At 37.5% G+C, this 284,920-nt stretch overlaps 28 protein-coding genes, 2 long non-coding RNA genes, 1 other non-coding gene and 1 pseudogene across 47 annotated transcripts in view; 11 read left to right on the top strand and 21 right to left on the bottom strand.

The window, feature by feature from the left end:
* The window catches only part of LOC117789414 (sodium/calcium exchanger 1), a 74,112-nt gene extending 58,387 nt beyond the window's left edge, over positions 1–15,725 (bottom strand). Inside the window, exon 1 of the mRNA XM_034628433.1 lies at positions 14,460–15,725. The gene's annotated coding sequence lies outside the window, so the exon portion shown is untranslated. The remainder of the gene's footprint in view (positions 1–14,459) is intronic.
* A 4,435-nt stretch (positions 15,726–20,160) lies between these two features.
* Positions 20,161–47,825, bottom strand: LOC117792312 (sodium/potassium-transporting ATPase subunit alpha). Of its 5 annotated transcripts, none has more exons than XM_034632390.1 (10): positions 47,785–47,825; positions 34,422–34,523; positions 31,295–31,429; positions 30,949–31,215; positions 29,096–30,877; positions 28,810–29,025; positions 28,112–28,206; positions 21,389–21,563; positions 21,086–21,318; positions 20,161–21,016 (listed from the first exon to the last, which is right to left on the bottom strand). In XM_034632390.1, exons 3-10 carry the CDS (start codon positions 31,415–31,417, stop codon positions 20,896–20,898), a joined length of 3,012 nt encoding a protein of 1,003 aa, XP_034488281.1. In that variant the 5' UTR covers positions 31,418–31,429; positions 34,422–34,523; positions 47,785–47,825; the 3' UTR covers positions 20,161–20,895. The 5 variants fall into 5 exon arrangements, with proteins under 5 accessions (XP_034488281.1, XP_034488277.1, XP_034488278.1 ...); XM_034632386.1 differs by lacking the exon at positions 34,422–34,523 and adding an exon at positions 32,994–33,074 and having other exon boundaries at positions 47,785–47,821; XM_034632387.1 differs by lacking the exons at positions 28,112–28,206; positions 34,422–34,523 and adding exons at positions 26,678–26,772; positions 32,994–33,074 and having other exon boundaries at positions 47,785–47,821.
* Positions 47,826–48,504: 679 nt separating this feature from the next.
* LOC117792316 (solute carrier family 25 member 45) lies at positions 48,505–51,384 on the bottom strand. Of its 2 annotated transcripts, XM_034632395.1 has the most exons (5): positions 51,244–51,384; positions 49,935–50,047; positions 49,635–49,875; positions 49,011–49,125; positions 48,505–48,938 (listed from the first exon to the last, which is right to left on the bottom strand). In XM_034632395.1, exons 1-5 carry the CDS (start codon positions 51,287–51,289, stop codon positions 48,548–48,550), a joined length of 906 nt encoding a protein of 301 aa, XP_034488286.1. In that variant the 5' UTR covers positions 51,290–51,384; the 3' UTR covers positions 48,505–48,547. The 2 variants fall into 2 exon arrangements, with proteins under 2 accessions (XP_034488286.1, XP_034488287.1); XM_034632396.1 differs by lacking the exon at positions 51,244–51,384 and having other exon boundaries at positions 49,635–49,858.
* A 2,876-nt stretch (positions 51,385–54,260) lies between these two features.
* On the bottom strand, positions 54,261–73,577 carry LOC117792313 (serine/threonine-protein phosphatase 2A 56 kDa regulatory subunit epsilon isoform). Of its 4 annotated transcripts, none has more exons than XM_034632393.1 (9): positions 73,271–73,576; positions 58,740–59,123; positions 57,968–58,675; positions 57,689–57,888; positions 57,019–57,213; positions 56,759–56,949; positions 56,359–56,692; positions 56,062–56,291; positions 54,261–55,991 (listed from the first exon to the last, which is right to left on the bottom strand). In XM_034632393.1, exons 3-9 carry the CDS (start codon positions 58,104–58,106, stop codon positions 55,691–55,693), a joined length of 1,590 nt encoding a protein of 529 aa, XP_034488284.1. In that variant the 5' UTR covers positions 58,107–58,675; positions 58,740–59,123; positions 73,271–73,576; the 3' UTR covers positions 54,261–55,690. The 4 variants fall into 4 exon arrangements, with proteins under 4 accessions (XP_034488284.1, XP_034488285.1, XP_034488282.1 ...); XM_034632394.1 differs by having other exon boundaries at positions 55,691–55,991; positions 58,740–58,893; positions 73,271–73,577; XM_034632391.1 differs by lacking the exon at positions 73,271–73,576 and adding an exon at positions 72,974–73,239 and having other exon boundaries at positions 55,691–55,991.
* A 560-nt stretch (positions 73,578–74,137) lies between these two features.
* On the top strand, positions 74,138–80,916 carry LOC117791409 (G-protein-signaling modulator 2). The gene is made up of 3 exons (XM_034631147.1): positions 74,138–75,066; positions 75,126–75,707; positions 79,089–80,916. The coding sequence occupies exons 1-3, from the start codon at positions 74,386–74,388 to the stop codon at positions 79,818–79,820; spliced, it is 1,995 nt and encodes a 664-aa protein (XP_034487038.1). The 5' UTR covers positions 74,138–74,385; the 3' UTR covers positions 79,821–80,916.
* On the bottom strand, positions 77,075–77,282 carry LOC117791410. Its single transcript, XR_004618044.1, has 2 exons — positions 77,194–77,282; positions 77,075–77,138 (listed from the first exon to the last, which is right to left on the bottom strand). It is a non-coding gene; the product is annotated as an uncharacterized LOC117791410 (long non-coding RNA).
* An 860-nt stretch (positions 80,917–81,776) lies between the features above and the next one.
* On the bottom strand, positions 81,777–88,355 carry LOC117792428. The gene is made up of 3 exons (XM_034632579.1): positions 87,500–88,355; positions 86,040–86,472; positions 81,777–84,963 (listed from the first exon to the last, which is right to left on the bottom strand). Exons 1-3 carry the CDS (start codon positions 88,307–88,309, stop codon positions 82,001–82,003), a joined length of 4,206 nt encoding a protein of 1,401 aa, XP_034488470.1. The 5' UTR covers positions 88,310–88,355; the 3' UTR covers positions 81,777–82,000.
* An 8,926-nt stretch (positions 88,356–97,281) lies between these two features.
* Positions 97,282–107,084, bottom strand: LOC117790217 (attractin-like protein 1). Its single transcript, XM_034629563.1, has 8 exons — positions 106,375–107,084; positions 102,894–103,130; positions 102,642–102,799; positions 102,013–102,160; positions 99,104–101,945; positions 98,955–99,041; positions 98,727–98,808; positions 97,282–98,644 (listed from the first exon to the last, which is right to left on the bottom strand). The coding sequence occupies exons 1-8, from the start codon at positions 106,818–106,820 to the stop codon at positions 98,487–98,489; spliced, it is 4,158 nt and encodes a 1,385-aa protein (XP_034485454.1). The 5' UTR covers positions 106,821–107,084; the 3' UTR covers positions 97,282–98,486.
* Positions 107,085–108,537: 1,453 nt separating this feature from the next.
* LOC117791318 (tubby-related protein 4) lies at positions 108,538–146,342 on the top strand. Its single transcript, XM_034631031.1, has 11 exons — positions 108,538–108,885; positions 117,179–117,399; positions 137,972–138,136; positions 138,202–138,661; positions 139,062–139,588; positions 139,646–139,874; positions 140,927–141,192; positions 141,264–143,309; positions 145,099–145,446; positions 145,947–146,138; positions 146,206–146,342. Exons 2-11 carry the CDS (start codon positions 117,304–117,306, stop codon positions 146,320–146,322), a joined length of 4,446 nt encoding a protein of 1,481 aa, XP_034486922.1. The 5' UTR covers positions 108,538–108,885; positions 117,179–117,303; the 3' UTR covers positions 146,323–146,342.
* LOC117791319 lies at positions 128,079–132,704 on the bottom strand. Its single transcript, XM_034631032.1, has 4 exons — positions 132,347–132,704; positions 129,811–130,162; positions 128,745–128,872; positions 128,079–128,682 (listed from the first exon to the last, which is right to left on the bottom strand). The coding sequence occupies exons 1-4, from the start codon at positions 132,575–132,577 to the stop codon at positions 128,200–128,202; spliced, it is 1,194 nt and encodes a 397-aa protein (XP_034486923.1). The 5' UTR covers positions 132,578–132,704; the 3' UTR covers positions 128,079–128,199.
* Positions 146,343–147,323: 981 nt separating the features above from the next.
* LOC117791321 (probable enoyl-CoA hydratase) lies at positions 147,324–148,589 on the bottom strand. Its single transcript, XM_034631040.1, has 2 exons — positions 147,637–148,589; positions 147,324–147,578 (listed from the first exon to the last, which is right to left on the bottom strand). The coding sequence occupies exons 1-2, from the start codon at positions 148,556–148,558 to the stop codon at positions 147,472–147,474; spliced, it is 1,029 nt and encodes a 342-aa protein (XP_034486931.1). The 5' UTR covers positions 148,559–148,589; the 3' UTR covers positions 147,324–147,471.
* Positions 148,590–148,591: 2 nt separating this feature from the next.
* On the top strand, positions 148,592–151,941 carry LOC117791322 (ras-related C3 botulinum toxin substrate 1). Its single transcript, XM_034631041.1, has 5 exons — positions 148,592–148,936; positions 150,067–150,204; positions 150,273–150,505; positions 150,578–150,738; positions 150,811–151,941. Exons 2-5 carry the CDS (start codon positions 150,089–150,091, stop codon positions 150,886–150,888), a joined length of 588 nt encoding a protein of 195 aa, XP_034486932.1. The 5' UTR covers positions 148,592–148,936; positions 150,067–150,088; the 3' UTR covers positions 150,889–151,941.
* A 64-nt stretch (positions 151,942–152,005) lies between these two features.
* LOC117791320 (microtubule-associated protein 2) lies at positions 152,006–173,647 on the bottom strand. 6 transcript variants are annotated; one of them, XM_034631035.1, is made up of 9 exons: positions 173,597–173,625; positions 172,978–173,435; positions 162,046–162,089; positions 158,565–158,754; positions 158,296–158,498; positions 157,463–157,648; positions 156,553–156,570; positions 155,979–156,137; positions 152,800–153,698 (listed from the first exon to the last, which is right to left on the bottom strand). In XM_034631035.1, exons 2-9 carry the CDS (start codon positions 173,210–173,212, stop codon positions 153,633–153,635), a joined length of 1,101 nt encoding a protein of 366 aa, XP_034486926.1. In that variant the 5' UTR covers positions 173,213–173,435; positions 173,597–173,625; the 3' UTR covers positions 152,800–153,632. The 6 variants fall into 6 exon arrangements, with proteins under 6 accessions (XP_034486930.1, XP_034486926.1, XP_034486924.1 ...); XM_034631033.1 differs by having other exon boundaries at positions 172,978–173,642; XM_034631039.1 differs by lacking the exons at positions 152,800–153,698; positions 156,553–156,570 and adding an exon at positions 152,006–152,373 and having other exon boundaries at positions 172,978–173,647.
* A 1,052-nt stretch (positions 173,648–174,699) lies between these two features.
* LOC117791323 (myosin light chain alkali) lies at positions 174,700–177,113 on the bottom strand. Of its 2 annotated transcripts, XM_034631042.1 has the most exons (6): positions 176,974–177,112; positions 176,819–176,846; positions 175,512–175,817; positions 175,364–175,450; positions 175,007–175,053; positions 174,700–174,907 (listed from the first exon to the last, which is right to left on the bottom strand). In XM_034631042.1, the coding sequence occupies exons 1-5, from the start codon at positions 176,974–176,976 to the stop codon at positions 175,010–175,012; spliced, it is 468 nt and encodes a 155-aa protein (XP_034486933.1). In that variant the 5' UTR covers positions 176,977–177,112; the 3' UTR covers positions 174,700–174,907; positions 175,007–175,009. The 2 variants fall into 2 exon arrangements, with proteins under 2 accessions (XP_034486933.1, XP_034486934.1); XM_034631043.1 differs by lacking the exon at positions 175,007–175,053 and having other exon boundaries at positions 174,705–174,907; positions 176,974–177,113.
* Positions 177,114–179,036: 1,923 nt separating this feature from the next.
* On the top strand, positions 179,037–199,625 carry LOC117790478 (protein unc-80 homolog). Its single transcript, XM_034629934.1, has 31 exons — positions 179,037–179,091; positions 179,876–180,091; positions 180,601–180,627; positions 180,903–180,923; positions 180,982–181,123; positions 181,356–181,546; positions 181,614–181,910; positions 181,966–182,100; positions 182,163–182,482; positions 183,560–183,759; positions 183,824–184,005; positions 184,224–184,336; positions 184,526–184,543; positions 184,884–185,031; positions 185,086–185,512; positions 186,672–186,869; positions 187,526–187,868; positions 188,738–188,843; positions 188,900–189,517; positions 189,573–190,305; positions 190,368–190,505; positions 191,290–191,588; positions 191,652–191,827; positions 191,889–192,462; positions 194,299–194,853; positions 195,295–195,598; positions 195,662–196,611; positions 196,695–198,161; positions 198,216–198,384; positions 198,442–199,112; positions 199,175–199,625. Exons 2-31 carry the CDS (start codon positions 179,885–179,887, stop codon positions 199,400–199,402), a joined length of 9,957 nt encoding a protein of 3,318 aa, XP_034485825.1. The 5' UTR covers positions 179,037–179,091; positions 179,876–179,884; the 3' UTR covers positions 199,403–199,625.
* Positions 199,504–201,060, bottom strand: LOC117790477 (vacuolar protein sorting-associated protein 72 homolog). Its single transcript, XM_034629933.1, has 4 exons — positions 200,838–201,060; positions 200,646–200,778; positions 200,289–200,592; positions 199,504–200,226 (listed from the first exon to the last, which is right to left on the bottom strand). Exons 1-4 carry the CDS (start codon positions 200,966–200,968, stop codon positions 199,742–199,744), a joined length of 1,053 nt encoding a protein of 350 aa, XP_034485824.1. The 5' UTR covers positions 200,969–201,060; the 3' UTR covers positions 199,504–199,741.
* A 521-nt stretch (positions 201,061–201,581) lies between these two features.
* LOC117791275 (hydroxysteroid dehydrogenase-like protein 2) lies at positions 201,582–202,978 on the top strand. Its single transcript, XM_034630983.1, has one exon. The coding sequence runs from the start codon at positions 201,700–201,702 to the stop codon at positions 202,921–202,923; it is 1,224 nt and encodes a 407-aa protein (XP_034486874.1). The 5' UTR covers positions 201,582–201,699; the 3' UTR covers positions 202,924–202,978.
* A 702-nt stretch (positions 202,979–203,680) lies between these two features.
* LOC117791237 lies at positions 203,681–204,474 on the top strand. The gene is made up of 2 exons (XR_004618034.1): positions 203,681–203,831; positions 203,908–204,474. It is a non-coding gene; the product is annotated as an uncharacterized LOC117791237 (long non-coding RNA).
* Positions 204,475–205,066: 592 nt separating this feature from the next.
* LOC117791236 lies at positions 205,067–206,160 on the top strand. The gene is made up of 3 exons (XM_034630937.1): positions 205,067–205,081; positions 205,192–205,331; positions 205,408–206,160. The coding sequence occupies exons 2-3, from the start codon at positions 205,311–205,313 to the stop codon at positions 205,858–205,860; spliced, it is 474 nt and encodes a 157-aa protein (XP_034486828.1). The 5' UTR covers positions 205,067–205,081; positions 205,192–205,310; the 3' UTR covers positions 205,861–206,160.
* Positions 206,130–207,746, bottom strand: LOC117791235 (E3 ubiquitin-protein ligase RING1). The gene is made up of 2 exons (XM_034630936.1): positions 206,354–207,746; positions 206,130–206,288 (listed from the first exon to the last, which is right to left on the bottom strand). The coding sequence occupies exons 1-2, from the start codon at positions 207,629–207,631 to the stop codon at positions 206,244–206,246; spliced, it is 1,323 nt and encodes a 440-aa protein (XP_034486827.1). The 5' UTR covers positions 207,632–207,746; the 3' UTR covers positions 206,130–206,243.
* A 4,759-nt stretch (positions 207,747–212,505) lies between these two features.
* On the top strand, positions 212,506–219,092 carry LOC117792303. Its single transcript, XM_034632374.1, has 4 exons — positions 212,506–212,788; positions 216,359–216,631; positions 216,943–217,282; positions 218,288–219,092. Exons 1-4 carry the CDS (start codon positions 212,706–212,708, stop codon positions 218,672–218,674), a joined length of 1,083 nt encoding a protein of 360 aa, XP_034488265.1. The 5' UTR covers positions 212,506–212,705; the 3' UTR covers positions 218,675–219,092.
* On the bottom strand, positions 212,685–214,189 carry LOC117792301. Of its 2 annotated transcripts, none has more exons than XM_034632373.1 (4): positions 214,045–214,189; positions 213,199–213,984; positions 213,017–213,133; positions 212,685–212,944 (listed from the first exon to the last, which is right to left on the bottom strand). In XM_034632373.1, the coding sequence occupies exons 1-4, from the start codon at positions 214,140–214,142 to the stop codon at positions 212,836–212,838; spliced, it is 1,110 nt and encodes a 369-aa protein (XP_034488264.1). In that variant the 5' UTR covers positions 214,143–214,189; the 3' UTR covers positions 212,685–212,835. The 2 variants fall into 2 exon arrangements, with proteins under 2 accessions (XP_034488264.1, XP_034488263.1); XM_034632372.1 differs by having other exon boundaries at positions 212,685–212,953; positions 214,045–214,187.
* A 1,636-nt stretch (positions 219,093–220,728) lies between the features above and the next one.
* On the top strand, positions 220,729–222,100 carry LOC117790046 (HSPB1-associated protein 1). The gene is made up of 2 exons (XM_034629291.1): positions 220,729–220,749; positions 220,822–222,100. The coding sequence occupies exon 2, from the start codon at positions 220,833–220,835 to the stop codon at positions 222,036–222,038; it is 1,206 nt and encodes a 401-aa protein (XP_034485182.1). The 5' UTR covers positions 220,729–220,749; positions 220,822–220,832; the 3' UTR covers positions 222,039–222,100.
* On the bottom strand, positions 222,032–225,383 carry LOC117790045 (programmed cell death 6-interacting protein). The gene is made up of 6 exons (XM_034629290.1): positions 225,062–225,383; positions 224,677–224,795; positions 224,338–224,619; positions 222,684–224,279; positions 222,438–222,623; positions 222,032–222,380 (listed from the first exon to the last, which is right to left on the bottom strand). Exons 1-6 carry the CDS (start codon positions 225,271–225,273, stop codon positions 222,265–222,267), a joined length of 2,511 nt encoding a protein of 836 aa, XP_034485181.1. The 5' UTR covers positions 225,274–225,383; the 3' UTR covers positions 222,032–222,264.
* A 7,074-nt stretch (positions 225,384–232,457) lies between these two features.
* On the bottom strand, positions 232,458–233,787 carry LOC117792039 (odorant receptor 59b-like). Its single transcript, XM_034631994.1, has 3 exons — positions 233,009–233,787; positions 232,590–232,947; positions 232,458–232,526 (listed from the first exon to the last, which is right to left on the bottom strand). The coding sequence occupies exons 1-3, from the start codon at positions 233,785–233,787 to the stop codon at positions 232,458–232,460; spliced, it is 1,206 nt and encodes a 401-aa protein (XP_034487885.1).
* Positions 233,788–237,937: 4,150 nt separating this feature from the next.
* Positions 237,938–239,278, bottom strand: LOC117792033 (odorant receptor 59b). Its single transcript, XM_034631987.1, has 3 exons — positions 238,500–239,278; positions 238,082–238,439; positions 237,938–238,006 (listed from the first exon to the last, which is right to left on the bottom strand). Exons 1-3 carry the CDS (start codon positions 239,276–239,278, stop codon positions 237,938–237,940), a joined length of 1,206 nt encoding a protein of 401 aa, XP_034487878.1.
* A 9,035-nt stretch (positions 239,279–248,313) lies between these two features.
* On the bottom strand, positions 248,314–249,649 carry LOC117792079 (annotated as a pseudogene).
* A 2,209-nt stretch (positions 249,650–251,858) lies between these two features.
* LOC117792026 (odorant receptor 59b-like) lies at positions 251,859–253,202 on the bottom strand. The gene is made up of 3 exons (XM_034631978.1): positions 252,424–253,202; positions 252,005–252,362; positions 251,859–251,929 (listed from the first exon to the last, which is right to left on the bottom strand). Exons 1-3 carry the CDS (start codon positions 253,200–253,202, stop codon positions 251,861–251,863), a joined length of 1,206 nt encoding a protein of 401 aa, XP_034487869.1. The 3' UTR covers positions 251,859–251,860.
* Positions 253,203–260,580: 7,378 nt separating this feature from the next.
* LOC117790130 (histone-lysine N-methyltransferase 2D) lies at positions 260,581–264,005 on the top strand. Of its 2 annotated transcripts, XM_034629421.1 has the most exons (2): positions 260,581–262,170; positions 262,369–264,005. In XM_034629421.1, the coding sequence occupies exons 1-2, from the start codon at positions 260,809–260,811 to the stop codon at positions 263,410–263,412; spliced, it is 2,406 nt and encodes an 801-aa protein (XP_034485312.1). In that variant the 5' UTR covers positions 260,581–260,808; the 3' UTR covers positions 263,413–264,005. The 2 variants fall into 2 exon arrangements, with proteins under 2 accessions (XP_034485312.1, XP_034485311.1); XM_034629420.1 differs by having other exon boundaries at positions 260,581–264,005.
* Positions 264,006–264,024: 19 nt separating this feature from the next.
* LOC117790132 (peroxisomal carnitine O-octanoyltransferase) lies at positions 264,025–267,122 on the bottom strand. Its single transcript, XM_034629422.1, has 6 exons — positions 266,976–267,122; positions 266,291–266,679; positions 265,431–266,228; positions 264,988–265,118; positions 264,507–264,923; positions 264,025–264,446 (listed from the first exon to the last, which is right to left on the bottom strand). Exons 2-6 carry the CDS (start codon positions 266,666–266,668, stop codon positions 264,314–264,316), a joined length of 1,857 nt encoding a protein of 618 aa, XP_034485313.1. The 5' UTR covers positions 266,669–266,679; positions 266,976–267,122; the 3' UTR covers positions 264,025–264,313.
* Positions 267,123–267,981: 859 nt separating this feature from the next.
* Positions 267,982–271,598, top strand: LOC117791677 (RNA exonuclease 1 homolog). Its single transcript, XM_034631490.1, has 6 exons — positions 267,982–268,247; positions 268,303–269,685; positions 269,742–270,258; positions 270,320–270,913; positions 270,989–271,248; positions 271,305–271,598. The coding sequence occupies exons 1-6, from the start codon at positions 268,109–268,111 to the stop codon at positions 271,382–271,384; spliced, it is 2,973 nt and encodes a 990-aa protein (XP_034487381.1). The 5' UTR covers positions 267,982–268,108; the 3' UTR covers positions 271,385–271,598.
* Positions 271,599–284,512: 12,914 nt separating this feature from the next.
* Trnat-cgu lies at positions 284,513–284,584 on the bottom strand. The gene has a single exon. It is a non-coding gene; the product is annotated as a tRNA-Thr (tRNA).
* Between the last annotated feature and the right edge of the window lie 336 nt (positions 284,585–284,920).

Below are 284,920 nucleotides of genomic sequence, written 5' to 3'. Positions count from 1 at the left end.
CAGGAACCTACATAACAAATTTGAAGTCTCTAGGTCATATAGTACTTGAAATCGAAGCCCAAAAGAAAATTGGTACTATTTCTTACTGTGTTTGTGCGCGCCTTGCATACAAACGTGAACATGCTGTCTCGCTGCACGTTTGATTTGCCATCCAAATGTAATTATTCAACTAAATCTAAATTCCGAAATAACTTCTTTATTTATGGGTCAATCGCTTTGAAATTTTCAGGGTCGTTTAATACGCATACTTCTCAACTGATTGTTCAGTTAGGAGTGCTATGTCAAAAATTGCCTGTAAATCGTTATTTTCAATTTGTGGGCGAAGGGGGCGTGGCATCAAAATTGGAAACAAACTTGACCTGCGTATGGTATTCACAAACCTGCATTCAAATTTGAAGTCTCTCATGTTCAAACAGACGGACAGACAGATCACGATTTAAATGATTCCTCTCACAACACACACGCGACCTTTTTTAAACAAGGATTGAGACTGAAATTGAAATTTGAAATGCAATGTATAGCGTATGAGAATTGTATGGGGAGTGCTGAACGGGGGTGTAAAGCCAAGTCTATTTCTAAACGTTTCATTACGTTACGTTATAAGTTTATCTTACGTTGTAATTTAAATAGATGCCTTTCACTATTTGCATTGGCCAAATTTGCTCTTCCTTAAACATTTCTGCGTACTAAATTGCGTACCAACCATCAAATGAAGGTGTTCGTTACCGTATTAGAAACTGTCGCGACGCGTCGCTTAAAATTGCACTTTCTTCGGGGCCCTGGAAACTATTCCATTCCTTATTCCTATTCTATTCGACCGACCGATCTGACTGGACCTACCGACCACTCAGCCATTGATGCACTGATTTCATCTGCTGCTCTCTATCTGTCTCTTTTGTCTCTCTCTCTCTATGTCTCTCTTGCATTCTCTGTCAGTTTGTCTGTTTGGCAGCCAATGTACAACTAATTCTTAACCTGCCGCGTCACCTGCCCTGCCTCTCTGGCTGTACTGAACTCATAATTATTTGAATGCGCTATTAGTTTGACTCGGCATGTTGCTTATTCTAACGTCGTGTCAAAAGTTGACACAAGTTGTGTGCTGCTTAAGAGAAAAGTTTCTTGTATAATTTTAAATTAAAGTCGAGAAGTTTTCTGTTTTGGTGCTCTTCGTAGTGGATTAAATGGTCGTATATATGACACTTGAAATTTAGTACTCGTATGTTGTGATTTCCAATACCCATGCATTTATTAACCAATCTTTTATGTCTTTGTCAAAATATTCTCTGTTATTCTCATTGTACACTCACTATGTAGCTTTTTATTTTATTTCCTCGTAATCTCTCCGTCTCTATTTTGCCTTCTTATGGCTTTCTCTCTGTGTTTTCTATTTTTCCTTGGTAAAGTTAGTATTACATTGTGTTTATTATTACTGTTTCTCTGTCTGTTTACGTTCAGTGAGCATAAACTGCAATTTGTCTAAATTTGATGCTGCACTTTTTGCTCAACTGATTGTAACATTAGACATTAAAATTTTAAATATTATATTATTAAATTTTAGAAGACCTCTATATTTGTAATCGCAAATACTATTCATATACTATTTATTAGCACTATGCAAATAAATAGATCGCATGGCTATTTATTCACACTCGAATTATTTTGCCATTCGAAAATATATATTGCAATGTAGTCGTTGCCTACCTTTTGAAATATATTTACATGTATGTATGGTTTTAATAGACAACATATGTACCTACATACATATGTGTATATCTAAGTATATCTGTGCATCTGCAACTGTCGCTGTCTGTAGCTGCAACGTTTGATCTACGTATTTGTTAGCAAAAATATTTTATTTACTTCTAATAAGAGTACCTTACACAGTTAAGGACTCTACTATTTGACTTGGCTTACTTTTGTTGGGGTTTTGACGGATTTTAAGATTTGTGTCACGCCTTCAATACTGACTTTGCGCATTATTCCATGCACATTTTGGGGGGGGATAAACCTGTTTCCCAATAGCTGAGACGAAAAAAGTATTGAATGATTTATAACCAGTTGTCAAGTTTGTCAAGTGAATAATTTATGGCACTAATGCTCTTCAGTCTATCGGTTCATTGAATAACTCGACACAGTTTGGACTACGGCTACAAAGAGCCATCAGTTTCTTATCCTTATCAGGTGTGCAGCTTACCGAAAAGGTGCGTTCCTCTTGATAGGCTTCTGCCCAGCGTGTCTACAGTTAAATTTATTCTCTTATTTTTTTTTTTTCTTTTGTGCTCAACTTATGTGAAGTATAAATCAAAAGCGATGTCAAACAACATAATATACATATGTAACCTGCGTACCAAACATATCATTATACTACTTCATACCCAAGGATATCACCTCATACTTGACAACCTGTTGATAGGCATTGACAGATTGAAACGATATCAATTGTCGTCAATACTGTATGAAAAGACAATTGATACGACGATATCTTAATAAAATGTTTTTATATTAAGAAATCAAATTTGAGGACTACTTCAGATTATGTTAAGCGGGGGATTTTCATAAAAACACTGGGTAAGAACTTTTTCCCCAGATACCAAAAAAAAAGATATGCAATTTAAATATTTTTTCTACTATGGAACTTTTTTTCATACAACTTTTTATTCTTTAAACTTTTAAAATGTTGCTTTAAGAATGCTATAACCGAATTACTTTTTCTGAAAGCCTTTAATTATATTTGTAGTTTATTGATATACAGTTTTAAATTTATACTTCAAGTTTGAAAGTAACTATTTTTAAATTAAGAAATTATGCAAATCATTTCTTGGCCGGTGTTTTTACGATTTGTATTACTTTTAAGCCAGAATAACAAATAAGAGTTATTTCAATTATTAAAATTTATTTTATTTATAAATATTTAATCTTTTTCAATATTTATTTTAAGAATTGAAAACAATATTTTTTATAATAAAATGGAAAATGGAAATGGATAAAATTAAAATCAAAATGACAAATGAGAAAAATTTAATAATTACTTCATATATTTTTTTATTTTAAAAGAACATGCAGGTTAAATATAATTTTTATGATAAAAATCATTAAATAATTCTTATTTTTAAAATTGCTTTTTAAAAGTAATAATCGTAACGGTCCCTAACTTAGAGATCTTGAAAAAATCGAAAATACATTAATACTGTTTTTCCCTTTCTCTTTTTTTCTAGTGGAATATATTAGTTTGAATTAAAGAAAAAATTGTCGGAAAGGCTATAGTCGAGATCCCGATCATAGAATACCCGTTACTTATTTCAATTATTATATTTGTTTCAATTATACTTATTTCAATTATACTTATTTGTCTGTGTGCCAAATTTGGTTGCTCTATCTATTATGGTCTCTGAGATCTAGGCGCTCACACGGACGGGCAGACGGACGGACGGACGGACGAACAGACGGACATGACTATATCGACTCGGCTGCTGATGCTGATCAATAATAAAAATTCTTCAAATGGTCGGTGATGCCTCCTTCTTCCTGTTACACACATTCCAACGAAAACAATATACCCTTTTACTTAATTTTTAAGTAACGGGTATAAAAAACACATTAGGAAATTCAAAAGACATCTTATAATTTTATATTACTAAAAATTAATTTTGCGACCAAATACTATTGTTTTTTTATTTCCTTTTTAATAGTAATTCCTAATTTTTAAGCAATAAATTAATTAGTACTAGATAACACTCGAAATCGAAATTGTTATCATAAAACATAGAATTTTTTATTATAACTTTTCTTAATTTTTGCGTACTTAATTTATTTTCTCCATAACATATTTTCCTAATAACATTGTTCCTAAATTTGTATTTATAATTTACATGCTTTCTAGTTTGTGAGAATGATTTGTAAAATTTCTATAAGAAATTCAATTAAAGATTGTGAAAAGAAGTAAATTTGATAACAGCTATTCGGTCTAAAATGTTATTTCTAATGGGATAAGACTGAAGATAACGGCCTCGCTTGAGTGTAGTCAACGCAAATTTTTGTTCGATAATAGAATCGTTTGAAATGCCAGTTTAATTCTTAATTTTGACATAATAATCAAATTGTAAAAGTTTAGCATTGTATTAGACTTTCGCTGCCAGCAAAGGCTTTCATCTCGCCTAAACACACTTTGAGTATTAACTATTTAACAGGGTTGTAAAGTTATCTTGGCAACATAATCAACCTTTTTGTTAATTCAATTTAACGGCTTAACAGTTTCATTGCCACACATGAGCTTTTAGTTGGCCTCTTTATCGCCTGGGATTCCCAAGCAGGAAGGAGCACAAAATATTTGCATGCCCAATTACATTAAATAATTGATAAAGCGTCACTTTGGCAACAAACAAAAACCCAACAGACTTTAGTCTAAATCATTTAAAGTCAGGCACTTAGTTGGTTGCCATAGTTTGGGGCCTAGTATGTAAATTGTGAGCTTCAAATATTTATCATACGCCATGTTAACTGCAGAAGCTCTATGGCAAAGTGTTTCCACTTGCCCATTGCCCTCATTGTGTTCAAAGCTGTAAGCACCCAACAATCTACGTGAATACATAAACCCAGTAAGAATACGAATGTGAGTATGTCTATGGGTTCTCACACTGTCGATTGTCCTAAGTAAAAGCTGCCACATCTGTCCACACGTTTATGGCCACTCACACTCACACATACACATAATATCTGGACAGACAATGTTTGCATGAGTATCAATGCTATTTAATCACGGCCTTACGTTTTCCCTCGTCCTTTACGCACAAATACTACAGTGGATAATCGTATTGATTGTATTGTCGATAGGCAAATCTTATCCGTTTGCAGCTTAGTGTCAAATCAAGATAATAACATTACAGCTTCCACTTTGATTCCCTGCATACCTATTGCCCACAATCTGTCACACAATCTGACAATCAATCGATACGGATGTTGTAAAAATAACTGGCTATCCTCCTTTTTTTATTAGCCAAAATTTCGGAACTCACACTATAATAAGTTAATTAAAAATCAAATGTGTTCATAAATACGTATTAAAATTATCTTCTAATTAAGCAAAAGTTTGTTTTAAAACTTTAATGCAACTTTCAGCATATATCTATTATATTTATTATAATAAGAAGTAAGACTGTAGTTGCAAGCTTATATATATTTGGCTTATTGCAGGACTTGGTTTAAGCCAGTCACTCTTCACTAAAGAATTTCTGATTATTTTCTGTTGTGGGCTCGGTCTGCCCCTCCTCCCGCGTCCTTTGGCTCCGTCCGTAAGTAATGTGAGCATAGGTATGATATTCGTTGTGATAAAAGGAGGATGTAGGGAATTCCTGGCAACTCGGAGACTTGGTAACTTTGGTTTCGGGATGCCAGATGAAACGGTTAATGCAAGAGAAGGAAAGCAAAAGCAACACCGGCAACAGCAGCAGCTCAGGATGTTGGTAACATTTGTTGCTGTCAGCACATTTTGCTGTCGCTGCTGTTGCCTTTTATTTATTGGAGACAGTTTTCGGCCTTGTTCTTGTCATCCTTGTCGCTCTCATTATTGTGGTTGTTGTTGCGCTCCAACAACTTTGAAGACGGTCGTTATGGAAGTCGTCGATTTGGAATTCCTCGACGCTGTCCTCCGAAGCCAGCTTCTGGTTGTAAGAGCTTAGATGGATACCGTTACTGTTGACAGTTGAATGCGTACACAACCTCAACTCCTTTTCTCACTTCACCTCATCCCATACCGCAATCTGACTGCTTTTATATTTTCACGCCTGTTTTGTGTGCTGTCAGAGCTAAACTGTTTATTATTTAATAATATCACTTTATGACTGAGTGTCGACTTGTCTGCATACCATACATATGTGAGCTCTTATTTATTTAAAACCGTACTTTGCACCATTTTAAAATAGATGGGGCATACAAAATTCCCCACATACACCACACACAACACGAACAGCTTACGGCTGCTTTTGGCGCTTGCAAATGCCAGTTACAAATTTTAATAGTTGCCCACAGACAATGGATTACGAAGTGCAATTGTTGCTCGAGTTGCCATTGCCGTTGCCCCAGCTGTGGCTGTGGCTGTGGCTGTGGCTGATACCATGCCTTGCCACACACATGGGTGTGTAGTTGTGCCCCAAGGGGCACCAAGACGGAAGCAGGCCGTTAAACAGCAACCGCCTGAAAAGTATGCTGCATTGTCATTGCTTCAACTCGTGTTCTTCGAAGAAGAATATGTAATAATGGTGGGGAGGGTGTCAAATGGAGTGTTGATTGTGTGAACGCCATTTACACTCTTTATCAGCTACATTAAGTGTTTACTCAAAGATTGTGTCAAACGATTTCTTGACGCATTACAGTAGAGACAGAACTTTTCATCTTACAGATAATAACTTTTAAATAAAAATCAATAAAATAAAGTTTCGTTGAATATCTTTTCATCCTATTAAAAAATATTCTTATTCTACAATTCAATGCCGAATTTGGCGCTTTTTGCTGAAGCCCAAAATAAGAATATTTTAAGATTTTTTTAATGTAGCAATTGGTTCCAAAGATGTTCAACTTAACTTTATTTTATTGATTTTTATTTAAAATTTATTGAATAACTCTTATTTGCGACTTTAAAAATAAAAATCAAATATAACTCCTATTTTAAATTTTTATTGAAAATATCAAGAATAAGTGTTATCTGTCAACTTTTAAATAAAAATTGCTTTTTAATTATTATTTTGCACTTTTTAATTAAAAATCAAAATAAGTGTTATTTCGTAACATTTAAACAAAAGTTTGAAAATAATTGCTAAGCTCCAATTTTAATTTTTAGAACTTATAACAGTTACGGTCCTTGATTAAAATTAACCAAAATTTCATAAATTGTTGTTTGATTTTCGTTAGCGTTCGATTTCTATGCACCCTAGATAATTACTCAAATGTTTAGAAAGTAAAATATTAATAATTATATTTAATACTAAACAAAAATAGCTCTGATTTGCTTTAATTTAAGTTGACAGCTCTTCTTCCTATAGAATTTAAAAAGTTTCGATTAAGCTCTCACTTATGTCTTAAATGAGAACTACTGCAATTAATTAAGTCAGTATTAGAGCAGCTTATACATGTACAGAAAAATTAAATAAAGTTATCAGGGGTGCCACAGAAATCGAAACCAACCGAAAATCTTCCTAAATGTATGTAGATTTGAGAGATTTTCGGTTGGTTTCGTTTTCTGTGGGACCCCTATATAAATTTTATAAATGATTTTTACAAAACGCTTAACACCGCTTCAATACGATTTAACTGAAAATGCTTGTAACTTAAGTAAGATATTTGTTATTTTTTTCTTAAAATTTAAGATCATTAGTCTTAATAAGAGGACTGTTTTTGAAAAGGTCGAATACCCCAAGGGGGCAACAGAATAACGCTTTGCACATGGCGACCATATCACATCCATGTACAATGGTATCCTTGGGTCATGATGACATTGATTTGATTTCATTTCGAAGTAGCCATCAAATACAACAACGACATGCTCCTGTATGTTATCCAATGATTTATTTGCAGCATTCGGGCACCGCCACAGGGGATAAAGGAGCAGTGGGTGGGGGAGGGGAGTGGGTCTCATAACTGAAACATACTTATGCACAGATACATAAAATATATAGTATAATACATAGAAATGTTTATTGCGTTTGCGTTTGTGTCATCGTGGCAGCAAAGTTTTATTGATTTTTCTTTTCATTTCACGGGCATCGTCCACAACCATCTTGGCCACGTTAGAAGAAGTCAGCCATTGACATGGCGCACTCACGTGCCAAACATGGTTAAGAGCTGTTGCTGGTTTCGAAACTTACACAGTTGTCAGCCATATCAAAGGGGGGAAAACTATTTCCCAACTGCCGCTGTGGTTGTGGCATGTTCTGTTGCAACTTGAATTTCAGCGCAGTAAGCAAACATGTCAGTCTCAACTTTAAATGAGAATTCTTGACAAGGTGTTGAGACCTTCCCAAAATCTGATGTGTGTCCTGGGCAGCCGTTTTCACACACAGATCGTATGATAAATGATGGAAAACTCAGTGAGTCGCCATTGTTTGTCCATAAACTAAACTAGGGCCTTCGGTTCGGTTCGGTCAATCAATCAATCAAACAATCAGTCACAGTCGAACGGTCAACGGAACGCAAAATGCTGATGCTGCAATCAACTCAGCAAATATTTCGCTAAGCGACTTGACTAACAGTCAACCAGTTAACCAGTTGTTGTTATTGCTGATGCCCTAGCAGATTTGCCACTGTACTTGTTATCAGACAATTTATATTTATACATTCCTTGATGGCATGGGAATTGCAAATGGTCTCAGTATACCGTAAGCCAACTGTGTGGCGCCACCATGAGAATCCATTAAGGCAGTTACCGGGACTCGATTCAGATTGAGTGTGGCATCATTGTGATAAGAATGAGCACAACTAACTGCAATGTTGCTAGAGGCTAATACAAAGTGCAACAGCATCTTGAAGGGGATTCATTGGGATGCGAAAGATTTTTATCGAATGTCAAGGGTTAATACCAAACCAAACAGGACATTGAAATACAATGTTTAATCAAAAATCAGTTGAGTAAATGATATCATACCTGGGAACCTTTTAATCGATTAGCAGAAAACTGATAAAAAGATAGATAAATATAAATATAGTAGTATCAACGTTCAATCAATAAATATCATCACCTAATCAATAGTAATTAGTTTTCCACTTGACAACTGTAAAGTCAGCAACATTTTATGAAAATAACCAAACTAAATAATTATTCCATATTTATGAACTTTCTTGTTAATTTCACATTCCACAGTCAAGTATGTTTTGTTATTTACTAACGTATAAAATGCTCAACAATTTCTTAGTAACGATGACCAAACAAGCTTTGTTTTTCTCTGAATTCTAAATTTATGTATAATGTAACACGTGTGTATCTAACAAGTAAAGTATGAATTATCTAAAGACTGTTATTAAATGACTTTTAAAGAGCTCAGCTTGATTCATCTGTCAAATCATTAAGATTCTCAACTCGTTGGTTAAATTGATGCGATATAAATAAATGTTTGTGTTTGTGAGTGTGTATCTGTGTGTGTATATGAAGATATACGAGTCAAATTATGCTGTCAAATGGAACTGAGTTCTGTTGTAATCTAAAACAGGGCAAAAGTTAAAAGCATTTCAATTGAATTTCTAGATAATTAAAGTGAGCATCAACTGGCAGCTGCCTTCAGCTGACATCAAGTAAGACAGGCTTTAGTCGAACTGCATGTGTGTGTGTGTGTGTGCTTGTTATGCGGAAAATTATCATTTCCTTTTGCTTTTGTGCGCCAAGTCAATGAATTTTCCGGTCGAAGGAGAACATGACACTCCCTCAACTCCCACATTGCGTACACAGCGAAAACAAGAAAATTAAAGGTTTTCACTTCTGGTTTCCGGTCTGATACTCAAACAATGCTGGTTCATTTTAGATAGAGAAAGAGATAGAGATTGAGATACAGATACAGGTGCGCGTGTTGTTAGTGATTTACTTGTAGATATCTTTATATCGTCATATCTTCATAGCTTGTTCTTTTCACACCGAGCTATGTCCCTTGGTTTCTTTATTTTCGTTTGCTTTTGTTTGGTTGACTTCATTGCTGTCGTTGCCATTTTTTGTGATTTTCTTCGCTTGCTTTTATGGAATTTTTATGTTTTTTAATTTTTATTTTCTGCCGCTTTCTTCATCGGCATCCCATTGCGACGCTATGCCAATTTAATAGCAAGTCTCCTTTTATACTCTACCGAAGGGGCTAACTGTACACGAGTGCCTTTTTCGGATCGATATTTATTTTCGTATTTGAATTTATTAAAATGTTTTATGTACTCATAAAGAATATCTGTGTATTAATTGAAGTTGCACTATCATTACTGGGAAAATAGATAAAATTTTTAGTCGTCATATGGGGATAAATAAATAAAATGTACAGTGGAAAGTGTATTTGGTATTCTTTGTACTTTATGACTCTCGCGCTTTAATCAAATTGCTAGCAGTTTTGGTCCAGAGTTTACGAGGCGTATGCGCAATTCGGCCCACACACATTAAATTTAGCATAGAAATGGCAAATGGTTGCAGTTGCACACATGAACAAAAATCCAACTCTGTACTCTCTTATCTGCCATCTGAGTGGGAGTATGTTTGATTTTTCACTGTCGGTCTTCTGATTAACTTTGCAAAAGTCTGTGCAAAATTTACGTCTGAAAAATTCATATCTTTCGATCGTCCGAGTTAGTTTTTCGACGTAAGAGTTGCTGCAACTGCAACAGCAACCGTAACTGAATCAACTGGAGTCGTCTCCAGTTACGGTTTTTGTGTTGATTGCACATACGCCATGTACCGTCTACGCCTCCTCATGCATCATACGATTATACACATACATGCATACAGTATATTACGAAATCTCGTTAATTCTGATATATCCTGTGGCCGGCCGGCATGAGCGTGTTGGCGTTTTGCTGCTTATTGGGTTTACAATGCTGTGTGCGTGGGCAAATGATAAGGGGTTGTTGTGGGCGTGGTCGTGAACGTACAAGTGGGCGCATTTGTGGTTGTTGCATATGAATATTTAGCAATGGTGTTGTTGTTGTTGTTTTTCATGCTCGGCCTTGCCGTAGCCATAACATTTTGAATGCAACGCCCACGTGTGGCAATCTCTTCACATGCATATGCAGATGAAAAGCTTTTAAGTGCCGAGCACTTTCCTTTAAGCTCTTAAGCACTAAGCCACAGGTGAAAATCTCATTTCAGTTAGTGAACATCAATGTTACAAGAAAGAAATATGAGTATTGTTTGCTTTCGTTCAAGAAGATTGATAGATCTATTATATATTTTTACAGCTTTCAGTTTTAGCTTAATTTGAAACTAGTAGAATTAGAACTGTAAAATGAAAATAAAACTAGTCGAATAGGCTGTAGTCGATACGAGAAGATACATTTAGGAGCTTGAATTTCTTTAAAAATTAAATTAAGTAAGTTGCTATACAATAATAATCAATGCTAATCGGGTTTTTAAGCAGCCCGAACCGGCTCATGAACCGAACCCTTGAAGTTACTTACTTTGCGAACCCGAACCTATGTCGAACCGCTTTCTAAAATACAAGGCTCGGTTCGAAAAAAAAAATAATTACATAAATATTATGATATTTTTATAAGTCATATTTAAATCTTCAAATAAACTTAAATTATCATCAAAATTTGATTTCTTTTAAAAAACAAATAAAATTAGTTCGAAATGTAGAAAAAAATATATAACAATACTAATATTTTTTTGTATGAAATTGAACCAAGGTTCGAACCCAAACCTTGAATTCAGGGGGTATATAAACCAATTCGCGAACCAAACCGATGTCTTGCTCCGAACAAAACCTTTAATGAAATTTTGGAGGCTTGCAGCCTTGATAACAATAGATGACGTTATTTTCCAAAAGCAACGTAATATATTTAAACCAGTATGTGTGGTGGTTTTACGCGATTTGCGAGGGTGGGAGGGGGCGTGGCGAAACTTTAAAACAAACTTGATCTGCGTGGGGTTAATTGAAGCATGTGCGCCAAATGTGTTTACTCTAGCTATAAAAGTCTCATGACTATATTAACTCGGCTGTTGATGCTGATCAAGAATATTAATGTAAATTTTATGAAGTCGGAGATGCCTCCTTCTCCCTTTTATATTTATTTCAACGAAGACAAAATACCCTTTTACTGATTTTTTAAGTAACTCGTATAAATAAAATAAAAAATTTCCCAAAATTATTATACCCGTTACTTAAAAAATAAGTAAAATGGTATATTGTGTTCGTTGGAATGTATGTAACAGGGAGAAGGAGGCATCTCCGACCCTATAAAGTATATATATTCTTGATGAGCAACAGCCATGTGTGTCTGTCTGCCTGTCCGTTTGTGTGAGCGCCTATATCTCAGAGACTATAAGAGATAGAGATACCAAACTTTCACCCACAGACTTCTATATACCCAACCCACCACACCCACAGTTTTTAAGATAATATGTATTTTGTGGTAATTAACGTTATCTATTAGTATTGTCTATCATCCCACTGAATCGAATCAAGATCGGACAAGTAGAACGGCCGTTTTGGCGAATTAAAGTTTTCAGAGCAAAACAAGTATTTTCTTTGAAGCACTTTTACGTATATTGAAGTAAGTACCGGGTATCCTATGTTCGGGATCTCGACTATAGCCTTTTCGACTAGTTTTTTATTAAAGTTTTGTGTAATTTGAGTATGATTTATGCAACTTAATGTAATTTCATATTTTTGTTGCTAGTATAATTGAAATTAAATATGCAACAGTGTTTTGCGGGACTCCGCGAAACTCAAATTTTTCCATGCAATGCAATTTTTAGCACACAATATTAAATGTTATTGGTTTTTTTATTCTAAAGTAATTTGAATGTTTTACAGTCCTTATGTAACCTATGTAAGTGTTTGGACACATACGGAGAAACTGTAAATAATATAAATTAAGATGTCGGAGATTTCCTTAAAACATATCAGCATAACCATTTTCATGAAGTTAATGATAAGAAATGTTTAGATTATGAAAGTTCAAATTTATTTATAAGTTTCCTGCTTGAAAGCTCAAATTATTTATGGGCATGGGAATGGCAGCTAATGGCTATAATCGAAATCGATCCAAATACGGTTCCAAACAATGCAAATGCTGCCTTTGTGGCATTCCTCAAGCCTATTGTCACACCATTTTCATGGAGCGTGGCAAACGGGAGTGTGACTTTCGATAAGTTCTGCAATTCAAACGAGCGTAACACAATTGAAAATGTCCAGAGCATTTGAATAGGTTAAATGCCCAGAGAATCCAACAATGCCCTTGAATAAATGAAGTTTTAAATAGGAACAGCACATAAAAGGGAAGGCACAAAAAAAAAATAATATGAAAGCAAATAAAAGAGAAAAATGTTGTTGGCTGAATGACAAGCGATACTCGTACGCAGGAATAAAACGACACGAAAAACAATTTGACTGTGTATTTACAAGTATTTGTATTGACACAGGGGCAAAAAACAAGGGACAAATGGGGAGTAACTTCTCCCTTCAGAAAGAACAAAATTTAACAAATGAAAATTGTATAAGCAAGACTACAAATTTCTAATATTTTGATGAGGCCTGGTTGCATGGCTGCAGTTATAGAGCAAATTTTAAATCGACTTCGTTTAACGCTTTTAAGAACTACTGAGTTGAAGTTTTTGGGTCGAGACTTGGTTTAAATTTGCACAACAAAAACTATTTTATTCGTCAATAGTTTGCCAATTTTATATCCAATTATTCAATATTATTTTTTCTGTCAGAACTACGGTACTCTTAAGCCAAGTATAAAATATAGATTCAAGAACGGTTTTTCACTTGGTTTTTAGGAAATATTTTATTTTCGGGGTTCCATAAGATTTTTTTTAGATAGATCAAAAATTTGCTGCTTTTTTGACTTTTTTATTGTTGAGGCGATCCATTTTACCATCACACTTTCTTAATTTAACAATAATACCCTTCGAATTGAAACTGTTCTATTTGTGGCAACTCCACAGTAATAAAATACAGTCCACTAACATAAAAAACTAAAAAAAAAAAAATGTACAACTTTCTGAATATATCTTTGCCAAGCTCACAGGACTCTACAAGGATATCAAATCCTCGGCGTCCCGAAGATAATGTTCCGTCACTTTCCTCTTATTTTAGTTATATAATATAACTAAATAAAAGAATATCTAATTTTTTAAAGCAACCAAACTTAATTCATTATAATTAAATACTATTTTTGATACTGAAAGAAAATAATAAATGGTAAATTTTAAAATAGTGTGAAATTTGTGCAAATATTAAGCAATTCGAAGTCGAGTGGAAATTATCAAGATTTGAGCTGTGTCAAGATCTCGTTCAACTCGAAGTTCGAATAGAGTTTTGCTGCCTTCTGTTGAGTTGCATTGTGTTGAAGCTGCAGCTACAATTAGTCAACACAATGGCCTGTGAAAGACAATGCGTTGGCGGTCGTCAAAGAAGCGTCCGTTGCATTCATAAACTTGCAACCTAGAGGTAAAGCAACTAATTTGCAGTGTGTGTGACACGCACACACACACACACACACACACAAAGAGGGGAATGGAAGGACAAAGACAAAGGCAAAGACAAAGCGACCTAGAGAATCGACTAAGCTTAATCGATAACAAACAACATTAGAAACAACAATAACAAAACCCGCAACTGTCACGCGCCCAACGCTATGGGGCAGCGTTGCCAAGGTAAGCCCAGGCGTATGCGTAATATTCGTTATTGTGTTATCGAAGGTGATACATAAGTCCAGCCAGCTGTAACTAGATGGTAGCTGATACATAGTCGTATAACGTATAACATTGCATAAATTACCGGTAGCTGAACATCGAAGGCGCCACACGGCCGGACGGCCGGCTGCAGAAGCTGATGCTATTGCTGCCGCTGCTGCTGCTGCTGTCGCTGTCGCTGCTGATGCTGACACAATTTTCGTTGCTGCAAAGCTGCGGTGGCTGCTGCAGAGTACACACACACACGAACACAGAGAGGCACACACACCGCACAACGCGCACACACAAATGCACCAACGCACACGAAGCCGGGACGAGGCAAAAGGCGAACGCTTACGAATTGCAGCCCGGCACCAGATTCAGATGCAGCTTCAGCTTCAGTTTCAGTTTCAGTTACAGTTACAGTTTTAGCCAACGAATTTTCAGTGCCCGGGGGCTGTTGAACTGCACTACTGCACCACCACTGCACCACACACACACGGAAACATACACATACACTTACACATACAAATACACATACAGCAGCAGCAGTGAACTCTTTCTTTGCGTCTATTCGTGTGCTGTCTTCTTTGTATGCTGTGGTTTGCTCAAATTTGCTGCACAGTTGCTGTTGCTATTGTTGTTGGCGTGTTATTGCACATTTCTCATCTCACGTTGCCAAAAAATAACATAAAACTCTGGCAACCACAGCCAAGAGAACGGCCTGTCGGTCAGCAGGTTCAAATGTCGCCGACCTGTGTCCGTGTCCGCGTCCGTGTTCCGCTCTGTCTCCCGATGTCTGACTGAGCGTGAGTCTCCTATGTGCGTAGTATATGTATGTGTGTGTGATCCCAAAAGTATGCAAGGCTATTTAGCCTAGTTTCGGTTGCACGCTGATGCAGTTGTTTTTGTTATTGTTGTTGTTGCTATTCCCGTTGCTCTTTTTGTTCACACAAACACTTGTCAAACACTTTTTTAATTATGGAAGAGCTAATAGCAAATTATATTTCAAATTTTCTTAATAAGTGCCTTCTGCTTCTTATCAAACAAATTTCTGCAGTCACAATTGCAGTGCAAATTGTACTTGCTTTTATTATTATTGTTGATTTTGTTGTTGTTTCTCTTGGTGAGTGCGTGTGTGTGTGTATAGTATGTGCGTCGAACTGTAGTAAAAATAGTAAAACACTCGAAAAGTTCGGCACTAAAAATAGCAGAGCGCAGCTAACGGCTTTTTCGTTTGTTCTCCTTCTAATTGTTATTGTTGTTGCTGTTGGTTAATGTATTTGCTGTTGTTGTTGTTGTTGGCTGCGTTGTTCGATGCGTAGCATGCGAAAACGTAACACGCTCGTTCGCCGGATAATGAAAGACTATCGCTGTCGCTGTCGATGTCGATGTGAAATGCCGAAGGTTTAACCGAATAACCCATTGGCCGAGTGCCCAACGAATCGGTGTCTCTGTCGGCATAGCCGAAGTCGCTTCGTTTCGCAGCGGTGGGACGCATGAGCATGAAACGCCGCCATAGATAACAAGCCAAGAGCCGCACAGGATAAGAAACGATTTGGGAATGGAACACGGCTAGCGATAACAGTATTGAGCTCTCTCTCTCTCTCTCTCTATCTCTCACTTTCTCGTCTCCAGAACTCAGTCGCGCTCAATGCAGCAGTGGCTGTGGCGCATTGTGGTAATTGTGTGTGTTTGTGTGTGTGGGTGGGTGTATCTATAAAACTCTGCTGGGATGGGGTGAAATTTCGCTTTTGGGTTGCAGGCAGGAATAGCGGCGTGGGCAGGAGCTCTTCCTCCCCCACTGCCACTATTTCTTAGACAAGCAAGCGCGCAAGTTTTTGACGCCCGTGTTAAGTCTATTGGAAAAGAGGTCTCGCTCATTTTTATTTTGTGCGCTACTTTGTTGCGGCATTTTCGATCTGATACGCTGCACGAGAGCTAAGCAATTCTGTTTATGCAAACAGAACCTGTTCGATTCGGGCAATTCGGATTACTCGATGCGGATCATGAACTGAACTTTTAAAATGATCTAACCCTCAAACTCGAGCAGAAACTTTAGGCAAGAGTTTCGCTTCGGACAAAAAATTAATTATATTAATGGTAAGCATTTTAAGTTAATTTAAATTTTTTTAATTTATATTTTTTATTTGAAATTAATTTTAAATAAATTTAAAATGTAAGATAAAATTAATATCTTAAGATGGGTTCTTAAAATGCTAAAAATGTTTATTTAATTCATTTTGTAGGATTAGAAAATGAAACGATCCGAATCTTACCAAAATGTTCAAGGTTTCTACAATATATTTAAGAACAATCTATAATTATTTCTTATAGTTCGAAATTTTAAATTCTTCAGTTTCCTTATTATTTATAGTGTATAAATAATTTTTAATTAATAAATCAGTGTATATAGTTTTATAATTTGTTATATAATTATCACTTATATAAGTTGATTTTCAAATTTAATTTAATCGAACTTCCCTAACTTGCATCACCATTATCCAAAGAAAAAATTAAATTTATGGAGACTTCCAGTTATGGAATTTTTATTTTTAGGTTTATTAAAAGAAACTACAATTTATTCATGTTAAATTAAGATCTTTTTAATTTGTTTTTTATCTTGTAGGGCTTACAAGCTTACTTAAAAAATAAAAAGTCTGAAACTAGTTACAACAAACTTATATATATTTAAATTGCAAGCTGTTACATTTTTTTTATCGATAAAGTTAAACAAAACAAATAAAATCAGAAATTAGTTACAAAAATTCATACACTTTAAATTGCTTTTTCTCTTACATTACTATACTTTAACTTCAAATTTTCTCTTATTCTTCAAGCTAAACAGAATTTAAAAAATCGGAAATTAGAGTCTGATAAATATTTTTTTTATGTTATTTTCTAAAAAATAATATGGGCTTAAAGTTAGTTTAAGATCATGGAGTGATCATCACTTGTAAAGTTACTAGTTTGCAAATAAAGCGTTTTCTACATCGCTCATGGAGGGCTGGGAAATATTATCCTCCACCGAGCTTTCGTCTTCATTTTCGGCTTCGCTTTAAATAGTTTCCACTAAATCAGAGATAATAAAACGCAACTTATTTGTGATTTCTTCGAAAAATTCGACTTACAGAAGCACGTGCCCTTGTTTTTGCTAGAGTTATGGAGAAATTCGACTTATGGAAGTTTGAGTTACGGAATCAGAACTGCTTGAAATTTGCTCAGTAAACGCTATTGCCACTCAATTTTATTCGAGTTAGAGAAAATTCGAGTTAGTGAATTTCGACTCTATAATAATATTAATAATAATTTTGACATTTTTGCCTTATTTGGATAAAAAACAGAGACAATCTCAACCAAATCGGTTCAGTTTTGTTATTCTCTAAAAAAAAATCATAATAATCATATATAGTAGAAACAAGTTGACCATGATATGAATCTAGGTTCTTGGTTTCAGCGAATCATTAAACCGAATTAGAATCCGAAACTCGTAACAAAACTACACATATTGATGGATTACTTTGATTTGGACCACACAAAAAATTCTCTGCAATTTATATGCAAAAAAACGTTTGTAGCATGTGACATATTCCCATAGCTCATTGTTGGACATGTCAGTCGTTATTTGTCCTCCGAATTGATTAAGCATCATGCATTGATGCAAAATTGCTGAACTGAGAGTTTAATTTACTATTCTCCGTAAGATAAAACTATTAGCTTTTGAAAGATATGGATAATTCTCTAATGTCGAATGCGACATTCGTACGCATTCAAAGTGAAAAAACATATTCCAAGACATTATTGTGACATAAGGCGAAACTTATAGGTCTTGATTAGCACTATAATTGGTGCTTAGGTGGATTTTGGGCAATTGTTCGTTTTCAAAAAAAATTTCAATAAACCAACGCATTCGCACGCAACTCAAAAAGAAGTTGTTATATCGGCGATCAGTTCAAATACTGATTTCAGCGAAACGTGAACGAATATTTTGAAGCAATTAATTTTCAAATATTATATATTGATATTTGTTAATAATGTTTTTTGCTTGATTTAGTTTTTAGTTTTTTTTATTAAATTTGATACAATTAAATACAAATACTTCATTTTGGAAGTCAACTTTTGGCAAAACAGGTAAAAATATGGAAATCTTAATTTATTTAAAAATGCAGTCAGTATGCTCAAACTAATGAACTAATTTATGTGTAAAATGTTTTAACTGGAAAATGCTTCTGAAAGAAAATTTCACAAGATGTGAGTTTAAGATCAATTTTACGTTTATGGCTGCGGTTGACATTTCTGGAGAATTGCCCATTTATTATTCAACCTCCCAAATTTCATAGAAACAATAAAAACAATTTTTGTGTTTTTTTTAAGTTTTATTTATTTAGTTTTTTAATTTAATCATTGTTTAAATCTACAAATACATTTACAGCGGAGGGCGAAAGAACAAAAAATTAAAAATGTTTATTCTCATGTTTTTGGTTTTGTTGTTGTTGTTACACTTTATATCGTATGCAAATTTGTAGTTTTCTGCTTGTTTTTTGACAAATTATTCAAGTTATCGTTATAGCTTCAAACGTTTATAGAATGGTTTTACTTTCTTTATAAATATTTGTTGTTCACATTATGCATTTATATGGTTTTTGTTTTTGTATTCGTTTTAGCTTAGTTTCACTTTCATAGCAACAACATTCATGGTTATGAACATCGTTATTAATATTATTATTATTCAATATAATTTGTTAACAACTAATAATAATTTTGTTTTGTTTGTCATAACTAACATGCCATAATGCAATCAGTATCATTTATTTCAATGTCAATGGTCATTAAAACATCACTAAATCATAATAAAAAGATAACAGATTGAAAAGCAGCGGCGGATTTATGTCTCTGCAATTGTGTATGTGACTTGTGGGTGTGACTAACTGACAGATTGAACTCTTTTCACATTTTTCACAAATTTTCAATTAGTCAACAGCGGTCGAATTGTTGACCTTTTGTATTAAAACCGTACTGAACGCATTGCGACTTTTATTGCCAACTATTTATTTAGTCGCTAATCAGTATGTGAGAGTGAGTTTGTGTGGGAGGGGGTGTCTTTGTGTGTGTGAAAAGCGAAAGTTATACAAAAACACAATACTGTTAGCTACTGCCTTGGGCTTGTCGTCCCGTTGTGGGTCGCAGTGCCGTGTAAAACGTTACAAACATTCATTTTGTGGGCGTGGTTGCATACACACACACAGACATATATTTGAGCCTATGCTTGCCACCCAAGCACCCAAATGAGTGTATGTTCGTGTGTGTGTGCTTGGCCTTAAAATGCACATAAAGAACAATATTACATGTTATGTTTAATGGCTTTTATAAACTTTTACTCATATGTTATATAACAAAATGTTAGCAGCTTCCATGGCGTTCTCTCTCTTCCTCTGACAGAAGCCGAAGGTTCTCCTCATTTGGCTCTATGCCGCACTCCTCTCTCTCTCTCGCCGGTTGGTAGAGTTTGTTATCGTTTTTGGTGTAAGTATTGTATAGCTCCATATATATAATCAATTTTTCCATATAATATATGTATATATATATATAAACAATTATAATAATTTTGTTGCCTCTTTGTTATTATAATTACTTTTATTCTTTTATTTATTTATTCATTTTTGCATTCGCTTTCACGGTCGCCTCACAAATATTTTGAAAGTAATGTTGTTTTTTATTTTGTTGTTGTTTGTTTATTTCTTGTTTATATTCGCTTCTTCTCTGCTTATTTTGTAACTACGCTAATTTATTCTTCTTTTTTATTTTTGTTGTCAAAATTTTCGTTTTAGTTTTTAATTTTTCTAAACTTCTTATATAATTTGTCTCTTCATGCGTTGTTTGTGGGTGTGTATGTATGTGTGTATATGTAGGTGTGTAAATACTATTAAATTTAGTTGCGCTTTAGCTTTGCTTTTGTTTCTTTGCGCTGTTTGCGTTGTTTATGTTTTGGTTTTGTCATCGTTTACTTGAATATTGTTGTTGTTAATGCCATTTGTTAAATAATTTTACTAAAAACTTTGTTGTTAGGTTATTGTTTGCTAAGTTGCTTGTGGGGTTCTTCTTGTTATTATTTCGAAATTTTGTTTCTTGGTTTTTGTTTTTTGTTGAAAGTTTTTACTTTATTTTTATTTAAATCTTATTTATAGCTTTATTTTATAATTTAAATTTACTTAAACGTTTAAAATAATTATCGCTTGCATTTTTGTTTTCTTTCTTATATTTTTTGTTTGTTTCTTTACTTTAAATAATTAAATTAAAATTCTAAAACATATTGCAATATGTTTTATGCTGTAGCTTTTGCTCTTGTTGTTGCAATTACAGTTTTTGCAGTTGTTTTCGACGTAGCCAGCCACACAGATAACTGTGTTCGCTGTGGTTGCACTTTGTGGTAAATAAACAATTACTATTTGTTGCTTTTGCTGAATCTGTGTAGTATTCTGTGTTTGTAGGTGTAGATGTGTGTGTTTGTCGGTGTAGTTGTGGGCGTGGCTGTGTGTAGGTGTTTAATAGTATGTCTCCTGCTCCAACCAGCCACCAGGGTTGCGACGCAAGTAGAAACGACGTGTCTCATCATAGATAAAGATGGCCAACATAAATGGAATGGCTGGGAACCACCAGACAAGTCTGTAGGAAAACACAAGAATAATATGAATGTAAGTAATCAAAAAATTTTAAAAATTATTTATAACTTACTTCAGGGGGTACATGCGCAGACCCTTGTCCATGCCGGGGCAGTATGACAGGAAGGCAGCAAGAACTGTTTCGAAAACAAGGCCAAAGTTCAAGGCCCAATTGCGCATGCCCTGGTGGAAGATGGAGTTTCGGCGCGTCTTACAGATGATCAAATCGGCCCATTGCACAACCACAATCGAAATGAAGAAGGCAGTGTGGCAGGTGTATTCCAAAGTCTTGCGATCGCGATAGGTCTACCGACAAAAAAACAATTTGGAATGGAGGAATGTTGATTATGATATATATTCAGGCGGATAATCTTACCCATTCCTGACCGTACGAGTCAGTTAGATCGTTAACTGCCTTGGAGTCCCACATCTTACGGATGCCAAACAGTTTCGTTGGCAGGAAACCGTTCTCAGCCATAATGACAAAATACACAAAGAATCCGGCAGCAGCTTGGATCATGCCAATTTGTCCATAGGCCATGGAAATCAATCTGTTTATATCAGTTCAAAGGGCAGAATAGAAAGGCATACAAATTTGTTAGACCGTACTCAATGATATGCTTTATAAATTAATTTTTTAATTCTTTTGTGTGGTAATTGTTGATGTCTTTTCGTTAATTTTTTTCTGAATGCAAGACACTCGTTACAGCTTCAAGAGTTTAAAGCATCGGGCATACAAAAGATTGAGCTAAGGTTTGTAGTGGATCAAGGTTTTTGCAACCCAAGAAAATGGAAACAGTAAGGAAACATTTTAAAGGAAGAATCACAGATAGAAAGTAGAAGAGGAAGCTTAAATTTGCAAGATAGTTTTTATCACGTTAAAGAAAGTTGACAAAAACCCTGAACCAACATGGCTGCAGCTCTAATCGTGCAGTTGTTCCTTAAGCTAGAACACAGAAAAGGTTTAGTTAGTTATACTTAATATTTGCCGCAATACTTTTAAGCTCATTGATGAAAGTTTCGTTAAGGTTTTTTTAAGCATATGAATGTTTTTTCTCTTATTTTGATTTTAAGGTGTTAGACTTTACATTATATAGCGTGGATTGTGTTTTAAGCAAATTCTTTTAGTTTTTTGTTTTCAATAGCGCGCGTTCAGTGTAAGCGTGAAAGAGCAAAGATTCGATCTCTTTGTTTGTTTTTTGTCATCTTTTATTAAGATGAGGTGAAAAGCAAAGTTCATATTGTTAGTTTGGGTGGGTGGTGGATTATTAACATGCAGCAGCTATTATCAATTTATCTATATATACATATATACAGGTAAACATGCAATTGTGTATACAAAACTAAAAGCACATAACAGAGAGCAAGCAAATACAGTAAACTGTTTTTGGTTATTTAACCATTTTATCATTTACTTACGTTTAAAGAAGTAATTTTAAAGAAATCAACTTAAAGTAAATTAACAAATGGGAACTTACATATAAACATAAAATTGGAGAATCATTCGAAATGTAATCCAAACAATAGAAATAACATACATACATAGTACATATACTTAAAAATAATAATTATTTTTATAAAATTTAATATATTAAGAGAAAATCCATTGTCGTTGTTCTCGTAGCTTTTATGTTGATTAGAACCGAGCCCACATTGAGACTTACTGCGACATTGTTGCCCATCGACACTTGGAACCAGACTTGGCCCACAGATTGAGATTTTGATATTGATTGATATATGTGGATTATGAGTGTAATATCTACGTAGAACACAACTGAAGCAATTTTTAAGATTATTTTTTGTTTTGTTTTTTGTTGCTTATTGATTCAAACAAACTCAACTACAAGTAACGCACTAACTGGGCTAAAAAGTAACGGAGCAGAAAGCTTTGATTTGTGTTAATTTTGTTCTTGTTTCTTGTCTTTTGATTCTTTCACTAAGTTTATATCTATGAAAATGATTATCAAAAGTCTTCTTGTCACTGTGTGTATGTGTATTTGTCTGTGTGTACGTGTGTTTCATGTTGTTTTGTTTGGCCAGAGGCATGACCCAAAAGAATGGCTAAAGCGAGGTTTTTAGCGTTGCGACTACAACAGAAGAGTTGAGCATTGGGTCCAACGACTATATAAAGACTATATGTTGGAGTATACACAAATCGAGTGTCATTTGTGTCAAATAATTGAAGATTGTGCGACTAACACACAAACATTGATGCACATTGATTTAAATATCTGGTAATACCAAAAAATAAAGACAGACACAAAAGGGTACGTTTTATGTTTTTTTTTTTAAACACAAAAATTTAGAAGGTTTTTTTTTAGAATTTAGATAATACAATTGATATTCGAATAAAATTTTCAAAAATTTTCATTCCACATTGAGAGATCAAATGACACGAAGAAAACAATACAAATGTACATACTAAAAATTAAAATCTTTAAGACAAGATAGAAACGCAAAAATCTTTATTTGTGTTTTTTTATAGAAGAAAAATCTGAAGAGATGAAAACAAACCCACAAAAAAATATTATGCATCAGCAAACGAACAAACAGTCGAATTTTCGTTTAACTTTTCTTTTTTAGTTGCACTATTATTTTGGGTGTGTTTAAATTTGAAATTAAATATTTGATTACTGGCCAAATTGTGGAAAGAGGTATGCGACGCACACAACTCAAATAAAGGTCAAATTGAAAAGGTTAAATATAAGATGGTTGCATGTTTGTTCATTTTCTAGTATTTGTAACTAAACAACTAAAAGTAAACAACTCTTTTGGTTTTTTTTTTTTTTTTTTTTGGATTAAACCTTATCGTTAGATTTGTCCTGACCTGCGGTTCACCAAGTTGTCGCGGTATGGATCTCTCGGCTGACGCTTCATAATATCGCTCTCGGCTTGCTCATAAGCGAGTGAAATGGCCGGTATCTTGCGGTATAATAGCGTTCATTATAACGTTTTTAATCAGTATTATTTTGGTTTATCATTTATTGCATTTTTTGTTATTTATTTATGTGCGTTATTTTGATTTGAATCAAAAAGAAAGACATAATAAAAGTGGAAAAAAAATTGTGGGGGAAAATATGGAAAGGAAAATCTCGTTAAAGTTGACGAATAATCTCTTGCTATAGTATAGTACATAATAAATACTTGTTATATACTAATTAATATTCGATACGATAGTTGCTTATTTTCTTTTGTTGTTATTGTTAAAGTTAAATATAATAGTAGGTACTTAGATAGAAAAGGGTGTATAGAGCGTTACACAGTGTTAAAGAGAGCGTGTCAAGTTGTTACATCTCTGCTTGATGTTGATATAGAAAAGTTAATATTATATTTGTAGTTGTGTTTGTAGTTGTTGTTGTTGTTTTTGTTGCAGTTGTACACGTAATTAGCTCCTGCGTACTTAAGAAGCTATAACTACACTGGAGAGCAAAGATTAGCACCCAAGTAACAAAACTTGTTCCGTTATACAGAGGAGCACATAAGAATAGGATATATTGTAATATAGAGTTTGCTTAGAGCTTAACTTGCACTAAATTGTTTGATATATAATTAGAATATATATAAATATAGTATATAAAGACTAGAGAAGACTTGTGCCAGTTTGAAATGGCCATAAATTTATGTGATTGTTTCGATATGGATTGGATCACTACAAATCAAAAACAAGTTTTATGAATGTTTGAGGCGATTGATTGACTGATTGAGCGATTGGAAAAAAGACACATCATAAGTATTGTTTTCAATGACTGAGTGATGATAAACATGTGTTTGATGAGTATAAATGACTAACTAGATTTACTCATATAAGTACTCATATGTACTGTAAATGGCAGGTGAACAACTGCTAGGAATGCAATAAATTCAAGATACAGTAGTTAATTTTAAGTAAGTATTTGAAAAAAAATCCACAATTTTAAATATAATATAGACTCACTAAATATATGTATGTATAGTTAGATCCGCTCTAGCATAAGGTAAGTTATTAGATCTTAGAGAGTGAAATTCTCGATCGTATTTAACAACAATTATGTACGAGAGAGGTAGGAGAGCTAAAAACACGCTCAGCGATGAAATGGATGTGGGCTCCAGAACAAGTCAAGAGATTCGTGTTTCAGTTGGGTGGATGGCGAAACAACGTAGTCAACTTCACTTACCTTCTAAATAGACTTGAGTTATGGTAAAATAATATGAACTTCTGCAGAGACACAAAAGTCACACAGATTTTTTTAAGTTATAACAGGCGTTTATAGTAATAATGAGTGTTACAAGCAAAGAAAACATAGGGCATTAGAAAGAGTTAGAATTGTTGGAGTACCGAAGTAGTTAACTAAGATTACAAGAGAGACCAAAATGAAGCATAAGAAGGCACGCCAAATTCAAATTATTTCTTGTGATTTTGTCTTAAGGTATAAGCTAAGTGGTCGACGAAAGTTGTCGAAAGTGGAGGCGCATTTCCAGTTTTCCGAGTGTATTTTTTCAAGTGCATCAATTACATTGTTTTAGGGTCTTTTCTTTCTTGCTTTGAAGAGATCAATCAATCGATAGTTCGCAACAACAAATAGTTTTTCTTTGTATTCATTTTGTATTGATTTTTTTACTAGTTAGTTAGATAGATAAGTTAAGAATTTGTAAATAAATTAATTGAAATAACATGATTAAAATCTTGCTATATAGAATAGTATTTAATACGAGTATGCGCATATAAGTTGTATATATATATTAAATCATTGCATTTTTATAATATGAAGAGCGCAATTTACAACAATTATAATAAAAAAACAGAGAAAATATTTAAATAAAAAGAACAAAAATAGAGAAATTCTCAAAAAAAACACTATAAATATATTTATTGGGCCTATCACCCAGTGATTAATCAATTCTGTTGCTAAAGAGCAAAATGTCTGAAAGTATATTAGTAAACTTGAAAATGATTTGAATCGAAGTCAATCATTTAAATTGTTTCGAAGCGGAGATTAGAAAGTTTATAAAAGTATTAAAAAAAATTCCAACATTACGTTAATTAAGTTCAAAGTCTAAACGATACACTAGCTGATGTCGAAACATTTAAAAAGTTGAAGAAAACATAGTAGGATAGACATAAAAAAACATATAACAAATAACAGAAAATTAAATAGAATTCAAGAAAACCTTCCAATAGTAAAGAAAATAATACAGAAACTTAAGACACATAACATATATCGAAATAGATAATGCATTTTTGAAGAACTTAAATAAAAAATGCAAAGACTAAAGCAACTCTTAACCAAAATGTCAAAAGTAAATTAGCTAAAAAATAGTTTAAGCTAATTTGAAAAGATATTAGATTTTAGTTTAGTAGTTAGACAAGAGAGTTCGAAGAAATTTCTTTATTAAGAAAGCGTACTTTGCTTTAAAGTCATTGACCGAAAATGTATACCGCAAATTTACTTTGTTCGAAATTTAAATTGCATTTCATTATTGATTATGAATTACATTTGCTTAGAATATGTGTGAAGATCAAAAATCATATTGCTGTAATTGCACAAAATATGAATAATAAAAGTTTACTTTGACTTCACTTTTACTTTTTACTTTTTGAATGTTATGTGTGTTTGTTTTTCTTTGCTTTTCTTGATATTTTTTAGATAGCTTTTTTTTTGTCGGGTATCACAAAGAAAAACTTTACCTTTCGTTGACCAGCTTATCTTGAAAGGGATTCCTGGGCTGGCGTTTCATAATATCGGATTCAGCCGTCTCATAGGCTAAGGAAATGGCTGGCACCTATGTGTGCAAGCGTTTACCGTAGTGGGAAAAATAAATTGAAAATAAATATGATAAATTATGGGCAGAATATGTTTTCTAACTGTCAGTCTCTTTCTTGAAATACAACAAATAGACAACGAGGATGTAGGAGCTGCTGGACTTCAAATCCATTAGTACTGCTGAGGAGAATCGTTGACACTATAAATAACTTAACAACTAATAATCGACATTAATTTCGACTTAAGATCTGTCTTACAAATAAACTTAATTAACTGGTAAAATAGTTGTGTTAAGAGTGGTAAAGACATAAGTATTGTGTACAAACTTAAATAACTGAAACGTTAAGCAATGGAAATTAGTATTAACTTAAATAATAACTTTTCTTCATTTTAGGTTATACTAAGTACAGTTTTGTAAATGGCTACGATTTGTGTGCAGTTAATTTTGGTAATTTTGCTGGAGCTAGGATAAATGCCAATACAGATACTTGAAACATTTTGCAAGGTTATTTATCTTCTTATATTTTTTGGGTTTCGGAACTTAAAATTCAGAACAAAATCAGTTAATGCCAATTTAATTGGTGGAAAAACAAGGACGGTGGATTTGTTGGGGTTGATTCGTAACGTAATTAAAGTTACACAACAGCAACAAAATAACTTTTAGAACGATTCGGTGAGGTGAAGTAAATGAAACAAGTACAACGCACACCAATTAACATTTAGAGAGTTTTTAATAGAGGCGATTTTAAGTAATGTTCTTATTATTTGTTGTGGTACTTTTATCCATTTACACAAAGGCATAATGTGAGTGTGTAGTTTTGTGCCAATTGAAATAACTTATGATACAAAACAGAATGAATAGATGAACAGAATAAATAAATCATTGATGATGATTGAAAATGTACACAATGGCAAATGTTAATGTATGTATGCATGAAGTGAATGGGACAGATGGATCATCTTAGTCAGATAGTATGTTACAAGAATGATACACAGATGTTGGTGAAGAAATTTAAATAATGATTAATAATCTTAGTAGAAGTAGTTGTAAACCATAAATATGGAACGACTTGTTAGTTAGTTGCTTGCGCGGCTTTCGTATAGCAAGTAAGTATTATTATTTGTGGTTTTTTCTTTGTTTTGTTGCATTGATTTACGCTTATGCTAATTACAATCCAGCCACATACACAGACATCGATTAGTTATAGTTTATATGAAGTTGCAGCTAAATCGCTGCACGCGTATTTAAGTTATTTCTTTAAGTGGCAACGTTAGTGTTCATGTATGTATGTATGTATTTGTGTTGTGAGTGTGTTTAGTATGCATGTGTGTTTAGTAGAAATTGACTTGATTGGCACCTTGAGTTCACTAATTTATCGTTGAATGGGTCACGTGGCGGACGCTTCATAATATCGGCTTCAGCGTGTTCGTAGGCCAATGATATGGCTGGCACCTAGTATTGGATTATTGCAGGTGGTAACATTAGCAAAACGTTTTACAATTCAATATTGGGTTCGTACGAATACAGGTCAAGTTTATGGTATTGGATTGCTTGGACGATCGATTGCAATTCGAAATTACAAGTACATAAGAAAAATATAGTGTTCAAGTCTATTAAGAGAGATAATTAAATACATAGATGAAAAGAGTACTTATACTACAAGTGTAGCCTAAAACTGCAAACTGCTAAACGCGATCTGCAATCCGAGCCTAATCCAGCGTACATTTTGGAGCGCTGTGTTTACCTCTCGTTGACAAGATTATCCACCTCAGGATTGCGTGGACGTCGCTTCATAATGTCCGCTTCGGGTCCCTCGTAGGCCAGCGATATCGCTGGTATCTGTGCGCCACAAGGCAGGCAGCACAATCACAATTGCAATTGCAATTCATTTAAATTATACAATTTATACAAGTTATAGGAGTGATACTTAACGAACTACGATAAGATCTGACACGACTTGACTTTTGAATTACAATTAACTTGCTTAATGTCTTAATGTACACAGTTAACATTAGTTTAGGAAGGTTTCTCTAAATAGGATGGAGGTCAACTTACCATGTCAGTGCCCAAATCGATGCACAGAATGGTTACTGTACCCAATGGCAGTGGTATGTCGCACAGAATGAAAGCCAAGAATGGTGAGATTTCGGGTATGTTAGAGGTAAGAGTGTAGGCAATGGACTTCTTCAGATTGTCAAAGATCAAACGACCTTCCTCAACACCAGTCACAATGGAGGCAAAGTTGTCGTCCAACAGGATCATATCAGCAGCCTGCACAGCGACATGGAACAGCAATAAATTAAACAATGATCCGAGTGGTAGACATTTTTAAAGAACGCACCTGCTTGGATACATCAGAACCGGCGATACCCATAGCAACACCAATGTCCGCTTTCTTCAGGGCAGGAGAATCGTTTACACCATCACCAGTGACAGCCACAATGGCTCCCATGCGCTGGCAACCCTCGACAATGATGAGCTTCTGCTGGGGCGAGGTACGAGCAAAGACAATTTCAGTGTGATAGCGCAAGATCTCATCCAGTTGCTCATCGGAGACATCGCGCAGCTCAGCGCCGTGCACAACAGCAGCCTTGGCTTCGCGTGGATTAACCTCAGAGATGGGGATGTTGAGGCGCTGTGCGATATCCTCAATGGTCTCGTTACCCTCAGAAATGATGCCGACGGATTTAGCAATAGCTTTGGCAGTAATTGGATGATCGCCGGTAACCATGATGACTTTAATACCAGCCGAACGGCACTTGGCAACAGCATCGGGCACAGCAGCACGTGGGGGATCAATCATGGACATGAGACCAACAAAACGCAGATTATCAATGGGGAAGTTAACATCATCGGTGTTGAACTTAAAGCCGGTTGGGTATTTGTCAGAGGGCAGCATAAAATCACAGAAGCCGAGCACACGTTCACCAAGACCTCCGAGCTCCATGTAGGCGTTGTTGAAAGCCTCCTTCATTTCCTCGTCCAGCACCTTCTCCTTGCCGTTGATGAAAATGGTCGAGCAACGTTCGAGAATACGCTCGGGAGCACCCTTCATGACCAGTAGATAGCGGGGATCATTTGGATCCTCGTTTTCGTGAATGGACACCTGATACTTGTTGGTGGAGTTGAATGGCACCTCGGCAGTCTTCTTGTTGCGTTTGCGTATGTTCATCACATCGCCAAGGGCCAGTTCCATGCACTTGAGCAGAGCAGCCTCGGAGGCATCACCGCTGACTTCCTTCTTAAGAATTGGCACACCGTCCTGGCCACCTTTGAATTCGGCACGGTTACAGAGAGTGGCAATGCGAGAGAGCGCCTTGAATCCAGGGCTGGTTCTATCGTATTGAACACCCGACTGATCCTCAGTTGTGTCGGCTTCAATGATTTGGTTATCGAACCACATATGAGCGACTGTCATACGGTTCTGAGTGAGTGTGCCGGTCTTATCAGAGCAAATGGTTGAGGTGGATCCCAGAGTTTCGACGGCTTCCAAATTCTTCACCAAACAGTTCTTCGATGCCATACGCTTGGCGGTCAGGGTCAGGCACACAGTGACAGTGGCCAGTAGACCCTCAGGCACGTTGGCCACAATAATACCGATAAGGAAGATGACAGCATCGAGCCAGTGGTAGCCCAAAATGAAGGCAATCACAAAGAAGGTTACGCCGAGGAATACAGCGACGCCGGTAATCAGATGAATAAAATGATGGATTTCCTTGGCAATTGGAGTCTCACCGGTGTCCAGACCGGAAGCCAAGCCAGCAATACGACCCATTACAGTGTGATCACCACAGCTGATGACAACACCCTTTGCAGTACCCTCAACGGCGTTGGTCGAGAAAAAGGCCAAGTTCTTAGTCTCCAGGGGATTCTCGTGTGTGAACTCAGCGCCACGGGACTGCGGCTCCGATTCACCAGTCAACGAGGAGTTGTCCACCTTAAAGTTACGCGCCTCAATGATGCGAATATCGGCGGGAATACGATCACCGAACTTGACTTCAACCACATCGCCCAACACGAGATCCTCGGCGCGCAGCGTGAGTTTCTCGCCTTCGCGGATAACAGTGGCAAATTGGGGCACCATGTTCTTGAACGACTCCATGATCTTGGAACTTTTCGATTCCTGCAGAAGCAACATCAAATGTTAAGTCTTCAAATACTTGTCACGAAAAAGGGATTGCTGAAGAGACTCACCTGGTAGTAGGAGAAAATGCCTGTCACAATGACGACAGCGGAAAGTACAATACCTAGATACAAGTTGTCATCGGCTGGCTCCTCGCTGGTGGTGGCCTGAATCGAATAGGCCACGAAACAAAGAATAGCACCGATCCACAGCAGCATGGCGAAGCCACCGAATAGATTCTTGCAGAACTTCACCCACTCGGGTGTCTGCTTGGGCGGTGTAAGCGCATTGGGACCATCTCGCTCCAAATTCTCCTTAGCCTTAGCGTGACTCAGACCCTGCACAAATAACAAGTAAAACCAATCAAATTTAGTTATTGACCATACAAGTCTAGAAATATTACTTGATGGGACTTACATTTTCGGGATGTGTCTGAAAACGCTGATACATCTCCTCAGGAGAGATTTTATGATGGTCGATGTCCAACTCCTGTTTGAGATCATCTAAATTCTCTTTCTTATTAACTGCTTTGGCCGGCATCTTGCGTCTTGACTATGAACATTAAGATGTTTTACAAAAAAAAGAAAAGTAAATATTAGTTACTGGACTTTGAAGCAAGTGCAGCGATTGACCCAAAAACCCAACACACAAAAATCGATTTACTTCATGCCATTTACCGTTGTGTTATGCCTCAATATAAAGCTCCCCTTGCAAGTGAATATTAAAGAGTGCTTTTTTTTATAAAGAATTATTATTATGCCATTTAATCTTAAGCTCTTAACCGATAAAGATATATTGGGATCACAGTTTCACAACTTACCATTTACCAAATATTTACATACATACTTATACTGTCGATATTTTAATAGATCTGTAATGAGTTCTTACTTGGATCGTTAATGGGTCTAAATGCGAATACCCGTTATTGAACACAAGCAGCGAGCGTGAGAATATTCGCATTGATTGCTCCTAATCTAAGCGAAACACAACAACTACAAGTTTAATACATGCAGAATGCCAAGTGGCGATTTTAGTCGCGCGCAAATCGCGCCAATTGTGAATGTGAATGTCACGTAAAATGAATGAAAATGTTGAAAACAAATGCCACAAACAAATTCTGCCTACACATCTCTCTATACATACTATAAAAACAAATAACAAAACAAAAAAAAACACTAACAAATTAAAACAAAACTGTATTCAAAAGGCTTTCAAATAAATGGAAAACTTATGCACTTGAGTTTGTTTATGCTGCGAATTAATCCCTATGTGTACATTTATTTCACCATGCACATTGAGTTCAAAAAAACATTGAAATTGGCAAAGAAAGTCCCCTCAAATAATTATAAATAATTTTCATATACTATACTCGTATATATAGACGCGCCAGCTGTCGTCGGTCTAGCCTCTAGTCTCAGATCTCTTGCAACGTTTTGTAAAATTTTAATTTTTATTTATATTTAGCGTGCTCTGACGTCACAACTGTAATTTGCAGAAATAACTTGGAAAAGCCCATAACTGGTTTTAATTAGTTTCGTTTGGGATCTACACTAAGAAATGTTCTGACTAATCTATTCTAAACAATAAGATATCTTTCTGTTTTGCTTTTATGCTTCTTAGCAACTTTTTGCTGGGCTAACGCTGGGGATATATCTCATTATAGATTACTATACTACTACTATATGTACAGATAATAACTACACTATAGTATAAATTCGTATATATCCCAGGTGAACATATATGTAAGTGATTAGTATATTGAAAGAGCGGTGCTATATTTAAGAATTTTCGATTATTTCTTTTAAATGTCAAGCGGTTAATAATATTGGAAGCATGCCCAAATTATGTATAGATAAATAAATAAATGTAAATGTTATTGCAAGGAATGACGATGTGTTTATAAAAACAGAAATCAATGAGAAAATTCGTAATGAAATAAAATTAGCACATAAAGTAATAAGATGAAATGAGTAAACAAATCGGTATAACTGGAACAAATCGATGAATATGTGAATAGTATGAATATACTTTATATTTATATATACTTTTTATTTATATGAATATGTATACATCAAAAACTCATGAGTATGTAGTATGAGGAAAATTTGCAATTTACCTTGTAGTGGCCATCGGCTGTGCGATTGTCGTCATCGGTTGCAATAACCGTGGCGACTCGATAAGAGTCCTGCCTCCCATGCTGCGCATGTGTTGATGTTGGTATTGGTATTGATATTGGATTTGATTGATGATGTTGATTGATGATGAACGGGAAGAAATACAAATCAAAACGTGACAAACACAATAACAAAACAAAATACAAGCATTATCAAATGCATAAATCAAGGACTGATTACGATATGGAATGGCATCGAACATTACTTATGACTAAATACGTAATTTTATAAATAAATTTAATATGGAGTTGTAAACAAAAATAAGCATACTGTTAATCAAGTAACTGTTTTGACATAGAACAAAATTATCGTAATTGTTTTTTATTTTAAACAATAGTCCAACCCGATAAATTTTGTACTTCTTTCTTTTACATGTTTTAAAAAACAAAAGCAACTGTGATATACTGGAAAAATATAAGACACCAAGAAAATTTATTTCTTTTGAAAAAACAAAATTTGAATTTTTAAATTTTTCAAAACAATTTTTTGACTAGCTGTATTAATTAATAATTAATAATAATTAATAATAACAATAATAAAACTAAGTAACTATGAACGGGAGCATAACTAAGTAACTATGGACAAAAACACAATAAAGCTTATGTGTTTGAGGACAATCAAAAGGACAATGAATCATGTAATTGTATGAAAGGTTTAAAAAAGTGGAACGACAGACAGGGCGCATGTGTCGATGTTCTTGGAAAAATAAATTGGAACGCGAATTGATTTGCGGTTTTTGTGACCAACAAATGATATATCCCACATAGTTGCACTGACGTCAACAATGAGTTTAAAGCACTTACGAATACATTCGCTCTCACATAATCGAGCGCTTTATCAGTAAAATGAATCGCCGCCAAACTCATTAAAATGCTGTTAAAATAAATATAAAAATCGAAATAATGCACAAAATAATAACTCTACATATAGTATGTATAATCATTTGCTTTTGGCTAAAGTAAACTCATGCAAAATGAAATCTGGCATGCTAAGTAATATAACAAAGAGAGCGAAAGACAAATACACACATATATATATAAATATATATATATATTGAGAGGGAGAGAGAGAGATGGCGTGAGAGCGAGAAGTATATTCGCTCAAAACAAACCTGTCGCAATCGATTTGGACGCTTAGTTGGATGCCGGCAACGTGAAATGAAAATAAAATCAGAATTGTTCGCTTTGTTTGGCATTGATCGGGCATTGCTTATTTATTTATTATATTTTTCGAGGAGGTTCAATAAGCTTTTGAGTTCTCAAAGGGGCATGAAATAAATCGTGATGTTTGTGATCATTAACAAATATATGTACATAGATATGATATACATATATGTATGTGTGCATACATGATCTATTTTGCTTACGCACTTTTAATATTTGGGGCTCTCAATTGATTTGTCTCTTGAATTAGATTTGCTTTTCAGTTATTGGTTGATCTTTCTATTTGCTGATTCGCGTATGCTAAACAATCTGCATTAAATGGGAAGGGTAAAAAAGTTAATTATAGAGATTAACTGTAACTTAACTGTAGACTTAGTGGTAGTTTAAGGTTATTGCAAACAATTGTTAACATATTGGCTTTAGATTTTGTGCTCCCACAGATTGTCGTTAATTTATATTTTCCTAAACAAATTAATTTAATTTAAATGTGACTTTTTGCTATCTTTTGTTTGATTCGGGCAGCTGTTCATGGTTCGATTAATTTGAAACAAAGTCGAGCGTCACGCGGCCATTGAAAGCATTAAATTGCGAATTGTTGCAAATACTGACAAAAACACAGCATGTGAATCTGTAAGCAAGCTGAGGTTGAGCAAACAATTAGAACGCCACACGATGGTACACTAGGGTGCGGACAGTGATCACTGGACATAGAGAACAGAGCAGCAACAGCAGCAGGATGGATGGGATATAAATCAAAATGCGACAATGGTCGCGGCAGCACAGAAAAGTTTACATAACGTTGCCAATTAAGCACTCAGATACAAATGTATCTCTAGTTTCATTTGATTTGTATTTGTGTGCTGTCCAACGGTTTCCCCAATGTTTTTTGACTTCTGGCGCTGAGCATTTAGCGCGCACTTTGTCGCGCAAAGCATTTGCCATTTGAACTTGAATATCAATTTACAACTAAATAAAAAGACAAAGATATACACAAATACAAAAACGAACAGTTATCGAATGCATGGCGAGCGAGATAAAGAATTGACAGGCATCAGACAAATTGTTCAATCAATGCAAAAGTATCTGCCACACATAAATGTACAAATATAAATACGTGTAAACTAGACTTGCATTACAATTGAAGCATTTTGAGCCAGCGAAAGTGCATATACACGTAACAACTGATTTGTGAGCTCGTCTCCAGATGCAGTTTAAACCAGTCTAAAACTAGAATAGAACCAATGAAAACTGCTGCAGGTGCACAAACCACATTGCAGGTCAAAGAAAACTCTCGAAAACGAAATTGATATACAATTCGCTCGTTGAAGGTAAGCGCTTAAACCAGTTAACACAATGCATTTCCAATACAGAACATGTCTGGGATTTGTATCTGTGTTTTGGACCAGTTTTTCAAGAGCGCTTCATATTGAGTTCCCCAAGGGAACACGTTTCTTATCGTTCATATTAGGACTATTGCAACGACAATTTTCATTGGAGTGTTAATAATCTCAGTTTTGCGATTTAGACACGTTCGTCTGAAAGATTTTTCTACAATTTAATGCTAATTGTTAACATTTTTGACATGTTCCTGTGATTTACCAAGTTTCATTCCCCTGTTACATTTTCATATCTTAATCGTTTAACATACGAAACAAAGAACTTAAACTTAATTTAATAAATATATTCAAATTAGTAGCTAAATTATTATAAAATGATTGTTCACGTAAGAGTAGGTGTTAAGTTATATTTAAAATTTCGTTGGAACGCATTTACCCACCTGAACACTCATAACGCTTTTAGAATGTTGAAATTACAGTACGTTAAGTAAATAATTAAAAAAGCAACGGTGACAAAACTTAATAACGGCAAATAATTACAATAAACGAAAAAATATATTTAAAAACAGAGAACGTAACTGCAATAAAGAAAGAAAAAGAAAAATGTTAAAAAGAAAAATTTATGATTTTCAGCTTATGCAACAATCTGCAGGCAACACTAAAAGGAAACGACCCTGGAAAAGAGAACCGAAGCCAGCGCCAGGCGGCGAAGCAGCAAGTGGACCGCATTGGCTATACAAGCCAATGGAAAGGCAAAGCATAGCAAAAGCTGAGCGGAGCGAAGCAGAGCCGAGCCATGAGACGGTCTGGAATATGGAAATGGCAGAAAACTGGAATAGAAAATGCAGCCAGCAGCAGGATGTGAAATAACGGCACACAATGGCAATAAGCTGAGAGCGAGAGAGCTAACGCAAAGTGAGAGTGATTTCGAAATCGAGTGCAGTTCGAAAAAGAACGCAAAGAGCGTAGGTGTGAGAACATAGAGAGCAGAGCATAGAGAACAATATGCGAATCGAAATGTAAAATATACATTTTTTTAGTGTTTTTATTTTCATTCTTTTGCCTACTTGTCCGCATGGCCATCTCTATTTCTGTGTTACGCTTTACCAGCACATCATAGGATTATGAAATAGAAAACAACGGGGGGGTCGATACCGCTCCCTCAAGCACTCTTAGAGTCCTCCCTCCACAGAGTACTCTCTTGCTCCTATCGCTGGGGCATTATGTATAGTAGGGGCACACATTTGGGCTTGGGGTGGCCAGGAAATTACTGCTATTCCAAAATGAAATCGCCGCAATTGAATCTAAACGATTTCATTGCCACAAAAGTACGTCAGCGCTACAAAATTAATGTGCACATGGACAGATTGACAGACAGACAGACAGACGGATAGACAAATAGGGAAGCAGGCATATAAAATAAAATACATGCACATAAGGTATATAGTAGTAGAGTCGACAGACAGACAGACAGAAACGCACTGGCTTTTTGTATGTTCGTATGTTTGTAACTAAAAATCAAACGATAAAAATGGTCAAACAAACTCAAAATGATTATGGATAATAATACATTAGAACAAAATTATTGTATACACATTCACACTAAATGCAAAGTTTCAAAATTACAGTTTACATTATTCACGTTAATTTTTTTTCATTCCATACACTTGCTTGAACAGTTCACCTATTACATTTTCATATATATATATATAAAAATATATATGTATACGTATCCATTACGGCTGGCATGAAGTTTTGGAAAAATCGATTTTGTACAAGGACGTTGTCGTTTGCTTCATTTTCTCATACATTTTTTTTTGGGCACCGTTTGTAGGGTCCGCTGCAGTTGAACAACAACAAAATAAAGATACCCAGAAAGTCTTGCTTGATTTTTTGTCTACCTTTTTACACGTCGAGTGGTATTACACAATTTTTCCGTTTATCGTTGCCGTAGTCGGTTTCGGGTTCTGTCGGAGGGGCGAATTCACGGAAAACTACCCCGATTTACAGTGTTAAAAACGTATGTGCACTTAATACGCGCTGCTTCTTGAACTTTTACTGCTTTACTTTTGCTTATGCTAAGAACAACAATAACAAATCACACACGTTGCGTTTTTATACTCGTTAAGCTGTAACAGCTTAAGAGTTTCCGTTTTTAAATATGTATATTCGTATCCTGTGTGCTTCTTCTTTGCCTTTATCGATGCACAGTTATTGTGTAAGCAGCAACACCAGCGTTACGCAGGTGGCGGGTAGAGCGGAGCAGAGCTGTACTAGTACTGGCACACTGGCTGTACCACCCGACAGAGAGACGAGAGCTCACAATAGCTACTACAGTTAGACCGACCTTCCTAGTTCGGTAACAACGCTCGACTGAAAATTTTTAGCATGCCGCGAGTGGTTAAGCTTTCGTTCAGCGAAAATTCTATCGTTGTCCGGCTGCGGCGTCGATTTCGAACGACGCGTCGCTCAGAGCTTTCGTGTAGCAGATGTTTCGCTGCTAACGTAATGTACGCTGCATATGTACAGCGCAGTTGCGAGACATTAGAGAAGCTTTCGAACTCTCTCTCGCACTTTACGTAAATGTATGGCAGTGTGACAAGTGAGGCAGGCAATGGGCAGCTGTTTGGGCATGAGTATTTGCACAGTGGCACGAGAGCTTGGAAACTGGAGCAGAACCCTCCAACTCTCCGACTCAGACTATCGATGTGCGCTGAAGCTAAGCCTGAGAGAGCGTAAAGTGTGCGCAGGAATGTGTGTCAGTCAGGCAAGATTTAAGTCGAGTACGAGAATTTGCATGCATTGTATAAGCATATAAGAACGAAAACAAAACGCTCGATGAAAGCCCAAACTATTTGAGAATTCGGTAATTTACTCCACTCCGTTGTATTTGATATTCTCTGCCCTTTAATCGTTTATCGAGCCGAACGCCTATGACGTCACTTCAGCGCAGAGTGATGTCAATTATTCATATGTCAAGCAGTTAGACAACTTTTGCCCTAAGGCAAAAGGACAAAGGCAAGTTTCAGTCATCAAAGTGTAAAAACATATACATACTTATGTATAAATTTCTAGACTAAAGCTTTTATATAAACATGTACATACATACATTCTATGTACGTAAGTAGGTGCATATTTACATGGAGAGGTTGGCAGAAAGCTTATAGGCTGCAGTTCTATTTTAGGTGCTTGAGCTCGAATACGAGTAAGTCTAATTACACTAAATGTCAGTCTCACTCACTCACACACACACACACACACACGCAAATCTAGTATTAAGAAAGTAACACAATACACAAAATAAAAATCAATAAAGACATCGCAATAGCAGATGCGAAAAAAACAGTTACTAGCTGCGAATCAAGCAAGGAGCGGGGAATGGAGGCTGATTCGAAGACAGTAAAAGCTGCTTAGTTGAAATTAACCCATGGGAAGGTCAATGGAGATTGCTTACAAATTTGTAGATAGTCGATCAAATAGATTATCTATAGGAAATTTTGGAAAACGTTTAAACTTTTTTTTTCATCAGGACAACACAAGGGCGTAGTTACCATTGTAATATTGTAATAATTAAGCTCCGAATTTAAAAAATAATAGAAGTTATCTTCTTTTGATCAATGCTGTAAGTTGGAAAGCAAAAGGAAGGAGAACAGTTCAATAGAGTGGATTGCTCTAAAATATTTTGTAGAAAAGTAAATTTATTTTTATTCAAAACAACCTTACATATAGTATGTATCAGAGACGGACCTAGTAAACTATTTATTTAATGAAATTGTCATTTCATTGGCATTGAAAAAAAGTAGTGCTAACGAAATTTCATTTCCCTAGCATTGAAAAAGTAGTGCTAGTGAAAATTTTAAAATTTAGTTTTTGGCATTGAATATTGATAGTGAATCGCATTAGCATTAAATTATTGATTAAAAAAAATTTGGTACTTTAAAAAAATGTTAATTTGTTATAGGCACAACACTGGTTTGTAAATCTTATTAGTGTATTACACTTTTGAAAGCTTGAAAGTCATGCAATCGTACGTAAACTTTTATTATTGTTTTTTATCTGCAAAGATTTGTTGTCCTGTATGACCAGTTATTACTGTGAGCCTAGTGCGATTCACTTAAGGCCGAGAAAATAAACAAACAATGGGCGCACCGACCTTAAGTGGCCGCGTTGCCGGCACTCCGGGCTAAATGGGCTGAGAGAGTACGGTGTTATGAGCCTTTTGCCTTCATTTTAATATCAAGTTATGTAATGACACGAAACACAGCGCTTTGCACATGCCAAAGTATGCGTGTGTGCGTTTGTATTTGTGTGCCTGTGTGTATGTATTTCTTTTTGTTCGGTGGATAAACTTTGGCACGATGTTGCTGCAGTGACCTCAAAACGAGCAGCAATAACAACAAAGACATAAATTGTTAGCATGTAGAACCCAAACGACAGTAAGTACAAGTAACTCGGGCCAAGTTAGCTTATGTAAAAAGACTTGTCGAAACTGGCCGAAACGATGTCTTATAAAATGCTATGAATTCAGCTGACAAATGGTCAACTGACAACAGGTCTCAATAGGCTCTAATCGAGCAATACAGTCACCAATATGACGTTCACACTTATATCTCATATCTTAACGTTGGGTATATAATAAAGACACCCTCAGGGCCTTGCGCCTTGCAATTCATCATGTTCACAGAGCTTCACTTATTGTTATTGTAATTTGTTTAATTATACGTTTTGTTGATAGGCGCCGTCGCAGGTCTATTTCTGTATCACTGCCTCGACAACAGCTCAATTATAGGTCTGACTCTTTAAGCCACGATTGAAGCACGTGCAGAGGCACGTGTGGAGTCAGAGACGAGAAATCGGGAATGTCTAATCAGTTGGCGCACAATGCTAAGCCACTCAGAAAACTGACAGGTATCGCATTGTGTTGTCAAATAAATATTTGGAAAATCAATAAGAACTGATGGCGCTATGAAAATAAATGTTGTTAGACGACGAATGCTTGAATAATACCAAAGTTCTAAATGAGTATTGTACAGCAATTATGACTTTTAAGCTAAATAAATACAAAATCAAAATTGATGCAATACATTCTGATGATGTAATGAATTTGCAAGACTTTCGACAAAAAAGATACGGACCATGAAAATCTCCATCTAGGTAACTGCATTCACACATTACGTATACGCAGCGTTGTCGTGTGAAAAGCGTGCAATGCACATTGACAGCGCGAAGCTAAAACTGTACCTGTCCTGTTAATTTCCACAGCAATTGGAACAATTCTATTACAGCTGTCTATAAGAAATTTTACCTACAACAATAAGAATTTCAAAATTGGTAAAAATACACTTGACACGGACTCTTTTAGCACGAACTCAGTCTTACACGGTTACAAATTTCCTCCCTTCCCCCTTTTAACACGCTGAAAACCTCGTTCTTACACGAAAATTACTGTTTTTTTTTTGATAAGGAGTCGCCAAAAAAGAAATCATGTTGAAACATGCTCTTCTACACACAAACTTAAAATTTTTAAATTGTCTTTTCGGACGAATGAAAACTTCAACTCGATAGTAAAATTCAAAAAGTTTCATAAATTTGTTCAAAACTTTCCAGAACTCAGCGTGTGGGCAGTAAAGGAATTGCATAAGCGCCAGGCATCTTTTAATTGTGTTCATGACCATGGCAAACACAAGAGAGGGAGAGAGAGAGAGACAGACTGTAGCATAATCAACATAAGTGTTTGATATATGAGTATGTGCCTTGTATATATGAGATATTGAAATAATAATATATGAGACGAAATGACAGACCGACAATGAAGCGAATGAACTACGGCTCTGACTTGGTTTTTGTACTTGAGCTCTGATTAAAATGTGTGCCGCCCCTGCAGCTCACTATGTGATGCCTATGAAGACGATGATGATGATGAGGATGCCTCTGTATGTGGCATACACATACTGATCGCTGGCACAAAGTCAACGTCTAGTCTCCTTGTCTCCTCGTAGGCGTTATGACAATAGATTTACGAGTGTAGTTGCTGTACAGCTTAATTTGCGCTATTCATTGTGTAGAGACCTCCAGCTGAAAACCTTAGACAGCGCGATGACAACGAAGGAAAGTCTCTGCAGCCGTAGCGTTTGAATGAAATGCCCGGAAAAAACCAATTGGTAGACTCAGCTTAATATTCACTGAGGCAATGAAAAACGTGCAGTAGCCAGGCTTGACGACAGACGAATAGACTGATAGACTGACAGACCATTCGGCTGACCGACGCAACATATAACTGCAGAGATGTGTCTGCTTGGTGGGCGGCAAGTTTTCGCATCGCTTTTGCCTTTTGAATGGCGCAATAAATTTTAATCAAAATTAAAATATGTATACACAATAAACTAAGCAAAGTGCCAAGTGTCTATGTAATATACTCATAGTTTAACATACACTTTTCTATGGGACACTCAGCGCGTGTTCTCTCCTCTTGTTCTTCATTGTCATTGGATTAGATGGAACAATTGCTACTTGGAAATAGTAATAGAGACAGAACGTCTCTACCGCTTCCTCCTCTTCCCACTTGGTATAATGCCCGAAAAAGCAAAACAGTTACTATTTGTACTCAAAATACGGCTGATAAGTCATTTGCCACTTATCTAAAAACAAAGTTTATAAAGTTTATAGGTAGCTCAACCTGATAGCTGGTTTTTTCTAGAACATTTATGAGTTAATTACTTGTTCTGATTACAAAGATACGTCTTGTCTCAATGACGGTAGGAGTGTGAAGATATTGCAACTAAAATAATATTAAGGGTTTCCAAAAATAAAATACAGCTTGCCTTATCATGTGATTATATGGTAGATTCCAGTTTGTTTATAAGACAAAAATCTGGAGGGGCTTCATGGGTCTAATTTGCCTCAATTGAGTGCTGGGATTGATGTTCATGTGTGGATTAACCCACTTAAAGGCCGACAGTCAAAGCCAAAGTCGACGCTTTCCGACACATTTTAATTGGAGCACACACACCCACGCACACATACTCATACAGATCTACAGGGAAATGAATGGTGGGAAAAATGAATTAACCCAACAATTACAATATACAGTACAAATTGTGAGACAACCTTGCGCATATCCTGCTCCAAGTTGCCTGGATACAGATTTGCATGGCCCCCATGTAGATCTTTAGATAGAGCTTATCTATTTATGACGCCATTGGAAGCGAGCCAAATGCGCAAACCAGTTTGTCTCAAGTGGCAACGCTTCGAGTCTGATTAACTTTAAAGAGTTTATTATCAACAAATTGTAGCAATCCTACAATTAGTTGAAGTCGGTTTTATGGTAAAAACAGAATTGATTTGTTAAAATAGATTTGTAGTAGTAGAATGCCGAAGAAATCAAACAAACACAGAAGGAACCAAAGATATGTGAAATACGAATGGAAAGTGTCAGCATCAACGTCAGCAACGCGCATTGAATTGTATTCAAATTATAACAAATTGCGGCCAGGCATATCTTTTGTTCGCTCGTATCTGTATCTGTATCTGGGTGTCAGTACTAGCAATTGTTGATATTGGAGTGTATAACATAAATGTGTATGTAGGTGTATGAACGGGCATTAAATTAAATAAAAATTTAATATGACAATTTAAATAGGAGATGCAAAGATGCTAACAAGTGCCAGCTAGCAGGCGACTTTTGTACAATTGAGCTACATTTTCATCTTGTCTTGTCGCATCAACTGTTTCAATTGCTCTCATCACTAGTAGTATGGTATACTATTCATATACATACTATTACAAAGTTCATTAAAGTATCATTAAACACTTTTCGGCAAGGCCAATATTCAAGTGTGCCACAGCATGTTGCATGTTCTGAGATTCTTAGAGTACTTTTCTCTCTCTGTTTATTCCATTAATATTTATGTGGAAAATTTTTACTCTTTGCCATTTGAGTTCGATCTCAACTGGTATGAACAGGAATTATTTATTTACTTTTTACAATAGCACACCAAATACATATACACAATTTGATTCGTTTTCGATCACTTGGCAACAACTATAGCATGTGTGTATGTAAATCATTGTTTTGGTCTGGTCGAAATTGGGAAATTTTAATTTTTCATCAAGAGTATTTCTCTGAGATGAGAGACAGTTATGTCATGTTATCTCCGCTCATGATATTTCACAAATTCTCAGTGTCTGGCATCAATCTCAGTTCAGCTCAGCTCAGCTCGTCTCGCTGATTGACTCCCACAAGATCTCTTGCGTATGAGAATGACAGTAATGCTCAAATTGCGGTAATTGTTCTCGTCTGATGCCATCAACAATGCGTGTTTGTCTTTCTCTACATGTGTGTGCGTGTTTGTGTGTGTGTTTCTTGTGCATAAGTCAGAGCTCAGTTCAACCGACGACAGATGCAAACTGCAAAAGTTAGCTTGTTTAAACCAGTTAAACCTAGTAAAAAGCCCTTTTACTGATGCAAAAATCAGGAGAAAAACACAAAACAAAAAAGGGGATAAAAGAACAATCCAAGCTACAATATAATTATTATGATAGACACTTGACCTATCATATTATCCCTGTTTCGTTGACTACATTCTTAAAGCACAATAGAGTTAAATTAAATTAACATATGTACTTTGTAGTGAGTAATTATTATGACACATTGTGAGGGTCATACACAAAATATGCACAGTGAGTGATTTGACAACCCTAGAGGCTGTTGGAATTTGTTTCTGATCATGTTAATTTGATGATCTACTTGAATCGAGAAGTCTAGCGGTCAAGGATGTTTCCGTTTGACTAAGTGCAAACACAGAAATAATTCTTTAGGCGTGAAATGGATTTGTACTCTTGAGATCCTAGGCAGGATAAAAACAATGCCTTGCTTGTTATATGATTTAAGAGGTTTTGGACAATTTTTTAGCAGGATGTATAAGACAATAAACAAAAATGATATATATTTAAAAAAAAACAAGAAAGCTTTGTTTAATAAAGGTTGATGTCGGTAGGAATAGTTTGCACAGAAACAGACAGACAGACAGTAGGACACGGCTATATATGAACTCATCTCGTCGTTCTGATCAAAAATATGTATACACATTTCTGGACAAAATTATGATACCCACTGCAGTGGTTTAAAAACTATATTTAATTAGGAGATTCATTATTCATTTGACGTTTTGTAATATGCATAATTTGTAGAATGTTAAACCCAACAGGAAAAGACAGAAACCGCCGTCCAGAGGCAGGGTCAGACACCGACCTCTGAGCTTGGCGACAGTCAGTAGTCGCCAGTCGCCCTGACTTCAGATACGCTTTGTCGGGCGCAATTGGCCCGATCGATTAGCCCAACCCCGACACATGACTCAAATGTGTGCCAGAGAATTGTAGAAAAGCAAATCAAATCACCGAACACATTTATCAACGCGTGGCAATGTGAGCTGATAAGCAATGAGATAAATGCAATGTAACACAATACGTTATGGTTGGCAAATATCACATGTGGGTCATAAATATACAGGTGAGAAGCAGACAAACAGATGGAATTCTTATACTCGGTACTGCTGACCTTAAAATGTAAGAAATTGACAGAAAACAGCCAACAGATAATATATAATTTACAGTTGCATGCAAAATGATCTATTGGGGGCTCAACAACTGTTTCAGTGCAAGTGATAACCCCATAATAACATAACAACTTCGATGACACATGATAACCTCAATAGCATAACAAATCCGTCGACAACGCCTATTAAACACATTTGATTAGACTTTTATTGGCATCTAATTGAATTAAAAGTGGCGTTATTAATTTGTTGGCGCGCTTTGATTGCCGCACCGACTAGGACAAGTACACAAAGTCAAAACAGCTCGATTTGAAAATGATTTCTGGTATTTTCCAGTTACAATTACGAGGTATATTTTATTATCACAATTCGTAGCGCCGTTCTTCGCATTCCAAAACAACGACAACAACTATACGGGCAGTAGGACAAGCCCCCAAACTAATTTTTGTTTATTATTATGTTTATTAAATTAATTTTAAGAATTTATTGGTATTAATAAATTTAGATTTCAATTCGACGGTATCCAGTTGATGACTTAAGCTGCAAATATCATTGTCTAAGTATCTTATTAATCTGATGGGTTGTTTCTTAAGATAGATAAAAGATAATGATAAAAGCAATACCTCATTATCGTCTTAGAATAGAATAGAAAATGGAATTAAAGCAGAAATCATCAAAAATTATCAGATTGTATTTGTCTTGATATTAGGCTGTGCTTTTCTGCTAGTAAATTGACTTCAATTGAAAGCGCATGACTCAGCATATGAAATAATGCGGGGGATTGAGCGGAAAGTAGAACGGTTCGTTGTAGCATGCTATCCAAATAGATCTCCTCTCCACAGTGCGGATTTTGTTCGTGAAAAATTTTAAAATACAGTAAGCCCTCGCGCAAATGGATCTCTTTTTATTTCAATTTTGGTTTGCGGCTCTTTAAAGTTTGCAAAGGACTAGCTTTTGCCAAGAAGAAATTTGTACTACAGAGGGAGGCAAAACTGTTGTTTTTCAATTGGAGACAGTGTGACCAGAGTATACCGCAAACCCCTATTTCAATATGGTCTATACAAATGTGTGTACGCGTTTGTGTACTTTGCTGGAATGTAATTAAGTTCTATAATGGTGAAAAGAAACCCGATTCAATAATTATCAAAGGCAGGGGAGCAGATACGTGAAAAATGCGAAATAATAGACAAGTACAAGTACAAAATGTGTATGGCGATTTGCTTATAATTAGCAGCGCACGACGCGCCCCAATGACACCAATTCCGGAAAAAAAAAATAGAAACTGAACAACCGCAGAGGGTTGTTTCGAACGTGCTGTCTCTTTTTTGCTGCCTGCCATGAGATTCCAATAGTAAAATGAGAATCCAAGAAATCTGTGCGAGGGGTGGAGAGACGACACTCTGGAGCTATGTTGAGAGAGTAGGCGTGGCAATCATTCGATTGCACGCCAAAGGAGGACAGAGAACCCTCAAAGCACATGAAGGAAGCACAGACATGGGAATTGTACCGGTTATGTAAGTCGTAAAGCGAAAAATTTCCAGTCTATAAAAAGAAAGCTTTTTTTGATTCCAGTCAAATTTTATGTGAATTGGAATGAGAGAGAGAGAGAGAGAGAGTGATAGCGCGTGCATAAGCAAGGGGCTGACAGACTGGAAGCTGCTATGCTTTGCGCATGGCACACCAGAAACAACAACAAGAACAACAACCAGAACAACAACAAAAACCACAATTGTGCTAACAAATATGAGAGATAAATGAGGTAAACGTAATCGAAAGTGCTGGCCAGGTGAATACAACGAATGGTCTTCACATTAGGCTATTTTAGATAAGCCGATCAAATACGAGGACTTCGCTGATTGCCACCGAACCCACCTGAGCACCAAGAGAGTAGAAAGCAAGTAACCCAGAGAGTAGAGAGAAAGAGAGCAAGCGAGAGTGAGAGCGCGAGTGTGTATGTGCTTGTGGCCAATTACTCGTTCTCGGGCAATAGAATTAAAACTCATTTCAACCAACAAAAAACCAGGTATCAGCAAAGCCACTGTGCACCAACTGACATTTATTGATCATGGTAGCGGTACGCGTGAGTGCGCTCGCAGCGCTGCCGACGTCTCAGTCGCAGTCAGCGTCTGCAATGAGCGACCAGGTAAGAAGCCAACAGTATCAATGTTAAGCAAGCAGCCCAAAACGTAAACTGTGGTAGTTAAGCTTTCCAATAGGATTAGACAAGCTATGAGAACAATATGGAACAAGAACAAAGCCCCCGTACCCGCCCTTTTTACTGCTAGTCAACTGAGTCAGCGTCAGAAGAAGCAGCAGCTACCATAAACAAATTAATAGTCGCCTAAGGGCGTCGGCTTGCATTGTACACTAACAACAAAACCAACAACACTCACTCAATCACACAATCACACATATACACGCACACAAATACTAGTTTCGATTTTTCCACACAAAAAAAAAACGCCCGCTCAGCACTGTTGTTGTTGTGAGCGCTGCTGCGACGTTGCAAAACACACCTCAAACTTCTAAAACTGTTTTAGGCACATTTTGTTTGGTATTTTTCACAGATTTCTTATTGCACTTTATATATCACATGTTAACAATTGTTTGCACTTAAATTCTGACTTAATTAACTTAGTTTTATTAGAAAATTTGGCGTAATTATTGCGCTCAGCTCACCTCGTAATCCGACCTTAACGCCATGTTTTATCGATATAAAATGTGCTATCGATGACTTAATATCATTCGTTTCAGTGCTGTGCAGTGCTGCCAACTTTGTGGAGGGATAAATTAGCTTTTTCTGGCCAGAAAGCATCAAAAAAAAAAGTTGAAATTGCGATGAAAAATAGCTAAGAAACCAAATGGCAGCCCTTAACCCAGAACGCTGTAGCAACCTTAAATCGCAGAAAATGCCGATAGTTTGAAAGTGCGCGCGACTTAACAACAAAGCAAAATATTGTTTAAAAAAGTAACGAAACTCGAAAATGGTCAAAATAAAGGTGAATGATTCTAGGAAAGTTAGTCAGCCCTCGAGGAGAAGAGTTACGAAATTAATTTTAAAAAAACATAAAATAAAACGACTAAATTCTAACAAAAATTCGGGAAAAATGTAAAAATTCTAGCTTGAAATTTAAAAATGAAGAGGTTAATTATTTCAATTTACCTTTCTGGGTAATTTACCTGTTTTTTTAGTAAAAATATCAAACCATGATTGCATTCTTTTAGGCTTTACATTTAATGTTACTTAACAGAATATAAGTTGTCCCCAATTTGTTGATGTTTGTTAGTTAACACTGGTCAAGGCTGCCATCCTGTTTCAAAATACAAGATCACAATATGACCGGCGCGCAATTTAAACATTTTTAGTTTCTAAGTCATAAATTGGCTTAAAATCAACAATTTAATATTTAGATTGCAATTTTTATTTTAAAACTTATAAAAGTTACGACCCCTGGTAATTATGACACAGCTCCAGCGAGTACTCATAGCCCAAAAACGTGGCCGCATTGAAGGGCATGGCCCGAGCAAGCAGCATCCAGCTGCCCCGAAAAATGCTGCGCCAGCCATAAGCCTTGTAATTGACTAGGACGCAGTGCATTATGCCACGGAACTTATGATTCTCATCCGCCTGCATGATGGTCTTCACCACATCAAATGGAATGACGCACACCCACGATAGAACGCCAGCCCAGGCGCCGGCAAGAGTTGTGACCATTAGATTAATATTGGAACCATCCGGATGAGCACGTCGATTACGCACAAATTGCGTGTTGTCCAGATAATCAGCAGCTTGCCGGTAGACCAGCATATAGATGCCATATGGCAGCACATCTCTATAACCAAATATTAAAAAAGAAAATCAGTCACACACGAATAAAATCAACTTCAATGCAAATTTAACTGACCGACACATCATCGGCGTAAGTCCTCGATAAAGGCCAGTTATACCATCATTCTTAAGTATTCGTTTAAAGGTGCCAAAAGCCGTTCGCCGCTGGCCATAGAGATAGTCGTTGTAGTCTGTAAAAAACCGCATATTTAAAATTTTCCGCCAAGTGTTTAGTACTTAAACTCCAACTTCTCAAACTCATTTTTCACTTTAATTTAATTTAATGTAATGTGAATTCATTCTGTACTTTAGTACAATTGAAACTTGATTCTGTAGACTTAAGTAGTGCAGAATTAATTCTTGAATTAACTATCATAAGCATTTCGCAACTCTCCTTAATACGAATACTAAAATAATATTTTTTTTTAATATTTTACGAGTTTGTTCTAAGAGCAATTACGGAAGAAAACTGTTATAAACCCAAGTTTGGAACTTTTATAAAGAATTCTTCAACTCATTTTTACTAAATCGAAAACTTTACTTGTTTCAAGATTCTTTGCCCTCATATTAAAAAAGTTTTGTACTTAGTTTAATAATTTATATACCCATTTAAAAAAATTTGTATTTGTATTTGTAGAAAGTATGTGTTTTAAGCCTCGCAAATACATAACTAATTCAAAGTAGTTAAAAATAAACTTACAGCAATGAGTTTGTAATCGCACCTTGATCAGCTCCATGGGACATGCAATAAAGGACTGGACAAAGCCGGCCACAGATCCGGCCAAAAACATATTGTGATACTCAAGTTGCTCCCGTTGATAATCGCTGTGGCAGACCTTTCGAAGCTGCCGCAAATGATTCCCGTATATTCCAAAGAGTATAGAGTTAATGGCACCCGTCGACATTAGGGGAAACATCATTCCTCTGTAGTAACCGTTGATCTTTAAAGCGTTGTTAACTGATTGCCAACAAGGCCAAGTGCAATTCTCTGTTCACTTACCCCATTATTGCGGCTGTAAATTTGTTGCACGGCCGTTAGGACGGATGTATTTGAGGCCTGTTGCCATGTCTTAATGGTATCGAGTGGATGCGCCACAAGCACACCGCAAGCACCTTTATCACATGATAAAAAAATAAATAGAAATTATAATTAACAAATAAAAACGATATAGTCGAGTGCCTGACTATAAAATACCCGTTACTCAATTTAAAACTTAAGAAACTTTTTATTTAAATGTTTAACTCCAACTGTGCCACAATGGATGCAAACTAGGGTGCATCAAAAGTGAAAAATGGTAGCCCAAATTCATAATCTAATCAATTCTGAAATGATTTCACCAAGATCCGATCAAGATTGGTAACAAAACTTATGTAAGAACAAAGACTTTAAAAACTGTATAGAATCAAAGCACCCATTGCCCTTAAAACATAATTGCATAAAAAATACAAACATACAATTTTTCAATTTAAAAAGCATAGACTCGGAATTGGTTTTAGAACTATGGTTTCATGGTGAAAGCATCTTAGAATTGACCGTAGATTAAGAATTTGGGTCACAATTTTTTTTTTTTTAAAGAATCAATGCACCCTACTGTACACATTTAGCCACTCGAGTGCATTAAAAATTTAATTTACCGTTATTTCTTTAATCTGAATTCTCACAATTAAAAAGAGCCTTCTAACTTGTAAGCTGTGAGTGTTGGTCAAGTTTATTGCGATTTCTAGGGTGTAAAAAGTTTAAGAAATACTTTCCCTTTTCTGAGAATTGAAATATGAAAATTTAAATGCATTTCTTCATTGTGACTAATGCATTAATTTATAAGAATATTCGCGTACCGCTAAGATGTAAGATATTGTCGTAAGATTTAAGTAAGATAGCTAAGCCGACTCTATATTTTATGGGGATTGCCACGATTCGTTTTCCCTGTTACATATATATTGCATCAAGTACAACACGCCTTTGTACTATACGAGTGATGGGTATAATTATAATTAAAAAGTTTTTTAATATATTTATGTAGATACATATGTATATTAATGGGAATCAGGAGGTCCCATGATGCCGATATGCACATGTTGCCGCACGACGGTGCCAAGAATTTCGAGAGTATTGCCCAAAAATACGCCTCGTGGATCAGGGGCGCCTTTACATGAACTTGACCGTGACGTCGCTGCTGGCTGATGCTGCCGCTGTTGCCTCTGCTGCTGATAATACTGATGCTCTCGTTACTCCGCCAACAAGTGGCAAACATATGGTTTTTAGCCGAATTGCGTCATGCAAAGCATAACGTGCAACTGTCAAAACTCACCACCAAAACAGCCCGCCACAAAGTCACAATAGTTCTCCCACTTCATTGCATTTATGCTTGTTAATAAATGCAGAATCGACTTGAAGTAATAATATATTGATTATTTTAACGTGTCTCTCGACTGCATTTGGCAGCGGCAACGAAGGAACTGCAATTCCAATTGGGACGCTGCTGTGATGCAATGGCGAAAGCTCAACTGCTATGAAAGCTTTCTTGCTCTCAAAAGCTGGAGGCTACAAATTGAAATAAGCAAAAGTTAGTTATTTTGTTATTAAATGTTGTTTTTATTGTTGTTGATTGATCTCTTTGCCTCTCTTCTCTGTTTCTTTCTGCCTCTCTTTCGTTTCATTTATATGCATTTTTCAATTGTTTCAATTTGAACTGCTTTACTGATAGACTACTGCTTGCTCCTTCTTCTTTGCCCGCTTGGGAGCTGAAAGCAACCAATTAAACCATTGTTTTAATAGTCGTACATATTTTTGTTTGTTTTTGTTTTTATATATATATCCATTTTCATTTATTTTTGTTTTTATAATTTAGTGTAATTGTAATGTATTTATTTTTTTTATACTCAGCATAAGATTTTGTTTAGTTGTATCTCTAAAACGTAGCGTTCGTGTGCCAAAGGAAACAAATTGAAAACCTAGCACAACGAACCAAGACTCAAGAATAATGTTGTTTTTCATTTTTTTTTTTCATTTTGTTACTGTTGTTGTCATGTCATATACGATAGGTTTTTTTTACAAGTCTAGAACATAAGAAAATATTTCACATTTTATAATTATGCAATATGTTTAATATTGTTAAAGCGCCTTATTTTTGTTTTCTTTTTTTGATGATTTTATTTTTTTTCTATGTTGTTGTTGTTAATGCGACTTGATTTTTTTAGTACAGTTTTTTCTCTAAAAGTACTTAACGAGTTTTTCTTATACTTTTAGCTGGCTTTTAAGCAGCTATTTTTCAACATGCTTTTGTTTTTATTTATACATATAAATACATAAAACTATAGGTAAAGTTATAATATAAATTGAAAAGCGGGCTAAACATTAACTCAAAGTGCAACAAAACAAAATCACAAACACAAACTAAAAAAAAAAAACGGGACCATATCTCTTAGACATATATGTGTAAATTTATATATATACATATACTGTATATATGCATATGTATTCTCATTTATCAGGCATGATTTTTAACATATTTTATTCTTCGTTTTTATTTTTGTTTTTTTACAGTTTCTATATAATATTATCTTCACTTGATTGGCATTCCTATGTGATTTTCAACATTAACTAGAGAGGGCGCATGATGGGTGTATTTTTTCTTTTATTTTATCGGTTTTCTTTGTCAGGGAAAATACCAAAGTAATGGCTATAGCTATTGCAGTTGGGTTAACATCAAGGCATTAAAATGAATTTTTTTACGATCAGCATATTAATGAAATCCGTCACATCGCTATAGTCCTAATTGAACCAACTCTTATTAATCTATAGCCTTTGTGTTTTGTTGTTTGGTGTTTACTTTACTTTTCTCATGGAAATGGCAGTCAGAAGTTGCATCAACTTGCCATAATGGATACTGGAGTCTATTGGTTAGAATGCGTTGCGTTATTGTATATAGTTTTTTTATTTGTTGATGTTGATCATAATGTTGTTATCTGAATTATTTTCATTTAAATTACACTCTAATATTTATAAAGATGCAAAACTTTCATCCACACTCTTTACTTAGTATTTAGACCATAGATTGATTCTGTTTATCAGATTTTCGTGTTACTAGATGACAGTTTAGTTGGCGTGATGATTAACACGGATTCTTGGATATTTTGTTTTCAGCTTTTCTTTTTTACTTTGCTTTGCTCATTTGCATTTTACTGACGTTTACAAACATATTTAATAATAATAACGCATGTTTCATATTTTTGTTTTTGTATTTGTTTAACGCTCCTATTTTTTACTCGTTACTTGTTCATATGTATGTATGTATGTATGCATACTAGAATAAATTACGTTTCACAGATACATTGTATATATGCATGTATTGTATGTAGGTATGTATCTTCAGTTATAAACTATTAACTTCTGGATAATATGCATACTTAGATACTTTTGTAATGGGCGTGAGTTGAATGAACAAACATACATATGCACTTAGTAAACTTACACATACATACATATTTTTTTTTAAATTTTCATTATCATTATTATTTAATATTCCGTTGATTATGATATTTGTTAGTAGTGAGAAGTGCGTCCAAGTGGTAGTGTTTGCATCGAATTGATAGATGAAATTTTTATTATAGCGGAGCTTCACAAAATTTAATTTTTATTTTTCCTACAATATTTACAATGCAAAGTTTCTTCAGCGAATTGTTTAGAAATTGTGCGCATTTTGTTGAAAAAAAAAAAAAAAACAGATACAGGTGTGTTCCAGAAATCTCAAGAGATTTGGACGAGAAACGTTTTTGAAAATAACCGTTCGAAATGTTGTTGTTCCTAAAATGTTAGAGATTTAATGTTTTCGAACATATTTTTTTTTTTTAATTTTTATTCAATTTTAAGATGTTTTAATTCAATTTAATTAGTTTTAAATTTTGTCAAATCTCAAGAATTTTTTAGGCATTTGAAAGCAATGGTTTGTTTTTTCAAGGAACAACAGTTGCTTTTGGGTTGGTTTGGCGCTGTTAGAGATTTATAGAACACACGTGATTAACAATTTAAATTGTTGAAAACAAAAAGGAAACGTTTAAAGCAACAATTTAAAAGTAATGCCGTGTCGCTCCCTAGACATTTATTCATTGTATTATTTATCTGAGCTGATCTGTGAAATTATATCTCCAAATGATTAAGTGGATGACAGACTGTGAATTGCGAGTTGTGAAACGGTGCCTACCTTAACAATTAGGTTGCATTACGTTTACTAGAGACTTTACTTTAATTTTTACTTCGGTATTTAGCTTACAACTTTTTTACAGTGCATATTTAAGATATTATTTTCTTTCTTTCATTTTTTTTTATTTTTATATCATTTATGCGCATGCGCAACTCATTATTCTCATTAACTTTTAACTTAGAAAGAGACTCTATTTTGCACACATACATATACTTTCATACACATCCATATTTTATAATATTGTTTTATTTGTATATAGATCAGCATTTATGTGGTATACATATTTAGTATGCATATTTAAAGTTTACACTTTAAGCAGTATTTCTAGCCCGATTAGGTGTATTTATTTTTATTATTTACTATCTTTTTTTTTTGTTTTGCTAATGAACCCCGCTATTTTAATTGTTTGTGGAAAGTTAACAATTTTAGTTTTAAGTATATGTATGTATATGCTTATAGGTCTGGCCCAGTTTTGAAATTTCTGCCGACAACGTGCAACACTTAAATATAGGTAACAAAGTCGCTCGATAAGTCTATATATAGCTGTATATTTATGTAAATATACATACATATATAATGCATATAAATACATATACACATGTTTGTATAGTTATATAAGAATATACCATGAAAAGTTCAGTGGAAACTTGGTACTGATGCATACCAGACTGCTAAAATTCTGAAAATTTCGAAGCTATAGTTATTTTTTCATTATTTTACACGTACATAATGCTTGGCCATGGGAGCAGAAAACTTTAACTACAGTAGATTGTAACTGTATATGCATGTGTGTTGTTTGTTGTGTGTGTGTTTGGGTCTGCCGGTCTAGGCTAGGGGGTCTCTAGCAACACGTCTAGTTTTAATAACATACTTTAATGCGTGTTCAACAATCAATCAATCAATCAGCTACAATTCTCGGCTTGCTTACATTTCACATACTAACACTTTTACGCTTTATTCAATTTGTTTTTGCTCTTAAACCTAATTAATAATATTTTTTCTTTCTCTTGTAATATATATATATATTTATATGTATTTATAATATGTTTGTGTGTGGGTGTTGGTGTGTGTGTTTGTGTGTATGTATGTAAGATTTTTATAATATATAGAATTTTAATGCCGCTGCATTCAAAACGCAGTTACGCTGCGCTCTTCAAGCACATCTAGGTTAGCCACGCTCTCAATTCAAATTCACAACGTCCATCAGCTACAGTTTGCTGGTTTGGTGTCTTGTTAAACGAGTATACAATTTAATTACCATATTTATTAAGTTTGCGTTTTCTGCATTGCTTCTTTTTTTTTTTAATTTTTCTTACGGTTTTCTTTTGTTTTGCTTGTATTAACTATTACCGCCAGCTCAATAATTTACGTTCTTAATCAATTCATTTACTTTCTGTCTGTGTGTGTGTGGGTGTGGGGGATTTGTTGTGGGTGTGCGTGAGCCAGCTGATGTTTTATGTGGTGTTGTTCGTGTTGTTCTTATTATTCTTCATGTTAATTTTGCATTAAACTGTTCTTTATTGTTAGTATCAAGCGCGCATTGCGTTGCATTAGTTTAGTTGTCTGCCTTGTCTTGTTTGAGTTTTGAATTTGCTGTCGCAGGATTATTGTCACCACCTGGGCCGCCACCACTGGAGAGGCTGCCACTGCTGCCGCTATTCGACTGTTGTTGATGAGAGTTCATTGCGGCGGCTATGTTGGGCGGCTGGAGTGACGTTGACGCCGCCGCAGCTGCACCTGATCCACTGTTAGCTGTTGCAGCGCTGCCGCCTGCGGCACGCCCGCTGGAACGATTTGATTCGAGTTCGTGTAGCTTCTTCCACAGCTCCTCGCGATCGCGTTCACGCTTCTTTTCCCTACGATAATTAAGAATTACATTTAAATTAGCTCAAGTTCTTGATAATTTCAATAACAAATTCAACATACTTTTGCCTTTCCGCCTTGTAGCTAGAGGTCAGCTCATCGAACAGCTTTGAATTCATTTCCATAAACGTTTTCAATACATTATAGACAAGTGCAACGATGGTTTGATTCCAATGCTCCTTGCTAATGCGATATAGCGCTGGGAACATTATGGGCATTATTACCGCATTGTTCTCCTCAATGAGCGACATGGCATATTCATTGTTCCAGAGATATAGAGCACGCTCAGCAACCTTAGTAGACAAATGCATAGAGTTTACTAAATTAATCACTTCTGTTGGGCATGATTGCATTTCGTACCTGAAAATGTGGGCTCGATACGCATTTTGCAATCTGTCTGAACAGCGGCTCCTGTATTTTGACAAACTGCGGCGGATCAATCACGTCCAAGATCTCCTCAATTTCGCCCAAGAACATGACTTCCTTTTGGGAGCAGGTTTTAGGCCAGAACTTAAGTAGACCACGCACCACCGGCTCGGTGAGGAATGGATCCTTCTCTAGGAATTGTACAATGCAATACGCAAGCTGTGCATGGTAGAGCGACAGACATTTGACTTTGTGCAGCGGCAACAGAACCTTAACCAGAAATTGCTTATGTTCCGCCTTCAATGGCAAGGCAAAGCCGTTAATGATGCTGAAATGTTGAAAATGAAAGCATGATTAAGCTATGCATACATGATATATAAGAATGCAAACTCACCTGCCAAGTATTTCCAGCAGCTCGCCAACGCCATTGAAATGCTCCGTCTCGTAGATGAATTTCAAAAATATGTTGTTGATCTGTTTTCGTATAAAAGCGCGTAAGCCTAAGAATTTTCCATAGATGCGATGCAAAACCGTCTTAAGAAAGTCTCGCTCGCGCGGATCCTCGGAATCAAACAGTTCCAATAGCTAAAGAAACAAATTTCAAATAGATAACAATCAATTAATTATACTTATTTGAAGAAATCTAGATCATACCTGCAACACAAACTTTTGATCAATCACACGTTTGCCAATGGTCGCCTGAAAATCTTGGGATTCCAGAAAGCGCAAGAACACCTCATAAACCAATTGCAAATGCGGCCATGATGCCTCCAGTGTTGGGTCGTCTTCTTCGGGATCGAAATCAGGATTTTCACTGGGCGGCAATGTGCGAAATAAATTGCAAGAAATCTAAAATAAATGTAAAAAAAACATTCTGTTGTCATAAATGGTCGAAAAATGAGTATATGAAAAATTGTACACCGAGCAAAATAAGAAACTCAAAATCGAAATACATCCGAATTATTGAATGACTAATTTACTCACACTCATTGAACAAAACTTAATTTATTCATACTAGTGTAGCTCGATCGCTAGTTCAATCGAGGCCACGATTGAGTAAGCAAACTCCACCATGTTTTTTTATGTTGCTTAGTTTTCACGTCGTCGACTTAGAACCCGAGTTTCTAGCACTAATTTGTCAAAAGTAAGGAAAAGTGCTAGGTGAGCCAAGACATTTACTACGTGCCCACCCCTGAACGAAGGATTAATGATGAATCACAAACTACTTTATCTACTTTTTTTCTATGCTTTAAAAAAGTGGATCAAATAACAATAGAAAGATCTATCGACCTATTTCTTATAATTTTCTTATAACAATGCTTACCATGCGAATTATTTCGGGATAGACCGGCTCCGTGAGTACCCCACGCCCGTGTGTTATATAGGTGGATAGATCATTGAGAGCAGCTCGTTTGATTTCCTTGCCCTTTAAGTCCGTAACAGGATCCATAAAGTCAAATGATACGCAGCACTGCCGTAATTTTCGTATAAAGAGCTCCTCCTGCTCCAAGCTTGAGCAATCGGCTAAAAGCGATCGAGATACATAGTTTATTAGTTCACAACAATCATATCATTACAAAGTAATTTAAAAACCAAAAAATACCTTTTAAAGGCGGCAATTGCTGCAGCTCAACATCCTGAGAGTTTCTGTAGCGCGAGGAACCTTGACTTTTTTTACTTTTCTTTTTAAGTGAACGTTTGGCGAACGGGTCGATTCGATCCACAAACGTGCCCGATGACATCTTTTCAGATTTGGGTTCGTTTGAATCGATAGCGCTCTCCGTGGCTGTCTGTGTGGTATTCAGCTTGCCGGCTTTAATTCCAACGCTTGCCAATGAAGAAATTTGATCGTCCAACGCCCCACCGGCTGCACCAGATGCGCCCACCACGCACACGCCCACACCCACGCCCTCGTCGCCGTCTTCGTCGAAATCACTGCTGAGGATCGCGACTGGTTTTTTGTTGCGGGACTTGCGTAGCCAGCCAAAAATTTTATGTGTTATGTTGGCGACTTTTGCTGTTGAATTTGGCGTTTTGCAATTGTTAGCTGGACCCTTTCCACACGATGTTCTAGTTGTTCTCAACGGTATTGTGCTGTGGTCCTTTTCAATTCGTCTCTCGTTTTGTTGTTGTGTTATGTTGATGGCGGTGTTGAAGCGGTACCGACTTATCTTGACATTTATTTAATGATCGATGTATGATTAGGAGATTTGTAATTTGTTGACGTTGCAGTTAGCACGTTGATTATTCCTTTAATTTTATTTTGCAACCGTGCAACAAGTTGTGCTCTTATTGGTTTAAATTCGTTACACTGCAAAGACAATGAGATTATAAATTAATTTAACTTATTTAGTTATACACAATTTTTTGCTTACCTTTGTGTGCTGTGTTTGCTTCTGTTTTTTGTGGTTCTTGTTGGTTATTAGTTGTTGTGGCTTCTGTTTAATGGAGGGATTGTTGCATTTTCTTTATGTGCCTTATTGTTTTTGTTGTTGTAATACTCGCTTAGCTTCTACGTTCCTTGTTGCTCTGAATGGCACATCAAATGTATGTATAAGAGAGATTTTTCTGTCTAAACTTCTTTCGAATTTATAATATTCACATATTCTCAATCTCTCTCATGTACATTACGTTCTCTTGCTGGTTCTCTATCGCTCAAGTGTACATGTGTGTATATTCGTGTGTGGGCGTGTGTATGTTCGTGTCTTAATGTGATTTTTCTTTTGGTGTTATCGCTCGGAGTTTTGGTATCACATGCACTGCAATTGAAAAGAGAAGTAATTGTCGTAATGAAAATTCACAAAATATAAATCCGTATGTAATTTAAAACCAATGTCAGTAGTATTACGTACACAATATTTTTCTTTTTATTATTTGTGTTGCTACATATTTTTGTTTTGCTTTTAAGCTTATCTAATCGACATGTTGGTCGCTCTCTTCCTCTTTTACTTTTTATTTCCATATCTTTTAGTAGATAACAGCTATGACATTGGCTGTGATTTCAGGTTGCCCCCATACAACGACTTTTGTTACCAATTGCAATCGCACAGAACCAAATCCAAATGAGAATAGTTTCATTTTGAGACCCTGTACTTAAAAAGTACAAAGGGATTATCAAGTTAATTAAAAAAGCTATCTAGCACTGCCGTCGGGATGATCTGAGAAACCTTAATAGCTAGAGTCAATTAACTTATAGGCTATTTCCACGACCACTCACATTTGCCACATTTGCTCACATTTGAATGTGTCTCATATTTGGCTTTCCACGACCAAATGTGAAACTGTTAAGACACTTAAATCAAAGCAGCTGTTCGGCTTCTGTGCACAAATTACAAAAAGCAGACAATAACAACATTTTATTATTTATTATGATATTATAATTGGCGCAAATTTAATGCCTACCGATTTTATTGATGAAAACAGCTGGTTAAGGTGATAAATGCTTTTTTTTTTAAGAGTTTATCGATAAACATCGCGTGTTCGATAAAAAAAATACTGAAATTCACAGGGTCGAATGACAAAAAATCGGCTCATTCATTATGAATGAGACAAAATGATCATCCGGATTTTGTACTGAAATGAAGTCCACATTCGGGCCAGATGATGAAAATGGCGTCGAATGAGCCAAATGTGCTGTCGTGGAAATAGGCTATTAGTATGTAGAATCGAAAATCAAACAAATCGAATTATTTTAGCTCGGAAGTTATTCAATAAATAACTTTACGCCAAAGAAAACTTTATTTGGGCATGTTGCATTGCTTCACTAAAATTGATTTTCCGGCTAGTTGTGTTTTTACAGAATAAGTACAAGATTTTATTTGGTTTTGCAAGTGATGGATTTTGTTTTTGGTGGTTGTAGATTGCTCCAACAATTTAAAATATATCGTTGACCGCAAATGTTTTCGAATTGGAATAATACATCCAGGACTCGAACGAACCAATATTAGAGGTGATTGCATCACATTTGCAAATTGAGATGGACACGGACAAGACAAGAATACGAATATGAATGAGTAAACTAGTTTCGTTTTCAAAAAGTGGTTATGGGTTCAATACACTTTGAAAACCTGCATTGATATCAAATTTGAAATACAATGTTTATATTCTTATTGATTAGCGATTGACGCTGTTTAGTCAACTCTAATACACTTTTTTGTGTGTAAATAGTATAAATTGCTCAAATGAATTTAATTATAATCTAATCTCAGTATAAAGAAAAGATCTGTTTATTGTAGGTTTATCGTCTAAATCAAGACTATTAAACATTTTTAAAATACTCATGATTTGATTAAATACCAGTAGCTCTTATTCCTAAAATAAGCTGAAAATACCGTTTTGTTTTAAGAAATAATTTTAACCAGTGATGTCGAAAAGTAGAATAAAGTAGTCTATTAAATACTTTTTCGTTGCAAATGTGACAGGCAATAAACTGATTTAAATAAATATGTTTTGTACTTAAGAGAAAAAACACCTAGCGCAAACGTGCTAAACATGGTCAGGCACACACATAGGTAAAGACAGAAATAGGTAAATAGTTCCAGTTGTTGTGCCCCTGACTGGCCACAGGGCGTATGAGTGATAGAAAACTAAAATATCATCGACTTGACTGCTGACAGCTGTTAGAATTGCAAATGGAAATGTAAAGTCGTGTGGGCAACTGATTCGCATTGACGAACGACAAGTTGCAGTGCTGGTGATGTCCGAAACTGAATAACCACCACCTATATCATTCCTCCAATCCCCCACACAAGGATTTCGGCATAAAAATTTTTGAATCCGCCCACAGTTGAAATGTAATCGAGAATTTTCAGCATTTTAAGTGCAAACTGAGAACATGCTTGATAAATAATTAATACATTAACAAAGAGTTGTCTTAATTATTTTCAATATTAACACACAGAACACACTCTTACACAGATTTAATGTAAGTGAATAAAAATAAAAACAACACAGCTAACGGACCAACGACAGCTGTAACACAATTACGAACACTATATATTATGAAGGTACAATTTTTAAGTTATTTTCCCAAACAAATGGTGAGTGCAAAATAATTGTTTGTTATATCAGTAATGTACACATATATGTACAATTTATTTTATTTAAAACAAGCCCAAAACGATAACAACCTAATAAATATATAAAAATTCACACGATAACAAGACCAAAAGATACTCTATATCAAAATCTTTGTATATAATATAACAAATAAATTAATGTATAAATACAATTTTTTTTTGAAGTTTTTTAGGACTTTTTTTGTATGTGTATTATATTTTTATAATACAAAATTTAACAACATATTACGTTAATATGTAGTTATATAAAGGTTATAAAATAAATATTGAAACTGTATTATTAATGTATTGCTAGACGCTTTTGCACCCTTCGTGCTGCTTTCGTCACTAGCGCGAACTGCCGTCCGCAGTTATTATATTTTATTTTTTACCTACCTATTAGATTCATGAAAAATTATGGTACACCACTTTGAACACCTTTATCTCCGATGCTTTTAGAGTTAGAGCAACCAAATTTGGTTACAATTCTCCTAGGATGTTAACCTATATAAAGTTTATTTCAAAATTTGAGCACGCCCCCGTCAATGATATAAAGAGCACTTTAAAAGATACAACCTTGAGATTTGGCACACATGATGGGGGACAGGTTCTGACGCGTGAGAGATCGGTTAATAAACAGAGAAAATATTTGAGGACGATATTAGTTGTTTTCTATATAATCACCTGGATCTCGGGGACTATTAGAGCTAAGGCTTCCAAATTTGGGGACAATACCTCTAATCGAAAAAAATATATATCCAATTACAAGGATAATTTAATAGGTACAGATTACCATCTATATGATGTATGCGGAAAATTTTATTGCGATCGGATAATAAAAAACAAAGATATTAAGCAAATTAATTTTGCTTTGCACACCGCCTGGAGATATGGGGGTAACAGCAGGTTCACATGTTATGTTAATGTTATAATAACAATTTATAATTTAACATGTGATATCAATGTTATGTAAATCAACATGTAAACTTTTTGTTAGACATGTTATGTTACAAGTGTCAATTAAATTAAGCCTCTGTACGAATTTAATTTTTTTAAGTATTTATTTTATTAATGGTAATTAAATCGAACGGCTGCGAAGATGTCGGAAGCGGGCATATAACTGTCGAGTAGGCTTGACTGTAGCCCTTTCACACCTCACCGAGTGCAAAGCGAGCCGGTGGCGGATTTAGTTAAAGTTTAAGAAAAAAAAGTTGTGCAAAAAAATGTATCCAGAAATATTTTTGGGTTTTATTTTGTATTTAAATACAAAAAAATATGACTTTATTAGGCAAACAGCAACAACAGCATTAAGGGAATAACAAAGGAAAAAACAAACCAACAACATAATGAGAGTGTATGTCAGGCATTTTCGAGATTTTCTTTTAACGCCGTCACCATTCACCGTTTCCCGTCACTTGCTTCGTCGTCATAATCTGCGCTGGCGTCGCTAATGACTAACCCACTATGACGGACCACCCACTTCCTCAAAAAATTTCCTATCTATTGCGTTTTCGTTCTATCCCTCCCTCGTTCCCAAGTCCTCTTCTTTTCTCGCTCACTCGCATTCTCTGTGTGCGTTTGACGCGTGTCTATTGATTTTCCAGACATAATCGATATATAAATATTGCAACTGCCTAAAACTTTTGCCAACTGTCAAGTTTGACTATACTAAAGACTGAACCTCAACACCCCTAACTAAATCACCAACATACCATCCACACCTTTCTTACATATTCTGTCGTACCTTTTTGTTTTCTTCTTTGGCATTTCCCTTCAGGGCGCCAGTGCAAATATTTAATGAATGTACTTCATTGCTCGATTCTGATTTGATTGCGCTTTCTGTTGCGCATTCCGTGCTGTTATTTTTGTTATTATTATTATTTATATTGGTGCTGTTATTTTTGTTGTTGTTTGTTTGTTGACAGCAAAAACGTAAATTGAAAATCAACGCTTTGTTATTTTAATTGCTTATCAAAAGTTGTCGCCTATTTGGTAGATTCCTTTAAAGAGTTCGATGTGTTAGCTGAGGAACTCGGCAAACTCATACTTATAGACATGTTTTGTTATCGATATTTTATATTCAATTTGAAATTGGCTAGCTTCTAAAAAATGTGATCTTTTTAAGGCAGGAAAAACAAAGAATTTCTTTGAATTCAACTCTTAAACTGCCCGAATCAATTAATTGCAAAACCCATATCAGAAATTATTTCAGATTAATCATATCTCAAATGTTGGCCGGAAATTAGAAAGAGTCGAACATATTCGAAGGGTTCATTAAATTAAAGATTAATGTTTACTTTATAAATTATAATTGATAGTTAAAGTTTCCAGCTTAAGTATGTGGATTGTGTCCCACACAAAGAGGCATAATGATGTTAACGAAAGTCCCAGCAAATTGCGCACTGTTTTTCCGAGTTTCTACGTACTTGAAAAGCGTCTCAAGAAATTGGCATTGGCTTTTGCCTTTAAGGGGTATAAGGGACTTGAGGAGCTGGGGTCGCAAGAGCAGCTGTAAACTACGCAGTAACATTTCGTGCACGTTTCTTAAGGGCATGTGGTATGTGTGTATTTCATACATAGCTAAATACACACGCATATACTCGTCGGGGCACATGGCAAATCCTGACAAGAGTTCAGGGGCGTTTCATGTAAGTATCACAAGTAGCGTGCTGCATCCGTCAGAAAAATTTCACAAAGAAAATGCGCGCGTGAAAAACCTGAAAATGCGTCAAGTGCTCATTGCATTCAAATTGTTGTGGGAGAGAAATAAAGACAGGGTGGGAGGCAGAAAGAGAGAGAGAGAGTAGGTGTGGTAGCATCAAGAAATACTTGTACGTTGCCCCAACTAACTGGACCAAAAGTTGCAACGTGAGCTGCCGTTAAATGTACTTATCTTAAGAGAGAGAGAGAGAGAGAGAGAGAGAGAGAGAGAGAGAGAGAGATTTCTTAAAGAAATATCATTTGATATCAATTGAAATAGTTTGGAGACCTTGACCTTATGCATCAGTTGATCATTAAGATTGTTTAGAGCAGTCGCAACATCGATATCGTTGCGGGGCATCATTAAGTCAATCAAATCAGCAGCATGCATCAGGCATCCATCAACTTGCCTCTGCTGCAAGTACAAAAGTCCACTGGGAAACAACGGGGCGGAGATGTAATATGCAGAATGCAAATGCAAGTATCTCTATCTGTATCTGTGTATTTCTACCACGCATGCTTATGTATCTGCCAGAATAATGCGCTGTTAAATTTGCATAAAGTGAAAGGAAATGGAACAATAAGTTTTATAAGATTTCATACACACTTCCCCCTCTCCCCACTCCCCTACACACACACATACAGAGACACCAGCTAGAAAAAGAATTCAATAGCAAAAGAATCGAAAGTTTTCACAATGTGTGCGGCAGCCTCAAGGCAGCGGATGACAACAACAATAACACATTGTAAACGCTGAGTGGGTGACTGAGATAGACAGAGAAAGTTGAGATGGAGATACAACACTTGTCTGGCCAGTGGGGGGTGGGATTGATGGGGTTTATAAGTATAGCTGTGCTCGGTGTTGCTGTTTTGATTACATTTCTTTTCTTCCTTTTAACGTTGAGGCTTTCACACACACGTTGCCACTCGACATTTGTGGGAACTGCATTTTTTATTTGTTTTGGTTTGCTTTTAGTTAGCACACACACTGCACACATTATAATGTAGGCATATTCATAGAGTGTACACACACAAATATGAAGATGTAACAAAGTTACCAGTTGGCCAAAGCAGTTCTCTCTATTTTATGGAAATTGGGCCAGTTACCTTAGTAAGGTTGCCCACGTTTTAAGGTAATTTCATCAAAAAAGTGTGGTATCACTATTAATGCCAAAAACTCTTACGGATTATACGAAAGTACGAAACATTCTAAAAATACCATCACCTGGAACACTTGCTCGCATAAAGAGAATAGGATTCATTCTGGCTTGCCGTAGTTGCGAAAACAATTTAGAAAAGTTTCAATTGGCAAAGAGGCAAAGGAAAAACAATTACCATGTTTAAGCTATTGACCAAGATGCATAATGAAAATGTTGGATGACAAAAAATTTCTAAACGGAATGGAAACAAATCAGGAGCAACACAAAAAAAGATAGAAATAATTCTAAATTTCAAAAGTAGAGAACTTGGATAGCTTTATTAGCAAGGAGGACATTCGACATACGATTGGACAGTGACAGTCTCAAAGTGCACTTTTTTTAATGGCATTCAATAATAAACCGATTCAATTTATTGATAGTTCTATTTTGCTAGCGCATTCCACAAATTGACGCACTAGGCTGACTAATAACTTGTCAATTAAAAGAGGCGCCGCCGTTATTTCAATGGAAACAACACCTGACCTAACAAATCCAGTTATGCATGTTTGTGTCCCCATCCAAATGGGACAAACGCACGCAATTTGGAACCACAACAATTTGGTGCTCAGTTATGGCAACGTCATAAAAATAGAAGTGCCACATGCTGAATGGGTTTCTATTTTCAGTATTTACCACAATAGCGCCACACAGAGGTGGACACAGGAAGAGCAATAACTATAATAAATGTGTGAAAAGAATTCAACAGAATCAGGAAATTGTACCTTTTAATACAAATCAAGGTCGGCGAAATTCCAAGATTTAAAATAAATCTTCACAAAAGTTACGGAAAATCTAAGAAAACTTCATGACCCACAACAAGCTTCAACAAATTGTTAGGGAAAGCACACATAATAGATACATAACAATAGCATGTCTAGGTACATTATAATTGCATCAGACAACTGTCTTATCGTTTGGCATGTACGTATGTAATATTGAATAAGAGACCCACAAAGCGCTAACACAAATTGTTAGTCGCTTCATCCATATGAAGAAATCGTTTAACTGCAAGCAAATAGAAAAAAAATCAACAGACAAAGGCAAAGCCCAACAAATTCTTTAAATTTTATTAAATAATTAAGGCAAAGACATGACCACCTCGTTCAAACAACCGACAGACAATAAGTGTTTAGCTAATTAAAAAAAAAGCAAGCAGCAATATCAATGAACTATGGGTCATTTCAGAAAAGTAAGTGACAAAATGCTGCAACTTTGGAATAAGGAGAGATATCGGGCTGAAATTTTATATATATATATATATATATATATATATATATATATATAAAACACTTTAATAAAACTTTATGCAGGGTATCTATTGGCCAGCCTTTACTTAATTTCTTTTTGTATCATATTTATAACGAAATGAATAGGCGTGGCTGCCAGCCACAAAAATTTCGCATAAAGAGGGGCATAAAAAATTTATCTGACACATACACATACAGATAAGATAAGATGCTTAATAACAGATCTGGAGCGTTTAGCAAGCGCCTTCAAGCCAATAGCTCCTCCATCTAAAGTGAAAAAAACACTTTCAAGGAATCAGAGCATGCTTTATTTAATTTATTTTAGAAAAGTTCAAAATTCTGTCGTACTGGGTTGTAAAGATTTTATGATGTTGTCGATGAGCTGATAACGTCATATTCTTTATTTTTTTTATTATATAATGTATCTTAGAATCAGTCTTTAACATCATAAAAAATAAGGAATTGACAGAAATATGTCCCGACTTTCTCCATCAACCACATACTTGTCAAGTGTACTTAATATTTTTTTGCTTTCTGGCATTTTAATCATTTAAATTCAAGGCCACATGATTTCATGCAGATGGCATCTAAGAAAACTGAAATTATGAATTCTAAAAATAAGCTCATTTTTATTTAAGAATTATTCAAAAACGAAATCTACGAGAAATTACTGCAATTCAGAGTTGCGGGCCACAACACAAATGGTTAAAAGTCTAATTGGTAAATGGTTTGTGGGTATATTGGGCCAATAAGGAAAATTCATTTATTCGATTTCATGCTAGTGTTCATCTAAAATTATATCACGAGCTGCGCCCAGAGGGAACAACGTCATTAATTGCCGCATACAACAAACACGTAAGAAAGCCAAAAGATATTGCCAAAACTGAACATTTCTTGTGCTGAATGGCGTTTTTCTTAATGGTTTTTTCGTTTTGTATGTTTGTCTGGCTGCTGACTTTTAACATGCTACAAAGAGATGAGAAATTAAAAAAAATAAATACAGAGAACAATGCTGTCTAGAGTGAGTGGCTAACATATATTCAAGCATGACAAATACTCAGTAAATTTATACTGATGAGGAATATACACTCTGCTCAACATTTATTTGTAAACTCAACATTTTTAAATTATTTTCTATAAAGTAAACAATTTTTTAAACATGACCGAAATGTATGTTTCAATAACAAAAAAAAATTAATTTAAAGGTTTATTAGACTTCGGAAAAATGTTTAAAATAAGTGTTCGAATAATTTAAAAAACTTCTTTGTGTTTTTAAATATCTAATTCAATCTAACACAATATGAATCTGGGCTGAACATTTTGACCAAATTTGGTTAAATTCTGTCCACTGTATCATATAGGTGCCATAGAGAGGATTGGTATATAATTAAGGATTAGTGTGAAAGGGGTTGTTGTTTCTGGCGATAACTTAATCAATTTCGTAGATTATGTATTTTCTTTTGACTTAAACGCCCTGCCCACATTTGGTTCTAGTCGGTTCACTATATCATATAGCTGTCGGTGAAACAATCAGTTTAAAATTAAAAACAGCGTCTAAGAGCCTAGGCACAGGGTATCCTAATGTCAATTGCGCTCGCTTTATTTTCAAAAACAAAAGCTAGAGCTTATATGCAAATTGTAGGGGAATGAGCAAGATCCCCTACAATACAATTATAATTAACTCGTTGACTCAAATTTGCGTGGCATGGCGTCATAGTTGGCCGAAGTTATCTCTAAAATTGGTTCGTTTGGTTGTTGACGACTGATTGGTTTTTGAATGGCCAGTAAATAAACAAAAGACAAATACATCAAAAGACCAAATACATTCAATTTTATATAAGCTATTTCAGCTTATTTTTATTTTCTATTTTACTTTTAACGTTTTGAATAACCAAAGAAAACCCGATTGAAAGTATTGAATTTGCATTGCGTTCTATATAAATTATATAGAAAATATCAGTGCAATATATTAGCTGCAATTTGCGGTACATGTAAATACACATGTACATACAAAGAAGTATACACTTTCCTTCATTGTTTACATTGTTGAACAGTATCATTATCGAGGGAAAATATTCGATTCGATTGTATTTTTTTTTTTCAAATGGAGTTGAAAGAAATATGTGCGTACTACTTTCGTGTATTTTTAAAACAAGCAGCAAGTTCTCCGAACCCACCGAAAAAAAATACCACCATTTTAATAATAAAACCAGCAAATAGATGAGTGTAAACATAACAACAACAATAACAATTGAGGCTGCTTCGCCAATTGGGTCGTCTACAAAATTAGGGAGTTGAGATTTTATATGGGGCGCAACGACAGCCACAGCAACAAAAACTACAATTGCCTTATAGTGAACTATAAAAGTAGCAAAGAGCAAACGGGGACTAAAGCTAGAAAACAGAAACTAAAAACCCAAACAAAAATAAGAGATTAAACATAGTCCCATCAAATCCCTTAAATTTGCATATAATATTTATTGAGAGTATATTTGTTAGTTACCTTGCCTAGTGTAACCGGACATAAACTGGATATATAAATTTCTGTAGCAATTGACACAGTGAGCCACTTTGAAGACATAAAATATTAATTTATGTAGTATCTAAAATTGTATCTAGTAACGAGATACTCAATGCAAAATCGCGTCTGCAAATGTAGGGTATACAAAAGTGAGGTCAATAGTGTTTTACTCTCTCTGTACCTGTGTGTTTGTGTGTGGGTGTAGAGAGAGGGGGACGAGGGTCATTAAGAAGTTCTGGCAAGCGGTAGAGCAAATCAGTAAAAATACAATAAAAACAGCATAACATAACAGAGATACACATAAAGTGTGCGATGGTTGCCCACAGAGACGCCTCAAGTTGTTGGAGAATTGACTTTTAGCACGCTCTTTAACTGCAACCCGGTAAAAGTTTAAAGTTGCAGCCGCGACAACAACAACGATAGCAGAGTGCAACGCTCAGGTGAACAGATTACAAAAAAAGCAGGTCGTCTGCAGTAATTTGATGATAATTAGAGCTTCATATTTCGCCAGAAGCTGTTGAAAAATGTGGAGCGCTCTTTATGACATTTTTAGGCCTACACTTTGGCATCCACGTAAAGAAATGTTATGGTCAGCGAAATGTCGTTAAACTATAAAGTATAAGAAAAAAAAGACAGAGCAAAATCAACATGATTTGCAATAGATGTGACTTATCGTAAACTATTAATACTGAATAGTGTAATAATTTTGTAGCATAATAAATTTGTTGTTTTATTTGAAAAGCAAATAATATCGATAGTAGATCTGAAACCATCGCATTGTATAGTTAATCAGGTGTGTTATAAAAATCTCTAATAGCGCTAAAGCAACCCAAAAGCAATTGTTGGTGTTCCTGAAAACAAAAAACCATTGCTTTCAAATGTCTAAAAAATTCTTGAGATTTGACAAAATTTTATTATTATTAAATAGAATTAAAATTTCTTTAAATTGAATAAAAATGAAAAAAAATATGTTTGAAAATATTAAATCTCTAACTTTTTGGGAACACCAACATTTCGAACGGTTGTTTTAAAAAACATTTCACTTTAAAATCTCTAGTTATTTCTGGAACACACCTGAAAATTTGGCTTAGCGTTAAAAAAAAAAAAAAACATGATTGCACATAGACAACCAAATAATGAAAACAATTGCATTTGTTAATGTCAGCGCCTGTGAGCAAAAGTCACGTTCAATGTGACGACAAATAAACTGTTGTTTTCATAGCTTTATATTAGTATTTTTTTTTAGACTGACGTGCTGGCAATAGTAGTCTATTATGAATTATTATAATAAAGCGATGTAGACATCGATAAATTATGGCTTGTTAGGCAAATATTTGATAACCAAATGTGGCCTTGTCACATGTCAGTTGGGAGAGAGGAAGACGAAGAGGCTAAAAATTACATTCAAAAATACATATTTATAGCAACAAAAATTGATTTATATACATACATACATATAATGTAAAATATTTATATGAATCTAAAGCATTTCACACAATTGTGTTAACTTGGAGCAGGTCTGGCAACGTTGGGTTCAAGTAACTGCTCAATCGAAACTTGTTAATTGGGCGAGCAGGTTCGTCACTCAATCAATTAGAACCCGTTCTTTGTTGCCAGACGTTTAGTCAAATTGAAATACAAACGGAAATAGAACAAATGTTCAAAAATGGAGCGCCGTCTGTGGACAGGTGGCAAGGCGGTAACTTCCGTTCGCTCTATGTACTACATATATATTTAGAAACGTATGTAAATAAATGATTGACATACCTCTCTGTATCTCAGCAGCATATTATTGAAATCAATTATTTACAAAGTACAACACACACTGTCAACCAAAACAATTTTGTCATTTGTGACTTGAAACAATTTTCCATTTAACACTTGAGCAATAAAGTTGCACTTTTTGCATCTGTATTTGAATTTGCATTCGCAACGCGAAATGGGGTGGCCAAGGGGACAATAAGAACACATGTAATATACAGGCGACGACAGCGGCTGCGACGTGGGCAGCGACGTTGACGGCGATGGCGACGGGTGGGCGTAGGGCAGTCGTCGCACAGATCTTGTTAAAACGAATGTGATGCTAAAAGCAAAAAGCGAAAAGCAAAACACAGCAGTGAATTGTGAGCGTGGTTATGTGTGTGTGTATGTGGGTCCGCCTCATATGCATGTGTGTATTTGTATATGGTAATAATGTAGGTGAAATATAAGAATCAAATAAAAGAAAACGCCAATAAGAATGACGACGTGTGTTAGCAGCAATGACAGCAGAGACGGAGGAGGCAGGGTGAGCGAGAAAAAGAGAGAGAGAGAGAAAACTTAACTCCAAGCAGGAGCAGCTGTTTTGATCGCTGAACTTAACGAAAGAGACATGAGCGTCGACGAAACTTAGGGAAGGCACTTTAAATTAAATTTTCTTCACTTTTATTTTGCACGGCAGTTAGGTAACGTTTTGTCTATATGAGTTATGCTCATAATCTTAGCACATTCTTTACTGGCTGTGACGACACTCACACTTCTATACATTATATGCATACATGAACAAATATATAGATATATATATATACACACACACACGCACCCAGACTCATACATACACTAGCGTATACAAAGTGTGTGTGTGTGTGTGTGTGTGTGGCTGCTGCTGGCTGCTCTGCTCAACTCTGGCTGCGGGCAGCCAACAAAATCGATATTCTAAAAATAATATACTTTGAAAAATAAAAAAAAATATAAAAGCACAAACGAATTTCAATTGTAGCCATCAGCCAGCCGGTACATACATACAATAATTATGTACAAATGTGTGGGTATTGTATTTGTAATTAAGTTGGTAAATTACTACAGATACATACATATATGTATATGTATATACTTATTTATTTACACTTCACAATTATTGCGCACTTGAAAGATTTGCATTTAGTTGTAGATATGATTTTTGCAATTTATAAGTGTGTTAAGCCCGATAAAACAGATTTGAGGCTTTTAGTTGCTGCTTCTCTATATTCTTGTATTCTCTCTCGTATTTCTTGCACCCAACCGACGACGACAGCGACGTACGGCAACTAAAACGACGACGCGACATAGCTACACTGCTACTACTGCTGCTGCTGCGGCACAAAGAAAGCCGATTTTTTTTTTCGGTTGGCGCTCTCTGCTGCTTCTACATGCATGTATTTGTGAGCGTGTGTGCCTGTGCTCGTATGTGTGTGTGTCCCTCCAAAGCTCGAGAGCCCCACATCGCAATATTGACAGTGCACGAAACGGGGACCAAAGCAAAGGCATAAGAAATGGAAAGAGCACTTAAGCGAATGAGGAAAAAAACAGACACAAAAAATTTAACAAGCCGCTGCTTTTATTTCGTGCAATACGGCAACACTGTGAGCATACCGCAGTGTTTGGCGACAGGTGGAGGAGACAGAAGCGGAAACACCGTGCGATGATAGCAGCTGCACTAGCGTTGTTCTTGTTGTTTGTGTATAGTAAAAGTAGCGAAAATGTGTAGTAGAGATAATTTGTTGGGGTTGTTGCTTTTGTGAATCACTAACACGAACACGCACACACACACTCACGTTCAAAAACTGAGCGAGCCCCAAGGTGCTCACCAGTGTGGGGTGTGGTGAGTTTAAGTGAAAATACATATGCAATATGTATAGAACAATTTTCTGCGTTCATAACAACAACTTTTCCAAAAACAACAACTAATATAACTAATACAACTAAGTACAACACTCAGAATCATCACTTAAAACAGCAAAATAGAAAATATATATATAATCAAGATTGTGGGCTTATACCAAGCTATTATATTTAACCGGTAAATAGGTGGCAATCAAAATGTTTAAATATCATCCTGACAACAACAGCAACAACAACGACACTCACCACAAATGATTGTTTTCCGCTCTCATGAACTTTTATTTCAATACGTGCGATAGTATGTGTGCGTGCGTGTGTGTGTGTATGTGTGCTACTGCGCGTACTCTCTCTTTCGCTCTCTCTTTCGAAGCTAAGGTTCCCACTCGTAGAATTTTAACACAGGGCACTATTATTTTTGACTATTTGCTTACTTATTTATATAATTTAGCACATTGCTGTCGTTGAAATTTGCAATACCCTTTCTGCATCAATAAGTATACATATGTATCTTTCAACACACAAGTATTTTAAACAAATTCACACCTTCAATTTCTGGTATCAGCGCAGCTGCCATGCAAAACGCGGCGCACGTACACTCAAAGCGGCGACGACGACGACGACATTCGCATTTTTTCACAGTGCGTTGCGTTTGCGTTTACACCTTTGGTTTTTGTTCGTCAATTGCACTGGCAATGGCGCACACACCTGTCACAATTTTAATTGAAAATCATTCCTCGCACTTTCAATTACACTTTGCAACTATTTAGTGCAGCCGGTAATTAGATTTTTTGCCAAAAAACTTCGATTTTGTTAAGCGGCTACTTGGATCGTTCACACAGACACAGTAGAAAGTGACGCCATCTTTAAAGGGGTCGCTGCACGTTCAGTCCAAAATCAGTGTTGATAAACGCGAATACGATTGCAGTTTGGTTTATTTCATATTTGCATACATCAGATCTAAAATTATAACTTTAATTAAGCTAGTATATTTGCATACAATTAAACGAAAATTAAAATAATTAAGTTGTACAAGCTCAATTTAGTTTTGCGCAATTTATTTGTTAGAGCAGCGAATTTGAATTTATTGATCTGGCAATACTGCAATAAAATTAGCTGGTAACGCCTTGGCAGATTGCGTTTGTGCGCGTTAATTAAAAATTAAACAAACAATTGTTAAGAAAGCAATTAAAAAATTCTAATCAAATTCGAAATTAGATAAAATAAAGATGAATGGTTCTATAAAGGTTTGAAATTCGTCACCCTTCGGGGAGAAAAGTTTACAAAAGTTTATCTAACAATAATACCAAAAAGTCGACAAAATTCTTACAAAAATTTTAAAAAACTAAAGTTTAGAAAAACGTACCTTTTTTGCAAATGTACCTTTTTATAAAGGTATATAATCGAGCCAGATCGGTTATTTTTACTGGGTGGCAACCTTTGCTTTCTACTGGCAAAAGTGAATCAGAATGAAATTAACAAAACGAAATTAATAAAACGGTAAAAAAAGTGTTTTATTAGAGTAATTTTGATCAAAGTAACCACTAATACTAAGGCGAAATCACTCTACGTGCGTGTGTGGTGTGTGGTGGTCGCAGTAAAGACTCGAGTGCGTGTTTTTAAGCACATCAAAGGCGTAGAGAAGCATCGAAAACAAAGCCATGTCCTCGCTGTCCGCATCAGCGGAAAATGTGTCCACAATGGGCATTGGCGGTGGCCAAGACTCCGGCTCGCACCACGGCTCCGACGGCGGCTCCAGCATGTGCCTCGAGCTGGCGCTTGAGGGCGAGCGTCTGTGCAAAGCGGGCGATTGTCGGGCGGGCGTTGCCTTTTTCCAGGCTGCCATACAGGCGGGAACAGATGATCTGCGCACGCTTTCCGCCATCTATTCGCAGCTGGGCAACGCCTATTTCTATTTGGGGGACTATGCCAAGGCCATGCAGTATCATAAGCACGATCTAACGCTAGCCAAGTCCATGAACGACAAACTGGGTGAGGCCAAGTCATCCGGCAACCTGGGAAACACTCTGAAAGTAATGGGGCGCTTCGACGAGGCAGCAATCTGCTGTGAACGCCATCTGACACTGGCTCGCCAGCTGGGGGATCGGCTCTCCGAAGGCCGTGCACTCTACAATCTTGGCAATGTGTATCATGCCAAGGGTAAGCATTTGGGTCAGCGTAATCCGGGCAAGTCTGGTGACGATGTCAAGGAGGCGCTAGCCAAGGCTGTCGAGTTCTATCAGGAGAATCTGCAGCTAATGCGTGATTTGGGCGATCGAGGTGCACAAGGACGCGCCTGTGGAAATCTGGGCAACACGTATTATCTCTTGGGTGACTTCCAGGTAAGTTTGTCATCGCTCTTCAATGATTACATCTGCATTAACTCCAATCTAATGTACAGGCTGCCATTGAGCATCACCAGGAACGCTTACGCATTGCTAGAGAGTTTGGAGATCGCGCTGCGGAACGTCGCGCCAACAGCAATCTGGGCAACTCGCATATCTTTCTGGGCCAGTTTGAAGATGCCGCCGAGCATTACAAGCGCACACTGGCATTGGCCATGGAACTGGGCGAACGTGAGGTAGAGGCTCAATCTTGTTACAGTCTGGGTAACACGTACACTCTGCTGCACGAGTTTACCACGGCCATTGAGTATCATCATCGGCATTTGGCCATAGCACAGGAGCTGGGCGATCGAATTGGGGAAGCCCGTGCCTGCTGGTCATTGGGCAATGCTCACTCGGCCATTGGCAATAATGAGAAGGCTCTGCAGTTTGCCGAATCCCATCTGCAGCTGGCCAAGGAACTGCATGATCCGGTCGGCGAAAGCACAGCGCGTGTTAATATTTCCGATTTACGTAAACTGCTGGGCATGCCAGAGGCGGACCATACGCCAACTCCGGAGGAGGAACGCTCAAGCGCATCAGATCACTCTGCTAGTGGACATCAATCAGATGGTTCTGAGAACTCACAGGGACGCATGGTAAGCATAAATCAAACTCTAGAGAAACTTAATTGGGTTGGTTGGCAAAACTTTAGCTACGATTTTTGATGTCACAGCAAAAATAGTGATTTCATTTATCAGACTGTTTACTCCGAAAACAACAAAGATGTCTGGTCTGTGGAACTATAAAGGTGGTAAAAAAGTGTAGTCATTGTGGAGTCCCTAATCGAAAAATTACGATCATTTTATGCTACTTTCGCACTAGGATAAATTCGGGTATCACAGAAATGAAACCAGCCGAAAACCTCCCAAAAATTAATGGGTTTTGTGTGGTTTTCGGTTGGTGTAGATTTCTGTCGCTCCCCCAAATGAGTCAGAATATGCGTTGGTTTTTTTTTGTGCACGAATCTCAAAAATTCGGATTTGCTTTATTAAAAGTACAATCTTGACCACAAAACAGTCTTAAGCCATTTACAAGAAGAATTATAAAGGAGCGCGATATATGGGTGCCTCACAAATTGTCTAGAAAAAGCATAATGGATCAAAAATGTTCATCTGTGAATCCATACCTAAAATAAATTAAACTGACTCGTTTATGTGACTAGTAATGAATAATGGGTCACATACTACAATGTTGTGAGAAAATTATACTGATATGTGCAAACACTCATCTCGGACCTCTATTGTCAACAATTAAACCGTTTAAAATTTGCAACTTTTTTTTATTTATTTTATTTATTATTTTCATAATTTTTTGATTTAGAGCGAGAGATAAAACTTTAACGTAAAGACTTAAGATTAAAAACTAAACTTTAACTTTAATGACAAATAATTTAAATGGAAATGATAAATTGGGTATCTCAATTTTTTTCAATCATCTAAATCAGATTCTTGGGTTGTACTCTCAAAACTCAACCTTTATTTGTGATTCCTGGTTTTAAAGTAACAAATTATAAGCTAACACATTTAGGGGTCATTTATAGTTTGTTTTTATTTGTGAGTCATAAACATTTGTATATTTTATTTTAAATATGTGTTAACAACAATCCCAGCAGCGTGTATAATTCTGTCTCTGGCATAAATAGAACGCCTTAGAAGTGCAGTGCCAGTCGTTCATGCCAAAAACGCCGTTTTGGAGCCACAAATGCACGCATTGCTCGCTTCCAGGATTGTCTGGTTGTCCAGCCGTCCAGGAGATAAATTTCAATGGTAATCCATTTGTTATAGAGAAGTACTTGGAGGTTTCTACAAGATCGTTTACTGATATCCAATAGAAGTTTTTTGTGTCGTAGCCTTTAAGAAATGTCGAAATTGCATCCATTTCCTTTTGCGATTCAATTTGAGCCAAATCTCCGCCAAGCTGACGGCATAAATGAGCAGACTCGAACCAGTTGACCTTCTTTTTACCTAAGAAGTAGTATTTCTCTCCAATCCGTTGATATGCCTGAGTTTCGCCATTATCACAAGTAACTATCAAATGGATATTCTAAGTGATTCTTAGTTTTATTTTATTTATTCATATTACCTTGACTAGTTGATCCTTTGGGATAGTTCAAGTTATATGCCAATGCAAGGCACAAACAGAGTGAGAATATAACAAGCGAAGAATACACCATTCTATAATGTTGCCAATGAGCGACTAACAATTTTGATCTCTGTATGTTCTTATATAGCTGCCGATGACAAGCATTGGTTAAATTTATCAGAATAATGATTGTTCTGTTCTTACTGAAGAAATTGACCGATAATGTATCATGAACCTGAGCATGTTTCGTAAAAATACAATGCTACTTTAATTTGATTGGGTTGATTCTATAAGGTGAACTGGATGTCAACAGAAGGAATTTAATTGCATTATGTATGTTCTTCGAGAAATTACTCGCCTCTTACAGAGTTGAGAGGTCACCAACCTTCTAAAGCACAATTTTTTAAACTGGTATATAATTTTGTTACTTTGCTACTTTTTTCGGATATATCTGTCCTTTTAAAACATTCCCTATCCGTTAATATTTTTTAGACCCCGTACTTAAAAATAAGTACGGGGGTCTATTAAGTTTGTTCTAAGGAATAAGTGCGGCAGAAGAAGGCGTGGCAGACCCTATAAAGAATTTATATTCTTGATCAGCTTCAATAGCCGAGTTTATATAGCAATGTCCGTCTGTCCGTCTGTCTGTCCGTCTGTATGAACACCTAGATCTCAAAGACTATAAGAGCTAGAGACACCAAACTTGGTATGTAGGTTCCTCTATATTGCAAACAAATCAAGTTTGTTTCAGAATTTGGCCACGCCCCTTTACCGCCAAAAAATCGACATAGAAAATTTCATATTCAAATTATAAGAACAATTTAAAAGCTAGTGACATAAAACTTGGTATGTAGATTCCTCTATATTGCAGGCAGATAAAGTTTGTTTCTTTTTTGGATCGGACCACTATATCACATATCGCCCACAGGCACAATTGGTCGAAAATCAAGTTTTAGTAGGAAAAACTTTTGTTTTATGAGATATCTCAACCAAACTTATACTAGATGCATTCAACTTAGTTTTATATATCCTGACTAAAGTTGGTTTAAATCGGACCCCTATATCATATAGCTGTCATAGGACCGGTCGGCCGATAATCAAGTCTTAGTATGAACACCTTTTTTTATGAGATATCGTAACCAAACTGATACAAAATGTATATAACTTGGTTTTATATCTCCTGACCAAAGTTGGTTCAAATCGGACCCCTATATCATATAGCTGTCATAGTTCCGATCGGGCGGAAATCAAGTCTTAGCATAAAAAACTTTTTGTTTTATGAGATATCGTAAACAAACTAACAGAATATGCTTTTAAGTTTGTATTACACATCCTTACCAGTTCAAATCGGTTTACTATATTTGAAACAAGTAGTCAAAAATGTAATACAGAGCTCTGCAAGGGCGTCAAGTGAGCAGAATATTTTTGAAGTTTTAGCAGTCTTAGCTTTTTCCATAGTAAGTTTAAGCCAATGAAACAGGTCAAGTTTAAATTTATTTTTTCTTTATCTTTTTTCCTTATTTTCTGGGTGTTTGTATGTAAAAGGAAGAATGAGGCATTTCCGACACGATAAAGTATATATATTTTTGATCAGCATCAACATTCGAGTCTATAAAGCCATGTCCGTCTGTCCTTCTGTGTAAGCGCCTAGATCTCCGAGACTATAAGGGCTAGAGATACCAAATTTGACACACAGGCTACTATAAACTCTACGCAGATCAAATTTGTCACGCCCATTTCCGCTGTCGCTAATCGTGATGTATATCAGGGGACTTTATTCGTACCCATAATTACTTTCTGTGACACCAAAAAAGTTTGATTTGAGACTTTGTTAAAAAAAAATTTCTTTGACAATCTTTAATTATTTACTTATTAATGTGGTTTATTTTTTAAAGGTTCGCGTGCGCCGCCAGAGCATGGAGCAACTGGATCTTATCAAGATCACACCGGATGGCAAGCGCATGCAGGAGGAGAAAAACAAGGCGGCCACAGCCGCCAACACAAAAGCCAAAGAGGACGACTTCTTCGAGATGCTTTCGCGTTCGCAATCGAAGCGCATGGATGACCAGCGTTGTTCCATCAAAATCAACACAGGCGGCGTTGGAGTAGCGACAGGTGCAACTCGGAAACCGCTTGTGCAGCAAAACTCGATGTTTGTGGATCCCACAAATCTGCCGGGTCTGAAGTCGCCATCGTCTGCAATGCCGCCAGCCATTGGCCATGCTCCGTTGGCACGGAGTGCAACAACCACACAACAGCCGGATGATGCTTTCCTGGACATGCTGATGCGTTGCCAAGGCTCGCGATTGGAAGAACAACGCTCTGAGTTGCCCCGGCCACATGTCACCATGGATGCGGAGGCGCCACAATTACAGGCACCACAGGCAGCAGCTGCGTCTGGTGCTCGGGGTCAGTCTGGACGTGGGACCACCGTGCCCGACGAGGATTTCTTCTCGCTTATCATGAAAGTGCAGAGTGGACGCATGGAGGATCAGCGGGCATCCATACCGTTTGGTGGCTTCAACAATGCTCAGCGAAATGCGCGAGGCAACAATAATAATAATAATAATAGTAACAACAACAACAATGCTACAGGTGGTGTAGGTGGTGGTCCTGCTGCCAAGTAGACGTCCCAATCAAGCTGTCCATTTAGGCTGCTGCTCTTTCATCATTTGTTATACGTACATTTTGGCCATTGCATGCCTATTGTCCCACTTTTGGTCAATTGGCTATTGGCTATTGGCTGCTAAGCATATGATTTAAGAATTATACATGAATTTTAGTTTGATACCGACTAACAAAAGTAACCAAAAATGATGCATTCTTCTACTGTTTTCTAAAGTGCACTCAGATGCATCTCTCTTCCATTTTGATGCATTTGTTGATCACACACAAATAAACATATACATACATTTATACTCACATCTAGTAGAGACGGTTGAACAATATGATATTGCGCTTTTTAAATGTCCAAAAAATTAACACAACTTTAAAGAGATATTAATGTTTTTAAATTGCATGCAAAGCACATACTACGATAATGTAACTAGTTTAGGTCCAAAATAGCTCAATAGATTAATTGCATATTCGCTATACTTTGCTATTCTTGTAGACATCATAGGTCTCTCTTTAATCTCTAAATATACCCATCCATACATACATACATACAAACATACATATAAGCAATTGCATTATACAAACACTTTCCAATTGTAACTTGAGTATTGCATTTTTCTACTGAAACTCTTCTCAAATACATATACACATATATATTTATAAATCCGAAATACATTAAAGAACTTACATATTTTACTTTAATTATTTGATTTGATTTAGATTAAATTTTTTCTATATTTTTTCTCTCGAGATATTTACGACTGTCATGGGTTAAATTTTAAGACCCGACGCCGTTTTAGAATGTAGTCTACCATATACACAATACGGATACCATTCAGATATCTATCTATACATATATATATCATATATATATATAAATTTACACACATGCAAAAAAAAAAAAGAATACCGATCCGAGGTTGATTGATTTAATGAGAAAAACAACAGAGTTCGTGTTGAATGAAGTGAAAAGCCAAAATTTTTAAATGTTATTAATGAATGTATATTGATAATGAACAAGGTCAGATCAGATCAGATGCTAATTATATTGATATATGTATGAAATGTATTATTATAATATATTAAAATCCCAATTGGTTGCTGACAAACTTGTAATCGGCATTTTCAATTCCTTCACTCTTTTTAGAAATTTCCAATAGCAGGGAAGAAAATTGTAGTTTAAAATTTGTTCTAATATGTATTATACATTAAGCTTATACGAAAATTACCTTTTTTTTCTAAACTCCCGTATCATTAATTCATTATACGATATTAAATCGATGTCTGGAAAAAACATCCAAATTTATGGAGGTCATTCTGAGGTGGCGCATCAACGATCTATTTTGAGAAATCAGTCATCAGCTTAAAATATCCGATATAATTGTTTTTTAACCCTAAAAGATAATAATTTAAAAAATAATAATCATTTTTCTTAGTTAGCTCAACTGTTTGCTTTTCAAAACAATATCGACTGTCCAGATTAAAAATACAAAAATCGTAGAGAAAAACAATTTCAAATATGCGGCATCCACGTTCTTTTGGAATGTGTGCAACATATGAAGAAGTCACGTTATTTTTGGCAAATATTTGAATGAATTCTTTAAGCTGATTAATTTTATAATATTGTCGTGAGGAAACCACAAAAGGTACCTGTCATTAAATTGTGGAATACAAGTACCTGTCAAAATAGTACCCACAAAAAAACGTTATATTTTTAACAGTAGCTGTGGGTGTAGTAAAGTTTTCGTAAAATTTAGAAAACACGGATGTCCGTTAAGAAAATTAGCGACTGTTTACCGATTTTGGTAGACTTTTTATAAAGTTTTGGGGGGTGAAAAATTTAAAAAAAAAAACTTGATCTGCGTCTTGAAGTAAATATGCGATATATACTTTAAAGGGCCTCCCAATCTTCTGTTCTAAAAAAATTTTGTTTTCCCTTTTCATTAAAAAGCTAACTGGGTGCTTCATTCGTTTTTAAAGCTTTATTTATAAATTAATCATCTTATGAGTCTAGAAAGTACAAATTATAGATATTTCGATATAAATATAGTATTTGTATGATTAGTGCGGACCCCTTGTAGATCCGGGGCATGCACCATTGAGTGTCTAACCCAAATTTATTTACAAATTCATTTATATAATTTAACGCTTAACAACAAACAATATCTGCTCCTCCTGCTGATCCTGCTGCCTACGCCTTGACCCGCTTAACACTCTCCGGCTGTGCATCTTCCAGCACGAATATGGGAAGAGAGAAGTCGACGGGCTTTTCTCCGGCTGCAGCTGCTGCCTTTGGATAATCGTAGACATTCTTGTGCAACGTTTTGTGCCAGCCACGTTTCAACATGACGTAGACGACAAAGATGCTGACGAGGAATGCCGAGCAGCTGGCCATGACGAACATCGCCAGCTGCACGGATTCATCAGGTGCGGTGGCTGCCTGGGCATGAGGTGGCACTGCCGGGCGATGCACAAAATGGGAACGTGTGAGATCCGGCCGGAAGTGACCAGCAACTAGTTGAAAGCCACCGGATGTGATGGCCGATTCAATGGCAAAGGCCATGTCCACTTTGGCCTCGTTGTGCAGCTCGAAGCGTACAAGGAGAGAGCCATCGAAGTTCTCCTGCACCCGCAGATTCTCGACAACATCGCCGAGCAGCTGCTGCAGTTCACGGCGTATGGAATCGTAGACATTGCGTACACTGCTCCCGCTGCTGTTGGTCATGTGCAGCTCAATGGACACCGCCTCGATCGGCACATGGTCGCAGTGTCTTTCGCCCTGACCAAAGATGTGCGACGACTGCAATTGATTTCCGGCAGCATCCACGCACCAGCAATTCCGTCCGCTGCATTGCTGGGCACGGAATGCACCCGCCTCATCGCAGCTGACCGGGAATGTCGCTGTTGTGGCCAAGGCGCGACAGCGTGTGGTGTTTAGCTGCATGGGTTGCAGGGACGACGATTCCACCGACAACTGTGAGTCCAACAGGGAGTTGGCCAGCTCCAAGACACGCTCCGTGACAGATTCTGGCACGTTGGTTGCTGTCACAGTGGGTTGCAGCTTCAGCTCCACTTCATCCAAGTCCAAGTCAATGTTGTCCACATCGTTCAGCTGCGTCAATTGGCCAATGAGCTGCTCCATCAACGGATCTCCCAGATCGTAGTTCTTGCGTTGCCTCGCCTGGCGACTGTTGCAGGTGGGCTCAATGTCCCGGGTCAGGCTACCCTTGAGTGGTGCACCCTTTCGATCGGCACACCAGCATACGCCATAGGGACTGGGCAGCTGCTGCTCCTGCTCCTCCTCCGTCTGCAGACGGGCAAAGGCGCGACTCACAATCTCCGTGGTGCGTGGCGTGCTGGCCAAAGCGGGCTGCTTGCCCAGACACTGGACGGGACTCCAGTGACCGGTGACGGGATCGCATCGTGGCTGGAACCACACCGAAGAGTGTCCACTGCGCTGGGCGGCCAAGCTGTTCTTGAGCTTGAGACGCTCGCATTGGGTGAGCACTGGACAGACGGAATTGCAGGCGAGCTCATTGTGGAACAGATTCTTGGTCTGGCAGGCAGCTGCATCCGCATCGATGTGCACCGCCACACACTTGTTGGCCTTCGGGCTGAAGCGATAGCGCGTGTGATTGTGCGACGTGTTGGCGCCGGAGAGGCACACATTGTCCATGGACTCGAAGCAAACGTCGCGTGTCTTGGAGCAGCAGACGCCACGATTGCTCACCGGATTCAGTTGACAGGTGTGGGTGGTGGGACACGCCTCGTGCTCGTTGTGGGGACCACAGCTGACGTCGAGCTCGCCCTGCTGGAGGGGATTGCCCTCGGCACAAACGGAGGCACGACGCGGCACACAGATGGGCATCTTGGGACAGGGACTGTCCACGCACTCCACACTGATCAGCTGGCACTCCTCGTCGCTGGCACAGCTCACCTCCTGGCAGTAGTTCCGACACTGACAAGTGGGACAGCCGTTGGCATCCACCTGGTAACCGCTCTCGCAGCTCACGTTGCACTTTGCCTGCACGCAGGCGTAGCTGGCGTTCTCCTGGCAGATGGGCGTGGCAGGTGACTTGATCCTGGTGCCAGCCAGCTGCTGTCCCTGGGCATCCACACACCAGCAATGGCCGTCGGGTGAGCACTGCACCTGCTCCCATTTGCCCGTCTCCACGTCACATTGGGCCACCGTCATCTGGCGTGCCGGAATGCCCAGCTCGGAGCTCTGATGCAGCTGTATCGCCTGGAGGTGCTGGCAGGCCGTCTTCAGTTGGGGCTCCACACATTGTGTGCCACAGCCGTTGGAGCAGCAGCGACGCGATCCCTCGCAGTGGGCATCGGTGCGACACTCGTAGGCACAGATGTTGGCATCCAGGTTGTCCGTTGGAGCAGGTGGCACCAGGTAAGGGCACTGACCGGGCTTACGCGGCAGACAGGCGGGCACTGGCGGGCAGTATTCACCCTCGCAGCTGACATCGACTATGCGGCATTCCTTGCCCTGGCCACAGGTGACCCCTTCGCAGGGATCTCGGCACTGGCAGGCGGGACAGCGGGTGTTGGCATCCAGTGCGAATCCATACTCGCATCCCATGCGACAGGTGAGATCGAGGCAGTCCAATTTGTCGCGCAGCTGCTGGCAACTCTCGTCGCTGACATTGAAGCCACGCGATTGTGGAATCTCTGTGCCAAAGCTGTCCACGCACCAGCACTGCTCCACCTCCATCTCGACCATGTCGTCATCGGCAACGGGTCGCTTCGGCGCTGGCGCCACCTTCTTAAAGTCCGTCTCGAACAGTTGTCCCAATCCCTGTTGTCGCTCGGCGCCCATGTCAATCACCTTGGCACTGCGTCCCATCACTGGAGCTGCCACCTGCACCTTGAGCGCATTGTCATCCACACGATAGAGCTTCAGGCGTTCCGCATCGCGTCTGCTCCGTTTCGATGGAGCACTGCTCAACAGCATTCGCATCCGGCGTATGGTATTCTCCTCCAGAATCTTGCGCTGCTCCGCCCGCGTCACGCGTATCTTCCGCTGCTCGCACTGACGTCCCGCGTAGTCTCCTTCAGCCGTGCAACGTGGTGCCGGCATTGCCAGCTGCATGCCCTCCTCCGTGCCCTCCATGCGCTCGGAGAAGTCGCGCAAATATTCACACACTATAAAAGATAAAAGGAATATATGAATTCATCATTCTTTGCCTTGTTACTCGACTGGGAAATCCTTCCCAATTAGATCAGAGATCTACACTTGTTGGATTTTATTTAAAACTTGTTTTCGTTTTTAATTATTAAACAGAAAAGAAAGCTTATCATGCTGTCTGGATATTTTAAATTATTCCCTCTTTTTTGACCGATCAGAGATCTAACTTGCTTTTTTTGGCTATAGAAAATTCTTTTCTTTTCCATTATTAATACTAAAAATTCAACAACTTTTTAAAATGAAAATAATTTGATTAACTCATTCCCTCTTTTTTTTAACGGAATCGAGATCTACACACTTTTTGTTGCCTAAAGACATTTTTTTGCTTTTCCATAATTAATTCTACAAATTAAACAGCTTTTTCAAAGGAAAATAATTTTTTTAACGTTAATAAATTAATTGATCTAATAATGACACCAAACATACGAAGGGAAAAATATCTTTAGTGTCTTAGCTTCGTAATCAGATATCATTATAATCATTTAATTTTCCGATTAGTTCTTAGATTCCAGAAAAACTCTAGGCATGTTCTATACAAGTCCACAGCTGCCACTATAAAATTAAGAATTTCTAGAAAATTTTTTAATTATTTTATTTCAAGAGGGAGAATATTCGTTAGTTAAAAGATGATATGACAGCTCAACAAATTTGAAAATTAGCCCTATTTTAAGCCTAATGAATACATGAAACTTAAAAATTGGAAAATTGTGCCAATTGTTTGAAATGTGCAATGGAAATGCAGAAAATGGAATTTTGACAATAAATTAATATGCATTTTAAAATAACAAGTAGTAAATTGTTAAAATAATTCTGATGTAATTCTGGACTAGATAACAAAAAATTGAGATTCTCAAATCGCAAGAAACGAATAAATAAAAATCAATTAAAGTAAAAAATAAAAATGTTGGCTTTCATGGATTTTAGCTGAATTATTAATTACATTTTCTATAAATTGAAGTATTTACTTAGAAACATTTGCACAAGTTTACATTACTCTTTTGCCAATAAAAATATGAATGGAATGTGAACTTACTCGTCTGCTGGTGCGTCGTCTGCTGATCTCCAGAATCTGTTGTTTGCTCCGGAACTGGACAGCACACGCTCTCCGTTTCACGATGCAGCTTGGTGCACTTGTACTGCTCCGGGCACATGATGCGGTTGCTCATGGAGCGACCCTGCTTCGCCTCTGCTTCGGGCTCAAAGAACGCTGTCGGCTGGAAGCTGCGTGCCTGACGCTCATCGAAACAATACATGACTTCTCCACTAACTGTATCCGAGAGGGGTGTACCAATGTCACAGGGATTCGAATAGGCCAAGTCCGGCTTACAGACTGGCCAAGAGGCACAGAGAGAAGATCCGGACTCGCATAGCGGATCGGTGGCCACCTCGCAATGGGAACCAATGGCGCACTTAAATCCCTCACAAGGTTCAGAGCACTCACAAGTCGGACAGCCATTGTGATCATTCTTTAAGAAAATAAAATTATATTTATGAATACGTTAAGCTAACTAATTAGTTTTCGAATAAAGATTTTCCTCAAGTGCAGAACAAAATATGACATTCCCAAAACTCAAAACATCATTTGAACTATTAACATTTTCAATTGATCAATGGGTTTTAGACATTTATCGCATACATATAAGTTTCGGATCGGTATAACAAATATGTTTTCTACAAATATTGTGATCCCTTATTCTTAGGAATGTTCCCATAATCTTTACAGATTTTGAAGAGAATTGCTTTGGAAAGCAACAAATTTCAGATATTAAATTGTTTTTAACATTTTTGCGTAGTCTCAAAAATCTATTACCACAAATTTATTTGCAGTTTCAACATAATTATTAACTTTTATAGAAAAACAAGTGGAAAAGGCTATAGTCGAGATCCCGACCATATAAAATGACTACCAAATAAAAACTACTGCATACTTTTAGGTGAGTGTATTGAAATAATGCTTTTAACTTTGGCTAGCTATTCCTCCCGTTCTACTTGTCCGATCTTGCTGCGGTTAAGTGATATTATACATAATATTAATAAATAACGTTAATTACCATAAAACATGTACTAACTTATAAACTGTTGGTATGGTGGTTCTTCGCAATTTGCGGGGATGAAAGGGGGCGTGTCAAAAATATATAACAAACTTGACCTGAGTTTGGTATCTCTATCTCTTATAGTCTCTGAGATCAGACGGACATGGCTATAACGACTGTTGATGCTGATCAAGAATATATATACTTTATGTGGTCGGAGGTGCCTCCTTCTCCCTAGTACATACATTCCAACAAACACAATATACCCTTTTACTTCTTTTTTAAGTAACGGGTATAATAAATGGAATCAAAACATATTTCAGACATTTCTATGTGATTTGAATATAAACTAGCCGCAAAGGCTAGATTCCGACTATAGGAATACGTTACATAAAAAAAGTTGATTCCCCCTTTATGAAAAGATGACACACATAGACATAGTCGCATCGAAAGAACTCACCTTGAAGCCATATTCACAGACGGCGGCGCAGATATTCGAATCGCATTGTTCCATCTGGAAGCTGCGGGCATAGGAGCGACTGATCATGTTCTCCCAGCCATCGCAGTTGACATTGTTGGCTGCGCCCATGGACTCCTTGATCTTGTGTCCGGTGCGCGGATCCACACACCAGCAGACGAGGCCGTTCCTTGAGCATTGCCTAGGAGAGTACTGACCACCGGGTCCATTGCAATCGGGCACATAACCGCGTCCCTCACGCTCATTGATGGACAGGATGTCGGCCAGGGCCTTGGCCTGATGGCAACCCGTCACATTGCTCGGCTGCTGGCAATTGAACTGGCAGCCCTTGGTGAAGCAACATTTGTCCAGGTTGCGGCACTCCAGATCATGACTGCAGGGTGCACCACACATGTAGCCGGTGCGTTGGGTGTACTGCGCTTGTTCGGGAGCTGGACAGATGCCTGGCTTCTGGAAGGTCAAGGTGCTGGGACAACAGACACCGTAGTCATTGCCGGATTCCACCATGCACTGGTAGAGGGGCGGGCACTGAGGCTTACCCGCCTCCTGACCACACAGGAAGGGCCTTACGCTGTCCTCGATGGCCAGGGGGAGTCCGGCGGGGCAATAGTTGGCCAAGGAGCGTGCCTTCTTGCATGTGGGCAACGGTGGACATGGCTCCGACTTGCACTGCACTTCCTGCAGCTGGCAGGACTGTCCATTGGGACACTCGAGACCATCGCACGGATCCCGACAACGACACACCGAGCAACCCGTTTGCGGATCGCGTGCAAATCCCGACGGGCAGAACATGCGGCAAGCCGAGGCGCCACAATGAGATGGCTCCTTGCACTGAACGCCACTTCGACTTGCATTTCGTGTACCCGGCAACTCCACGCCATACTCATCAATGCACCAACAATCCTCGCCAGCTCGTTCGTTTGTGCACTGAATGCTTTCGAATTCGCCACCTTTGCGACAACGTGGAATCCTCACAGCTCCTGAGGAACCATTCGGTTGCAAAGCCTTGGCTCGACGCGACTCCGCACGTCTCAGATGTTGGCAGGCTGTTAAGTTACCTAAAAAGCAGAGATCGCAAATAAGAATTTTGAATTTTAAGCCAGACTAAATTTAAAAAAATTATTTAGATAATTTAATATTTAAAAATTATTTAGATAAATGGCAAATTCTATAGTTTCGGATAAGACATCCTAAAACAAAAAAAATGTTTGTTTTAATGTATATTAAAACTAATTGTAACTTCATTTTCATTACTTTAAATATAATTTATCTTAATAAATTAAAATCGTAATATAAACATATATTATAAAAACTAATTGTAACTTCATTTTCATTATTTTAAATATATTATTTATCTTAATAAATTAAATTCGTAATATAAATATATTTTATAAAAGCTAATTGTAACTTAGTTTTCATTATTTTAAATATAATTTATCTTAATAAATTAAAATCGTAATATTAATATATTATTTTCAAATATAAAAAGATATATAAAATAAAAATAAATACTCACATAAAAATACGAAAATTAAAAAAAAAAATTATATTTGGTACTTTGGCATTCAGTTGTTAAATAATATTTTATATTTCACCATTTAATATGAAAATATTTCTTATTCCATATATATTGAGATCAAAAATAGAAATTATTTCTAAATTTTATAAAAAAAAATCGACATTTTTTTTCATTTTCCTGTTTTTTTTTCAAAATTATCATCAATTCGATCCCTGCAAATAAGGAGCAGCAGATTGGAGTTAGTTGACATACTTTCAAGTTATTCAACTGCAGAAAATAAACAAAGAAAAAGTGAGACAGAAAAAAAAACCCAACAACGACGTCAGTTTCACTTTTGTGAACGTGACGCGTTCGATACTTGTATGAATGAAACAACAATTTGAAATTAAAAACTTATACAAATGGCAGTTGCCCATGTGTATGCATGTGTTGTTTAAATTGTTGTCGTTGTCGTTGTTGTCTCAGGGCCAACATTGAGCGCTTTGTATGCGAATAGCGCGCAACATTTGGCCAAAGCGGCGTATGCGCAATTTACTGAAATGGCCTGAACCATTAACGCCATTGGATGCTTGGATTCTGCCTTGTTTTCTGGCCCTAAGACTGCATAAGGCATAGTCATTGTCTATTGCCCGCTCAATGCTTATGTAATTGAGGCATCATCCCTCCGCCGCCGCCTCATCTCCGTCTTCCCTCCATCTCCCCTCTCTATTTCCTACACGCAACGTTGATTTTTTTCGGCATTTCGTAAAGCCCCCGACGCGCTCACTGAGCTTTGGCCATTGTTGTGGACAAAGCCACGTAATGCATTTTCTATGCACGTTGCACTGCAATTGCCAATTGGCTTAAACTCCGGCTGACACATTATTGGCCTGGCCTTATCAAAGGCACTTCATTTTGGGACGTATTTAACTCGTTCAGCTTTGAGTTCGTTAACTTGACTCCTTAACTATTTAGGCGTCAAAGTCGTTTCGTAATGGACTCTCGGCATGAAACTAAGTTGAGAGGCATGACTTATTTTTATTTTGTATACAGGGTATCGAACCGAATCGAATATCGGTTTCAGTTACGGTTTCGGTTATGTTTCTATTTTGGTTTTCGGTTATCGGCTACGAAAAATCATTTAATATCGATTTTGTAACGGCTACCGGGTTTTTTTTGTAGGTTTCGGTGTTCACCGGAATTTGATTTCGGTTCACAAAAATAAAAAAGTTGTAGAAATGTTACAAGAAAAAGATCTGTTTAATAAGATAAATTTTCAAATTTAAAATCAAAAGAAATATGAAAAACTTTAGACGCATAATTGAAACGGTTACTAATCGGTTATTTTAGTTCGAATAATTTTGATTATTCTGTTTCTGTATAAATAAAAAGTCTTGTTTGTAAGTGCTTCAGTTACGGTTATCAATTCAATCGGTTAATACTGTTCAAAGGTTAGTGTTGAAATAATTAAATGATTTAATTAAAAAAATATATATTTAAATATAATTTATCAGAATTACTACTGTAACAATTCGTAACAACTCGTAAATCGTTTATCTATAACTCTGCACAGTTTATTGTCGAAACCTTTTTAAGCCCTAATAACTTTTGCACATTAAAAGCCTTGAAATAATTCTACGATTTTATTAAAAAAATAGATATTTAAATATAATTTATCAGAATCACTACTGTAACAATTCGTAACAACTCGTAAATCGTTTATCCATAATTCTGAACAGTTTATTATCTAAACCTTTTTAAGCCCTAATAACATTTACACATTAAAAGCCTTGAAATTTCAAAATTATTAGGACAATTTTAGAGTGATTATTAATTTAAATATCATAAAAAAGTCTTCTTTGTAAGGGTTTCAGTTACGGTTACAAATTTCAATCGGTTAATACCGTTCAAAGGTTACAGTTTCAATTTCGGTTTTAATGCCTAATTGTATGTATAAATAGTGTTGAAATAATTCCATGATTTTATTAAAAAAATATATATTCAAATATAATTTATCAGAATCACTACTGTAACAATTCGTAACAATTCGTAACAACTCGTAAATCGTTTATCCATAATTCTGAACAGTTTATTATCGTAACCTTTTTAAGCCCTAATAACATTTACATATTAAAAGCCTTGAAATTTCAAAATTATTGGGACAATTTAATTGGAATTATTAATTAAAATATTATCAAAACGTAACGTAATAATGATATAAATTTAAAAAAGACGTTTATGCATGTTCTTGTAATGCAATTAAAATATTGTTTTTGAAACTTCCAATGAAATTCGTCTGCAATATCAATTGCAACAATACAAAACGATTCCAAACATTTACTTTTAAAAGTACAAATGCATTTTACTTTCCTATGCAGTCGCCTGACATAAAACTTCTCCAAATGTCTAGATATCATAAGCTTATGGTGCGACCGACATACATACTCGTATGTACATCCGGCTTGCATCTACACTGCCAGCTTAATTGCCGAAATTTTTCGCTGTTTTTTTTTTTGAGGCATTAAATTAAATGAAAGTTTTAATTTTTTTAATTTTTTGTCAGCTCCGTAATTTGATTAGGCACATTGTTGTTGATCTCGCGCAGCTTTCGGTTTTTTTGGTTTCATGAATGAAAACAAAAAGCAATTAAATGAAAATAATGATGAAACATTGATGGAGGTAAGCGTGCCTTTATTCTAGCAGTAGACCGAAATCAAGTTTGTCACTTAAGTCTTTCGTTGCTCTGAGGCCGAAGCGTAACGAAAATGAAAACAAAAAAAAACAAAACAACAACAGCAGCGCATAGACAACGAACTCCCCGGGCAACTGGAACTAGTACTATGAGGAACAACCGAAGTTGACCGACTGACACACTGTATGTGGCAAAGTAGCAAAGATCTCTTTGCTTTGCATGTGTGCATGTCTCTCTGTCTGTTTGCTTGTGTATTGGTAACGGTTTTTGGACGTACTATGTTTCAAGTTCGTGCTGTGAGTCTTTTGGTGCGGCTAAGCGCTTTTTAATGATGCCGTGCTATATTTAGCGCCTGAGTTCTACACGAAATTGCCACACGCTAATTGCTCCATGCATTTTGCAATTGCAATTGTCTTTTAATGAGCCAGCGGCAAATGGCGATCGTCTGTCTAACTTGCTCCACATACCGAGCGAAGGGTTCATTGACTTGCCGAAAAAAAACAGCAAAGAAAAGAAAAACAAGCAAAGTCATTGACATGGTGTGTGGCAGTCCTGATTCTGCACAATGGTCCCAAATCCCAATTTTATGGTAGAAAATCCAATAATGTTGATCCAAATCAAAAAGTTGACTATAAAACGGTCTTCACATTCGGCAAGTTTGTTATGTTGTCGTATTCCATACCAAGATAAAGTTTGACTTAAAACTTCTCCGCAAATTCAATAAAAGAATTGGTCTTGGTCTTGATCTACCCAAAAATTTAATCATTATGAGGTAATTAACACAGAAGTTATTAAAGAATAGCTTTGTTAACTATTATATTATATGTATATTAAAAGAGAATTTTTTTTTAAATGGAAAAAAACATGAGATTTTTATTTGAACATATATTTTAAAAGTATTTCCTCATTAAGAAAAAACTGCACTACTCATTTTAAAATTTTTAATATTTCCGTTCGAAGCATACTTGAAATTGGCATTAAACAAATGGTTGAATTTATAGGCTTCACAAATCCAAATTATACCGTTGCAATTTTTTAACTGCTCTAGGGTATTATAGCATTAATTTTATAATTATTGGGGATGAATAATTTATATTTTTGCTTATATCGACGAATAAATTGTATTTCTGGCAAAAATATGGGAATTGGCACCAGTGTGTTCTGGTTCCCCCCTTTAGGCACTTCTACTTACCAGTTGTGCGCTTTGCATCGGCAGCTTGCAACAAGAGCAGCGACAGCAGCAGCAGGCTGTATGAAAAGAGTTTCAGCCAACGTTGATCACAGTGTTGTGCCATATTGAGGTAAAAGCATTCAAAGTGTTGCCAAAAAAGATTTCCTGTTTGTGGCTGCAGCAACGACAGCAGCAGCTGCAAAAGAGAGTTCATATTGAGTCAGTAAGTGTGTGAAGTATGAGTGTGTTTGTGTGGTGTGCGTGTGCGTGTGCGTGTATGGTGTGGCATGGCCAGCACGACGCTTTGTCACGTTTGACGTCACACACTGGCGCTGAGTTTATGAGACCGAAACCGGGCATGAGAAATTCAAATTCGAATACATACTCAAATATGCACAGAAATACTTTCACTATCCACGCGTTTAGTCTATTTTTTTTTATGTTTATAGCATCTTTGATTTGTTTGCGGCTAAAGAATTCAACCAAAAAAAATATGCTTAGATGCATAATTTAGCCATGGTTTATTGTTGCGCAATAGGCAAAGCCAACGGAAGCCATCAGCCAGAGGTTACGAATGGGTCATGAACTGCACACATTTATGACTATTGTCATTTGTTGTAAACATATCATTTAGCAGCTGTCGTTGTCGTTGTTGTTGTTGCCGTTGCCTGCGAAGACGAGTGATTAATCTGCGCTGTTGACGCAGTTGCGCTTTCACTTTGGCAAGCAGCAACAGCAGCAGCAGCAGCAATAACAACAACAATAACAACTACTTCAATTGCCGTAAGTTGAGCGTAAGGTGTGCACCATTTTTTTTGCCACCACTGTTGAAATTCACTTTTTCGTACGTTTTCCGGTCCATTGAAAACGACGCGACGCCGCGTCGTCTCAGTCAGCTCAGCTCAGCTTTAATGACACTGCCGCAGCTCAATCAAAGTGGATTTTCTCTAATTATGATGGTCAAGCAGTCGGCAGCTGGCTAACAGCTGATCATATTGTATCATGGCCAGTTGAAAAAGAAGTTTGCTGCCTAAGTCTTTTGTTTGCTTGCTTATTTTGGGTGAAAATTTATTTTGGACTGAAAAATGTGCCACAACAACAACAACTTTTTTTTACAAAGCAACACGGAACTAAAAAATTAAAAAAAAAATACTATGCAAGTTTTTGGTCGCAACAAGTTAAGCGGCAAGTTAGCGGCAGTTTTTTGTATCTTTTTGGGTTTTTCTTTGTTTTTGGTTATTTTTTGGACATTGCAAGGTTCTGCAGTGCCTGAGGACCAAACAGTGGACAACATTTTCACTAATAACATTTCACGCCATGTCGCAGTACCGTTTAAATAAAAAGAAAATGCAGAGTTAACTTGAACTTGAGTTGGCATTGCAAATTTCCATAGATTTCACCATGGCCAAAAACCTGTAAAAGAAACCTGGCTAAGCCCTACTTGTCGTTGCTGTTGTTTTGTCATTGAAATGAAGCCAACTGAAGTGCCGCTAATGCGCTGGGAGACGGTTTGACCCTGTCACATTAACTCCCATGCTATGCTTGGCCTGGCTTATACCGTTTGACAGTTAGTAGAGTGTAAAGTTTAACGATTGGTGAAATGAGGTCACATGTTAGCCATGTTATGGATATGCATTAGCATGCGTGGGCCGAGACAAAATATAAACTATGAATGTGATTTTCACTCGAACAAGTACTGACAGTTCTATATATTATAGAACTGACGAAACTTATCTCGTTATAAGATATAAGTATATATAAGCTGTTCCAATTCCTGTGCCTCTTACAACAAAGCTGACTCACGTCTGGATTTTCGGCGCTTTTCATCGTCGTTTTTTATTTTTTATGTTTCGCACAGTTTTCTGCTACAGTTATTATTGCGTGTGCAGTCACTTGCGAAATGCTTAAGCTCGGACTATGACTTGAGTTGGTCTAAATACCGGTGGGCCTTCGCATTACACAGACCTTTTTGGAACTGTTGAACGAGTGGATGCCTAATGATGATACCATTTACGTTTTTTGGTTTTATAAGGTAATCATTCAATAACTGTTCAATTACTGTTTGGGTTAGTTTTTCATTTTGAATATCTCGATTACATTCGAAAACTACATTTTTTTTGTTCAAGTAAATTTTGAGTAAAAAGGTAGCCGAATTAATTTTTAAGCGAATTACAGTCGTAAACTCAAATTGATAACCCTTTTTATTCTAAAACTTTATATGACAGATTTTATTTTAATTGACATCTTTTAGCCCAAGCATTTGATTTGAGCGTTGGTTAAATTCAAATTTAAAAACTAAGTTTAATCAATTTATATTTTTAGGAATGTAACTTAAAGTTAAGATTTATTTTTTTATGACTTTTTAGTCGAAATCTTAAATATTGTTGTCATTTTAAAAAAAGCATAATATTTATGTAGTTCATTTTTTTTCAAACCGAATTTCGTTTTTATACGGATTTGGGTTCTTACTCGAGTGGTAAATAATTTTTAATATTTGGCTTATGATCCGGCTAAAGAAAGAACCAAACCGAAAAGATTTTACGAGGTTTTATTTAAAACCAATTTAAAACCTTGATTCTTATGAATTGTATGTCAAACCATATTTCAGTTAGGTATCTAAAACCTTAACATTGAAAAAGTGGTCCCAAATATTATACATTTGAAAAATTATTGAGCAACCCATGCGATTAAATGTCGGTAATTGAAATGCCAAAAGGTTACCTTGAGCTCTACAATAACAGATCGCTTGCTGATTGAACTGTGGAGATATATGAGATATTTTTTAGCTTTGACATGTTTACGAGGTCCACATAAAATCGCAGTTTCAATTTCAATTTCAATCTCAATACTTAGAGTGGAGATGTTGCTCAACAAACCTGTTCAGCTGGAGTTAGATCAGATGAGTTATAGAGTGATAGCAGCTAATCCAATAAAAAGTGAAACTCCAAGAGTCTCTTGAGATGTGATGTTTTTTTTTTTTTTTTGGTTTGGCTTGTGCTTTAATCCAAGTGCACGGATTTTTGGAATGCGCCTTAGTTTGGCGCTGGGTTTTAATTTGCAATTTTCACAATTTCACTGAGCTCACACACGCACACACAAACGAACAGCTAAATTTGATTTTCACTTTGAATTTCTACGGCGAAACAACAACAACGAAAAAACTCTCTCGTAACGTTTTTAAGCTATTTCTTTTATGTTAAGTATTTTGCGGCATCCAATTTAAATTCGCGTGCGACTTCAACGGCGAACGTTGCTCAATTGAGCTGGCGGCGGTGCACCACGGTTGGTAGTAGCAATGCGAGTAGTTGTGGTGCTGCGGCTCGCCTTCGCTCAGGTTCGATACAACATGTTGGCGCTGCCGAGAGACACTATTTTATTTCGAGTAAAAACTCACAACTCACATTTGAAGTTTGGATTTTTTGGATATTTTGAAACTGATGGCAAAAACTCGCTCTGGCCCATTCATACTCATACTTCAACTGTACGCCCCACTTGTGTGGATTCTCGGTTGATTCATAAAGTTTAGTTAATGCCATTATTATTACGAGTATGAAGCCACTTAACCTAGTGCGTGACAGCCTTCAGCCGGACAGAATTAGCTTTGCCTGCGGGTAAAACCGTAGAGTTTTGTACCTCGCACCACAGTTGAGTCAGTTCGACGTCAGCCATATCCAAGGGCGTTGATTTATGACGGAATGTTGACGAAAACAATTTGGTTGGCAGTATCTGCTTTTGCAGCTTCCGCTTTGCTTGGGTTTCGCACGCTTTTGCCGCAATGACTTTCTTCTTTAATTTTATTAATAAAAAACGTCTCCGTTTCCCTCAGCGAGGCCATCATTAAATTAAATGCAGCGCATGAAGTTCCGTCTCACAGAAAGCTGCTTTAATAAGACAGTGTGCAATTTTTAGGATGGTTTACATAAGGTAGAGAATCTCGTCGGGCATATTTGTAATACACATCTGAATATAAATTGCAGTTTTTTTATAATTCCACTAAAGTTTGTTTGTTCTATTGCTTGCTCTTATCGTATGCTTTGTATGATTTTTTTTCATCATAGTTCGGAGTCGAATGAGCGCCTTTAAAGCCACGCCTACATCAGAGTTGTTGCCGGCTTACAACTTGTCTGACGTCTTCCGAGGTGAAAGTGAAAGTTCTGTGAAAGATGCGATGCGATGAGAGGCGCGATTCGGTCAATATCAAACTGGTGCTAACAAGTTATCCACACACGGATTAAAAAACCCAATTTGAATACAACATAAAAGCCCTTTCATTGCATAATTTTTTATTGGTTTATAATAAACTAAAATAATTCTTTATATATATTTATTAATGACTTTTATCTATATGTGTATTTTGTTAAAGAATACTAAAACTGTGGGACAACAAACAAGTCTTTCTTTTGGAGTTGCTAATTTAATTGATTTACGTTTACTACGCATTGTGGCAGGGTGTAATCGGCTGACAAGTACTTGGGAGGGCAATAAAACGTATTTTTTTTTACAATTGTCTTTCGATTTGGAAACGTTTTGTGAATTAGTTTGTGTTGGCATAACCTGAATTATTACAGATCAACATCTGAAAAGTGTCTTTAAGTTTTCTATATTTATATATATATATTAAAAGTTGACAAGTGCCTTTTGATTCAGTGTCTTTGTTCATTTTTCATTTTTAGTTACAATGTGCATTCATTGTTGTTATTGCTGTTTAGTTTGCTCAAATTTGTTATCCAAGTGGAAACCTTACTCTTAGTTAGCGATGTTCGTTCAAGTCAATTGAAATAAATTTGTAGCTTGATTTTCGTAAACTAAATTACATATCTGATTTGTTTTGGGCGCGTTTTCCTATGATTACTATATGTATATATATATAGATATATTTTACGTACGTTTAATAGTATTTATTTACATATACATTTATTGGTTGCAATTTGTTCATTTGCTGTAAACGTTTGCACAGAAATAAAATGATTTCGTAATTTTCAATTCTATTAATTATGAATGAACACAGTATAATCTGCAAGATTTCCACATGCATTTTCCCCGTTTTCAATTATTGTAATATAAACATCACTTTTTTGTTTGCTAAAATGAAATATATGTCTTTTGTTGTTCCTAGCAAAAATAAAAGAAGCGGATAAACCTATTTCAATAACGCGCTTAAGATACATACACGTATTATTATGTATAAGTATGTATATAAAAAAAGAAGACCTACGTTGCCGCTGCTAAAAATAAGTTTACATTTGTGGTATAAATAATAAATAAAACATATACAACTATTTGCAACGCTAAATGGCCTATGAACTATATCGAATTGTATATAACTTGTATATAAATATGTCCTTTTGCTAAAAATTATTATTATTATTATTATTAATATTTAAATATAATTATTATTATTATTTGCATCGCTTTTCATATTTAGGGTATTAGACTAATTGCATTAAAGTAATAATAACTGCGGATTATCAACTTGCTAGCTGCTGGCCATTTGTGTGTGTGTGTTTGGTGTGTGTAATAGACAAATAAAGTCAGCGAATATGCTAAAGATCTATTAACTAATTGTACACATTATCATAGCTATTATCATGTTGATTGGGTCTGTATTTTATGTACAACTGTCTGGATGTTGGCTCTGCTTGCGTTTCGATTTTGGCTCCTTGGGGTGCACCTCGACTGATGGGCGACGCGGATTACCAAGAGTGACTAACGCGCTGGCCACGGCCAGTCCGGCCGATTGGCAGGAAGATGCTTGGGGCAGACCACCTATATAATACAATATACAGATGTAGAACGTTAGCGAATCATTCGAGATATGTAATGTAATAGTTATACTAAATAGACGAACCCGTGGGCAGCCGGACTAGTAGCGAAAGCACTGCGGCTCGGTTGCCATTGCATGGCTCTAAAGCAATTGGACTGGGGCACTCCTGCAAATAGAAACAAATAGTAAATATAAATGTATTTTCTTGGCATTGACAGGGAGCGTCGTTAAGTATATGTATTCTTGATCAAAACGATTGTTTTAAAACCCAAATACAAGAATAGCAACCCTCGTATTGACGTTCATAACTACCTTTTTACGTTTCTTGGACATGTGACTGACGCCTTCCAGCTGCAAACTCAAATCAATACTCTCTCGGTTCTCAATGTCAACCAGCACCTGAAATGTGAGACAAGATTAGCACAGCAAAAAATATAGCAATATAGAATGGTTCTGTGTACCTGTGAAAATGGTCGGCTGGCCATTTGCTCCATTTCAACGAATAAACGCTGTCGGCGTCGGAACATATCGTATTTTTGCTTGATCTTCCATAGAACGGCGGCCATGAGTAGTAGCAGAAGGAAGCATGATGAGAATGTGATGAAAAACTGCTGTAGATTGAGTTTGGGATACTGTGAGAAAGCGATCTGAATCCAAATCGGTGGCTGAAAGTCGTGCACAAACACATAGAAGGTGGTCAGGGATATATTGTCAACTGGAATGTTGCCAAATTGAAAATCGGTCTTGGGGAAACGATGACGGAACGTGGAGCAATTGATGCCAACCAAAAGGAGTCTCTCTGGCAAGCCGACACGCTTCACCGATATATCCATTTTGGCTGGCACACTACACGTTATCGAAAAGTCCGCATCAATTTCCGGCTTGACCGGTGAATTGCGAAAATTGATTTGCGTAAAATGTCGATCCTCTTTCTTGGACAGATTGAACGTGAACTGATAATCAATGGTTAGTTCATAGTAACACGAGCCCCTCAACGGATCACCAATGTAATGATTCTGCGAATCGCACTTCTCGCAATGATCACCCACAATGCCCTTGGTGTTACAATAGCATTTGCCCGTATCCGGATGACAATAGTCGCCTTGGTTATTGCACTGACAGTGCTGACACTCGCCGCCATTGATTGCATTGCCCCAGTACCCAGTGCGGCATTTCTCGCAGTGTGCACCGATGGTCAAATTGTTGCACGGCTGCTCGCAGTGCTGCTGATCATTGCAATAGGAATGTCCATTGCAATTGCAGCGTGGACAGGACGTAAAGAACCAGTGCTTGAGAGCGCACTCCTTTTGATCGTACGGCGACAACGCGCCGCCAACAACACACTTGCCCAAGCCCGTGTTGGAGCCGTTGTCGCACCAGCCGCACGCCGGATCATCCAAACACTGCTGGCAGCTATTGTAGTAACCGCACTGTGCACTGGACAGGGCTGTGGTGGTGCCAGCGCTTATTGCATTGATTGGCGCTGATCGGCACTTGGATGTGAATGTTGTCCACTCACGACACTGGCCATACGGAAAGCTGGCCGTATATGCATTGCGATCTACACATCGCTGCTCATTCTGACACCAGATGCACTCATCCTCAGTGCAATTGTGGCAATTAACTTGAGCGGCACATGTCGGCCGACAGAGTGTAGCATCGTGCTGGGTACGATTGAGGGGTAATCCTGATCCAGATATATAGCTGCGGCAACGACTTGACTCTGGATCCCACTTGCAGGATGCATCCGCCATGCAGGCGCGACAGTTGTGAAGTTGCTCGCAAATGGATTGCACCAAATGATCCTCAGTTGTGGGGCAGCTATCCAGACGCTTGGCATTCAGAGGCGGCGCCACGGTTATAGCTGGCTGCTGATGCATCGTCGCCTGGTGAGTAGAAGTCGACGAATCGGCGTAGAATATAGATGCAACGGAGGTGGTCTCACGGCATCTCTCCTTGCTGCAGGCACCATTGCCGCAGTAGGTGCACTCAAAGGCGGTCGAGACACATGACTGACAGTTGGTCAGCTCCTGGCAACGCTGCACATGATGCAGATGCTCCGATGTCATAGTTATGCGACTTTTGGATGGACAAGCCACATAATCATATTGCTCGCGTCCGTAAATCGCCGAACGTTGCACTCTCATGATGTTAATACAGCGACTCATTGACACATCCCAAATGCATTTGACGCCGGGACGTGCGCTAGTGCATTTCTCCTGCTTGGTGTAGTAACTGCAGTGTCCAGCATCGTAGCGCAGCATGTCACTAAGCATTTGGCCATTGAAGCCGCCGTAGATATACAGTGCATCCTCAAACACCACCGAACTGTGACCGAATCTTGCCAGATCCGCCTGCAAGTGGGCGGGCATTTGATGCATATGCCAGGAATCACAGTACACATCATATATAAGCAAATCTTGGCTGTAGCACTTGGCGCCATAGCTCTGTGAGGTATCGTTGTGCGTGTTGCCGCCAAAGACCATCATCAAGCCGGGATTCACAAAGTTCGCCGTGTGCAGAAGACGTGCACTCGGCGCCGACGACAACAGCGTCCAGATGCGAGTCGATGGATCGTAAGAAAACAGTCGTGAGCTCAGCACCTGGCTGGCATCACTCTCTGACACAATGCCGCCGTAGATGTAAAGCTTTTCGGTTAACAAATCGTAAGCAGCGCTGTGTCCATATCCTCCTTTTACTACATATCCATAGGTCTCCACGATCTTCCACTCGCGGGTGTTAAAGTTAAACTCCTGTACCGTATTGAGGTAGCCATATTGTGATGAATGACCAAATATCACCACCATGTACTGATAGTTATTCTTATCCCCGTATCCGGGCACCAAGGTCGCCGTATGCCCAGCCGCATGCAACGGTCCGCACATTGAGAAGGCGCCATTACAGGGCTCTGTCTTCACGCTGACATTCTCCCACGTCTTGGCCGAGACATCGAAGGCCCACAGTTCGTTGGTAATGCCCTGTCCCTTGACAACGCCGCCATACATGAAGACTTTATCACCATACATAACTGTAGAGGCGCCATAACGCTTCTCGGGGGTGGCACTGCCATCCACCGGATGCATTGTCTCCCACACATTGCCATTGAAATCGTAGGTGCTCATTAGTTCGCCACGCCCATACGATTCGCCGCCAATGATGTGCAGCGTGTCGCGCCAAACGGCGGCGCCATGTGATGCGCTGCCCGATGGCGATTTCGAGTGCTTGGGATGCACAGTGCTCCAAACGCCGTGTGCACGCAGCTGGCCGCAATCATCGCCGCCATAATCATCATTGCATTCACACCTAACCAATGACAGGAACAGAATATGTGAATATTGTGCACGAAATTAGAATTCTTGTCAAGACCTACCGCTCCTTATCCATCTTACAAATGCCATGACCACGCGCCTCAGTGCAGTTATTGGGACAGGCGGCCACATTGCAGGCCTCGCCTCTGTACATGGGATCGCACAGACAGTCGCCATCGTTGCACGTGCCATGCCCAGAGCACTCCACATCTGAAAAAGCATTATACAATGGAATGTTTATTTATAATTGTATTATAATCAAGTGTGTTCCAGAAATCTCTAGAGTTATCAAACAGATTTAATCAAAAATTTAATTTTTAAAAAATTTATTTCCACGTTAACAAAATTATCAAGTTTAGATATATTTTATATAATTAACAAATTTCCTGCCTCATCCTTTTAAAGAACATTTTGGGCTTCTAACTCGTGACGTTTAGATTGATGGTAAAAACGCACAAACTTTGTAATAAAAGACCGAATTTTGAAATAAATAAACTATTATTTCCACAAATTCAATTAGCTCTTCCATAGACATCGTTTTGACACGATTAACAAGGTAAAAGAAAAACGTTTTGAAAGGCTATTTTGGAAAAAGTCTGTTATGACTCTTTCAAGGACTGAAAAATTGTTGCTATTTTTTTAATTTTTAAAACTCATTCGCTTACTTTTACAGTGACAGTACAATACTTACCATCAGCATCTGTGGGACAGCCGTTCATCTTGTATGTCAGATTAAAGCCAGACATATTATAGGCATCATCGCTGAAGAAGTGCAGCAAAGCTGTGCCCGATCTCGCGATGACCTGAGGCACACGGCGTATGGAAAAGTTGCCCCTATACATGAGGCCACTGCACAGAGACAGAGACAAAGACAAAGACAGAGAAAGAAATAACCGATATAAAATTCCATTTGGTGGATGGTGTGTCAATTAGTGAGACTTACCTGAACACTGCCAGGAGCGGCGAGTCAACGCTGTCGCCATCATATATATACAAATGATCCCAGCCGCATTCGGTGGCAAATTCGCGCAGATGAATACGTATATTGGCGGCACGTGAGGGATTGGCGCTGTGACGACGACCCCAATGCGGGTGATGGGCATCGATTAACCAACTGCACTTTACACTCACCGAATAGTTGCCCCAGCCATCGTGTATGGTGCCCATGGGATGGTACATACTATTGTTGCACAGTACCATGTACAATAAAATAAAAGAAGATAGACGGAAAATTTCGTAAAATAAATCAATTTTGCCAGCTTTGATGCGGCATCACTTGGCTTGAATTCAGGCTCGCAATTACATATGTAAATTGTGGCCAGATGCCGATGCTGATGCCAAGATAATTGAATTTGCCAGCCAACGCAGTGCAAGCTTTATTCAATTGATGCACACAATGAGAATATGGGGTTGATAGCGATAGTGAGAGTGAGAAGGGGAAGAGTAATGATTGAGGAATGCGGAATAAGGAATGAACAGCAGCAGAAGAACCACAAATGCACTTGCAACGTGATTCCTCTTTCAACTGATTGCCACGAGCAAACGCTTCTCGCTATTGTTTTTGCTTTCTTATTATTATTCTTCTTCTCTTTGTTATCGTTATTATAGTGGAAGGTTCGTCAACTAGTCGTATTAAAAAAAAAAAAACTACTCTCTTTTCATTCACAAACACTTGCCTCAACTATTATAAATACACTTATTCAAACCCTTAAGACACGGAGTAAACACATACAGTGTACACTCGTTGTTGTTGGCCTGATAACAACCCCTACGCAATTCGTCTGCATTGCCAAGTATTTTCAAATATTTACAATTTGTCTGATAGATCGTATATATGTACATAAGATTACGAGTATATCGTATATTATTGTTTTTAACTTATTTTAATTATTAATTGTCAAATGATGTTTTGTAGACTGCTCCTAGTTAACGTTCAATAAATAAATAGAAAAAAAGTTAAACATGAATGATTTCACATATCATTGAATACAGAAATTTTTTTTTATATACCCTGTGTGGGTATATTGAATTTGTTCAAAGTATGTAACAGGCAGAAGAAGGCGTTGTAGACCCCATAAAGAATATATATTCTTGATCAGCATCAACAGCCGAGTCGAAATACCCTTCACCGTCTATCCGTATGAACGAAAAGATCTCAGAGATGGTTAAAGCCAGGAGCACCTAATTTGGAATGCAAACTCATTATAATGTCAGGCAGATCAAGTTAATTGGAGCGAACCTACAACACCTCATAGTCTTATGACTATAAGAGATAGAAACTTCAAATTTGGTATGTAGGTTTCTGGATAGCATAAGCAGATCATGTTTGTCTTTATTTTCGGATCATAAAGCTGCCATAGGAACGATTGGTCTTAAGCTACAGTAATAAAAACTTTAACTATAAGTATATATAATAAGATTAGTAAAAAATAATAATTAAAGAAAAACAAATTAAAGTATATTTAATTCACAAATAAGTAAATGTAATTTGTCAAAACAATTATTTGACCAACTTTACATTAGGTTGGAGCTTATCATAAGAGTTGTTGTTGGAGTTTTTATCATAAGAATGAAGATTTTTTTGCATTACAACTACAACTAACTTGCACAACAATAATCCTATTTTATTGGACACATTTGATACTATTTGATATAATTCTCGGCTAGTTAGTTAATCAACTGGAAGCATATGACGCATCTAGAACGTTTTGTATCTCTAAGATGGTTTCGTTATCTTGCATTTGTCAAACCTGATAAAATATATTTTTTTCAACGAGCGTACATCGGATTTTTAATGCCCATAACTGTTTAATGCTGGCCAAAGCAATCCTCATATGAATAAGAAACCAGTTTCAGTTTAGTGCAAAGAGATTGTGTTAATTGTGATGTTAACAAAATTTAAATGGGGTAAGTTATGTTCATATGAAACGGGGCTGAATGAAGTACAGGTGCAGTTGATGGCCAAAACGAAACTGATAAGAAAACGCTTTTATTGCTGATAAGCGCTAGCCCGATTGGAACTACGGGCTATCATTTGTAAATCATAAAACTAAACAAGTAATTACGTATGTGTATGTATAAGAATGTATATATATTTATATAGAATGACAATCGGTCAATGCGTCTCTCGGTGCCAGGCAAAATCGAGCAACGCACACTGGTAAAGGTCCTCAGGGTACGTGATCATTATATAGTCAATTCCAAATAAATATCTCCCAATAACAATAAACTGAAGATCAACTATATCTGACATTTTACGCCGTTCTTTGAATGTACTGTTGAGGTTCCAGTTAACTAACTGCAAGATATTATGACATAAAATGAATATAAAATTATGTTAAATTCAGAATGAACTCTTAGCTAATATTTCAATAACTTTAAAACAACGGATTTGCTTAAGTGGAAAAGTTAACGAAGTTTTAACTAATTTATTAAATCTTAATGTTTTCAATAGTTCGAAAAACTACTACTACTACATCGCAAATTATATCGTCTTTTAAGAAATTCAGAGAATTTAGATACATTTTTGGTATAATAAAAAAATAATACGTAATTCGACATTTACGAAAAAAATATTTCATTTAAAAAATGCTCTTTCCCAATAGTCAACGCTAGTGGAATTGTTTTTATGTTATTAATTAATCCGAGCCTTGAACTATGATGCATGCAACAAATGTTGGATCATTTAATAATTTTTTCAATATTCCCAGACTTTAATACTTTCATTCAATTTGAAATTTTTATTATATTATTTTAATTTAATTATAAATTATTTAGTTGTATTTAGTTGACATTAAATAAATAAAATAGCACCACAGTGCAACTTAGAGACTCCTTACTGTCAAGATAGGAAAATGCCCTTATCGAGCGCACACTGTGTAAATACCCGTTATAAAGAAACATAAACAATGGAATCTTACGAGCTTAAAAGCAATTGCAAAAACTTTTGATTAGAAGTAGACAAAAGAAATTGTGCACTTTGTTTGATATGATTTTGAATGATTTAGTTTCAACATGAAGCTAATGGCAGGCAGATTCAAAGTCAAGGCAGGTAATTAAATCGGAAATATAGTTGGAGCTGAGGATGATGAAGAGCGAGTAATAAATGGGCGTAAGCGCGTAGAAAGCCAATCGGCCAGCGGTGTCTACTGAAAGAATGGAAAGGAGAAGAACAAGCAAAAAACGAAAGAGAACAGAAACTGGAACCCGTCTAACGAGAATGAGCAGCAGCAGCAGCAGCTCAAACAGAACCGTTGCTTGACACAAATAGGCCAGGCCACAAAAGAGTGCAAAGCTGATTGAATAATACATTTTAACGTTGATTTTAACGTTGGTTTGTGTTGGTGTCGTTTGCTATGAATCATGCAATGACAACGATAACTAAATTGGTCTATTTGGATGGGGGGTGAGTGGTACAAACTTACCGCACTTTGCCACCACAGAACTGGCAAGCAGGTCCCTGCCAGCCATCGGCGCATATGCACTGCCCATCGAGGCACTGTCCTTCGTTCTGGCAAGGATTTGTTGTACAATTGTATGCGCTGGCGCTATGCAATCCACTGAAGCATCCATGGAAGAGCAACAGCGACAGCAGTAGGAAACATTTTCGCCTGTATTTGGCGTTAAATGTGGGCGTTGTGCTGTCACAATGCAGGCTCTGATATTGATATTGTTGTTGTTGCTGTTGGGTGTTTATATCGCCAACAACAACAACGCCACTGTTGTTGGAGTAGCTACAGTCGACGTTGTTGTAGCTCGAGTTGGATTTATGATTTGAGCAGGACGTTGACAAATATCGCGACGCTTGTTTGTTTTGTGTGGATGTTGACAAGAGCTTATGCTTATTCCCCGCATGCTCCACCAAGCACATTTTTCACTTTGCTGCTGCTTTGTCGCCTACTATTTGTATTGAATTTTCACACACACGAATGCGAATGCAACTTTTTCGATTCACGCAGCGATCGCATTGTGAACTGCGTATCGCACAATTCAAACGCTCTTCACGCACATCACAAACTGCAGCATTAACACCAAAGGAACACACAAATTGCACAACCTGATGGCAAATATGAAAAAAGAAAACAGTCGTATTAACTACTGAGCAAAAACAATATATACTAGTCGATAGAATTGCAAATCGCACGACGACTAATTGTGGCGGCAAACCGATAAGTGTGATAAAATGAGATAAGTGTGACCTTATCCAACACCCGTTGGGCAATTAATTTTGCTATCGATATATTTAGATAAAATTAAAATCCAAATGTAAATTTAAATTATATTTGCTATATTTATTGAATATTGCAAAGTTATATATGATTATATCGACAGCTCTGCTATTACAAAACCATGTAGAATAAAATAGGATGGAGTAGAATACGTTTAATGGTTCAAAATAGATGAATAGAAAATCAGTATTAGAAAATTTGGTCATTATCTATTAATTAGAAGTGAATTATTTTATATTTTATATATATATATATATATATATATTGAATTATTTTTTGCTGAACTATCCACTTGAAAAATTTAAAAAGAAAAAATCCTTCAAACAGCAATGTGAAAACCAATGAGTAGTGTTGGTAAAGACCGATAACTTAAATTAGAATATCTGGTCACATTTTCTTAACCGACAATTTATACAAATGTACGGAAAGCGTATATTTTATTCTACTCTCCAATGTGATATTCACATTCGTGAAACATTTTAATCCAACATTGAAATTTAAAATGAACAAATTTTAAGGTATTCGCTTAATTATTATTTTATTTTACAGCATAATATTGCTGCCCTGGCACCGCTGTACAATTTTATGACCAGGGCCTCTTAACTCCTGTTAAATTCAAATTCTACTCACTTTTGCATGTTAGAAAATAAGTTTGAAGAAATGTAGTATAGTATTATTATTATTATATTTTCATTGTGTTGTAATATGTTTATTGTTTCAAAAATAAAGCAAAAATTTAAATATTAACAGCTCTACAAAATGTTAATTAGCATATTCTTTGCAGTGCAATAACAACAATTGGCAACTGATTGAGACAGTGCAACCCTTGCATGCGTTACAAACGCATGCGAATTTTTGCTATCTCTGAGTATAGTACCATTTGACGTAATTAGTGAAATTGCTGAATTAAAGTAGAATTTTCTTAGTTGAATTATTAAAGCGAGCATGTTAGGGCAAACGAAATACGCGTTCCCACTGCCGACCTCCGCCATTTTAACATCTTATTGCGTGAAAGTCAAAAAATCAATACGTTAGAATTAAACAACGCACAGTTGCCAGTTGGGAGTTGCTGCACGCTACACAACGAGCGCGTAAATTCCGTCAGTTTGACAGTTTCAGTTTAGTTTCGGTTTCAGTGATAAGAAATGTGAATGTATGGCGCATGCGCGCTCTTTGCGCAAACACTCTGGGCCAAGGTGAATTTCTCTCCTTGAGTAGTTATTTTCATACGCGTCGCTAAAGCGCACGAATGGTGAAATAATTAAATGTATCCCACCACATCGGAATATGTCATCTTGTAGCAATTCCACCATGGACGGGCTTCCTATAATTTACAGGAGCAAAGCTCCAGCAGTCGACGCTCGGAACTCGCTGTGCACGGTGCTTTTTGCTTGTTGCTAACGGTATTTCGCGTTTGTGCCGCTGCATGTGCGTGCATGTGTGTGTGCGTGTGTCTGTGTGCAAATGTGTGAATCAGTGAGAAAAATAAATACATATGCATATGTAATATCTACATAGAACATTAGCTTTAACAATTGCCGAATTTCGCAATTAACTAATGCAAAAAGAAATCGCTGCATAACGATAATTAGATTGACAATAGCAGAGAGCAGCAGCAACAACAGCAAAGGAGCAACCGCCACAGCAGCAGCAACAATAGTAGCAGCAGCAGCCGCAGTCGATGTCGACGTCACCGTCACAGCGCAGGTGAGTTGCGGAATTTTGTTACAATGCAGCGTAAGCCCAGCCCCTTGGGATTTTGGGTGGTGGATTTACCCGCACAGACACCACACCGAATGTCTATACATGCGATGCGGGAGTTTTGTTTGTTTGTTGTTACTTTTGTTGTTGTAGTTGTGGCAACGACGACATTTTGACTACTGATTGCTATTCGAATTTCAAAGAAATGAACTTCTAGCTCCTTTTATTGTTTTATTTACATTTATCGACTTTCCTCGTATTTATCTAGCTTTTGTGTGGAATTACAAATGACTTACTGCTTAAAAATGTATAGAGCTTACGGAAGCATAGATAAGTTCTAACTTACCATATACTAAGTTTATAAGATAGCTGAACCTGATATTACCACAATGTTTAGACTTTTTTATATTTGTTTTAAATTTAATATATTTTATTAAAATTGTTGATAATTGTTGATATCAAAGCGGATAAAAATATATGTATAAATTCTGTCGTAAAAACGTGATAGCACATGGACTTACTAACAGTTATTTTTTCGATTAATCTGCCTAACATACTTAGCAATGAAAATCGATTGACATTGGCATTTCTTTCCTTTTCATTTTCATTTTCGTAATCGAACGCTGGACTAGAAGAGGGAATGGGAGCTGGAGCTTAGTGGGAGCTAAACAATCATAAACACACGTCTAAAAAAAGAAAGACACACACACATCACTAACATATTAACAGGTGCAATATTCATGCGTGCCGAAAGCTGAAATTCTTTAGCTTTTTGTTTGAATTACAATAATGCCGCAGTTCGCATGCAGCTCGTTAACAGACGTTATCTGCTGTTATGTGAGCAGAGGTTTACAGCAGCGGTTGTGGAACATGTCCAAAACTTGCAATGTTAAAAGCGTCTAAGATTGTACTTATTACATGCATGTGTACATACTTACATGCGCTGTGTGTCCGGCAATTTTTCACTTTGCATAATTTCAATGCCGCTGCTTACGCCGACACCGACGCCGACGTCAACGCTAACGCTAACGCCAACGCCAACGCATGGCCGCCATTTCTTGCTCTTGATCCGCTTCTTTCCTCATTCTCAGTCTTCGTTGCTCTTTGGGAAATTATTTTTAAATTTGATGTGTCGTTGTTGTACTTGCTGTTGTTCTTGTTGCTTTTGCTGCTTGCTCTCAAGGTCGTTACATTTGTTTTTTTTTTTTTTATTTCTATGCTGCTTGCGTTTTGTGTTGTCTCTTTGTCTTTTTTTTTTTCGTTTTACATTATATAATTCGAGCTGCGTCGCTGAGGACGACGCATTGCTTTTTAGCGGTTTCTGCGGCAAGTTCAAGTGCAATGTGTGGGCAGGCCTCCGTCCACCCGCCGCCTTCATCTGTCGGCCGCACGTCTTCTTGCGGTTAACAGCAAATGTTTTGCCAATAATTTTGCCAATGGCAATAAGCGACATCGCGTCCCAATGTTGTTATTGTTATTGTTTGTTTTTGGTTACTGGCAGTCATTTTCGGTTTTATTTTGCATAACTCAGGCAACAACAGGCAGTAAATAATGAATATCAAAATTGTTTATTTTGGTTGTATTTTTCAAGAAACGGGCCAACAAAGGCAAGCAATATATTCAAAACGTCATTGCTCGACTACCAGATGTCCTATAGTGTTATACAGTCAAATCTCGATATAGGAAACTACGCCAGGGACCGTAATTTTTATAAGTTTTTATTAAGTTATATTATAAAAACTATTTGGTAATGGTTTTATTTTAATTTTTTCCTTTTTGTTCAATGATAGTCATTAAGTAATTGAGTAATTTAATAAAAATTAAAATAAAACTCAATAGTACTGGGGGTCCCTTTAAAGAGGTATGCAATGATACTGGGGAAAAGTCTAACACAGAACCTGTAAATGACTTGAGTTTTATTTATTTTTCTTTTTTCTTTTAAATCAAAAATATTGATTATGGTCTGGTTTTATTAAGTTACTCAAAACTAATGATTATCATTGAAGAAAAACGTAAAAAATAAGAAACTATTTTCTTAAAGACACATTATTAGTTGTTGTTATTTTCATTTTAAAAAAATTACCAATATTTATTATTACAAAGTATTTGTACATCACTGCTCTAAAAAAATAAATATTTTATCCCCATTTTCTAAATAAACAACAATTGACGTAACTTAGGTGCTTAATATTTCGATATCGGATGCTCACTATATTCAGACACAAATGAAGTTACAAAATCATTTCGTTATACTTTCTGACAAAGTAATCGCATTGTTTGCGACTAGTAGATACTCTGTACATTTATAGAAATGTTATACAAATTTATAATTAACTTGTTGTCAATTTAATGTTTAGATAGGGTATATATAGGGAATAAAAAAGTAAACACGCCACAACAATTATACGCACTCGTGGTTGTGTGTGTGTAAAGCGCCACTGAGGCGCACAATTTTCCAACATGCGGCAGAAGAGGGGAGGGGTTGGTTAAAGTAGAAACAAATTATACGACACCACACCCCCTCATAAAGTCAATAAACAAGAGCCAGAAACAAGAACAACAGTGCAACCCGCCAGCTTTTATATTTCCCAGTGCGCTCGGTCGCAAAGCTCAGTGCACAACACATTTAACCTACCCGACAAAACAGTACAGAAAACACCCAGCTCCCCCAGAAAGTAACCAAACCCATCTATTCCACTCCTCCAGACAGGACAAAGGCTGCGTTGTTCCTCATCCCCTGTGCTTTCCTCTCATATTCCATGTCCTCTGTTTTTGTTGTGTTTGTCAGAGTTGCTTTTCTTTGCTGTCATTTATTTCGTCATTTATGCAAAACTTTATTGCTTTCTCTTGTACTGCGGCGGGTTCTTGGGGATTTGCTGCCAGCTGAGATTGGATATTGGCCAGTACCAGCTTCGAATGCGTCAATTAAGTGCATGCGAGTTACTTATACAGTTTTCGTTTTTATCAAATATTTGTTGTGTATGTGTTGGCGTGTTGCTAATTAATGTCTAAGGGCGTTGCAAGTGCACTCGCTCCGCAATTTGAGCCGCCAAATTCGCCCACTTTTGGTGACGCTTTGAACTCCTTTGAGCCGAGCATCAAAAAGTTAAAATGATTATGCGCAAAGGAGGCGAGAAGGGAAAGAGGTGCTTAGATCCTTGTCGCTGTGGCAGGCATCTTAGATTCTTTGGCAACATGCAAGCAACACAAGAACGCACACGAAATGTGCTCGAAACTTACAAGACCTGTTTAGATTTTGCTTTTCCTTTGGCCCATGTTATGTGTTATGCATGGCTGCATTTTCATTACGCAGAGCTGAACTAGTTTAAAGCAGCTCAAGGACACGCAACTCAACATGCCTGACCTGACATGTTGTCATCGTCAACAACATCAACAAAATATGTCTGAACAATGGCGGCTCGTTAGAAAAAATGAAAAATTCATCATGCGATATAATAATATGCCATAAATTCAAAAGGAGCTATGGGCCAATTAATGCAAAGACAAAATGCATAAAAAAAAACAACAGACATATTGCTTTGCTATCAAATTTGTCAAACAGAGGAAATTTACGAGGGTGGATCAATATCTACAAAAAAGATAATTCTTAGATTGTACCTATTCTTTTAAAGGAAATTTTTTTTAAACTTGGAAACAGATAGTAGTTATGAAAATATATATAAATAAAAAAATATATATGATTTCAAAAGTTTTAGGTAGACTACTTTATTGTTCAAGAACTGAAGAGGTTGACTTTACATTATGTTATGTTTTTTTTTTTCCTTCTAGTTTAATGACTTATATGTTAGCAAAAATGCGAATTCTAAGATTGGCAGTTGGTTTTGAAGCCAAATATATATCATTTGATGAATTCATAACTTTTATTGTGGCTGACAATGAAATTAGATTTTTATAAAAATCCTTAGATGGATGACTTAATTGTGAATATTCATATATACTTCTGTTTAAGTCGCATATTTATAAATTATTGAACATTACAACGTTTATTTCCTGAAAATGTACTGATAACACGTAATAATGCACCTGTAAAGCACTTCTGATAATTTGGGAGTTAAAGTATTTCTTAAAATAAAATGGCTGTCTGTTTTTTAGTATGATATTTTAATGATTTCGTTTCGCATGATTCTTCTATTGATAACTTGAATGAATTTTAATATTATTTATGCTTGTTATCCAATCAAATATTTGGAACAATATTTCTTGTAATTCGTCTTACTGGGACTTTTAAATAAATAGGTTAAGACATTTTGCTTGAAATGTAATAAACTCATTGTTGAGTTGGCGTTGTAATGCTTGGCAGGCATAAAACAGGAGCCAGAAGTCGTTTGGCTTTTAACTGGGCCCACACAACAGTTACAAACTAAGAAACAATATTGGCGCAAAGCTCTCACCCAGAAAAATAGCAACATAAGCGCCTTAAATGCGTGATGCGTACAATGGAGCGTATGCCTAATCCTATTTTGGCAGTTTAATTGCAAAAGCGAGCAGAGCGAGTAAAACGAAGCGAAGTAACGAAGAGAAAGAAAAAGTGAGCGTGAACAAAGCAAACCAAACTAATGTGGAACCTCTAATCTAGGGTTTGTGCTTATAAACGCTTGTGTGTGTGTATGTGTCGATTTCCACATAATTAAATTCTGATGGCAAAGCACAATGGTGATTTTGCCCTTTATTTTTTTGGCAATTTATTAATAACTCAAGAGCGATCCAAGTTTTTAGGGTCTAGAATCCTGAATTGGACTTAAAATATTAGAAATATTAGGATCTGGATAAAGGGACCGTGGCACCGCCTTTTTTCTTAATAATACGTGTAGCATGTATGAAACGTTTGTTTTTCTCAAGCTATAAGGCCAGAACTAGTCAAAACCATAATAATATGGGAGATTTCCAGTTAAATTTTGGTTGGGTTAACCGTTAACCCGTATTAACCATTTAAATTGGTAACTTTAACTAAAACTGTTAGCGAAAATAAACTTTGTTATTAGAGGTGTTATAGAAAATAAAACCAACCAATAAACCTCCATTATTAAAACTGAAATATCAAATTAATAGCCGACTCTTGCAAAATGGTTAGTTTCGGTATAATCAAGCTTTAAGTTGAATTATGTTTTTAATTCATAGTCATCGCTTTTTAAACTAATTTTGATTTTTAGTTATAATTTGAATATTGATTACATTAATTAGATTTTCTTTATTGAATCCAAATTTGTATTTATTTATTATATTTATGAACGACTAAAATCAGACGGCATAGAAGAAGTTAGTAAGCATAAAAATTAAGTTAAGAATTGAAAATAAAATTTATATTAAATATAAATTATGAACTGTAAAGAACAAAATTAAAATTAGATCTGGGGTATGCAAAAATTATAAATGATCCAACATTTGTTGCAAGGATTGGGGAAAACCCAGAAAAACTCAATCAGATCAATAAAAATTAACGACTATTAATAAATAGAGTAATATTTAGTCTATGTAATATTAAAAATTGACGTATTTCCAATATGAATAATGAGCTATTACCATTGTAAATAACAATCTTTAACATTATACTTGTGAAAAATTAATTAATTCCCAAAAAAGTGGTCATATGACCATAGTGCAAGGCTGTAACAAATGTATTGCCTACTTCTCAGGGCAACATCGAAACATTGTGTTGCCTTCTTTTGAGTGTCGCGCATTATTTAAGTTACCCCTACTATTTCTGGGCATTTCATGAACATTTTTTTGGCAGACAGCAAAAGAGCCAAGGACAAGGTTGACTCTGCTTGTTGTTGTTGTTGCTATTGTTACGGGTTAAATGCACAATCCATGTAACTGCACACCGCACACCTGCAGCAACTGCACGTGACAAGTGGCAACTGTCTAACATTTTGGACTGCTTGACACTTCGACAGTTTTCCGACAGCGTTTTCATGAATTTTGCTAGTACAGAGAAATGGAGATGGAGAATAAGAGAAAGGGAGAGAGTGTGTTTGGCTGAAGCAGTTAGTATAATTTTAAAGCAGCCAAACAAAGGTTTGTACTTGTGTGTGGCTTATAACTGTTTGGCGAGAGTGTATGTGTGTGTGTGTTATAAAAGTGGCCAAAGTAACACGTACGAAATATGGCTTGTGGCATATGTATGTATGTGCAATCATTCTTAGCATTCTCTTGGCTTTTCTTTGACTGTTCGACAGCTAGACATTCAAGGAGAAAGGAAGAAGGGAAGGGAAAAGAACTGGCAACCTTGGGTTGTAATTGAAATTTAATTCACTGTACAACAACAATAACCACAATAGCAAATGGATGAAGACGAACGAAACTGAGTTATCAATATTTAAACAGGCAACCTTTCAACGAAGACAAGCAACAAAAGTTATTTGTCCCAGTGCTGTGTCTCAATGCTGTCAATGCTTCCAAATGTTATTAGTTGCTGACTGATACCACTGCTGAATGGGGTGGGGGCCGTATACTCAATCAAAAACTGTATATCATATGACAAATTCAATCAGACAAAGCACACGACATAATTGAAGTGCATGCACAGCCTGCGGCATTGCGTTGCCCAAGACAAATGTTGATGTTGACTTGCTGCCTAGACACACACCCACACATACACAAACAGAAGCAGCATACACACATACGCACATAACAGATATTAAAAGCCAGACGATAGCAGCAGCAACATCACATCAATTATTCAAGAATATTTTGAAACATTCTGATGCACAGTGAAATAGCGAAAGAGTAAGATCGAGATAGAAAAGAGTGGGAAATAGAGAAAAAGAAAGAACACAGAGAGAGTTGATTTTGTAGTTGCAAAACCTAGAAATGTTGATGAAATCTGACAATTTAAAAAAGATCTTCGACTACTTTCTCACATAACTTGAAATACAAATTAAGACAATCAAAACTTAAAGTTGATTTAAAACTCAAATTTTGTAAAATTTTCTTCTGAAATGATGGGCATAGTGACTTCATACTTGGGTAAATTTTCCTGTACTATAATCATAAAGGTCAATTGTTTTCATATAATATAATAAATGTGGTCTAACTTGATTAATACTCAAATATCAAAAAGAGTTTTAAGAACTTGAAATAAATATACAACTTTTCAACAAATTCAGTATTTTTTTACTTACAAGAATTCTTTAGCCATTTTCACATGAAAAAAATGTTTACAATTCCTGATTAAAAATATTTAATTGAAGCTAAGAACTCAAAGGTTTAAAATATTTTTTTGAAAACGAATTCAAAAACCTTTCTTGAATTAAGTATGTAGTACTCGGTATTCTCTCAGATTAATTTTATTTTATTTAACGTCAACAAAGAGTTGACAACAAAAAGTATGAAAAATATAGAACAACTTGTTCTTATCTCTCAATTCATCAAAAATCGCCCTCTATTTAGGTTTCTTATTTTTTTTTTGTTTTAGAGGTAAGTTCCACCTAACAGACAATTACCAATATATATTAAATATGTACAACTTCTCCGTAAAAATTGGAAGCTCGATACTGATTTTAGACCCATGGATTCCTGGGAAATTCTTCTTAGAATTCATCGTAGATTACGAATTTCACAGCCGCCTCGCGAGTTTTTTACTTCATCCAAATTAACAGACTCTAATGTACATGACTAAGATCACCAAACTTCTCACATCATTTGGGATTGATTTTTTCCAGGAATCTCGGATCTTTTTCACGGTGTAACTTATTTTTTTAAAATTCAAACAAGCTTTTTTATTTCCTCAAGTTCTGACAAAGCCGCAAGAGAGATAGAAAGGCGTCAGTTGACAAACTTTTTAATTATTAAAAATAGCGAGCACTATAGAAGTTTTATAATTTCATATTGCACGAGCTTCATTTTGTTGTGTCTTTGCACTTATGTAAGCATCTTTGTGTGTGTGTGTGTGTGTGTGTGTGCTGGTGTGTGCGAATGGGTTATCTCTGGCAATAGTAGATAAAACATGTGCGATGACATGTAGACTTGCTGCTCGAGGCAACTTTGTCCACTTACCACTAATATCCAATTAGTGTCCCGGTCGTGCCCTGGAAAGTATGCTTCAAATTATGTTGGTTGCGTGTTGCCTGCTGCAATTTGTCAACCCTTAGATGGCAGTAGATGGCTAGCATATGTCACAAGATGTACATTGTACACACATACACACACAGCTTGCAGCCTGGGGCTTGACTGATAAGGCAGCTCCCATGGCATTAGCTTTTATTGTAAATTAGTTATTGGCATGTTATACTAAACGATAATGAAACTTCCCCTAACTTCTGCTCCCACTCTTATCTAGCAAAATGTGCGAGACGTAATTCAGCCGAGGAGGAGGAACATCAACAACAGCAAGAACAACAACAACTAGTTGAATTTATTGTTCATGTGGTAGAAGCGGAAGCGGAAACGGCGCTAACTCGTAAAATGCATTTACACTTTGAACGCAACATCAACACAAAATGCGACTGCACAATACTATCGCTATCCTGGATGGGAAAGGTGCCAGATGATATACCCGAGGTAAGTCATTTACTTTAATGGTTCGGTCACTCATGGCTGAAAAACTATTAGTGTCCAAGTGGCTGTCCCCTGTTGGCCTGCCTTTCAATATTAATACAATAAATACTGACAATGTCCATTAAACTGTAGACCACTTTAAATTGCTGCCTCCACTATTTAGTAGGACTGGCAAAACCCATTAGATCAGTTAAAGTCGAGGCAAAAGTCTGTGGGAGTGTGTACAAGAGTCAGCTTGTCTGTAGATTGCAGCATATGAACGTGACAATGTATAAACTGGGCCTAATGGAAACGGATGAGATTTAATACTGCTGGCTTACTACCGAACATTAACCATTAAGGTCTGATTTACAGGTCTACAGTAAAGGATTAAGTGTTAAATGGATGCTTAAATATAACAACAACAAATATGTTACGAATTTTCGCGTAAGATCCCCAACAGGTTCAACAGAAATCCCACTTGTTTTAATTTAAATTAACGTATCAGAAGGGAGGAGAGAAATGTTAACAATATTGAATATACTTTAACTTTAACTGCTTCTACTTATTTCATTTCTACTACTATTTAAAATTCCACTTCTATAACTATATCTACTTTAACTTCAACTTCTACAAGTTATTCCATTTGAACTGTTACTACTACTTCTACTAAATGTAGTTCTAATGGTAGTTCTACTTTTACTACAAATTTTATCCTTCCTTCTACTTTAAATTTTGTTTTAACTAAAAATTTTATGTTAACTTGTGCGTCTTAATCTGTCTTTACTACTAATTCTACTTTTGTGTTTATATTTACTACTACTTCTAAAACTAATTTTTATTCTACTTCTACTGCTCCTTCAATTTTTGACAGTATTTTTAGGGCCGTTTTTTTATGGTCTAGTCAAATATCTGAGGGATATTTTTAAATTTTACATTAATTTCTATGAATTTTACGTCAAAATATCTTATTGGTAGTTATCAGAGACATTAACAAAATTGGCTTTATTCTCCTTATAATTTGATATTCAACTTCCATTTGTACTACTACTTTTTATAATTCAAATTTTAATTCTGTTATTCTTTCAATTCCAAATTTAACTTTTACTTAATCTCTTACATCTACTTCTTCTTCGACTTCAACTGTAACTTCTGCTCCTTTTAGGCATCCAAATTTTACTAAAGGGTATACGCTAGGCCAGCTTTCAATAGATTGTTAAGCCTTGTCGGGTTTCATTTGATATTGATCCAGTTTTTCCTATCTGACGGCTTTGTCTACGCATGACACACCGGAAGTGATAGATTCACAGCCGCCTGTTCAATGTTTGTGTCTATTTATAGAACTGTTGTCGCGTTCGGGCTTAAAATTGATTTTATGTGTCTTGGCCAAGGTAATGTGGGTGGCGCTTTGGCCCGTATGGAGCCCTAACTTTTCCAATTATTATGAAGTTTCAATGCTTGGCAAACACAAATGCCATATAATCCTTTTTATATTGAATATAACAATCCAATCACGTTCAATGCGTCGGCTTTCGATTCTAGTGTCTTTTGGCTCCAAATTAAACTTGAGTGGGTGCCTCAAATGGTTTACTCCGCCAGCTTGCTTGTAACTGTATCCCATACACAAATCCACACTTGCAGTCCTTTTCTTTTCCTTTCCCTTTTCCGATCTTCGATTGTCTGTTTGTCATTCAGTTTGGCCATTCGTCTGGGAAAATGCCCTGTAGAAACATCACTTGCTTTCGATTTATTTAACAGTTTTCAATTTCATTTTCAACACCCAACGATGCATATGCGTGTGTGAGTGAGTGTGTATTTTGTATGCGGTTAAGGGCACGTGTCAGGGTTTGCGCGTGTCGATTCTTGTTCTCATTCTCATTCTCTGTCTCATTCCCATTCGCAATGGCACTTCCAATTCCAATTCCATTCCCATTCCCATTGCCCCTTGCCAAGTGAAAGGAGGTTTCTTATTCTCGTTACGCCTTTGCAGCAATTTACGACCGATAAGCTGCTGTTCCTATACCCTATGCAAGTAGAAATGTACAGTGGGCATATGAGACTTAGCCAGGCTGCAAAACTAAAAAACTGTTGAAGTTTGAATCTTAATTGTTTTCCAACATTCCTAGATACAAAAATTAATAGCATTTAATAAATATATTCCTAAACTTAAGAAAACTATATCTTATGAAAATGTCTTAAACTATTTTTCAACACTTTTAATTATAATTACTATATTAAAAAGAATAGTATTGATGTTATTATATTCATCCGAATCGAACATTTGTTTTTTTTTTATAAAAGGGCTTCGATCCGGGCTTGAAAGGTTGAGGTTGAGTTTAGAATCGGTTTGCAGTATTGCTGTTAAGTTTATAGTTATGATATTTATTCAAATTAAAAATGCATTACAGAGTATATTCTAGTTGAGCATACCACTCTGTTGTAATGTTACTTATTTACTGCGTATTTCTTGTCTGCTGATAAGCAGTTGACGCTCAGGCTTTCATTTCGTTAAATGCTCGAAACCGTTGGGAGTTGTGACTTTGCTTTTATATAAATCATCTCAGCAAAAAGCTTTGCGCGCCTCTTTAAATATTCCCTTAGCGCATACATCAAAGTTGATAAAAGTTATAATACTCGTATATATATTTTGATGCTATAAACGAGTATTACGCTGTAGTCTTGATCCTTGGTGTCATAATGTTTTAACAGGCACTTTGGATGGCCGGCGACTTTAATTTGAGCTTCAACTTGAACTGACTGATTGCTTGTTCTTGTGGGTTGTGCCATCAAAGCCAATGTGTCAGAGGCGATCATAAAACGGCGCTCCTTAAAGTTCTTGCCTGTCATTTTGTCATATACTGTCGTCCTCCTACATTGTCTGTCCTTGGGCCATGGACAATCAAATTGCTCGGCACAATAGACAGCGCTTGACTGTTGGAACTGCCAGTGTCAGCGTCAAGTGAAGTGCACAGTGCACACATGAGCCATTTGCCAACCACTTCCTCTACTTCCCCCTTTCCCTTTCCCCACTGTTTAGGGGTTGCAGGCGGCTCAACTGTCGCTAAGATTCACATACATACATAAATTGTCACAACAAGCGGAGCCATTTTTGCTTCTGACATGCCGAAAATGAAATCGTAAAACGAAATTCGATAGCGTTTCATAAGAGTATACATATAGCTATTCGTATGTGTGAGTGGCTGTGTGGGTGGTGGGGTTGGTTACCAATAATCAAAATCAGGGATAACATTGCCCAATGCCATTGTCATTTCCTGTTTGGTCATTATGCGGTCCCAAAAATGAAACTGGAATTGCAAATTTCAAACCGAATCTTTGCACACTTTTTTGGAATATTGATTTGTTATGAAAGTTCTGAAAATTATTTACTTATCAATAGAATGATTGTAGGCAATTCACATGATATCTGCTAGTCGAGCACTCGAATATTTTCTAATTTTGCTAGCGAATTGTACAAAACCAAGTAGCTTACTTGGCTCACCGAGCTCTTTCTTTGCTTCTGAAAAACCAATAAATAATTAAGATGACTTTATATTTTGAATAAAGTGTTTCGCTCAGTGTAAAAAGTCTTGTATTAAATTATGACTCTAGAATTGCGTTTGTTGTAGATGTTGTTGTAAAGCTTAATTGACGAATTTGCATGCTATACTTTTTGCTATCTCTAACATAGCAGGGTATCAGCGAGTTGATCAGTCAAATTTATTATTCTAACTACTTTTGATTCATAATTTGGCGCATTAAGTGAATTCTGTGTGGATTTTCGATGTGTCTGAAATGCTTTTAGCTCATTTTGGAAACGCTCGAAAGTATGCTACACATTTTGCTTCCGCCAACAAATTTCGAATTATGCATGAACAAATTGTAAAAGCGCCCACTAAGCTGCTGCGCGAGTATAAATTCCTTCATCTTAGCTAAAAATGAAGATTATGGCGAATTGCTTGGCATCGCTTAGCGTAATTAGCTTGGCAATTGTTGAAGTCCGCAAAACGTTGCTATCGTATTCGTGTTCGTCCTGACCGTAACGGACTTAGCTGATGCTTCATTAGCCAACGCATTTGACCAGGGAGATAGAAAGAGAGCTAAGCATCATTAATAAGTCCTTCTGCTGACGTTGACTGTTCAACTCTGACTTTCCCCCACTCTTCTATCGCTGTCTCTGCTTTTGCACTGTTTTAATTACATACCGTAAAAAATAATTGAGTTCTTAGTCCCATTCAATCTGAGTGCACTGCAATACTCGCAAATGACAGTTGAGCACTGGTCACTGACCAGGCCACTAAAGTGAAGCGGATTCTGTGGGAGTTAGGGTAAGGGACGGGCTCAATTCCTCTCACTATTTCCCCCCTTCTCGTCGCTAATTATGTGCACTAGACTGTGCTTATGCCGGCGGCAATTCATTTCATTTCGTTACGTTTCGTTTTGCTTATGGCACTTTTGTTGTCGTTGGAGCCGAGCTGAGCTTTGGGAATTTCAAGGGGTGACGAAGGGGGAATGGAAAGGTAGGGGAGAACGACTGCTGCGTTATTTATGTTTGTTTCATTGCGCGTGTTTTTATTTAATTTTGCAAGGACCATAAAAATGCCAAAGCAGCAGACGCTGTGCCTGCTAATGTTGTTGTTGTTGTTGCTTCTGGCTGTTACCGTTGGTTACGTTTCTACGTTTATTATATTCGTAATGAGCTGAGCAAACATACCTTCTAGCATAACCAGGGGAGAGGGTATATTAGTTGTAGGGCATGAGCTTAAATAGAGGTTTCACAATGCTGCCTGCTGGGATCAACTAAATTTCAATTATTATACTCTTTACGAATTAAAAATGGACAAAAGGGGCATTTGAACTCAATGCGAATGCAGTCGACTATGGGTATAGTGAAAGCCCAATAAGGGCAGGGCTGGGCACCTAGTGGCTAACAGCGGCTCATGTACTTTCGTTTATTGCGATTTACTGTACGATTACTGATTATCTAACCTGTCGAGCCTATTCAACAATTCTAATTCTACTACGCAAGTACGTAGTATTCCCATAGTTGAGCCTAAGTAAAAGTTTATACGTTGAGCAAGCATCCCTGAATAAAAGTTGTGAACACGATGTTTCAAAACTCATCTGTCCACACAGACACACACACATATACACTCACACTCACATGCACAGAAGACAACTCACGCGTTATAAATGTGTTACGTTAGCAATGCCCAACCCCAACCCCAAACCCATCCCCAACCCCAGTAGGCTTCCACGCATAAGCCGATTTAAACATGAAGCTCAAGCTTTGGCTCGGTTTGTTGAACAGGTGCCGATTACAAGTGCCAATTTCGCTGCTGCTGCTGCTGCGAGTTAATTGAAAACTTTTTAATTGTTTGGCCTAAAATGAAGTCAAGTTAGTTCCAGATTAGGCCGCTTTGATTTATGGCCGCCTGCTGCTGACAGTTTCAATTAAGAGACGGCACGCGCTTTCAACTCTCGACTGAAAGGTGGAACTCTCTCTCTCTCTCTCTCTTTCTCTCTCGATTGGCAATGCAATTTAAGTCAATCGTTTGGCCAGAAATTCAGTCTGCAATTAGTGCTGTTTGTGGCCAGCTCTAAAAACTGTAATTTAATGTGAATATACAGCTCAACACACACAGAGAAAGTTAAAGTGAGAGAAAGAGAGGCAAGCTCTATCATTTCTCTGGCCACTCACTCTTTCCACTTGGTTGACATTGTGGCTTTCAGTTGTGTCATTGATTGGTTTACCCAGCATTTTGTTTGTTAGCTTTGGCTTCACAACGGATCGTTGTAGTTGTAGTTTGTGTGCGGTTATTGTGCCTGCCACTTGCAACTTGCCACTTACCATTTACCACTTGCCACAAGGCTCACATCGCCCACATTCAATTGTTGAACGCCAAATCAATCAATTATGTAAGTGACCAGGGTTAACTATTGCATAATAAAGTCCGCTTGAGTGCGTTGTTCGGTGCGCGAACTGACAACTTTCAATCCCTCGACAGTTTGGGCATTGTAAATTAAATTTCACATTTTCCTCTCAATCTATGCTCTTCGATCACCGGGGAAACTTTAAATGGGCGCAGGATATATTAAATGAACATTTAAATTCAGCATTGTTCAATTATGAAACATACGAGTAGTTATTCGAGGGAGGACTGATAAGTTCACTTCACTTCACTTTATTAAATGCCAACATAAGTCCAATTCCAGGACGCATAATATTGTATATTTTGTTTCAATATTTGATTAAAAAAATATTGAAGAACTTATAACTGAATGGGCCCATAAGTTTTAAATTTGGATAAGCTTTCTGTCCTTATTAAATTTTTAACAGCAATGGAACATTTTATTAGGTAGTTTGAAAAGGTTAAGATGCTGAAAAATAATTACTTCTTCCTTTTTTAAACTGTATATTAAACAAATAGTTTTAAAAATTTCTTGTTGTACCTAACAGGATATGTGATAAGCCTGCACCGGTAATTACCTGACTTGGAATACAAACCAGGACCTTTGTCTTCTTATCATTCGATCTGTTTTCAGTTAACTTTCTTCTGAATATATTGTTATGCAATTTTCGAAAGATTTACTTTATAGCTTTGCCATTTGTTTGAAATCTGTACCTTCAGATTACATTTTAACATTTTCTGTTATTCTTAAGCTCTTTAGAAACAGAAAAAAATTACGTCTCATTTTTGTCAACTTCAATTTTGCTGTTAAAGTTGTTTTTCTATTTTCCATTTGTTGCTGTGCATTAAGCTGCTTAAAATTCTAGAGCTTACAGCTGGTAATTGCTTTAATACTAAGTATTTTAGGGTTAACCTTTTGTCTCTTACATGCATTGCACATACGCCACGTGTACTTTAAAGAGTTTTCACTTTGACAGGCAAAGCATAACAACATGGGAATTGGATTGGGAATTTTGGAGATGAGAATGAGAATGAATGAGGGAATGGGAATGCAACGGATGCATATGCATGGCAACTGACATGGCATGTATCTCATGCTCCATTTGTCAACGCCGTGCAGGAGGGACATGTGAACACCATTTGCAGCTTTGTCTGCAGAAAAATATAGATCTTTATGCCTGTCTCTTTCTAACTTATTGCAGTGTGAATTGTAACAAAAGATGAGTTGCACTTGAGCATGCTAAAATGCGTTATTAAGTGCATAAATATGCAATGCGCACAAGCGTAGCTCTCCTCCTTACACATTTCCCATCCCTCACACCCTTTGCCATACTCTACCCTCTAAGCCCTTATCCCTATCACTAACAATGGCGCTCAGGTGAACTGACAAGTGGGTGGGCGCGATTGTGCAAAGAGCTTTTGAAATTTAATAAAATGCAAATGTAAAGCCTGTGAAGCAGACATATGCAATTCAAGACTTACTCAGACATGTGCCGCCCTTTTAACCCACGGCTCCTGACCCGGCCCCCACAATCCGCGCCAAGCATTGTCAGCCTGACAAACCCCTCGTACGCTAATGAGTTGGCCCCGTCTCGTCACACAAAGGCGGCCAACGACAATGGGCATTATATGAATTATGCAGCTCGAGAAATGGATGCACTGAAGCGGCTGACCCGCCGAATTGCGGTAATGGCAAATACATGTAGGGCCAAGTGTGTCAAATACTTTTTTAATTATTTTAAATGCATATGTGAATATCAACTAAACGATGATGAGAACAGAACATAAAAGGAAAGAAAAAATAAAATCGATAAATACAACTTTTGGGTAAGGTAGGAAAAAGGGATCAAAAGTTGAGCACGTGCATGAATCCAGCAGACATACCTCACACTTATAAACATTGATATGTGTATGTGTATATATATATATAAACATATACACATTGACATGCACACTCAGCCTTACGACTGTGAAAGTTGCCTTGTCAACTAAGATTTAGGTTTAGTTTGGTCAAAGGAGTCATTTCGATATTAAAAATAGATAATTCATTATATTTTAAATTGTTTTGTTTTGTAGTCAATCCCAATTTCTATAAAATATTTAATATATCTTTATATAAAAAAAACAATAAAAACACATATAGTTATTAAGTAAGATAATAAGTGCTAAGATATTTAGTAGATATCGACAACTGTTAATTTCAATAATGAATAAACTAGTTAACAAATATTATGTTACATTCATTTGATCAGATTGCCGCTAGTTTATAAAAGCTATCATAAAATGTATAGTATAGACATATTATTGTTACTCTATTTCTGTGAATAACCTTTTTTCATATCAGTTTTTATTTTGTGCCAGCACTTTGAGTGACTCGATTTCGATTTAATTTTTATGTCGCAGTTTTTTCTTCTATCCTTTTGGAAAGTTGCATTTTTCCTTTAATAGGATTGCGTTTTTTTTGAAAATTTATTGTTGCAATGAATTTCAAAACTGAGTCCTCGTACAACGATTACCAAAGAACGTTTTATATATTATTTATATATATACGTTCCATCAGCTTTTTGATATCATTTCCATTGCCTTTGAATAAACATGAACAGGCAACCTTCCCAAATACTCAAACCTTAAGCCTTCAAAACCATCAAGCTGTCAGGTCTTAGCCTTTGGTTCATGGCTCTCAGCTGTCTGATGTCGACTGTCTACTGTCGGTTGTCAACTGTCGTTCGGTCGTTTGGTCGTTCGGTCGTTTGGTCGTTAGGTCGACTGTCGGCTGTAGGTTCGCCAAGCCTTTCTTTTCGCACTCTACGCGTGCTTGACACAAGTGGCAAAATGTTGTTACGTGAGCATTAAACCATATTTTAAGTTATTAAGTTATTGACAAAAGCACACGTCACCCCTTAGCCGGGGTCGTATTTGGCTTTGTCTCCTTTTACGTCTCATCCCTCTGGGTGGGGAAGGGCGCCCATGACTGACAGCCGTTGCCAGGCAGAGCTCTAAGCTCAGGGCGTGTATCTGGATGGCACTTGTGTGTGCTGCTTATTCGTTATTGTTGACAATGCCAATGCCACGCCCTACAGCCACACACTCGCACACAGACACACACTTATATAATATCCTGTAGTATATGTATGTCTGAACATAAAAACTGTAAGCGGCACGCATAAAAAGAAATTTTCAATTTACTCCAAGCTGCTGCCGAAGGCGTCTCCTTAAAGTTTTTTTTTTCTAATGTTTTTATTTTATTTTGGCTTTGGTCTTTTGGGAGCTGCGGCAAGTGCTGCCAAATTTGTTAAATTTTACAAATTTGTGTTTTGAATTAAACATAAATATGGCTATAAGTTACTCCCATGGCTCAGGTACATTCCCAGCCCTCATGTCTTTTGCCTTCGTTTGCCTTAAAACTTCCTCTTTATACGACTACATTTTTTTGCTTATGCTCCGTGGAATTATGCTCTGGCGTTACCATATCATCGGTATATGATAAGAGGATGATGAGGGGATCTGCATCAAAGAAATTGAGGTGCTGCTACGTGTGTAATAATAATTTCTTGTATCCCAGGTTTTCTTTGCTAAACGTTTTGCTTTGGGTCTCTTTTTTTTAAGCCTTTTATTAGCATGCCTCATTTTGAATACTCTTAAATATTTCTAATATACATTTTAGTTTTTAAGCAAAATTCATTTTTATAATACTTAAACTGTATTTTTTTAAATATGTATAATATGCAGTTTACTTGAAATAAAATGTATCTTAGGCACATTAAAAATATTTATCAAATAATCTTGGGTGTTGACAGCCTTAGTTGTCGCTAAATATAAGCAATAATATTCCCCTATATGTATCGGCAAATTTGGGAACAGCAACATTTGTGAATGCTACAGTCGTCTCGTAAATTAAAAGGGCTGAAATTCTAATATCTATAATTTCCATTTAATTTTAACTCAAATTTTACAAATGTTAAATACACCTGAAAAAATAGAAAGCCAATGTACTTGTAGTTATTTTTAAATAGAATGTACAAATAAATTTAACTATGCAGATTAAGATGCATATATTTGTTGTGGAAGTGAACTATATAGAAGCTAAAAACTAACAAAATAAAATAGTATCAAATCTAAGGCCAGTGTTACGAACCGATTCAAAACTTTTAATTGTCGATTTAAAATATGTTAAAATAGAGTATCTAGGGTTCGATCACTGAGAAAATAGAACAGTTTGAATAGCTGGTTGCCGCCTGCAGATGACATGAAACAAAGCAATTTTGGACTTGGATATGTTTACAGGCAGCACTTTATGTGAAATGCGGTTGAAAGTGTCTTGCATTTGGCAAGGCATGTACCATTTTGTTAGCCATTTGGTTGCTCCGGTCATGATGATGGCCTTACGCTGTCTGTAAGTTACTTTTATATTTGGACTTGTGCAGAAGTTTTAGAACTTTTCCACACTGGCTAAAAGGGAGACAATTCAGTCTGTCCAGGCAAATAAACAGTCGCAGGAACTGGACAAAGGCTGCTTAGAAAGAGAGAGAGTAGGGGTGTGTGTTGTTGTGTGTGCGTGTGTGTGTATGTGTAAATACGTCAGCAGCCTTTTCACTTTTCCTTTTCTTTTTGTTTGCGCTGCCAAATCAACCACCACCGCAGTCGTCGCAGATAATTTGCCAAGAGAGTCAGGAGAGTCGCGAGGGTGAAGCCAGTGCCATGACCTACTTTTGCCACAACTTTTTCAATTTGTTTGTCATCGAGTGTGTGTACACGTTTGTATGTGTGTGTGTATCTGAAGAACTGTTAACTTGCCTAAAGGTTTAATAGGTTTATTTGGTTAAATATTACAATGTTATAAATGTTGCACTAAACTCTACTCATAAAGCTTTTTCAATGGTTAACTAATGTGTGTAGCCCTGACTCGAGGGTCCAATTATGCAACAGCAAATAGCATCAGCCCCAGCATGGCATACAGTCGCTGCCCCGTCGATCCCTGTTGGACAAGTGCAGCATTTGGTATACTCCTGGCCTCTGGTACATGATCAGGCACCATATCCTCGGGTCGTATACTATGCTCCACCATATCGTCTTCATCAGCATCATCAGCATCATCATAATCATCAGGGGATTGTGTTGACAGACCACCCCTGAGTAGTGACAGTTGTATGTCATGTATCAATGACGAAGTGGTCACATCATTGTTCGACATTCGATGATAATGCGGTGGCGGTAGGAACGGTTTGTAGTCCGGAGGAACGGAATCGCGACCACGGTAACCGTAGATAAACATTTGCGCAAACATGGATGTGATATTGAAGTCCGTTATGGTGGCCTTCAAGCTACCGGGCGAGTAATGAGAGTACTCGGCCACAGGCGCTTTGTAGTTTTCAGCAGTGCTCACCTTATCCGAAAAATGCTGTAATTTGATTGTAAGAAAGAGTCAGAAGCTGTCGAATAATTGGAAATCTTAGTACTCACATCAAAGATGACGAACTTGACATAGGTTATGTAAGTGCTGTCAATGTAGTAGAAGACGAGTGTGTGATTAGACGGCATCTTGGTTGTATCCGGCGATGTCTGATACGTTTCATAAATTAAATCATCACCTTCAAAAACAAACAAATTTAATCTTTTTGTTATTCTTTTAATATTAATAATTGTAAATACATATCTTGAATATTAGCAATGATATTAATGTTAAAAAAATGTCTTTGATGACTTAAAATTGTTCTGTACCAAATATAAGTGTTCAAAGACTTTTTCTAATAATTCAATTTTTTTTAATAATTAAGACTGCAATAATTCACATAAAAAAAAGAAAAAAAAGTATGTTTAAATTGTTGTTTTAAAACTGATCAGTTTTTCCGTTATTGTTTATGAATGTAATACAAATTTATATCAAAAATAATTGCAAGTAGTTCATTTTTTTTGTAAAGATCTAAAATATTTTTTAAATTGTTAATATATTAAAAGCAGGCTTTCAAACCAAAACCAATATAGTGTTCAGAAACGGTATCGGCTATGTTTGTATTTTGATTTTCGGTTATCGGCTACGCAAAATCTTTGTATTATATATCAGTCAGTTTCGTAACGGTAATAACCGGTATATTGTATCCTTCGGTTTCGGAATACCGGTAATTTTTCGGTTCACAGAAAAAAAAACAAAAACTCTTTAACTAATAAAAACGTATTTAAAAAGATCAAATTTTCAAATTTTAAACCAAAAATAATTTTAAAAATGATGATTACAGCGTAACAACATAATTGACTTAAATGCTTATTTAAATTGAAAGTAACCTTCTTATACGAATCGGTTATTGGGTTTTCAATAATTTCGGTTATTCGGTTTTGGTGTAATAAAATAGTTTTGCTTCGGTTAGGGTTTCAGATATGGTTACCAATTTAATCGGTTAATACTGGTTAAAGGTTACGGTTTTGATTACGGTTTTAATCCCTGATTATAAGTCCTGAAATAACTTTTAAAAGTGATTTTTTGCACTTATTTCTCTTAACATAAGTTGTTGTTATAGTTGTCTGTAGTTACCCGCTTGTCGTTCTCCAATTTCAATGGTCTTGTCTTTAACTTCATAGTCCGTGCTATTGATGAACTCATCGTAGCCCTCAGTAGTCTCCTTTATCAGTTTCTCCAAGTTATAGTAGGGTATCATTTGACCAACATACTGTGTACCGCGATTGAGCAGTAGCGCCGGGTTCAAATTCAACATTGTGTCATTGTAGCCAAAGATTCTGATAATCACATCGAATTCATCTGGGAAATTCTCACCGCTCTCATCATCGTCAATGGTGGAAGACTCATTCTCAAATGTATAAACAAGGCGAACCTTGCCTACGATCAAAGTATCAGAATAGCTGAATTGCACTTCGGCTGAAATATTCTAGAAAAGATGAACTTAGTTTTTTTTTAGACTATGAATTCAATAAAGCATGTAGAGAATTGGAATCGCCTCGCCGATATTCACATCGATCAACAGCGGCAACAACAACAACGAATTTCAAACTGCTTACAGCCACCAAACATGTACTTTGTATCGCATGAAGTGGGCAAGAATGTGCTTCGCACAGTTTCTTAAGAAAATTCACGTCATAAGTAGCCAACAAATTGGCATATTGAAAAACATTTACATTTTAAATTTTCCTCCTCCACAACACACCCCGTTCCTCTAATTGGACCGCTGTCAGAAGATGTGCCAAATAGCCATATTTGCATTATATTGAAGGTGATTTTTAAAAAAATATTCATCAATTTGTATATATACAAATATATATTTATTTTTTGTAAATATCTTATATATTGTAGTTTATATCCCGGTAATAAATTAATATCGCCTTTCTACGAAAACAGTAACGTAAAAAATATAAAACTAGTCGGAAAGACTATAGTCGAGATCCCGACCATAGGATACCCGTTACTTACTTTAAAGAAAGTACTTGTTTTGCTCTGAAAACTCTAATTCGCCATAACTGCCGTTCTACTTGTCTGATCTTGATGCGATTCAGTGTTATAATAGATAATACTAATGGATAACGTTAATTACCACAAAATACGAATTATCTTAAAAAGTGTAGGTGTCGTGGTTTTTCGAGATTTGCGGGGGTGGAGAGGGGCTTGGCTTAAATTTGAAACAAACCTTATCTGCGTGGGGTACATAGAAATCTGTGTGCCAAATTTGGTTACTCTATCTCTTATAGTCTCTGAGATCCCTTTGTTCGTGGTTTTTCGCAAATTGCGGCGGAGGATGGGGGCGTGGCTTAAGTTTGAAACAAACTTGACCTGCTTGTGGTATAAAGTTTGCTGAAAGTGAGTGAAAGTTTGGTATCTCTATCTCTTATAGTCTCTAAGATCCTTTTGCTCATACAGACAGACAGACGGACAAACTGACAGACACAAATGTCTATATCGACTCGGCTATTGATGCTGATCAAGAATATATATACTTTATAGGGTCGGAGATGCCTTCATCTCTCTGTTACATACATTCCAACGAACACAATATACCCTTTTACTTATTTTTTAAGTAACGGGTATAAATATTAAAATAAGTATACATAGTTCTGTTTTCTGCCTGGTTTTGATAATTTATATTCTCTATGCTAGACTTTTGTGAAACTAGGAACAATTTTAGATCGAAAGACTTTCAGCAATTCGTTAATCTATTTTTCCCACAATTCTAAGACGATAGAACTGCTCTTTAATCATTAGCATTTGTGCTAGTCCATTTATCATTTATCCCTATTCTTATACCCGTTACTTAATTTTTATTTATAAAGCTTATAGCTAAAGCCATCGGCAGCATCTAGAAGAATTTATCTTTTCTAGTTAAGATAGTTTTAATAATTGAATTTATATATGAATAGTTTTTATAGTGATTAAAATAATATTCATATATCTCAGCTGCTATAACAACAATTGAATTTGTATATCTGTAAGGGCATTCAATCTTCGTAATCTACAACAATTTTTTTTTAATTGTTAATAAGATACATTTATGTGCACTAGGACGGTTTTTGTTTTTAAACTTTTGGCATAAATTTGAAAACAAAAACCCTAGTCGAAATCTCACCAGGTAAATTCTAGTTCACGTAGTACACATAAAAACATTTTTGGGTTTAACTAATTATGCAGTTCGGCGTTTCGTTATTATTGTTTGCTTATTTATATAAGTATTTTCTGCTCATTGCTATGAATATTTACTAGGGGTAATTTCAATTAGCGAAACACATTTGAATTTCAAATGAAATTTGGTCTCACATGTTGCCAATTCGGTTCATAATCCTAACCGATTGTATGGCAATAATAATCTGCACATCTAATGGCCAAACAAAAAAATATGAGAAATACATTGGACGAGAGAGTGCGGCATAGAAATGTACTGAATATATAAATAAATACATATCTATGTAGTTTGCTGTTTGTTGCTGCTGTTAATGTTGTCTTCTATTTTTCTGTGGGCACTTTTTCTACGCGGTGACGAAAAAAGCAAATTTCATTTCTATTTCGGTCTGGGGTATATGCAAATAAAAAAGACATCATCAAGGGTTCGGCGACAAAGTTAACTCACTTCCTCCGATGCAATTTCAATGTAGGTTATCGGTTCTTCTATATTATATTTGAAAACAACATTCGCCGATTCAGTGGTGTCGGCAGGACGCGAATGCTGCACATCCTTCAGCAACAACTGATCCCCTTCGATGCGCATTCCAGCACCAAAAGAGCAACTGCCCAAAACTCCATTGCTGGTCAGTAGTAATTGCCCAGTGATTAAAAACAACAAAACAAATGCCGAATTCATTATATACGTGCTATGATTGCTTGTACGGAGTCTCGGTTTGGATATGGCCGAGCAGGCACTTGGCACATTGTCGTCAACGCGGCCCGAGAATCGAGAGTATTTTGAACTTGCCGCCGCAAACGAACGTTGGCAACTGATTTGGAGATTTGCCCTGAGATATGTGTCGCCTCCAAGTGCTAAATGATCATCAGGCATTTAAATTTCATGCAGAGAGCGTGATTATGCGCAGTAAGACAAAGAGAGCGTGAGAGAGGGAGAGAAAGACCTTTCTCTCAGGGAATATGTGAGCGCAGATTCTGTATATTGAATTGCTGTCTGGACTTTCAGCAGCTGTTTCATAGATTGTTATTGTTGTCATCGAATTGATAAACATCAACAAGAAGACGAAGGGTGTACTTGACCCCAAATGTGCCAAATATCTAATGATGCGCAGCTCGTTAGATCCAAACACCCACAACATCGAATATGACCACCAACGACCTCAAAAAAAAGATCTCGTTGGCTAACAACCTATGCACTATAGTTAGATATGACTAAGTGTGTACAAAAAAATCTGCAAAAATAGACATTCCCGTACAGATTCCTCTACACTGATTAAAAAAGGTTCTTAAAACAATATTTTAGTCTCACAACTAAGAATTTTAGTCTTAACAATATACCCATTTATTTATTTTTTAAGTAACGGGTATTAATATTCGACGAGAATATACAATTCTTAAAGTTAGAAAATACATCTTGGCTTTAATAACATTTTAAATAAGACCAAGTTCTTATTAATAAGATTAAAAAAAGATTACAAATATAAATATAAGAATAAATGTTCTTCAATACTCAAGACAACAAATAAAAATAAAAAAATAAGAATAAATGTTCTTCAATACTCAAGACAGACGGTTTTAAATTATAGGTTCTATAATATTGTTGTAGTTGTTCTATTTTATTTTGATACATACCTTTTTTTTCAGGCTTGGTATTTTTTACTATAAATATTCCTTAAATACTATATGTTTTAACTTGTCAAGAGTGAGACTCGAACCCGCCCTTGTTGTCAAACTGAAGCTGCGACTCTAGCCAGAGCGCCACGTCTTCTTGATTTTAGAAGTTGTTCTTTTTTTTGTGTATTAACATTGTGAATTTCCATAACCTCTGCAGTGTTGTAAGAAAAAATGGAAAAATGTCATTGTCACTATGACTAAAATATATATATGTATAAGAAAGTTTCTTACAAATAAATATCTTGCTACTATATAATCTGAGCTGTACTTCTAGACTCAATTTGGTTCCTTTTCTATTTATACGCTCAAGTCTCTACTTTAACCTGAAGATGAATGTAAATGTTACTGTTTTTCATCCAAATGAGTATCAAAATCATTAGCAAAGATTGAAACGGCTTCCGATAAAATGTCAAATTAACCAATCTTATTAAATTTATACCCACAACTGGGAACAGGTTATATTGAACATTTCCGTAAAATATTTAGAGCAAATTTAAGTACAATTTCCAAAATAGAATAAAATAAAGCAAATGGAACTATTTAAATCAGTGTTGGACCCGACTTTTTGCTCCCAAATAATCAAGCAATAAGTACAATAGTCGCAGTCAGTGTTAGCTGCAAATGCGTTTGTGTGGCGCCAGCACTGCATATATGCGGCTCAGATGCCTGTGCATCTCTTAGGCGCCGCGCTGCTTTCCAAAACATAACGGATAGAGCACTGGGAGCAGCAGGAGCAAAAGCGTGCCCACAGCAAATTTAAATGATAAGAGTTTGAATGTTTTTAGTATGAATGGAATTTATGTATACGTTTTTATATGAATTCTAAGTAAAATGATAATAGTTTGAATGTTTTTAGTAAGAATGGAATTTATCTATACATTTTTATATGAATTCTGAGTAATTTAAATGTGAAACTTTTATCCTCATTAATGATTATACTGTAAACCATGCCTTCGAGCATTTTTTTTAGTGTCAGCAGAAAACTATGCATATTGTTTCCATCAGATTGTTTCACTTAGGTTAAACCAAAGCTTTATTAATTTATTTGTTCAGGCAAAATCATTCCGGTGGGCTCTATTAAAATGGCCACGAGCTTTGGGGAATAACTGTGAGAGAGTGAGACAGATAGCGAGCGAAAGAGAAAAAGAAGGGCTATGTTGCTAAAAACTGAATTTAATAAATGCTTTTGTTGTGGCGCTTAAAATATAGTAGCGGTGATATCGCTGCACGTAGCGCGACAATGCACCAAATGGCGACCACAATTTATGGATGCAACATGCCACATGCCACAACCCGAAACTGCAGCACACGCAAACAAGCAAACGCTGCCTATCAAAAACTATTTGTTTGAGCAGCTGCATTGAAATTTGCACAACAATCTAATTGCAACAATCTAAATTTTGCATCCAAACAGCATTGTTGTTGTTGGCCAAAAAGACTCGACCTAATTGCTTGGTCAGAATTTGTTTGCAGGAAGTTGTTGCTGCAATCAAGGGAAATTTCCTGTTAGAACGTCAATGAACGCAGATAGACACAGCATGTCATCATGGTAACTGCCAACAAGTAGCAAATACGAGTAGCAAGTGGCGAGTTGCGAGTAGCAACTTTGCAGCTGATGAACAGACAGCTTGTCAACGCCTTGGCCTCACATCTTGCAACCGTTCAACATGAAATTCAATTAAGTCATCTAAGAAAATTGCATTAAGCAGTCAATAATCGTCAAGCGAAAGCTTAGGCCATGTTAACGGGCCATCATCAAGTAATTTGACCAACTTTTCAATCAATTATAATATTAAGAACAACAAAGGCATTTAATTTGTTTCCAATGCGAATGCTTATAATTGTTTAATACAATTTCGTGCTCAAATTGTAAACAATTTGTTGAAAACATGATTTTCCTTTCCTTATTGTCGCCTGAGTGCATTTTGGCATTTATTAAACATTGAAAAGCACTAAAATAAAAATTTAATTGTTTGAATATATATTTTCAAGTGTTGCTGCTGTACCCGGTATTACAGTGATTGAAATGGGTAACACAAAATGTGGATTAAAGATGCAAAGATATTTTCTCCTTTGCGTATTATCTATATATCGATATTTATTAATTTTAGACACTTATTTATAGGAAGGTATAGAACAATATTTATTCGTACACCCAACATTTTTGGTTTTATTAACGAATATTTGTAATACATATTTTAAAAGTAAAACAAATTTAACAAGCGGGAATGGCTGTAGTCGAGCCCAGGACTTGCGTTGCTTAAAAATTTAAAACAGCCATTACTGTTGTTCTATTTAGCCGATCATGTTGCGATTAGGTATAACGATAGATATTAATATTAGATAACGGTAATTACAAAAAAAAACTTAATATATTATACACTTTAGCTCTTATAGTCTCTGAGATCTATGCGGACATTGCTATATCGACTAGGATGTTGATGCCTCCTTTTCCCTGCTACATACATTTCAATGAATAAAATATATTAATTTACTTAATTTTTAAGTAATGGCAATAAATACGGTGAATTAGGGTGTTAAACATGGTTAATTATTTTTACTAATAAATGATATACTTACTACCGCGAATTATTTTAAAATAAATGCTTTTGACACTTTGCTATGTAGCTTTACTAAGAAAACTGGAAAACTGTTGAAGTATAACAATAGAGTGTACGAATAAATGTTGATCTGTTTATAATATTCAATGTATAATATACTCTGTATATATATAAATATATATGTGTATATTTCTTTGTAAGGGGCAACTTACAGTCGAGCAGTCTCCACTTATCATTAAAATTGTTTCAATCTCAAGTGTTTATATCTGAATGAAAGACGTACTTGTATAGAGATGCTTCTACTCACACGCATGTATTAAGTTCGCTGATGGCCATTGGCATTGTATGTATCTTCAAGTGGCCCAGTGAAAGGTTAATAACACTCTCGACAAAAGAAATGCGTTTTATAATTGGCGCCGTCATTCAGCGGCACATTGAAATGTGCTATAAAATGCGGCTAAATGCTTGCTGGCGGCATTTGAAAATTGTGTGCAAATTCCAGTTGCCATTGCGTTCGTTTGTGTGTGTGTGTGTGGGGGTTGTGACAGTAGATGATCCTGCCAATGTCCATTACGTAATTGCATTTGACAGCAGCGTATGTCAATCGAGGCTAGTAAAGCAATTAACGCTTGTGCATGACCATGGGCGTAAAACGGGGCGTGTGCTAACTGAAATCAATAAAAACGTTTTGCCCTCTGTCCGTTGCTATCGGTGTTCAGCTCGCTGACCAAGCGGATATTACAAAATTTGTTGTTGGCATTTTAATTTACGGCTCGCAAATTGGATTTGACGTTAAATATAATGAAGACCAATTTCGGATTAGCATGGATAAGCCAAATGGCTGCCAAACAACGCGGGGATTAGCCTTAAAGAAAAAATTTCAAAACTAAATCAAATGAGAGCTAACTAGGTGAGTGTGCTCGACTTTTAGACTATGTGCTCCTAAATTTTAAATATTTTATGCTTTCAATTCACAATTTCACAATTTAATGTGTGTACTTCTTTAGTTTGGGTTAAACAAATAAAAAGAAATATCTGAATCTGTGATTAGACAGGGCAATCACCTGATATAGTGTAAAACTCGATAAATAATAGTAAATGTATATATTAGTACATGGAGACCTTTAAATGGTGAATATTCGAAAGCCTCTAATATTCACTGAATTGTAATTTGTGTATATTCTGGTAAGGTTCCGTTACTTTCCGTTAAAATAACTGCCACGTTACAAAATCTGTTATATTAATTAATGCTTTAATTAATGAAAATTAAATATATTTCAGAAATTTCTATTTTAGTAATTTTTGCGATGTATGCTGTTGGTCAAAAATAGAGATACTACCTTATATGTTCGAACTTGGGTTGTATTCATTACATATATTTGCACAAAACTTACATACTTTGTTTTTTGCAAATCTTTAACTGGGTATAACAAACTTTTCCAGCACAGGCTGCTCAGCTCTGAGAAGTAGGCTACACTTTTTGCAATAATCAGCTTGGCAATTGAAAGCCAGTTGAGTCGCAGTTCCACAAGAAGTGATGCCAACAGCAAACTGCAAACTGCAGATAAACAGCTCAAGAGGCAGATGGAAAAATATCTTATTGAGCACTCGTAATATCAAAGGGTAGTAGAGGGAGCGGCGTCGGATGAGGACGCCAAGTGGGACAGTGCTGGAGGCGGTAATCCATTTTACAATCTGTGCAGACTACGCTGCATTTGACTGTCAATTGTCGGCTGCTTAGGCGACCTGCCAAGCTCAATCCAATCCTGGCCGCCGACCACATGAATATTCGCACAAGTAGATTCTCAATTTGGTTTACATTATTTTATTTGTTACAGGATGAGGGCTGGAAGCTAAATCGCACGAACTACTATCAGGAGGGATGGCTGGCCACGGGCAACATCCGCGGCATTGTGGGCGTCACATTTACCACCTCGCACTGCCGCAAGAACATGGACTATCCACTGCGCACCAACTACAATCTGCGTGGTCATCGTTCTGATGTAAGTGGTGCACTTAAATTACCCCTTTATATGCTACTCCAAAAATTGAACTGTTGAACTTGCAGGTAATTTTGGTCAAATGGAATGAACCGTATCAAAAGCTCGCCTCCTGTGACAGTTCTGGCATCATCTTTGTTTGGATCAAATACGAGGGACGATGGTCCATTGAACTGATCAACGATCGCAACACGCCGGTGACACATTTCTCCTGGTCACACGATGGTCGCATGGCGCTTATCTGTTATCAGGATGGCTTTGTGCTTGTTGGCTCCGTGGCTGGACAACGTTACTGGTCGTCCATGCTGAATTTGGAGTCGACCATCACGTGCGGCATTTGGACACCAGATGATCAGCAGGTTTACTTTGGCACCACCCAAGGACAGGTGATTGTGATGGACGTGCATGGTGCGATGGTGTCACAGGTGCAGCTATCCAATGATGTGCCCATTACTTCCATGGCCTGGTCTTGCGAGAAGTTCAAAATGGAGGAGGGCGAGGAGGCAGAGCCTGGTGTAACCAATGCTGGTGAGTGTAGCCACCCTTTTGAATATAATTTTTCATGTATAAAAGAAAAAAAATTGATAAGTAACTCTTACTTAGAGATGTTCGGAAAACTAAAAATTTAAATTTTAAGTTCAATAATGCAAATTTTTAATAAAAGTTTACCCTCTTTTCCCAAACCAAATATAAGTATGTTTCTTTTGGAGAAATGTCTTGTCTTCAATAACGACATTTTGAAAATAAAAAATAGGGATTCTTACAAAAACTTTTTTTTCTGCCCACCTCTAGTTTTCATTCGTCGTATGCTCTTTGTGCTATACTACGTTATCTGAAATTTGTTCATTCATCCAGATATTTATTTTCAAATTTGATTTTGTATTATACCTTTATGCTCATACCTTTATTTTCTATCTTCTTTTGGCAGCCAAGCGCTCCTTTGTGTTGGCGGTTAGCTTCCAGAATGGATATATCTATTTGCTTAAGTCGTTTGACGACGTTTCACCCGCACATATCAATACCTGCCTTAATGGCGCCCTCGGCATGGTCATGGAGTGGAGCAACTCCCGCGAGCTGCTCGCCGTAGCCGGAACGCTGCGAACTGGCCATGGCATGAGCATGGATGGCAAGCTAGAGGATCTGGCCACGCCCAGCTGCTATAACAATCTGGTCAAGTTTTATACTGAAACGGGGACGTGTCTATATCAGGCTCACATACCCTGCAGCAATGCCACAGTTTCGGCCATCACCTGGGGCCACAACGACAAGAGGTTGTTCATTGCCACTGGGACTCAGGTGCACATTGCCTGGGTATCACGTCGCGTTGCTTCGCTGCAGTTGCTCTGTCGACTGCAAATCCAGGCGAGCGTTGGTTCCGAGATGCTGCTGCCATTGTTGCCATTGCCTTCTAGGATTAAGTCGCTCATTGGCAATCTCTTTGCTCAAACTATACGGGTAAGTCGCCCCGTCCAGTATCCTTTAATTATTGCTTTAAAATCTTTGATTTGACAGTGCTGTGTACCTGATCTGAAGTCACTGCGCGAGTTTGTCTCGCGTCCTCCATTGTGCTCGACACGACTGCACTGCACTATGATACGGCACGATGATGACTCCAATCTCAGTTCGGGAACATGCTACACGCTCTACTTGGAGTATCTGGGCGGTCTGGTACCGCTGCTCAAGGGAAAGCGCACCTCTAAGATTCGCCCCGAATTCGTCATATTTGATCCACAAGTAAATGGTAAGTAGTCGCCCAAAGTGTGATTAATCCTTATTACACTCAGTATCCAAGAGAAAAAAAGGGGATGTAAATCCAAACTGAGCATAGAGTTTCAAAAAAATGTTCCAAATTTAAAAAAAAATTAATATTAAAAAAAAAAGCTAATAATTAAACAAAAATGTTTCAAATTATAAATATGTTAAATAAAATGTAAAATGCTAAACTATGTTCATATGTTTTTAACATTTTTGATATGTTTATAATGTTTAATATTTTTCCTAGTTTATGACATTTTATTAAAATTTTTTTTAAATTTCTTACATTGTTTTTTTTAATCTTTTACTTTTCTTAACATTTATAAACTTTTTTTTATTTTTTTTTATTATTCTTAATATTTATTAAATTTTTGAAATTTTTAAAATATTTTAAGCATTTTTTAGAATTTTTAACATTGATATCATTTTTTTCAACATTTTTGAAAAAATTTAATATTGTTTTTTTATAAAAACATATTTTGTATATTATTAACATATTTGTAAAGTACTAAATTTAATTATTCTTAAAATTCAATTAAAATGCTAATTTAATGGCGATTTCACTATAAATATTCAATTCCAAAAAAAAAAATTTAATTACATTTTATTTTCAACGCTATTTAAAAACTTTTTTTAATTCTAGTAAAAGGCAAATGCATTACAAAAGTAGTATCTGCTAGTAATAGGCACAGAAGATAGACTAAAATAAAGTCCCGATATCCTGAAAGCGAGGACACTGGATTTCACGAGCAGCTTTTCATCATATTATATAATTTTAAAATGCCATGTCTCTACGTCTGTCCATTCGGAGGAACACCTAATTCTCAGAGAGAAATCATATTTAATGAAACAATTCCCATAAACCGTACAGATCAATATTGTTTTAGAATTAGGTCACATCTCTTTTCGTCTCCGTAAACTGAAAGTAGGGAATTATAGGAGCCACTTTAAATCAATAAGTTTAGTTATTGAATACATGAAACATATGGTAGTGTCAAAGATATACGTAAATTTGTGGTTAATGGCTTTGTTTTGCAGATAACTCGCTGTATTTCCAATACGCTGCCGAGGCGAAGAGCTCATCGGGCTCCAGCCAATCGACAACGACGGGCAACAGCGGACGCACTGACTCCTCCGACAGCGACTTTGAGGAGCGCTCTCGCTTCGGCTCGCCGAGGACACCTCGGAAGCGTCGGGTGCGGGCAAAGCGGCGCAATCAGAACGGAGATCGTGCTGCCAGTGGGAGTGGGGGCAACGATCCCGACAGCCTCGATGAGCTGGCCTATATGGATACGCTGCCCGAGGTAAGAGAGGAGCTTATATATCTATGGCATTTGGACTGCAATCATTGATTTTGATAATATCTTCTAAGCAGGAAGTTAAGCTGGTGGAGGTGACTTCCAACATTTGGGGGACGAAATTTAAAATCCATGGACTTGCCAAAACCGTCCCAGCCAATTTAGGCCAAGTAACTTATAAGACGTCCCTACTGCATTTGCAGCCACGTCAAATGACGCTGGTGATCACCGAGCTGCGCGACGATTTTCCACCTGGTCCCGATCCCAGCTTCAATCCGAATCTCTTCTCTGAGGACGAGGAGGAGCACCACAATTACAATCATAATCACAATCACATCCACAATCAGGATGCAGTGCCTCATGTGAGCGTAACGAGTGCTGCCCAGGTGGAAACGGTGGCTGCATTGAAGCCACCCATCATGCCACAGCGTCGACTAAACGACGGCGCCACTGCACCACCCATTGCTCCAATGTCGCCACGTCCAAATCGCATATTAGCGCGGCACCGGAACTCCCACTCTCTAACGGTAAACGGAGGACCCTCAGTGGGTCTCAGTCCATTGGCACGTGCCGAGAGCTACGACGATGACTCCTCCAACGAATCTCAGGAGGCGGTGGCCACCGCCAACGGCAGCACGTCCACAACGGTGCTCCTGCATCAAGCGCCCTCCAGTTGCTCCACAGCAGGAGCAGTCCCAGGTTCAGGTCCAGGTCCAGGTCCCAGTCCCAGCTGCAGTAAAAACATTACGCGACCCAAGACAATTACCAACTTCAAGAATAGCTACAGCCGCTCCAGCTCCAATTCCAGCTGCCAGTCGCGACATGCCATCTCTCCGCTTTACTGTGATGGCTCCGTGCCCACGTTGCAGTCACCCAAGAATGCAGTGGCGCCATCGGACATAATATTCGAGCGACCTGCGGTGCCAGCTGCTGGACAAACCACACTGATGTCCTACTCCAGCAATGCCGACTATGCCAACAATGTGGTGCAGGTGAAGAATGCGCTCATGTCGGAACCCGTCAGATCGGCGAACAGTCATGTGAACCCTGTGCCGTTGAATCTCAATTTGAATCTGGAGCGCATGGATGCGAGGACAGTGAAGTGTGCGGCACCCGCAAGTTCCACAACGAAGCGCCGCGACATGCTCTACATCGATGAGGAGACGCAATCCCCGACACCCACCACCAGCACCACCAACACCACCAACACCACCAACACCACCAACAGTAACTGTATGAAGCGCACACCAACTGTGGTTTCCATAGCGCCAGCGTTGCCTGATTCCATAACCCGCAGCTGCAGCGTTGGCTACCTGGACTCGGTGGCCATAACACCTTCGGATGAGGCATTGTCCGCCCTCCGCAAGGATGCGCCTAACAAGCGTCTCATTTTGGTGGACAAGCGTCGCAATCGCAATCGAAAGCGGCAGCAGCAGACGGATGCGAGACGCCACAAGTTGCAGCAGACGGGCAAGTCAAAGAGCCTGGACTCCTGTGATCTGTTGTCGCTGCAAACGAAGCTGTCCAGCAAGGAGCACGAGCAGGTGGTGCGTAAGCTCCAGGAGATCTCCGACAGCAGCGCCTGCAGCAGTGCAGCCAACACGCTGTGCTTCAAGTGCCGCAACAATATGAATCCTGCCAGCGCCTGCAAACGCTGTCAGCCCGTAACCAGCGCGGCTCTGGACGAGATCACAGCCGCATCTGCAGCCGGCGTTATTGCTGAACCCGTCAAGGAGGCAAGTGTTCCCACAACAGCCGCGGTGCCCAGCAAACCGACGCCTAAGAAACGCTTCGACGTCATCACCAGCTTTACGGACAGTCCGCTCTTCACGCGGAAACATCGCTTTGGCTATGGACGCAGTAAGGATCTGGCAGCTGGCAGCAACACGGAGAATTCCACGCCGTTGCTGCCACGCAAACAGGAGAACAGCTTTAGCTTCGTCAAGCAGCTGTCGGAGGTGCGTTGGAGACGTAAGGAACCCTCGCAAAGCCAGAATCATCTTCCGGGAGCGAGCAATGCCAGCACTTTGGAGCGACAGCATTCGGAGACGGGTAACGTTGCCTGCGGCACTGTGGAAGCCACGCCCGTGGAGGCCAAGGCGTCGGTGTCACTGCACACTCAGGTGAGAAGTTACCTCAACGAGAAGTCATTATACCCGATTGCAATGCGTGTAAGAAGTAGAAGGAGGCTTGACAAAATCTAAAGGAAATATATGTTCTTAATCAGCATAAGCGACCGAGACGATTTAGATAAATCCTTCTCTCTGACATAAAACAGAAAACTTTTATACCCTGCGCGGGTGCATTACGCTTGTGCAAAGTATGTAACAGCATATAGCATAGTATTCTTGATCAGCATCACCGCCAAGTTGATTGACTCATGTCCGTATGAACGAAAATATCTCAGAACTAATAGGAGCTAGGCGCACCAAGTATGGAATTTACACTTCCTTTAATGTCAGGCAGATCGAGTTTATAATTTTGCCACGCCCACTGTGGGGGGCGTAATTCGCAAAAAAAACTAGACTCTTTTGAAAACTTGGTGGTGATTTTTAGACCTCGTACTTAAAAAAAGTACAGGGGTCTATTTTGTTTGTTTTAACGAATATGTGCGTAACAGGCAGAAGGAGGCGTGGCAGACCCTATAAAGTATATATATTCTTGATCAGCGTCAATAGCCAAGTCGATAAAGCAAAAGAGCTAGAGACATCAAACTTGGTATGTGGGTCCCAAGCAGATCAAGTTTATTTAAAAATTCGGCCACGCCCCCTTTATCGCCCACAAATCAAAAAAAAAAAATTCATATCCAAATTATAAGAACAATTGAAAAGCTAGTGATACCAAATTTGGTATGTAGATTCCTCAATATTGCAGGCAGATCAAGTTTGTTTCTTTTTTTAATCGGAACACTATATCATGAAATGATATGAAAATCAAGTTTTAGTATGAAAAACTTTTTTGTTTAATGAGATATTGTAACCAAACTGATGCAATAAGCATATAACTTGGTTCTATATATCCTGTCCAAAGTTGGTTCAAATAGCTGTCATAGGACCGATCGGGTGAAAATCAATTCTTAGTATGAAAATCTCTTATGTTTTATGAGACATCGTAACCAATCTGATAGAATATACATTTAAGTTAACTAAATATTTTTTAATTTTTTCCATAATTATTTTTTGCCATAAGTACGGGGTCTCCGACAGTCGAGTATGCTTGACTGTAGCACCGGCCCATTAGTTTTATACCAAATCAGCCCAGTATATATGCTGCCATAGGAACGTTTTAGTATGAAAAACTCATTTCTTGAGATATCTCAGCCAATCTGATACAATATGCATCTGGGTTGGTTCTTTACATCCTGACCAAATTTTTTTGTATTCGGTCTACTGTGCTCGTTTCATATAGCTGGAATGATTGGTCGATCATAAGAATTAGTTTGAAAATGGTTGTTGTTCCTGGAGGTAACTTAATCAAATTGGCATATGAATCCTCTATTGTCTTATATGTCCCGACCGAATTTGGATCTAATAGGTTCATTATATCATATAGCTGTCAATAAAACATTCTGTCGAACATTTGATAAAGTATAAAAAGTTTTGCATCTTATAAAATCTTCGGCGTCCCGAACGGCATCTAGTGTCCTAGGCACAGGGTATCCCACTGTCGAGTGCGCTTGACTGAACCGCTTGATTTGGTATCGAGTATTTCGTTTTATTAATGTAAATCATACAAATGTGAGATAAATATACCGGTAATTATTAGAGTTTTAAGTTTAAAACTCACAGGAGCAATTTATAGTATGTATATGTATATTTAAATAGTATACGAGTATTTTATAGTTGGAGACTTGACCTTAGCGCTTATAGTTGTTTTGTGATTGGTTGACTTCAACTTCGACTTCTCTTTCAGGCACTTACCACGCTGGAGAACATCATCAGCCGTTTGCGAGACCTGGACGAGGGTCGTTTAACGCCGCCATCGACGCCACAGCGTTTACCACGCAGCTCGCCAGCCTCTCCAGCTGCTAGCAAGAAGAACAAGCGACAACAGAGTAACTCGCCCATTAGACATATACTCAACTCGCCGCTGTTGAACCGTCGGCAACGTAAGAAACCCAGCATCATTGAAAGTTCCGACGATGAGGGCAATCAGACGAATGGATCCGGCGAAGAAATGGGCAGCAATGGCAATGGGAGTGGCAATGGCAAGCAGTATCGCGATCTGGAAACATTCCAAAAGGCGCAACTGCGTCAGAAGGTAATTAAAACTTGAGAAATCTGAAAAACTCTGATCTCTTTATGAAACGTACCCTGTGTCGAGGGTATAAATAATAAATAATACAGAGGCCTGTAAGTTAATTTCTTTAGTCTGTTCCAATTTTCGTCAAAATTGTGCGGACTGAATTAATTTGAATTTAAGTACGATAAAGTGGAAAACACTATAAAAAGAAGTGAAAACCGCTACAGTCCAGATAAATTCTTCACCAAAATTCGGTACAGCCACGTCCATCACAATTGGATATGTTACTTTCACCGTCTCCCTGCCTACAATTCAAAAAAATTAGTAATAAGAGCATTTTCAAAATTTTAGCTTTGAGTTTTGATATACGGCAAAGTCCAAATCCGAAATGCAAATTTGACGTATAAGCCAGTGTAGGGGTGGTTATATAGGTGTTGGGGTATTAGGTGGCCTGGGTGCAGTGTAACTCGTTGTTGTAGACTCTCGACTAAAGCTTCCTAATTCCTTATTTTGAAAAGCTTAAACGCGGCAAGATCGAACCGAATGGAAGCGCCAGTTGCGCCAATCCTGCGCCAGTTCGTCGGGAGTTTGTGATGCACAACAAGGCGCCCATGTGGAACGAGATGAGCCAAGTGTATCAGCTGGACTTTGGCGGACGTGTCACCCAAGAGTCAGCCAAGAACTTTCAAATTGAATTTCGTGGCAAGCAGGTGAATAACTTAACATACAACTAATATCAATAATTAAGTACTTACATTAATTTTTTGACAATTGCAGGTTATGCAGTTTGGACGCATTGATGGCAATGCTTATACCCTGGATTTCCAGTATCCCTTCTCAGCGCTGCAGGCCTTTGCCGTGGCGCTGGCCAATGTTACTCAGCGTCTAAAATAATTAGATATGGATGATGATATTGCTGTTTATCGTATCGTATCGTATTATATAGTAATAGTATTTACATACATGCCACTTGCAAACTTGCAACTTGACACGCCAACAGTTAACGCCCGCAGCAATTGCTTTATATGTGCATATTTTTTATACAAAAGGCGCCTTGCTGTTTTAATTTGTAAATATGTACTTAATGTATTGTATTCTGTATGATCTTTAGGTTTCTCAATGGGTACCGAAAATATGTATAATTATAATGAAATATGAACACATACCACCATTACTTGATTAAAGGTTTAGCAATTTAATATTGGTGTGCAAACTCACAGTCCGATCCATTTTTTGTGCAATATTTGTATGACAAACTTTTTGGATTAAGTAAAACGATTGTAACTGTTAAGCATTAAAACGATGTACGTATGTACTTATGATGTACACGTAAAATATGTGTGTAACTGTGTATGAATATACAAGTACGAGTATATAGTATATGATTAATCAGTCGATATTTAAACTAGTTTGTACTACAAAAGCCTTTTTTGCATTGAGCTTCGTTTGTTTTTTCTCGACTGTAGTGTAATATGATGAATGATTCCTTTCGTTATACATTTTAACTGATAAGCAAAGCAATTATAATTTACATACATTCATATGTACTTATTATCGGCAAATCGCTTTAAATAAAATTCTAAAAAATTTATGAACAACAAAAAAACGCTTGGCCTAACACTTAAACAAATTGAATGTTTGTACGAGCAACTTAATTCTAGAATATTTTTTATATATGATAATCTATAATTGTGAATGTTAAATAGGCACACTCATACAGACTCTTACACACACACAAACAAAAAAGAAATTTTGTGCTTTTCCTCTTACTCACTTTTTGTAGTTAGGCTTAATTTCAAAGAAAATTCGTTATTGTAATTGTTGTGAATATTGAAATAAACTCAAATTCGAATCGTAAACGAGTTAAATGTGCAAACAAATAAATAAACATGATGTACACGTATGTGCATAAATGCTTGCGTTTTATAAATATCCATAAGTAATAACAAAAACGGAAACAAGTTAATATGTACATTCCTATTTTACATAATTTATTACATTTTATTGCACTCAACTCAATCGAGAAACAGAATCTTGGATGAGTTATGTCTTTTTCTTGTTTTGCTCTATTTCAATTTCAGCTTTCTCCCAATCTGGTATGGACTTTTGCTTGATTTGCCATGCATCCGTCTTAGGGCCCTTTATTTCAGCTGCAAGTAATTTATTAATTAAATATTAAATTTATAAGAGAATATATATACTTCTTACAAATCTTGAAACGTTTTACGCCGTCCTGCATTTCTGTCACCATCGCTGACGACACGTTCATGATTTCGTTATGTATGGCGGCATTGAAGCCGTGTCGGTTATAGAAATTTGCATTATCCAAAACGGCATTGCGATCGTGCATCAGAGATGCCATGGGAAACTTGGCAATGGAAAAGGCCAAGTTAACCGCTTGGCCCAATGCAGTACCTGTGGCCACAACGCGATTAACCAGTCCGATACGCAAAGCCTCCTGTGCATAGACCCGTCGCCCCGTCTCGATGATATCCACGGCATTTGAATAGCCCACAGCGGCGGCTAAGCGTACGGCGCCACCATCGCTCATTGGCACTCCCAAGCGGCGATTGAAGAAGCCCATTACAGCAGTATCTTCCATGACTCGCAAGTCACAGAGTAGAGCCAGTTCGAAGCCACCGGCCACACAGAAGCCACTGATGCCACACACGATGGGTTTGCGTAGGTGTCTTCTTGTGGGACCCACCGATCCCTCGTGACGCAGAAGAAAGTTAAGACTGCCGCGCTGCGCCTCTGCCTCCAGTTCTTGTACATCATAGCCGGCACAGAAGTTTCCGCCCACACCGTACAGCACGCCCACTGGAGAGGTGTCATCTGCCTCAAATTGATTGATGGCCTCGGTGAGCTTCTCTGCGGTTTCCCCATCAATCGAATTTCGCTGCTGTTCTCTGTTGATTCCAATCAACGTTATGTTTGCATCTTTTTCGACCAGTATTGTTGGTGCTGGCGTTGGTGTTGCATCCGTTTCTTCGCTTTCGGCATATTTTGTAGTACTCAGGCATAAATCTCTTTTCCTTATCCGTAAATGTGATCGATATAAACCATAAAACAACTTTTTACCCGAGCCAAAACAAGTCCCAACAAACAATTTATGCATTTCAACCAGCATAACAACTAAAAGTGTTGGGCAACGTTAAAAGTGGTGATTTCGGTGTCGCGCATTGCAGCACTGTCTGTCAAATGAGCGACGCTGTCAAAAAGAGGCGTATGTGTGTGTGTGTCGTTGTGTTTGTGTAAACCAAAAAATAAAAAAGAAAAACAGATAATACGAAAATACAAAAGTAAAACTTTGCGCTGCCAATTCGATATTTATTTATTTATGAAAATAACAATAGTATAGTGCAAAATATAGATTAAAAAGTGGTGTGTGTGCGCATTGCATTTGTGTAGCACACAAATACAAAAAGTGATAGAAGCAAAGTACAAAGCAGCTTGATTTCAGTTGTCGATTCCAATACCGCTGCGGACAAAGGATAGTTAAGAAACGGTATTAACAAAGTTGTTTTTATTTAACAGACTTGTGCATTAATCACTGCACAACAAGAAGAGTGTGAGCGGCAGCTGCGAGCTAACAGAAACACAACAACAGAGCGCAATGCATGTCCAGCGCTGCGGCACTCGACCATAACAATAAAAGAGAGCGCCTGCAGCCCTGGCCGGCAATGCCCTACCCTGCCCTGGCTGACGATGCCCTGCCTTGCTGCAATATTGCATGTGGCCAGATACAATAATAAGTCGATGGCAACTCACTTGAACTGTAATTGAATTGGCATATGAATTACAATTTAAGGCCCGGCGTTGTCTGAGGGGTCGAAACCGCGGCCACTGCCTGCATTATTAGAACTTAATTGTGTCTATTTTTAGCAGTCCGCGTCCGCCCAACATTTAGGCGCACTCGTCTGCTGTCGCCTTCTCTTCCTACCCCACCTACTTCTTCTGCCCCTCATCAGACGTTCTGTTTCTGTTTGTATAATGTGCTCCATTGGCGCCCCCGAGGGCTCTTGTAGTGCATATGCAGGGTATTGTAATTTAGTCATGGAATGTGTAACACAATCAAAGAATCGTATTCAAGTCCAAGTATGTGAATTTGATCGATCAAGCTGAATTCTAGTGTCCCATTTCTATATCATAAAGCTGTCATATTAATAATGAAAGAGTATTTAATCTTAGGCTTACCGAAAATAGAACATCTTGTTATTATTTACTATGTGTGCCGCAGTCTCTACCACATCATGATCTATTTTTGTAAATTTTATTTGCAAAAAACGTCTCAAAGCGAATATAAAGCATTCGTTTTATTATTTTAACGAATGGGACACACCTTTCGATGCCAGCTCCTCCTTTGATCCATATATACATACATGGTATATCGGTATATTTGCCTGTTTCTCAGTTAGTCATGGCCCTAAAAGCAATTAAAATATGGGAATGTGTGTGTATGTGTGCGGATAAGTGCAGATAAATTCCATTATATCGTCAGATAAGATGTACACTTTATTGCCTTAAGTAGAGCTTAATTAATTGAATTAAATGCGCACGCATTCACTCTAAAGACATTCTGACAAACACAAACACATTGACAATTCACATTTCACTCTTCGCTTTTCGCTCATTCAGCAAATACAGTCACGACTCGACGATGTCAACCGGAAGGCCCATAAAATGTGTCGTCGTTGGTGACGGTACTGTCGGAAAGACTTGCATGCTAATCTCCTACACAACAGATAGTTTTCCCGGTGAATATGTGCCTACAGTGTAAGTTTTACTCTGGCCTTCCTTAATGTCACTGATCGTGGCTAATGATGTTTGTATTCTCTATACAGTTTCGATAACTACTCCGCACCCATGCAAGTGGACACAATACAAGTGTCGCTGGGGTTGTGGGACACAGCCGGACAAGAGGACTATGATCGCTTAAGGCCGCTCTCCTACCCACAGACAGATGTTTTCCTGATATGCTACAGTGTTGCGAGTCCCTCTTCGTTTGAAAATGTCACATCTAAATGGTATCCAGAGATAAAACATCATTGCCCAGACGCACCTATTATACTAGTTGGTAAGTTGCTCGACACTCTCTTTCCCTATGCTCATTTTGGAAGTGGCATGAATATAATCTTGCATTTTGCAGGCACCAAAATCGATTTGCGTGACGATCGCGAGACATTGAGCGGATTGGCCGAACAGGGTTTGACGCCGCTTAAGCGTGAGCAAGGTCAAAAGCTGGCAAATAAAATACGCGCTGTGAAATACATGGAGTGCTCCGCCTTGACGCAGCGCGGCCTAAAGCAAGTAAGAAACACACCTACAGAACGCAATACGCTGTCGATCCGTTTCTCACGTTTCTTTGTATTTGCTTTTTAGGTGTTCGAGGAAGCGGTACGCGCTGTGCTGAGGCCAGAGCCATTAAAGCGACGCCAGCGAAAGTGTTTAGTTATGTAAAAAAGCAGTGGGTTATTTGCTTTGAACCGGCGACAATGGATACTCAGAAACGACATTGTAAACAAGCCAAGAAAGATAGAGAGAGATACACAATCATAAACCAAGGGAGCGCCCTCTTCTCTACTTAAGCGTGAACAAATCAATTCGAATATTTGATTTACTTATACATTAACATAATTTTAAATGTATAAGTTTAAATATTGTTTGCATATTTTATTTAAACCACATACGGCACAAACACTACGACTCCCTCCCATTAGAACTACAACTAAATAACAAGAATACAGCAGCTACACATATTGAAATCTAGTCAATTGAATCAAATGTATTGTACTAATTTTAATCAACAGAAGCAACAACGGCAGCCAATGAAGTAAATTTTATAAATGCAAGCAGCTTGAGGAAACAGAAAATTTGTTTTGCATATCAGTGCTAAAGTAAATCATTACTTAAGCAGCTCCTAACTTTGATTAAATGTATTATAATTATGTAGCCAAGGCGTTTCCTAACTTCCTAATTTCAACAAGAAACAGAGAAAGAATATTAACAAGTTTATACGATACTTTAGCATAACCCCTTTTTTTTAAACTATTCGCTTAGCTCGAGACACCGAAGCATGAAAATTGTCTTTTCAAAATATAATAACTGTTGTTTATTATTTTATATAACTTATTTATTGTCCTAACTTTAATAATGCAATGTATAAACAACTTTTACGGCTTAAGTTAGCGAAAAGTGTGAATAGAAATGGAAATGGAATGGCAAACTGCATTTAAATGTGACTTGACTCGAATCAAAAAAAGATACTAAAAATAGAAATTATATGAAAAATTATATAAAGGCACACATTTTGTAAACATTCAGAGAGCAACGTTAAAATTACACCCCGAACAATTTTTATATTAATTATTATATAATGATGAAAAAGAACTAACGAAAAAACATGTAAATGCAATGTAAACGAAGGGCTTCTTGATCGAATCCGATTGAGCAGAGCCCGAAACTGATTATCTACTTACGAGAAATATATATACAACATACTGTAATTAATAAAATACAAATGCGGTTCGATTTGTGTGCTCAACATTGCTAGTTATTGAATTTTTATTTATTTAAATGCCACGTTTCATTATTTTGTCATAAACAATTAACAGTTTTAATGATAAGTTTTGAGTTCAAGTGCGTGCCTCGCTTTCAACTTGTTAACAATTCCATAAATGGAGATAGGAGATCCGTTAGTGCATCAAATGTTGGTGTCAATGTGCAGAGTGTTGCGACTAGTAGGAGAGAAGCCGATTCTCAATACAAACGGAAGGGCTTTGGATGCACCGCTTGTCCTGGCTTCTTTTTGGCGCCCGCGCTCTTTGGGCGTTTGGGCTCTGAGTTCAGTGATGGCATGGATACAGATAAAACCAAGCATTCCGCTGGCAATGACATAGATGAGGTCAATGTTGTGGCACGTTGTATGCGCGGAGCCTTCCAATACTGTGGGGGCGAACAAAAAATTGTTGCAATGTAGTAATTATATGGATAATTGGATTATTAGTAAAATATTATTTGAGTTATCTGATTTTATACATTTTTACATAATCAATAATCAAATTTGAAATTAAAATAAGAATATAGTAAGTATAATACTGACTTAATATAGAAACTTACAATTTGCTTCTAATTTATCAAATTTGCTCAGATCTCTTTACCAATGCATCCAATGTGGTGAAGTTGACTTGTGCGCATTGTGTGTGGCATTTGATACGCTTGCAGCATTTGCGTGGGCGTGGCATTGTTTAATTGTTGCTACTCATAAGTTAATATATTGTATAGGTATGCGCCAAATAGATAAATAGATATTCGTATCCAAATACTGGTAATCTGTCGAAATTGAGAAACTATGTGCAAAAAACGCCAAGATTTTGGTAAATGAAAAAATGTTTTTATTACGTTTTTAATTTGCATTTCAATTGCATTCTTACATTTTGTAACAGGGGTGTAAATAAGTTGTGAGAATGATGCATTTTCCTAAGTATTAAGGATACTCGTACAAATTACAAATTACATATTACAAATTATAATATATAATAGTATGTATGCTTAATCAGTGGTAAATTGTTCTTGATTTTTTTACTTCGGTTTGGTTTTTGTTTTTATTTTTGCAAAAGTAAAAGTATCTAAATTGTATATGAACTTCAATCGCATCTGATTCTCATTCAGATTTAAATTCAAATTAAATATTTCAATATTATACGTTTAGAATGAAAATATGAATTGCTTAACACATTTAACTACACGTAAAGCACACAGATATTATATGCATTTATCTATATGTCTTTTTGTATAATTTTCATAACTTTTAGATACTTTTTTCTTTTATTATATATGTATATGAATTTTTTGTTTGCATATTGTATGTATAGATTATATATAGTTTATGCATTTTCTTTGTTATCGTTTTGATAAATAGTGCATTGATCAACTAGTCATATACTTTTAACTTCTTTATCAGATTGTTTTTCAGTGTGTGTGTGTGTGTTTGTGTGTGTGTGTATGCTTGCACAATTCAATTACAGATTGAGTAAAGACTCGTATTGTGTGGGAGTTATTGCATATTTTTCATTTTGTGTAACTTTTGCTTACAAATTACGATTCAGATAAGCTTTGATCAATGTGTTTATGAGTTAGTGGGTTTGTGTGTATCTGTGTATATGTTTTCAATTTTCTCAACATGTATTTTGGACATTTTTGATTTAACTTTGTTGATTCAAATTTTCATCAGCGCCGCTTGTTGAAGCCGTCATGGATGGTTGTGGACTCTGCGTTCAAGATAAAAACAAATATAAATGCGTTTAATAATAGCGAAAATAAAAAGATATGAACGTATTGTTTTTTGTAAGTAAATATATAAACCAGATAAGCCTCGTTACAACAAATCAAAGTAGGGAATTCAACTAAACGATAATAAATAATGGGAACGACGAGCACATCAAGCAATTTGTACGTGTGTATGAAACCGGGACTTAGTATAGGCGGTTGGTTGATCAAATCAGTACGGTTTGGCTTGGTTTGGTTCGGTTCGGTTAGTCTATCACAGCACTGTTAAAAGATATATGCAACGCACAAAGTTTTTAACTCGCACGCAAACTTACAGGACTTTATCGAAAGTATTGCATCGTTTCATAATATAAGAGCAGATTATGCAGTAGGCAATAATGGACGTAACATTTTTGTAGTAAGTATATAGTAAGTACGAGTATACTGATTTCGAATTTAATGCACTTAGCTAACGATCTTTCGTATGACTATGACTAATAAAATGTAAATATATATTCCTATAATTAATAAAAAAGAAGGAAATAATTTAGCACAAAATGAAATACATAAAATCACACACAATTAATTCAAGAATTAACACTAATAACTTATAATTTATGATCATTTAATTTTAATGTTTAATGTTTAATGTTTGTTATAAATACTTATGTAAATGAGTTCAGACCAACCCAAAATTCGATTTTCTAAATTCTTGTTGATGTGAGAGCAAAGCATTTTGCACATTTATGGTTTAAATGCTGGGCAGACTTTAACAATCATCTTTAATCTTCCATAGATTATATTGAGCATTTCTATTGTTAGGTTAGTAATTGTAATATTCTTTTGTACATACCAATACTGCTTAAAATTTGTACTATTCTACATAGTATAAAAGTATTGACTATTGCCATAAATAATACTTAATTGTCATTCACTTTGTCGCATTTTTCATTTAAAATTATTGGTTTAGTAGTCTGGGAATTAACAATTCTAAGCTGACATCTTGAGAGCGATTATAAACTTCTTCAAGAGCAGGCAAATTCATACACTTTCCAAACAAAGCTATTCCCAAACTCGGGATCATTTTTGGAAAGGATATAAAATCATTTCAGCTAGCCGAAATTAACAATTTTGTATGTGTATTATAATTAAGTATATACATAATTTAAAATAGAAACTCTTGCAAACTCATTCGAGATTTTAATGTTTAACAACAATTTCCACTTGTTTAGTCGGCGATTTACGATTGGAGATTGGAAATTGGAGATTTGAGCCAATTCATATAGTTATGTTGTTATATTTTTGACCCGATTTCAAGCTATAGGTACAATTATTCTTGGGGTAATTGATTTAGGATCTCTTTTTGCATTGATTTCGTTATTCAATCTTTGGGATTTCGCTTAAAAAGCGACTCAAATATATCGTTACACACACAGTCAGAGTTACAAAGACCGAATTCTAGGTGTATGGTGGCAACCAAGCGACCTTGCGCAGCGAACTACAAATTCCAGATGGGAAGCGAGAGAGAGAGAGAGGGAGAAAGAGAGAAAGAAAGAGAAGAGATTGTGTGTAATATGATAAACACTCCTTCGTAAACATATCATACTTATGAATACTATGGAATCAGGTTATACGAGTATAGGAATTTGGATTTCATGGCCAATGACATCATCTCAGTTTGAGTTTGAAAGAAATTCATTTTTAAATGTAACGTAAATAATGACATTAAAGTATTTCAAATAAACAATAATTAAGAAATTAAAGAAATGTTATCAACATTCGCTGTAAGAGATTGAAATGTTATCTTCGTAGTGCCAGTTTTAGGTCACTAACTTGAATTTCGATTTGGTTAGATGGCTATTTGCTTTGTCTGTTTGTTACATTAATATCTGGTTAAGTGAACTACAGTTTTTTTTCGAGCTTTTTGTTAATTGTGTTAACTTTTTCGTGGGTGATTCGTTAGAGATTGTAAGGTGCTGTATTATTGTGTGCGGTGCTCATGGATATTGCTTGGTTATATGTACTTATGTATGCCATATAAGAAACGCGTTAGAATGAATTATCAAACGATACCAACTAAATGCCACAATTAATTACAATTACAATTAAAATATGAATTTCTTGAGGTCAACGCAAAATGGGATAATGGGATGTATCATGTATTAGTGTATTTCATGAGTGTTTCCATTGTACGAGTATTCGTAATAAAATCAAATTAAATAAACCATAATTAATATTTACTATCTAGCGAAGACTACATCACTTAGGTACACGTAGTTTACCTGTGTTGGTGGTGTTGTCAGTGCAACAGAGTGTTCAACATTTTTCAAATAATCCTTATCATCGAAAATCTTCTTTTCACCGCCACCGGGCTTGTGCTTTACATTATCCAAAGAGCCAACTTTGCTTTGTGCCTTAATTTCTATTTTTTGCGATTGTATCTGAAAAGTAGCAGCACCGGCAACGCACAGAAATTGATTAACAAATTGCATTTTCATATTCTTATTTTGGTTTTATATTTTTCGCATTTGACTGTGGTGGATTATGGACACACATCAATCTTAATTTGAATGAGGGGCCAATCGTTGATGTAACTGGAATTTAGAATTTACATTCAGCGCAACAACACATAAAATAACTGAAAACATTTAAAACAAATTCTACAAATGCACATAAAGACGATACTTCTACATTTAACTGAGGTGCTTTAAAAGTTGGTTTTCAAAAAGGATCATAAAAAAAGTGAGGTTATGTGTTCAAAACTTTAAAAACTTGAATCAAAGACAACATTTTTACAATGATATATGTACAAATATATGTAAATACACACATAGATAGTTAATCAAAACTACTTACATCCTTTGCGTTGTTATCCTTTGTAAATCATTTGTTAAAGGCAAATATTTGATGGTTAAAACAAAATACATAATCCGAAAATTTTAATTTGTTTAATTATGCTTCAATAAAATCATAAAAAATTAAAGTCATAGCTAAGCAGTTTCTTTTATTTTGTATGTTCTTATATAGAGGAACTGCTTCTTAATTTCGGCAAGCCGAAGCTTGTGACCTTGTCGAAAATCATGGAACACCTATTTACACATGCTAAAGTAACTAATCGAAAAGCGAATGAGTTATGGTTCCCTCTTGGTTAGATTATGATTCGTATTACCACCGATTCGCAGTGCAATGATCCACATTTTATGACTACGGTTGGAGTAGATTTACATACCGACCCAACTAATCCTCTTCATTATACAAATTCTCATCCAGGCGCCTGTTGTTCATGTTTAGCTGGCGATGGCTCACAATTTTGGAGCCCTCGCCAAAGATAATTCTCTGAGTGCTAGGCAACTTGTTTGGGAACCTCTGTAAAGTTGCCAAATTATTGCATGGATGCTGTTAGTTGTACATATTTTGACTGTTGAGATGAGTATTGAACACCAATAAAGTAACTTGAGAACATGCCGTAAAAAAAAACTAAAATATTGCATATTGCAGCACATGCAGATGAGGTCGATGACGCCGTCAAGCCACAGCTGGAGCGGCACATGCCCATGCCCATGCCAGTTAAGATTAAAGAAGAAATGTTGTTATAGCTACGGCTATACAAAATAAGTATCAAAAACAATGAAAGAACCAACTGCGCTCCTCTTAACAGACTCAATTGATTTTTTGAAACTGATAAATAAGTTGAAAGATAATACCGATCGTATGGAATGTCTCTAAGATTTGTAAATGGGGAACCTATTTAAGGGACGGAGCATACCTTAATGTCGCCACCACCGGGTTGATGCTTCACATTGTCCTTGGAGCCAACCTTCGGCTTGGCCTTGTCCTTGAAGTCCATTTTAAGGGACTCGATCTTTTTATCGCCACCTCCAGGTTTATGGGCCGCATTGTCCAATGAACCAATTTTCGACTTTGCATTCCACTGCAACTTTGTTGTAATTATCTACAAATGTTGTTGTTTTGATATTGCATTGCATTGTTGTTGTTGTTGTGGTGAGGGTGTTGGTGAAGTTGTTGTTGCAAATAAATACAAAGTATATAAATCGATTAAAATTCAAAGCTAATTGTTTTAATTGTGTGTCTAAAACTGCAAACTGTTCTTCTGCTTTTCAATGCCAGATGACGCACCCAGCTAGAAAGACTACTTTAATATATTTTTTATATATGATACGTCTACTCTATAAGGCTATCAAATGATATGCTACTCGTAAGTGCCGCTGCTTGTTATTATTGTATTGTAATTGCATTTCCTAAAGATACATGATGATATTGCCATAAGAATATGCAACTAAATAAGTACGTGTTTATATCTATACACAAACATACGTATACACGTACATATCGTATCGTAAGTCGACCGTGAAATTGAATTTCTTGCGAATACTTTACGTTTTTTATATTTTCTTTACTTTTTTTTGCTTTTTGTTTATACAAGTAAGTCTCTGAATGAAACAACAACAGAAAAAATAGACGAGAATGGTCTAAAAAGATTTTCAAACATATGATAAGACGACCAAATGAACAATTGGGACTCCACACCCAGCGATTCGTTTCAATTCGATTTAACGATTTTGCCAACTTAAAACTTACCTTCTTCTCGCCGCCTTTGGGCATGTATTTATCATTCTTGGCCTCGATGCGTGGTGCAGCCTTGATGTCGATCTTCTTGGACTCGATTTTAAAATTACCTCCGCCCGGCTTGTAGGTTGCATTATCCAGTGAACCAATTTTCGAACGTACCGCCTTCAGATTAGGCGACGGCGCATGGCCAACCTGTACCTTGTTCATTGGAACTAGCCAAGAGATGGATCAAACATATGATGATGTCCATATGATGAGTTTATGCAATTACAATTTACCTTTCTTGGCCGGCTCGGGTTCAGGCGTCTTGAGGAGAAGTCGATTCTTGGAGGTGCTGCGCGACTTGGATGCTGATTTATTTGATGGGGTGGCACTCGGTGGCCGCGATATTCCCGACTTGTCTGGCTTCGAGGAGCTCGATGTGGGCGTCTTAACCGGCGAGCTCGGGGAATTCGGACCGTTGCGATCCTAAATTCAATTTGAGAACAGTTAAAGATTAACTATTAAATTGAAGATTGCGTTTAATGAGCTAAACAATTACAATGAGAAAGCTCGTATCTGCCATTATAACCAAATGCATTTTGCGTATGCTTAATTTATGACTTTACGACTGCCAATAACACTCATCCGCTGCTGTCAACGTTATGCCATTTATGACTACCAATGCTATCTGCCAGGTGACTGGTTACTGGTGCCTGGTGCGTCCCTAGAGTCGTCCTCCTTGTCGTTGTCGTTGTTGTCATTGTCGTTGTCGACACGAAGGATTCATAGTTTATGCATTGTTTTATCGATTGTCGCCGCGGCATGTATTTATAGACCCAAAACTGAGAGATTTCCCCAGCTCCCTAAACTATGCCCCTTGCCCCCTTCGCCCATCCCTTTCACTTGCCTTCAGTGCTGCCAGAATTTCAAGGGCTTAAACAGCTAACTTTGAAAACGCAAACAAAAAAACATCATATTTTACTAAATTAAAAGATGATAATTTCTTTAACAGTTTTAATATTAATAAAATGCTGGTTATAAAAACAGCACGTTTTCTATAATAAAATCCGAAGAATAAAACCAGGTAATATAATTTTCCAACTCATATAAACTGAAAATTCATTAAGCTTTTGCTTTTGACCAAGAAAAACTCATTATGGATTTACATTTATCTCCGATATTCTCAACATTTTTCCAGTAAAATATTTTGATACCGAATATTCTGATTTTACTTGGTATTTTGAAAGTATCTGACGATTCCCTAAAATATTTTTATAGTACATTGTCATAACATGTTAAGCACAAAACTAAAACCAAAATTCGGAAAATGTAATTACTTTACTAAATTAAATAAAATAAAAATCAGTCGGAAGGGCTATAGCTGGATAAAGAATACCCGTTTAAATACTTTCGTTTATATACGATTAAGTCGGATGATGGATAATAATAATATATAACGTTAATTATCAAAAATAACGTTATATTTTGAAGCCGGTGGTTAAACATTGAAAACAAACTTGATCTGCGTGGGGTTATTCTTTGTACCAAATTTGGTTGCTCTAATTCCAATAGTATCTGAGATTCTTTAGTTCATACAGACGAACAGACGTACAGACGGACATGGTTATATCGACTCTGCTATTAACAAGTATGTAGACCTTATAGGGTGGGAGATGCCTTCTTCTCTCTTTACATATATTCTAAAGAATACAGTATATCCTTTTACTTATTTTTTAAGCAACCGGTATAAAAATGTTTGGTTTAGCTACAAAATAGCTAAAATGGCACCACTGCTTCCCTTTCTTCTTCACTTCTCGAGTTGTTTCGTGTTTGAGGCAGGCCGCCTTGGCACATAACATAAATCGCATTACTTTTGGCAATTTGTTTTGGCTTTTGCTGATACACTCGGCGCACCTGTGCAGCTCTGGACCTGGTCACAAGCACACACACACGCACACACATACACGTAGACACTCACACGGATGTAAATTATGGTATCTTTTGGGTTATTCCGTAGTCGATGCCGACAACTGACGTCTGCAAAGTCACAACTTAATCTGAACTTTGACGTCTCGCAGCTTTGAGCTCATGAACTATGGAATTACGAGAACAACGTTGTCTAATGAAGCGTGGAGCGCCATGTGAAGGCGGACAACTGGCAACTGGCAACCGGCTGCCATTTACAGATATTTATGATTTGTGAACGAACACAAAAAATGATCAGACAAAACTAAAGACAGCGATTGAGACGAAGACGCTGGTGCAGTACTGTCATATTGACTATTTTATGCCTAGACTTAGGATTTTGTAATTGAAAAAGCTAGCAAGATTGAAGGAATGAAATAGCTGTTAGGTTGTTAAAAAAAATTATTTGACTACTTTCCAGATAAGGCGCAAACTTTAATATACTATTCAAAATAAATATATTTTCTGTATATTTGTGTATATTAAGGGAAAACGAATATTTTAATTTACATAATATAATAACAAATAAATAAGATTATGGTAAAATCAAGGTAAATTCTAAGCAGACATTTTTAAAGATTTTAAATTTTTAGCAGACATTTTTAAAGATTTGGCGGAAGTAAAGATCTTAAACCTGTTCTAATTTTATTTTGAGTTGGTTATTTTAAGTCTGACAAAGGGAAAAATAATAGTTTTATATGCATAAGGGCAAGCTACACTGGAAGTAAATCGACCACGGAATAAAAAACTCCGAATAAACAGCAAAACATTTTTTTTACTGAATTTTTTATATGGAGATTTTCACTCCGCAGTCTTTTCGCTTCCAGTGTAACTAGCCCTTTAAGCTAGGTACAAACATAAAAAAAAAAAAACAGTGGAGAAATTTTGCGACTGTTTTTATACCCGTTACTTGAAAAATAAGTAAAAGGGTATAATGTGGAATGTATGTAACCGAGAGAAGGAGGCATCTCCGACCCTATAATATATTTATATTCTTGATCAGCATCAATAGCCGAGTCTATATAGCCATGTCCGTCTGTCCGTCCGTCCGTCTGTCCGTATGAACAAAAGGATCTCAGAGACTATAAGAGTTTCAAGTTTGTGTCAAATTTAAGCCATGCCTCCCTCCGCTCCCGCAAATCACGAAAAACATCCACACCTACAATTTTCAATATAATACGTTTTTTGTGGTAATTAATGTTATCTTTTATAATTATCTATTATCTTACTGAATTACATCAAGATCGGACAAGTAGAACGGCAGCTATGTCGAGTTAATGTTTTCAAAGTAAAAGAAGTAATTTTTTTAAAGTACTTTTATATATATTGAAATAAGTAACGGGTATCCTATGGTCCGGATCTCGACTACATCCTTTCCGACTAATTTTTAAATGGAGTTGTGAATAGTGAAAAATTACAATTTATGAAATCCTATAAAATTTGAAGTAAAACCCGGAACAACTCAAAAAAACTAATAATAAGAATGTCTATTGAAAATATTATAAAGATTCTGTCGATCGAAACATCGTTATTGCTACAATAGAATATAATAGAAGAAATGGGAGTCGTTTTTTAATATTATAAACTTGATAAATAACTAATCCACAAATTAGAATTTTTTTAAGCATGTTTGATAGTTGTTTAGGTTTTTTTTTTTTTTTGATCAAATTAGTTGTTTTAGTGTTTGAAGTTCTGGCAACACTGTGCTGTTCAGCGAGTTAAATTAAATTAATTTGCAGTCAGTTAATTTCCTATCAATTAAGAGCTGCGACCCAAAAAGCAACTGGTAAACCAGTTAAGGCGGAAACTCACCTTCTCCTGAGTAGACTCATCCACACCGCTGTCATTGTCACCTTCTGTAAATTGAGACAAACAAATGATTAAATTAATCGACTAATTAATTATGTTTGTTTTGAATATTAGAGAAAGATTTGCTTTTTTCAATGGCTTTAATTGACTGACTGACACGCCCACAAGAAATACTCTTACTCTTGAGGGGCGCATCTGTTGGCGATGTTAAGCTGGTGTCAAAAGGTGGCTCCGTCTCCTCCAGCAGCGGGGAACCCATTGGATCGCTCCTCATGTTGAAGGTCTTGAGCGGAGTGACGGCCTGACCCATGATGACATCATCATCATCATTGTCCATGTGCATGCCGGCAGCAGAAGGTGGGCGTGGCTGCTGTTGCGGCTGTTGTTGTTGCGGTTGCTGTTGTTGTGGATGCATCTGTTGCTGTTGTTGTTGCTGCTGCTGCTGCTGCATTTGTTGCTGCGCCTGCTGATTGTAAAGCGGCGGTCGGAACGGCGCCTGCAGTGGCTGCCCAGGCATAGGACGGGCAAATGTCGGCGGCGGCGGTCGTGTCATGTTCTGTGGCGGACGCGTTCCCGGTGGCGGCGGCATGCCCGGCGCACCTGACCACGGGAAGCCACCCTGCGGCCTGGGCGGTCCCTGTCCAGGTGGACTCAGTGGTCCGCCCGAGCTGGGCAAACGCGCCTGCTGCATGCTCTGTTGACTGAGCTGAGGCGGCGGCATTCCCGGTCTCATTGGTGGCGGTGGACCCATGAGCAAGTTGCTCTTGCTGTCTGTCGACCGTAACGGCGGCGGCATTGGCCTGCCCACCATATTTGGCGGCATAGGTGGGCGTGGTCCCACGCCCACCATGGGACGGGCGCCGGCAAAGGGCGGACGCGGCTGGGGCGGACCCACAGCTGGACGCATCTGTGATGGCAAAGCAAAGTTCGGATTGGGTCGGTCTTTAGGCACATAATTGGTATCGAGATTGGTGTTGTAGGTGCTGAGAGTGCGTTCTTTAGCAGTGTAATCGGTGCGCTCCTTGGACACCTGAGGCTGATCCACTGAGAGCACGCTGCTCCTGGCTCTATTGTACTCGGGATTGGGATGAGAACGTGGTTGTACAATGTCTGTATATGTAGGATTGGGCTGAGATCGTTGAGCAGGCAAACGTTCTATCTCTGTGTAACCAGGATTAGGCTGGGGTCGCTGTGGAGTCACTGAGGAGGAACGTTCAGTTTCTGTGTAACTGGGATTTGGTTGAGATCTCTGCTGAATTGGTCTGTCCGTCTCTGTATAACTGGGATGCACTTGCTCCACAATGGATCTCTGCACATAGTCAGAATTGGGCTGCTGCTTAGCTGCTGTTGCTTTCGGCTGCTCGGGACTCTCATAACTCAAATTGGATTGCTCCGTGTAGTCGGATGCTCTGCGTTCCTCTCTGACCACATAGCTGGGAGTCACATTTGGAGCTGGTTTCTCCTTGGACGCCGTGTTGCCGTACATTTTTGCAGTCAGTGTAGACAGTGTGAACCTAACGCCTGCGGTGTCCGTGCAGAAATGTGCAAGTGTCGGGTAATCCAATACCGTGGTAGGCTCAATAGGCTCGAGCAGGAGGCGCCTGGTGGCCAGCACCATATCATTTGCATACGTGCATGCATTAAATCCAAACAGGTGTGCGAGTGTGTGTGCGGGTATGCGGGTGTACGGGTGTGTGCGGCAGTGGGGGGTGCATACATGTTTCAATAAATTGTTGGGTATCGAATGGAGCTCTCAATTTTGATGGGCTCTACTTGCTTCTGCATTTGTTTACAGTTTATTGTTTTGGTTATTCTTTTTTTATCAAATACGAGTATTTGGTTTTGGGTTACCATTTAGGGAATTTTGTCATGAAATTCGGTTGCTACTTGGAATGTGACCCAAATTGTTACTGTCGCTTATTGATTCAACAAAAGTTCGACAGTTCTAAGACCAATTCGAATACTCGTACAAATACAATGCCTAAAACCTCAATGTGCCATTGGCCAAATTGCTGTTTGATTTTGTTTTGAAAAGGGTTTTGTTTTTTTTTCGATTTGCCTCGTTTCGTTTGGTTGCCACAAGCACACAAAAAATAACAGTGTCTAGCTCTGTGGCATGCTACCAGCACTCAAGGTCAACACAATAATAATACCATGTACTTATGTACAGATATTAATAATAAATTTCGAGCTCCATTTATGCTAATCCCATGACAAATTGTCTCGTAAATTGTTTTTCCGGTGCATAAATTTTAGTTGTATATTTTTTTTATTATTTTATGAATATAAAGACTGAAAGGAAAGTAGAACTCACCGCATCGGTATCACTCATATCAATAGATTGCTTTAGATTTGGATTGCTTTTGGACTGGTTCCCGGCACTACCTGGCAATTAACTTTGGCAAACGCCGAAAAGTTTTGCATTTAGTTTTCTGGTGTCCGATTTAAGGGGCGATCGATAAAATTGCAGAAGAAATTTTAAAACAATATGCCAAGACGGAACTTAACACGTGTAAACTCACAACGAAGCGGCAAATAACTGTGCGAGGCGCCACTTGTGTGACTTGTGGCAGGAACAGGCTACCCCAAATGGAGGCAAAGAAAATGACATCGACAACGGCAACGGCAACCGCAAATTACAACTCAAATGATTTGTTGTGCCCTGCATTGCACAGCAGAAATTCCAGTGGCTGAAAGGAAACGGTTTTCATGTCAACTCGTAAACTTGGCCAAATTGATTATCAACAATGGCGGCTGACGGTACGTATACTCAATGTCGCACTAACTGCGCATTTGCCAGCCACATCTGCCTGCCACATCTGCCTGCTACCTGCCACACATTTGCCCATCTAAGCGCGTTGCCATTTTATTTCAATTAGAATTTCAGGCAACGCAAATGCAAACACAAATTGTTAGCAAACTAAAACTTTGGGTAAAATGAAAAATAAAAGGGAAGTCGAATTGAATCCTGTTGTCAAAGTTTTGCTGGCAATGCAGTTGTGATCTTATCACTGACAGACAGCATTTACATGCCACACGGCCCTATTATCATTTGTTGCAGTTTGCCATAAACACACGACAGCACACACTCACATACTCACACACACACTCACACGCACAACAAAAAGTTGTAGTAAATCCATGCAATTTTATCGATTTTCCTCGGCAAAGGGCAATAACTTGGGCGTGCAAAGGATAATGCACTTTGCACTTTGCTCTCTGTGCTCACCACAAGGATATCTGCTGCGTAACTGTTATCCTTTGAATCTAATCCTTTTACAAATTCCACTTTTACACTTTATGCATAGACACACTTGTATTATTCATATAAAAATCATTTCATTATATTTATTATTATTTTCTTCTTTTAATTTACATTTAATCCTTTGGAATAGGCTCCTTTATTTGGACAGTCCTTTTTATTCAAATAGCGCGACCGCTGCGTACTGTTTGGCGCGAGTGTTAAAACTCGACTACTTTTATTTGCTTTGAAAAATTTCGAATTACAATACTTAGAATTTGTTTTGATAGTATAAATGCTCCCCTGCCGAATCGAATGCCCGCCTAAAGTTGATTGGGCGGCTCGTAAACTTCTCACAACGGTCGCAAATGTCCTTGCGCAGTTCGAGGCTCGCTCACCTGGCGATTCAGCGACCTGACTCGTCTCGTTTCGACTCAACTCAACTAGACTTCGACTTGGCGCAACGTCTTGGCTTATTCTATTGACATAGAAATTTATTAGTTGGGTGCCGTACTGAAATGCAAATTCAACACGCCAGCAATAAGGCAACAACTTGGACCCCCGTACCCCTAACCGTATTCATATACCCACACCCTTAGCCGTATCCTGGCACAGTCGCAATTTCAGTTTTTATGCAGATTTCATTTGGCTTGATTAATTTAATGGGCACAGGGGGCGCATTAGACGCGACTTTGTACAATATCTAGCTTGTTTCAATATTAACAGCCATATACAAATTATGTGCATATACGAGGGTCACTCCATCGGTTCACTTTTCACTTAACTATTTTACATCAGCTAATTTGAAAAGTCCGAAGTCAACTGAAAGTTTACTTCTTTCTTTTTTGCCCTTTATTTCTTTATTTATTATTTATTTCATATGCTGAAAAACTAGTTTATTTAATTTAAATTTAATTTTTATTTTAAACGCTAATGCGTAGAAATAGTTTCAATTTTGGTAACATTTCATTCTTAATTTTCAATTAAATATTTTTTTTACATTTACTTTAATTGTTCAATTTCAAATCACATTTCTAAATTTTATTTAAATTTATTAGCTCTTAGTTGACAACTATTTTTGTCAATTAATAAATTAATTGAATTTCAGCAACAAATTACATGAATCTAACTTAAGAATTATTCTTGCCCCTTTGAAAGTGAAACAAATTTACGTTATCGATATAGAAGTGTTGATTTTGTCGCTATTTTCGGAACAGCCCTCGCTGTCAAATAAATCAGCTCGAGGCGCCACAGGCACCGATTGCCACGCATCGCATTGTGAGTATACAATTTTTAGTACACTTTGTCTATTGTTCAGGTGTTGTTGTCATAGGTTCCATGATTTGCAACTAATTGTTGTATATTTAGAGTCGAGCAGCACGCAAGCCTCACATTCTCTTTCTCTCTCCACACACTGCGTAGACCCAAAAGTAAGTCAAAGTTGTATCTACATATCTTCATATGGGGGGTGGGGAGGCGGGCGTTGTGTGTGCAGACAGTTTATTCTGAGGCGTCTATTGCATGTTGCGTTAACTTAATGTCTGCCTTGTTGGCCCTGTTATCGCTTAGTCGCTCATTCGATTGTCAAGGTTATTATGTCTGTGCGACGACGGCGTAGCATGAGAATTGTGTTCACCTTTTGTTGGTGCTATTTTCAACTAGGATTAGTTACATTGTTAATTAAGGTAGCAGCTTACCAACTGCTGTCTATGCCACAAACTGCGGCCTAATTGATTTTACTTTTGATTGTATTGCAATTGCAATGTATACGTAAGTTCTCCTTAGTTACATACCAATTTAATGAAGCCATTGAAAAAAACAATTGAGAAATGTTTTGAATTTTCTGTTTTACCTGAAAATAAATAATAGAAAAAAATCGATTACAATTCGATAAATATAAAAAGACAGATTTTGAAAGGCTTAGCAAAAAAGACATGAGGTGGCGCCAAAAACAAAAGCTTCGCAGAAAGGACAAAAGGTGACAACACATAAATATCATTTGAAAATTAACATCACGCGGACAAAAATAATCTTGTTGAAAAAAATTATGTATTGAAAATAAAAAACTTAAAGAAAATACTCCGTTAATCCTGATCAGAAATAAATATACTTTATAATACTGTAAGGGGCCAGAAATACGTTATTTATTTATTTATTTTGCGCCACCTCTTGTGCGTTTTGCGAACCTTCATTGGCGAGATAACATTTTCATTTTGTATTCAATTCGATTTGATTTAAACGCCATCTATTGTTTTTGAAGGATACTTGTAAAGCGGTGATATTGGTTTGTGTCTAATATAATATTAGGTGTAGAACTTGGATAACTCTTAAAGCACGCAGCTGCACTAAAAGCTGAGTGCAGGGGAAATGATCTAAATAAGCAAGCGGGTTAAGCAGCAACAGCAACAACGACCATTCGCATTTACCGGGGGTGGCTCTGCCGCTGCTCTGCTACTGCTGCTGCTACTGCTGCTGCTGAAGCCGCCACCTCTCTCTTGAGCATTTGTTTTGCTTGTGTTTTTGGGGGTGCGCAGGGGCGACGCTGCCGCTGTATTCAGTATCTATCGGCATGCCTCTTTTTGTTGGCTTCCCTTTGGTCACATTTATATACTCGTACATACATTTATATGAATGTACATAGAATTACGTATATATACATATGTATGAATTTGTGTATGGACATTTTCCTTTCACTGCGTTCGACAGACTCATTGATTATTTTATGTGGAACATAAAAAATAAGTTGATGCCACAGTTTAGTTGATGCATTTCACAAGTGACACTTGAGGAATCTCTAAGGATGAGAATTGAAAGGATGAAAGCTCCACAGAACTGCGCATGTATGCAACCCCCTCGTCCACCCCTCAGCCCTTTGGGGATGCAACGCATATGATGAATCACAGGAAGCTGAATTAAAGTCGCTCCACTCAGTTTAACAATTAATCAAATTTTGAATTAATCACAAATCGTATATTGCGTGTGACTTTTGATAGATATATTCAGCAAGTAGATAGCTTTAACATTTGTTATTTTGACGCACTTCGGTTATTGATTGCCACAAAATGTGGCAACTGCCGCACGCACGCAGTGTGGCCAAAACTGGCGACAACGCGTCATCACAAATATGGACTGGCCACAACAAGAATTACAAATTATGCGACGGCTACCAAATGCGGAGCCATTGGGTAACCAACCGATCCATGATCCGAACATATTCCCCAGTTCCCCCTGAAGACATCGAAGACGCTTGAAAAGTCCCCGGGAAACGGGCGAAAGTGCAAAATGATGCATGGCTATAAACATCGAAATGAAATCAATGCAATCCAAGCGTTTTGGCCAAGAGTAATGAACTGTCAATAGATGTTCAATGGGTCGCCAATTGGCTGGCAGGCAATGCTCTGGGCAACTCTATCAAGGGACCTCGCAATTTGCGTGTCAAGCGACACTTTGTTGGGGAAAAACAATTAAGCCAACACCCAGCCAGCTTTCACCCACCCATCCCCCTCTGTCTACGTGTATTTGTACATATGTACATACTCATATTTGGCATTTTGTTAAGTTACTTTGACGTCTTTATTAATCTCTGGCATACATTTTTATTGATCAAACTTTTAAATGCCACATCCAAAAATTTAATTAATTAGTAAGGCAAAAGATTGCGGCATTCCGCAGTCAACCAGATGACATTAGCATTCACCAGGCACACACACACAACACAAATCACAGCACAAATCACAGCCTAATAAATGCTCATCGCACGCCTTGTCCATATTAATTGTTGCACCTTGACTTGAATTGCAGCGCTTCTAACTACAATTGAGTGCAACTACAACTCACCTCTCTTCTCTCCCTCTCGCGAATATGTATACATATGCAAATTATCTTTTTATCTAGGGTCAAATTGCACTCACACACACACAGACACTCTTTGTCACAGTCGTCATTGGAATGTCCCAATTTTATGATTTCTGTACCTCGATCGATGATTCTACTGAATCAATTTATTTTCTATTAATATATTTCAAATTTAATTTCCTTTAATTAAAAAAACACAATCTTCTTATATCTAGTGAGTCTTCCACAGAGTAGATGTATTTTTGTATACTTATGCGTTTATAAAACTCTCTTTTTGGTGGTTAAAGTGTTCTCTGTTATTATTTTCTATTATTTTTTAATGCAGCTTAATCGCGTACAGATCGGATGGATGTTATATTAATTATCGGAGCTTAAAGTTTTTATGTAACAACATTCGCCTGAAAGTACGCAGTAATTTTTATATCGTTGGCGTTTAAAATTCACAAAAAAATTGACATTTTAAAAAATGTTTTCTTTGAAAACTTTTCGTTTTTAAATTATTATTAAAAAACAATGCATCGCGAACGCGACAAAAAATGGAAGTCACTTTTGACTTCATCTTGACAAATGCGAAAGTCTGCGAAATGTGGCGAGTAATTTGGAAGAAAATATTCTTAAACCATAGTAAAATAATGTAGTTTTCCATTTTGGGAATTATTTTGATATTTTACTATCATTTTATTTATTTTACAAGTTTTAATAGTAATTTGTAACACGACAACGCGAACGTGACAAGACTTTCCCCTTCTTTGTGCCAAGACCTTTTCATCAAATTTTATTTAGAAAAAATATCTGAATTGAAGTGTTTTCTTTGCATAGTGATTAACTTTTTGCTGTCCAATTATCGATTTAATACATACTAAAAATAAATTTATTCAAATATGCATTCGATGCGCTTTTAAAATTTAAATAATTTATTGTTTCCGAATAATTGTTCACAAGATATGAGTTTTTGATCAATATTAAGTTTTTGTCAGCGGTGGAAATGCCCATATATATCTAAAAGAAGTTCCTTTCCCGTTTGTTGTTTTCACTCACTATTATTTTATTTCATCTATTTTTTAAATAATTTCATTACCTAATAGATTCTTATTAAAGTTGGTAATTTATTTATGAAATAAATGTTGTTAAATTTTGTATCCATGTATATTTGAAGTAAGTGAGATCAGACAGATCGACAATTCTATATCGACTCTAATCTTTAATAAAAAGTATTTATTATTGTGTTAAGTGGAGCTTTTAAGAACCAAACTCTTTTCAATTAGTTGGACATGAGTGAATGATTGAATTAATGGGCAGTCAAATAAATCACTGGAAACCAAATAAGGGCCCACGCATAATTAGGAAATTGTAGTGAAATCTTTGATAGATTTTCGTGCTTCATTTGCTTGCAACACAAGGCGTGGCAGTCGCTAACACAAATATGGCACTAAGTGTTTGGTAATTGACGGAAACCGTAACAATTAGCCGAGTCGTTTCAACGGGCAGATGCTTTTGTCGTTGGTTTTTTTTTACTACATTTTTTTGAAGAAATTGTAAAACTAGCACGCCCCCAATAAAGCAACTGAAGAAAGATAGAAAGAAAAACAAGAGAGCAACAAGAATCAATTGCATTGGCAAGAGAAAATGCAAATGCATATGCAAATGAAAAACTATCGCTGAGCTGGCTGTGTTTTGTTGTTAATTAAAAGGTGACAGAAATGCAGGCAAAGTTGGCTATTTATAAAGTGGTTGTGTCTCTCTCAGTTCTCATCAGAAATTAACAGTCATGGCTAGAGAAAACCAAGAGAAATACACAGAGAAAACCAGTTCAAACGTATCTTCAATTAACGAATTACTGCAGATATAGAACTGCAAGTTGGCATAACACCTGTTATCAGCGTTGCAGATAAAGCTAATCTGAACAAAAGTATGGCATATAGATCTAAATATATACTCTATAAGTGACTGTATATGAGGTACTATGGGCAAACAGTGTTTAGGCTGAGAAGCAGGTGACGTTGTCGGGTGATGATGACTTCATGTGAATAATAGAGAATAACAGAGAATAACAGAGAATAAGAGACGCAGACAGTTGAGATGAGGGGCACTGATAGCAATCATCAACAATATTTATTTATTTATTTTTATTACTTTTAGCTTTTGCTGTTAGTTCATGTGTTAAAACAATTGCAATTGTTGTTGCTGTTAGTTTTGTTTATGATTACTTAACAGAGCCGGTTTGCACTTGAGCTAAACATTTGAGCATTTGATTTAATCAGCGGCAGGGGTGTATCTGCAGCACAACTCTGTGGGAATGTGTGTGTGTGCCACATAAAAAAAAATTTTAGTTTAAATTTGTGTCAAAGCGAAACAAAAATGCTCTAATTGCAAGTCAAGCAATAGAGCATTAAAGTTTAAACTAAAAAAAAAGGCAGATTGGGGGAGACAGTTGTTACAAGAAATTTTTTCAGTTATAGAAAAAAATTATATAAAATAAAAACCTACTATTTATACTATTTTTAAAAACCTATTGTTTAAATGTAGTGCCAGCTTAATAAAAAAAATTATTTAATGTCCTTAATTGTATTTCATAATTTTTTTATTGTGTAAGACAAGGCTGCAAACCGGTTTGGTTCGGGCTTTTAAGCAACCCGAACCGGATCAAGAGCCGAGCCTTTGATATTATTTCCGCCGCGAACCTGAACCTAAACCGAACCACTTTCTTAAATAAAAGGTTCGGTTCGAAAAATAGTAGTTACATACGTTTTCTGCAAATTATAAAATTCGCTATTATTAAAGCGCTAACTTTTCGAAAATTTACGTGAAGATTTGGACATATTTATTATACGCTTATTTCAAATTAAGTTGTAGATTGTATTAGTGTTTCAAATCGAACCCTTTTTCGGTTAGAGCAAAACCCACACCGAACCATTGTCTTGGATAATTTTAAAATTTTGTCAAAATATAAGTAATTTTAAATTTAATTTAGTTTGTGACTCATTTTCCATTGATTTTATCCATTTGACTTTAGATCTACAGCTATTGTTTGAAAAAACAATATTTATATAATAGTTGATTTAATTTCTAGTTTCTTTTTCACTTTGCAGAGATAAACTGATTGACACAGTTAAGATACCATCGCTTAAACATGCTCATATTTACATTAATTTAAACGAGGTCGTATGCAGAGCGACCACAAACAGCAGCAGAAGCAGCAACAAAAGCTGAAACAGTGGCAATAGAGCAAGAGCTCTTGTTGTTGTTGCTGATAACTATTATCGCAATTGCAGCACGTCGTCAACTGATTCTGTTGGATATGATCGACTAGACAATGCATGAAAAAGAGACTGGGCATAAGGTACAATTAAAAGTGTTGCCTGTGTGCAGGTCGTCGGACCGTCGAGACAATAGCGCACATCCTTTGGCTGGCTTAGACGTGAATAGCGAGAACTCGCTCTTCAGACGGATCTGATAACTATAATCAAGTTGTTGCGACGCTGATGTCGACAGTTGTGTAAACAGTGTGTCAAGGCAGAACAAAACCAAAACAAAAACAAAAGCACAAATCTATTTGCATAACGGCTGACAGCCACAAGCTACTCGTACTCCTACAAGCCATAAGCCGCAGGTTCTCGCACAAAGAGTGACGTGACGTCCAAGAACTGCATGTTCAGCTCACATAACCATTAATGTCCTGATATCCTGATGTTCTGACGTGCTGTGGGGTGTGCCGATGCCACACTTTGTATAATTGAGCCATAGACACATACGTTTTAAGTTGAACTCTGGCTAATTGATTTTCTAAATGTATACACGTCGTATGCGTAATGCTCCCCTATGAAGTCATTGGCCCTTACCTTTCTGTTCGTGTCCAGCGCGTGCTGCTTGAGCCGGCTCTGCTTTCAGTTGCTGTTGCTGTTGTTGTTGTTGTTGCTGCGGTTGTTGTTGTTGTTGTTGTTGCTGCAGTTGTTGTTGTGGAAGCGGCTGCTGTTGTGGCTGCACTTCCTGTTGCAGCGGTTGCATTGGACGCGGGTCGCCTATTGTTGGCACAGCAGCTTCCAGCACAGAGCTTTTCTCCATGACATCCGCCATATTGAAAGTGTATGTGTATGTATAGATGTAAGTGTGTGTGTATGTGTGTGAGCACTGCACTCAGACCAGGACTTTTATGTGCGTTTTAACTTGTTCTCGTTGTTGAGACTTTTGTATGTACTCGTTTTTATTATTTGCCTCGCACTTTGCACCCTTTTCTTCTTCTGTATTTCACAATTATTTTTTGACAATTTGTTACGTTTGGAATGCTTCAGTTGTTTTTCTAATGCACTTGCCGAGAGAGAACAGAAAAAGAGAGGTGATTAAAAATCAGCCAATACAATTTTTATGTATATATTTAAATATATATTTAACTTTAACGATAATATTTCTGCACTTTTATTTGAATTATATCTGAATTTAATTATTTGTTTGATAATGCACCTTTTAAGCGTTAGCAGAGCGCTTTGTATCTTTTACGTTTGTTATCTCGTTTTCAACTGATTTTCAATTCGTTGAAATTCCTAATTAACGTACTCGGAAGACGCACAAGCTGCGCTGAAGCTTTTTAGTACACTCGTAGGGGAAAGCAGTTGAGCTTTTTAGGCTGCAGCTTTGTCGCAGCAGCGCCATCTGTTGCCAATTATTTGCTGCTTACAAACGAAATCATGAAACTTTGAAAAAATAAAATGCTTAATAACGTTTATAAAATTTGACATTGAAATAAAAAAAAAAATAATAACATAAAACTACTTACTACACTTTTGGACTTAAATTCAACATATTGGAAATTGGAAACAACAATTTGAACAAGAGTCAATAACCTCCACTTTGTAAAATCTAGTTAAAATAATTTACTTGAATACTCTGTAATTCTTAGTTGATATAATAGAATTTTTGAATATGTAAGATTCTTGAAAGCTTTAAACTGCCATATATTTTTTAAAACTGCACACGGATTGAGACTCTAATCATTATTTGACCTCGAAAATCATTGTTAAAATTTTATAACATTAATTTTTTATAATTTAAATTAGAATAAATTTTTTAATAATGTCCGAAAGCTTAATAGATATAGGAAGTACTATACTATGAAATCTATCGGATGTTTTTAAGGCCATTGTCACTCATATCTCTAGAGAATTGTGAAATACACCCGATACTAAAGTTTATTTTAAAGTTTAATTCAATTATTATTTTATTTCAGGTGTAATCAGTCAGTGAACTTTGTGAATTTATCAGATGTCCAGGGTGTAATGAGGATTTCGGGACATACCCCAACATACGGATATTATGCTTTATTCAACCTATGAAGATTTGCTGCCTTAATTGCAACACTGGTAATTCTTTTACCACTAAGTTTATTTGCGTCTTTCATGTAAAATTAGATAATAATAATAGTTTTGCAATTGTAACCAAAAGAAAAAGAACCACAAACATAACTAACTTAAAAGAAAATGAACAGCAAACTTATTTTTTCAGTTTTTTTTCATTATTTTTTATAATTTAAATTTTTTTATTTTTTAAAAAATAATATTATCTTGAAGTTCAATTTTGCAGTTGTAGTAGCAGAAGTAAATTTTAATTAAAATAATATACGAGAGAGAGATAGAGAGAGTTAGCGATGAATATAACATCTATGGAGAATGGCTGTTGCTATAAATTTGTTTGGTGTTGTTGTTGTTATTTTGTTGTTGTTGTTGTTGATAACTATTTATAGCGCATCTGGTCTGTCACACATTCTTGCAAGGAATGCTATAAAATGTAAAGAAAAGAAGAATATAATTACTATCAGATGCTGTTCATATGATCGAATTCAGAGAGATTGGATGGATAGACAATTCGACAACTTACTGTTTAGTCGAAGACGACGGGATCGCTCATCAAGCGCTGGATGAACTCTATAGGATCGGTCACATTTAAAACACAACAGAGACGTCACGTGCGTGGTGTGAGTGTGTGTGTGTGGTTTGTGGTGTGCGAGAAGGTGTGTGTTTGCGTGTGTGTGAACACATTGACAAATCGAACACAGAGTTTCGTATGGTGCAAGGTGCATTTTGATTCGATCATTGGTGTTGGGTAATTGGTGTGTGCGTAGACAAAAGGTGCATGTAAAGAATACAAATAACAAATATGTTTGACATTTACAAAATGACACTTGAATTGGACACCGTATCAATTAATGGCAGACAACTTATCCGCGATACTTACGAGAGTATGGGATCATGCCCTCATCATCCTCGGGATCCATGCAGTCAGCGAACAGAGTCTCCACTTGCTCATCATCCAGGTTCTCACCTAATGGGATTATAGTGTTATGATTAATGAGTCGACTGGGAATGAGTCCAATTGCACTCACCAAGGGCCAGCAGGGCGTGCTGCAATTCAGCGAGGAGCATGGTACCGTTCTCCTCCTTGTCGTACAGTTTCAAGCACTCAATGAAATCCTCATAGCATCCCTGTTCCTTCTCCTTCTTGACCTGAGAGTAAATGGGCAGGAATTCGTCCATCTTGATCTTCTTCTCGTTGCGCTTCTTGGTGCCACCCATCTTCTCAATCAGAGACAAGGTGGGGTTCAAGTTCAGAGCGCGCAGAGCATCGCCCAGATCGAAGGCATCAATACCCTCACCGGGAGAGCCCATAACTTCGAAAACGAATTCGACATCTGCACAAAATCAATTACAAAATCAAAGTATCTCAATTAGCAAACATCATTTCCATTTAATTTTAATTGTTGTTTTTTTATAGTTGTTTTAATTGTGTATGCATTTTATTGATTTATACTCGTTTCGAATTATTTATTTGATATTCAGGCGAATGAGGTCAATTCAATAACCCTGAAATTAAGGGTACGCACATTTTTGGTCATCACGAAAATCTTGACATGGCTCTGTGTGTGTGCGTATGTGTGTGTGCGTGGGAGCGTTGCCAACACGAAGAGCATTCATACATATACGTATACGTAATCCGACACCCGAACGCCTTCGTCTATACTACACACACACACACACACACATACATTTGTACATATGCCTAGTTGTGTCTTTGGCAGTGCGTTCTAACGAAAATAAATCCAAAGAAATAACTTGGCCAAAATTAGATCGTGTGCTCTGCCCGAACATTTAGTGCGATCGTTGCTCATATACATATAAATACTTATACACATGTATGTATATATAGTATATATATACAAATTTTCCATTGCGAGTATTGCGTTAGATTTTCTCAATCTTTACGTTATATTATGAGGATTAGCTTAGCATTTTCCACAAGTGAGATACATTTGTGTATATATGTATGTATTCGAAACGATTACGAAATATATTTAACTTTTCGATACATATATTAGCTGTACCCACGATTTTCGCTGTAACATCATTGAGTTATATATGTATATATAGGTAGATTTATCTGTATTTCACACGCGCACATTATGTAATCACTTTTAAGATACATTCGCAGTTAATGTATCTTATGTATTTTGCTTTTTTTTTATACAGTTAATGTCGTATTTTGCAGTCGACAGGTGTTTTTTTTTTTTTTATTTGATATAATAGTTATTCAATTGTTTTTCATTTTTATTATCTAAATATAGATGTGTGCATGTATTTTGATTGAGGTTAGAGTTATAATCCTTGTACTGTTCTCGATTCGGTTTCAACTTACTTTCAACTTCACGCTTTGGTACATCAGCCTGTCGTTTGGATAGTAGAAAGAAAGTAATATTTTAGAATACATTCGAGTTAAACATTTGCACATATGTATTTCAACGATCCGTTGATCGCAAGAGGTTTTCCCTTCCAATGGACTGCGGCACTCACCATTTTGTCTATTGAATGCGAAAAGCAACTGTATCGCGGATGAGCTCGGTCTCGACTGAACGCTATTCGTCAGTGGCAGCACGGCAAGGTAATTCTGAGGTGATAGCCAGCGGCGATTCTAACCAACTCACACATAGATACACACACACACACAGGCACACACAGGCACACTCACAGCATAACGAATTTCTCTAGCGCTTTTCCAACGCAAGGCTGTTCAATATACACACATACTACATAAATTCTCATGTGTGTATGTGTGTATATGTAACATATGCTGGCAAGAATTTACTTTCATCTGGGCAGCATTTTCATTTGCCCTCGCGCACTAATATTCTCTCTCTCTCCCTCTCTCTGTCTCTCTCTCCCTCTATGTATCTCGAACTATGCGACGATTCTCTTTGTCGGTTCTCGGTTCTTTTTTCTCGCACTCTCTGTCTAGTCTATTTTTAAGATATATCTTTTTTGTTTTTCTATTTTCCTTTTCTTTTTTGTTTCTATATGTGAATGCAAAATAATAATCACTTGTGGCATTCTCAGCCGCATAGTGTTGAATATCATTTGATGTTACACATGATTTCGCAGATAGTATTTTGGGGCAACATTGTGGCTTATTGTTGTTATCCGACAGGAACAACCAACTTCTATACATGTTTTGATTCTACATAAATATTTGTAGATGTATAAACATATGAATCTATTTGCTCTTTATCTATCTATCTATAATATCTATATGTATATATATGTATATTCAGGCATTAAACGACCCTGATCGTCTTTTTGGCAAGACAAACGCATTTTATCGGGTTTTTAATTTTCTTTCTGCTTTTGAGAGCTTTGCATGTTATCATTCAAAATGTTTTTGCTGCCATCGGGTATTCTATGGCCAGCATTAACACCTGAAAGTCGTTCAACATGCGTAATATTTATTCTTTTTTTTTTAACCCAACAATACTATTCCTGTATAGCGCTCTCCCTCTCACATTCTGGCAAGACCTCGGCTCTCTCTCATCTACATAGAAGGCGTATTACTAGCGCTCGTCGGGCATCCAATTGTATTTGTGTCTACAACAATTTTAATGCGTGCTATTTATAAAAACTATGACACAGATACACCAAATGTATTCAGAGCAATAATGTACAACGCATATTCATGTGGGCTGTTCCTAAACACATATGTGTATACATTTATGCATATGTACTTACTTATATGCTTATCTTCTTATATAGAATTTGGTATATTACGTATGTACGGATATGTGTCTTTAAAAGGCATAAATTTTGCATTATATGTATGACCCGCAATTTGCATCACAGTCCTTGTCCTTGACATCAGAATACAAAACTGAGACGTGCCTTTTTTTGACCCAGTTTCCGAGTTTTCGACTCAGCTGTTTGGCCCGACAGAAGCTTGTCTCAACTCTATATCTCTCTGTAGACTTTGTTTCGGCAATTTGCTGCGCAGCCTCACTCATAAGAGGCATGCAACAACCTGTTGTTGGGTGAGAATGGATTTTGTCCATCAAGTATTGACTTTGTATTCGTAATCAAGCAGCTGTTAAGGAGGCCAACTCTGCGCAGATGAAAGTGCGCAACTCATTGATAAAAATACAATGTAATATGAATTTTCAAATGTGGAATATATATTTATAAGTATTTTGGTCCGACTATAACTTTATCTAGTTAAGAGAATCTTCGCTTTTCTTTGTTATTGTGTCATACTTAAATAAGTACACACAAAATGGGCTTTAATGATGAGCAATGGGGAACACACGACGTATACGCAATTTTCAACCCTCACAATGGCAACGCCATTTGTTATCAATGGATAAGTGCGCTAAACGTACAGGATAATCAAGCGAAAGTGAAGCTTAGTAAGCTGCCTGAGTGCTGCATTTAGTGACTGAGCACCCTGTATGTGTGAACAGCCCTTTGGGGGTGGCTGTGCGTATACTTAATGGGGATGTGTGTGCGTGCGCTGGCAACGACGAGAAAGAGACCAACAAGGATAACGACGATGTGAATCGGTAGTCAGTTAACGACGCCACATTTGTCCCAGTTGCATCTGAACGCTCCAGCCGTAAACGTTGTCGAAACTGGCTACAAGCACAAATCAAGGTAAGCTTCCACAAAAGTATAATAAAATTGCAAAGAAAAATTGCAAAAAATTGTGAGCTTAATTGTGATAAATGTAAACTCATTAAAGTCAAAACAAAGTCAACGAAAGTTCAGGCAGACTGACAACAGAAGCAATTAGATGGCCAGCTGAGACATGGCCAAAAGCCAAACCCTTTTGTCAACTGGGTGTGGTTTCTAGCCAGACAATTGCTGGCAAGCTCATAAAATTCAGCATTTGATTTGATTGCGTGTTAAATGTTTAACAATTGATATTGTGGCAGATAAAAGAAATCTACAGTTTAGCTGTGAAAATTTTTCCACTGCGTTATATAAGAACTTGGTGGTCTGTGAAAATTTTTTGGCCCAAATTTGCATGTATACCAAAAACCCAGTTTTGTATCTATAACTCAACCGAAAGCAGCGAAGCTGCGGAGTCTGCGTTCTGAGTAGCATTCAAGGAGCAGCTGGAAATGCTCAGAGCACAGCTGTGGGACTGTGAGATGGGATTGTGAATGGGATTGTGAATGGAATTTTGAATGGGAGGCTGGAGATGTTGTTTTGGCACTGACCTAGAATGCCGACACGGCGAATAAGGTGGGAGGACTGGAGGGAGGAAAGCAAGGGGCATTTGAGTCTGCGCACGCAAATACTTGTTGCTGTGGCAGGTCATGCTAATGTGTTGTGGCATGTGGCATGCCACTTGTACGATTGACTGTGACACTGACACTGAAATGGAAACTGAAACTGGCTTAACATGTTGCATGTGTGTCCTTGTTATTTCCAGCTGGCCACCATGGTGACCAATGCCACGAACAACAACAATTTGCAGGCAAACAACAACAGCCAAACACCAAACAATAACAACGATGACTTTGACATTGATCAGGACGATGGCCTCCAGGATCTGGGCTTGCCGGTGTCCGTCCAGACATTTCTCTGGCGTCAAATTGCCCCCTTCATAAGACCCAGACTGGGCAAACTGCATGAGGCCAGCTGCATGGTAAGTCTCACTGCCAAAACCAAATGAAATGAATGATACCAGCAACAACAACAATTTGGTCATAAATCCAAAAGCGAAATAAAATTCATAAAATGAAATGAAATGAAATGTGCTGTAAATTCGCTATGCGTGTTTGTTGTAAGGATGGACTGTGTATACCTGTACCATTGGCACAATCAATATGGAATATAACCCATAACCCATTTAACTATGTGTGATCTTCGTTTTACTCGCATTATTCACTTTTATTTTCAATGGTATTCGATAATAAATTCGACATACTTAACTATTGATGTTTGATGTTTTTTTTTATTCAATTTGCATACGATTTTCAATTTCTTTTCTACAATTCACAAACTAACACGACTTTTCCTATTATACTAAATGCTTTAAACAACAACAACAACAATAACAAAAATAACAACAACAACAAACAAACAAACTGTACAAATTAACATTGTAAAATCTTTTGCAATTTGTCTGAAACTGAAAACTGAATCTGAATGTAGTTTTGTCAACATGCACCAGGACACCACGTAAGTCATAAATGTTATGTACAGTTTATACTAATTTAATAACATATCTGTATTTTGATCTGTGCATTATATAACTAAATATTTAATTACTCGAAACATTTTCTATGTACATTTTTGTTTAACTGTTGTACTTTAGTACTTGTGTTTAGTCTTAAATGAATCTTCGTTTTGCTGTAAAATTGCTAATTACATTTAATTGATCTTAAGCATTTTAAAAGACAAAAATCATCTAATTGTATATCCATATATTATTCTTCGAAACATTCTATAACTAGGAATCCAAAGAAGCTTGCAAGGTAAGCTAGCTCTTTATGGTTTTGAAGTACTTTATTATCATAAGGAACTACTTTACAGTCCTTTGAGAAGGTGCTTGTGCAGAACATTCAGTTTGGTCTCTCGCCTCCGCTGACCAAGGCCCTGGGCGCCATTCCCCGCTGGCGTCTCCTACAGGGTGCCCTGCCGCATGTCATGCATGCCTGCGCCGCATTGTTATACTGTAAGTTGCCAAGATTTATCAATCAATCAATCATTTAATTAACCAATCAATCAATCAATCGATCAATTGATCAATCAATCAATCAATCAATCAATCAATCAATCAATCAATCAATCATTCAATCAATCAATCAATCAATTAAACAATCGATTAATCAATCAATCATTCAATCAATTAATCAATCAATTAACCAATCAATCAATCAATCAATCAAACAATCATCAATTTGCAGGCCGCGTAAAGGATATGCAGGCTATTGGGCCAGTTGAGACCAAATTGCTTTATACGATGCAATGGATTCTCCTTTATGCCGCCGAGGAGTGTGCTGATGATGAGGATGGGGATGAACTGGGTCTGGCCGAGGCAGCTGAGCCCAAACCCAAGCCAATGGATCAGTATCTGTTCTCAGTGCCAACAATAACCGTAAGTAGCTGTCACTACGAGTATTTTCCAGCATTCAGAAATTCATCCATCGTTTTTCTTGACTTAGTTATTTGTGTACTTGTTTGCACCTATTATACATCATCTGAAGGAGTCGGATTTTCAAAACTTTCGCCTCGAAAATGGCATCAAATTGTGGCAGGGCATGTGGGACAATCGTGCACCTGGTGCACCATGCTTCACTGCACCCGTAAAGCCCAAGGCACGCAATTTGCTGTGTGCACCAACTCCAAAAGGATCCACGGATGTGTTTCAGGGTCGCAAGCATTCCCTTGGACCGGATGCCATGTCACCCAAAGCGGATTCCCCACAGAGTGGCATAACCGACTATGGTCAGGATGAAGAGGTAGGTTAAGTGCATCCTTGGTCTTTCATTTAGAACTAATCTAGGTTATTTCTAGGGCTCCTGGGTGTCATCACCCAAAGAATTCTTTCCCGAGACCATACCTGAAGAGGCTTCCAGCATTGAGGATGAACGTGTCGTTATCTTTAGGTTGCCATCGGCCCCACAGCTCATGGATAACTCATTCTTCACCGTAAGCAATTAAACCTAGTCATAAACTTGTCAACCGTATTCTTAACAACATTTAATTTCCAGGCCGATGCCAGTTTGTTGCAACAACAGCTGCAGCAGTCGCAGAGTCGCCGTGGCAGTCATCAGTCCATGAGCTCGAGGGACAAAGAGAAGGTACCCTCCACCAAGTTTGAGTTCGATCAGCAAGAACTAACACGCGGCGCCTCCATGAAGGAGAAACGTAGCGCTTCCGTTGAGAAGGAATCGGATTCTGTTAAGTCAGAGAGTGTAAAAGCGGATGTTTCAGCTGCCACATTCCTAGATGTGTCAGTTTTACGTTGTCTTTTCATTTCGCACTGGCAGGAGGAGGGCATCTTCTGGAGCTTGCAGTATCTTTATAACAGGTAAGCAATTGCTTAAGCAAGAAATTACTCTATTCAGGACAGCAAGGAGCCCGTTCGGCTCCAGTTCTTTTAACCCAAGCAAGACCTATTTATTTAAAAAAACATCCGATCTGAAAAAATCGAAACCAACCGAAAATGAATGGGAATTTGAGAGATTTTTGGTTTCGTTTTCTGTGGCACCCCTGATACAGAAGTTTTTCACAAATCTTCAGAGATTTTAAAGAGAAATAATTTTAAAAACAAGCGTTCAAATATCAATCATTCTCAAATGTCAGAGATTTCATTCTTTCGAACATATTTTCAAAGACAATTTGCAATTTAAGAAACATTATAATTTAAGGTATGTTTCATATAACTAACCAAATTAATCATTAATCAAATTTTTTATTCAATTTTATTCAATTTTATTCAATTTAAAAAATTATTTACTTTTTATCAAATCCTTTAACACCTTTTTTGACATTAAAAAAAAAGGATTCTTGAACAATTGCTTTACGTTGCTTTTGCTCTGTTAGACTTATAAAAAATGTTTCTTAACCTGTTTTCCATGAAATGACTTAAAAAAAAATATTTAAAAATAGTATATTAACATTGAGTACTGATTTAAAAAATTCAAATACAAAAAAAAAAATGCATTCAACATAAATGACAAACTGGACACTTTCGTACTCCACCTTTTCGTTTTGCTTTTAAAAACATAATTTTTTGTTCAGGGTTTTTTCAAAGCTGTTTCAGTTAAGACACTTTTATAGTGTTGCTCAGAACAAAACACTTGACAAGTAACACAAACGCTCCGAAAAAATGTGTTCGGTGGAAAGAGATACCGAGCCGATTTACATTTTTTTATGTTTTAACTTGAGCGAACAGTTTTAGAAATAATTGCTCTATGTTTTTTGAGAGTTCTGATCAAAATGTATATGTGTGAACCAGTGTACAAACAAATAAATTTGGTTCAGGTGTTTCTGGGAATAATCCGCAAGCTAATCCGAAGTCTTATTAAAGGTTCGAAATAGCTAACTGCCCTTTTTTTTAATGTTGGAGTTTGTAGCTGATTTCTTACCAACTCTTTCTCTGCAGACTCAGTGAAATTGGCGAAGAAGCTGCCATCACATTAAATCAGCCACGCAAGCGATCCAACTCTTTGCCAATACCACAAATTGAGATATCACTGTACCAGGGCCCGGGAAGCAACAGCCGCGACAGTCCTGGCAGTTCCGTGGTCAAGGACTACATTGAAATCCCCGAGCCAACAGCCGCCGTTACAGCGAGTGCAGTTGGTAAGCAGGAATTAAAAGATATTGAATATCGTTTATTCTCACAAGAGAAACTCTGCATTTACAGAAGAAGCCCAAGTCCTGCCCAGCAATACGGAGCGACGGGGCAGCGAGAAGAAGAAACGGGTCAAAATGGCCGATCTTAGGGCTTTTGTCGAGACAAAGATGTTCTCGAAATCGGAGAAGAATCTGGAAAAAGTAGGGCTCGAAACAATCTCTGCCAATGGCAAGATTCCACTGCAACATGCAGTAAGCCGATAGCTATCATTAACTTTTCAAGGAGTTCATTGCACGCGTTCTTTGAATGATTATGATTATGATTATGTGTTTGCTTTGATCTTGAAAACCCCGTTAGCCCGATCATTTAATGAACCTGTTTATGTGTTGTTAAAGTTATTTGTTAGCCAAATGAAATTTAATATTTATGCTGGACATACTAACAGATTTCTTGAAAATTCTCTGACTAGGAATACCATCGAAGTCTGGACACTGGCGAGAAGAAGTTATCACGATCAGCCTCAATGATCACTCGGGAACCGGCCAGTAATCTTATTAAAGGAAAGTCGATGCCTAGCTTGAGGTAACTGCAAAATCTCGAATCCAATTTCCAATTCCAAAATACTACTCTCAATTAGGCATCTGATACAAACTTTTTCCACATCGACACTCGTACCATATAGACTCTTCATATTTCAAATCTAACAACTATGTCTGTATATATTTATTGTGTATTACTTACTGAACTGATCTTTATGAACTGAACAACCAGCTGTCTGCTCGATAGCGGGTGAGTTTTGGTCTACAACTGAATGCCTTTTCTTTAAATCTTGTAATGCTCCAAGTTAACTTCCAATTGTGTCTATGCTTTTTACCCTAACTATGCGATTTCCACATCTTTAACTAAAGTCCTCCTATCTATCTTAAGGATAACGAATACTTTTCACCTATCAGTTTTCCTGGTCACATCTTGCTTGTCAGTTACCACCTTTATATATGATCCCTTAATTCTGATCAATTTCTTAAGGATTTCCCCAAGCTTTTTGCATTTATTCCTAAGTTACGAGCACTTTCGTTTGACTAATGCTTTACGCACCTATGCTTTCCGCATGTCTCCTACAAAATGCCAGATTTTACAGGTACGTTGAGCCGCCGAAGGTGTCAAGGCCACCACATACCACCTGCCCGCGGTCCTCCACAGCATTTTATCCGCGGAATCCCATCATTACCGTTACGGAGCACACGCCCACCCCGTCCCCGGACTATTTGAAACGTCAGGTGATTCTCATCAAGAATAGTTCCACCAAAAGATTTATATTTATTCATGAACAGGGCTCAATTGATTCCCAACTGGATGCATTGAGCAATGGTGGAAGCATTGCCGGAGCAGGTGGTGGAACCGGAAGCGCAGGTGGTGGCAGCACCACCACCCGATATCGTGGTCCAATGCTACGGTCCCATACAGACTCGCATATCGATTACACGGGAGTTGATGAATCTGAGGCACCGGGCTCTTCATTCTATATAACACGCGATGGCGGCATCGATTATGAGATTGTCCTTCTGGCAGTTAGCAGCGTCTTTAAGCGAGATCCTTCGCAGGTCTGCTCTCTACGTGTTCTGGAAGCTGGCCTCAACATCTGCGAGCTGCTCATCGAGATGGGAGTGTTGAAGCTGGGCGAGCATGCCCATGAGATATCAATGGGCATAACACGACGCGCTCTCCAGGTGCTGGGTTGTCCACATGGTTGCAATGATGGTGAGTAGAGCGAAAAATTCTTTATCTTACTAAGAATTTAGTATTTTTATCTTTTTCTATTACTTATTATCTTACAAAAAAAAACTCTTTACGAGGTAAAACCTTTGTGACGAAAGCCTTTTTATGCCCCAAAATTTCTGATATCCAATTTTGTGATAAACAATATTCAATTTAATATATTAAGTTAAAACAATAATATATGAATTAATTGAATTTCATATGCTTCTGACACTGATACTTTGAAAGTAGGTTATTAATGAGCTTACTCCAAATTTCAATTCACAATTACATCAAAGCAGGATACCCTGTGCTCAGGCAGGGCCGTTAGGCACGCCGAAGATTTGAGGCATTACATTTTTGACTGATTGTTCCAATGACAACTATATTATATATTCCATTTTAACGGTATTTAGCGTATTCCCGCTAAACAATCGGTTTTTTTTTAAAAGTCGAAGAACAAACATTTCTAGATTTTCGAAAAGGAATAAATTCCCATCATTACATCTAAGGTATTTTAGCGCTTTGATGCAATATAAGCTATATATATTGCTGGTCGCCTTTCGCACCCGTCGTGCTGCTTTCGTCACTAGCGCGAACTGCCGTCCGGAGTGATACAAGTAAATGGAAAAACTATAAGTTCCTCTATATTGCAGGCAGATCAAGTTGGTTTTTTGTTGAATCGGACCACTATGTAGTTGTCATAGGACCGATTGGGTAATAATCAAGTTGTAGTATGAAAAACTTTTTGTTTTATCGTAATTAACCTGACAGAATATGCTTTTAAATTGGTCTAATACATCATTTCCGGGTTAAATCGGTTTAATATAACTTACAGCTGTCATTGGAACAAGTGAAAGAAAATGAAATACTTTGCAAGGGCGTCGAGCAAGCAAATTATTTTGTAATTTTAGCAGTCTATCTATACTATAACAACGGAATATTTAAAAAAATAAAATACATTTCGTCAAAATCAAACAGTGTCACGTTTATTTAAGAAAATAGCTGTAGCTTTATTTTAATTTAATTTATTAATACTGTATGTGCAGGCTTTCCCCATTATAATAATAAAATAAAAAAAGAATAATTACTGTAGTCAAAATCTATTTATATTAATGTACATTGTTTCATAATTTAAACACAAACCAATTACTTTTTGCAGGAGTTCGTGGTCCTCCCGCTGATTTTCTACGTAATCAATGCCAAAAGATACTTTCGCGGATGCTTCGTCAGGCAGGACAACGCACCAAGCGATTTCTGCAGGAAATGGTTAAGAGTTCGCCGTTGCCAGAGCTTATAGATTACTTCCATGCCTTTCTAGCCTTCTGTGTGGATCCAAGTTCCCTGCTGTCCCCATTGAGTAAGTTAGATCGTGCTTAAACTATTCAAAAAAGAAAGGAAACTATTCCAATGTTATTAGCTTCGTCTTAATCTTGATTCGAATTTTTAAGTGCACAAATCCCAATTGCAAGCTCATTTATATAAAAAAAACAGTAGACTCACACAAATGAGAACCACTTTGACTGTGATTAAAAAATTAAAGCTGTGAAACAAATCTTAATATTTTTAGCTTTCTGACAATTTACATATTTTTTAAATACCTTACATTCTTAGTTTTTATAAGTTGTTATCTACATTTGCATTTTTGGACTAGACTTTTTTGGTCGAATTTAAAACATAACAGAAAAGTAATTTTGTATCGATTCCTATTCAAGTTGGATGTAAAATTTGTAATCTTTAAGCTTTAAGTTTTTAATTTCTGGACTGTTCGAATATGCGCAAGTTCAAATTTGTGAGTCTCTACTGCATCATCTTGATCATTTGCCATTTTTGCCTTATTTGCAACCAATTTGTGTACTTTGTGTGTGATTTTCTCTTGCATGCGACGAGTTTTGCTAATGCTTTTGAGTTGTATCCTCTTGTGCCCCCTGTTGACCCTTCACCACCAAATATCAAATACTCGTACGTTGTATATATATATATATATGTATGTATATAATGATGATGCAATAATAGCTCATAAACGTCAGAGTGGATATAAAAATGTTAACACCGATCTTGGTGGTGTACCAGGTCAGGGCGGCTATTCGACCAATTTTAGTGGCGGCATGAGCGGAGGGGCCGAAGGCCAAGTCGTTGGAGCCGTATTCAAGCAGCTGGTCAGCAGATTTGTGGAGGCCAGCAAGGATCTAAAGACGGCCGAAAATGTGGCCCTCTACAGTGACATACGACAGCTGGTCACCTACGTGAAGGGCGCCCACGGTGGCCCCTTCCGTTTGGTGGCCCTCAGCGGTATACTGGCGGTCACGCCGCGTCCACACAAGAAGGGGCCAACGGCTCAAACCACCAGAGTAATACGGTAGGTGCTCCAGGGACAAATCAACAACCTTTTTTTCATTGTTATTCTTGAGTAGAATTATATTATATTACTATAACATAATGATATAATTTACTTATAAGTAATAATTTTACCCGTTACTTAAAAAATAAGTAAAAGGGTATATTGTGTTCGTTGGAATGTATGTAACAGGGAGATCAGCATCAACACCCGAGTCATGTGTGTCTGTCCGTCTGTCCGTCCGTCCTTTTGAGCGCCTAGATCTCAGAGACTATAAGAGATAGAGTATCCAAATTTGGCACGCAGATCCCAATGGCGTTGGAGCAGGTCAAGCTTGTTTTAAATTTATGACACGCCCCATTCCGCCCCCGTTAATCGCAAAAACCACCACACTCCCAGCTTTTAAGATAATAAATTTTTTTGTGGTAATTAACGTTATCTATTAATATTATCTAATATCTGATATAACGACAGCAAGATCGGACAAGTAGAACGGCAGTAATAGCTGACCAAAGTTATTAAAATTATTATTTCAATACAAGCACCCAAAAGTATGCAGTAGTTTTTATTAGTTAGTTATTCTTTAAAGTACTTTTAAATATATTCGAATAAGTAACGGGTATCCTATGGTCGCCTAGTTATTTATTATAACGATGCTGACAATTTTTAAGTGACATATTTTAATCGGTGTTATTATTATGTGAATTAAGAAATCTGTTTAAAATTTATAAATTAATAGCTTACATAAAAAAGTAAACATTTTTTGATTCTTACTAGCTTACTCTTGAATTTTATTAATTTAATTTAAGATTTAAGAAATTTTGTTTTAATATTTATAGCTAACAAAATAGGTATAAAAGTAAATAAATTATTGTTTTTTATCTGTTTAGGCATATTCCTCAAGCAGATACCACACAGGGTGTCTCAAATGATGATAATCGCTCGCAACGACGTCTGCTGCTCAAGAAACGGAGCACATCCTCCGCCTGCGCCGTGGTGAGTCTTAGGTGATATCAAATCAACTGTAGCTGATCCGTTGAATTTCTTTGCAGAGTTTGTTGGAGACGGAACCCTGCGATGAGCACTACAAGACCAGTCAGTCACCGCTGAGCAACTTCAGGCGACGCACGACTGGAGTGAGACCAACATTGACACCGCGGCACAGTGAGCGTGCGCTGCTCTCCGATTCCACGTCCAGCTCGGAACGCAATTCGCTGGGACGGCTCAGCGGCTTGGTGCGCTGGTTCCGCGGTACGCCCAAAGAGGCATCGTCCATTGACCTGGAGATAGGCTCGCTTAATCCCGAGATATCATCCACATTCATGCGACACGCCTCGCTGAAGATTCAGCGTGGTCGTTCCAGCGATGGCATTGGGCGTTCCATACAGCGTGCCAAGCGACGCGTTGAGCGACGGCTGAACCGTTTCGGCGGCATTGTGAAGGGCAAGAAGAAGGTGGGCGGTATCGAAGAGACAGCGGACTACAGTCGACGCAGTTCCTCCGACATGTGCGACGGACCCCGTGAGTCGGAAGTGGTCATCCTCAAGGAGCGCAAGCTGGTGCCCACCGAACCGGTGCGTATCGGCATGCTCCGGTTATCTTTTCTCCTGGAGACGTGTGCGCCGGGCTCATTCCCAGATCCGCAGCTAATTGCTGCCGTCTTGGATCTGGTAAGCACTTTTATTTCGTCATCCTATCAGATTACTCAATTTCAACAATTTGCAGCCCCAAGCGCCGCTGGTAACACGTGCCACATTCCTGCTGGAGTGTGCCCACTTTGTGCATCTGTGCAACAAGGGTCAATGGCCCATCTGGATGAAGCAGAATTTGGGTGGATATCGTGCCTCCGGCGCCAACATCAATCCCACCCAGATGAAGCAACAAGTCAGCCAGACGAGCGCTCGACGTACTCACATACTTCTGAGAGCCGCTGGCAAAATGTTCCATCAATGGGCTGAGATGGTGGGCGCACGTCTCGAGGAGATTCTCTTTACAGAGCGCCTGCAGTACGAGGCGCTTAACGCCAGTCTCACCGATCCGGAGAAACAGCGCGAGTTGCTGCAGCAGGACGAGGAGGAGGACTTCCTGGATGAGTCCTCCGTCAATCCACACGGCAATGACTGTCCACATGCTCTAAAGCTAATTGCCTGTGTGCTGCTTTTCGAGATTACGGCTTTTCTACGCGACACGTACATCACGTTGCCCAAGACCTCCAAAATGCTCCACAGAGACAGACCCGCACCATGGGAAAAAGTATACCGGGAGGCGAATCGTCGCTGGTCCATGGCCCTCAGTTCCATGGGACACTCGCAGACTTCAGCCCAGAGTCTGCAGTCCATTGCAGCGGGCAACGATGGTGCTGGCCAGACTGAGCGCAAGATTTCCTTTGTGCTGCACGAGCCGGACAACGAGTCGGAGAACAGCAGCAACACCACTTTAACCAAAGAGGGTGAAGAGGGTTAGTCCTTTCTAATACTTTGTAAATTATGTAATTACATGCTCAAATCTTTCAATGATAAGCTCGACGTCCCACTGCCTCCGCGGTGCGTCCATTTCTGCTGCGACGCGGTACAGCAACCACAACTGGAGGATCCTTCAAACGACGCTCCCTGAAACTGCGCAGGAATACCAAGGATGGCAAGGAAATCGAAACAGACTGTAAGTACCAGATTAAGTACAACCATTTGGTTTTTCGTGAAGATCAAATTTAATTAAAAGACATGGGACATATCTTAGATTTTCATGATAAATATGCTAAAATTTTTTTTGGAATTCTCCCAGAATCTAAAAGTCATAAAATCGTTAAAGTGATATAATACAAGAAATCAAAATTTTCGTTAATTATAAAAAGATAGATGCAGTAATTTAAATTCGCTTGTGGAATTCCCGAGCAATGATAAAAAATGCTAAAGCCCACGTTGAAAAAAAAGTATTCAAAAATGCTCAGTTAAAAAAAAAAAATTTATGGAATCTCCCATTATCTAAAGTACTCAGTTAACATTTTACAGGTTAAATAAGGTTTTTTAACTTACATTTTGGCGATTTGTGACAAAACGGCACTAACGATTTTTGTTTATTTTCTATATGTTGTAAATAAAAAAAAAAATATGTAATAAAAAGCTGAAGCTTTTTGCGCACAATGCAGAATGTAATTTTTTTTTTGTAATTTATTTATTTTTGTATTAAATTCATCTATTCATTGGAATATTTTGAGACATGGAATGACTTTCGTCACTAGACTTTTACCTCGTAAAGAGGTTTGTTTTGGAAGTTAAGTGTACGAGCAATATGAAAACAAAGCGGATAAAAAAAACTTTTAGAAATAATTTGTACCCAAATGCTATAATAATATTAACAAATCATGACTAAATTTTTGCGCATTTTTTTGTGCGAATTCTAACTCGTAAGCATCGTAGCTTTATTAATGATCTCTTTCACACAGTCAACATGCAGTCGCGACGTAAGGTCTCCTCGCTCTCGGATCGAAGTGACACCTCCGAGCAAGGCATTGTCAGCGGTGGGGAGGAATCTCCGGGAATACTCAGTGACGATCAGCAGCCGGAATCGCCAACGGACTCAAACGAGAACGATGAAACGGCCAAGAATATGCCCTGGCTGAAGGCAGTGATCGATTTGATCACCAGCTACAACTATTACTGCACCCACAAGGGCTACTGTCATCCCTTCTGCTACAAACGACACATGCGCTCCTGCACGCGTCTTATAAAGGCGACACGTAAGGTAAGTATTGGGCCAGTTCAGGAATCTAAGACCACTTCCACTTTATCTATGCACATTTTGCAGGTTTACGGAGAGGAATTTGGATTCAATTTCGACGTAGATCATCCTACTGTTGAGCCCACGGTCATTACTGCCAGCAAATCCTCAGCTCGTTCTCGTTCGACTCGGAAAGTTTCGGAGCAAAGTTCCACACAAACTTCACCGTCCAAGCGCAAGGACAGTTTATCCCGCAAGGATCGGTATTTTATAGTCTAGCTAAGCTATTCGATTATATTTTAATAATGACCCACATTTTGACAGCATCAGCGATGATCCTGATATAGAAATGGCCGAGAAGTTGGCAAGGGCCTTTCGTCAGGAGAAGGAGAAAAAGCTACAGGAGGAGCCGCCCATTTTGAAGTTTATTCGCATTCATATACGCAATCTTTTCCACTTTCCACTGGCCACAATGCTGAAAGGGGCTGTGGTTCTGTCCGAGGAACTGGTCATCGAGGCCATGCCTGCTGCGTGGGAGCTATTGCTGGAAACCAATCACGATACAGCCACTTCCAGTGCCGCCGTCTTTCTGATGGGATCAGTGAAGGCTCAAAACTTTGCCTTTGACATTATGCAGCGGGCTCTGAAGCATAAGAATCCGGATATACGGATTGGCGCCATCCAACGGTATCTGGTGCTTTGGAAATGCCGTTTCCATGTCTGGCCACGCATGGAGGACAATGCCCACGACGCCACCTTTAAAGTGCCCCCAGGAGGCATTGAGTTCACGCTGCCCTCACCCAAAATTGGAATTGAAAGTCTACCAGTTGTAGATCCTCCCTGGATGCCAGTGCAACAGACAAAGGACATGGACATGACTCTCAATCAGGATAGACATGTAAGTGGAAATGATCTCGGGGATTGACTCTAAATGTACCTATAGCTTCACACTTCTAAATTTAATCTCATTTATAACTATTAGTCCCGTAGTAATTAATAATAATCCTTCTGAGTTTGCTTTTCATCCGATTGGTTTTAAGATACAAATTTAAAAGTATTATTTTATTGAAGTACTTATTTTTAATGGGGGCATGTTCGTAAAAATTGTTATCAAGTGAAAAAAAACATAAAAGTTCCTCAAACCATTTTTAGACCCCGTACTAAAAAAAAGTACAGGGGTCTATTAGGTTTGTTTTAACGAACATGTGCGTAACAGGCAGAAGGAGGCGTGGCAGACCCTATAAAGTATATATATTCTTGATCAGCATCAACAGCCGAGTCGATATAGCAATGTCCGTCTGTCCGTCTGTCCGTCTGTCTGTCTGTATGAACACCTAGATTTCGGAGACTATAAGAGCTAGAGACCCCAAACTTGGTATGTAGGTTCCTCTATATTGCAAGCAGATCAAGTTTGTTTCAAAATTCGGCCACGCCCCCTTTATCGGCCACAAATCGAAAAAAAAAGTTTCATATCCAAATTATAAGAACAATTTAAAAGCTAGTGACACCAAATTTGATATGTAGATTCCTCTATCTTGCAGGCAGGTCAAGTTTGTTTCTTTTTTGAATCGGACCACTATACATATAGCGCCCATAGGAACAATCGGTCGAAAATCAAGTCTTAGTATGAAAAACTTTTTAGTTTTATGAGATATCGTAACCAAACTTATAGAATTTTCATTTAAGTTAGTCTTACACATCCTTACCGAAGTTGGTTTAAATCGGTCCACTATATCATATATTCACAATGTCATAGGACCGATCGGGCAAAAATTAAGTCTTAGTATGAAAAACTTTTTTGTTTTATGAGATATCATAACCAAACTGATAGTATAGAAATAAAACTTGGTTTTATATATCCTTTCCAAAGTTTGATCAAATCGGAGTACTATATCATATAGCTGTCATATTACCGATCGGGCGAAAATCAAGTCTTAGTATGAAAAACTTTTTTGTTTAATAAGATATTGTAACCAAAGTGATTAAATATGCATAACAATTGGTTTTGTATACCCTGTCTAAAGTTGGTTCAAATCGGACCACTATATCATATAGCTGTCATAGGACCGATCGGGCGAAAATCAAGTCTTAGTACGAAAATCTTTTATGTTTTATGAGACATTGTAACCAGTATGATAGAATATGCATTTAAGTTAACTAAATATTTTTTAATTTTTTCCATTATTAGTTTTTGCCATAGTAAGTACGTGGTCTCCGACAGTCGAGTATGCTCGACTGTAGCACCGGCCGACTAGTTTTATTTTAAGTACTTCATATAAAATTAACAGTAAACTATTTTTTCACTGTTTTATCAATATGGAGTTTTTCATTCCGCGGTCGTTTCGCTTCCAGTCTAAATAGCCCTTAATGTTGGACCAATTTAAAAACTGTGGATACTACAGAATTTCACGTTTTCAATTCAATTTATCAGATTATTTTTGTTTTCCTGTTAGCCAAAGATTAAAATTTTTATAATAATTTTAAACCCTACTCTCTTAAGTTTGAAATTTTCGATTTGGTATTTTCAAATTTATTATTTATACAAGTAGTAAAAATGTTTAATGGTATTTTAAAATGATAATTTTTCTAAATAAAAATAATTTTAGTTATTAATTATAATCTTTAATTTTCTACTGATTTTATTTTAATTCTTTTTATAATGCTTAAATAATATCTGGTGTCTAGTTCCTTAAAATTAGTTGGCGTTAAATATAAAAATAAATAATTCTTACAGCGCTCCCTGGTGACCGCCACAAAGAGTCGAAAGATGCAGCAAACGGAGGCGATACGGAACGCACTGCGGCAACAACGGGACAAACAGCGGGCAGAGCGTCACAGTTTCCTCATCACAATGATACCGATAAGTCAACAGGCTTCCCATGAGCCGGGCATGGAGCATGAAGATCACGAAATCGAAGAGGATTTGGATGGCACACGTGCATCCTCGCATCTACATCATGCCCACTCTCTCTTCCCCTCGGTGCTGTGCTCTTCGGTGATGCAGATAGTCGGATGTTTGGATGATGCGGCCATTGGATCGGATGGAAATGCCGTTTACGAAGTGGCCTACCAAGTGATCTGGGTGTGTCTGGTCGAGGAGTCAGCATTGTTTTTACGCTATGTCTTTGAGCGTCTAACACGCGATCGCCAGGATCAGATGTTTAAGTTACTTCGACATCTAATTCGCTTCGTTCCACGTCTCCCACAACAGGCAGCCTTTGCCCTTTACAACTCCATCATTGGCTACATTATGTTCTATGTGCGTTCATCCAACGAACTGAAGCAAGAGGTAAGTCAAAGAATCGTGCCTGTAAGCATTTTCATTACTTTTCATTCAATGAAATCAGCAATGAAAATTAGGGATTATGTAAATGACATTTAACTACTGAGCATTAAAAAACCATTTAATTACAATTGAAAAATAAAATGAATTACAATTGTCTGTCCACATATTGTATTAAGAAATAGATTATAGTGAAAACTTTATTTAATTGCCAATGATAATTTATCTTTGGATAATTTAATTTTTAAAATTTAACAAATTTAAAAAAATTCTAAGTGAAAAAATAATAAACTGTGATGAATGTAAAAATGCTTATAATGAAAAATGAATGAAAAAAATAATGTCGATCGCTAAAATATAATATTATACAGAAAATAATAATGTTTAAAAACATTTTATTAGAAATAAGTTAATATATAATTAATTACTAATCGAAAATATTTCTAGCTCGTGGGATCCGCACTGTCCGTGCTTTGGATGGTTGTACACTCAGTTCATGGCATTATGTTCAAGGATCTAAAGCAAATATTGCGCAAGGAGCAATGCGATGCATCCATATTGTTAACAGCTAATGTGCCGGCTGCCAAAAAGATTGTGGTGCATGGCCCCGCTGATGATGATTACAATATACCATCGCAGTTTCCCGTCCAGGAGGACACATTGTTCTGTCAGCTGTTGAAGGAGGCATTGGACTATTATCCCATTGATGAGAAGAGCATCACACACTACTGTCTGGTGGACTACAAGAGCAGTGAGTTTTCCTACCAGTTGTTAACTTTTCTTATTGATGACGCTTTTTCAACATTTCCCTTAGACAAAATACTCAATCCCAATTGGTATATAAGGGATTTGTATTTCTTCAAACGCTCCCAGTATCCGGAAGTTCGTTTAATGCTCATGCGTCCAGAGGAATCATTTCTGGCACTCCAGAAGCAAGAGTTGACCAAGAAATTTGTTGAAATTGGCAAGGTTCATCTCACCTGGGCCATTCTTAAGAATGTCGACATGGTCGTTCAGCGAGTTGTCTTCTTGCACGAGGAGCTCATGAAGCTCCCTTCGTTCCCGCGGAAGGCGCTTGAGGTAGACCTAGATCTTCATCATGGTGGAGAATATGGTAAGGTGCTGCTTGGCCTGGATGTCCTTCATAAGTTTATGTGGGTCCGACTTATTGCCCGCATGTTTGAGGCGATGGCCGGAAACTTTGCCTACTCGGCGGACATTCAGCTCTTCCTCAATGTGCTCTCCGGTGCTTCCATCCTGCACGCCGAGGACTCCTGCATTATGCGCTACGTTATGGCTACATTTATCAACGCCGCCTTTAACTTCAAGAACATCTTCTCCACAAATGGCTACTTCATGATTATGCCCACCTTGCTCCAGGTGTACTCACTGCACCAGACGAACAAACTAATTACCACAACTATCGAGTACGCCGTGAAGCAGTTCTATCTGCTCAATCGGAAACCCTTTATTCTACAGATGTTTGGTTCGGTTTCGGCCATACTGGACACTGATGAGGATGGCACTTACGGAGAGGCACATAAAGTGCAATCGAGTTGCCTATTCAATTTACTTCTCAGCTTGGAGGATCCCTCGCCGGATCCGCTCAACATTGCCGAGCTGGTCAAAGAGCCCAAGCCCCTGAAAGCCATTGACTTCTGTTACCACGACGAGGATGACGATGTCACCGTCCTTGACTGCATCACTCTGTGCGTCATGGTGGTATCCTACTCAGCTGAAAGCACCCGTGGCTACCAAATGCTGGCAAGTTTAACTTGTACTTTAACTGGGTCTTTTTAAGGGGGTCTACTTTGGTACAAAATTCATAGGAATCTTTCAATTTATAGATCATTCTGGAGGCCATTCTTCCCTGCTATCTGCAACAAATCCAATCGCCCAGCTACATTCCACTCCAAGGTAAGTCCGAGCGCGATATTATACTTCAACTGGCAGTCGCCACCAGAACAATGGTCCACAATTGTGAGGGTCTGGCGAAAAGCTACAATGGACCCTACCGCAACAGTCCGGAACACAAGGGATCCTCGCAGCGCAACTGTAGTCGCGGTCCGCCCTGTTCACCTGGCATGGACTTTGAGGAGGAGTCGCATACGAAGTATGCAACGGATCCGCGCACCAAGAACATGATGGACTCGGCCGAGGACTCGGAAATGATTCGCACCGAGTACAGACGACCACGTGATGTTCTGCTCTCTGTTGTGGCCGACTTTCTAACCAAATCGACAACTCGGCTAGGTGAGCTGGCCAAGAAGCTGCCCACGAATGACACCAAGCCAACCGAGGTGTTGGACGCCAAGTGTCACATACGCCTGGCGGACATCGCCCACTCGCTATTGAAGGTATCACCCTATGACCCGGAGTCCATGGCCTGTCGGGGATTACAGCGATATATGCAGTCGGTGTTGCCTCGCGCAGAGTGGTCAAATGATACACTGCGGAATGCTTTGGTCACCGTACTTCGACGCATCGACAAGGTGTTCCTTAAGATTTCGAAGAAGCCATCGATACGCCGCAATACTGATTGGGAGGCGGCAGCCGGGCTGCTTAAGGGCATTCACGAGACGATCATAAGGCATCCATATGTCCTCCACTGGCAACAGATGAAGACACTCATCAGCACGGTCCAGAATCTGATTGTCAATGAACCTGGCACCGGTATACCCGAGGGCGTCTCCAGTGCAGGTGCAGCGCTCATGTCTCAGAATCCGCCGGCCTTTTTCTGCTCGGCCGTGGTGCGCCTGGTGGCACTGCAGGTAGTTAGTCCCGTTGACTGCTTCTCCCTTGTCCAAATCTGCGGCGGCAGTGCCGAGTTTGCCACGCAGGAAAAGGCCGAAGGCTTTCTGATGCATCTGATCATGCCACTGTGCTTGAAAGTTTGCTCCGGTCGCGGTGTCTCCGATGTCGGTGAACTGAAAATGAGCGATGTCACATTCCTGCTCACCGCCGTATTGAACGCTATGAGCCCTCCGGCAGGTCGTACCGGCCAGGCGGTGTCCCAGATAAATCGAGTTACTGGCGATCTTCGCGCCGGCTCTTTGACCTTCACTGGCAGTCGGGATGCCAAGCGACCGGCTCGCATATCAGGTTCCCTATATCAAGCCGCCTTCCTGGCACTTCGCATCGTCTGCATTTGCTTTGAGAATCGTCTGTCCAGCGAATGGCCGCGGATTGTGCGCGTCATGCGTGACCTGGGCAGGCGCAATGAGGCAGCGCCCGATCTTTGGAGCTTCATGGAATTCGTGGTCACCCATCGCACGCCTCTCTACATCGTGTTGTTGCCCTTTATTTTGCACAAGGTATGAGTTATCCTACTTAGATCGTTCAGTTAACCTTGTCTGATTCTCGAACAGATCTCACAGCCTCCAATTGGCGACCACGAGCGGCACATGCAGTTCATCATTAGGGAACGACTGCGAGGCACACCACCGCAGGGTGGACTGAAGTCGAAGGGTGCTCTGCTCCTTGAGTTAGCCAGAGAGCTGCGCGATTTGCGCGACGAGTTGGAGGATAAGCGATATGGTAATCAAACGAACAGCAAAAGCGTTACATTTTCCTATTTCAGCTCTCATAAATCAGTGTCCACAGATCGCGAGAGTTCCGAGCAGAAAAAGAGCGACACTCCAGCCGCAACCAGCGTCGCAGATGCCCACAAGTCGCAGCAACGACCCTCGCTGATATCCATATTCACGGGCACCACAACGGGTCAGGCCACGCACTCGCATGTCTCCGCCGTGCCCATCGACTCACGCAGTGGCTCTGGCGGCATATGCACTCCCAGCGATACACTCTCACAGCAGACGCTGCATCCACCGCGGGAATCCTTGTCCAGCAACTCCACAGGTCGTGAACCGCATACCACGACCAGCGAAAGTCACAGCGGTGACGTAGCCGTGGGCTCAGCTCCAACTTTAATTGGCCAATCATTGGGCAGTGGACCCAGTGGTTCGGGACATGGCATCACTACAGCCTCGCCACTGCCTCCGGGCGTTGTCTCGCAGCTGTCCCATTCACAATCGCTGCAGCAGGCGCCGTTCAAGGCTCAGCCGCCAAGGCTACGCTTTGTGTCATCCGTGGAGTTCCGACACTCCTCTGGCGAGACGTCTACCACACCGCTCTCACCTGAGAGTCCCGCCGAGGACAGTTCGGGTGATCACACACGCTCGCGCTTGCAGCGATCCAAAGCAGCTAGTCGCAAGACTTTCAGGTTGAAGCGCAGTCGCCTCACTCCCATAGAGACTCCGAGCATTGTAAGCACTTAACATGGAAATTGGGTGATTAAATCCGGCTTAACTAGTTAATCATTCTGCAGGTAACTCAACTTTCCCAGGAGGAGCATCAGGCCAAGGCAATTGGCGAAATATCCTGGGACTCAGTATCACAAACTTCTTCCACATCCGGCTATCGGGATAACAACAGCCTGCAGACGGGTCTTCTCTCTCCCGATGGCTCGCTGGGCGGACTTACTTTGGGACGATCACCTTCTCAGCACTCTCTGCTGATGGTTTTCGAGGGTCAGGACGAGGACACACTCATTTAACAATCACAGAACGGCGACCGGGCCTACGAGCTTTAGGACAGCCTCAATCTAAACTAAATTAGGACAGATATTATAGTTAGTATTTACGAATATGTAGTTGATGCTAAGTTTTATATTAGTACGCATATGTACGAGTAGTTGTTTTCCATTATGTGCCCGATTTTGTATGTTTTGATGTAGATCGATTAGAAAACTATTAAATAAATATGATAGCCACTTTAAATGCACATTTTTTCATTGAACAAAGATCCAAATCGACACATACATTGAATTGGGATACAGATTATCAACTAATAATTATTAAATAGTTGATGTTAAACTTATATCTTTCAAATTTCTTTAATTATTGGCATTTTTAATTGAGGTTGCCGCCTTCTGTCGATTCTCCTTGACCAATTTCCGCCACTCCATCCACTTAGCTAACTCGGGTGGTTCGCTGCCGCTATTCTGCTGCTCCAGTTGCATGTAGTACGCTTCACGCAGTATCTTGAAGGCTTGAATGCTGTAGTAGGGCTGTTGAGTGACTGGATCATAGTAGCGCGCTGGGAGTCTGGTAATTGGGCAGATTCCACTAGAGCTTTTGGGTGCCCGTTTCGGTCGGAAAATCGCATGGAAAGCCTTATCATTGAAATCATTTTCTATGGTTACAAATGTACGCTCGCATTTTGATGCCGGATCTTTGGGATCGTGGGGCAGCGTGGTGGTGCGTGTAGGCTTACGCATGACGGGCATTGTCAGTGAATGATACCGTATAGTTGGGCCCGTGAAAACTCGTTTGGTTGGGCGTGTTTTCTTTTTCTCAAGTTCCATTTTCTGGAACTTCTCTGTGTATTTTTAGAAACCAGTTAGAATAGCTTTTGGTTAGCTGTTGAATTGATTGACTTGCCTAGCGACTTGATGTTTTCCTCCTCAGTGATTTTGGCTTCCTCAAGAAGTTCTTCTTGCGTGGGCATATAATCCTCCACTCGCACCTTTTTCTTCTTACGCTTGCGAGCATCGTCCAGCTCCTTGAGTCGTATCTTTGTAGCTTGTGTTTTAATGGCAGTAGATGTACGTATAGATTTCCGACCAGAGTCCTGTACTGTAAAACGAGGACGAACTCTACGTTTGACTACGCCTCCACCACCACGTTTTCTGTGAAGCGCAGCTACGACTTTCGTGTCCTTCTTGGCAGTTGGTTTAGCCGGTTCCTGCAACATCGTTCTCCATTAGTATCTATCATATTAAGAAATCGTATGCTTACCTTATACGCCTTAGTGTTAACGCCACCACGTTTGCGTTTCTTTTCTGGTGCATCCTCCTGATCAGATACAGGTTCATCCTGTTCGTCGATACTGAAATCGGAGTCCACGACATCCTCTTCTTCATCTTTTTGTCTGTAGCATCAGATAGTTAACGTATACGCTTGAATTTCTAATAATGCTTTAATACTTACACATATTCATTGTCATCTTCTTCATCCTGAAATCCGCCATACGAAGTCTTATAGAACTCGTCCTCTTCCTCGTCCAGCAGCTTGGCAATCTTGTTGCCAGCATTGTTGCGGCGGGAACGTGATGCAGCCATCAAATATTGTTTTGTTTTTTAATTTACAATTACTCTCAATGCCGCCGGATTATTTTTTTCCAACTGTAAACAAATAAATTTGGACCTGTTCTTCTTCTTGCAAGTAACATTCACAGCTAGAGATGGTAAACATCAATTACGCGGGCACAGATAATTTCATTTTAAGGAAAATCATCAATTTAGCGACGCATTAAACGTTCGAACGTTCGAAACGTGCAGCTAGAAAGGAAAAATTGAAAATACATATTTAACTTTTAAATTGCTTTAACTATCAATGATAATAAATATTATTATAAATGCGATGAACCGATTGTTAATGAATAGATATCGATATTTGTCCATTCACAGCCGCTTCACTATTCACACAGAATTCAAATGTTTGAATGGCAGAGGCAAAATCAAATTTTAAATTCGCATTCAATAGATTTTAATAAAAAGCAATAACTATTGCAATAAAATGCTCAATTATGTAATATCGTTTCATCTGAGAGATTGACCAAAAATGCGAAATATATGTATTTAAATTTATCCACTTAATTTGAAGCAGCGTATTCAATAGGTTGCGTGAGCCGAATTGTTCGACTTTCGCCTCTTTGAGTCTGTTGTTTTTGTCTTGACGATCTGATTGCACTTTGGACTTTCACATTTCAACATTGATCGACGACAATTGAGACGGTTTCAGTGCAGATTTACTTTATCAAGCGAGCAGTTTACAAGTTGCAACATACAAAATGATTAACTCTGGAAAATTAGCGGGACGAACGCTGTTCATTACTGGAGCGTCCAGAGGAATTGGCAAGGCAATTGCCCTGAAAGCTGCTCGAGATGGCGCTAACATAGTAGTTGCAGCAAAGACAGCGGAACCGCATCCCAAACTGCCGGGCACCATCTACACAGCTGCCGAGGAGATCGAGAAGGCCGGCGGACGGGCTCATCCCTGCATCGTGGATGTGCGCGACGAGAATCAGGTGCGCACCGCTATCCAGGAGGCAGTGGCCAAGTTTGGAGGCATCGATATTGTTGTGAACAACGCCAGCGCCATTTCCCTGACCGCCACTCCAGACACGGATATGAAGCGATATGATTTGATGCATCACATCAATACCCGAGGCACCTTCCTGGTGTCCAAGGAGTGCTTGCCATATCTGCAGAAGAGCAATCACGCTCACATCCTAAACATCTCCCCGCCCCTCAGCATGAAGGCAAAGTGGTTTGGACCTCATGTTGCCTACACGATGGCCAAGTACGGTATGTCCATGTGTGTGCTGGGCATGGCGGAGGAGTTCCGTGACCGTGGCATTGCTGTAAATGCCCTTTGGCCCCGCACTGCCATTCATACGGCTGCAATTGAAATGCTCACTGGACCGGACAGCGCCAGTTGGTCACGTAAGCCGGACATTATGGCGGATGCCGCATATGCCATTCTGTCCAGGGAGCCCAAACAGTTCACTGGACAGTTCTTTGTTGACGATGAGGTTCTAGAATCCGTAGGAGTTAAGGATCTCACAGACTACGCTTGTGTTCGGGAAAATGCCGACAAACTGATGGTCGACTTTTTCGTGGAAGCAAAGAACGCTCCTGTCGAAGACGCTGCTCCAGCAGCCGCCCCTGGAGGAGATGCCAAGATACCTCAACTGTTCAAAAAAATTGAATCTTTGCTATCGGCTGAAATTGTTTCCAAGACACAAGCCGTCTATCAGTTCAACATCAACGGTGACGAGCAAGGCACCTGGTTCTTGGATTTGAAAAATGGCACCGGCGCCTGCGGAACTGGCGTTCCACCAGCTGCTCCAGATGCAACACTGACCATGAACTCCAACAACTTCTTCGATATGTTCTCCGGCAAACTGAAGGCCGCTCCGGCATACATGTCCGGCAAGCTGAAGATCACCGGAGACTTCCAGAAGGCTCTTAAGTTGGAGAAACTCATGAAGGCACTGAAATCAAAGTTGTAGATAGTAATTATGCACGTTAATAAAATAAATAAATACATATACAAAGCCATTAAAATGCAAAGCATCTTAATATTTCTTATCAGTCAATTTAATTCACATGCATACGTGTGTCTGTATGTTCATACATATATGTTTGCCAGCATTCAACAAGCGAGAAATGTTTTTGTCGGCACGCCGAATATGTGATACCCTTGAATTGAATTTTCAAGTGATCATTCCTGTGAAACCTATATAATATTGTGGATAGTTTTTTCCAACCGATACAAATATCGGATCCGGTACGTACCGGTACAACAATCAAATTTTTAAAAATTAAATTTTTGAATTCCCTAACTCGAACTTCCATAAATTAAAACTATCCATAACTCAACCAAAATATTGTCACGTGCTTTTGTAAGTCGAATTTTTCGGGGAAATCACCAATAAATTGCGTTTTATTTTCTTATCCGCTTTATTCTTATGTTACCGGCTCGTTTCGATATGTTATAATACTATACATTAAACATGATGCAATATGATAGAATATTACATAAACAATTACATACATAGGCTAGTGAAAATAAATTTTGAAAATAACATGAAAAGAATTATTATTATAAGACCCTAATTTCTGCTTTTTTAAGTTCTGCTTAGCTTGAAGAATAGGAGAAAATTTAAAATTAAAATATATTATGGTAAAGTAAGAGTAAAAGCAATTTGAAGTATATGAATGTTTTATACTTTTAAGCGTTACACAAAGTTATAATACTCTGTGCAAGGGTATATAAAAAAGGTAAGTGACGTCATAGTCGGCAAATGTTTCGATAAAATAAAGTTTTGTCTATTCAGTCGTGAATAGTCTATTCAAAGCTAGCGGAACACATTTCTGTCTCTCTCTCGTGCGCAACAAAAACACTTAAATTATTCAGGTAATAAATAGCCGAAATTAAATAAATTGATTAAAAAATTATTATCAACTTTTTGTGTTATTGTTTACAACGAAAGGTACATTAAAATGGACAAAAAGGAAGCTGAGCGAATTTACACACTCACAAAGAATCCTCACAAATTGCTAAAAGATAAAATAGCGACTGACCAGATTCGCAAATTCAAAGAGAGCCATGTTTTGGGTGACAGTAAGCTCTTAAACAACACCGAAATTTATGAGAAATGTGAAACCCTGCTACAAGAAACGAATGTACCTCTAACAAGGGACGCATTCCGGGATTTGTTACAATTGGGAATTGGACAGAAGGAGAGAAAAGCGCTTCAGCAGTCTGTGGATGGCGAACGGACCAAAAGTAATCTCATCATTCAGGAAATCCAAGAAAGCTGTGTTAATAAGATTGTCATCCTGACGGAATTTAATGAATTTACTGATTATATGCTTTCAAAATCCAAATAACATACATATGTAATTGTAAAATTGTTAAATATTAATCAGCAAAAAGCTAAATTAAATATAAAAGTTATAGAATCTACGTACTGTGCAGCATATTGTCATTGCATGGAACAGGGCTGCCAAAATCATCGTTGATAAAACTTATAAGGTAAAATTGATTAAGGCGAATTGAAAAATGTTGTATTTTACTTGGAATCTATTATTACTTACGTTTTAATTCATAATCTTGAATTCTTAGCGCATTTCTTATGCCATTTACATTATTTTCAAAGTGTTCGTGAAACCTTAAACATATCGATAGATTAAACCACATATAATGTCATTATCGATGTTGCTTACCGATATAGTTCGTGACTGAACAGTTCCGTTCAAATATCGCTGAGCGACCTCAACTTTCAATTCATTTCACTTGAGCCACTAAGAAAGTAAGTAGGGTACTCCTTAAAAAGATGTAGATTAGATTTTGATTACATTTTCGTTTTTATTATTGTTATTAAAATCTCCAAAAATAAATCAAATATTGTTAAGTAAAATAAAATAAAATTTATGTGGTTTGAAACCCTTTCAAATTGTCTTGTACTCATGAATTAGTTCCAACACTAGTGGAAACAGAACACAGTACTTGCAAAGAGCAAACTTTAACTGTTTAAAATAGACTTGTTATTGCAGATTGTAACTTCACCAAGTAAAGCGCCAGTAAAGGACTTGAACGAAAAACGAAGGTGATAAAAATAAAACTAAGCGAACGAACAAAACAACTGAACATTGTTCACTTTGGTGAGTAGTTCAGTGGAACTTACACTGAACAATTTGATACAGCTCTAGAATACAGTGGTAAATATCGTAATCGATTAATTCACCTTAATTTACATCCCTAACTAATTCAGCAAATGGAACTAAAAATTAGCCGACCGTTTGGTTTATTAGATGTCGGTAATATTCAGTCAGGAACACGGAGCACCAAAGATATTAGGAGCGGTTAACATTACCTAGAGACAGCGTCACCATGGCATCATCGTCGTACAAGGTTTGCTTGCATATATACGTGTTTATATGACCCACTGAAAGCGAACACAATAACTAACATATGTAAATATTTTTAGAGCAAAACTGTGCAATTAATAAAGTGCTTCTGCGGTTGCTCGGACATGACCGTTGAGGAAGTGCAGCGCATTTACACTCTAACAAACAGTGTTCAACAAACGCTGCTGGACGGCGATGCCAGGAGATTACTTCATCGGTATCTGGAGCTGCATCGGTCAGGTGACAAAAACGAGGTCGAACAGTATCTGGATGTCTATGAGAAATGCGACGAATATCTGCAGGAGGATCAGCGTACTTTTACTCAGGATGAAATTGACGAACTTTGTGATTTGGGATTACCCTTTGATTTGGAACAGGATCTGACAAGACGCACTCGTAATGGGCAGCGTACTGAGATTAATCTTGGTCTTAATCGCATCCAGGGAAAATGTCGCAATGAGATTGAAGCGAGCAGCAATTTTAAAGAGTTTAGGAATGCAATTCTCGCAAAGATGAGGAGAGGGACCAAATGATGCAAGATGAAAGCAAAAAAAGGTAGAGAGAGAGGTGCCTTTTGTGTTCACATAATAATATCAAAGTGATATAGATTCATTTATGGAAACCGCACTAAACCTCACTTGATAATCAGATCCCCACACATCTTACCATTGGAACAAGTCACAATTACTTAGTCACTGGTGCAACGAAACCGTCCTCCGGTTATCTCTTAGTCATTCATTAAATAATACTTATAAGTGTTCCTTAAAACGATATCCTTACCGCATAGAAGAGAAATGTATTCTTACAATTAAATTATGTTATATTTGTATGTATATTCTTGTTAAGCACATTAACGATAAAACTATACATATGTATATGTCTATATATATTTCAATTGCAGAAATAAATGTTCGCTTTAGGTTTTCTTCCACGAATAATACATTTCCATTGGCTTATTGACCTGTAATTAAAAGGAAGGAAGGAAGAGATTAGTTGTGCCTCGAAAGCTGTTGGAGTGTTACTCACCTTCCAGAATTTATCATTGACCTGATGTAGTGTCTGGTTGCCATTCAAGATAACCAGCTGCTGTGGCTGTGGAGCAACGTAGATGCAGAAATTGAGAAGCCGACAGGCTTCGGGTAAATCAGCGCCTAGGTCAAGGGTTAGGCGCATGGCTAGATACTTGCTGAGATGGTCAACAGTCGCATTGGCTGTGGTTTTAATGTAGCGTATGCAGTTGTCTTTCAGTGCTCGGATTAGCTGGTTGTCGGCCGACATCTCAGTGGGATGTGGCTTAAATACGAGCTCAATTTCATCATTGATTCCCAGTTCACCATTGCCTTCGCCCTCAGTATCGATATTCGAATCACCTTCTGTGCGACAATCCATTTGTGAGTCGGATTCCGACTCCTCGGATCGCTCAGAGGTCATCACAGACATGGCGCGCTTGGGTTTCGAGCTGCTCGAATTTGACGGCACTGGCGAAGGAGTGCTTCGTATTGAGGGTGGATTCGATGCATCATCCACTTGCATGCGACTGGAAGTACTCGCACCCGATGTGCCGGCAGACGTTGCCACTGCTACAGTAGTATTTATTGGCGCCGGAGCGCCAGTTACCGCTCCAACTGCAGGTCCAGCACTAACGGAATCTCGGTTCTCGCGATCCGTGCCATTCGTGTTGCTATTGCTGTCATTGGAAGCCGTATCGTGGGCATGCACTGCATTAGAGCCAGCACGAGTGGCACTCGCGCCTCCTCCTCCTCCACCGCTGTTGCCACCACTATTGTTACCACCACCACCACCACCACCGCCACCGCCAGTGCCACCGCCTTTGTTGGTGCGGAATCGTTGTGGTCGATTCTGTGATTGCAGCTTAATGCCCTCATTGATCGAGTTCACAAGTGCTTGCTGTGATTGTGCCTGATTGAACTTGGCCATTTGTTTCTCCTGTATAGCCTCATACTCCTCCCGGCTAGGATAGATCTTCGATATAAGCAGATCAAAGTTGGGATCAGCTCGCAGTGAGCGTTTCGAGACAAGTTTTTTGCGGCAAGTGGGACATTCCTTATTGCCCGAGCGCAGAGCTGTCACAATGCAGTCGGAGCAGAAGCGGTGTAAGCACTCTTTGGTCGTCATGGTTTTCTTCAGCATGTCCAGGCAGATGGGACACATTAGTTCGCTGTGTAAACTTCGCGGAGATACTGCAATTTCGGTGCTGTCTGTTATTATTTCCTGCGGCTTGCGCTGCAGCTCGTACAGCGATAAATCCCATGTTTTATTTTGTGTTGGTTCCAGCGAGGCCATCTTCTTCTGTGTTTTTTAATTTTTTCTACCACAATTTTCACTCTACTCTGAATAATTCGATAGCCACCATGTTTGTTTACCATCGAACATTTGCTATCGATGTCATGCAACTAACATCGATACTATCGATATTGCTACCGAGTATTTTGTGATTTGGTTCCGTTCATAAACGATGAACGATGAGCATGGCGCGCAATTTAAATGCAAAATTTATTTCTTAAGCAATTTTTAGATTTTGTTATAAGATTATAATTAACAACACAATTTTAAATTCAAAATTAGATACTGACTTTGATAATTAAGGAATTTAGGGAGTGAATTCGAATAATTTAACTCTACTCAAAAGTTCGAAGCTCCCAAAAATTCTTTAAAAAATCCTAATGATAGCAATCGCTTTGTGCATTTCAATCGCTTTTAGTTGGAATTGGAAGCTCTACCAGATGAATCACAATTCGATCCGGCCGACGTGAAACTGCTGCGCACAGTGGTCTGGGAAACATTGGGGACAAGGTGGTCTGCAATGTAATGAAGTCACTGCTCAAAGATACTCTCTATATGTGCCACCCATATACCGCGATTTCACCAATCGAAGTATCCATGTGCCCCATTTTACATAAACACATACACATACGTTCTGTACTTGATGCTTAAAGTGCATTACACATTTTAAGACTTTTCTCTTTAGCTAATAGCATTGCTTTCCTAGCCAATCGGGAAGTCATGACAAAGCGTCAACACTTCAATTATCTGCTTGATTGGCAGGCGTCAATCAAACACGTTGCATTCTTAAAATATTTGATAATCCCGCCAAATATGGATTAAATGTTGCATTGCCGTTAACTAAATTGCATTTGCGAGGAATTCGAGAATTTCGTTCCATTTTATGTGTGGGGGGTGAAGAATGTGCTAAATTGATTTCACGTTGACAATTGCGCATGCTCAAGACATTTTCCCAGCCAAAGGTTTTTCCAGTCAACGGCATTGTCTGACAGCGTTTCCCATTTCACTGACTTGTCACACTGACTGCGCATGCGTCCAAGTCCAAGTCAATGTGACGTGGTTATAGCCTGAGTTAAATATACTACACATTCATACAGTTAGTCAAGTAATTTTATTCAAGGGAAAAAATAAGCATATATGCATTTTATAAAAAAAGGTCTACCATGATTAAAAACTTTCAATAGATCCGAAATTCCACATTTTATGAAATTATCTTCATAAAATAAATTAATGATATTTTTTTAAATCAATTTCCAAGCACTTCAATCAATTTGCGAATTACTAAATACTACATAATTCCTATTTATTCCATAAAACTTTTCAAATATAAACATCTATTGTATCATTTAAGTATTGGATTTTAAAGTGGTTTGGGATTTAAGGTTGGCAACAACTTATACTTTTGTCACGTTCGAATCGTTTTGGAACACTTTACTTTCACAGTAAATATAGTGCTACAAAAAAACTATGTTTAATTGCGACTGGTTCCCTAAAATGTGGTCACGTTCGCTATAAGGCAAGTACACATGTATATTTTTATATCACTATTAATTTTTATTACATGTTGTAAGAACCTGTTAAACGATCTTAAAATAAGGGTAAACAAAATAGAGGATAAAGAATTCTTTTTGTTTTTTGGTATTCAAACATGTTATGTGCATTATTTTTTTATTGTTAAAACAATAACTAGACTGACTGTATGTACATAATATAGGAGGCGCCGTAACGCCATTGACTGGTGAAACGGCGGTATATGCGTGACAGGGCTTCGGGGTCTGTGCCAAAGACTAGACGTTTACAGGTGTAACTATGTAAGAAACTTTAGCTGCCTCATTAGAGAACGGCTAATTATGGGTAAGTGGAGGCGTGCCTGACCATTGAAGCTATCGAAACTGCCTTGTCACGGTCTAACTGCACAGCCAATCAGCATCCCTGTCAGTTTCAATTTATTGAATTTCTAAATCTGCAACCTAATCAAGTCTGACACCAATTGAGCTAACCAGCCAACCAATGATTGCGCCCACACGACGCTTGAGGATCAGTCCACTCTGTCTTCTGACTGCTGTGTCCTCAATTTGGTTTGGTAAGTCAGTCGCAGGTTCATGACCCAAATGCCCGACTGCATGGCCAAGTCATTTGAGGTATTTTAAAGCTGAGTTGGCGCTTTATTGACATTAATCATTTGCAGTCTCTTGTTAAAAGTTGCAACTAAACGAGTACTTGCAACCTCATCCTCATCTTCATCTTCATTCTCATCCTCATCCTATGCTGCATAGTTTCTTTTATGTCTTGTTTATGGTTAGTTGTTAATTACAATACATGTCATTCCTCTCGAGAATTCAAAGAAATGGAATTCTCTTTTCTTCTCTTTTTTTTGTGTGGTTTTTTCTTTTGCTATTTTTTTTTTTCTATTTTGGGGTCTGTCAACTCAATCATTCAGCGCAAGACCGGAAGGAAACGAAAGCCATTTCTACATTTTTTTGGTTCATTCCTTTGCTGCATGTTTTCGGGTCTCTTGTGTCTCGTCTGCGCCATTTTGTTTGTTTTTGATTTATACTTATTTTCAAGTCTGCTGCTCCGAGTGAAAGTCTGTGCCACAAAATTTGCAGTGTATAATTGAGCATAACAATGCAAACTCCAAAGTTGTTTAAAGCTAAGCAGAGCTAAGCAATTTGATTGCTGCCCCAATTTGTCCAGCGTGTAGAGCGTTGAACATGCCACTTAACCTTAACACAGACCCTGCCCGTGGTCCAACTCAATTGCGGCTCAATGCTGCAACTGTAGTGCATTCCAGGCTCGGCAAACAGACACCGTTGCCTTGTCAAATTCGGCTCCCACCACACACCACACCAACACTACATACACTCGAACATGTCATCGTCATCCTCATCCTCATCCACCTCCAGCAGATGGCCAACAATTTGACAACAACGAGCTGGCGAATGCCCGCCCAATTTTCAACCCAAACTCGAGTCCAAACCGTTGCCTGATGCTTTGTTGCTTTATGCTGCTGAAGAGCCAGTGCCTGCCACAACAGCAACAACGGCAACAACCACAATAGCAACACAATTGGAGTTTTCAATTGCCCGCTGCTTGCTGTCCAAATATTGCCAGGTCCGTGGGTAGCTCATTATTACTCGTATGAAGCGCTCTTTGTTTTTGTTTTTGGTTTTGGTATTGGTTTTGACTATGGCCAGGCCATAAATAAATCTCAATTAAAGTGCAACCCTTTTTTTAAGGAGCTGGGGGCGTGTTCGTTCGGGATTCAAACAATCAATCAGCGGTCAAGTGAACAAGGCAACAACAGGACTCAATCTCAAACTCTCCCCTCCTCTTCTCCTCTCGTCTACTGCCCAAAGTTTGTCTCACGTTCACACCACGCCCGGGAAACGCAGACGCCTTTTCGGCAGCCATGCTTTATTCCTTTGTATGCGAGCAACACGAACAACACCCCCCATTCCACCCAACCACCATCACCTAGCATGTTGCATGAAGCTTTTTTTCTATTAATACCCTTGCAGAGAGTTCTATAATTTTGTCATGAAATGTGTAAGGTTGTCTAAAGCAGGTGCGAGAAAATAACATTAGAAAATTATCAGTTTTCATAGATTTTATAAGCTTTTTTTTTTTAATAAAAGCTATGTTTTGTAGTTTTTATACCCGTTGCTTAAAAAATAAGTAATAGGGTATGTTGTGTTCGTTGGAATGTATGTAACAGGGAGAAGGAGGTATCTCCGACCCCACAAAGTATATATATTCTTTATCAGCTTCAAGAGCCGAGTCGATATAGCCATGTGTGTCTGTCCGTCTGTCTGTCTATCCGTCCGTGTGAGCGCCTGGATCTCAGAGACCATAAGAGATTGAGCAACCAAATTTGTCACACATATTTCTATATACCCAACGCATATCAAGTTTGTTTAAAATTTTTAGCACGCCCCCTCCGCCCCCGCAAATCGCGAATAACCACCACACCCACAGTGTTTAAGAAATTACTTTTTTGTGGCAATTAGCGCTATCTATTATTACTATATATTACAGATCGGACAAGTAGAACGGCAGTTATGGCGATTTAATGTTTTCAAAGTAATACAAGTAAATCCTTTAATATACTTTTATATATATTGAAATAAGTAACGGATATCCTATGGTCGGGATCTTGACTATAGCCTTTCCCACTTGTTTTTTTTAAATTTACAGATTTTTGTTTTTTTTTTCAATTTTGTGTTATTTATTTTTTAATTTTTGTCCATTCATTTGATTTGTATGTATGAATATTTAAAAAAAAAATGTGTAGAAATTTTATTTGGAATATAACTTATAATATACGATAACATTCACCATAGTTTGTATACCTAACAAGTTCTTAGAATTGAAATGCAATAAACTTTTCCGTCGTATTTTTGTGTCATTTGTATTTAAATATTTTGGTATTTTAAAAATAATGCTTACAGAATCGATTGATTGTATTAAGTGATAACTGAATAAAATTCAAAAATTTTTATAATTTCTGCAAGGGTATCAAATCTTTGTCATGCCGAAGATAACTTTAAGTAATTTTTTTATTTTTTTTCTTTTTTTTTATTTGGTCTTCAGTGTCCGGCCTAGGCCATGGCCAAGTCGCAGTCGCAGTCGTTAAGCGTGACTTTCTTATTGTTGTTTTGTTTGTTGGCTTTTTGCATACCGACAACAACTACAACAACAACGATCGAAGCGATGCGATGCGACGTAAACAAAAAACCGAAGAGGAGCCCGAACATCAAGCAAAAGAACGAAACCAAACCCCAAACTGAAAACCAAAGCCAAAGCCACAACCAGAGCCAAAACGTTGGCCACTTGGCACAAACCGGGAACAATTCCCATTCAGTCTTTGGCGAGATTTTATCGCGTGCGGACGTGTCTGCGGATTGCCAGCTGTGAGTATTCGAAAAAGTATTCGTATTCGTATGCGTATTCGTATTAACTCGTCTCTCGAGCTTAACATAAATGTGACTGCAACTTTGGCGCCACCAAACGATGCATTAAGCATAAATTAACAATATCAATCAATCGCAAGTGCCAAACAACAAAACAGTTTATGCTAATCAATATGAGTGCAACAAGAACGATAATTGCAACTGCAACTGCAACAGGAAGATCTACAAACTGGAGCTGGCTGTGGTAAGTCTTGTTCTTTTTTTTGTTTTCTGTTTTTTTTTTGATATATTTTAGTTGCTGCGCCGCAGCCAAAGGAATCCCTTATCCCTGTCTTTGTCCCTGTCCGTTTGTGTGGCAGCCACCAAATTGGCAGCGACTTTCGTCTGCGTCCACTTGCAGCTGTATATGCTGTATGTGAAGGGGAAAGAGGGGAATATCAATAGCTCTATTGATGAGTGTTTGAACACCTACCTTGTGGGCGTGAACAGTATCTCTGTCTGGGTTTCTGTGTCCAGTTTAGTCGAAGCAAGCTTTGCCTTGTTGCGTTGCATGTGGAGGCAACAGCGATGCTTGCAACGCAGTCGTGCTCTGTGGAAGCAGGCAGAGATGTGAGGCATTAGCTGCTGGAATTTGTTGTGTCAATATGCGAATACCTTTTGGAATACAGTTGCTTGACCTCAGTCAGCTTCTTGGCCTTCGCTGCAGCCTCTATGTGTGCTTCTTTCAGTGCTTCTTTCTGTACCTCTTTAAGTGCTTCTTTCTGTACCTCTTTCTGTGCTTCTTTTTGAGTCACTTTCTGTGCCTCTGCTGTGTCCATCAGTCGCTGTTTGTGCAACTCCAGCTGCTTGAACTCAATCAGCTGATTTATGGACTCCACGCCTCTAAACAACAGTTGTCCCTGGCTGCAGCTTGATCTCAAAAGCAGATGAAGCAGCTTTAAATGCTGCGACAATGGTTCCTCCTGATCCTCCGACATGGTTGTCTGTGTACAACTGTGTTCATATGACACTTTTTCCACTGTCTGAGTGCTGCTTACGCGGGTGACGCACTTCTCCGGATTCGTTTGTGTCCATCTAGCCTTGTATTTAAAATCCATTTGAGTCGAGCGTTCCTCCATCATGTGGAGCTTCGTCTGACTGCCCGTTGAGGACTGAGATTTTAAGATGGTCTGCTGAAGTCGCGAAATCTTTAAGCTCAGATCCACCGTGTCTACTCTGGCGTGATTGCGTTCCACACTCAGCGTTTGACTGCCAACGTCCATGACCCTTGGACTTGGTAGACTTATTTCCAAGACCGTTGCCTGAGACATGACACTGGAAAGTCTGGAAGATCGCCCTTGACTATGGCGGCGCTTCGAGCGAGTGGAGCGTCCAATCCTAAAGCGTCTCATCCGTTGTATGGTCAAGATGCCCTCCTTTATCTCATAACAAACAATATATCTGTGGTAGCAAGTACGGATGATACGAGATATTCACTTAGTTCCTTTTTCCTTACCTCACCTCACTTTGCCCTTGCCTTGAATGCGTTTGTGCAACCGCAAAGTTCGCTCCGTTGACTTCGACAGTTGTAACAAGGCCTTTAGGTCAACTTTAAACATGGTTACAATTTGGACAACAAACCACACACAAATTAATGGTACTAAATTAAAAAAATATAAAAATATGTAAAAATTGTAGCTTATGCTTTGTTTTTATGAAAATTCCTATAAATCTGTATTTATGAACTTTTTTTTTGGGTGTGTGTCTGAAATATCTGTCTGGTGCCTGTGACTCCGTCTGCTTCTGGCCACAAATCTGTTCAATTTCGACACGCAGCCCTTTGAATTTGCACGCAAACTTTGTTGTCGTTGTTGTTGTGGTTGTTGTTGTTTGTGTTGTCGTTGTTGCCGCGGGCTCCTTTGTGTTGCTTTCAAAAATGCCACATATGTGCCGTCTGCCGTTTACCAGGATGAGCACAGGCAACAAAAAAAAACAGGAAACTGCATTTGATTATTTTGCAATTTATCAATTGGTTTTTTTATTCGAGCTTGCCACAATTGGTGGCCAGCGCTAAATACGTGTCGATTGAAGTGCTTTTTGATTTGCACATCGCTGCCACAGTCTGTGCGAGTCAATGACATTTGAGGCGTTCAAATTGTCCCTGCGAGGGGCAGGCGTCCATCAGTTGTGGCAGCTTCTAATCCTGCCCAAAGGGGCTCATCGACTCTCCATTTATTTTTCTCACAATTTATGGGCTCTTTTAGCCAAGAGCCTTCTGTTGAGTTCGCGGAGCTATTTCAAGAACCCCTAAACTAAAGGTTTTGGTTCAGCATTAAGTTTTGCTTGATTCTTTAAACCGATCAACTTCTTTAAAAGTAAAATTGCCAATTTAATTTAAGTTTTTCTTTACGATTTTTAAATAAAAACTGTCAATGTTAATAAAAATAAAATAAAATAAGAGTTTTTTTTACGATTTTTAAACTGAAATTGAAATTGAAATATTAATTCTAGTTGCTCTAATAAAAATTTATAATAAAACTCAAGTTTAATACTTACTATAAAAATCAAACAATAAGTTTGATTTTAATATTAAAAAAATAATAATAATAAATAAAACAATAATACGCTCCCTAAAAATTTTATTATTTTTGTATACATTTATTATTATTGAGAATGCCACATGCTACTTTAAGCATTCTTAGTGTCATTTCAAGATTAAACAGAACAGGTATGTAACAGATTTATAACATGGCAGTATAACCAGGTAGTTTTCAAACTTTGATCTAGTTATGTGACAGGTGACAGGTCGGCGACTCTAACTACGGAGCGACGGGATTTAGAATTTAAGTTGATGATCCATGATTTTGATACCATTTCAATGAGATATGAGTTTCAAAAAGAATTTCTTCTGGGGATTGAGACTCAGAAGTTTGCAATTCTAAGCATATTCTAACAATATAAGAGTATTTACACATCGACTTAACATTCTTAGACAGTTTTCCTAATATTTCGCATAAAACGTTGCATGAATTATGTGTGTGAGACTTCAGGCAGCGACTTGTCTTGGGATCCACTGCCAAATGCCAGGCACGTTGCAAGTTGCGAGTTGCACGTTGCAAGTTGCTTCGTTGTGGTCGCCTTCGGTTACATTTCGTCAATACATATGTACCGATATGTATGTATATATGCATAGATATTGTACATACATGTCCAGTATATGTAATTTGTGGCTGAAAGAGTTTAGACCTGGCTTGGGTAGGGGGCCTGGTTATGGACAACTGCTTAGTCGGCCAATACACTCGCCACTCGCAGCTAGTGCGCTGAGCGACATCGATTGGCACAGCCCAGTGATTATGTGGAACAGTTTTGGGATAAAAGCCTTCAAGTGGAATTCTCTCATGCTCATAGTCATCATCATCGTCATCATTGTGTGTCATCATGGCTTTCCACTGAACCGTTCAGCGCATGTGACTTTCCTCTATCGTTGCACCGTCTCTTCTACCACTTTCCCCTGCTCTGCGGTCACATGTACGTGCTCATTTGCATTTTTAGCCGCTTTGCTTTGCGCTTTCTTCCTTATTATTGTAGAACTTTGAAATGTGTTGCTGGGAGGGCCAATGGTCGGATGGGTTTACAATTTCAAAGCTTGACCGCTTCTTAAATCCAACTCGAAGTACAGTTCTTGACTTGGATCCACTTTCAATCGAATGCTGATTGACCCTGAACTCTAGAGTCCTGAAGTGAACTAAAGTGACGACTGCATGCGGCTTAATCCCTTATAGAATTTCGCACATAAAAAAAGGCAGACTATAAAATGAATTTTTTTATTTTGCAGTCTATGCTGCTTCGTTTGTCTCGCTGCACTTGCTCAGGGCAGCAGTGGCAGTGGCAGTGGCAGCAACAGCGGTAGCAGCAACGCCGCAAAGCCATTGCCAGCGACTCTCAAGGATGCCACGCATATGTACAAAATCAAAAGGCAGGACAAATACCAACAGCAACGGCAGCAACTGAAGGCCATAAACAGTGATAGCAGTGTGGCAGCTCCTGTGGCAGGCGCAAAGCAACAACTGACAAGAGGCGCTCACGGACTCAACAAGAAGATGCTCAAGTGAGTATCGAATGAAGCACCGCACCGTACATTTTGGGCTTAATTAATGCAACGTGTCTAGTGCCAAAGAACAAGAATAACAACAAAACTGATACACACACACACACACACATACACTGTGCTGTCTGTGCTGGCCATGTTGTTGCTGGCGTGTCTGTTGCGGCCATAAATTATATTATGAAATATTCATGGTAAACGTTTAGAACTTGCCAGACAACGCAGCACGCCCTCTCTCCCCACTTCACTGACAACTAACTAAATTCCCTGCCTTTCCCTTATTCTTTTGTTTTGGTCTTGTGTTGCACTTGCAGCAAAATGGGTTTCATGAAGGTGAAGGCGCCCAACAGCCATAACCGGAAACGCTTGGCGGTTGAGTCACGACGTCACGCATCGCGAGATGATTCACACATGTTCATCATCAAGCTGCCGCCAAATCTGCACTACTATACAGGTCCCAACGCTGTGAGGAATTCGCTTGATGTCGCATCAAAGTCACAGCATCAGCATCAGCAGCAACATCCACATCCACATCAAATGAGCAATAGCATCCATGACAACGCACAGAAAATTGCCGCGTTCTTGGCGACGGAGGCAGCAGCTAAAGGAACTGAGACAACTGAGGCGTCGGCGTTGAAAACTAACGGGAAAAAGGTAAACGGGATTCCATTAGGTTACACCAACGACGCAACAGCAACAACAATGTTAAGAGCTGGCCATAATATAGCTTACCTGGTCTCATACCTAGCCAACAGCCAACGATAAAAATCGCGCGCGCTTGCGCACAAAACAAATTGCAAAAAGAAAAAAACAAACACAAGCACAAGCACACAGATACATAGATAAAGCAGAAAATGGATTACCCATTTGAGTCGAGTGTTGCAGCCATGGCTCACCCATATAGCCAACAAATAGCTGGAACGCACCCGGCCTGGCTAACTGGCGACCGACTTACCAACTTTGGCACAGCTTCCAGACACTCTTGGCAGTGGCAGTAGTGGCAGTTGCAGTTGCATTGCAATGGATGTGGCTGCAACAGTTGCAGTGGCAATGACAGGCTATCCACAACTTTAGCTATTTATATACGCACAGTAGAATACATTGTTGTTGTTGTTGTTGTTGCTGTGTCAATGTCAATGCTGGAGGATGTGGAAGGCATACAAATTATAACGTTCTCACGGCTCGAGCTGTAAATGAATATGCAAGCGATGGCCATTAAGCAACTCGGGATGCTTTAATTAAAAATCCAATTTGTTAGAGATACTTGTTGACTAATTTATGGGGCACTCAATAGATTTAGATACGGCAATTAATGTTAATGTTAATGTTAATGTTAATGTTAATGTTAATGTTAATGTTAATGTTAATGTTAATGTTAATGTTAATGTTAATGTTAATGTTAATGTTAATGTTAATGTTAATGTTAATGTTAATGTTAATGTTAATGTTAATGTTAATGTTAATGTTAATGTTAATGTTAATGTTAATGTTAATGTTAATGTTAATGTTAATGTTAATGTTAATGTTAATGTTAATGTTAATGTTAATGTTAATGTTAATGTTAATGTTAATGAAATAGAGTTGGATTATAGAGAACTTTGACGGGATTTATAGAATTTCAATTAAAGTTTTCTATTTAATATGCATGTCACGTTGCAGGTATCGTTTCCCTTTAGCTCGAATGGACGTCCTGGACGTATCTATCACTGGAATCTACCCGTGTTGAAGCAGGCGCTGCACAAGAAGCCGCAATTTGCACATGTTTCGGCTGACGATCGCAATCGTCTGCTGGATATTGAAAATATACCGACGTGGCGCAAACCCTGGGAGAATGAAACCATTGAGAAGTCCTTTACAACGGGCACTGGCAAATCCAAATACAAGAAATCGCTGAAACAAAAGTCTCCCACATATTATGCACCAGCCCAGGCGGTCAATAAGCAAAGTTTCCACAAATACTTTGCTGGTAATGGGAAGCCTAAGGGCTTCTATGTCATCAAGGAGCATCAGACAAAGCCGCAGTTCTATCAAAATATCATATCATAAGTTCATTTTATCATCAGTTGTATGCAATGTATACTATATGTATATTTAGGTATGCATCTATAAGACTGTGGTGTGGGCATGATTACTTGATTCTAATTATTTTAATGTATGTTCCACTCGAATTCTATAAACTTATTAACTAACTGCGAGTAGAAGCAAAGCTTAACTTCCAGTCTGAATGGGGACTGTTTCCATTTAAAGAACTTCCGTCCAAATTCTGAATAAAAACAAATTTAAACGAGGAGAGTATAATGAGAAAATGTATTTTTTTATAAAAGAAAAGCACAATATTAATGCTAGTGGATTGCCACTGCGACTATCAATCAACAGGAAAATACAATAAATAACTGCTACTCGTATGTTTAAGTGCATGTACGAATTTGTAATTACAAATAAATATGATGACTGAAAAAAAAAACAATTGGCATTCTGTTTAAAATGAGAATTGATTGAGCTTGAGATACAGAATCTGAAAGAATGAAATGTTAAGTAAAACATACATTTTGGCAGCGCCTGCTCAAGCAGCGTAACGCTGGCAATCTGTTTGGGAATTTTTGCTTATTATATGAGCACAAGTAAGAGTACCCCTGGGAGATCTCTGCTTAAGCCCTGAGCTAGATCTGCGCATTAAAAGTCAGCCGCCTGGAAACGGAAACGAGGCGAGCGAGTGCGCGCATGCGCAATATCTCATTTTGCAGATAAAAAGCTCGAGCTGAAGATACACAGATACTCATGTACATGTTTATAAGACGGCGACAGACAGTCGTGCCAGTAATAAGCAACAATAATAATAATAACAATAATGATACGCTCCCAAACGACAATAAAGCTGGAGTAGGCGCACCTCCAAAATGCCGCATAAATTATGTTGTTGATTCACTTTTTTGATTTTCCTTTTCTTTTCATTTTATTTTGGCAACTTTGCCGCAGTAATGCTTTCTTGAGTCGGATTATGTTTTTCCTTCGCAGTTTTGGCTGCCGACTCACGTACATTGAACTTTTAACCCGTGCCTTCATGTTCTCGTGCATATGTGCTCTTGTCTGTATTTGTATCTGTATCTGTAGCTGGCGAATTAAGTGCCAATCTTAAGTAGATTTAATGACTTGTTGTTTTGTGAGCAGAAAGCAAGAGAATGAAACACAAATCACATTTATGACAAATGCTGTCAAATGTTAAGCTTAATGAACGCCATCAGGGCGAGGCAAAAGTCTCCAATGATCCGTGGATATATGTCCATTTTTATGTCAATTTTTAAAGGAATATGACTTTGATGTTCATGCCCCACCTGTCTAACCCGCTAACCACTAACAGTTATATATTTAGCAATCAAATGCCACATTGCAGTCAGATAACATTCATTGAGATAAATGTGCCATGGTATAAGCTAAGTATAATCAAACTACAACTAAAGCGTCTTTATATCAACTGTGGCCATTGCCAGAAGTTGCAACTTGTTAACGCCATTCCATTTCCGCCTGTCATATCAAAATAATTATCTCAAAGTGTTGCTTAGACCAAGTCCTAAGAACCATGACTACGATATGCGACAACAACGCCAGCGACAGCGAGAACAAACTCCAAAAACAACAACAACAACATCAAAGCAATCAGAAACGGGCGGCGTTAGTTTGCGTGCGATGTCTCGGTGACTCCAACTTGATCTGAAGAACTTGTTTTTCACGCAATCTTGATTGCAATTATGTAATTTCGAAATGCGCACTAATTAAAATAACATTTCACTTAATTGTACTTACATAACTTTTGAGCTACTTATTTGTCTGATATTTATAAGTAGAATTTAGCGATGGGTGATAATATAACATGGGCTCTGACACATTACATATCAAATGATCAGAAAAGCGAATATATGCAAGATAAAATTTAAGAATATCTTGATTGAATAGCAATTCATTATTTGAAAATGCATTTCAAATTTAACGGGTATTGTGATGCCACCTAACGATTCTTAGATCTAGCGCTGCCACCACTTTGACGATAACAGAAAATTGTATCTATCGATTCATATCGGTATAAGATGAACAGCTGATTTTAGGGCCGGCAAAACAGTCGAAGTGTTTTGTTTATTTTTTTAAAATATCATTAGTGCTAACAAAGAGAGCTTTGCAGATATATGAAATTTAATCAGTTATTTACCATATGGGCTCCAATCTGCGTGACATAATCCTAAACACACGTGTACCTCTGGTTCTGAAGGACTTTCCTGTCCATTGGGAATGCTTTGATGGACCGCTGACAGAGTGGTGCACTCGCTATGACAAGGAAGCATCTAATTTGCCAGCTTTTGAGAGCATGCGAATTGCTGACTGTGAAACGCCGCAATGGGAACGCAAAAGAAAGCAGATCAACATGACAATGCAACAGTTTTTAAGCGATTACTCAAACAATGAGACGGAGGAGAAGAAGGAGGAGCGATGCGATTGGGCAGCCTATCAATACAAACGGGCTGATGAGCTGCCGGCAAGCTGCTTGCAGGGCATAGACTTTAAGCGATTTGGATTTGCAGATCATCAGAACGACTACAGCTTTTGGCTGGGCTCAAAGTACGCCAATACGCCGTGTCATTATGATACCTATGGGATTAACATTGTGGTGCAAGTTTATGGCAGCAAATCGTGGTTGCTATTTCCACCTGAAACCGCATTACAAAGCACACGCATTCCGTACGAGGAATCCAGTGTTTACTGCTTGGAAAACTTTTATGCTCCCGCTCCCAATAAGCTTAGTCACTATGAGCAGTTTCAAGAACAGGCCTATCACTGTCTTCTGCATCCAGGCGATGTGCTCATTGTGCCGCGTCATTGGTGGCACTACGTGGAGGCAGTGGAGACATCGCTTAGCGTTAACTATTGGGTGCCTCTTAAAACTGACTTGGATTTCACATTAGATGAGCTCATAGTTAAGCATGTGATCGAAAGTTTCGTTAAAGGCGAGAGTGATCAACTGAAGAAGTATCTGTTGAATCCCAACCAACTGGAAGAAATTGTCGAGAGAGCAAGTTTACTCTTCAGTCAGTTCGAGCGGGCTGTTCACAATCAAAGTACAGATGGCAAGCGACAACTGTGGGACACCGAATACATGAGCCAGAGCGAGGTTTCCCAAGCCATCAGCAGTACTGGGGTTCGGATTCGAGCACTAGATGTTATGCCAAAAGAGGCATATACGCTGCTACTCAAGAACAACTCTATGCGCCATGACGCACCTGGAGCAAGCAATCAAAACAACGAGGATAACATCATTAGCTCGACGTTGGAGCTTCTGATAAACAGCATGTGTGCACCACGAAGCATTGCCTCCATTAAGCGCGAATTGTTTCGCAGACTGGGACAGAGTAAACATTTATAGCGCTAAGACGGAACGTTTATTGTGATACGTATATATGAGATTAAAATCCAATAATCATTCAACTTTGTTTTATAAAATTCCAAACAAAACCAGAAAAATGCGCATTAAATGCCATTGCCAATTTGGTTTCTATAAAATTTCGATACGCGAATAACATAATATGCAGTAGAGCTGCTGGGTAAACACAGTGCAAAATATAAGATACGTTGATGGAGGGATTAGCTGTTTACCAGCCGGGTGGCTTTTGGTTGGGATAGCCCCCCTGTTGATGGGCATAACTGCCTGGATAGGTGCCGTAATTTCCAGGAGCTGGCCCCTGAGGGAATCCACCATATTGATAGTCTGTAAATATAGATTGTTAAATTAGAGTCCTTGTAGCTGAAAGATTCGTATACTTACTGCCCGGATATGGCAACGTGGCGTAGGGATTGAAGCTCTGAGGCATGGGAGGTGGTACATAGTTGGGATACGGCGCATTTGCTGATGCCCCATATGGGACTGGCATATGCACTTGCGCTGGGTACGGCACATGGGGGTTAGCACCTGGCGGTGCACCTGGAGCACCAACGGGCATGCTTGGAATGTCTAGAAGAGAAAGCAGTTGCCTTAGTTAAATGCAGATTAATCGGGTAAAGATCTACTAACCGCTGCCGCTGCCCGAGGTTGAAGCGTAATGTGATGGCAAGGCGGGTGTGGCCGGAGGTGCCTGGCGACTTGACTCAGTGGTAAGATCCTTGAGCAACTCTTCCTTTTCGGTTTTGCGTGCAAACACAAAATCACTTATCTTGTTCTGGAAAACAACCAACAGCTGGGTAAGATCGTTGTAAAATTTAGTGCCCTCCTGTAGATTGCCCGACAACTCCACGTAGCTATCATAGGCGGTAGCCAGCTCCTTGTATAGTTTGTCTCGAGAGCTGCCACAATTGCCCGTCTCGGAGACAAAGGTTCCATGTGCAGCTTGAATGTCTGAAACGAGCGTTTGCTGGCGCTCCACACTCTCCTTGACCTGTGCTTGCAACGGGTTCAACACCTGTCCGATACGCGATAGAGACAAGGCGGGCTCATCGATGGCACCATCCTTTTGCAGAGCATGCAGAAACTCATCCTTCATGTTGAATGTTGCCGACTTCAGCTCCGATTCGACGGCATCACGCTCGGCCTTGATTGTGTCAACGGCCTCCATCAGCTGCTTTAGGCGTTGGACACTAGAGCATGTGGGATCCACGCTTCCACTGGCCGAAGGTAGAGCCTGCTGTATTTGCTCTGGTGGCAGTGAGAGAAGTTCAATGCCCTTTTGATTAGCCTCGAACTTTTGACGCACTACCTTATCGGCTTCAATTGCATTAGTGATAACTTCGCGATACTTTTTCAAATTTGTGCGGAACATTTCCGTCAGCTTGTCCGAGCTAATGCGGGTCCAGCGCTCCTTAAACTGAGCACGCAACTGATTGTCCGAGTCACGCTCCTCGTCCATCAGACGTTCGGTCTCATCCAGTATCTCACGATTACGGTTAAGCAACTCGGGCAGATCCCTAAGCATCGTCTGCACGTTCTCAATTCCTCCCTTTTCGCGTACTTCGTTTGCTTTCTCACGGAGCGAAGGTGGCAGGCCGCTGTTGCTGTCTGTGGTTTCCACAGCAGCAGGAAGATTTAAGCTGGCCAAGACAGCGTTAAGAGTTTGAGTAGATTCACGCAGCTTCATGATTTCCCCATTAACGATCTCGTTCTTGCGCATATCAGAAGCGGTCAGAGCTCGGTGCAGTTCAACGGGCACCAGATTGGTGAATATGTCCTTAAAGTTGCTAGCCATGGGCACACCAATGGGCAGCGGTTTGGCCAGTTGCGCCTTGCCCGGCGAAGCCAATGTGCTTAGCTCTGGTATCATTTCATTGTAAATAAACTCATTGTCCTTGGTGGACTCGGCCAGATTACGCTTGGCGCGACTAAAGTATTCATCCAGATAAGTCTCATTGCCGCCTCGAGACTGTGCAGCTTTGAACAGATCGATGGCATTCCGCAGACGAGCAATCTCCTCGCCAATCTTCTTAGCCGAGCGACAGGCCAAGCTCTGATACAGCTGGGTGAGAGCATGAAGCCCAGCCTGCTTGCCTGCCACTGTGGGTATCCATTCCTTTTCCCATACATTGCGCACCGACTCCTTCTGCATGGCACGCAGCACATCCGCATAAAACTCTTCACCCTGACAGCACAGCTTGGCTATGATCTGGTCCTTCATGTTATCTGTAACGTGATGCGTATTTAGTTAGAATTTATAGTAATTCCCTTTCATATAGTCTACCTTTAATGGCCTTCAGTATGAACACTTCCTGCGCCTGGGCCACCATCAATGCCTGTAATACAATCAACGTGTCCTGGCTTAAATCTGGCGTCGGTTCCGAAGGCACCGCTGCGGGCGTGGCACCCTTCAAATACTGGAAAATTCCAGCGCTCTGCTGCAACAGCTTAATGGCCAGCTTAAGACCCTCGTCTGTGTCCAGCTGCTGACTCGCCGCCACACTGCTCTGCAAGGCAGCAATGTTGAACAGCACACATACCTTCTCAAACAAAATTGAGGTGTGAGCTAAAAAGACATATGGTTAAAAGTTGATCCGGTTGCACATTTTATCACAAGACTTACTCAAACTGATTTTGCCACCGAAAATAGATCCTTTGTCGAAAGCATCCTTCCACTTGAACGGTATCTGCAGCTCGCTGGCAGATATCTTTGTTTCCAGGGCGCATATTTGATCATAGTAGCTAAAAAAACAAAAGTGAAATTACACACCATTAATGACTGCGTCATCCGGTTGCTTGTTTATGTCTAGTTCTTTCTCTCTGTCTCTTTTCCACTCTCACAATGACTCGTACACTAGCACAAATACTTTTACATGGATGCGTGTGTGCGGCACTTTGATTAACAACTGCTACTTAATGCTTCTATCAACTGATATGAGTCACGCCGTAAAAGTATCTTCAGAGCAAAGCTACCAGAGCTCGCAACAGAGTTGAAATAAGCAACTTACGCATAAACGACTTCCAGTGACGCCTCATACTTCTCGAAAAACTTCCAAATAGCCGTATTGCGTTGCTTTGAAAAGTCATTTACTGCCTCTGTGTACTGCGCCTTCTCTTCAGCGGTTGAACCATTGTAGGTACTTTGTATGAGATTGTTCAGAGGCTTCACCACGTCCACTTCTGACGGCTTTTTCAGAGGAACAGCCAAAAGTTTCGACATTTTCAGGTTTATTGTAGAAAAGTATAATTTAAATAGCACTAGGTAATTCTAATTTGCAGACGGAATTTGCTAATCTTGTCGCTGACCGTTGTCTCATTTACAGCCAACACGGCTGTGGAAACACTGTTTTGTCCGAAAAGGTTGCCACCGAGTAAATTTTTCCGATATGGCAAGTCGTACCATATTAGGTAAAATTTAAAAAAAGGTAAGAACTAATTTGGAAATAATTACCTTTTTAAATTGTCTAAATTTGGAAACCAGAATTTTAAATATGTTTTCAGAATTGTTTAATTATTAATTTATTTCAAAATTGAAAATAAGTTAACATTAACATTTTTTTTTGTATACGCATTTTGACCTAAAAGCCCATAAAATATCAATTATTTTTATTTTAATGTTTTTTTATTTTTAAAATAAAAAGAAAGCTTTTAATTTAAAAAGAAATTTTTTTTTATTTATTTGTTGAACATTTAACAATATTTATACATAAAAAAATTTGCTCAAATTCTAATCCGAGTTATTCGGCTTGTTAGAAAACTTTAATTGACGATTTTTTACTTAAATTTCAGGGTTTTTCACCTAAACAGGGTTACTGAAATGATCAATAGTTTTAACAGCTGCAGACTGATGCAGCTAAATTTGGTCAATTTACGCAAAAGACGATCCAAATCTTCAGATTAACTCAAAATTACTGTAGTCTACGATAGTCCCACTAAGTTTTACTCCACCAAAGTTTAGACTTACTTACAAAAAGGTTGTTACAAAGGTTGCTATTTTAAGACACAAATTAATAATATAAAACAAATGCAAAGGTCACAAAACAATTTTTTTATTTAATTCCATACCTTTAACTTTTATAAAAACCAAAAACAAGTTGCGTACAATGAAATTCAACAACTTTTCACGACAATGTGTGCAGCTATAAAAAAGGCGGGAAATAGATTTGTCACAGCTGTGTTTACATATGTTAACTTTGAAAGTTCACAACTGATAAAAAATATCGATTAAAAATATAAAGATAACAATTTTATGCTAATTGAACATTTTGGTATCGGCCGGGAAATCCAATTTTGGTAGATTTCAAAGATTGAAAAATTTCATTTCGTTACGCTTAGTCGGCAAAATCGACCACTGTGCACTGTTTAGATTTTGATTTTAAAAAGTTGACTGTTTGGCCCAAGAGCAGTTTGACAATTGACAAATTGTAAAAAAGACTCGAACGCACCAAATTTGGAAGAAGGGAGATGATTTAAGCATTTCATGAGATTAAACTGGAGGAGCTTCAATATTATTTTGGGACTTGTGCAACTATGATAGTCGTTTTTCAGCTTTAGTAAGGTACGATCTTGGATGTTAATAAGTGTTATTTTGCACAATATTATAATTAAGAAAAGCAGCGAAATTTAATCTCAACACTACTCTGATCGAAAGCGCTCCAAAATTACTCTTGTCGAAGTCTTGTGCTGTTGTGATATAACTATCACTATCAGAGTAATCAAATACTATAACTATCCACTAAGCTTATCATAGACATAAATCAAAAGCTCAGTACGCATTGAACAACACATACATGCAAAGTCTAGTGACGGAAGTAATTTCTAGCCCAAAAATTTCTGATATCCAATTTTTGTGAGGAACAAAATTCAGTTCAATATACAAATTATTAATAAAAATATAAATTAAAAAACAAAATTGCCATTGTGCACTGTGCGCAAAAAGGCTGAGCTTCTTTGTTCATAAAAATTACTTTTTGCGCAGTGGTCTATTAGGTTTGTTTCAAAGAATATATGCGTAATAGGCAGAAGGAGGCGTGCATCAACAGCCAAGTCGATATAGCAATGTCCGTCCGTCTGTCTGTCCGTCCGTCCGTCTGTCCGTCCGTCTGTATGAACACCTAGATCTCAGAGACTATAAGAGCTAGAGACACCAAACTTGGTATGTAGGTTCCTCTATATTGCAAGCAGATCAAGTTTATTTCAAAATAAAAAACTTATAAAAAACTTTTTTGTTTTATGAGATATCGTAACCAAACTAACAGAATATGCATTAAACTTGGTTTTATATATATTCTGCCCAAAGTTGGTTCGAATCGTACCACTATATCATATAGCTGTCATAGGACCGATCGGGTGAAAATCAAGTCTAAGTATGAAAAACTCTTTTGTTTTATGAGATATCGTAACCAAACAATTTACAAAATTGGACCGAGGCGTCTTAAAATTATTACCTGGGACTTTATTCAATTCCCTCGTATTGAAAGTTATAACAGGTAATGCTTTTAGTAAAACACTTGAACTATCACAGGTACTAGCCCTATTTTGGGCTATACAAGCCACCTGTCTTACAGGTGCGGAAATTGGTACTAAAAACAGGTAGCACTCGATAATACCAGGCAATACTTAAATTTGAATGGTAATAGTTAAATAAGATACCTGTACCTAACCTGCCATTCATAACAAAGAGATGAAATGGGCTTTTACAACCTGTCCGACTGCAATCAACCTCATAAGTTTAAGAGCGAATTTGAAAAAGCAAAATGAGGTGGGTTTGCTCTTATGCTAATAACTCAGCTGTTTCTCCATAGATATAAATTGGTGGTAATAGATTGGATATCTTAAAAAACAAAAAAGTTTTACATACTAAAACTATGGCAACTATTTGATATAGTTAACCGATTTGAACCAACTTTGGTTATAATATGTAAAATAACACTAAATTGATATTGTGTGAGTTTGGTTAGGATATCTCAAAAAACACAAAAAATTTTCATACTAAACGTCATGACGCCCCACAAGGTAGTCACCAAAGTCGACAAAAACATGCTTAGACACAATGATATCTTAAACGACGCGAAATAAATGCAGCTATGCAAATAAAATGTGATACATTTTTTCGACTTTTCCTCGAATTTTAAAGTGAAAAAACCTAAAAAAAAATCATAAGTTTCTTTATTCCAAATGAATGTGTGTAAATGAAATATGGAAATATTCATTAGCTTTCAGAAAAAGTAAAGCTTTGATAAATCGATTCTCGAGTAATGATGACAAATGTGGGTGCACCTCTGAAAAAAGTAATAAAAAAAGCCAGATTTTTTAAAATTTGTAAAAAAAAATCTCATCATAAAAAAAATTTTTTTTTCGTCGTTTGGGGCCGCAAATCTATCCAAAAAGGTAGGTTTGGTTCTTGTAATTTTTTGGCTGTTGCCTGGTGTTATAAGTAATATACACAGGTAAATAATTAATACTATATATTAACAATTTAAGTCAATTCGGATTTTTTATGGATTGAATATTTTTGAATATGTATAGATCGACAACTTTTGCTTAAAATTCGGTTGTAATCTTTCATAAAATTTACTTCACGCTCAGCAACATCGTTTATAACACAAAGGTTCTGAAGAAACTCAAAGCACTTTGAAACTAAAATAAAAAACAAATTAAAAAAAACTAAGTAAAATAAGCATTAAATAAAAAAAGTAAAAAAAAAGAAAACAGAGTAAAACAAAACAAAGAACAACACAGAATAAAAAATATTAATAAAAAACAAAGTGAAAAGAACGATAAAAAAAGTAAAGGAAACAAGTAGTAAAAAAACAATATAATTGACACAATTAATTAGTTCAGAAAAAAAATTATTTTAGTTTTACCTATGTTTATTAAATTTTATAAAATAATACTCAAATGTAATTTTATACATATTTTGAGTAAGCACGCTCTCAATATAAGTATATAAAAGAATAAATATAATCTAAAACGCGCTTGGAATAAGTACAAAATGTTCTTGAACTTATCAGAAATGTACTTAGAAAAGTCTAGAATGAAATATTTTTGGGATTAAATAAAAAATACTTGGTATGAGAATTTTGTGCTAGAATCAAGAATTTTTGGGATAGGCGCAATTCTGACATCGATCGTACTTGATTTGAGTACGGAATACCTGATTTTTTTTTTGGTTTATAGCTGTCATTGGAACAATCAGTTGAAAAATTAATATATTTTTGACATTTTAATAAGGGTATAATTTAGTTCAATGCCTTCGCTACGCGTTGAAAAAAAGAATAGAATTGGCTGCAAATCAAAGAAAAATGTTAAAAAAAAAAAATTATCCGAATATGTTTGAAAATGTAGTACGGAACATTAGATAATTTTCAGCTTAGTTAAAAAAAACAGTTTTAAAAACGATAAAATTGACATTGAGATTTTGGAGTAATTATAGCGATTGCCGCTATAATATTTTATCAATCTATGCGTTTGGAGTTTTACAACAAAATTGCATCAAAAAGTGGATTTTGGACAAAATGTAACATACCTTGACATCGCGCGATTTAAATAAAAAAAAAAAGTTTGTCTACTGTTCACTATTTACATTCCCCAACCCCCTAGGGAGTAGATTTTGCAGATTTTTAAGAAGCTAATTGTGACCGTGTGACTAAACGGTTGGTAAACGGGCTGTAATAGGGACAAGTTGCACATAGCAACAATAAAAACGTTCACTTTGTATGGAAACTTCAAAGACTAAGACAAAAACTAGTGGGCCGGTGCTACAGTCGAACCTACATACCAAGATTGGTATGTCTAGCTCTTATAGTCTCTGAGATCTAGGTGTTCATACAGACGGACGGACAGACAGACAGACGGACATTGCTATATCGACTTGGCTATTGATGCTGATCAAGAATATATATGCTTTATAGGCCACGCCTCCTTCTGCCTGTTACGCACATATTCGTTAAAACAAACTTAACTTAGAAATATATCTAAATTGAATTGTTTTCGATTAACTTTTTGATGATGAAAGTGAGTTTTTGTCAAATAATCGATATAATTTATTATTATTATGTAATAGGGAAATTGCACCTGCGAATTATCAGATCTATTGTACCCCCTTCTGAGCTTATAGATCTTCCATCAGCCCTATCTCCTGGACGAATTCGAGGATTTTGATAGGGTTGAGGTCTGCTATGTCCCTTAACTGGATGACATATTTCCCTAGGATACTTCGTCTGCGTCTAGCCAGGGCTGCGCATTCTACAATGACATGTATTGAGGATTCCTCTTTAATTTCACAGTAGCGGTATGTTCCGTTACTTACTATAACTATTTTGTGTAGGTGACTTCTCAGTCAACAAAGACCGGTCAGTATTCTGTGTCTATTCTTCCCTAAGGGAATCAGTTGTTCAAAACGCCTCTGATTATAGTTGCCTATAAGTAATCTCGCTTGTCGGAGACCAATGGTTTGCTCCCACTCTAACTGTCTTAGATGTTTTTCTTCTTTCCTGAGATGTTCCCGGAATGTGTGTCTGCACAGAACGGCTCAGGACCTATAAAGGGATTATTGGATCCCATTCTCGCCAACTTGTCAGCGGCTTCATTACCTGCTATATCATTATGTTCCTGGATCCACCTGAGGGTCGGCCTGTTCAGTGACCCCAGTTGATCTAGCTTAGACCGGATCTCCCGGACTACTTACTTCTTTTTAGCCCAATAACATGATGGAGTGGCGTGAGCTCTATTAGGACTTCAATTGCCGTTGTCGGACAGGCTCGCAAGTAAGCTTCAAAGTAGTGGAGATAATACACCCCCTTTCATGTATAGTAGCTGTGGCTTGCCTGAGGAGCGCAGAGGAGATCCATCTGATATGATCCAAACCCCTCTTAAAGAGGGCAGCCTTGACTGCATCGTGTGATGTGTTGTCAAAAAAGCAAAAAGGTGCAGATAGCCACCTCCATATTATCAACTGCAGCGCAAAGGACGCGTTGTAATTGATACAGTGCGGTGTCGGTAGAACGACCTGCTCTGTATGCATGCTGTGTCGGCTGGAGCGGACTTTGCTTTAGAAGAGTGCTTCTAATTCTGTGGTCCACCAGCTTTTCCAACGTTTTCAATAAAACGATTTTAAGCCGATGGGTCTGAAGGACTTTGGGTTGGTGATGTCTTTCTTCGCTGCCTTGGGGATGAAGACCACCCTATCTCTATTCCATGCGCTCGGTATGTGTCAGAGTGCAAGGCTACTAACCAAAATTATCCTGAGGATCAGAAGTTTTCCCTGTTCTTGCTGCAGGAAAATTTGGTATATACCATCTAGACCCGGTGATTTGTAGGGCTGGAAAGTTCCAATTGCCCACCTTAATCGTTCTGATGTGACCGTTGAGTTTGCAATAGCCCAATCGTCGATCCCTGCCCTAAATTGTCTTCCTTGCTCGAGGTTTCCTTGTTCCAAGGGGATGCCCAGGGCGCCCGTTTGATAGTGCTCTATGGAGCCGAGCGCCCTCATACTTCCTATGCTCTCACAGAAGTCTCTATAGCTCTTCCGTTTGTCTTTCCGGATCTTCTTGTTGTAGGAGTTCAGTGCTTGCCGGTAAAGATCCCATGTTCCGTCTCTATTCGCTCTGTTGAAGAGGCGACGTGTGGTGAGTCTTAGCCTTGATATAAAAAATGCACTCCATTTTGGAAGTCAATCTTTCAGAAAACGGGCAAAAATATAGAAAAGCTCAATTTATCAAAAATTGCAGTCGGTATGCGGTATAGTGGAATTATTTATGTGTAAATTGTTTAAACAAGTAACTTAAATTCGTTTTCGGAAGAAAATTTGACAAGATGTGAGTTTTTGGTTAAATTTTAAGATATTGTTCTTTTTTTAATTCTCTCGAGATTTGTGGTGTGATAGTTCGCGCTAGTGACAAAAGCAGCACGATGGGTACGAAAGGCGACTAGCAATTTGTACAGCTAATTTGAAAAATTTGCTACGACAACGCCAAAAATTGGAATTCGGCTCTGCGCATAAATTAATTTATATGTTCGTGGTAGCTCCCCCTTTCTGGTATTTTTTTTATTAATTTATATTTTTATCTAAAATTTTTATAGTAAACTTTATTTTGTTCGTCACAAAATTGGATGTCAGAAATTATGGGGTTGGAATATGCTTTCTTTATTAGACTTTTACCTCGTGTGAAGGTTTTTTTTGGTGTGATACATACTGTCGCACAAAGCTGCCAAGTCTTTTGCTTACATGTTCGATTAACGAACACATGTGCGTACTATTGAAAGAACAAACATTTATTAAGCCACTAAGCAAATTTCATATTATCCATACGAATACTTTAATTTGTATCATTACTAAGTTCTGTAACTTACAGAAGTTATATATCCAAAGGGAAAAGTGTTTATATTATATATAAATCTCTCTTATTGAAACTGTTCAGCAAGATTCATCTCTCGTACTATGGTGATAATGCTGAATGCGAACTTGGCCACCTGGTAAAAATTTACGATTAAATATTTGGCTTAAATACAGCTAATTCAAGAATCCACACTCACTGTGATATTGCTATTTAAAGTAATGGGAATAAGACCACCAGCTATAAAAACAATCGGCTGCTGGGCTTGATGCATAAAATGAATTAGAGTTGATTTATAACGGGGAGATGCATCAATCCAATTGGACTGAAACATTCGGATTCCAAATTCCTCGCAGTCGTCAATAAGTAAGTTGCAGTTGTAACAAAATGGAAATGTCTCCATTAGAACAGCGACAAAAAATATAAATGACGTCAGACCACGCCATAAATTTGAGAAGAAGAATATGTTAATCAGGGTCACTCCCAACACAGAGCCGATGAGTGCAAACTGCACAAAAATCGTGCCTGATATTATAGGACGTATCATATTGCACAATCTGATAATCAAAAAAGAATGTTGTTATGAATTTATTTTGGAAAACTGACTTTCAGTCTTACTGTAAAATCATCCTGTGATCCTTGACGCAATTAACCAAATCCTCGTAGTCTTGTTCCTCCGTCTTGTTGGCACTTGTTCGTAAATCACGCACTCGATCCTTTAATATATTGAAATGGCCGCGAATCAAAATCATAAATACAAGCAGATAAGTATCTGATAGCTCTTGGAATATCACTGCAAAGGACATAACGATATACTCAGAGGTTGCCTGAATATATAAGTTTTTTTGACTATCACGCCAGGTTAGAAACGGATTGTACAACGACCAAGGTGGCCTTCCGCTGGCCAAATAAACCAAAAACGTAAAAAGCGCATATCCATTGTAAATGATTGTGAAAATAAGGAATACATAATTACTAAATGCCACTGTTTCGTGAACCTTCTGCCGTTCACTGTCCTTCAGAGCCCGTTTGTCTAGTTCGTCTAAAATTCCTTCAGCCTTGCGGAGACGCCAAAGATTTATATATAATGTAATGCACTTTATCGAACTGCCGTATATGTTGATCGACACCTGCAATGAGGAGAGAAACTCATCTGTGGTAAACTTGTCGAGCTCCTTAACGTAGCTCAGAGCAAATCCGACGGGTAGATAAAAAGCACCAAATGCGAACGTTGTAAATGTCCAAATCAAGTACAGATAACGCTTAGCTCCTTCTTTTGGTGGTATCCAACCAATAAACTTCATAAGCCGATACATGTAGATGCAGCCATCTCGAGTTGCCACTTTTTGACATAGAGGTGCTGGATTTATATACTTGAAGAACTGTTTCTTTGCCATCTTTGTCTACTGTGAGCCAATTTTGCACAGTCAGGGTTTTTATAGCCTCTCGAACTGCAGAAACTGGCAGAAATTTGGACAATTCAATTCACGTAATTGCCGAACACGACATATGTTAAATTCACGTAATACTTTGTGAGGGGTGTATTTAGCAGCAAACGCAATCTTCTAAGTGTCGAATATTTTATACCCTTGCAGTAAATCCACAGCCTATCAAAGATGTATGACAGTTTCTCATTTTTCCCAAAATAAATTTAACTTTGAATCTTTCATTTCGAGACCAACAAACTTATCAGACCGAAGGAAAAACTTATAATTTTGAGTACAGTAGATTGAGTTGAATATGCCATCATTAATGTGTTACCCATTTAGTAGTTATAATAATAACACCCTTTATCAGTATTGTAAGCTGGCAAGGATTAACAAGCGTTTAATTAAAAAAAAAAGTGCAATATCTACCTTGCCTATAACTTGTACCGTTCAATTATTTAAACGCAACGTACCGTGTATTTTCATACAAATTGAGCCATTTGAAGAGGTTATTATTATTGTATAAACTCAATGTACAATTAAAGAAATACTCAAATTTATTTTTACAAGTGCGAATGTATTTGTTTTTCAAGCTACTATTTTGTTAAAATTTTTCATTTAAATTTGAACTTCAAAAATAACTGATAGTGCATCTGAACTAAATTTGTGTGCATGAGGTTATGTGTATGTTGTCAATAATTGTTGCTCAATTTAAATATATCTATGATACCCACGGTCGTAGCCAGAGATCTAGTTATTTGCATAATTATTCTACGAAGAAGAGAGTCCCTGTAATAAAATTCAAATTTGTGGGTAGTATACATAATAAGGACTTAAATCTTTAATGATATAAAAATCTTAATTGGGATATTCACTTGACAGTGGAAGCATGGCAGTGGCACATGTGCCAGAAGTCACAAAAACAACTTGTACTAAAAAATTTCTTGCCTGAGTGCAAAAAAAAAAAGCAATTGCAAAAATTTCTGATATCCCACAATAAAAACCTCTACACGAGGTAAAAGTCTAGTGACGAAAGCATATTCCAGCCCCAGAGTTTCTGATATCCAATTTTGTGATGAACAAAATAAAGTTTAAAATACAAATTTTAAAATTAAAAAAAAAACATGAACATTAGCATTCTGCACTGTGCGCAACAAGGGTGAGCTACCACGAACATAATAATTACTTTTTTTGCATTGCCAAACGCCAATTTTCGTGTTTTATATTAAGCTTTATTTGCTGCTGTCATCTTTGGACTCTATTGGTTGGCTTACGTAAGGGCACAATGCGACATCATATTCAGCGGCAATTTCTGACAACCCGTGACACTAGTTAAAGTGTTCACATTGACGTCACTTAAAATGTGCTTCACAGCGCTGTGCCAAGCCAAAATGACTGCCGCCAATTTGAGCACTACTTGTCATTTTCACAAAGCGCCACGGCTTCAGAAAGTTCACAAAAATTTAACATTGAACAAGCTCGTGCGCAATAAGCAAGTTCCACAAAAAGGATAAAAACAAACAAGTGGCGCGAAAATTTATCAAATAATGATTATATGTCCTTCTTGCGGGTCAAATTATCATTGGCAATTAAAAAATATTAATCCATCCATTTGCTACTTTAGGGAATTAATTTCAAGATTACATTTATTTTAAAATTATAAAATTTACAATAAATCCATTTAAAAACACATGAATTGCCAAAATAACATAGTTAGTCGCCCCAAAGTGTCATAAAAGAACCAACTTGCTCGATATGCTTGGCACGGAAAAAAGCGTTCATTTGAGCTGGTTCTACTAAAATAGCTGCAAACTATTGTCTGTCAAATCCGTGTCAGCCTCTGGCACAAAAAATATGAAGCACGGAATGACACCGGTGTTCACATTGAAAGTGGTAAATTTTTTGTGCCACTTGAATTTCATGTCACATCGTTTGTGTTCCCATTGCTCCGTGCCACTGTGGCTGTCAAATATGACGCTCCGTGCCCCTATGTAAACCCACCAGAAGAATTATGTATTAATTGGTAATGTCTTGCCGAATCGAATTTTTACAGATATGTGTGATAAACCAAAAAACGCGGAATTTTATTGACTATAACATATTAAAGATGTCATGTGTCAATTTTTCAAGTATCGCTAAAATGTAAGCTAAAAAACCTAATTTCACCTGTAAAATGTTACCTGAGTACTTTAGATAATAAATTTTAAGGTACGCCTAAAAGTCCTCAAAATTACCAACGAAATATAGGACATATCTGTAGCTTCTATGGCTTGGAAACTGCGGGGGCTTCAATTTAAGCGGGATTTAGTGTTTTCCCGCTAAACTAGCGGTTTTTTAAAAATTGTCGTAAAACAAACTTTTCTAGATTTTACATCTAAGGCTTTTTTAAGCAATTTGATGCAAGCAAACAAACAAACAAACTATAATTTTGCAATTTTTTTGGAAAAAGCTAGAAATAGCCGGAAAATTGTGTTAGTAGGTACAAAACAAGGCTAGAGTAGTGAAGCGATATTTTTATTTGATCTAATATAAAATTTTTGAAATCTTCTCAAGTTCGTCAAGCATATCGTCTTCTGCAACTGAACTTATGTAGGTCTGATTGGTCTCCATCTTTTTTAAGCATTCTTTTGGCACTTCATAATTATGACAGCATTCTTATGTGTAAAATTGAGTTTATTGTTTGAACAGAAATTCTATTTCGAAGCTTAGTTTAAACATTGTTCACTTGACTAAAGACTCTTTCCACCTCTGCGTTCGACTATGGCAGTGATATTAGGGTTAGCGCTAAAGTTGCCAGTGCAGAAAGTCTGTAATTTCCTGTTGCATCCACGTAGTTGGACACTTTGACCCAAAAGCTTGTGGTGTTCTTTAAATTGGACCACTTAATAAGTATTGGAACAGAATCTCTTCAATATTGGTTGATTCTACCTTGCTTGGAAAATAGCTTTAATTCCCGCTAGCCGCTATTTTATAATTTATCCCGCATTTGCCAATTGCAACCCGCTAGATCTAGAGGGGAAATTGGAAATTGGCTAAATTGGCAACACAGCCTGTATATATTGCTAGTCGCCTTTCACTGCCGTCCGTTTTTCGATACTATAAAACTTTAACATTTGAGGCAATAATGTTCTTGTATCGATCTGTAAAAGTCAGCTGATAATGGTGGTCACAAAGCTTCGCAAAGCAGTATCACAACGTCACAAGGCAATGTGAACGTCAAAATCATTGCGACAACAATTTGGAGTCACTAAAATGTTATGCTCCAATGTGAACACCAGTGTCACATGCCGTCGCAAATTTCTTGTGACCGACGCTCTCGCAATTTTGATACAAATTAGTTAAACAGCTGTTTCAGTTAAATTAGCTTAAACGAACTCAATCCTATTGTGACAAGTACATCGAGACAGTTGGTTTTTTCTCACATTGTGAATCCATTGCTTTTATACCCCGAGCCCATTGAAAATTGTCAAAAAAGGGTATATTGTGCTTGGTAGAATGTATGTAACAGAAGGGGGCGTGGCAGACCCCCCAAAGAATATACATTATTGATCAGGATCAACAGCAGAGTCGATTGACTTCAAACTTGGTATGTAGGTTCCTGGATACCATAGGCAGATCAAGTTTATTTTTATTTTTGGATCGGGCCACTTTATCATATAGAAAGATACATCGAAAATAAAATAAAATAAAGTTCTAGTATGAAAAAGTTTTTTGTTTGGGGATATATCAACAATCGGAATAGTATAAAAAGTTTTTTGTTTTTTTATTTGAGATATCTTTAAATCGGACCACTATATCATATAGCTGCCATAGAGACGCTCAATCCAAAATCAAGTTTTAGTATAAAAAGTTTTTTGTTTTTTTATTTGAGATATCTTACCCAAACTGATAGAATATGCATATGCGCTCTCGACTGTAGCCGCATCTCACCGCGAGCGAAACCCCCTTATTTTTAATTACATATATTTAAATTTAGCATTTTTCAAAATTTTTATGTAAATATACCAATGTGAACGCCAGCTGTGTCGATTTTTAAAAATCAAATTTGCGTACGACTCTAACGACCATAACGCAAGATTAACCCGTATATAGAACACATAATTCGTCAAATAATTCTCTTTTATTCAAACTGTTCGGCAAGATTCATTTCCCGTACTATGGTAATAATGCTGAATGCGAACTTGGCCACCTGATAAAAGATAAATGAAAATTATTTAGTTAAAATATATTTATAAATATACTTAATTTGAGAATCCACACTCACTGTGATATTGCTATTCAGCGTAATGGGAATAAGACCACCAGCTATAAAAACAATCGGTTGCTGGGCTTGATGCATAAAATGAATTAGAGTTGATTTATAACGGGGAGATGCATCAATCCAATTGGACTGAAACATTCGGATTCCAAATTCCTCGCAGTCGTCAATAAGTAAGTTGCAGTTGTAACAAAAAGGAAATGTCTCCATTAAAACAGCGATAACAAATAAAATTGACGCCAAACCACGCCATAAATTTGAGAAGAAGAATATGTTAATCAGGGTCACTCCCAACACGGAGCCGATGAGTGCAAACTGCACAAAAATCGTGCCTGATATTATAGGACGTATCATATTACAGCATCTGATAATCAAATAAGAATATTGTGAGATATTTGATTTGAAAAGAAATTTTCTGTCTCACTGTAAAATCTGCTTGTGATCCTTTATACAGTTAACCAAGTCCTCGTGGTTTTCTTCCTCTGTCTTGAAGGGATCAGTCCGTAAATCCCGCACACGATCCTTTAATAAATTAAAGTGACCGCGAATCAAAATCATAAATACTACCAGATATGTGTCGGCTAGTTGATCTTGTATCACGGCAAATGACATAATGATATACTCAGAGGTTGCCTGAATATATAAGTTCATTTGACTGTCGCGCCAGTTCAGAAACGGATTGTACACCGAATAAGGGGCTCTGCCGCTGGCCAGATAAGCCAGAACCGTAGAAAGCGAATATCCGTTGTAAATGATGGTGAAGATTAGAACTACATAATTGCTGAGTGCCACAGTTTCGTGCACCTTCTGTCGTTCACTGTCCTTCAGAGCCCGTTTGTCTAGTTCGTCTAAAATATTTTCGGTCTTGCGGAGACGCCACAGATAAATGTATAATATAATGCACTTTACTGAACTACCGCATGCATTAATGGACACCTGAAATGAGGTGAGAAATTCATCTGGGGTAAACTTGTCGAGCATTTTAAAGTAGCTCAGAAAAAATCCCACGGGTAGATACACAGCTCCAAATGCAAACGTTGTTAAGGTCCAGATAAAGTATAGATAACGCTGAAGTCCTTCCTTTGGTGGTATCCAACCAATACACTTCATAAGCCGATACATGTAGATGCAGCCATCTCGAGTGGCAACTTTTTGAGTTAGAGGTGCTGGATTGATATATTTGAAGAACTCTTCCTTTGCCATCTTTGTCAACTGTAAGTCAAGTTTGCACAGTACAGGGCTTTTATAGCCTTTCAAATTGCAAAAATTGTCAGAAAAATTCAATTTACGTAATTGCCGAACTCGACAGATGTTTAATTGATGTTACACTTATTGAGACCTGTATTTAGACGAATTGGTAGCATTTGTGTGTCGAATATTTCATACCCTTACAGTAAATATAGCTTAAATTGTTCGCCTTTTAAGGATGTATGGCAGTTTTTTATTTTTCCCAAGTAAATGTCAATATTTCTTTTGGAGACCCAGAAACTTATCAAATCGAAAGAAAAGCTTATAATTGTGAGTAGATAAAGTTTAATATATATTCATCAGCGTGTGAAGTTTCTAGTGGTACATTTAAATTAAATGATTTAATCAAAATACCCTTTGTCATAATAAAGCAACTTACCAAGGATTTTCTAGCATTTATAATAAAAGTACAATGTCTACTTTACCTAACAGTTATATAATTTATTTATTTAAAGGCAACGTTCCATGTATGTTAAGGCAATCTGAGTCATTTAAAAAGGTCATTATTATTGAATTAGATCAATTAGAACAAGGGGGCTCCGCCCCCGGCTCGCTTCGCTCGCGGTAAAGTGCGGCTACGGTCGAGCACTCTCGACAGTAGGATATCTTGAGCCCAGGTACTCTTTTATAAAAGTTGATTTTAGACCATTTGTTCCTATGGCAGCTATATGATGTATGGAGCCGTTTTGAGCCAAATCTGGTCAGAATGTACAAAACTAACAATAATGCATATTCTATCAGTTTGGTTAGGATGTCTTAAAAAACAAAAAACTTTTTCATACTAAAACATGATTATCTATCGATCGGTCCTATGACAGCTCATATAGCTGTCATATATATATTTGACCGATTTGAAAGAACTTCGGCCAGGATGGACAAATAATATTTTTGCGACTAATCGCTTGTAAATTATATACAAAAATTTTCAATTATTTTGCCCGCCAAAAAATGTAAGTTGTGTGACAACCCTTCGATCATGTCAGCTTTTATTCGATTGCTTTTGAATGGCCAATTGGCCAAAGTGCTTAAGTGAAGAAAGAAAATTCAAAAGATGCCTCTTGCAAGATTGCTGGCCATTGATTTCTTGCGGAGGGAACCGTTGGCCAAGGAAGGATCGAGCGCAGGTTTCTTCAAAGCGCATCGGATCCACGTATGCGTTTTTTATGTTGATTATCTACAAACCCAGAAAAATTGTAGCTATTCTTATTTTGAACAGATTTCGATATAACAACCGTGTCGAGAAGGACACATTTATGATGATTTTTAATTTAATCGAAGAAGACATGCCATCTCTTTCTGAAGACACTGAAGACATTCAAACATACCACAAACACTGCAAAAGTCGCCACCTAATGAAAAATAAAAGTGCCGCATTAACTTTTCTTAATTTACCATAAACTCTTCAATGCTTACAGCTGCAATGTTGTCAAAATAAACTTATATTTTTTTATGTTCATTTAATATTAATATTTATGTTCATTTCATTGTGTTAATACAGATAGTTATGAAATTGAATGAGCTTTCCAAAACATTAACATAGCGTTTTAAAAATCATCTAGAACTGGAGTCTATGTCACCTAAAATCTCCTGAAGTTGATTTTCGGCTAGATTTCGGTTGCTTTCGATTTCTGTAGCATCCCTGATAGATCTTATTTTGTCTTTGTAATTTTATAAATGGTATTTTAATTAGTTACGAGTGGGATTCGAGAACCGGCACCTACTGCTACACAATTGAAGCGGTTTCTCTAACCAGAGCGCCACGGGGCCACCATTTGTTTCATTTGAAGTAGTACATATTTATACTTTCCGAACAGAACTTTCCGAACTTTCCGAATAATTTAAGATTTTTGTTCTTGCATTAAGAACTTTGATTTTTTATGTAAACATACTTCAAATTAGTAATACGGTCTTAAAATATTCTTATTTTAAGAACAAAATATTTAAGATGAATGTTCTTGATTTTAGAAGTTGTTTTTTTTTCAGTGTAGGCTTTGACTGAAATGCTGCAGTTTTTGTTAATGAGCAATTACACTTTGCAACAAATTTGAGCTTTTTGGCTATTACAAGAACTAAACCAACTTTTTTTTTATAGATATGGGGCCCCAAACGACGAAAAATATTTTTTTTTTTTCTATGGTGGGATTTTTTTTTTTAGAATTTTTTAAAATTTGGCTTTTTTTAATACTTTTTTTCAGAGATGCGCCCACATTTGTCATCATTACTCGAGAAGGTTTTCCAAAGCTTTACTTTTTCTGAAAGCCAATGAAAGTATCTATAATTTATTAATACAAAGTTTAAGATTTAAACCAGTAGTTTAAGAGATATCAGTTCTTGAATTAAGAAAATTATGATTTTTTTTAAAACATGCCTGAACACAAAATAATATTATATCGCCGTCCCTCCATAGATTTTAATGAATCATATCTTAAACGACGCGTATTTAATGCAGCTATACAAATTAAAATGTTATACATTTTAAAGGAAAAAAAGGTAAGAAAAAAGGTAAAAATATCATCATTTTCTTAATTCAAGAATTGATATCTCTTAAACTACTGGTTTAAATCTTAAAATGGTTGAATTTAGGTGCTTCTTTATTAATTCTAAAATTGATATTGTCTGCGTCTCAGATACTTGGTTCCTGCTCACAATAAGCAATGCATTATATGAATGTGCTGGATTTAAGGTTTACCGCTCAGATCGTGCACGTCATGCAGGGGGAGTGGCAATTTCTGATAACAGCAAAATAAAGTCCAAAGTTATATGTAAACAACCTTTAGACAGTCCTATTGAGTACATTTTTATTGAATTGCTGAATGTACCGAACAACAACTCAAATATTTTAATTAGCTGTATACTATTTATAGACCCAATAGACAAATAGTGTACTCAAACCTTATTGATGAAATTACAACTTGTCTTCTAAGTATAGCGACATTATTCTTACAGGAGATGTTAATAGTAATATGCTTCAAGAAACCCATATTCTTAATGAGGTCGAATCTGTTGGCTTAAAACTTGTTAATTCGGTGACACCAACCCATTACACAAAAACCGACAGCACTTTTCTTGATGTCATTTTCCTAAATGACACTGAGGAAGTGCTCCTGTATGACCAACTATCTGTACCGATGTTTTTTAAACATGATCTCATATTCTTGACATATAATGTCCAAGTTGAACGCAATGAGCAAACTTGTTAATACAGAGACTTCCTAAATATAGATTATGCTAAGCTTAATGCTGACTGCTCTCTGTGTGACTGGAATAGTATATACTTTCTGCCTACGGTCGAGTCCCAGCTTAGTTTAATACACTCCAACATTAAAGACCTATATAACACGCAAGTACCTGTTAAGTAGAAATAAGCTAGCAATTTCCTGAAGCCATAGTTCAATGATAATATTAAAAAAGACATTCTGAAGCGAGATAAAGCATATGCCAATTGCAGAAGATACATGACTGATTATTTGTACGAACTTTTTAAGACTAAAAAAAACTGACAAACAACCTTATCTATACTAATAAACGGGAATATTATAGTTTGAAGCTTACAGATGCTAACAAATATGGGAAAAAGACTGGGAATATGCAATACAAAACCTGCGATAAATAATGACGTAGAATAAATAAATAAAATCAAATGCCAGTGGGCTGGATGGTCTAAGTACTAAATTCTTAAAAGCATTGCTCCCAAACATCATTAAGCATTTTAGATACTTATTTAATTCTGCAATTACAACCTCGACATTCCCAGACTTCTGGAGAATTGCGAAGGTATTGCCAATTCCGAAAGCTAATTGTGAATTTAGACCAATTTCAATCCTACCGGTTCTTGCAAAAATATTTGAGAAGCTAATAGCTGGTTCCGGTTATTTAAAAAATATTTGAGAAGCTAATAGCTGTGCAAGTATCTCGCTACATGGACAGAAATTCGTTACTCAACAATAACCAAGGTTGTCGAAGACATTCGAAGAGAAATTGAAATGGAAATCAGCCATGATATATTAATTACTAAGCTGCGTCAAATGTATAATTTTTCTGTGCAGGATAAGGTGTCCGATTTATTGAATACTACTCGTGGTTACCGGAGGGCCGTTGCAGTTTACTATACATGTTAATGACTTGTCAAGTGTATTGTCAGAGTATAATGTCCATATTTATGCAGATGATGTTAAGATGTATGTAAAACGAGTGTGTAAATGTGTCAAATTTAGATCTGTAAAATGTTAATGAATGGGCTATAAAGAATTGTCTTAGTCTCAACCAGTGGTGTCCAAAAGTTGAATAAAGTAGTCAATTTCGTAGCACGTGTGATAGGAAAAAGTATTTTGTAGCCTACTTTGGACAACACTGGTTTAAACCCTAGAAAGTCAAAATGTCTTGTAATTAAAAAAAAAAAATTAACACTGCAGGTTTTCCTAAGCTTAGGATCGGAAACTCCAGTTTAGAGTATGTAGAAATGGCTTATAGCTTAGGTTTTTGTTTTAATAAGACGCTGTCCTGGAATGACCATATTAATGTTGCAACTGCAAAAACATATGGAATATTGCGGAATTTGAACGCATACAATCGCCAAAGCCCTTGTCATACCTGTGTTATTTTATGGAGTAGAAATATTTGGAAATTGTGACTCAACCAGCCAGCACAAAATTAAAAATGCATTTAATAATGTAGCGAGATATATTGGTTGCCCCAAAAGAAACCGTCGATTTAAAAAAAAAAAGTAAATTTATATTTTTTTTAATTTTAGAATTAACTTTAATCAATTATATATTTTCCATTTTGTTGAATGACCTTTTCCCATCTTTCCGGCAACATCATTATTCCACGTTCATAGAACTTCTGGCCTTTATCTGAAAAAAACTGAACCAAGAGCGATTTTATAGCCCCGTCATTATCGAAAGTTTCACCATTTAAGGAGTTATGCAAAGACCGAAACAAATGTCAGTCTGACGGTGCAAGGTCAGGGCTATATGGGGGATGCATCAAAAGTTCCCAGCCAAGCTCTCTGAGTTTTTGGCGAGTGACCAAAGATGTATGCGGTCTAGCGTTGTCCTGGTGGAATATGACACCTTTACGATTGACCAATTCTGGGCGCTTCTCCTTGATGTCTGTATTCAATTTGTCCAGTTGTTGATAGTAGACATCCGAATTAATCGTTTGGTTCAAAGCTCAAGCTCAAAATATACCACAACCATCCAATCCCACTAAACTGACAAACTGAAAAATCTCCCGAACGGAATTTGACAAACCAACTTCGACACTGTGTTTCTTTTAAGGCTTTATCCCCATACAAATCACGCAACTTTTTTGCAACCTGCGCTGCGTTTTTTCCTTTACGGAAATAATAAAGAAAAATATTACGAAAATGCTCGTTTGTGGGCTCCACGTTTAAATTGACGTCAAACTAACAAATATAAACAAAATTAAGCTTACTTTTTTCTAAAGCAAGCTTAAAGTGACAGCTTATAACTGACAAAAGAAAAAATACAATTTAATACTCACAAGCTGTTCAAAAAAATTGTCAACGCCGTCTGTATGAAAAATCGCCGGTTTCTTTTGGGGCAACCCAATATTTACAATTTAAAAAGGATGGACCATGTTACTGAGAGTGCAAACAAAATCTTTGACCTAAAGGTTCGAATATGGATTGAATTTCAAGTACTGCTTTTCATACATACATTTTTAACAACGAGACAACCAGAATATCTATATTTCATGCTGAGATTTTCTTCCTTCTTCACAAACAACAAATTACATTACAGACAATTCATCGTATATGCTATTCGAGCTTAATCTTAAAACAATAAGAGGCTGAACACAATTTAATTAAATCCTTAAAAACTATCTTAAATCACTCCATCCACAAATAAATAAATTTCAAAAATAAAATAAAATGAAATAAAAATTAATGAATGTTAATAAGCAACAAAAAAATATAGTATAAGTAAAGATTGTCTAATGATAAAGTGAATCTAATAATAATAATAATAATAATAATAATAATAATAATAATAATAATAATAATAATAATAATAATAATAATAATAATAATAATAATAATAATAATAATAATAATAATAATAATAACAATAATAACAATAATAATAATAATAACAAAATAATAATAATAATAATAATAATAATAATAATAATAATAATAATAATAATAACCAATAATAATAATAACAATAACAATAATAATAATAATGTGTCAATAATAATAATAGCCAATAATAATAATAACAATAATAATAATAATAATAATAATAATAATAATAATAAATAATAATAACAATAATAATAGTAATAATAATAATAATAACAATAATAATAATAATAATAAAATAATAATAGTAATAATAACAATAATAATAATAACAATAATAATAACAATAATAAATGTGTAATAATAATAATAATAATAGTAGTAATAATAATAATAATAATAATAACTAATACCAATAATAATAGCAATAATAATGTAATAATAATAATAATAGTAATAATATAATAATAATAATAGTAATAATAATAATATAATAATAACAATAAAACAACAATAATAATAATAATAAGCAAACAATAACAATAATAATAATAATAATAACAATAAATAATAATAATAATAATAATAAATAATAATAATAATAGCAATAATAATAATAATAATGTAATAATAATAATAATAATAATAATGAAATAATAATAAATAACAATAATAATAATAATAATACAATAATAATAACAATAATAATAAACAATAATACATAATAATAAATAATAATAATAATAAACAAAATAATAAATAATAAATAATAATAATAATAATAATAATAATAATAATAATAATAATAATAATAACAATAATAATAATAATAATAATATTAATGATATGGTAACCTCAATTTTTCAAATGTTAATTATGAACATATTTTAGTGACAAGCGCACTAACCTAAAAGTTTTATACTTGTAGCGCTGGAATAAGACAATAAATCAAATTAAAATAAATGTTACCTGAGTACTTTAGAAAAAAAGTTTAAAGAAACGCCCAAAAGCCTTTAAACACACCTTTCCAACGATATATAGGGCATACCTGTTTAAATTTTAGCAGGACTTAGCGTTTTACCGCATTTTTTTCAAAAAGTCGTAGAACAAACATTTCTAAATTTTCGAAAAGGAATATATCCCCATCATTAAATCTAAGCTTTTTTTACCGCTTTGATACAAACAAACAAGCAAGCAAACTAAAATTTTAAAATTGTTTTATCTTTTGAACTAGTTGTCGAATTTGGGTGATCGAGGTATCAATCGACGCGTATTTTTAATAATATTTTGATAATTTAAAAAAATGAAAAATGTTACACAAAGGCCCCAACGGCCTCATTAGCTGCAATCATTTAAATTTTTCCCCTGCCTCTTACAACCCCCTTATCACGTGAGCCAGGTGAGTTAGCAAAATCGATCTTAACTTTGGTAGAGTATAACTTAGAGAACCCCGTGCTGCCCCGAAACAAATATGTGTTTTTCTAAAAATATGGATCGTCTTCTTTGTAAATTAATCATGATAAACTGCAACTATCCGCAACTTTTAAAACTGTTGATCATTTCTCTAATCGTGTTTAGGTGAAAAACACTGAAACTAATAAAAAATGTTCTTTCAGACCATTCTAAGGAGCCGAATATTTCAGACTCGAATCGGAGTACTGACTCAGAGTCAATTTTCTTATATCTCTCAGTCTACAAAAAATGTAATTTTATTAAAAAAAAAATTATTCTTCCATTTTTAATAATCAAGCAAATCAAAAAAAAATTTTTATGATCTTTTGGGTTAAAATGTCTACAAAAATTTTTTTTGGATAAAATCCTTTTTGTATTTGAGTGTTAGTTTCGTTCGCAATATCGGCCAAATCGCCCCCTGTGAGCTGGTTCCCAGAATATTGATAGCAATAAACATACGGTCAAGAACGTACACAAAATAGGAGATGACTTTGACTTACTCTAGTGAAATTTTCTTATATTTTTACTTTTTATTCAATATATATGAATTTCCGCGGTCGCGAGCGACTTTCGCACTGCTTTAAGGTAAAAAAAAGGGCTGATTTAAAATTTAAAATTATTATTGGCAGCCACCTGTGCAGAGCGATCTCGCAGTATGTACTGAAACCAAATGCTGTTTGGGGTACAAGAACGAGACCTTAGAATATAAATGAAAGACAAAGAAAATTCATCGTTTATCGCGCTTAGTTTCATTTCATTAAATGTTAACATTTATTATAACAGTTGAGTAAGAAGAATGCAATCATAACAGTGGAAAAAGTGGACAAAACAATTAATGATAAAATGTCTAACATTTAATTTGTTGGTTCCGAGATGGACCTTTCTGTGAAAAAGCCAAAATAAAAGTGTTTTCTTTTAATTTGGATTAGCATGATGATGCACAACCACCATTTTATTTAGAAAACGGCAAATAAATATATAAGAGGATTTATTCAAAGATCTTGTCGGGATGTTTATGCTATTGAATCTGGAATCTGGGAAAAAATCGTACAATATGTGAGTTTCTGCGGAAACGTCCATATAAGATTGGAACAAAGTGGTGGGTAGATCGTTAATGAAAAGGGTAAATAAATAAAAGTCCCAAATTAATCTCTTAAGGTAAAAGTAATGTGAACCGAATTTTAAACGATTAACTTAAGAAGCACAAAGACAAAACAAATAATTTTTTGAAACAGTTTGGGGATGGCTGATAACTTTTCAATTTGTCTGTAATTCGAAATATCACACTTGTCACCTTCCGGAGGGGAATGATAAAAGATTCACTCCAAAGATATGTGAATATTGCAGATTTAGGGAGTAGATTAAAAAGCTTTGGCAACGGTGCATTTATAGAAGAACAAAATGTATTAGAATTTAGAATATGAAATCTATGCTACTTTTGTTACTACTTTTATGTATCTTGCAGAAGTACTCCGATTTCTTATACTTCTTTTATTTAAACTGTTCGGCAAGATTCATCTCCCGTACTATGGTGATAATGCTGAATGCGAACTTGGCCACCTGTTTAAGAAATAAATATTTGTTTTCAATGTATCTTTGAACACCTAATTTGGAAATCCACACTCACTTTGATATTGCTATTCAGCGTAATGGGAATAGTACCACCAGCTATAAAAACAATCGGCTGCTGGGCTTGATGCAAAAAATGAATAAGAGTTGATTTATAGCGCGGAGATGCGTCAATCCAATTGGACTGAAACATTCGGATTCCAAATTCCTTGCAGTCGTCAATAAGTAAGTTGCAGTTGTAACAAAAGGGAAATGTCTCCATTAGAATACCGACAACGAATATAACTGAGGCCAGACCACGCCATAAATTTGAGAAGAAGAATATATTAATCAGGGCCAGTCCCAACACAGAGCCGATGAGTGCAAACTGCACAAAAATCGTGCCTGATATTATAGGACGTATCATATTGCAGCATCTGATAATCAAAATAGAATGTTGTGATGAATTTATTTTGGAAAACGGACTTTCAGTCTTACTGCAAAATCATCTTGTGATCCTTGACGCAATTAACCAAATCCTCGTAGTCTTGTTCCTCCGTCTTGTTGGCACTTGTTCGTAAATTCTGCACTCGATCCTTTAATATATTGAAATGGCCGCGAATCAAAATCATAAATACAAGCAGATAAGTATCTGATAGCTGTTCATATATCACTGCAAAGGACATAATGATATACTCTGAGGTTGCCTGAATATATAAGTTTATTTGATTGTCCCGCCAGGCCAAAAATGGATTGTACAACGACCAAGGTGGCCTTCCGCTGGCCATATACACCAGATACGTAGAAAGCGCATATCCGTTGTAGATGATAGTAAAAATTAGGAATACATAATTGCTGAGTGCCACAGTTTCGTGCACCTTCCGGCGTTCACTGGCCTTAAGAGTCCGTTTGTCTAGCTCATCTAAAACGTCCTCGGTATTTCGGAGACGCCACAGATAAATGTATAATGTAATGCACTTTACTCAACTTCCGAATATGTTGATCGACACCTGCAATGAGGTGAGAAACTCATCTGTGGTAAACTTGTCGAGCTCCTTAACATAGCTCAGAACAAATCCGACGGGTAGATACACAGCTCCAACTGCGAACGCTGTAAAGGTCCAGATCAAGTACAGATAACGCCGTACTCCTTCCTTTGGTGGTATCCAACCAATAAGCTTCATAAGCCGATATATGTAGATGCAGCCATCTCTAGTTTCCACTTTTTGAGTTAGAGGTGCTGGATATATGTACTTTAAGAATTCTTTCATTGCCATATTTGTCAACTGTTAGCCAACTTTGCGCAGTACAGGGCTTTTATAGCCTCTAAAATTGCGAAAATTCAAAAATTCAACTTATTTAATTGCCGAACCCGACATATGTTAAATTCACGCAACTCTTTGTGGGGTCTATATTTAGCAGGAATCGTAATCATCTGGGTGTCGAATATTTAATACCTTGCAGTGAATATAACTAAATTACGCAAAGCAGATACAAATCGCAGTACTTTATATCGAGAACCAGAAACTTTTTAGACCGAACGGAAAACTTATCATTATGAATAAATATGACTATCAAAGTGTTACAGATATAGTGGTATATTTAATAATAATAACCTTTTTCAGGATAAAGCAACTTGTCAAGGATTTTCTTGCATTTATAATGAAGGTACAATGTCGACCTTACTTCATAATTGTTTAATTTAATTATTTAAATGACACGTTGCGTGTATTTTAAGACAATTCTTAAACCTAATACAAACATACTAATGTTTACAAAAATGGTTGGCTTTTATCTATTTTGAGATTAATATACGTAGTCAATAATTGTTGCCAAAGCTAATTATACATCTGAGTATTTTACATAGTTCTTATTAAGGCTCCGTATCTACAATTTTTCACACCGAAGCTTACACCTTTTCTCTCAGCTATGGTGTGACCAAATTTCAGCTTCCCAGGTCTTACCGCTTAGACTGCACTAAAACCAGTTAGTCAGTTAGGACAAACCGTGATATATATTTGGATTATTAATATCAAAAAATATCAAATTTGGTCAGTATCTATAAGTCTAACTTAAATGCATGTTCTACTATTTTGGTTACGATATCTCGTAAAACTAAAAAGTTTTTCATACTAAGACTTAATATTGGACCGATCGGTCCCATGACAGCTTTATGATCCAATTTGAATTAACTTTGGTCAGGATATATAAAACCAAGTTAAATGCATATTGTATCAGTTTGGTTGAGATATCTCATAAAACCAAAAAGTTTTTCCCCTTAGCCAAAAATTATTTTTCATATACCGAAAAACGCAAAATTTTACGTTCTACGACATACTTAAATTTAATAAAAATCTCCAAAAGGTAAGCTAAAAAACATTATTTCACCTGTAAAACGTTACCTGAGTAATTAAGAATAAAAGTTTAAAAAAAGGTACGCCTAAAATCCCTCAACCACACCTTTCCAATGATATATAGAACATATCTGTAGCTTCCATGGTTTGAAAACTGTTCAGGTTTAAATTTTAACGGGATTTAGCGCATTCCCGCTAAACTAGCGAATTTTTTAAAAAGTCGTAGAACAAACATTTCTAGATTTCAAAATGCAATAAATCACCATCATTATATCTAAGTTTTTTGTGAGCTTTGATACAAACAGAGAAACAGACAAACAAACAAACTTTTTTATTTCATTTTGACCACTAAAAATTTAAAATTTAGTTGTCCTTTGAACCAGTTGTCGTATTTGGGTCATCGAGGTATCAATCGACACGTATTTTTGATAAGAATCTCATGACTCAGGTGAATTAGAAAAAGTTTTTGTATGTCATTTTGTAAGTTAGAACTAAACCTTTCGATTGGCATATAATTCGATCTGATCGAACAGTCGAAGCAAGTTTTCCATATTAGCTGTATATATAGCTAGTCGCCTTTCGCACACTTCGTGCTGCTTTCGTCACTAGCGCGAACTGCCGTCCGCAGTGATAATCTATAATACTTCGATAATGCTCCGAAAATGATAAAATGCTTAAATTAAGTTTTCGTGATAAAACGGCATAAGATGTTTTGATGTGAACTTATTCTCTATTATTTATCAAGACATTTTTGTTTTAGGACTAAACAAAAAAAATTTTTTAAAAAAACGTACATAGGTAGTTTTAACATAGCTTTCCCTCTAGCTTAAAATTGAAATTTATAAATTTAAACTAAAAACACGAGTAGCTCTCTATCTACCGGTCAGTTTTTGAAGTTTTTATTTTGTGTGATATGAATTTAACTGATTTAGATGAATACCCTATTAATATTGAATAATGATATAATATATAAAGTACTTTTTGAAAGATTGAACATTTATTAAGCAACTAAGCAAATGTAGTATTAAAATGTAGAATACGAAAACTTTATCTACTTTTACTACTAATTTAACTGTAACTTGCAGAAGTAATTTGTCTTTACGGAATAGTGCTTATACTATTATTGTATCTCTTTTATTTAAACTGTTCGGCAAGATTCATCTCCCGTACTATGGTGAAAATGCTGAATGCAAACTTGGCCACCTGTTAAAAGATAAAAGAAAGTTATTTAGTTAAAGAATTTCTTTGAATATACCTAATTTGAGAATCTACACTCACTATAATATTGCTATTCAGCGTAATGGGAATAATACCACCAGCTATAAAAACAATCGGCTGCTGGGCTTGATGCAAAAAATGAATAAGAGTTGATTTATAGCGCGGAGATGCGTCAATCCAATTGGACTGAAACATCCGGATTCCAAATTCCTCGCAGTCGTCAATAAGTAAGTTGCAGTTGTAACAAAAAGGAAATGTCTCCATTAAAACAGCGATAACAAATAAAATTGACGCCAAACCACGCCATAAATTTGAGAAAAAGAATATGTTAATCAGGGACAGTCCCAACACGGAGCCGATGAGTCCAAACTGCACAAAAATCGTGCCTGATATAATAGGACGTATCATATTGCAGCATCTGATAATCAAAAAAGAATATTGTAAGTTATTTAATTTAGAAGAGGGTCTCTCAGTCTTACTGTAAAATCATCTTGTGATCCTTGATGCAGTTTACCATATCCTCGTAGTTTTCTTCCTCTGTCTTGCTGGGATCCGTTCGTAAATCCCGCACACGATCCATTGTTAAATTAAAATGGCCGCGAATCAAAATCATAAATACTAGCAGATATGTGTCGGATAATTGATTTTGTGTCACTGCAATGGACGTAATGATATACTCAAAGGTTGCCTGAATATATAAGTTTATTTGACTGTCGCGCCAGTCTAAAAATGGATTGTACACCGAATAAGGTGCTCTTCCGCTAGCCACGTAGGACAGACACATATAGCCAATATAGCCGTTGTAAATGATAGTGAAGATTAAGAATATATAATTGCTGAGTGCCACAGTTTCGTGTACCTTCTGACGTTCCCTGTCTTTCACAATCCGTTTATCTAGTTCGTCTAAGATATTCTCGGTCTTGCGGAGACGCCACAGATAAATGTATAATATTAAACACTTTACTGAACTACCGCATGAATTTATGGACACCTGCAATGAGGTGAGAAACTCATCTGTGGTAAACTTGTCGAGCTCCTTAACGAAGCTTAGGACAAATCCCACTGGTAGATAAATAGTTCCTAATGCGAACGTTGTAAATGTCCATATAAAGTACAGATAACGCCGTTGTCCTTCCTTTGGTGGTATCCAACCAATAAACTTCATAAGCCGATACATGTAGATGCAGCCATCTCGAGTTGCCAGTCTTTGAGATAGAGGTGCTGGGTTAATATACTTGAAGAATTCTTCCTTTGCCATCTTTGTCAACTGTAAGCCAAGTTTGCACAAGCAGGGTTTTTATAGCCTCTCGAATAGCAGAAATTGGCAGAAGTTTGAAAAGGTAAATTCATGAATAGCCAAACTCGACAGATGTTAAATTCACGTAACAATTTGTGAGGTCGAAATAGGAGTGATTTAGGTGTCAAATATGTTATACCCTAGCTTATGGTGTGCCCTAACAGAGAATTGCAGAGTCTTGATTCTCAGCTAACTGCAGAACACTTTAGTTTTGAGTCTGCCAAAAAAATTTTTTTCTTGGCCGTGAGAATATCAGCCTACAGATTATGCGAAGAAAAACGACTGTCAACTGGTGCTACTTTGTGGAGTGTTGGCAAATCAACAGTAGAGCCCTTTTTCGAAAGACGAAGATAACATTTTACAAGATGCTCATCATTCCAGTGCTTCCATATGGTGAGGAACAAAAAATCAAAATCCAAAGCAAATTTGCCATCATTTTAGTTTTAAGAACAGCCGTTTGAAAATTTCGGATTTCATTAAAGGTCAGTGATTCCATATTTCGTTACATGTATTTCCGAAGTCACTGTCGACTGCCATAAAATAATTTCAAATTTCAACAAGATTATTAATTTTAAGTATGTTTTATATAATTAATAAATTCATTAAAAATGTAGATTCAAAGTTTAAATTCTTTCAGTTTTCTAACATTTTAAAACAATTTAATGTTATGCAAAAATTTTTAAAGTTTTACCTAATGACTCCAAAATTTTTTTTTTTTAATTGTATAGAATTGATTGCTTGGAATTTTTGATTGCTTTTAGAGATTTGTAGGAAACACGAGAATAGATATACAGATATTTTGACGTAAAATGTATAGAAATTAATGTCAAATTAGAAAATATATCTTTAGTTAAATATAAAGAAACATTGGTCGAATTGACCAGAAAACATGCTCCCTGATCAAGTACCACAAAAACTTTAAGCTACTGCCAACAGCTGATAATCAAATTATCTATATTGAAAGTTATAAACAGCGAAGATATGAAAATAAAATAAAACTATCTAATAAATGAAAATAAATTGTATGTAATTGAAATACTGCTTCTGCAGTTGCACATTGATAACAAAGAAAACTTTCGATAAACGTTTTACGATTTCGTTTAAAAATCCGACGGGAGCAGGAAAGTAGCACAAAGTAGTCTTTTTTTATGATACATGCTCAGGTATCATGATACACAAAATTTGGTATCAGAGGTATCTCAAAAAATATCAGGGAGCAAACGTGCCTGGTGAATGCGGCCATTGAAAACCGCCCTGAGTGGATTTAATAAATTCAAAACTTGTTAGCCATGCCTACGAACTTGTGCCTGCATAAATGTGTTACATATTTAGTAGTAATAATAATAATACCCTTCGTCAGTATAAATTAAGCTGCCAAGGGTTAACAAGCATTTATTATTTAAAGGGAAAGTCACGTGTGTTTTAAGACAAACTGAGCAATTAAAGAAATACAACAATATCAATAAGTGTATTTGTATTGTTCGCTATGTATAACTAATTGTTTTAAATTGGAATTGCAAAAGTAAAGGAAAGTGCAGCTGTAGGCGGCAGACCACGATAGTCACGAAAAATCACCATGGCACTATGGTTTTAATTTTGCTTCTTTTTGGCATTAACTCTAAATTTAAAGCTATAGAATCCAAAATTTGGTTTGTATACATATTTTAAAAACACAATTTGTATCAGAAAAACGCTATTTTCTGGAACGCGTCAAATTAAGGCAACAATAATTAGCTTCCCATTAATCTGTACACTTTTGTTCATACCTTTTTGTTTAACATTTTTTGTAAAGCTTTGCTATGCAAAAGTGCTGAATCAGAGATGTTAAAATGCTCATTTTAAGCAATAAAAATTTAAAAAAAAAACTTAAAAATCAGAAAAATGTTAAGAAATTATAGAATCGTGAAAAAATATTGATAGGGTTAACAATTTTTTTATTTTTAACATTTATTAAACTGTAAACAAAATTTAAACTTTATTTTTGCAATAAAATATTTAACTTTATTTTTAAATTTAAAATTTGTATAATTTTTAACATATTGTTAACGTTTTTAAAAAATTTAAAAATATTTTTTTAAAAACTTTATAGTTTTTTTAATATCTATTAACATTAATTTAAAGTACCAAATTTCCAAATTTAATTATTTCAAAATATTCAATTATAATGATTATTAAATTCTAATTTCACTAAAAATATTCAGTGCAAAAAAAAAAACAATTCAATGGAATTTTATGTCCAATGCTTATTAAAAAATTTTTTATTATCACTACTATTTTTAATGCTAGTGAAATGGCAAATGCATTAAGAAAAAGTAGTAAAATGGGCCCGTCTTTGTTATTGATCCATGAAACAACTTCACTATCAGGGGTGCCACAGAAATCACTAGTGAAATTTAATTCCTCTGAAAGCATTTCCACGCTGAAATTTCCGAGGTGCCACAGAACTTCGAGTGATGCTGATGACGATTTAAAGGCGATACCACCTGTCAAAAGTAGAACTACACACAAATGTTTTTACAAATTCCACAATAAGTAAAAGAATTTTGCGGTAAAACTTGTTTTACCTTAAAAGAGCAATTTTTTTTACGCTTAATTTCAAGAAAACAAAAGTGGTTCCATATGTATTTTTAAAAAACCTACTTCGAATTCTGATTAAGAAATATGGTAGCGCTGACCCTGACACCGAAAATCTAAAACGGACTAGGGATTGCTCTTTGGCACATCGGAATAAAACACTAGGCAACAAATTTTGACTTTTTCTTTTGAATTGAACCAAACCTACTTTTTTGGATATATATGGGGCCCCAAACGACAAAAAACAATTTTTTTTTCTATGGCAGAGTTCTTTTTTTAGAATTTTTTAAAATTTGTTTGTTTTTCTTGTCGTTTTTTAGAGGTGCGGCCACTTTTGTCGTCATTACTCAAAAATGCCACAATCTATTTAAAAAATCTTGACTTTTCCTGAAAGCAAATGAATATATCTGTAATTCATCCACACACAATCTAAGAGTAATAGTTTAAGAGCTATTAATTTTTGAATTAAGAAAATGTTGTTTTCTTTATCTTTATTTTTAGCTTTTTTTTACTTTTAAATTCAAGGAAAACTCGAAAACATTTCTGCACTTCGGTTTTAATTTTTTTTTGCAAAACTGCATTAATTGAGCGTCGCGACGTTTAGGATTTAATTCATTAAAATCTATGGAAAAACGGAGATGTAATAAAATTTCATATCTATGCATGCTTTTCTTTTTCTTTATGACTTTCTTGTAGAGCGGCATGACCTTTAGTATGAAAATTTTTTTGTGTTTTTTGAGATTTCCTAACCAAGCTCACAGAATTTGAATTTGTTATTGTCTTACACATTATGACCAAAGTTGGATCAAATCGGTCATCTATATCATATAGGAACGAACTTTTTAGTTTTTTGAGATATTTTAACTAAACTGACAGAATATGCATTTAAGATGATCATTTGAACTATTAAATTTATTTCTATATATATATAAATTACCCATCGATAAGTATGTTTACCGTTAAAATCTTTGGAGAGACGGCAAAAGGTAAGTTTGGTACAGAAAATTTTTTAAATTAAAAAGTTTTTCATACAAAATGTTGTTTATCGACCGTTCGTATCGATGGTTCCTATGGAAGCTATATGAGATAGTTTTCAAATTTCTATCAAATTTGGTAAAGTTGTAAAGGGCAATTAAAAAAACAAAATCATGAGTTTGATTGAGATATATCCAAAAATAAAAGTTTTTTATACTAAAGCTTGATTTTTGACCGATCGTTCCTATAGCATCTATATTGAATCCGATTTTAATCAAATTTGGTAGGGATATATAAAACCGAAGTTCAGAAAGTTTTTCGAGTTTTCCTTGAATTTTAAAGTAAAAAAGCTAAAAAAAAAAAAATAGCTTAAGAAAAAATATTTTCTTAAATCAAAAATTAATAGCTCCTAAACTACTGTTTTAAATCTTTGACTGTGTATTGATGAATTATATATTAATAAGCTTTCAGGAAAATTAAAGCTTTTGAAAATCGGTTTTGGCATTCTCGAGTAATGATGACAAAAGTGGGAGCACCTCTAAAAAACGGCAAGAAAAAAAGCAAAATTTTCGAAATTCGGAAAAAAATATGCTATAGAAAAAAAATGTTTTTCGTCGTTTCAGGACCCATATCTATCCAAAAAAGTCGATTTGATTTAATTCAGATGTGGGCTGATGCCTAGTGAAATTCAACCTGAAGTGATTTCTGTGGCACCCCTGTATAACTAGTGTGACTGGTGATTTTGAAAATACACTTAACAAATTACGGAACGATTGTACCAAACAAATAACATTGACATAAATAACACTTTTCATTTTTGTGGAAACTTTCGCTAGAAAAAGCTCTCAAAGTTGTGAAATTTTTCCCGCCAATGTCACACAAATAAGCTGATATTATTAGCGCTCTTATATACATTTTGCATATATAGGCAGTTAACAAGTAATATCTTCCAAGCCCCTCAGCCAATTTTTATGTATCATATACCAAAAAACGCGAAACTTTATGTATTACAACATATTGAATAATAAATAATTAATAATAATAATAACTTATAAATAAATAAAAATCGATAGAGCCGTTTTATCACAAATCGCCTAAATGTAAGCTGAAAAACCTTTATTCACCAGTAAAATAATACTTGAGCACTTTAGAAAAAAAGTTTAGAAGTACGCCTAAAAGCCCTAAAATACCTTTCCAACGATATATAGGTCATATGTGTAGCCTTTATGGCTTGGAAACTGTTGGGGTTTCAATTTTAGCGTTTTTTCGCTAAACTCGCGGTTTTTCAAAAATTCGTAGAGCAAACATTTCTAGATTTTCGAAAAAGAATAGATCCCCATCATTAAATTTAAGCTTTTTTAGCGCTTTGATACAGGCAAACAAACAAACAGACAAAACTGCATGCAAATCTGTACTTGAACTTTGTCGCGATGTTAGTCGCAACGTCAGAACTAGTATGTAAGCACGCTTGCCAATCTCTAAGTAAAAATACTCACGCGTTTGTTAAAGAACTGACATCGTTTATTGATTTGTATGGGGTTTTATAGGTTATCTTATGTACCAAAATCTGTCCTTTGGCCATCACTATCACTATTGTGTTAGAGTATTCTTTACTCTTTTCTTCTCATTGAGTTATTGAGTCTTATGTGATGGAGTTATTTCTTATCTATTGTGTATTCAGTTTTGTTTATGTTGCCCTTGCCCATCTATTTCTGAGCGCCAGGATCGCTTCCCATATGGTAGTCCAACGCCTTGGTGACCTTTTCAAGTAGTTTGCCGCACATATTATTTCAAATTTATATATTTATTGAACAAGTTGTCGGATTTGGGTAATCGAGGTATCAATCGACGCTTATTTTTGATAAAAAATTAAAAAAAAAATAAAATATTTTACCAAAACGCCTCAACGGCCCCATTAGCGGCAATCATTTACATTTTGCTCCACCCACTTACACCCCCTTATCTCATGAACCACTTGAGTTGGAAAAAGTTTTAGCATGTCATTTTTTTAGAACTTCGATCAGTATATAACTCGATCTGATCAGACAGTCGTAGCAAATTTTCCATATTAGCTGTATATATTGCTAGTCGCATTTCGCATCCTTCGTGCTGCTTTCGTCACTAGCGCGGACTGCCGTCCGCAGTGATTGTCCCACTAAATCGCATCAAGATCGGACAAGTAGAGCGGCAGTTATGGCAATTTATTATTTTCAAAGTAATACAAGTAATTTCTTTAAAGTATTTTTATATATATTAAAATAAGTAACGGGTATCCTATGGTCGGGATCTCAACTATAGCCTTTTCCACTTGTTTTATCTAACTAGGGTGTACATATACCAACAATATTTTAAATATTACACAAACAAAAATATACTTTATGCCAAAAAAAAAAATAACGGGAAAAAACCATAGTGTCGTTAAAAATGCGTCGTTTTTGCTCCGCCTTAGTCTTTTCCTTACTAACATTCACCTTGTGCTTTAGATATGAATGACAAAGCCGGCCAAGTAAAAATGTTTAAAAAAAAAACTGTAGTTTTTGTTTTTGCAGAATTTTGTCAAGTTTCTGATTTTTTTTAATGAATTAATTTGTTATTTCTGTCCCCTAGGGGTGAAGATCTTTCAACACTCACCTTTACTTTGTTTAATTTCGAATTTAATAAGATTTGCCATCATTTTTTTTTTTAACAATTGTTTGCTGTTTAAGTTTGTGAATTTAAATCGCGCCTATTTGAGATCTTCCCGAGCCAGTCACAACAGTGTGGCAGCCTTGAATCCCAGAAAAAGCAGCACTAGTTCCCGGAAAAGGTCAATTCCTATTTTCAGATCAAATTGCAGCTACTGATAGTTTGAACGTCTGGAAAGTTTTGCAGAATTTATGTTGAATTTCGGATACTATTAAAATTAAATTATACAACTTCTTTCCCCGCGGTCTAACAAACTTCCAAACCTTACAAAATTAAGAACTTAATTTTATCTAAATTGGAACTAATGCTTAATGAACTAAAAATAAGTTCACATTTGCATTGCTCGCCGGCCATTTTTAAGCCGGAACCGTTGCTGTAACCAGTGATGCCAACAACCAAACAAAACAGGGAAAAATATGGCTGACAAAAAAAAAATTGGACAGAAAATATGACAAATTTTTTTATTTGTTTAATTTAACAGTTTGAGGGCATCCCTGATTATTTTGAAACTAATATTTTCTCCTCGGTTGCCTTGGCTCCAATTTTCTTTAGGTATTTGTCAGGTTATTGATAAAGATGGCAACAAGACTTGTGCCGACACAATCCGAATCTTCAGAACATATAATATGCATAAACATATAATTGAAAAACTGTATAATATACACATGTACCTTATGGTTAAAATAGCATTTAACTTCTCTATTTCAAGACGGTTTCTTAATTTTGTTATTGCTAAATTAACTTGACTGAACACCCTCTCTACTTCTGCAATTGACCAAGGCAGTACTAATACGGTCAAACCAATAGTGACTAGTTAGGTGAATACTATCTAAAGTAAGGGACAGATTTTCGGATAGAGGATGTTTGAGATTTTTCCCGTCTAAAGCAGTTAAAAATAGGACAAATCACTTCGAAAAAAGGCCAAATTGTCATCAGAGGCTGTAACAATCTTTCGAATTAAATTAACATAATGTTAATCTGTTGAGTGTGGAGTAAATCTGTTAAGTTTGCTGCATTCATGTTATTTATTGTGAATTAAATTTATACCGGCCAGCTGACAACTCTGCAAAATATGCGGAGCAAATAGTCAACTCTAGACACTTTCTATTTTCTGATTGCGTTGTTGTGGAAGAAAACTGGTGAAAAGAAGAATCTTCTTGCATATTAATTAAAAATTATTCAAAGCATTTCTAGAAAATACACAGCAGTGCAAAAAGAAGAACGATTCACGTATAAATTACGTGTGTGTGTGGGTCTTGAGGAGTTGTACACGAATTTCTGTGATAAACATTTGCAGTGACAGCAACAAAAAAAATCGAAGAATCGACTTGCGATGGCCGATGTTGAAAAAATGACGGCGACCGCACCGACCGATATACCCGTCTCATCACCAAACGTTAGTGAAACGGGCGGTGCCAGTAGCAGCACAGCTGAGCTGGGCACCTCACCGACACAGGAACCCTCGAGCAACTCCCATCCCCATGACTCGGAATATGACACCGCCAGTGACCTGGAGGGGGGAGAGGACTATGACGACGAAAGCTCCAGCGAAGAGGAAACTGAAACCGATGACGATGATGCTGGCAGCGAGACTGATGAGGACGAGGATGAGTTGGGAAGCGGAACAGTCAGCGGCAATGGGATGGATCGAAACGCTGCGGATAGTGAGGCACAGAAGAAGGTGGACGAGGATCGCAGTAATCCACAGTACATACCGAAACGTGGCACATTCTACGAACACGACGATCGTACTGCCGAAACGGAGGGCGACGGAGTCGTGGATACGGCCAGCGACAGCGGCCAATGTGGAGCCATTGTGGAGCCGAGTGCCAGTGATATGGGTAATGGCGTCATTGCCACAGGTGCCACGCCCTCTGGTCAGACCCCCACAATCTCGCAGGCTTCGAAAACAATGAAGAAATGGCAACCCGCATCCGGCGGTGATCGTTGGTCCCACGATCGCTTCGAGGCCAACGAACAAGCACCCAAGTCACGTGCCGAACTATTGCAAACCTATGGCTATGACATCCGCAATGAAGATGCAGCACCACGAGCTCGCAGGCGCAGACGTTACGGACGCGGTCCAAGCAAATACTCAAGAAACTGGGAGGATGAGCAGGCCTACCTCAAGGCCAGCAACAAGGAGCGCAAGTTACCGCGTCCTCAAGACTTTCCAGCGCTCAACGAACGCAGTAGCACCAGCAACAGCAGCAAGATTCGCGGACCACGCACATCGACATCTCGCGATGAGAAGGAGAATCGTGGAGAGCGTCGTTCCCTTCTGGCCAGTGGCAATGAGAAGCAGCATGGCAGTGCTCCGGGCACTGGAAGTGTTCCATTGCCACCCAAATCAGGATCGCAGGAACCCCGTGATCGTGATGCCAAAAATCGCAATTATGGCAGGTCGAATGGTGGTCACAGTGGTGGATCAAGCGGTGCCTCAAGTCGTCAGAATGCCATGGAGTTTAAACAGAAATCAAATCGTGCTTCACATTCTCGTGGCGAGCATCGTGATTACGTGGATCAGCGAGCGGAGAGAGATTATCATCAGAAGACAGTAGCAAACAGATCAAATGGTGTGTCCAAGCAGATGAATGATGTGCAGTCACCACAGTCACAACAGCAACAACAACAGCAGCAGCAGCAGCAGCAACAACAGAGGCAACCACAACAACAACAGCAGCAGCTGCAGCATCAGCAACAACAACAGCAACCACAACAACAGCAGCAGCAACAAAAACACATGTCGTCGTCGGTGCAACAGAAACAGCAGCAGCAGCAGCAGACGCCATTGGTCACCTCGAACTTATCGCAACGTTTGCAGCAGGTGCAACAACGCAACGATCCAAGTCATGTGGGAAGCGTGCAAATGCACTCACTAGCCTCCCAGAACCAACAACAACAACAACAGCAATTGCAACTGGCTCAGCAACAGCAGCAGCAACAACAGCAGCAGCAACAACAGCAGCAGCAACAACAGTTGCCAGCTGAACAGAGAAATGGACCCAAGCGCTACTCAAGTCTGAGACGAACCCAACATGAGGCCACACAGCAGCAGCAACATCTTGCCGAACAGCAAATGCAACAACAATTGCAATTACAGCAGCAGCAGCAGCAGCAACAACAGCAGCAGCAACAGTCACAAATAATGCTGCAGGATCCGCATATGCTGATGCAGATTGCCTATCAACAGCAGGAGCTGCAGGCGCAGCTTCAGACACTGCAATTGGGACCAGCACCGCCAACAGCGGTGTCGACATCACAGCCCAAGCATGCGGCAACAACCACAGCATATCCACAGGCACAGGGTGCACCTTATTATGTAACCGGCGGGGAGGCGGTGCCTGTACCCGTATCGGTATCGGTTCCCGTAGCAGTGCCACAGGCGCCATATGTCAATCCGGCCAATGCTGCCTATTTGCCGCCTCCGCCAGCGGCTGTGGCTTATGCACAGGCACAAACGGCAGCCACACAACAACCCCAGGCAGCTCCTCTGGCCACTCAACCAGCTGCCCAGCCAACACAGGGGCCATCGTCCATGAACTATCACCAAAACTTCAATACCGTCGGTGGGACCACATACTTTGTGCCACCACCACAGACCACTACACGCCCCGCTGTACTCCCTCAGCGACGTCCCACCAATGCGATTCCCATTTTACCACCATCGGAGAAGCACAAGAGCCGCATTGCAGGCAACGCCAATGTCAATCCAAAGAGTGATGAAGCCAGCGGCAGCTCCGACAACATTGATCACATCATTGACAATATGTTTGTGCAACGTCCGGCGTTCCAGCCACCGCCCACACTCACAGGTGCTGGAGAGGCAACAGGCACAAAATCAGCTAGCGAGGATCCCAATAGCAATATGACTGTGGGTCAGCCCATAACTGCCGAACAGACTCATCAGGCCATTGCAGTGCCTGGGCAAGAATGAGTGCACGTTTATGCCAACCAACGGCAGCAGGAGGGGCAGAGGCAGCTGCAAATGCCACTGCCTCAACCTCAACCTCAGACACCGCCACAGCCACAGCAATACCGACAAGGACGCCACACAAGCGATCTACTGCCGAGTGGCTACACAATGCTGCCGTCTCATGTTGGCTACTACCACGCCCACTAGTTCAACAAATCGAGCTAATCCTCAACATCGCTGCTGCAATGAGTTTTTGATTTGTTTCTTTGCGAAGAGTCTGTGACTTTTCTTGGATTTTTTTGTAGAAGCGCAATGCCAGTCCGCAATGTGCAGTAGGAACAAAGTTGTAATTAGTAATAGCAGCACTTAATCGAACGAACTAACGTCTAGTAATTGTAATGCATAACCTAGAGTTCATCATATTGCTACCGTGTACTATTTGCAGTAATTGGATCGTATGCCGAGCAGCTCATTTAGCAAGTGAAATGAATTTTATCCAGCCTTGTCGCTGGCTCCCTTATATAATATGCTTACTCATAAATATATAGTTGCATTTTAAAGTTGAATTATCGTGAAATGTAATTAATCATTCGACATTGAATTTAAATAAAAGTTGTAAAGAAAAACATACTCTTTAGCATTTACATTTGATCTTTTAATCGAACAAGATACACAAAAAACTTTAAAACTTATAGATAAGTAAGAAAATGCATTATCGTCCAGTCAGAACCAGAAATAGATTCGGTTGAAACTATTCTAAATTGAGGTACACTCGAAGAGCAATTAAGTTGAAAGAGGCAGCTCGCAATCAGCATATGTTTATGATAAGGGTTCCATTTGGAATGCATACGAATTGCGATCTGTTTTCATGGTGACTAGAGTGTAGGGTACTGAACAATATTGTCAAATGGAATTGAATGATTTATAAATTTGATTCAGTCTTCAGCTGCTCCAGGAGACTACGTATGCGACGGAACGACTCCTTGAAGATGATATTATACTTTCGAGCACTGGTTTTGATGCTGTCACGATATGCAGTCGTATTGATGTAGATACTATAAAGCAAATACAATAAATTAAATATTGATCGATGAACTAGATGTGACAGGACTTACGCATCCGATGTAATTGCGTAGAATACACCATAACCATCAAAAGTCATGGGAGCCACAAAACCCACATTGGCTGTAAAGCCCAGTGTGCTGGTGGATAATACAAAATTGCCACCTCCCCCACTTTTGGCATACAAGGGATCATCGTAGAGGGCGGGAATGTCCATCTTATTCTCGTAGGCAGCGCACCACAGTCCAAACAGATGTCTATCAATTCCGTGACCCTTGCGAGCCTCGTCCATTAAGTGTCTGTGCTCATTTACAGCGGCACGAAAAGCCTTTATCAACTGGGCGTCAGTGGTGGCTTCACTGGACGAGGCCTTGAGAAACTCAAATACTGCACTGGTGCAGGAGCGCAGAGTCTCTGTACGTCCGTTGTAGAAATGGCGCATCAGAGCTGTCTCATAGGTAGGTGCGATCCTGAAACCAAAAAATGGCATTTATAAAATGTTTGTCAGCACAAATGACGGAGTGACGCGCTTACTCCTGGTGCATCTGGTAGTAGGTCCATTGCAGAAGCACCTGCACAAAAGAATCGGGATGCAACTTCATGTCCTTCATAAACTCCTTTCCGTAGTCTTCGAAGACCGTAAAGGTGACAGTAACATCAATTCCCTAAGAAAATATATAAAAAAAATTATAATAAAAATAATCAAAAATTCTAAAATATCACGGATAACACTTTTATTTCGGGTGTTTATTAAAAAAACATCAAAATTAGATGTTTTTAGTAATTTTTTTTATTAAAAATTTAAACCTAATATACCTATACTCAATTTTAAATTTTATATAGTTTTTCATAATTTTAATATAAATTAAGTCAACTGTTCTTTTTTTAAATATAAAATGGGTTTGAACCAAGATAATAAAAGTTTAGTTGATATATCGCAATTTTTATTTTAAAACTTGATGTTTCAATTGACTTACCCGCTCATCGACCTCTTTGAGAACACGTTTAATCTCAGATTTGACAGTATCATCCAGCTGGAACTTGAGTTCCTTAATCTCCTTTACCTGGGACTGCTCGGCCTCGCTCCAATCCGGCTCGGGAACTTCAAAGAAACTGAATTGCATAAATGTGGCAAAGCTGGCACTGAGAGTTCCATCATAGCAGCTGTGCTCCCCAGTGTACACATAATGGCCATTCTTGAAGGCAACAATGCAACTGCTGCGATCAGCCCAACGGGAATGATAGTCGCCATAAATGGAGAGCTGTGAGGACTCCTCACTGTCTGCAGGTGTATGCTCATCCCAGCAAATGACAATGCAAGAGCTCTCCACCAGCCGCAGTGTCTCCTTGTTGGCTTCAGAAATCTCCATCAAGCGGTTGCGATTCTGAGCCCAAGTGGTTCGATCATCATGAGTCAGAGCTGAGACGCCGTCTCCTTCCGGCTCATAGTCGAGGATGCTGCGTAGACGCTGCAGGGTAACCAAAATCTCTGCTGCCGTAAGAATGGTGTCATCCTCATGTACACAATTTATGGCAAACTGGCGACCTTTGGCCCCAATCAACATGTGCGTAGGTGTAGTTCCCTCCGATTTGGTGAGGAAATGCTTCTCAATATGATCCTGTTCCAGGCCCGGCACACGTGACGTGGAATAAAAGAACTTGCATAGCTCCGAGGAGTATTTAATCTTGCCGCCGTTGGATGAAAGTGGCTTCATCGTGCCCTTACGGGTCAGATCCCAGAACTCAAGCGAATGATAAATTTGGCGGGCAAGACTCTAAAAAGGAATATCAAGATTTAGTCGAGTGCTAATTTGATAGATCTCTGACAGATTCTCACCTTGAGCATATAATCGGACGATTGTGGAATGCCCACCAAATTCAGCTGGCAAGGCATGGCCATGATTTGATATGGCAAGAGAGGCATCCGTAGCAAATGGTAACCATAATCCTCCCACCAACTACCCAGCCAATTCTTCATGTTTCCTGCACGCTTCTCAAGCATCGCCTGCAATTGACCCCCGACTCCCTTTTCGAACTCCTCGATAACCGTGCGGGTTTTGGCCAGCTCCTCTGGAGTGCCAAAGGGCAGCAAGCTGGTGTAATATCGCTCCATGGTGTCTCGAAGTTTCGGCAACGGAAGCGATGGCAGAGCCTGGTCAAAGGAGAAGGTGTCTCCATCTTCCTTGTCCGCAACAAAAAGGCTTGTGCGATCCATTTTGGTCGATTCTACAGATTCAAATTGGGTCAATATGGCACTGTTATTAACTCGACGTTTTAGGTAAGTCCAACTGATAAGCTGATAAACAGTGGGCTAAATATAACGCAGACTAAACACCAAATAAAAACATTTTTGACTTCGTTTCACTTTGGGTCCAAAGTACCAAAGTCAAGTGCAGACGGCTCTGATGTATCTGTGTTTATACTTGCATACATATAGTAATGTGTGTGGTATTTATGATTATACATTCAACATTTCGGGAACTATAAATATTAAATTATTCGACTGATGTCGCTTGACTGACCTTTGTATCCAATTGAAGTTGCGCCTCGTTTGTTTTTCGCCAACCGCAGTGTGCAAATGCCGTCAAGCAACTAAACACTCATCGATAGACGCCGGGACACAGCAAAGTTCGGTAGGCGTGAAGTCCAGCTGCTAGACAGATTACTTTTATTAAAAGCTAGATAAAAGTTCACACTCACTCTCTCTCTCTCACTCTCTCTTCTGATAGATAACACAGCTTACGATAAGAACAGTTGAACGAACGAATACAGCTCAACATGGTGGTAGTAGTAATAAGGTGAATTCATAAGAGCGAACGCTCTCTCGTGCTAAAATCGAATATCAAAACACAGAGATTTCATACTCTTTTTTCGTCTCTTTTTATCGCACGGTATTTAACAGAGCTCATGACTATACCTATTAATTCCACCATGCAACTCAATATGACGCATGCATGAACAATATATATATGTATATGTGTATTATAGATACGATCTTTCGTTCAATTCAGATTACGAAAAAAATAATTCAAACTATTTTGCATTTAAACACAAACTTAGATATGTATTAACAAACCTTTGAACTTGTGCGTCTCTGACGTCACGAATAAAATTCACAAGTGCGAAGGGTATTGCACACAAGAAGCATTGATAAAGCAGGCCGGTATGATTTATGCATTTATCATTAGATAAAAATTATATAAGATACAGAAACACTAAAATTAAAAATTATATTGCAAATGGTAAAATACGTGAGCCCAAGTGGGTTACACATTCTGATTCATACATTTGTGTAATGTAAGTACCCTAGATGTTCAGTACACATAACAAACAGTTTTGTTTGCTATGCTTAGGTAGTTTTTAAGGATTTAATTGTCACTTTTTATCTGCAGTTTGGAATTGACCCCAAGTTTCGGATTGCTACCACATTTTCTACTGGGCTGCTGGCTTGTTTTGTTTATGCTCTCAGCTGTTGTGAAAGAGCTGCCACACTTTCGAAAGTCTGGCAGCGCCGCTCGCCCGATTTGCAAACATCTGGCATTAATTTCATGAAATGAGCAAATACACGGCACAAAATATTAGAACATTATATTTTCTTTAACGCTTGCTACATAAAGCAGCGCTTGCTAATTAGGGAGTACAAGTAGGAGTAAAAATGTTACCGTCAACGGGCCTTTTTAAGGGCATCGTCTGCCCATACTACGATAGTACTGGCAGCGGTAAGAACGAAAGCAACGGAGCAGCGTCCTTCACATGCAAACGTCCTTTCTGCCATTTCAAGCATTTGCGTAAGGGTAAGTCTTGGCTAGTTTCAAAATATTCCACAGACTAAACGTAATTTGCTTGCAGAAGATGTGGACGCGGCTGCGGCCGTTGAAGCGGTGCCAGAGTACAAGCCAGCACCGGTGCCAAAGCTGCTTTCACTGCCGCTGCCGGAGATGACAATGTGTGCGCCCAAAAAGAAGCCAAGTCTAGAGTATCATCCAGAGAAGCCGGCATTAAATGCCTCTCCGTCCAAAAAATTATTTGGCGTTGGCGAAACTACGGCTAACGCGCCTAAATATGTGCCCTCTCCAATGTCCACCGTCAATGGCGCATGTGGAGAGTGGACAGAGAGCAGCAACGAAAGGGAAGAGGAATTGGAAGACGAAATACGCATAGAAATTGAAGATTCCTCTGAGGTAAACGCTGATATTCAAATGGAAGAGAACGTATTAAGCACAGCTGATCAAAAAAGTGAAGTCGAAAAGAAATCGAAGTCCGAATCCCGCAGTGACAGTCGCAAACATGAACACAAGTCCAGCAAGACGCGTCATAAAGATAAGGAAGACGACAAGGAACGTAAGAGCTCATCACACAGCAGCAGTAAGGAACGGTCGGATCATCGTAGTTCCAGCAGCAAGCATAAGACTTCCTCCTCATCATCATCATCTTCGTCACACAAAAAATCATCGAGCAGTGATAAGCATCGGACTGAAAAGGATACTAGTAAGAAACACAAGAGCAGTACATCAACATCAGTGTCAACACCATCATCGTCATCGTCGTCGTCAAAGAGCCGCCAGCATAGCAGTTCAAGTTCCAAGTCAACACCAAACAGCTCAAACGGCTCCAGATCAAAGAGTTCGTCTTCCAGTTTAAGTTCAAGTAGCATCAGAAGCAAAGCCAAAGCTGAACCAGAAAATGCTACAACCAGCCAAAGTTTAGTTGAGCCGAAGGATGACATCGAATTAGACTATGATATTGATGTGGCCACCTCCGATGCGGAAATTGTCCGTCAATGTGAAATGATCTTTGATGAACTGGAGCAGGAATTTGCACAAATGCATAAGCCTGATAACGATAGGGATAAGGATAAGGATAAGGATAGGGAGAGCACAGAAGGCATGAGAAAACGAAAGGCGCCCTCGCCCGACATTGATGCGTACACCGAGGCGGCGACAGCTGCGTTGCAGAAGCGTCGTGTGGCCCATGAAAATGCGGACAAGTGTAAGCCGCAGGCTCCAAAGGCGGTGCACAAGCCCAACCACATACGGAACGCAATGCAAGCGATATTCGACAGGCGTGCCGAGCTGCGCCGCCAGGAGAAGATGCGGGCTGATGCTGACGCGGAGCAATTGCGGCAGGCGCAGGAGCGTGTGCGTGTGGCACAGGAGGAGTTGCGTGAAGCTAGGGCCAAAACACTCACACCTCTCATATCACGAAGCGCCCTAACGCCGCCAGTGCGATCAGGTAAGTTCCAACTCTTCGCGTGCTGGTCTACATTTACTAATTTGTTGTCTGTCCAGCTCGTACTATTACGCCTGTGGCCAATGTGATAGCCATTGCACGCGCCAAAAAGAAGATCGAGGAGTTGCAAGCCGAAAAGAAGCCTGCCTTCACAGCAGCCCAATCCTTCAAAGGTGGCAGTCGTGTAGCTCACAAGCCCACGGCTGCGCTGGATAAGGTGGCACCCTCAACAGCTGCCGCCGCCGAAAAACCACCTGTGCTAGAGCCGCAAAGCTCCAAAATATCCTACAATATACGCATGCAGTATTACGAGATGATGGTTAAGCAGTGTATAGTTATTTATCCACAGCTGACTGATGCTTGGGAGCGGGCACAGGTCGAGGAGCTCGCCGCCTTTAAGAAGTGCAGTACGCCGGCGATCTACAAGAACAGCTGCATGTTGGCCATCAACAAGCTGCGCAAGGAAGCTATTGAGGCTGGCAATCAGCCAAGCGTAGCGAATAAAACAATCTCACACGAAATGATGCTGGGTGGCAAGCGTGCTTTAACCACGTCCTGGAGTGTGGAGAAAAAGGAGTAAGTGAAACAAAGATCTCCTCAAGATCTCTCACTAATCGACAGTTTATTGCCCCTTTAGCAAACTTAACTCTACGGCAACTGGCGAGCCCTTCGACTCGCTGTGCGGTGAAAAGGCCTATGAAATGGTATACGATCTGCGTCTGACTGACGAGCAGCTTGTGGAGAATGGTTATCCACGGCCGGGACTAGGACGAGGTACAGCTGTAATACGCGCCTGTCGTCCAAATCGTAGACCCAATGAGACTGAACGCTACTGCACACGCTGTGGCAAGGTCTTCAATTTGAATATATATGAAACCCAGTGCACCGACATGTGCAACTACCATCCAAAGAGTACGGGCTATCGTCGAGGATTCACAGACAATCAGCATCGTTGCTGCCAACAGCCCGCTGGCACACCTGGCTGCAGCTATGCCAACTATCATGTCAGTGATTATTACGATCCCAACAAACTCACCTGCTTTATAAAGACGATCGAGAGATCGGACGACTATGTGCCCACCAAGAAGGATATTTATGCACTCGACTGTGAAATGTGCTACACTACGCACGGCATCGAGTTGACACGTGTGACCGTTGTTGACATCAATGGACGCAGTGTCTACGATGCTCTTGTGAAGCCAGACAATCTAATTGTTGACTATAATACCGTGTATGCATAATAGTTTATATTAATATTGTAATTGTATTTGTATTGTATTATAATCCACTGATTACTCTTCAACAGCTATTCGGGCATAACGGAGGCTATGCTGTCGAAGGAGACGCGCACTCTACGTGACGTACAAGCCGTGCTTATGTCGATGTTTCATGCCAAGACTGTGCTCGTGGGCCACAGCCTGGAAAGCGATTTGAAGGCACTGAAGCTGATTCATGATGTGGTGGTGGACACTTCTGTGCTCTTTCCACATAAAATGGGACCTCCTAAAAAACGCGCATTAAAAACTCTTTGCATTGAACATCTAAAGCGCATTATTCAAGAGAACGGTGAGTGTTATATAAACGTCATAGTGTATATCCTAACATTCTATACATTTCTATAGAGGCCGGCCACGACAGTGCTGAGGATGCTGAAGTCTGTATACAACTCATCAAATATTTCCTTCGCAACAAGATAAGTTGAACTGAGTATTGGCACACAGTAACTCGATGCTCTGCGGTTCGGGCGACAATTTATATCATCATTAAGACGCAATACATACAAATATAATATGTAGGTAGCGTTTTTGCCCCAATCCCAGTCATCCATCCAATTGGAATCAAAACGTATCCCATAAGTGAGCCTTAAGACCGTAACATACTTATTTATGTAATAAACATTAAGCTACAATTAAAAATGTTTTATTTATTTTGCCTTATCTAGTTGATTTAAAATTCACGATCTACAAGTACATTTAATATTAATATCATACCGTGATGAGTTGCATCAATCTCAACTTGTTTAATAGTTAATGATAACTAACAAAACGTGTCACAAAAAACTTTCTAGACAACCTGATTTACCACCTGTTTCTTTATGATGTGCCCCTCACATTCCATTTGAAGTTGTTGGTAGTGACTCGTCTATTGGCGAAGTTTCGCTAAGCAAAATTTTAAGAATTTTTTGATAAAATAGATCATTTTCGTTTTCTAAAATGTAAATATTTTGTGTGGCCAGGGAGAGTACAACTAAATGATTCAGGATATCAACATCGGTTGCAAAACTCTAAGATTTTGGAGATGATTCGGCTCAATAATTCGAGCCATAGAAATGAATCCAACCGAAAATCAACCAAATATATTGTTGGTTTTTATGTTAGTTTGGGGTATTGTGCCACCCATGTTAAATAATGATTTTGTTTCAGTTCGCGGACCGGTGTCAGGCACCCCTAAACCCAAAGTTTGTTTCGACGCATGGCTTCATTAAAAAAGACCAAATTAATCTTTTCAATAATTTTCATTTTACAATGACTTTCTAAGCCGAAATAGTTGTTTAATAAAAATGGTGTTCATATTTTCAATGTAACAATGATTCGGCACATATATTAACTGCCGTAAATTAATTATAGCTTTGTGTAAATACTTTTGACCAACCCTGTGTATCGACACCTTTTTGCGAAAGTATCGTATGTTATATTTTTTCCACAATCCAATAAGGGAAATGAATGCACTGAATTAAATTATGTTATACATATATTAAAATTGGTAAATATTATTCCAATTTAGCCCCACCAGAACAGACTTTAAGCATAAATTAAGGTTCCTTTGTCATTTTTAGTTGCGTTTTCTACTTAAAACTAAATGGAATTAACAAATTTAAGCTTTTTTACATAATATTCATTTAAAATATCCCGTGGAATCAATATCAATATCAATCAATCAATATCAAATATGACTTGGCAAAATTTGTAATTATACAAATTATACTTAAATAAACTAATGAGATAAATGTGGACAAAAGTATTGTATGTGTAGAAAATGCTTTATATTATTAAAACTATAATTATTGTACAACAGTTTTTGTTCTCAACATCAATGTAAAGTCAAATTTGGAAGCTACTATAGCCTTTCCGATTAGGTTTAACATACGATACTTCCTCAAAAGTGTCGATATATTTCATGAATTTTTATTCAATTTAAAAAATAATGAATTTAATTCAATAAATTTTTGATTTAATCAAAACTCTGAACATTTTTTTTTCGCTTTGCCGTTCTTAGACAATATGTATATATTGTATGTAATTGTTTTGTTTATCCTTAGAAACTTTTTACGTATTAATAGATATAAATAATATAAATAGAAAAATAATTTCACAAATAAGTTTCATGTCCAAATAAAACTTGAAGCTGCAACTGATTGTCTGAATGCTGTTCGACGCAATCTGCGGAAACAGGGGGACAGTTTTTAACTTGTCGAGCACCAATAAGTGTTGCACAGTTTCCTTTTCTTTCCTTATTCCATTTGCCACACGTCAAAGACTGGTCATAAATTGCCAGTTGGACAAGAACTGTTTTTCAGCACTTTTTCGCAAATATCTTTTATCTATGTCCCAAAGTTTCGGTTCTGTTATTATTTGAATGTAATTTTAATCAGATTGCCGCTATATTACATCAAATTTTTCAATTATGTACATGAGCAACAACGGTTGTTGCCCGGGGCAACATCTGGCTATCAGTTGTTGTTACTTTTCCTCAATGTGCTGTTTTGGTTTTGGTTGTTGTTGTTATTGTAATTGTTGTACAAGTATTTGCATGGTGTGGTTTTTCAATTTTACCGTTACATAATTTCAGTTTCATTAGAAAAGACGGAAAAGTTTGTGTATTGAACTTTTTTAGCGTAAAATTCTATTAGTCAAAAGCCGAGCAAAAGAAAAAGCCGACAAAGTTTTGTACTTTTATTGCTTTGCCGTAGTAATTTTCAGGAATTGTTTCCGCCGGGCATGAAGCTTACGAATCGAAGGGTAGTCAACCAACCGTGTGGTTAACTGGTGAATAAGTAGATGGCACAGATACACATATACATACAGATTTATACAGATATATACTTTCATAGATGTGCATGTATCGAGTAGCTTTGGGAATTGGGGTCCTGGCTGTGAACATCAAAACCTAACGAAATGTAAATAATATTAGTGGTACTTGGCAATGACAATGTGCATATGTGGCCCAATCCCAAAACCGCACACAGTGCAAACAAAGCACACGCAAGTGCTGCTCGAGGCTCAGCAGCAGGCACTGTGAACAAGTAGCCGAGGAGCAAAACAGGAGCATGGTAGGGGCAAAGGAACCAAGGAGCCAAGGGCTAGTGGCAAAACAAACACAAGCCCCAAATACAAACACAAATAAGAAGCTAGAAAAACGGGGCGATGGATCAAGGGTTCGGGATTCGGGGATCTGGGATCTGGGATGGTCCTTGGTGTGGGTGTAAGTCACTGCTGCTTGACTTGTCCCTGTCACACATTGTGCCGCCTGACCAGGCGGAAGTATACTTAAGACCGAAGAAATAGAGGCATTAAGATCTTTACAGTTAATCCCTTGAGTAAATGTTTTGTGGTCGCGACGACATTGTTGTGCCGTTGTTCACATGTGTATGTGTGTGTGTGTGTGGGTGTGAGTGAGTGTGTGTGCTTTGCAGATACGTATGGATGTAGTACACACATAGTAGTGTATACCTTGTCTAGTTGTGTTGTTAAGGGCATTAAAAAAAGGCTTAAAAGCTTGCCTACAATCATTTTGGGTCCTGTGTCGTGTCCTGCGTCGTGTCCTGGGCCTTGGGTCGCGTTTTATGTGCACTCCTGAATATTTCAGCTAACCAGCGACAACAAAGACAGCGTGTATGCAAGTTAAGTGCTTAAAGCATTTAGCCTAACAGTTTTGGCTTTTAATTTGCACTTTCTGTCATCTACAAAGCTTGGCGTGAAGGCGTTGAAGGCGTTGAAGGTGTGGGAGGCGTGGTAGGCTAAGGCGTTGACGTTTCTTCGGGCGCGTCACGTATTTATTTAAGCAAATTGCGCATACGCCGCATTGGCACAACGCTAAAATATTAAAGCAGTCAAATTTTGGTACGAATAATGCGTGTATTTTGTGCTTTGTTGTTCATGTCTAAGAAAGCTAAGCCAACAGACCAGCTGGCACGCTGAAAAACCTTTTTACAACTTTTCTAGAGCGCGCAGAACGAAAAACTGTTAAGCTGCCGCCGCCTCCAGTTCCGCCCAAACATACATACACACATACATATATAAATAAGGCGGCAAAAGGCAATGCCGAAAACAAAAAAAAATGGAGGCAAGCAAAACAGGCAAGAAAAGCCGGCGGTAAGCGCAAAATAAAGTCATCACAAACATATTAGCAGCGAAAAACACCTGAGCAAATAGATTTATATGCACGATAAAGCACAGAGTAATTTCCCGTAGATCCTGTCGCCTGCCCAACACCACGCCCCCATTTCCCCATCTCTACACTTTACACTCGCACTTCAACTGTTCGCCTGTTGCCTAAGCCACAAAGTAGCTGGGGAGTAAGATAACATCACTTTATTGTAAGAAAGTTAAAACGCAGAAATGCAAGCCAAATAGCCCAAAAAAGGTGGCTTGTAAATGTGTCTGTGTGTTGTGTGTGTCTTTGTGTGAGGAGGCACTTATAAAAATACTAAAAGTAAAAATGTCTACACACAAAGAATGCTTGATACTCTTGAATAGCCTTTAAGTAGTCTGTGCCTTTAATTAAGACTACCTTACCTTATCGAATATCTCAGATATTTATTAACATTAATAATAAGCAAGGCTGCAAATTGGCTTCAAGAATCCCTTTGATTTGAACCCTTTTCTATTTAAAACAAAAAATTTTATATTTAATTTCTATTCAATACCAAAAATATTTTTTTCTCTTCAATTCTATTTTTTTTAAACCCATAATAATAAAATATATGTATGTATGTATACATACAAAATCATTTTATACATATAACATTCTTTTTAAATGTTATAATTTGATCAATATTACTAAAAACATGGTGAATTAAAATAATATCGTACATTCTCAAAAGATCCAATATCCAAGATCCTCTAAAAAAAACGCTATGAGATTTTGTCAAGGCCATTTGAAATTAGCTCTACGAGCGATTTCCGGTTTGAGCAGCTCAAGTTGCGAAGTTATAAAATTTGTAGCATATTTCGAGGCGCAACGAGCGCCAAGGACTGAAGTTAGTAATTGATACATATTGCACTTGCAGATACATTCTGTTTGCCTTTAGCGTAGAGTTGATGATGGCAACTAAATCTATTCCCAGCTCAGAACGTACACGTGCGCATCCCTCGTGTCACACACATACCAACATTCACACCCACTCACACACACACACACACACATGTCACGCTTTTATTTTGTAGTTAAGTGAAGTAAAAACTTTGCCAGTTGTCAGTTGAAGGAGGAGAGGTCAGCCCAGGCCATTAGTACTTGAATGCTGGACAAATAATTAGGGAGAGAACATCCAATATAAGGTTGTCGCCGGCAACGCAGACAGCACACAATGCAGGCATCAGTGTTGCCAGGATTTCACAGTCAATATCATATAGATTAAAAATAAATTAGCTTAAAAAGGTGTAAAGCCTTACAAACAAATTAGTGTCCCATTTGACTATTTTTCTGCAGTTTAAAATAATCTGTTATATTTAGAGTACAAACCATAACATCCACAAATGTTTTAATTACTATTTGTGAATTAAAATAAATAAATTATATTTAAGAATTATATCATTTTAGAAACGAATATTATGATTAATTATTTTGAATGCATTTAGTTTTTATTTAACTGAGCTCACTTCGCTGAAGATATGTTTACTTCTCAATAATATATGTAATTTTATTTAAATCGTTCAAAACATTGATGGTTACATCATTAACATATTTGTTTATAATATTTCCTTTTTAAAATAAACCAGATCTAGCAATAAATAAGCTTAAATGACAACACTGACACACACATTCACTGAGACATATTCGTACACACACATGACAGATGAAGGCTATCGAAGGATACTCGTATCCACTCAACGATGACATCCACAAATTGACATTGCTCAACATGGCAGTCAAGTGGCTTTTGGCCAAAGTTCGAGCAAAAACGTCAAAGATTTGTCGCGGTCGCCAACTAAAAAAGTTAATTGCAGTTAATGACGACATTAATCACAAGAAAATGAAGCCCAGCGCAGTGACAATAAGCGCAAAGCGACAAATGAAGAGCCAACGGCTTTTATAGCAGCTCCACGCAGACGACAACAGACAACAGAGACAACAGGCGTCTATTAACACCGATTTCCAGACTTTGTACACTACAAAAGGCGGCAAAACAATGAGAAAGTTGCGTCAGCCAGTTGCTAGTGGCAATGGCAATGGCAGTGGCAGTGGCAGTGGCAGTTGCAGGGCAAGACGCGCAACAAGCGGCAACAACAGGAAGTCAGCGCGTAGTAGGAAAAGCAATTTTACTGCGAGCTTCCTCAAGACAAATAAGTCAGCTGGATCAAAAGGGGCTTTCAGGCATAGCATCATGGCAAGGCAGGACACAATAGAAATGAATTATAAGTGGAGAGGACCCAACCAGCGCAATGTCAGCGATAATAATGAACTGGCATGACTGATGATGCCGTACAAACCACGTCCAGGCATCCAGGCATTCAGGCATCCAGTGCACCACAAAAAGGGAACTGCACAACGCAATGTCCACTTTGATTAGGCAATAACAACAAAAGATTGACTATGCGAATATACTTTCATATATAAGCACATATATTTGCGATAACTTTATGGAAAGGTCATAATGAATTGGTAACCCGGACAATGCTCATTGTCAGCTATATTAATTAAGCGTAGTTTCTTAAGACAGTTCCTGATAGTGTATATTTTTAATATTAATAATAATACAAAATGTGTCATTACTTGAGCTCGCCAGGATTTTTCCAGCAATCAAAAATGGCATATTTTGTTATCGGTGTCACATAATTTGCATTATACAAATAGTGTGATACCTGATGCTGATTGTTTTTTACAAACGATGAAAGGAGATTTTTCATAAATATAGTAGGCTGATTAAATAAAATTGTATCATCACTGATTGAAAAACCTGCTTAATGCCCCCAAATGTTTTCGTTTATTGTCTTATTTCTACTATTTACATTGTTGGATTTTTTATAATATTTAATATTTTAAAGCTCATTCCGATTAAATTTAATCATCGATTTCGATTCGGTTTGCGTACCATTATTGGGTCAAGCTTTGGTTCAATATATATATTCATTTAAACGCGTCTAAAATTTTAGATATAATTCAAAAATTTGAAATATAAAACAAAATATATTGTTTATAAAGAAAGTATTACATTTATAAATATTTTATTTGTAAAGAGCCGAACCTTTAGTTCTTATTGATTGCTCGTTCTATAGTAATGCTGGGATTAACAATTCTAGTTATATATTGGCAGATCAGGTAATGAGCTGCACGTTTCTAACAGTTGCCGCACGAATGCGCTGAATAACAAGAGGAGCTCAAAGGCTGCAGCAGCTTCAATAACTGCCACACCTGACCCATCCCGGCGCTGTCTTGGAATGTGTGGGTGCCAAAACAAAGATGTCTGTGGAATTTATGCAACATGAGCTTCTATAACTTATCCAATTAAAACTCAATAAACGCGCTTACCCAGGCCACTCCACCGTACACTAGAACAGACCCTGGATAGATCGAGGGTAGATCCAGGGCAGTGCAGGGTGGAGCAGCCCGGGCCAAATGAAATGAAGATGCCAGCAATGCCGAGGGCAAGTCGTTTGGGATGCCAAGAATAGGGCTGTTCAATAACAGGAAACTCCTGTGCTTGCTGCTTGCTGCTGGCTGCTGGCTGCTGGCTTAACGCAGCGATTACAAGTGCCTTCAGCTTGTAATCCACTTTTGGAAATGCAGTCAGTGGTAGTGGCAATGGCAGTGGCAGTGGCAGTGCTTGTCTGCCATCCAGCATGACAGCCACAAATTGAAGATGACAAAATGTCTAAACAAGCAAGCGTTGGCACGCCTACCTGTCTGTCTGTGGGTGTGGGGATGGGGGTGCTGATGGTTTGTGGCGGTAGGTGAGAGAGTATGTATACCTCCGAACATATCTAGCGGAATAATCAATAAATTACACACCTGTCTGGCCACAGCAAATTTATATATGTATACAAATATATGTAAGGCTTCAAGTTATGGCTATAACTATGACTTGGGCATGGCAAAGCAGCCAAAGAAAGACGAAAGGCGAGAATATAGAAAAGATTCCAGCATCGCATTCCGCAGGTGCCATTTGCCAACTGACACACAAGCAGATACCGATGTCGATGCCACTATTGACGCCCGGCCCAGTCATGGTCATCCCCAGAATACTCCTTAACAGGGGCGCAAATTAGGGGAGGAAAGTGGGATAATATGTCCCGGACCCCGCATTCAACGGGACCTCAAGTATATATATTCTTAAATGCGTCAATTAAAGGGCAATAAGAAATTGTCTAAAAAATAAATGAAATTTTTCGGAAAAAGTGGACTTTTAGTACTACACAATTTATTTCGTATATTCAATTATGAATTTTAGCGAATACAAAATCTTTTTCATTTTTGTTAAAACTTTGTGTCCACGGAATTTTAAATCAATTGAAATTTAGTTCTAAAGGGTAAGTATAAAACAAAATTTAAAGTGCCGATTACCAACTAAATAAAAACGAATGATGAAAATTACAACTCAATATGTAGGGGCGATAAAAATCCAAATTAAAAATGTAATGGAGATAAAAATTCCAACAAAAAATTGTGAGAATCCCAATAAAAAGTGTAATAGTAGGAGAAATTGCAACTAAAATTTTGGTTGAATGAAGAATTCTAATTGAATATTTAGTGGTACTAGAGTAAGGGCTTGCGAATAGCTGAATTTTTATTTATTTCTAGACTTAAATGGGGAAAAATTAACTTAAAGTAAAAGCTAGCTAATAGCTGGATTTTCATTTATTTCTATACTTAATTATGCAAAAATGAACTAAATCCGAATTGATTTTTAAAATAGTAGACTTTATATAAATTTTTTTAAAATTTCAAAGTTTTTTTTGATATATTTGAATGACTTAACTAATTAATTGTGTAGCGCCAGAATAAACCCAGAATATAAAAATAATAATTTTAATAGTTTTAAAAGATTTTAGAAACTAGGGCCTTCTTTTTTCCCAGGGTTGCAAAATGTCCTGCTGCGCCCCTGTTCCTATAGCTAAGTACGGTACAGGTATACGAGTGTGGTGTGGGCGGGCAACTTCAATATTTCATGGTGGCTAAGTTCTCAATTGTGTTGTGCTTGGAAGCGGCCCGGCACTTGGTGGTAATTGTACCTGCAAGCACTGGACTTGCACATTGTTAAGAATTTTCACGGTCCCGAAGAGTCCGGCAATGGCAACGGCATCGTCTCTGGGTTCGGGTCCTGCTCCTGAACAGAACTGAGCTGAGTGAGTATTTGTGCGTGCCATTCTGACAGGCAGCGATGGGGTCTTCACTGGCAGCAGCACTGAATTTTTGATTTATGTGCATTACTTATGCTTTTACTTAGTTGTCTTGCCAGATCTCTCCCACCCTCTCGCTATCCTTCTCATGCTCCTTCGGTATCGAAGATGGGCGTATCCTGCGTCTCTTTTTGTCGCTTATGTACGAGCCACCAAATTGATGCTAAGTGCTTGGGCGCGCGTGCAAAATGGGTTGAGCAGAAGCTGGAACAGCATCAGGAGTTGAAGCGGAAGAGGTGGAAGAGGAACTTGAGCTGGAACGGTAGAGGAAGCGGGAACGGTACTAGTGGCTATAACAGGCAGCCTGCAGTGTTGAGCCTTTCACACACGAGCCGCACACATATATTAAATACCATCCTTGGAGAGTCATCAGCATTCCTCGAGCGGTTTTTATTTCCGTTTTCATTAGTTGCTTTTTACACAAGTGTCGCCCACACACACACACACACGCACACACACACACACGCATAATAGCATTAATGTCTCGTGTACGTCGTGGCACGACACATAAGTGTGCATGTGTGAATGTATGCGTGTTGGCCGCTTTCTAGTTTGTCAATGGCAGCCATTTCTATGTTTGTGCACGTATTTTGCTGTTGACATTGCGAGCTGTGGCCGAGCGAACAAACCAACCAAAATGAGAATGAAAAATGCTTGCGATAATTTGTTGACCTCAACAGGCAATTTTTACAACATACATACAACGTACTAAAGAGTATTAAATTTACTGCAACCGAAACGTATTTAAAATTGTTGTCAAATTATTTTGGCTTGTGCAACGTTGCGTATACTTGATAAGTGTGGCATAAGGCAAAGCTAAGCCCAGACACGGACTGGATTTTCGGGCGCTAATCAAATCACGTACTTAGCCAAGTAAAGTACACACAGAGTACGACACAAAATATGCCTCCACGAAGAAGAACACGAGTCCTAAGACGAAACCAAGACCTGGCAGGCAACGTACAACAGGCACAGCTATGCGCATTAATAGCTTAGACAAACCTAAAGTACACAATTACAGTTAAACTGCAATAAGATGAACAACTAAACATACTTATGCTTGCGCATCTAATAAAATATTAATTTTGTATTTACTAAATTGATTTAGTTCATTAAGTGGATACAGAGACTAATGTACTTTAGAAGTAAAATATGGCAATTAATCAACTCACAATAAAAAATTCGATACTGGTAGATCTTATAAAATATAAAAATAATATATATATAAGACAAAATGTGACAAAAAATACATAAAAACGATCAAAATTTAAAAAAAATGTCTATATATCTGAGTAGCGATTCAGTTGGACTATATATTTAATAAAACAGATGAAAACAATCGGCATTTTCGTCCAAAAGATATAGGACAAAAATCTGCGATGACGTTACGTTACAGAAATTGAAGTTGGTTTTAAGTTGGGGTTGAAAAACGAAAAACTCTGCGAAATGGGCAAGACTTTTTTCATAAAACTTTTCTTAGTATCATTTTAAATAATGTAAGTTAATTTTGCAAGAAGATGTAAAGAGATTAAAAGCTTTTTAATATAAATATCATTAAAAACAAATAAAAATTTTACCGTTGATTGATATTTCTTTTCGTCTTTAGCATTTTTTGTCTTTAGTCCTTGGTTCAGTGAAATTGTTTGCAATAAGAGTTCACCTACATTATTATATTTAGAAAACTTAACTTTAAAGAGAAAATGCTCTTAGAAATGAACAAAGCTGAACAAATCACGACATTTAACTTTAGGGTTTGAGTTCTCGTCAATGCATCCAAGAAACGACGTGTGCTCCTTAATTTAATAAAATTTGAGTACATCTATATAATACAAAAAGTTTGAAAAAATGTTTGGATGACTTTTAATTTGTTGGTTCTGGTGGACCTCTCTGTGGAAATGCCCATATATATATTATTTATTTTATTTTTCTCCCGTTAAATATTCAAAAAGTGTTTTTAATGCCATCAAAATTTGTATTCCACATAGTAGGTACAGGGTCTCTCACAGACGTGTTTGCTCAACTGCAGCCTTTTCTAAAAAAAACATCAATCACATTTTTTTTCTCTATGTGCACTGTAAATGTTGAGTTTAATCCGCTTAAAAATTGATTGAGTATTAAATATGAAATATTGGATTACGAGTACTTTAAAATGTTTTATTTTTCCCTGAAAAGGAGTTCATCTATTTGTTAAACGTGTACACTTATGGCATGTTTTACTGTAGAAACAGGCACATATGTACTTTTAGGTCTGTATGGAAAAACGTATGTTTCTGTGCCACAAAAAGTTAGCTGGCACAAAGCAAATTACGAGCGCATTTAAACTGGGGCGCGAGTGCTACTTAAATAACTCATTTAGGTCGCTTGATCCCCGCCGGAGCCTGCCAATGTGTAAGAGGTGTATGTGTGCCTTTATGTATGTATGTATCTATGTATGTTTGTGTGTGTGTGTTTGGCAGGGTGTATGCGCGCACATAAAATCAACAATAAACTTTGTCATCTCAATTTGCTTATTACCAGCAGCCAGGAAGGGCAAACTTTCTTATTAATGGTGGCGATTTCAATGCGTTCTTTTACCCCCTTCATCGCACTCCTCAACACCACATTTCTTTCCACATATGCCTGCAGCAAGTACATTAGGGTTCATCGATTTTTTTGGGCCAAAAAAAATGTAAGAGGTTTTCACCAAGAAACCTTAGTTCTAAAAATAAAAATAATAGTCTGTGCTTTTTGCTTGAAAAATGAGTTATTTTGAAATTCTTAGCGTGTTATTATTAGCATTTCTTTAGTGTTTTTTATTCCGATCCTGGCAAGATTGGTATCAAAACTCTTTCTAGGACTACGATTATCAAAATATCATATAATTCAAGGACCAACTGTTCTTTAAACATAATTTACGTCCATACAAGGACTAAAAACACAAAAAGGTTTTCAACTCAATAAGTGGGGTCTTGAAATTAATTTTGGAACTATGTTTTCTTGGTGAAAACATCTTAGAATTGACCGTAGATTAAAAATTAGAGTTTACATTTTTTGTGAACACAAAATCGATGCACCCTAACGTTCATACATGTACAGATGTGTGTGTGGGATTGCAGATAACACTGCGACAAACATAGATGGAGACTCGTGGAATGTTGATGTAAGGCAACTTTCTTGGCCTCGCACTCCCACTCTCACTCTCACTCTCCTCTCTTCTCTTTCTCTCTTGCTCTCCCTCTCACACTCGCATTTAGTACTTGCCTCGTAAGACACCGCAAAATGGCAGCGTGAGGTGATTCCTGTGGCGGCATCTCCTTCTTGTCGCTGGCATCTCTCGCTCTCATGTCTTGCGGTTAGCTGCAAGTCGCAAGTCGCAAATTCTAAAATCCATAATTAGTGTCTGTCACGGGACATAGACATACCACAACTTCCACATTCACATCCCCATCGTCGACATGTCGGGTGGATAGTTGCCAGAGAAACGCGCTAAGCTGAGCTGCACTTGAGTTGAGAGTTGCTCTAATTGCAAGTAAATATTTAATGCACAAGCCGCTTTTAATTGCCAACAGAAAATATATACAAAATCTTTATAAAATTTTCAAAAATAGTACATAATACTCTTACATGGCAGTTACAGCCCGTTGCATGGCCCACATTTGTAGTGGCAAATAGCAAGTTTTAATGATGCAATGCCGGTTGCCACTTACGCATGCACCTACGACGTCCTACAAGTCCGGAATAAAAATGTAAAAATGCAAAAATCTCGCAAATTATCGAAACATGCGCAAGCACACTTAAACTCGCAGCGACTTTGCCGCATAAATCTTGGCAAAGTCGAAAGGAAAAAAAAAAACAGCCAAGATGAAAAAAAGGATCATAAAAACTCGACAAACAGCTGAAAAAGTACAAACATCTTGAGGTACTACTGAGTACACTGGCCCAGGCAGGCATTAAGACCAACTTTCCAATGCCGCAAATTGCAAAACTTCCAAGTTATCGCACGAAGTGAGAACATGGTGCAATCGATTGGAAATTGCAGCAGACAGCTGCCGCAGTGGGGGGCGACCAGGCAGTTGGGCGATAAACTGTTTAAAGTTTTACATAAAGATAATAACAAATAATTTTTTTAATGCTGCACAATTTAATTAAGAACAATATCTAATCAATCACCGCCAAAATAAATTTTAAAATATTGCAAAATTTAATTAAAAACAATTACCAATTAATTACCGCTATGCCCCCTGTGAGGGTTGAACTCACGGCCTTTGGTTTACGAGACCAACGCTCTACCACTGAGCTAAAGGGGCACATACCAGCGCGCTGAAAAGTTCTTGTCATAAATGTGATGTCTAACAACCGCTGCGATCGGTGCTGATAACAGCAGTTGAGTTTCTATCGGAGACTCGTAACTGAGCAACTGCGATAATTATTTACAAACAATATACAAAGCAAATAATTAAAAACAATATTTATGTATATTTTTCAAATAACTATTTGCAATGCAAACATAACCTACAAATTTGTTGTTAAATAAAGAGATAATGAAAACAGCTGTTTTTGTGAAAACAACCAATGAGGTTCCGTGGATCTCTGACCAAAGTAGCCGACTTCAGATTGTAAAATAACTCCGTTTGATTCCTACA

The sequence above is a fragment of the Drosophila innubila genome (genome assembly GCF_004354385.1).
Source record: "Drosophila innubila isolate TH190305 chromosome 3R unlocalized genomic scaffold, UK_Dinn_1.0 2_E_3R, whole genome shotgun sequence".
Lineage (NCBI taxonomy): Eukaryota > Metazoa > Arthropoda > Insecta > Diptera > Drosophilidae > Drosophila > Drosophila innubila.
The sequence above is the reverse complement of the archived record's forward strand: the minus strand, read 5'-3'. Positions and strand labels throughout refer to the sequence as shown.

Coding starts and splice junctions, on each gene's coding strand:
- LOC117792312 (XM_034632386.1), bottom strand. CDS start 47,808: ATGGCGTTAAGGTCGGATTACGAG. Junction 33,075..47,784: donor CGTTAAGGTCGGATTACGAG/GTGAGCTGAGCG, acceptor ACACATGCGCAG/CATGGGAGGCAGGACTCTTA. Junction 21,017..21,085: donor CTGCGCATGTACCCCCTGAA/GTAAGTTATAAA, acceptor GTTTTCCTACAG/ACTTGTCTGGTGGTTCCCAG.
- LOC117792316 (XM_034632395.1), bottom strand. CDS start 51,289: ATGAAGTGGGAGAACTATTGTGACTTTGTGGCGGGCTGTTTTGGTG. Junction 49,876..49,934: donor TTTACAGCCGCAATAATGGG/GTAAGTGAACAG, acceptor AACGCTTTAAAG/ATCAACGGTTACTACAGAGG. Junction 48,939..49,010: donor CTTACGCCGATGATGTGTCG/GTCAGTTAAATT, acceptor ATTTGGTTATAG/AGATGTGCTGCCATATGGCA.
- LOC117792313 (XM_034632394.1), bottom strand. CDS start 58,106: ATGTCATCGGGCACGTTTGTGGATCGAATCGACCCGTTCGCCAAACGT. Junction 57,889..57,967: donor GCAATTGCCGCCTTTAAAAG/GTATTTTTTGGT, acceptor GATCGCTTTTAG/CCGATTGCTCAAGCTTGGAG. Junction 56,950..57,018: donor ATCAAAAGTTTGTGTTGCAG/GTATGATCTAGA, acceptor TTGTTTCTTTAG/CTATTGGAACTGTTTGATTC.
- LOC117791409 (XM_034631147.1), top strand. CDS start 74,386: ATGTCCTCGCTGTCCGCATCAGCGGAAAATGTGTCCACAATGGGCATT. Junction 75,067..75,125: donor ATCTCTTGGGTGACTTCCAG/GTAAGTTTGTCA, acceptor TCTAATGTACAG/GCTGCCATTGAGCATCACCA. Junction 75,708..79,088: donor AGAACTCACAGGGACGCATG/GTAAGCATAAAT, acceptor TATTTTTTAAAG/GTTCGCGTGCGCCGCCAGAG.
- LOC117792428 (XM_034632579.1), bottom strand. CDS start 88,309: ATGTTCTGCCCGTCGGGATTTGCACGCGATCCGCAAACGGGTTGCTCG. Junction 86,473..87,499: donor TCTGTGAATATGGCTTCAAG/GTGAGTTCTTTC, acceptor ATTTTCTTAAAG/AATGATCACAATGGCTGTCC. Junction 84,964..86,039: donor GACGACGCACCAGCAGACGA/GTAAGTTCACAT, acceptor TATCTTTTATAG/TGTGTGAATATTTGCGCGAC.
- LOC117790217 (XM_034629563.1), bottom strand. CDS start 106,820: ATGTGCTTGGTGGAGCATGCGGGGAATAAGCATAAGCTCTTGTCAACA. Junction 102,800..102,893: donor CCGCTCCTGGCAGTGTTCAG/GTAAGTCTCACT, acceptor GTCTCTGTGCAG/TGGCCTCATGTATAGGGGCA. Junction 99,042..99,103: donor CCAGCCGACCATTTTCACAG/GTACACAGAACC, acceptor CTCACATTTCAG/GTGCTGGTTGACATTGAGAA.
- LOC117791318 (XM_034631031.1), top strand. CDS start 117,304: ATGCATTTACACTTTGAACGCAACATCAACACAAAATGCGACTGCACA. Junction 138,137..138,201: donor TGCGTGGTCATCGTTCTGAT/GTAAGTGGTGCA, acceptor TTGAACTTGCAG/GTAATTTTGGTCAAATGGAA. Junction 139,589..139,645: donor TCTTTGCTCAAACTATACGG/GTAAGTCGCCCC, acceptor TTGATTTGACAG/TGCTGTGTACCTGATCTGAA.
- LOC117791319 (XM_034631032.1), bottom strand. CDS start 132,577: ATGAATTCGGCATTTGTTTTGTTGTTTTTAATCACTGGGCAATTACTA. Junction 130,163..132,346: donor TTGAAATTGCATCGGAGGAA/GTGAGTTAACTT, acceptor CATCTTTTCTAG/AATATTTCAGCCGAAGTGCA. Junction 128,873..129,810: donor AATTGGAGAACGACAAGCGG/GTAACTACAGAC, acceptor TTGTTTTTGAAG/GTGATGATTTAATTTATGAA.
- LOC117791321 (XM_034631040.1), bottom strand. CDS start 148,558: ATGCTGGTTGAAATGCATAAATTGTTTGTTGGGACTTGTTTTGGCTCG. Junction 147,579..147,636: donor CGTAAAACGTTTCAAGATTT/GTAAGAAGTATA, acceptor AATTACTTGCAG/CTGAAATAAAGGGCCCTAAG.
- LOC117791322 (XM_034631041.1), top strand. CDS start 150,089: ATGTCAACCGGAAGGCCCATAAAATGTGTCGTCGTTGGTGACGGTACT. Junction 150,205..150,272: donor GGTGAATATGTGCCTACAGT/GTAAGTTTTACT, acceptor TTCTCTATACAG/TTTCGATAACTACTCCGCAC. Junction 150,506..150,577: donor CGCACCTATTATACTAGTTG/GTAAGTTGCTCG, acceptor TGCATTTTGCAG/GCACCAAAATCGATTTGCGT.
- LOC117791320 (XM_034631039.1), bottom strand. CDS start 173,212: ATGGCGGATGTCATGGAGAAAAGCTCTGTGCTGGAAGCTGCTGTGCCA. Junction 158,499..158,564: donor ACCCGAGCCGGCCAAGAAAG/GTAAATTGTAAT, acceptor TCTCTTGGCTAG/TTCCAATGAACAAGGTACAG. Junction 156,138..157,462: donor CCGGTGGTGGCGACATTAAG/GTATGCTCCGTC, acceptor GCTACTTTTCAG/ATACAATCGCAAAAAATAGA.
- LOC117791323 (XM_034631042.1), bottom strand. Junction 175,451..175,511: donor GCACGCCCTGCTGGCCCTTG/GTGAGTGCAATT, acceptor TAATCCCATTAG/GTGAGAACCTGGATGATGAG. Junction 175,054..175,363: donor GGGCATGATCCCATACTCTC/GTAAGTATCGCG, acceptor CCGATCCTATAG/AGTTCATCCAGCGCTTGATG.
- LOC117790478 (XM_034629934.1), top strand. CDS start 179,885: ATGGTGACCAATGCCACGAACAACAACAATTTGCAGGCAAACAACAAC. Junction 181,547..181,613: donor TCTCAGTGCCAACAATAACC/GTAAGTAGCTGT, acceptor TTCTTGACTTAG/TTATTTGTGTACTTGTTTGC. Junction 186,870..187,525: donor TTCCCTGCTGTCCCCATTGA/GTAAGTTAGATC, acceptor ATGCAATAATAG/CTCATAAACGTCAGAGTGGA.
- LOC117790477 (XM_034629933.1), bottom strand. CDS start 200,968: ATGGCTGCATCACGTTCCCGCCGCAACAATGCTGGCAACAAGATTGCC. Junction 200,779..200,837: donor GAAGATGACAATGAATATGT/GTAAGTATTAAA, acceptor CTGATGCTACAG/ACAAAAAGATGAAGAAGAGG. Junction 200,227..200,288: donor GGAAAACATCAAGTCGCTAG/GCAAGTCAATCA, acceptor AAAAATACACAG/AGAAGTTCCAGAAAATGGAA.
- LOC117791275 (XM_034630983.1), top strand. CDS start 201,700: ATGATTAACTCTGGAAAATTAGCGGGACGAACGCTGTTCATTACTGGA.
- LOC117791236 (XM_034630937.1), top strand. CDS start 205,311: ATGGCATCATCGTCGTACAAG. Junction 205,332..205,407: donor TGGCATCATCGTCGTACAAG/GTTTGCTTGCAT, acceptor AAATATTTTTAG/AGCAAAACTGTGCAATTAAT.
- LOC117791235 (XM_034630936.1), bottom strand. CDS start 207,631: ATGGCCTCGCTGGAACCAACACAAAATAAAACATGGGATTTATCGCTG. Junction 206,289..206,353: donor TCAATGATAAATTCTGGAAG/GTGAGTAACACT, acceptor TTTTAATTACAG/GTCAATAAGCCAATGGAAAT.
- LOC117792303 (XM_034632374.1), top strand. CDS start 212,706: ATGCTAATCAATATGAGTGCAACAAGAACGATAATTGCAACTGCAACT. Junction 216,632..216,942: donor CTCAACAAGAAGATGCTCAA/GTGAGTATCGAA, acceptor TTGCACTTGCAG/CAAAATGGGTTTCATGAAGG. Junction 217,283..218,287: donor TGAAAACTAACGGGAAAAAG/GTAAACGGGATT, acceptor GTCACGTTGCAG/GTATCGTTTCCCTTTAGCTC.
- LOC117792301 (XM_034632372.1), bottom strand. CDS start 214,142: ATGTTTAAAGTTGACCTAAAGGCCTTGTTACAACTGTCGAAGTCAACG. Junction 213,985..214,044: donor CAAGGCAAGGGCAAAGTGAG/GTGAGGTAAGGA, acceptor TTGCTACCACAG/ATATATTGTTTGTTATGAGA. Junction 212,954..213,016: donor ATACTGTTCACGCCCACAAG/GTAGGTGTTCAA, acceptor CTTCACATACAG/CATATACAGCTGCAAGTGGA.
- LOC117790046 (XM_034629291.1), top strand. CDS start 220,833: ATGGGCTCCAATCTGCGTGACATAATCCTAAACACACGTGTACCTCTG.
- LOC117790045 (XM_034629290.1), bottom strand. CDS start 225,273: ATGTCGAAACTTTTGGCTGTTCCTCTGAAAAAGCCGTCAGAAGTGGAC. Junction 224,620..224,676: donor CGGTGGCAAAATCAGTTTGA/GTAAGTCTTGTG, acceptor ATGTCTTTTTAG/CTCACACCTCAATTTTGTTT. Junction 222,381..222,437: donor CACGTTGCCATATCCGGGCA/GTAAGTATACGA, acceptor CTATATTTACAG/ACTATCAATATGGTGGATTC.
- LOC117792039 (XM_034631994.1), bottom strand. CDS start 233,787: ATGGCAAAGAAACAGTTCTTCAAGTATATAAATCCAGCACCTCTATGT. Junction 232,948..233,008: donor GATCACAGGATGATTTTACA/GTAAGACTGAAA, acceptor TTTGATTATCAG/ATTGTGCAATATGATACGTC. Junction 232,527..232,589: donor CTTTAAATAGCAATATCACA/GTGAGTGTGGAT, acceptor AATTTTTACCAG/GTGGCCAAGTTCGCATTCAG.
- LOC117792033 (XM_034631987.1), bottom strand. CDS start 239,278: ATGGCAAAGGAAGAGTTCTTCAAATATATCAATCCAGCACCTCTAACT. Junction 238,440..238,499: donor GATCACAAGCAGATTTTACA/GTGAGACAGAAA, acceptor TTTGATTATCAG/ATGCTGTAATATGATACGTC. Junction 238,007..238,081: donor CGCTGAATAGCAATATCACA/GTGAGTGTGGAT, acceptor ATCTTTTATCAG/GTGGCCAAGTTCGCATTCAG.
- LOC117792026 (XM_034631978.1), bottom strand. CDS start 253,202: ATGGCAAAGGAAGAATTCTTCAAGTATATTAACCCAGCACCTCTATCT. Junction 252,363..252,423: donor GATCACAAGATGATTTTACA/GTAAGACTGAGA, acceptor TTTGATTATCAG/ATGCTGCAATATGATACGTC. Junction 251,930..252,004: donor CGCTGAATAGCAATATTATA/GTGAGTGTAGAT, acceptor ATCTTTTAACAG/GTGGCCAAGTTTGCATTCAG.
- LOC117790130 (XM_034629420.1), top strand. CDS start 260,809: ATGGCCGATGTTGAAAAAATGACGGCGACCGCACCGACCGATATACCC.
- LOC117790132 (XM_034629422.1), bottom strand. CDS start 266,668: ATGGATCGCACAAGCCTTTTTGTTGCGGACAAGGAAGATGGAGACACC. Junction 264,924..264,987: donor TACTACCAGATGCACCAGGA/GTAAGCGCGTCA, acceptor TTTTGGTTTCAG/GATCGCACCTACCTATGAGA. Junction 264,447..264,506: donor TACGCAATTACATCGGATGC/GTAAGTCCTGTC, acceptor TTTGCTTTATAG/TATCTACATCAATACGACTG.
- LOC117791677 (XM_034631490.1), top strand. CDS start 268,109: ATGTTACCGTCAACGGGCCTTTTTAAGGGCATCGTCTGCCCATACTAC. Junction 269,686..269,741: donor AACGCCGCCAGTGCGATCAG/GTAAGTTCCAAC, acceptor TTGTCTGTCCAG/CTCGTACTATTACGCCTGTG. Junction 270,914..270,988: donor ATTGTTGACTATAATACCGT/GTATGCATAATA, acceptor ACTCTTCAACAG/CTATTCGGGCATAACGGAGG.